This window comes from Acinonyx jubatus, chromosome C2 (genome assembly GCF_027475565.1).
Source record: "Acinonyx jubatus isolate Ajub_Pintada_27869175 chromosome C2, VMU_Ajub_asm_v1.0, whole genome shotgun sequence".
Lineage (NCBI taxonomy): Eukaryota > Metazoa > Chordata > Mammalia > Carnivora > Felidae > Acinonyx > Acinonyx jubatus.
The window spans coordinates 6,332,199-6,620,556 of record NC_069384.1 but is presented as its reverse complement, the minus strand read 5'-3'; the positions used below and the strand labels follow the sequence as shown (position 1 = coordinate 6,620,556).

The 288,358-nt window shown below is 44.7% G+C and overlaps 2 protein-coding genes, 1 long non-coding RNA gene and 1 other non-coding gene across 6 annotated transcripts in view; 1 reads left to right on the top strand and 3 right to left on the bottom strand.

Moving 5' to 3' along the window:
- The window catches only part of LOC128315106 (uncharacterized), a 24,117-nt gene extending 18,506 nt beyond the window's left edge, over positions 1-5,611 (bottom strand). Inside the window, exon 1 of the long non-coding RNA XR_008297529.1 lies at positions 5,363-5,611. This is a non-coding gene — a long non-coding RNA (uncharacterized LOC128315106). The remainder of the gene's footprint in view (positions 1-5,362) is intronic.
- Positions 5,612-143,978: 138,367 nt separating this feature from the next.
- PSMG1 (proteasome assembly chaperone 1) lies at positions 143,979-154,351 on the bottom strand. Of its 3 annotated transcripts, XM_027041601.2 has the most exons (7): positions 154,174-154,350; positions 152,868-152,974; positions 151,479-151,630; positions 149,639-149,701; positions 146,697-146,895; positions 145,685-145,821; positions 143,979-144,185 (listed from the first exon to the last, which is right to left on the bottom strand). In XM_027041601.2, exons 1-7 carry the CDS (start codon positions 154,305-154,307, stop codon positions 144,111-144,113), a joined length of 867 nt encoding a protein of 288 aa, XP_026897402.1. In that variant the 5' UTR covers positions 154,308-154,350; the 3' UTR covers positions 143,979-144,110. The 3 variants fall into 3 exon arrangements, with proteins under 3 accessions (XP_026897402.1, XP_026897403.1, XP_026897404.1); XM_027041602.2 differs by lacking the exon at positions 149,639-149,701 and having other exon boundaries at positions 154,174-154,351; XM_027041603.2 differs by lacking the exon at positions 152,868-152,974 and having other exon boundaries at positions 154,174-154,297.
- Positions 154,352-154,707: 356 nt separating this feature from the next.
- Positions 154,708-284,899, bottom strand: BRWD1 (bromodomain and WD repeat domain containing 1). Its single transcript, XM_027041600.2, has 41 exons — positions 284,607-284,899; positions 284,438-284,496; positions 284,267-284,296; positions 284,023-284,082; positions 261,812-261,962; positions 259,663-259,761; positions 259,139-259,299; positions 257,815-258,036; positions 245,707-245,807; positions 244,307-244,377; positions 242,666-242,766; positions 241,636-241,676; positions 240,691-240,789; positions 237,223-237,373; positions 236,836-236,970; positions 232,145-232,273; positions 231,475-231,700; positions 225,604-225,789; positions 223,231-223,414; positions 219,262-219,355; positions 214,874-215,005; positions 205,112-205,206; positions 202,723-202,912; positions 201,199-201,324; positions 200,996-201,103; positions 198,676-198,800; positions 197,962-198,044; positions 194,512-194,623; positions 193,833-193,894; positions 192,946-193,101; positions 192,371-192,491; positions 191,056-191,181; positions 189,808-189,880; positions 188,217-188,258; positions 185,681-185,827; positions 184,903-185,055; positions 181,659-181,825; positions 175,872-176,098; positions 173,455-173,619; positions 170,688-171,599; positions 154,708-169,702 (listed from the first exon to the last, which is right to left on the bottom strand). The coding sequence occupies exons 1-41, from the start codon at positions 284,653-284,655 to the stop codon at positions 168,573-168,575; spliced, it is 6,801 nt and encodes a 2,266-aa protein (XP_026897401.1). The 5' UTR covers positions 284,656-284,899; the 3' UTR covers positions 154,708-168,572.
- Positions 267,931-268,003, top strand: TRNAK-CUU (transfer RNA lysine (anticodon CUU)). Its single transcript has one exon. It is a non-coding gene; the product is annotated as a tRNA-Lys (tRNA).
- Positions 284,900-288,358: the final 3,459 nt, after the last annotated feature.

Sequence of the window (288,358 nt, the reverse complement as noted above, 5' to 3'; positions counted from 1 at the left end):
TAAGTATAGCATATGCAGCGTGATTACTAATGTGATGAGGGTGAGGACTCCCTAACTACTGGGTGACTCCAGCGTCAACATCCAAACAAAGATAATGACAAGTTGAAGGGGACAAGGATGGCTTGCCCTTGAACACGTTGCTATGCCATCAAGTCAACAATCTGTGTACCTTCTTGACTTCTCAAAATCTGACTTCACCACTTTCTTGAAAAGCTTTCTCAGCTTTTCCCTGCCCCTTCCTCTACCTCCCACCTGACTCAGGCAAAATTCCCTGAGAGGTCCTCCAAAACAAATGTTGAAAGTTATTTAAGGAATTAAAGTTATTCAGCTTCAAAACACTCTCTTTCCACAAAGGTAAGTCCCCATAAAAATATTATCCCGGGAACTGAAGCCAGTGTTCTGAGGGCGAGGGCCGGCAAACTATTTTACGTAAGGACCAGATAGCAAGTCGTTTCGGCTTTGTGGGCCATTCGTTCTCCTTGAAGCCACTCAGCTCTGACACTGGGGTGTGCAAAAGCAGCCACAGATAATACGTAAGTGAATGGGCATAAATGTGTTCCAACAAAACTTTATTTATGGATTTAAATTTCATATAATTTTCACGTGTCACAAAATAGTGTTCTCTGGGTTTTTTCCCCCATTTTTCCCGTTAAAAAAACTTCGTCAGCTTGTGGGTCATACAAAAGCAGGGGTAGGTTGGTTTTGATTTGTTGGTTTTGAAGTGTGCAGACCCCTGATCTATGACATCTTATCAGTAACAGAATCATTGTGCTTACCTCCAATAAAGCCCATGTACGTTGTATTGTGTATGTGATAAAACATACTCAAAAGAATCTATGAGGAGATTGATGTTCTAGAATTCTCTTCCCGAACTCCTCCAACAGGTTACCTTATAATGTCTAGGTGCACCCACTTTGGAGACATCTGATCTAGCAAATGAGGAGAGTAAACTCCTATGAGGTTTGCATGTTCTATTAGTCCCCTGTTTCAAGAGATAAAGGAACCACGGGGCACGCAACATCTCAGTTTGAGCTATTTTGATAAATGCAGACGTGCTGGCTCGTATTCACAAAGCCTAAACATGAGACAAAAAAAAAGAATTCAGTATTTCAGGATCTGAGGAGGACCACGCTAAACTCATTCAGCTCCAATTCTGCAGAAGCACTTTGGGTGGCTCAGAACCAGTGACACCTGTACTGTGGGGACAATAGGTCTATTATCTTATCTCAGTTGGAAAAGGATTGCTGGGCCCTCCATCCACCTCCTTCCTTGTCTTCTGTAGGGCATGAAACCATCCCAATTTCTTTTTCAAACTCTGACAATAAATCTAAGGTGTCACCCTAGCCTTGGAATGAGCCATTACCGAATGCCCATAGAAACTGTCTATGTGGGGTATATCCTTGTTTATCTTCTGTAGTAGTGGGTCTCAGCCTAAATCTGGATCAGTCAACGGTATGATCACCCCAATCACCTCATGTTTAAATCTGTCCCCCAGACAGCTCAGAACTAGAGGTTGACTCAAGAGTGGTCTAAACAGCCCCTCCCCACTACCCTACTGTGTCTCTCTCAGTCTCTCTCTCTCTCTCTGTCTCTCTCTCTGTCTCTCTCTCTCTCTCTCTCTCTCTCTCTCTCTCTCTCTCTCTCGTGCGTGCACATACACACACATACACACACCCCTAAGGTAAAGCCACTGAAGCCAGACCCAAAGGGAAAACAGTGTTAGGGATAACATGTCAAATGATCGTTACTGCTCCGAAGGTCCTTTGGTAGTTCTGAAACTGCCATCAGGCAATGTGCAGGAGACAGAACATTCCAGAAAGCTGGCTAAGGCACTGAGAATTTCCACAAAGGACTACAGAGATTGCCCCCATGCGCAAGGTGACCAGATGGCCCGGATTTTCCAGGTGAGTGTCCACTGCAAACATTCTATTTTCTTGTCTTTTGTGCATAATTGTCCTCATAGATCAGGAAAGCGGGTCCTCGGTCAGACCGCGTGTCCTGATTTGAGAGTCGGAAACATATGGTCATAATCCCTCTGCAGATGAATTTTAAACATTTCTACAAACTGTGGCAAATGTACGCTCACTTCACTGGTCACCACATGCTCCATTCTACGTCTCCCTCCCGCTTTGTGGGGTAAAGATGTCTGAGAACTTCTGCAGGGTCCAAAGACTGTGACACAGCTCCGGGGCCATTAGGAAATTTGTGGAAACTCTACACGAGCCATCCTCTGGCCTCTGAACGGCTTGAGATGAAAATCCTGGTGAACTATCTGTATACTGGAGGAGATTAAAATCAGGAAAGTAAAGAGAAATGGAGAGATGGCACTTTGCACGGATGAAAGGCTCCCCGCACCTCCTGCCCGCGTGGCAGTCTGCCCTCAGTGCGCCCCGCGCGTCAGCAATTGCCACGGCCCATTAGTACAGACGTCTTCTGCCTGATCCTGTCTCTCCAGTTGGGAAGAAAATCACGGGCCCCTGAACCTCCGTCGTCAGCTCACGCAAGACACAGCGGCAGATTGCCTTCCGAATTAATTCCTCTCTGTTGTCCTACAACGCGCTAATTGCCCATAATGAGCAAATTATAATAATTACGGACGATTACACAAAACCTTTGACTTAAGTGGCAATGCTTCACCCGTGAATTGCAGGGCCTTTCCTAAATATTAATTAAAGGCCACACCAGTCACCGGAACTAAGACCGTGTTGCCCACTTTAGAGGTGGGGAACACAGAGGCACAGGACAGCACACTTCTTAGTCTATTCCAAAAGACACGCTGGCACATTTTCATTAAATCAAACTGTATAAATTGTCTGTAAGGAGTTAATTAAATAAACGGCTTAGCTTCCTAAAGAATGGTAGATAGCTGTTAAAAATTCCTATTTTCCAAAACAGATGAACATAGATAAAGAGAAGGAAAAATAAGATAAAAACAGAGAGGGAGGCAAACCATAAGAGACTCTTAAATACAGAGAACAACTTGAGGGTTGCTGGATGGGAGGAGGGTGGGGGATGGGCTCAATGGGGGATGGGCATCGAGGAGGGCACCTGTTGGGATGAGCACTGGGTGTCGTATCTAAGTGACGAATCACTGGGCTGTACTCCTGAAACCAATACTACATTGTATGTTAACTAAATAGAATTTAAAATTAAAAAAAAAAAATCCTGTTTTCAAAGGCACAGGTAAGAATGCTGGTGTTGGGGTTTTATTGTTATTATTTTATTTTAGAGAGATCGTGCACACGCAAGAGCTGGGGAGGGCAGAGAAAGGGAGAGAGAGAGAGAATCCTAAGCAGGCCCCACGTTCAGTGCAGAACCTGACACGAGCTCGAACCCGTGACCCTGGGACCATGACCTGAGCTGAGATCAAGAGTCAGAAGCTCAACGGACGGAGCCACCCAGGTGATGGAATTTTAAATGAAAATGAAGGATGGTCGCAATCGCGTGTGAAGGTGTAAGTGTCTGTCTGGGTGTCTGGGTGTTTATGTGTGAAAATTACGCCATAAAGTTGGGCAAAGGTTTAGTCGCCAGTTTCTGCTGGGATGATTTTTAGCTCTGCCCTGAAACTTTTCTGTCACTTCTAGATTTTCTGCCATAAACACCTAATGTCCCATAATAAGTATATAATAAGATTAAGAGTAAGAATATAATAAGAATCTCCTATAAGAAGAGCTATTTTAAAGACGTTTTTCGTTTTTAAAAAATTAAGGTATTTTCAAAGACTTTTCTAGTCCCTGTTTTTTTTCTATTTCTTTAATATATTTTTTAATGTTTTATCTATTTTTGAGAGAGAGACAGAGACAGAGCACACGTGGGGGAGGGGCAGAGAGAGAGGGAGACACAGAATCTTAAGAAGGCTCTCGGCTCTGAGCTGTCAGCACAGAACCCGACGCGGGACTCAAACACATGAACCGTGAGATCATGACCTGAGCCGAAGTTGGATGCCCGAGCGACTGAGCACCACCCCCCAGGCACCTCTCCTAGTCCCTGTTTTAAATCAGTTTCCTTAATTCTTCAAATGTATCTGGGCCATCGCCTTTTCCACTCTCTCCTCACAGAAACGCAATCCCCAGTCGCTCTACTCTTGCTTATGGTGACTTAATAAGCATGACCCAGGGTGGGACTCTGGCTTACGTTGCCCCGTGGCTGGAATTCACCTAGAGAGGCTAGAAACGTCCACCAAAGTCTGGAGATGAGGCATCGGACCAAATCCCAGGTCTCCAAGCAAGCGTCCCTCTGAAGGGGGTCAGGATCCCCCCTGGTCCCCGTTCAGATTCCATGGAGTGACTTCTGCCGGCCGCTGTTTTCCTGGAAATGGATGCGTGCCCGCACCTCTCTCTAAGCCACCCCGGCTGTCCGGCTGTCCGGCCATCAGGAAGAGAGGAGGGGGCAGCCGACATCAAAGACATAGCAACTGCCTGCGAAATCCTCCCCCGCCAGCCGGGAGGTGTGGCTTCTGCTGGAGGGCAGCTGCTCTCTCTTCTTGCCCTTCAGCCAAAGGGTATCAGGTTCACACTCCCCTGTAAATACCACCCTGACCCTTTCACATCCTTGCCCTAAACAAAACAGCAACCAGAGGTCAGGGGCCAAATCTGACACGTCCCCCCCCAACCCCAGGACGGGCCGTGTGGAAGGGCTCCTGCCCACCTGCCACACTCCAAAAGGAAAGAGTCAGCCCCCCTTAATGTCCTTCAGATCTGCCCCTCGGGCCACTTGGCTGCTGCTAGGGGCTCAGGGGACACGGAGCGCTGGGGGATCCTGGCCTCGCTGGGTGCCGCGGAGCCCCGGCTGCCCCTCTCTGCGTCCGTCAGGAATCTGGCTGCACGTGGAGAGCAGGGGACACGGAGCACCGTGGGCAGAGCCACAGCCTGAAGTCGTCTCTGGCTTGTGGCTCTGCAGGGCGACTCAGCTCAGTTTGACTGGTCTCTGTGGACACAGGGATCTCAGAGCAGGGCCTGCGCGGTGCCCCCCATTCTGCGAGGCTGCACTGCTTTTGCACGGAAACTTGCACAAGAGGCTTGTCTTCGCTAAACCCTGCGTGAAAGCTTCCTGTAGGAAGGACAGTCCTCCTGAGACCTGCCAGGGAGCTCGGGCCTGAGGGAAGGTGGAAGGGGCACCCCCGCCCCTTCTAGGGGGGCAAAGCTGGCCGTTTGAATCACTGGCCTTTTCATCCCACTAAACGGGCCTGGGTGCCAAGGGGAGGTTTGGGGCCGGCGGTTCTGCGGGGAAGTACTGAACACAAGCCACGGCGGGGAGGTGAGGAAAGACGGTGCCTGGGGCCTCCCTGCAGGGGCCTAGCAGGCAGAAGCCTTGAGTGCTCAGGAACTTTCTTTTACCTGCCAGCTCATGAGTCAGAGCCTACTTACTGTCTGTCCTTTGTGCGAAGCTGCAAACAGGAGCAAACACAATCTTTGCGCCAAGAAAGTCACAGCCCGGTTGGTTAGAACCTGTCCGTTTGGGGGCACCTGGGTGGCTCAGTCTGCTGAGCGTCCAACTTCGGCTCAGGTCATGATCTCGAGGTTAGTGAATTCAAGCCCCGCATCAGGCTGACTGCTGTCAGAACAGAGCTCGCTTCTGACCCTCTGTCTCCCTCCCTCTCTGTCTCTCCCTGGCTCACGATCTCTCTTTCTCAAAGAAAAGAAGAGAGGAGAGGAGAGGAGAGGAGAGGAGAGGAGAGGAGAGGAGAGGAGAGGAGAGGAGAGGAGAGGAAGGAAAGGAAAGGAAAAGAAAAGAAAAGAAAAGAAAAGAAAAGAAAAGAAAAGAAAAGAAAAGAAAAGAAAAGAAAAGAAAAGAAAAGAAAAGAAAAAAGGAAAAGGAATCTGTCCATTTTGAGAATGAGGATGGGAAGATGATGCTCAGCCTTCCTTTCCCTGGACTGATGGCCCAGCGTGTGGGACCCAACGCCTTCTCCAAAAGCCCCTGGGAGGCTCCCTAAGTCCCTCACTTCCTCCAAGTCCACCCTGCCCCATGTCTCAGGTTCCAGCTCTTTCCAGCTTGCAAGCTAGCCCTCTCCCAACAGAGCACCTGACCACAAATACCTTTCCCCAGGGGCCACCCACACCCACCTCCCCCACCCCTGTGGAGGCAGTGGCTTGGGGAAGGCTCCTGCTGCCACCTCAGGAAACCACACCAGTGGCCCCGTGGACAGTCACGGTCCACATGAATGAAAAGCGCTGTCGGGCCACTCCAGCTGGCCTGGCACACTCAGTGACCGGGGACGGTGTCGATGGTAACATCTATTGTCACCTATCCCATAGACACGTGTTTTCTGTCCCAAATATGGGACAGGGACAAAGCACAGAGTTGAGAATTTGGGAGACTTGGATTCCCACCCCCCCTTCAGGCTCTCACCCTTGTGTAATCTAACATACAACTCTGCCTCAGTTTCCTCATTTGTAAAGCTGCTGACGAGACACCTCGGAAATTCATTTCATCTGTGAAAGCAGCGTTGACCGTAGGGTGCCGGCTCGCCCTCAGGAACTGCGTCCTGGTGCTCATGCTCTCCTGCTGTCACCAGCTTCTCCCCTCCCTCACCCCAGAGCCAAGGCCCATCCCCACCAAGGCTGCCTGTCCTACATCCCCGTCGGTCAGTCATGCACATGACAGCTAAGTCCCTAAGTGCCATTTCCCGGGTGGTTGAGAGGAGACTGTAATCCCGGACCAAGGGCACAGGAATGTTTTTTCTGGGGAGAGGCAGGGCTGAGGTTCCTAGAGGACCTTAACACCCAGCCTCCTTCCTCCTGCCTCTGCGGTAACCAGTACCATTAGGGGATTTCATCTCTCTAAAGGCCCAGCTGGTACCTTCAGCTTTGCTCAAAATTCAGTGCAGGGAGGAGCCCCTGGGTGGTTCAGTCAGTTAACAGTCCGACTTGAACTCAGATCATGATCTCGTGGCTCGTGAGTTCGAGCCCCACATCGGGCTGTGTGCTGTCAGTCCAGAGCCTGCTTTGGATCCTCTGTTCCCCTCTCTCTGTCCATCCCTTGCTTGCACTCTCCCCAAAATAAATGTTTTTTAAAAAAAAAAGTGCAGGGAGGGGCGCCTGGGTGGCTCAGTCGGTTGAGCGTCCGACTTCGGCTCAGGTCATGATCTCACAGCTTGTGAGTTCGAGCCCCACGTCGGGCTCTGTGCTGACAGCTCGGAGCCTGGAGCCTGCTTCTGCTTCTGTGTCTCCCTCTCTCTCTGCCCCTAACCCACTCACATTCTGTCTCTGTCTCTCTCAAAAATAAATAAACAGGGGCGCCTGGGTGGCTCAGTCGGTTAAGCGTCCGACTTCGGCTCAGGTCATGATCTCGCGGTTGTGAGTTCAAGCCCCGTGTCGGGCTCTGTGCTGACAGCTCAGAGCCTGGAGCCTGCTTCTGATTCTGTGTCTCCCTCTCTCTCTGCCCCTCCCCCGTTCATGCTCTGTCTCTCTCTGTCTCAAAAATAAATAAACATAAAAAAAACTGAAAAATAAATAAATAAATAAATAAATAAACAAACAAACATTAAAAAAATAAAAAAAAAATAGTGCAGGGAGAAAAACTGACCACTTTGGGCAGGGGGGAGGCGGGGGCTGAAGGCAGTCATCTTTTTGTGCCTCCAGATTACACTTGGGAACGTAGCAAAGCCACAAACCAGTGGGTGAAGATACACTGTCATCGCTGACGTTAATTCAGGCCCAGCATTATCAGCCGACACTGAAACGATCATGCGAATACCGCCGGGTCAGAGCCTGCGGGTCAAGGCCAAGCCTGCCCTCACACCTTGCTCCCAGGGCTGTGATGTCAGGGACAAAGAGGTCAGTGACACCAGCATTAGTAAGTGCAGGCAAGTTCTCAGGCCCAGCTGGGGGTAAAGGGAGGCCTCCTTGAGCCCGTTTCCGTAGCCGAGGACATGTGGCCATACTGCTGTACTCATACTGGCCATACTGCTGGCCTCGGCAGGGGGCGAAGTCTGCAGATCCCGCCCTCCCACAGGGGACTGCGGGTGGGGGGGAGGCAGGGGTGAGGAAGGCCAGCGTAACCCGCTACCCAAGCTGGCTGGACCTGTACCGGCTCGTGTGCCTGCCGACCATCACGTAGGCTCAGCAGGACCTATTAGCGAGATGTGAGCCTATGTGGGACAGGATGCTGGAGAGAATTCCCAAACTGGGGTCTCTGTTCGTTCCCTGCTGCTGCTGCAACCAAGCACCGCCAGCCAGGACCGAAACAACAAGAGCTGATGGGCTCCAGGGAGGACCCTTCCTGGCCTCTCCCACTTTGCGACAGCGGGGGGCAGTCCCTGGCGGTCCCGGTGGTCCGTGCCTGCAGACAGCACCCCAGCTCTGTGCTCTCCTCCTCTCCCGTGGACACCAGTCCTGGTGGCCTGGCACCCATCTAATGACCTCAGCTTGATTCCACCTGCAAAGACCCTATTCCAAATATGGTCGCATCCGGAGGTACTGACAGTTAGGACTTCAGCTTGTATTTGGGACGACACATCAGCCCACAACCGAGTTCACATACCTGGCCTCAAAAGAAAGGAAACACTATCACTCAGAATTTTTCACTGCGACAGTATAGCTAAAAAAAATATTAGGAAGTTTTGTTTGTGCCATCATTTAAAATGGTTATTGGGAGGGGCGCCTGGGCGGCTCAGTCGGTTGAGCATCCGACTTTGATTTCGGCTCAGGTCGCGATCCCAGGGTCGTGAGATCGAACCCTTCGTCAGGCTCTGCACTGGGTGTTGAGCCTGCTTAGGACTCTCTCTCTCCCTCTGCCCCTCTCCCCTGTTCACGCTCTCTTTTTCCCTCTCCGTCTCTCTCTCTCTAAAAAAAAAAAATTTACTATTGAGAGACTATGTGGCAATATGACAAGACGTTTGTAGCAATGCTGAGTCATACCTCTGACTACAATTCTGTGCAAACAAGGCCTAGTGGGGAACTGAAAGGAGGGATTATAGACAATTTTTCTTTCGGCACTGTTGTCTTAAATTTCTCTTTATGTCATATATTTTTAAAATTAAAAAATGAGGAAGGAACGATGGTTTGCGTCATCTCTAACGCTCAACAGCGATGAGATTAGGGAAGGCAGGTCTGCAAACTTCGGGTTACTAACCGCAGAGGGGACAGAATGTGTGTCCCTTCAACTTCCAGGAACAGTTGGCGGGGCCACTGGGGCCACGTGACCGGGGAATAGGGAGCCACCTTGATGGCCAGGGTCATGGAGCTAAACATTTCATTGTTTCTGTGGCTAGAGAGACAGTGTGGCTTCCTCACTGTCTGAAGAGGAAGAGGAGGAATTGGCCCATCTGAGGAGCCCAGAATCAAAGTGAGCTCATCGAGCTGACATGGGAGGCATGGGCAGAAGCTTCTGGAAGTTTCACTGTCACGTGATTTCCTTTCCACCTTGGAGCTGCCCTGACAACTTGCTGTGTGTTTCACCCGGCACAGTTCACTCACTTCGGGAGCCCCCCACCGTCTCCACCGGCGTGTGCGTCTGACTCAGTATCTACCTGCTGAGCGTTCGGAGTGTGAAATCATTCCTCTGCGACTGGGATGGGGCAGTGGGCAAACAGAGTCCCCGAGGGAGACAATCAGTGGACAGAATGCACTTTGTGGGTCCGTGGGCCACGAATGCCAAGAGGGACAAATAAGGCAAGGAAGAGTCGTGTTGGGCGAGGGGCTGTTTTGGCAAAGATGTCATGAAGAGAGGGAATGAGCATCTGTCCGGGAGCCTGGGAGAAAGAACACCTCCTCCAGGAGGACCAGCAAGGGCAAAGCCAGACAGGGGGGCGGGCTGGGGGGAGGGGAGGCACCGGCAAGGAGACCAGTGTGTCTGAAACAGAGCCGGCAGAAGGGGCAGGAAAGAGGCTGGGAGCCGTGGGGGCCAGACCACCTGGAAACAAAGATCTGGACTTGTGGATTTTAACCTGCGTGAAAAGGGAAAACAAGACAGGGTTTTGAGCGAAGGAGTGACATCTTTCAAAAGATCGCTGGGACTGCTGTGTAGGGGACGGCAAGGTGCAGACTGGGGACCAGCACGGGAGAGACGATGCTGCCCCCCGAGGGCAGAACTGCCTAGATTCTGCACGGTTGTTAAGGGATTTCTGGATGGGTCGGATGTGGGAGGCAGGGAAGAGTCTAGAACTCCAGCGTCTGGGTCTAAAGACCTGGAATAATGGAGTTCCCATGTGCTAAGATTGAAAAACCCCAACCGGGGCAAATTAGGAAAAGCAACGGGATGGAGAGGTCACAGTGGGTTGAGACTACGGTGAATGAAACCCTACTGAGCGAATGTAACCAATACTGAGGCTTCAAGCTGCATGTGAACTGAGGGAAACCCACCCTGCTTCCAGAAGTGCTGCCAGCCTCCTGGCCAGCCCTGTGATGTGCCAGGACTGTGAGCACTCCTTCCCCCTAGGGATTTGCGCAGCTACAAGCAAACGCTGCCCCAAGTGGGGGAAGATCCCCAGTGAACGATCTCCAACAGGGGGGCTCTTCGTGCTGAGAGGAGTGAAGGCTGTTCTCGGTGCTTTTCCTAACTAAACCTGGGACAGATTGTGGGGTTCTTTCACCCAGGAAAGGGGTTCTGACAGTGGGGGGAATAGGGACAAGTGGCTTAATAGCCACACAGATGCCACAAACCTGCCACAGTCAGGGCCTTGGGTTTGTGGGGGGCCCGGTAGGGCTCAGAACCAACGGCGGTAGGGTGGGAATGTGGGGTTATGGTCAGAACCTTTGCCCACTGGAGGAGGGACTGGGGAAGGCCGGGTAGGCCGGGTCCCTGAAGTGTGGGTACAGACAGGCCACATGCACCCAGCAGCCAAGGCGGGACTGCCAAGGGGAGCTCAGGGTGAGATGGGTGGGAAGCCGTCGTCAGCAGGGCCAGCGGTGGGGGGACAGGGGGACAGGGCAGAGGAGAGAGCAAGCTGGGAAACACCAGACACCCCTGCTCTGTCCCCCACTGCTTTGGACCACAGTGACCTTCTGAGCCTGCAGGATTGTCATATAAGACGCCGGATGTCCGTCAAATGTGGATTTCGGATGCACGCTGGATCATTTTTTAGCATAAGTGTGTTTCAGGCAACATTTGAGACGTACTTATACCGAGAAACTATTTGCTACTAACCCGAAGCTCAAATTGAGCCAAACTGAGCTGGGAGTCCCGTTCTTTCACTTGCTTAACCTTTAGCCAGCCTCTACCAGAACTGTCCGAGGACGGGGTCCAGGGCAGGAGTCCGGCCCCCAGGGGTCGCTGGCACCTGCCACCATGATGGAGTGCTTGTGGCACCCAGACCAGCCCACACATCGAGCCCTCACGGGCTTCCTGACCGCTGCGTTGCAGGTGGGAGAACTGAGTTTCCGAGTTAACAATTCCCCAAAAAACGTGTAGGTGCGACCACTACTTACAGCTGGACACTTAGCCAGCACCTGTAAGGTCAGGCCCAGCTCTCCGAACTCTGGGCACGTAAGATCTCGTGTCATCCTTGTAACGACTCCTTGTAACGACTCCTGCTGGACCCATTTCACAGATCAGGAAATCAAGTCACGCTAAGAGTAAGCGGCTCAGCCAGGACTTGAACCCGGGGAGTCTGTGATTACCGTCTGTGCTGTCCCCCATCATCTTAAACCACCACTGCACAAACGCCACCTGTGCCCCCTTCCGCTCTTGACTGGGCGGTGTCCACGCACAGGAGACCCACAGAGGCCGCGAGCTCGCGGGGAGGCGGGGAGGCGCAGGACACCGACAAGGCGAGGAGCAGAAATCATTGGGGTTTGGGGAGACCGGGGGAAGGTTCATGGAGGCAGCTACGTGGGTGACACGTGGAAGATGTGGCAAAGGGGAGGTCATACCCACGCCGGGAACTGTAAACACGGGAGGTAAATGTCACCGATGACAGCACTTCCCAGGAACCAGGTGCTGTGCTACACCCGGACGCCGCCCCCAGCCCTCCTGCTCACCCCCTCTCCACAAGCTAGAAAATGGGGCTCAGGGAAGCCAAGCAGCTTGCCCAAGGTCACCCCACCAGGAGGAGGTAGACGCAGGACCCCGAAGCCGACACGCCTTCCGTGGCCCCTTCCTCCCTCGCCTGCTCGTGAGCATCCATAGCCCCGAAGTCAAGACTGAGACGCACAGGCTGGAGCCAGTGAAATGTCTGCCACCACTGCCTCCGTGACAGCAACAGAGCCCGGGGTCTGTTCTGAGCAATTCCGCCTCCGTCTCAGAACCCTGCAAAGGCTCTCGCCTGCCAGGGAGGCAGAGGCAAGGCGAGCTTGCTGACTCTCCCTCTGGGAGAGAGCTCACCCGGCAGAGGCTTCCATCCGGGGAGAATGGAGGGGGGACAACGGGAACGGCCACCTCCTCCCTGAAGCCCGCCTGGAAACCGTCCCTGCCGTGCACGACTTCATCCGCGCCTTTTCTGGACCTGCTCCGCAAGGCTACCCAGACACTCCCGGCACGGAGCCACCTGGTCAGCGGAGTGCAATCAGGACAGGGCTGGCACTAGACTGTGCCACAGAGGGGGGGCCCGTGACGGCATCGCACGTGGCAGACACAGACGCACTCAGACCCGCCTGGGCCCCGCCGCACCGCGGCAACTCTCTGCCCCTTTGCCTCTATGGCCCTGGGCTCGAGGTGACGGGAGAGGTCGGTCTGAGAAGTTCACACTAGTCGGCGCGCTGTTCCGTCAGGCACCTTCTAGAAGCCTGTTGCCCTGTCTCAGCCTTTCTCTGTACTCTTCCTTCCTCCCTCCCTTCCTTCCTTCATTTCTTCCTTCCTTCCTATCTTTTCTTTCTTTTTCTTTCTTTCTTTCTTTCTTTCTTTCTTTCTTTCTTTCTTTCTTTCTTTCTTTCTTTCTTTCCTTCCTTCTTTCTTTCTTCCTTCATTTCTCTTTCTCTTTCTTTCTTTCCTTCTTTCTTTCTTTCTTCCTTCCTTCCTTCCTTCCTTCATTTCTTTCTTTCTTTCTCTTTCCTTCTTTCTTTTTCTTCCTTCATTCCTTCCTTCCTTCATTTCTTTCTTTCTCTTTCTTTCTTCTTCCTTCATTTCTTTCTTCTTCCTTCCTTCATATCTTTCTTTTCTTTTCTTTTTCTTTCTTCTTCCTTCATTTCTTTCTTTCTTTTTCTTTCTTTCCTTCTTTCTTCCTTCCTTCCTTCCTTCATTTCTTTCTTTCTTCCTTCCTATCTTTTTCTTTCTTTCTTTCTTTTTCCTTCACTTCTTTCTTTCTTTCTTTCTTTCTTTCTTTCTTTCTTTCTTTCTTCTTCCTTCCTTCATTTCTTTCTTTCTTCTTCCTTCCTTCATTTCTTTCTTTCTTCTTCCTTCCTTCATTTCTTTCTTTCTTCTTCCTTCCTTCATTTCTTTCTTTCTTTCTTTCTTTCTTTCTTTCTTCTTTCCTTCATTTCTTTCTTTCTTCCTTCTTATCTTTTTTTCTTTTTTTCTTTCTTTTTCCTTCACTTCTTTCTTTCTTTCTTTTTTCTTTCTTTCTTTTTCTTTCTTCTTCCTTCCTTCATATCTTTCTTTTCTTTTTTCTTTCTTCTTGCTTCATTTCTTTCTTTCTTCTTCCTTCCTTCATTTCTTTCTTTCTTTCTTTCTTCTTCTTTCATTTCTTTCTTTCTTTCTTCTTCCTTCATTTCTTTCTTTCTTTCTTCCTTTCTTTCTTTCTTTCTTTCTTCTTTCCTTCATTTCTTTCTTTCTTCCTTCCTTCCTATCTTTTTTCTTTCTTTGTTTCTTTCTTTCTTTTTCCTTCACTTCTTTCTTTCTTTCTTTTTCTTTCTTCTTCCTTCCTTCATATCTTTTTCTTTTCTTTTTCTTTCTTCTTCCTTCATTTCTTTCTTTCTTTCTTTCTTCTTCCTTCCTTCATTTCTTTCTTTCTTTCTTTCTTCTTTCCTTCATTTCTTTCTTTCTCCCTTCCTATCTTTTCTTTCTTTCTTTCTTTCTTTTTCCTTCACTTCTTTCTTTCTTTCTTTTTCTTTCTTCTTCCTTCCTTCATATATTTCTTTTCTTTTTTCTTTCTTCTTCCTTCATTTCTTTCTTTCTTTCTTCTTCCTTCCTTCATTTCTTTCTTTCTTTCTTTCTTCTTTCCTTCATTTCTTTCTTCCTTCCTTCCTATCTTTTTTTTCTTTCTTTCTCTCTTTCTTTCTTTTTCCTTCACTTCTTTCTTTCTTTCTTTTCTTTCTTCTTCCTTCCTTCATATCTTTCTTTTCTTTTCTTTTTCTTTCTTCTTTCTTCATTTCTTTCTTTCTTTCTTTCTTTCTTTTCTTCTTCCTTCCTTCATATCTTTTTCTTTTCTTTTTCTTTCTTCTTCCTTCATTTCTTTCTTTCTTTCTTTCTTCTTCCTTCCTTCATTTCTTTCTTTCTTTCTTTCTTTCTTCTTTCCTTCATTTCTTTCTTTCTTCCTTCCTATCTTTTCTTTCTTTCTTTCTTTCTTTTTCCTTCACTTCTTTCTTTCTTTCTTTCTTTCTTTTCTTTCTTCTTCCTTCCTTCATATATTTCTTTTCTTTTTTCTTTCTTCTTCCTTCATTTCTTTCTTTCTTTCTTCTTCCTTCCTTCATTTCTTTCTTTCTTTCTTTCTTCTTTCCTTCATTTCTTTCTTCCTTCCTTCCTATCTTTTTTTTCTTTCTTTCTCTCTTTCTTTCTTTTTCCTTCACTTCTTTCTTTCTTTCTTTTCTTTCTTCTTCCTTCCTTCATATCTTTCTTTTCTTTTCTTTTTCTTTCTTCTTCCTTCATTTCTTTCTTTCTTTCTTTCTTTCTTTCTTTCTTTCTTTCTTTCTTTTCTTCTTCCTTCCTTCATATCTTTCTTTTCTTTTTTCTTTCTTCTTCCTTCATTTCTTTCTTTCTTTCTTTCTTCTTCCTTCCTTCATTTCTTTCTTTCATTTCTTTCTTTCTTTCTTTCTTTCTTTCTTTCTTTCTTTCTTTCTTTCTTTCTTTCTTTCTTTCTTTTCTCCTCCCTTCCTTCCTTCCTTCCTTTCTCTCTTTTAAAGTTCGTTTATTTTTTTGAGAGAGAGAGAGACAAAGCATGGGCAGGGGAGGGGCACAGAGAGAGGAAGACTGAGAGGCCCAAGCAGACTCTGAACTGTCAGCTCAGAGCCCAATGTGGGGTTCAATCCCACGAACTGTGAGATCATGACCTGAGCTGAAATCAAGAGTTCCAACGCTTAACCGACTGGGCCACCCAGGCGCCCCTCTCTGCACTGTGTCCAGGCTGTGAGTCCTACTGGCCGTGAGCCCAGAGCAGAAAGTCAGAGTGAGTTGCGCTCGGACTCAGCGGCTCTCGGTCCCAGAGGAGCTGACAGAAGGAGCACACACTACCCAGGACGCTCGTGTACGTGGGAGGGCAGCCCTGGACCCCCCGTGTCGGCCCTCTGCCTGATTTTTACCTTTTGCTTGTGGAATTCGGTTAATTTTTGAAGTTTATGTAAGTTTATGTTGCATTTAAAATAAGAAAAAAATAATTTCAAAATGTTTAAGAAAGAGGACATAAAAAGTAAAACTTGAAAGAAAGGGATGTTGAGGGTAGCAGTTGCCAAGCCTCACCCCCCAGGCTACAGACCTCACCCACACTTCACCTACAGAATGCGTCACATTTTGGTTTTACGAATGTACGATGCCCTTAGTAACGAAACACAGGAGGATGTTGCAGGTGCAGCACTGACCTGAAGTACTTTCTGAATCCCGGAAGCATGGAAGAGAATCCATTTCTCTGTTGGAGCCTTTCCTCCTTTGCTGGTTTAAAAATAACTCAGCGGGTGGGGGCACCTGGGTGGCTCAGTCAGTTAAGCGTCTGATGGCGGCTCAGGTCATGATCTCACGGTTTCGGGGGTTCGAGCCCCGCGTCAGGCTCTGTGCTGACAGCTCGGAAACTGGAGCCTGCTTCAGATTCTGGGCCTCCCTCTCTCTCTGCTCCAACCCCTGCTCGTGCTGTGTGCCTCTCTGTCTCTCAGAAATAAATAAACGTTTAAAAAAAATAACTCATCGGGTGGCACTTAATTTCAGAAATTGTGCTCTGCACATACTTTCCCAGCACGTCACAGAAAGCAGGCCTGCAGAGGCGGGCACTCCACTGTGCAGCAGCCTGTGTCCTCCTCTGAAACGGGTCTCAGCTGGCGCCATTGTCCTGACTTGCTGGCCCTCCTCCCCCCAGAAGAAAATCACTATTAATACCCATCCAGGTGTTCGCGGGGACGCACAGCCCAGTGGAGGCAAGCTCATTCTCAGTCAACTACCGAGTTCCTAAAGCCAGCCAGCAGGTGACCAAGCAGGGAAGGTACTGATAGAAACCAACTCACATAGGGGCACCTGGGTGGCTCAGTCGGTTGAGCGTCCCACTTCAGCTCAGGTCACGATCTCGCAGTTCAAGAGTTTGAGCCCCACATTGGACTCGCTGCTGTCAGCACAGAGCCCGCTTTGGATCCTCTGTACTCTTCTCTCTGCCCCTCCCCCACGTGCATGCGCACACGCGCTCTCTCCCAAAAATAAACATTAAAATTAAAAAAAAAGAAAAGAAAAGAAAAGAAAACAAGTCACATAAACAGGCTCCACTCACGCTGGCCCCACGCCTGCTGGTTGCCCTCCCCGGCCCGTCTCTCATCTGCTCCGCCCCCTGCATTGCTGGGAAGATGGCAGGTGCCTCCTGCCTGGCCTCCCTGGACCCAGAGAGATTCCTTCACGGTCTGTCCGGTCGGCTGGAAACAACCATCCCTCGATGACGACCGGGTAAACCGATGGATGGGAATGCGCTTCTGACACCTGCTACAACACAGATGGAGCTTGAAAACCCGAGGTGAAGTAAAAGAAGCTCGTCACCGAGGACCCCCACGTTGTATGAGACCGGAAGTAGAGCAGGGGTCACCAGGGCACAGGAGGGGGGGGAAGGGGGGAGGGGGGAGGAGGGGGGAGGGGGAGGGAGAGGAGGAGGAGGGAAGGGAGGGGGAGGGGGAGGGGAGGAGGAGGGAAGGGACGGGAGGGGGAGGGGAGGGGGGAGGGAGGGGGAGGGGAGGGGGGAGGGAGGGGGAGGGGAGGGGGGAGGGAGGGGGAGGGGAGGGGGGAGGGAGGGGGAGGGAACAGTCAGCTCAGCGGATAGCAGGTTTCTTCTGGTGGCGAGGAAATGCAAACAAACTAGATAGAGAGGGTTGGCGGCCGCCCAACAGGTGAGGATACGAAAAACCCCTGAACTGTACTCTTCAAAATGATTCCGATGATGAATCTCATGTGACTTTGAGCTCCATTTGAAACACCGGTAAGTCACACCATGACATCCCTTAGCTTCAAATCCTTCGGTCCAGAGGCTTCCCGCCCCCCTGAGCACCGCACAAAGCCTCCCCAGGACCTCCGAGGCTCTCTCTGTGTGTCCCCGCCCCTGGCCACCTCCCTGCCCGAATCCCCTACCACTTCTTTGTCCCCACAGCTCTCCAGCCGCACCGGCCTCCCTCCCGGACTAGAACGGCCCAGGTATGCCCCTGCCTCAGGACCTTGGCACGCGCTGTTCCCTTTGCTGGAAGGCTCTTCCCCAGGTTTTTCTATGACCTTCTCCCTCTCTCCCTAGCTGCCACTTTGTCTCACACCCCCAACTATGGCCCGTTACTCTCTTGCCTTGCTGTTTTCTCTTGGCATCACCCCTACTGAAACCCTACATTTATTCTTTCATGTATTCGGTTGTTCAGCATCTGTCTCCCGCACCAGCAGCAACCCCGGTAGCCAGAGCAGTGGCTGGTGTGGACCATGGACACACACATGTTCGGGGTCGGGCTACATGGGGACAGCGCCTCCTGTATATCACACGTGCACTCTCTGCAGACACCGGGCTGCCCGGCCCCCACCCACCCCATCCCCCCCCAGCCTGACCTGGGGAACAAACACCCTGGGACATACAGAGCCGAGAGAATATGACCTCCCTGGTCCTGCCTCTTAGGCCGCCTACTTGAAGGAAATGCTTCAATGTTTATGGAACACTGGATTACTTAAATAACTATTAGATGATTCTATTACACACACACACACACACACACACACACACACACACACACACACACGATAAAACCCAGAGGGAGACAGGCAATTCAGGAAAACAGGAATAAAAGAAATTATTGTCCAAAGGTAACAGAATATGAAGAAAAGTGCCCGCAGGCTGATCCGCTGAAACACTGTAACACAGCAGAACAGAATGCGGTCCTCTTTCTAATCTCCTAGCCTGACATTCACCCTCGTTTTCTCCCAGCTTCATACATAAATAACACAGGGAAATGAGGAAAACTATGGAAGTCACTCCCTCGGCCTGGTTGTCCCAGGACCCATGGTAGAAAATGACCCTGCTGGAAGGGAAAAAATCCTCCTCTACCCTTCTAGGTTCTTTGGCTGGTTAATTGATATAAGGCAGATTAACAAGAGAAAAACAAATTTAATTATGTGTGTTCGGGGGCCCCACAAAGACACTGCGACCCAAGGACATGTCAGGCAATGAAGGCTTATACGCCATCCTGAGCGAAGGAATGGGATGAGGTCTGGGTCCTCAAAGGAAAGTGGGAGTGGGGTGGGGGGGGGGGGGCGGTGATTCACAGGAGACAAGAAAAGCCAAAGTTTGATAATCAGATGTTCATCCTGCCGTCCAGATCGGTCAGTCAGATAAGAGATATGTCCTGGTAACAGCTCTCCTTCTGGGCCAGGCCCCCTGTCTGAATTCCTTTAGTTAGTTTAAGAGGAAGTTCATTTTTCTGGAGTCTGTTGGGTCTTAATTGCCTTCAGCTCAAAACAGTCCACATGCCAGAGCGGCACCCTTTGGGGACACTGGTTCTGAATCCCTTCAACCCCTTTACTTATAATTCCCCATACTCCCTATTATACCCCCTTGATTTTGCACATGGATACTTTTTTGTATTGGGTAGGTGCCAAGCACACACACAGAGAAGTTGTGTAGGTGAAGCGTGTAGGCGCTGAGAACAGATGGCCTGCGTGAAGCCAGCACTGCCTCTCACCATCCGTGCGACCCTGGGCAAGATACACAACCTCTCTGTGCCTCAGGTGGCTCGGCTCCCAAGTAAAAACAATAATCGAGCTACCTCATTGCTTTTGTGAGGTTAAATGAATCGACACATACAAAGTGCTCGAGTAAGAGCCATGAAGCGTTAGCTACTGTTACTGTCGTGTTAGTGTCCCGCCCAGCTGTTCATTCACCGTAGTCCTCGATGGCTGGAAGATGGTTAGCATCGCCCCATTTCACAGCAGTGGAAACCGAGGCTCAGGTCTGTCTGACTCCAGAGCCCTTCTGTTCTCCTCACACCACGAATACGCAACAGCGTCCCTGCGTGAAACTAACTCCAGCTACCTGTCGTCATCTCCTCTCTCCCTTTCCTTTCTCTGTCCTCTCCCTTCCCTCTTTTCCGTCTGACTAATACTAACAGCGAAGCCAAAATATTAACATCTGAGAAAAGCCGGTAGTGAACAGAGTCACCCACTCCCCAGTTTATGTCCCCAGTTCTGATCTCTCTCCCGGATTCCAGACCTGTGTATTCAACAGCCAGCTCAGGACAACCCCAGCATCTCACGCTCAGTGGGCCCAACACTGAGCTCCTGCTGTCTACACCCAAATCGCTGACCCCCACATAACCGTGGACCCCATCTTCTGATCGCTCCACTTTTTTTCTCACTTTCTCCAACCACCCCCTCCCCCCCAACACACACACACACACACACACCTCTGATTAGCCAGGAAATCCTGTTGGCCCTTCCTTCACATCACGTCCAGGCCCCAGCCCCTGCTCGGCACCGACACCCTTGGGCTCGGCCCCAGGCCGTGCTCAGCTCACTCCTGGTTCCCACCCCAGCCCCCTGCCAGTCTCTCTGCTCCTGTCCTCACCACCTAAAGCTAGATGGTGTCCCTCTTCTGCTCAGCACCTGCACGGCCCCCAGTTCACTCAAAGCTAAATGCAGAGTCCTTGCAACGGTCTACAACACCCTCGGTGGTGCCTCTCCTCCTGCGGCAATCTGCCCCTCCCCCCCGCCCCCACACCGGCCGCTTTGCTCTTCAACCATAACAGACCAGTCCTGGCCCAGCTGCTCTCTTGTCCCCCTTGTCCCAGCTGCTCTCCTCCCAGAACCCGGGAAGACTTCTGGCTCACTCCCTCAGCATCTTTCAGCTTCTTTCCCATCTTACTTTCTCGCTGAGGTCTGCGTTGACCTACTCTGTACTGGGTGTGATAGCGGCCCCCGAAATTCACACCCATGTGCAACCGGTACCTGCGAGTAACTGTCCTCATTTGAAACGGGGTCTTAGCAAATGTGATTAGTTAAGAATCTTGAGTTGACATCATCCTGGACTTAGGGTGGGCCCTAAATCCAATGACTGGTGTCTGTATGAGAAGAGGAAAGGTGGGGGGCACCTGGGTGGCCCAGTCAGTCAAGCGACTGGCTCTTGATTTTGGCTCAGCTCGTGATCTCACGGTTCGTGAGTTCAAGCCCTGCATCTGTGCCATCAATGCAGAACCTGCTTGGGATTCTCTCTCTCCCTCTCTCTCTGCTCCTCCCCTACTCATGTGCTCGCTCTCTCTCTCTTTCTCTCTCTCAAAATGCATAAACGTGAACAATTTGTTTTAATTAAAAAAAGAAGAGGAAAGGGAAATTTGATGCACAGAGAGACACAGAGGGGAAGAAAGCCACCTAAAGACAGAGGCAGAGGTGGAGGGATGCAGCCACAAGTCAAGGAATCGAGGCACCAGAAGCTGGAAAAGGCAAGAAGGATTCTCCCCTGGAGCCCTCAGAGGGAGCATGGGCCTGTGAACACCTTGATTTTGGGGGGCCTTCTCACCTCCAGACTGTGAGGTGTTATAAGACTCCCAGTCCGTGGCCCTTTGTCACAGCCACCCTAGGAAACGAATCACCCCCCCACTCCCGTTGGCTACCGTCACCTGCCCATCCCTTCCCATCCTCAATGGCCCCACTTCCTATGACACTGCTCTGCCCTTTCTTTGCTTTTTGCATACATACATACATGTACACATCCACAAACACTTGAGAGTCGGTTCTACACATCATAGCCCCTTACGCCCCAATACTACCACAGTAATTTCCTAGGCACCTAGATGTCCCCTTACAGAGCCGAAGGAAAGCTATCGAGTTCAGAAAATGTAGCTTGATGCAATACTTTGATCTGACCTATAGTCCAGACTCCACTTCCATCAATTACTCCAACGTTGTTCTCTGTGGCCCCTCCCCCTTCATCTAGCATCCAGATTACACTGAGCCGACCTGTCTCCTTCGGCTCCTTCAATTTCCTTCAACAGCTCTTAACTTTTCCTGTCTTTCCCGATATTTGTGCAATGTGGGCCAGTTATTTTACGGGATGTCCCTCTCTTTGGTTTGGTCGGATGTTTCCTCTTGGTTTGTGTCAATCTCTGCACCCCAGCTAGATACGTCATAAGGAAGGTTGTGTCCTTCACAGGGTGACCCGTTTGGAGCACCCAGTGTCACCTGTCCACACTGATGACGTTGACTCTTGTCGTCCAGTAAAGAGCGTGGTCTGGTGTGGGCACAGTACTCTCTGTTTCCTCGCTTGCAAATAATGAGTAATCTATGCGATGTGCAGGGAGATGCTTTGCGATCATGTAAATATCTTGTCTGTGTCTCAGTCTCTGTCTCTGTCTCTGTCTCTCTCTCTCTCTCTCTCTCACACACACACACACACACACATGCATGATAATGTTCTGGCTTAAAGCAATGATTACAAAATGCAACACTTACACTGCATTTATCAGTCAGCACCTCCTGCAAGGAAAAGTCTTCCCTTTCCTTCATTAATCAATGTACAACAACGAGAAAGCCTCACTTTTGAGATCATTGTTTCCACCATGCACTTGAAAACAGTTCAATATTTACTGCGGAGGCTGAATGGTAACTTCCTCGTTCAGTTCCACCTGCATCCACAAAAAATTACTGGGAATAAAACCTCCATCAGGCAACCTTTTAAAAACATTATTCCACGATGGGTATATTCCAACCCAGAGAGCGTAAGTTTGTAAGCAACGTGAGGCTGAAGTTTTAATAGACATAACTAAATATTACACAGTCCTGAACCTGGATGGATATCATTGATGGTCAGAGTAGCAATGAAAGAGTGTGTTCTGTGCTCACAGAAACTAACAGGAGATAAAGGCCCAAACACCGTATGTCCCAGAGTACGGGTGGACATGTACGGGGTCTTTAGAGTATTTCACCAAAGACAACATCAAAGGTGACCCGGGATGTGAGGTTGTTTTCAGAATATAGGACAGGCCACCCAGCCAGGTAGAAGACGGTAATATGAAATACAGATCCAAAGTTGAGCCCGAAGCCCAGGTACCACAGTGATGGTGGCTATTGACAAACCAGAGGTTGGCAGGGGGCCTAATTCAAGTACAGCATCTGAGTAATTCCTGGCATGCCTCCTTAGAAATGTCATCTCTTACAACTTTGATCAGCCCCAATCACTAGGCGGTCCTAACAGCCAGTCGCCCATGGGGTGTCTTTAGACTGGAAGAGTTCATATGGCGACCAATGGCAACCTAGCGTGTGATCCTGACCATGACCTCTCATGACTCACAGGGATGGGGTGGGGGGAGGAGAACGTCACCTTGGGATCTGTATACTCACCGCTGCCCCTCCTCGATGCTTAGACCGCGAGATTCCACAGGCGCTAAATTCACTTTTAGCTTACGTTCCTAACACACAGCTTAGTTGGCGTGCAATCCAGGAACCATGTTTTAAAACCATCTTTTTCTCTTTCGTACATACAGCTGTAATTTATAAATAAATATATATATACCCAAATGAGTTGAAAACCTACATCCACACACAAACCTGCACACAGATGGATACAGCTGCTCTATTCATCATTGCCCAAACTTGGAAACAACTAAGATGTCCTCCAATAGGTGAATGAGTAAATAAACTGTGGCACCTGCACATAATAGAATGCTATTCAGCAATTAAAAAGCAGGGTGGGAGGGGAGCGCCTGGGTGGGGTCAGTCAGTTGAGCGTCTGATTTCAGCTCAAGTCAGGATCTCACGGTTCATGAGTTTGAGCCCCACATCGGGCTCTGTACTGACAGCTCGGAGCCTGGAGCCTGCTTCAGATTCTGTGTCTCCCTCTTTCCCTGCCCCTCCCATTCTCACGCTCTGGCTCTCTCTCTCAAAAATAAATAAACATTAAAAAGAATTTTAATTAAAAAAAAAAAAAAAGAACTATCGAGCCACAAGAAGACACGGAGGAACCTTAAATGCATACCACCAAGGGAAAGAAGACAATCCATGAAGCTCACATGCTATGTGATTCCAATTCCGTGACATTCTGAAAAGACAAAACCATAGTTTTGGTTGCCAGGGCTTGTTGGGGAAGGAGGGTGCGGATCAGAGCACAGAGGATTTTTAGGGGGTGAAACTATTCTCTATGATGTCGTAGTGGCACATTACAAGCGTGTCAAAACCCAGAATGCACAACGAGAAGAGCAAACCCTAATGTAAATGAGGGTCTTGACTGAATAAAAACGATCCATATTGGCTCACCCGTTGCAGCAAATGTGGCGGCTCTAATATAGGCTGTTTACACCCAGGGAATCTGGGAGCAGGGAGGGCAGGGAGGGAGACAGTCCCTGCGACTCTCTGTGCTTTCCACTCAATTTTTCCGTAAACCTAAAACTGCTAGGAAAAAAATGGTGTAATATGTATAAAACCCACTCTCAATTATACAGGCTTCATATGATATTGTCATACGTGTTAAAATTAACAGGCCAAATATGTCAACACCATCTACTGGATTTGGATCCCATAATAGGTGTGACCATGCACTGAAAATGAATACTTTGAAAATTTAGACAGAAGTGGTCCAGCTGTGATTTCTGGCACAGATCAAAGATTATTCATCTCCAAACATGGGCAGATAGGTCAAGGGAAAATATCTAGTAGAATTTTTTTTAAGTTAAGTTGTAAAAGGAAAAAAGTTCAGTTGGATGTTTCAGCCTTTCTTAAACGATGGAGTTCACAACCAACCCCTGTGTGTGCACAGTCCTGATGCTTCCTGATGAAGGTCAAAGTCTGAAACACAAGGATACCCCCTGGCCATGTCCTACATTCCTTTGGTGTATTCCTGCTTACGTAGAATGCTTGGTTTTTCATGCAGCCTCAGGTAAAGTGAGAGCTAATCCTTCAGCAGAGCACAGCATCCCATTTCAAAACCACATACGACTTTCGGGCAAAAGAGTTATGTGTTTGCCCAACACGCCCTTTGAAATTAAAACTCCTCACAGGTTCCAGGAAAAGCAGGAAGGTATTTTCCCTGGTAGCTCTATAGATCACACTAAAGGTTCTACTTCAGTACAGACCTAGACACATATCCACCCACGGTGACTAAAGCTGTTTAAACACTCAGTGCGTAGAGTCAAATAATTCACTGGTGCCAAGTTTCATTTACCTTAGGTGGGGGCTCTGTTTCTCTGCCGTCTCATCCCCTCCTATGCTAAACAAACATCTCATTCCAAGAAAGAGTACGAGCCAATTATCAGGGGTTATTTTGGGAAATGACTCTTCAGTAGACAGATTGCCTTTATAGAAAACTGATCTGTAAAATAAAACAAAATTTAAGAATAGCAGACTTCTGTTTCAAAGTAAGTTCAACCCGATACATTTAGTTAATAATATATATATTTTTTAAATCTGCACTAACAGAACGGAGCCTGCTTGGGATTCTCTCTCCCCCTTTCTCTCTCTCTCTGCTCCTCCCTCCCCCTCTCAAAATAAATAAGCTTTAAAAAAAATGTTTTTAAAAAGAAGCTATAATGGAACTCTGGCTCCAGCTGCAATCAGTTAAGGGTAGGACGGCCACATTGTTTGTGCACCCAGTGCATAGTGAAAACATGGGTCCCCTTGTTCAAACACTAAGAAATTCAAGATGGCAACAGCACTAAGCCATGCCCAGCGGCCTTGTGCTTGCGGGTCCACAGGTGGGACACCGCACGGGTGCCACCCTGGAAGCCAGCATGGGCTGAGTTGCCTTGGACGTATCCTCATGTTTTAGTTTGCCTTTTGCAGAGACACCAGACGGCCACCGGTGCACAGCCGGGATATTTGAGCAAAGGAAAGTGAATGAGGGAAAGTTTTCACCCTTTGTCTCCTCATTAATTAAAAAAAAAATTGACATTTATTTTTGAGAGACAGGGTGAGAGAGGGGGAGGGACAGAGAGAGGGAGACACAGAATCCAAAGCAGGCTCCAGGCTCTGAGCCATCAGCACAGAGCCCGATGCAGGGCTCAAACTCGCAAACCGCAAGATCATGCCCTGCGCTGAAGTCGGACGCTCAACCGACTGAGCCACCCAGGCACCTGCCTCATTAATTTAACTAAAACTTTGACCTAGGTTCACTATGCAATAGTAGTAGGAGAACCATGTGCTTTTGAAAACATTTTCAAAATGATACTTTTTTCAAGACTCAACCCTTTTCTTTCCTGCTTCGTTCGAGGCGTCTCCAGAGCCTGCACCCACCCCACACCTGCATCAAAACCTCCATCACCTCCTTCTTCAAAGAGCTTCTGTTAATTGAAAGCCACTCCTTCCTGCCCAGGGGTTCAGGGAGGGGTGTCCTGGGGTCCAAGCAGACGATTTGCACTCAGGCACCTTCTCGAAGGAAGTTTGGCTGCTCCTGAGCCCCTCCCAAAGAACGCGGCTCAATCCAGCCTTTCTGTGCGTTCCCTTCCTAATAATGAAGCTGGTGAGGGGTGAGAGGTGGCTGAGCTGAGCCAGAGAATGGTGACCCGGACCTGAGCCTTCCTCGATGCACCTCAGTTACAAACCAGCAAGTCTGCTGTCTTAAGGTCATTCACCTCAGCCCCGCACGGTCAGTTTATAGCGATCCAGTCCTTGTCTAGAAAACCAAGGGGCTTCAGTGAAAAAGTTTGGGGCTGCTTTTGATCTGGGTTTTATTTTATTTATTTTAGTATTTTTAGACATAGTTAATGTGGGTAATGCAGCATTGCAGGGTCTCAGAAGGTGTAAGAAGGCGGACATATGAGAATTTTTCCTCCTGCCCAGAGGTCCCCACTCTCAGTAGATAATTTTATATATTCTTCAAAGTCTATGATGCAAACACAAGCAAATATATATCCCCCCCTTCACACAAAGGGTAGCATGCTGTAACCCTACTCCGCCCTTTCTTTTTTAAGTGAACACTCTTTCTCAGAGCCGTCCCCTTCCATACCTAGAAAACAGCCCCCTCATTGCAATTTCTTGTATGGATGTCCCATAATATACAACCAGTCCTCTCTTAGGGGACAATTATGTGGTTGCCGATGTTTGGCTGTTACAAAATTACTCAAATCTATTTTCCAAATGTGACCTGTTCGCTAGCACTGAGCACAGCGCCTGAGTCTGTCACTGGTCATCCCACGGGACCCTCATGGCTCAGTGTCGCGGTCCTGAAAAGCAGATTTCCAACAGGTAGCACTCATTTTTACCATCAGAAATTCGGACCTAAAGATTTTTCCCTCTCCACCTAAGTTCTTCCAGAAATTTTTCCCAGCTTTTGCCTTCGATCTAAGAATGTGTAACCCCCTTGTTCCCAATATACAAAAGAATCCAGGGGTCCTACAGATGAAAACAAGCTCAAAGCTATCAGACAATTAAAGAGCCCAGGAGCACCTTTGAATTGCCACTAACATTTGAGTCTTTTGACTCAAACCCTTTGTTATGCTAAAAGACACAAAGGCTAAACGGATTTTAGCTAGAGGAAGAGCTCAGCAAAATGAGTATCCCACAGGAAGTGCTCAGTAAATCATAGTGAAAAACATACCCACTCCCTACAGTCAAAAAAATTAGCCCTAATGAAACACTCCAAAGATGCGAATAAACACTGAAAAGAAAATTTACTACCTGAAGCACCTCAGATTTCCCCACCCCCATTCCTAGGTTAATATGTGATGATGTCAGCCAGACTTCATCCCTGGACCTCTGCCCCATACTTGATGTGGGGCTCCTACAGTCAAGGATCGCTGCACACACACCTTCAGAAAAGGTCAATGCCGTGGTCCTCGTTGTGACCTACCGGGGACTCCTGGGAGCCCCAGGCCCTTCAGGGACTCCATAAAGTCAAAGCCACTTCTGTAACAACCCTAAGATGTTATTTGTCTTTTTCAGTCTTGTTCTTTTGGTGTAGAGTGGGGTTTTCCAGAAGTTTTGTAACATGCACTATTACAATGTGCTAAATTCAGAGGCAGATATGAGAATCCAGATGTCCTCCATTAAGCCAGCCCAAAAGGACCTGAAAAAATGCAAAATAATGCCGCTCTTCCTATTCGACTATTTTTGTTTGGGAAAATACTGTGTTTTTTAAAAAATAAAATGATATTGTTTATGCCAGAATGTGATGGGTTTATTACTTTTTTATCAGTTAATACATACTTTCGAAATTTCTGTTTTACTTTCTAATACCATAAAAGTGCTCTGCTTAGCATAATCCACAAGAACGAAAGCTTTTCAAGGTCTTCGGTAATTTCTAAGAGTGTAAAGAAATCGAAAGGTTTGAGAACTGCTGGCCTTTACGACCAAGAAAGATACTTAGATTATCAGTTCACAAACTTGATGTTCTGGAAGGTCAGCCAGACTGTGGACTTGGTTCCCTGTCACATTCCTGGCTCGGGCAGGGTCCCTGCACGCGGTGGGCCTCCTGCGTGTGAACGAAGAAGGGAGAGAAGGACCAAGGAAGGCAGCGGGACCTTTCCACTGATTGTTAGTAAATAAAGCAACTAAGTCAAATGTAGGAAAAGTCTCCAACAGTAAACGGCAAGTCATTCGGGGTGAATTGCCTAACCAGTGGAGAACAGGCAAATGGTAAAACACGCGGGATCTATGTTGAAAGAGAAGAAGGGGAAGACGTCAATAGAATATTCGTGTCCTAGCAAGGACTGTCCAGGACATCTGGTTCCTCACCTCTGCTAGTGCTCCGCGAAGAGTTCCATGTTACCCACCCATGGGCCCCAGCAGTGGGAGGCCAGGTGTGCCCAGCTTAAGGTGACCACTCACATCCCCTATGGTCCTGATGACAACGCATTTTGAGACCTTCGCCCAGAAGTACTACTGCTCAGGGTTCCTGTCCTGGGTGTTCATCACTGAGTGTGCCTGTACCAACTTAGATTAAGTGTACATTTTGCTCTCCAGAGTATTGTACCTGTCTACACCTGCCAGGGAAGCCTGAGGGTTCCTCTCTCCACTTATCCACCAACACTTAGCGTAAGAAGGCTTCCTAATTTGCCTAATAGACTTAAAGTGATATCTTATTCTCTTGCTTTGTATTTCTCCTGCTCCTAATGAGGGTCTCCTCCTAAGCTTGAGTATGGGGTCACCTCGCCTGTAAATCGCCTGCTTATACCCTTCATCCTTTTTCCCATTAGAATTCCTTCTTTCTTTTATTGGTTTTTAGGTGTTTCTGGATATTCTCCATTGGTTTTAGTTATGGACATATCTTTCTGCAACCCAACGCCTTCTCTAAATCTGTCACCCCCTGACTTTGTTCATGGGGTCCTCACGGGCAACAACATCTTACCCGCTATTTTTGCTTGGGATATGAGCTTTCAGAAATTTGCTTACTAATCCTTTCCCATCTCTAGGGCTGAAGAGATCCTCCTACATTGTATTCTATTGAATCTCTGGCTTTATCTTTCACTTTAGTTGAAGTCGAAAGAGATAATGATGTATGTTTATGTTGCAAAATAAATAGGAGAGCGGACACTGTGGAAAGCCAAGAATTCCCTTGCACTGGCCAGAAGACGGTCATCTGGAGCCTGCACCTCCGGGGACTGCACCGTGCATTCTCGTGGCTGAAGGCATCACAGAAGATGCTTCCCATGGAGCCACTCCATTCAGAATCCCTGGGAGGAACACCTTCCCCTTCGTCACCATGAGAAAGCCCTCTGGGAACCGGTGTATTGGACCATCTTGGTGCCAATAGGAGCAGGTATCATCAGAGGAGTGCCTGAAATACATTCATGTTCTTTTCATTTTTTTAAATTTTTTTCTTTAATGTTTATTTTTGACAGAGAGAGAGAGAGAAACAGAGCGTGAGTGGGGCAGGGGCAGAGAGAGAGGGAGACACAGAATCCGAAGCAGGGTCCAGGCTCTCAGCTAGCCACACAGAGCCCGATGCAGGGTTCGAACTCACAAACCGTGAGATCGTGACCTGAGCCGACATCAAGAGTCGGACACTCAACTGACTGAGCCGCCCAGGCACCCCCTGTTCATGTTCTACCATCTGCCAGGAACTGTTGTAGGCACTTCACACAGTTGATCCCAGGATCCTGCCTGTTGTGTAAGTTCTCCCTAAAGCCTCAATGGAGACACTCCAGGAAGTGTTGAGACACGGCTGGTGAGAACTCATCGGGCTGGCTTCTGCTGTGGGACATGGAGTGACACACGACACCCCGCAGACAAATGTCCTTAGCCAACCTACTAGCATCGGCTTCAGAAAACACTAACAGCCTGTGTATCTTTTGAGGCCAGCCCTCTGCTGGAGAGTGATGGTGACAGTGTGACCTTTACACCCAAGTGGGGCAAATGGACAGCCACGGTGAGAAATTCTCCCTGTTAAAGTTGTAATCCAATGTGGGATCGAAAAGAAAAAAAAAGTCAAATTCATAGAAACGGAGAGTAGAATGCTGTGGCCAGAAGCTGGGGATGAGGGAAGGGGGGAGGTCGACAGGAGGGTACAAACTTTCAGTTATAAGATAAATAAGGTCTGGGGGTGCCCCGGTGGCTCAGTCAGTTAGGATCCAACTTGGGCTCAGGTCGTGATCTTGCCGTTCATGAGTTCAAGCCCCGCATCAGACTCCGTGCTGACAGCTCGGAGCCTGGAGCCTGCTTCGGATTCTGTGTCTCCCTCTCTCTCTGCCCCTCCCCCAGTTGCACTCTGTCTCTGTCTCTCTCAGAAATAAACAGTAAAAAAATTTTTAAAGGTACATAAGGTCTGAAGATCTAATGTATAACACAGTGATTACAGCTGCTAACATTGTCTTGTGTGAGATTCGCTAAGAGAGTAGAAGCTAAGTTTACACACAAAAAGGTAAATATGTGAGATGGTAATTAACTCAGTGGTGGGAATCTCTCACAGTGTGAACATATATCAGATCATCACGTTGCACACTTTAAATATATCTCATAATTTTATTTGTCGACTCTACCTCAATAAAGCAGAAAAATAGATAAATTTGAAGTCCAGGCGTTAAGTGGGGTTCTCCCCACTCCTTAGACCTAGATGAAGTGAGTGTGAGTCCCCCAATTCCATGCGGGCTGCCATTTGCCATTGCCTGTGAGGCCTCTGCCACTAATTCTAAGGGTCCCTGAGGCTACGTTCTCCATAGACGCAGGTGGTCTACATGGCTGTCTCTGTCCCTCATGGTGGTAGCCAGAATTCCTCGCCTCACCCGTCTTACACAGAGACACGTGTATGTACAGGAGCACAGGTGCCTAGCTGTCCTCCTGTATGTACAGGACACAGGTGCATCCTGTCCAGCACGTGCTGGACACGTGCATGCATGTGAACACACGTGCACACGCGAAGAGCTTGACACAGTGAACACTGCATACGCGGACACGAGCATGTACGAATATTTGTGCGTGAAAGTGCGCACGCACGAACACATGTGAACAGGTATATGCACGTGGAGACATACATGTGCTGAACAGCTGGGCACACGCTCTCACAAAACGGACTCACACAGAGCGTCTGTTAGGGTGGCTGGCATTGCTGAAGATTAGGGCCAGAGAAATATGGAAGAGGGGTTCACACTGAAGGCTTGAAAACAATCTCCAGTTGCCAATGAGGCTCTTAGGTCGAGAGTCCTCTCAGCTCCTGTCCCGCCCACCCCAACCCACCCGACACCATCGCTAACGTTTCCTGACATCTCCCTACCCCTCCCTCTTTCTTCTTCTGCCCCTTCTTGTCTCTGACAAAGCAGTTCACCTTGTTGGGTTTCATGAGCCCCCATACTACACCCCTTCTTGGGGGTCTTTCTCCTACCCCACACCTTCAAGGAGTTTTCCGAGCATCACGATGATTTCCTCCTTGAGAAGAATTCTACTGCCAGTTGTTTACATAATTAATTTTTAAAATCTCTGTATAAAAAGAGGAATCTACAATTGCAAGAAATTCCTCTCCTGGGCTAGCCTTCCAGCCTTCAAGAGTAGACTCTTGAATGAGGCTCTTTGTCACCTGCCATGGAAGGTTGGGTGCCACTGAGGTGTCTCACCGGGTCAGCATGCCGGGATTCCAGCGTTAGGCACGTTGTCTGCACTCTGCCCAAGAGATTTTAAAAGAACAACGCACTGAGGCATTCTCAAAGAACAGGAAGGCAATTCACACTGGTGGCTCCTAAACATTTTTAATCCCTTGGGACATTTTCCTACTGACCACCTTCTCCACACCTAGTTTAATTGCTCGTGAAGTTCATCAGCCTGGAACAGCAGTTGGAAAAGCCTGTGGAGATGACACAGTACATTTGGAACCCTCAAAGGCAAATGGTTCAAGACATCTGCATCAATTGATGGGGCCTTTCAGGAAGGTGGATGAGGTAAGTGCTGAATGAAAGGTTCCATGACTAATGAGGAAGAGTAAATCAAGGGTACAGAGTCACTCTCCCCAGAAAGAAAAGGAATAAAGCTTATTTTTAATTTAAAGTGGGCTCATCGTAGGCCATCCAAACTTTTTGATGGATCAAATATCAGTATTATTTACTCTGAAACAATGGTTTAAAATAAATAATTTTCCAACTTCACATTTTGTCCCCTTTGGATTCCAATCATGAAGGAAATTCTGGATTCTTTCCACACGTTCCTCCTCTGTAAGGTGATGATTAGGACACTAGAATATGGTACTGTGCTTGGACTCCTAGAAAGCAGTGATTCTACCATGTACACAAAATTTCAAGTTCAATAGAAACTCTAAATCCAAGGATTTGGTGGATGTTGAGTGACAGTTGTTTAGACATTTGCAGACGCAACTTTAAGACTTGTCATTTAAGATCAACTTTGGCAAAGATGTCTCCACACACCCCTCCCCCAACGCACACAGAAGTTGCAGCAACTAAATATTGGTGCATTGTGGGTGTCTCAACATTTGTGATGCCTCCGTATGCAACTTAGAATTAGTATTTGGTGTCTAGTGAGCATTTTTCCTTGGAGCAAAGATGCATTTCTCTTGATTGGGTCCAAGAGAAGGGGTTGGATCCTATTTGTAAGCTTTCAGTTCCTCAGAGCCTCGCTGGGGAGCTTGGACCAGTAACCACCTGCACACCTCCATTAATAGTGGTGTGAACTGGTTTCTTCCCAAGAGGATTCTGTGCCCATGCCTTACAATGAAAGGAATCAACCTAGAAATACATACTGAATTTGCAAAAGGGTCCCCTTTGCCCTGTCAATTCCAACGACATGCATCCTCTGAGTGAGCAATTCATCTTGTGAAACAACTCATTGTTTCACAAAAACGCAAGGGCTGGACAAGGCTGGCTTTTAGGAAAGAAGTCCATTATAGGGCATCCTCTACAACTGCAGGAGACCCTGCTGAGTGCCCACCCAGTGCCAAATGTTGTCCTTAACCTGAAGGACAAAACTACCAGCACGGCGTATTAATCCTTGGTTACTTATCAAGTTCAGAAAGATTAAATAACTTGTCTGAGTTATTCAGTCAACAAGTGGGAGACCCAGAATTTACCCTGATTTCATCGGATCCAAAACTATTAATCCGTATTAGTCTGCTCAGGCTGCTAAAACAAACTACCTCCAGCTGAGAGGTTTATACCACAGAAATTTATTTTCTCACCATTTTGGAGGCTGGGAAGAAGTCCATGATCAAGGTACCAACATGCATGGCCAGTGTCTGATGAGAGCTCCTGCCCTGGTTTGCAGGCACCCAGGCTCCCTGGTGGCTCTTCTGATAAGGACTCTAATCCTATCAGAGCAGGACCCTACCCTTCTGACCTTGTTTAGCCTTAGTTGTTGCCTTAGAGACCCCGTTTCAGTCACACTGGGGTCAGGGCTTCAACAAAAAAATCTGGGGGGACACAAACACTCAGCCCATAACATGGTCTTTCTACTCTACCTTATCATGCTGCCTTTATGTATCAATATATCTCCTAGTGATAGATACCTACTTAAATATTTTCTACCATTAAAATTTTTTCTTCCTTATTTATACAGAACAGACACTACAAACAATCAAGAGGCAAGAACGCAAGTTAGCAAGATGGCCGATCATTTTCCTGATGACCTCCAAGAATGTTTTCTCTTTCATTAAGCCTCCCCTTTAATCCTCTATCTGTGTGAGATATTACGAGTATCTTCTCCAGCATGACACCTGTATGTCTGCTTTATCTGAGGTCATTTTTATTGAGCAGCAAATCTTCATTTTAATGCAATCAATACAACAGCATCAGCACACACACATTTGGAAGAACAGAGAACAACTTGGAATTTTGCTTTGCTGGGCTCAGAGACATGTTTCCTTGGGTTCAGTAATCAACGGGGGCTCGCCTAACCCCTCCATGCCAGCCTCGCCAAATAAATCTGTTCCTCACGCAGAACGCTGTAGAATTAAGATACTCCCCCTGGAGAATATTGAGCCACAAATCAATGAATGACAGGCACCAGAGAAAAATCAGATTTGTTCCCAGCTGTGAAAGACATAATCCTCCTTTAATATTTTGATCCCTTAGCAGAACAGAAGTCATTTTTCTCAGAGCATCACACTCAGAGGGGTCCTCGCCGCGGGAGGGAGTTTGAAATACATGCGACATCGTGCTTTCATGTCTAAGGCTCCAGGGAGTCCGGAGAGGCGGGCCTGGTGGCTGTGGATGGGACGGAGGAGGCAGGAGGCGGGGGCTCAGGTCGTCATTTATGTTCCAGGCACTGATTTACATACAAAGATGTGCATGACACTGACTGCCTTTGACGGCCTCTTGGTCTCACGGGGGAGGCAGGTGGGCAGACGAGTACATGAAATACAACAGGCTTTGTCCTTCAGAAGCACCAGGTGTCATAAAGACACACAAAAGGAAGCAGCTCCCAGCTCAGAAAGTGCGAGAGGCTTTCGGCAAAAGGGGAATCTGAGCTGGGTTTTGAAAACCTGAATGGTCATGAAGAACAGTCAAGACCGTGGGCTTTAGAAGAGACGGACGAGGGTCCAGTTTCAGTTTCCAGCACTTTCTAGCTGTATGACTTGGGAGTAATGGAGCTGACGCAGGACAGACACAGGACTTGGAAGACAAGCAGTGACTAAACAGGCTTGCATCAGCGCCTGCACCTGGTGAGGCCCCGAGCAACTGTCTGCGGCTGGGAGAGAAGATGAAGTGTCTTGACCTTGGGACAGAGGGCTTTGCTCCTGCTCCTGGGCTCAGCGGGGAGGGCAGAGCACCCAGGCTCAGAAGCCCGTGTCATGGTGCCCAACCCTTTGGAAAGCTGATCTCGTGTCTCTCCCGATGGGGGCAGGGAGCTTGCTCCTCACAGTGGCTTTTCATTTTTTACCGTTTTTTTTAATTGTGGCAAGATATTCATAACATATAATTGATCATACTAACCATTTTTAATTGTCTAGGTCAGTGTCACAAAGCACATTAGCACTACTGTGCAACCATCCCCACCACCTCCAGAAACTTTTCATCCTCCCAAATGGAAACTCTGTCCCCGTGAAACACCCCCCAGATCCCCCCACCCCCGCCAGCCCCTGAAGACCCCCCCATCCCACCCTTCATCTCTATGAATTCAACTCCTCTAGGGACCTCACATAAGTGGAATCATGCAGAATCTGCCTTGTTGTGACTGGCTCATTTCCTTAGCACCGTGTCTTCAAGGTCCATCGCTGCATAGCAGGTGTCAGGATTTCCTTCCTTTTGAAGACTGAATAATATTCCATTGTATGGATTGACCACATTTTGCTTATCCCTTTATCCATCTATGGACACTTGGTTTGCTTACAACTGTTGATGACTGTGAATGATGCTGCCGTGGACAGTGGTTGACAAGAACCTGTCCACGAAGCTGCCGAGGACAATGGTGGACAGGAACCCGTCCACAAAACTGCCTAGGACAATGGTGGATGGGAACCTGTCCACATCCCTGCCACTCCTCAGCACCCTCCCCCCACTGGTCCCAGCCCTGGAGACCTTCCTCATATTCACATGCACTTCTTTGATGTTGCTGATGCCTGGACATGTCACTCCCAGGCCTCAGTAATAGCAATGCTGATGTCATGCCTTCTCTCCAGCCCTCTGTACTCATCTGATCATGTGACTATTCTAGGAAAAGTTCCAGAACAAATCTCTGGAGAATGTCATGGGACCCTGGCAGGGAAAGGAATCTAAGTCACCTCTTTCTGAGCAAGTGCAGATGACACAATATCCACCCACCATTTGAATGTTCCAGAGAAGCCACTGCTCGTCTTTTTTGTCAAACAATATTTGGGGGATCTGCCTTAGTCCCAAGTAGAGAGAATGACCTAGAATTTCCTGGATCCAAAATCAGACAACCTCCAAGCGGGGAGGCTCCATGCAAGCCTGGCTCACCAGAACACAAGGACAACCCTAGAGAGACTGTGGGTCTCAAGCTGGAACCCAGGACTCCTCTGAATGGGCGATTCACCCCCACCCCTGAGTGTGAGCAAGGATGGCTTATGTATGTGTTCCTGGAGCAGGGATTTCACCTGAAGATCTGAGGGCAGGGGTAGAAATGTGGAAGAGGGGACCAGAAAGTCAAGTGTTCAATTGGTGATTGATATATACATTTCAAAATCAAGCAGGCTGCCGTATAATGAGGTAGAATCCAAAAATGTCCACACACTTGTGCAGAACATGAGAAAGAGTCTGTGTAAACACCCTCCAAGGCCAGCTCCATATTGGGACCACCGAGGTAGGTCTGTCCTGTCCCTTATTCCTTCTCCCGCCCTGGCCCTGGCCCCCCTGGAGAGGTGGGAGACACAGTGGGGGAGGGGCTTAAGGAAGGAGAAGTGGAGTAAAGACAGAAGCAGCCCCCTCCCCCAGTCCTCCTTTCCGAAGTCTGGGGACTCTGAGCAAAGTGGGGGGCTGAGCACACAGGCGGGACGTGTCGTAGCTAAGCTGAGACTCTTGAGGGGGATAGGAGCCCAGAGAATGTCTAATGATGTGAAAAAGCAGCCAGGACAGCCATGGGGCCTGCCCTGACTTCAAACAAGGTGGTGGGAAAGACGGGCTGGCACCACAGGGCGGTATGCGGAGAGGAATCAGGTTGTTTCCCACATAACCTGTGTGCCCTGCTCACATTAGCAGCTCCAACAGCTTCCAGGATTACCCTCCCTGGCTGGCGGGACAGATGACAGGTTGTTTGGCCGAGGGATCAGGAGCCTCCGGGCTGATTGGTGTCTGATTCTAGGTAGCCGAGGGGGCTAAAAATCAGCCAACGCCAGCTTCAGTGACTGTCAAAGTTATCCTCACGTGATTGAAGTGCCCTGAGAGACGGGGTCTGGGGCACCCAGTTAAATCCCAGTTTCAGATAAACAGTAATTGATTTTTTTAGTATGTCCTAAATATTGTAAAAGACATACTTATCTGAAAAACTTGGCCGTTATTTATCTGAAATTCAAACTTAACTTGGCATGATGTATTTTTTAACAGCAATACGTTTATTGAGATATAATGTGTATGCCATACAATTCACCCACTTAATGTGTATGATACAATGGCTTTTAGTATGTTCACAGAGTTGTGCAACCAGCACCATTGTCAATTTCAGAATGTTTCCATCAGCCCAGAAAGGAACCCCGGTCGGAAGTTTAGCAACAGGAACAAAGTGTGGGTTCCTTTAATCCTTGGTGGCTCACGGATGATCTTTTCTAGGAAGGTGCTCATTCTCTTCTTTGTTCTCAGATGGATTCACATCCCCTGACCTGAAGCACTCGGTGGGGGCTGCAGAGGTGAGGCCACCGAGCCCAGCCTCTGGTAGCACATCCTGACTTCCCAAAGTTGGCATGGCCCAGGCCGGATCCAGCTTCCTGGCGAGGGTTCGATGAGTTGACCTACCTTCCTGTCCTGCTGCAAATTCACAGCTCTAAATCCTGAAACAGCCCCTGAAACTCGCAAATGTCCCTTCCTCCCAGAAGCAAGCCCCCGACCCTGCGTCTCTGATAGTTTCTCCATTTTAACACAGGCGCTTCGCCAAGCGGGTGGACACCAGAAGGCCCCCCTGTCTGTCCTTTGCTCTCTCTGACCTCTGAAGTTAGTCATTCCCCCTGTCCAGTACTAGCCGGTTCCCAGAAATCCCCTTTTGGTGTGCAGGCCATTGGCCAAACCACACGAGAATTTTGTGAGCACTGAGAGATGCTGGTCGGACTGTCTCTGTGAGGGGGACAGAGGCTGCTCAGCCCGGCCGCTGTCTGTGAGAAGACCCTTGCCCAGGAGCCCGTGCCCTCTCCCTGCCTGGCACTTTGCCTGAAAGTCAACCTGCTAACTTACTTTAAGGGTCAGACTCAACATGGCTCCTAACTTTCTCCTGAGCCCCTGAAGTCACTTCCCCAGGCTGGCTATGCCATCTCCCCACATGACTTACTCATTAGCGAGGGTGAATAATGCCTAAATGCAGTTCTGGACTTCCCCACAAAGCCATGCTAGGGGACACATGACCGGAGTAATCTCACCTGCGGAGCTGAAATTAGGCAAGCGCCCACAATGCCTTCAAGTGTCGTGATTCATACCTGGGAGTCATGACTGAACATCTCCGCCAAGGCCTGGCTAGACAACCTGGGCGGGGGGGGGGGGGGGGGGGGGGGGCGGGGGGAGCCATCCACACACTTTCAAAGGGTTTGGGTTAACAGCAGCCTCAGTGTCTCTTAAATACCCCAAGGAGGAAGGCAGAAGAATCAAAAATGTCTCCACCTTCTCCATTCAAGACAGATTTTTTTTTCTACCTTCACAATGGAAAACGTACCATTAAACTCATTTTATTAACAATATTGATTATCCCAGTTAGACCTCAGCTTTGCCCTTACCAAATGCATCAGGGTCCTTGCAGAAAACAGAACCAGTAGTGTGTGTGTGTGTGTGTGTGTGTGTGTGCGTGCGCGCGTGTGTGTGCATGTAGACAGAGATTGGTTGATGTCCAGGAAGTGGTTGTATGATTGTGGGTTCTGGCTGGACAGCTCTGAAGTCTGTAGGGCAGGCTGGAAATGCTCGGGCAGAGTTCGCACTTCAGTCCACAGGTGAAATTTCTTCTTACTCGGGGAAGGCTCAGATATGTTCTATGGCCTTTTCACCGACTGGTGAGGCCCAACCAGATTATGGAGGATAATCTCCTTTACTGGAAGTCAGCTGGTTGTGGATGTTTAATCAACATCACATCTCCAAAATACCTCCACAGCCACACCTAGATTAGTGTTTAATTAAATAACCGTGTGCCAGAACCAGACTAGGCTGACACGTAAAAATCACCACTGAACCATAAAATGCCTTTCCGTCTTTGGGTGAGGTAACTGGTGAATAATCTGAGACACACACACACACACACACACACACACGCACAGGGTAAGGAATCTGCTAGCTGACCCAAGGTCACATAGACACAAGTGGCTGAACTTGGAGGGCTCTCAGGAATTACAAGCCCAGGCTTTGGACTGAATTTACAGAGGACTCAGAACACATCCAAGGGTCCTCTGGCCAAGGCCAAGCCTCAGCATCCGTATGGCAAGGGTTCGACGGACCAGGGATCCAACCCACTTCTGATGCCCCTTCTCACCATCTTGCAAATTCTGATTATGTCTGCTACCTGCTTAAACATCCTCAGTGCTCTGCAGGACCCAGATTCCTTTGCATGAGGCAGGACACCATGAATGGCTTGGTCCTGGCCTGCCTTGCCAGCCTTTACTGCCACTGAAGTTGGCCCCCTTGATTTAGGTGGTGATATGCCAGAGCGCGTGCAGGACCCTCACATTTCGGCTCTGCCGAGTCTCAGTGCCTTTGCACGTGCCATTGGTTTTCCCTGAATCCCCTTCTGGCTTGACGTCCTGAAGCTCCTACTTTCTCCTCAAAACCCATCTCATGCACCACTACACCTGAGAAGCTCCCAGACCCTCTCCTCCCTCCAAGCCTTTTCACCCAACGGGAGTCCCAAATGTAGATTAGGTGTCCCTCCTCCATGGCCTACCAGCACGTTCTGTATTCCTCCATCCGTTCTGTTCTTCTCAGAGTGATGTAACTATGCTGGCGGAGTCAACAAGCTGAGGTACTGACAAATGAAACTAGTGCCCTGCCTTTCGGTTTTTGAGGGCAGAAGTGGGCAAACCAGCCAACTGGGCAAATCAGACTACCTGTCTGTGCAAATAAAGGTTTATTGGAACACAGCTGTGTTCATTCATCTAAGTATTGTCCATGACGGCTTTCGTGCTATAATGGCAGAGTTGAGTAACTGTCCAGATGACCCACAAATCTTAAAATACCTGCTATTTGGCCCTTACAGGAGAAGTGTGCTGATCGCTGCTATAGACTCACCAGCAAGAAGGCACTTTTCCTCTCGCCCTCCTCCACCTCCAGGAAGGCAGACATGCTCTGCAGCTGCAGAACTCCTTGAACCTAGGGGGTTAGCAATAGCTGTAGGGTTTTCAAGACTGCCAGAGAAGACGTCCCCCAACCCTGGCCTCTGTTAGGAGGAGGCTGCCGGAGAAGAAGAAATGCCACGGGAAGGGTGTCAGATTGGGGAGCAAGCCCAAAGTCTCTCAACGTCTCTGTAAACAGGGCTTAAGTGCTTGCTCAGTTCTCATCGACTTGTTGCCCACAATAAAATTCCAAGGGAAAGACTCCACAGAATTACAGGATCTCTCTGAAGGACCTTGAGATTCTCAGAAATCTGATGCATGAACCAGAACATGTGACTATTTTGTGAAGCTTGAGGCTCTGGAAATGACATCAGGGACCCACTCTTCAAGGAAGAGATCGGTCCATGGAAGGTCGGGGGAGAAAGGGACAAATTCCTTCTTCCCCTCCCATCTTCAGATACCCACATCTGTGGAGTGAGGGCCCCAGGCCCTGAAATTGACTGTATCTTTCTAGCCAGAGGCTTCACGAGCAGGTTGGTCACAAATCCAGCAACAGTAGCCAGGATCCGAAGAGCCATTCAGATGCCATTTCCCCCACTGGCAGGTGCTCTAAAGAACTTCAGTGATTTCAAGTCAGAGCAAGCGCCTTAGGGGAAACTTTCATTTGGATGCTCCCTTGATATAATGTCAGCTGTTTGCCAATTTTCTGAGGTCCTAGTTGTGGGGCGGAGCCACGATCATGGCGGGCAGGTCTTAGAAAGAGAGGTCAGCCACCCCACGGGCTTGGAGATCCGTCAACCAATATTTCCGTTAAGAGACGGTCAGTGTCCATTTTGGTCTGCCCTTTTGGCGACTGGCAAGAAATATTTGTGTGCTCTGGTAGAGATCTTACTCATCTCCAATATCCACTTCCCTGGGAGGGGGCACAGCCCCTGTCTTCCAGCCAACCCATGAGAATTTCCCCAGGATTTCAAATTCTTTGCAGAGCCGTGTGGCCATTTATCATGTTGCCACCAACAACTCTGAAGTGCCACACCAGGGAACCCGGCAGAATCACACGCTGCTCAGGAAAAGGAAAAAAATATTCCACCCTCCCCCTCCCCAAAGGAAACCAGAAACTTCACTTGTTTTCCCAAGACACTCCTACCGGTGGTTTACAAGGGACCCGGAGAGATTTCTCATCAAAGGATTTGGGCGATGACAATTTCCAACATGATCGGAATTGTGACTGCAGAAATGACTGCTCGGCGGTTCAGAAGTGTTTTAATTGCCTTGGCTGATCTCTGCCCGCGCTTCCAGTAATATTAGTATTATTATTGGGGATTTTTCTCTTTTCTTTTTTTTTTTAGAAAATATCTTAGTGTGTTTTCAACGTTGTCATGGAGAGTTGGCACCACGGAGGCTCATGTCCTCAAGACAAACACACACAAAAAAAAAAAACAAAAAAAAAAACAACTTTGCAGGAGAAAAATAAAGGAAGACAAAAATATTATGATACGATCCATAAATCCATTTCTCTCTCTGGCACCCATTTGTATCTTCACCATCTGCCATCACCTACAAATTATTGGCTTTTATTACAATGTTATGATTATATACGAGAGCAAATACGAAACTTTAACAAATTAACAACGCATAATTACCACAACTGATACATGATTGAAAACCAGCTGCAAATAAAAGCTCTAGTGAGAAGCAAAAGGCATGGGAGAGCAGGGCCACACACAAGAGTTTGGAAACATCTCCACATTGAGACCCTTCCTCAGCTCAAAGGCACCGGTGATTCCCAATATCAAGAGACATTCCAAAATTTCCAAGCAGTTCTACAGCAAGTGGGTACTGAGTAACCCACAGATTCACCGGGCAAGTACGTCGAGGTTCAGTAAAGTTGGGTGCGAGGACAGAGCCTCTGCCTGTTCCACAAACGTATATACACACAAGATCCTTGACACTGTGTCTTTCAGCCATAAGGAATGTCTTTGGAGTCAGGTGAAAATCAGTGCATGATACAAAGGCACCGTGAGCCAAACTGTGCCACAAGGCCGTGCCACTGGAAGAAAATGTGATCTGTGTGTTGAGACTCAGCCATGGAAATCACTGGAATTACCATTGAGGAGGCATGAGAGAGCAAGGGCATCATTCCACAAACTATCTGTTCTTTCTAATGCAATGAAGCTTCAAGAGAAGACATCTAACAGAAGACAAAAGATCAGAATAGAAAAATCAGAGATTGGTTTTACTGAGCCCAGTGCACCTGAGCACTAATTTTGGGCTCTCCCTTCCCTACCTTTCCCCACACGCTTCAGTACATATTCAAGGCTCTCAATAACATGGATGGGAGGCCAGCATGCTCCTTCTGGCTCCTTCCCGCCTAGTCTGGAAACCTCTTTTGAGATTCTCTACTCTCTTCCTGTGATCGCCCACTAGATACTCCCTGCTCCTCTGTGCTCATGCTACAAAGGATACTTCAGGAGTGCAGCCTACCTCAGGGCCTTGGCCAGTCCCCACCAGGAGGGGATGCGCTCCTATCTCTTTGCCAAGTGTATCAGTTGCCCACTGCTGCTGTAACAAACAACCACACACATAGTGGCTTAAGACAACAAAAACTTATTAGCTTGTATTTCTGAAGTTCAGAAATCTAAAATCTAAACGGGGCCCAAATCAGTTGTCAGCAGGGCCGAATCTTTCTGGAAGCTGGAGAGCACAACTTGTTTCCTTGCCTTCCCCAGTTTCTAGAGGTGGCCTGCATCCCATGGCTCCCTCCTCCATCTCAAAGCCAGAAACGGAAGAATCAGGTCAACATTGCATGCATAAGAACCATTTATGGGTGGTCGGTGTTTTCATACGTGTGATGGTTTCCATTACAGTAGGGAGGGTTGAGAGTGGCTCTTGGTTTCTCGTTTGGGCAACTGAGAGGTATCTTTCCCTGAGACAGGGGGTAAAGTGGGAGAGGGGGGCTTCATGAGAGTAGGTCAAAGTAGGTACTTATTCATCTGTTGGGCAAGTATTCATTTACATAAGTAAATATTCATATGTTGGGAATCATAATGGATTGATAATAAATGAATATTCACTTATTCATTCCTTCCTTCCTACATACTACTTGAGGCTCCTCTGTGCCACGCAGTGCGCTCTAGGCACTGGGTCAACAGCGGTGAACAAGATCAGCAGCATCTCTGCCCCGGGGCATCTCGGGTCTCCTGCCAGCACCCATGAAACCGACAGCCTCAACTGTTACCTTGCACAGAGGGTAAAACCTAGGCCCCTTCACAGTTCTTGACAGTGTTTTTAACCGTGTTATTTAAGGGGTGCCTGGGTGGCTCAGTCAGTTGAGTGTCCATCTTCAGCTCAGGTCATGATCTCACTGTTCCTGAGTTCAAGCCCCACGTCAGGCTCTGTGCTGACAGCTCAGAGCCTGGAGCCTGCTTCCGATTCTGTGTCTCCTTCTCTCTCTGCCCCTCCCTCTTGCACTCTGTGTCTGTCTCTCAAAAATAAAATAAATAAACACATTAAAACATTTTTCAACTTTTTAAAAACAGTGTTATTTAAGACCTTTGTATAGAAAATTTTAATTTGGCCCATGGAACCTGACCAAACACTGAAGGAAACTTCATTAACAAGATACCAATTTTTCAAAAAACTTCTCACTGAGAAAGGAACTGAATCCCCAAGAAATATGGTAGATACTAATTTACTGACCTCTGATTCATAAAAATACTATCTTCCCATTCCTGGGATGGTTCGATTTACCAATTTACAGGTTGGCCAAGGGGACAGAGACTGCCTTGGGTCCACAAGGGGTTCTCTGCCTCCTCAGCACGTAGCTGCACCACCTCTCCAGGCTCCCTTGCAGACAGGTGGACGTGTGATAGTTCTGGCCCATCGGACGTGGGCAGATCCTTATGCGCCACTTTCCTGGCTGGGCCCATAAGACTTCTGTGCGATGCTACACGCCCCCTCTTCCCATGTCTGCTGGCTGACCGGAAAGGATGTTAAGGCCCTCGAGAGTGGTGCAGCCAGAGGACAGAAAAGGTCTGGTTCCTGGAACAATGCTGTGGAGCAAACTTCCTCCCCCCGTCGCCCACTGCTGCCCCCAGATTTCCAGCACCAATTATACTTTACAAGAGTAAGAAATAAATTCTATTGTATTAAGCCGCTAAAACATTGAGGTTATCTTTTACAGAGGTTAGCCTATGGTGACTGATTCAGACAGCTTCTGTATATGGATCTCAGGATTATTGCATGCGCACGCGCGCACACACACACACACACACACACACACATAAATAAGTGACACACAGCTGTGCAGAGAGAAATGCCAGGATGCAGCGACCCCCTGCCGTCTTGCTAAACCTTCTCCCCACCAATCTTGCAGGCTCCTCTAATTCAGAGAAATGTCCCAGATTCGTGTATTATATTTGCAACTGTTTTCAGCAAATGATGGAAGTTATAAAGTTATATAAATTACATGTGACCCCTTTTGCTGGTGGAAAAACACACAGAACGCTGCTTGGTTCAGAAGGAGACTCAGATTACCAACAGAGAAGACACCGGTTGTCCAGCCCTCCTAGTGACACTGAGAATTCAGGGTCCACAAGCTTTGCCTGGGGGGTTTATGCAACGGAGCCCCTGGCACTTTCTTTACTGATCAGATGGTCACCCTATCAGAAGCTGCTCCGAGAAACAGTCAGGGAGGGAGTGCAGCGGGCCCCCAGCTCCAAAGGAGAACGCTGAGCTGCTTTGGTGTTTGTTCAACTCACGCCCTCCAGTCAAAACTGTCTGAACCTGATACTCTTCATGGGGGCAAGAGGTTGACCAAACGCCTGGTCTTTACCAGACTCCCCTTTCTCCATTTCTGACCTGTAGCTCTTCGGGGAACAGTTCTAAATGGGGACAGAGAAAGAGGTGATGTGGCAAATGTTCGTTGCACACACTCTACGCGGGGAGCCCACACTCAGCACTTAGCAGGGCACCAAACCACAGCCCCTGCCCATGTGTCTGGTGCCAGGACTGCGCTTTGCGCCTCTTAGACTCAGAAGCGTCTCTCACAGGCCCTCTCCTCGTCCACACCCCACAGTGCTGTGGGGCAGGAAGGCTTGCCGCCCACTGGTACAGATGAAGCGAGTGAGGTTCGGAAAAGCCCAAGGTTGCTGCTGAGGCAGCCCCTCGTGGGTGGCAGAGCCGAGGCCTAAATGCAGTTCCGCCCTCTGCCCGCATCACTACACAAATACAGAAACCTGCTTATGATCCATCCGGTTAAGCTCGGGCAATAACAGAAAATACCTGGACTTTGAGAACCCCATTCATTGTATCTCAACCACCCAGCAAAACCCAACCTAGAGGCAAGGCAGTTATCACACACACACACACCCCGCATCCCCACCCTGTGAGCTTTCTAGAAATTTGCCCCCACAGGGTTAAGTCACTGGGTGACAGTTTCCTCCCAGAGGAGATGACCGGCAGGATGACCCAGATCTGCAATTACTTGTCGACATGTAATTGACATTGTAATTGATGTTGTAATTGACAAGCACGCTTCCACAGGCAGATTTGCTGAAAGCCCTTGACAACGACCATGAGGGGGCATTTGCAGAGCCTGGCACCTTTCCTGCACTGGGGGCCCAGCCTCTGCTCATTCACCCCAGCGCAGAGCAGACTGTCGCACCTGTCTCCACCAGGGGTGCAGGGGGGGGGGGGGTGGCTGGGGTCCAAGCCCAGAACCTTCCACCACGCCACCTGCCCCTCCAGGAAGCTCTCAAGGGACAGCCCATGGAGCCCGTGGAGGGATGGAGCCACTGCACATCGCCTGCGCCCCGGAGGCCAACCCTTCCTCTATAGCCTCATCCAACTCTCTGCGTGGCCACCTGCCACCTACCCCAATCTGCAGCCCTGATCCCACATCCCACCAGGAAGGTTGAAGAACCTTTGATATTTTCGCACCAACAGCTGGCTTTTCCACACTGCAAAGCTCATGGTCACTGTGCCCCCGTTGGAAACCCCACTTACAGGCTGAATTGAAATGCATCTCTCCAGGAAGTGGGGATGGTCACCAGCTTGCAGAGTGCCAGAACCAGGCGGGGACGTCCTTGAGAAGATGCATCTTCCGACCCGTCTGGGGACTGCCACAGGTTCAGGCAGCAGGGGCCAAGGTACCATGTGGCAGAGTGAGTCACCGAGGCAGTTCAGCCGGTGCATGAGAGCAGGCAGGTGACGGAGGTCCTGGACAAGAGAAGGTGCTGCTGGTGTGAGTGCTTCTCAGACTCCCCAGACCAGGCATCCTATCTGACCTGGTGGACTTTCTTCTTCTTAATCCTGAGCTGACCTGAGCTAACGGCCTGACCCACAGAATGTGGTGAAAGTGACATCCTGGGACTTCTTGGGCTGGGTCCTAAGAGGCCTCTGTGAGCATGCTATCTCGGGAGCCCCAGGCCACCATATAGGATGTCCAGCCAGCCTGAGCCCATGCTTCCGGCATCCACTGGAAGTCACCAGACGTGGGAATGAAGCCCCCTTGAGTCCTCCAGACGGGCACACCCACCAGCAGAATACCACAGAGGCACCTCGGCCCATGCCTCCTGAAACAGAGGAGTTACCCAGCCAAGCCCTGCCCAACCACAGGACATAAAATCATGTATAAGTATGAGTTTATGACGGGTTTTATCTTTAAGAAATTGCACACTGCCCACTGAGAAGACCTAGAAATAATAATCAATCCAGTAGCACTGAGCATCCACAGTACTGTATTATGGTCTCTAAATACCATTTCCCAATTAAAAAGTCCCAGGGTGCCTGGGTGGCTCAGTTGGTTGAGTGACCAACTCTTGATTTCAGCTCAGGTCATGATCTCATGGTTCGTGGGATCAAGCCCCATGTCAGGCTCTGAGCTTACAGCACAGAGCCCACTTAGGCTTCTCTCTCTCTTCCCTTCCCCTACTTGCACTCACTCTCTCTCCCTAAAATGAGTAAATAAACTTAAAAAATAAAAGAAGTCCCAGGGCTGCTCAGATGGATGGCTGATCCCAGGCCTGACCAGGAAATACACAAGATAAATCTAAAGTTCATCCAGAAAATAAGAAAGCTACCAAAAATTTCTAGGGATATAACAAAAGAAATCAGGAGTCGATCTAAATGGTATAGTTTGAGCATAAATAAAATAATAACTGTAATAGATTAAATCCCCGATATTATTTCATAATCATACTGAAAAGCTCATTGGTCACAACTGGAAGATGGTATTGAACAGATCACTACTTTGAAAACTGATAAAGAAAAAGGATCTGGGGCGCCCGGGTGGCGCAGTTGGTTAAGCGTCCGACTTCAGCCAGGTCACGATCTCGCGGTCCGGGAGTTCGAGCCCCGCGTCAGGCTCTGGGCTGATGGCTCAGAGCCTGGAGCCTGTTTCCGATTCTGTGTCTCCCTCTCTCTCTGCCCCTCCCCCGTTCATGCTCTGTCTTTCTCTGTCCCAAAAATAAATAAACGTTAAAAAAAAAAAAAAAAGAAAAAGAAAAAGGATGTGGCATCGATTGTGCCTTGCTTCCACAAGACAAACTGCAGAGTAACAAAAGAATTGAGAAAAAGGATTCCAAGTAATAAACAGAGAAAAAAAACTGATCTCATGACACCATCTTGAAACTCCTAGTGAAATAATGGATCTAGGCAACAATAATCACAAGAGAAGAGAAAAGCTGGCATTAAGTACATCCCAGTGGAAGGACCAACAACATCTATGAAGTTGTCGTGACCCCTCCCCAAAACGAATTTGACTCTGACCAAACCTGTGCATCTAACGACTAATGGACAGGAAAAACAAGGGATGGAGAAACATTTGAGACAAAATCTTGGGGGTTCAAACAGCGCTATCAGACTCTAGGAAAATACAGGGCAAATGTGTTGGTTTCTTCAATAAATAAATTCCAAAAAATAAAATAAAATAAGGGACACATGACCGATCTCCATGAATTGACTTTTGTTTGGTTCCCAGTTTGATTAAGTTGTCAAAAATAAAACAAAACTCACAAGACGATTGGGGAAGTGTAAACATTGGATCTTCAGTGATATTAAAAAATTATTGTTTTTAGGGGCACCTGGATGGCTCAGTCAATTAAGTGTCAGACATGTGATTTCAGCTCTGGTCATGATCTCATGGTTCATGAGTTCGAGCCCTGCCATCAGGCCCTACACTAACAGTGCAGGGCCCGCTTGGGATTCTCTCTCCCCCATCGGTTCCTATCGGTCGTATTGGTTCCTCCCCTGCTTGGGCTCTCTCCCTCTCAACAATAAATAAACAAACTTTTAAAAATTATTGGTTTTAGATGAGTATATTGTGGTTTTATTGGAATTATTTATTTCTAAGTTCTTTGCCCTGTCCTTATCTTTCAGATACATACTGAAATATTTAGAGATAAAATTATATGATTCCCGGAAAATGAATAATTCAAAATAATTTTGGATGGGGGAGGGGGTTAGAGGCTTTGGAATAAACAAGAACGGCCATGTACTGAGAGTTGTCCATGCTTGAGGCTTATGATAAGCCACTCTCTAACTTGGCATATGTTTTTACAGTTCCACAATAAAAGTTTTTAAATCATGCTTACAAATAATTTTCAGTGACATGGCAAAATGCTAATGACACAACATGAAGTAGAAAAAAGGTCAGGGAAAAATTAATACGGTAAGGGGCGCCTGGGTGGCTCAGTCAGTTAAGCGTCCGACTTCGGCTCAGGTCATGATCTCACGGTCCGTGAGTTCGAGCCCCGCGTCAGGCTCTGTGCTGACAGCTCAGAGCCTGGAGCCTGCTTCAGATTCTGTGTCTCCCTCTCTCTCTGACCCTCCCCCATTCATGCTCTGTCTCTCTCTGTCTCAAAAATAAATAAACATTAAAAAAATTAAAAAAAAATTAATACAGTAAGATCCAAGCTATACAAATCAATATGCTCTCTACCAAAACGTTTACAGTGGCTGTGTTGGCTGGCGGGCTTGTCATTGTAAATTTCATTCCTTACTCTACACTCTAATTTTTCAGCTTCTCCCGGGGGCGTGGATAACTTAGATAATGAGGGAAAATGGGTTTTTAATTTTTTTTTAATTTTTTAAAAATGTTTTTATTTATTCTTGACAGAGAGAAAAAGACAGAGCATGAGTGGGGGAGGAGCAGAGAGAGAAGGATACAGAGAATCCAAAGCAGGCTCCAGACTCTGAGCTGTCAGCACAGAGCCCGATGCAGGGCTCGAACTCACAAACTGTGAGATCATGACCTGAGCCAAAGTCAGACGCTTAACCGACTGAGCCATCCAGGTGCTCAGGGTTTTTAATTTTTAAGGGTGGACGAAATAAGAGCCGTTTGAAGTAATGCTCTTGAGTCTTCAGCCACGTGTGTGGGCGCCATCCCCTCAGGAAGGGCTAGCGCATCCCATGGTGCATGTTAGCACTAAATATCCATGTCTGGTGGGCGATGGTGAGTGTGTTGGCATTTAACGTGAGGCGCCATGTTGCAGAATGCAGGATCTACTTATGACTCCAGAATTCCACCACATATTACCAAAGGAATAAGAGAAGCCAATCATTTCACTATCTGGCTACTTGGATGTCCCCCAAAGAACAGAGTCTAGTAAGTAATTAGTATTAGGTAATCATTGATCTAGAAACTTCTGTCCCAGGGATGGCTTGGATATTTATACTCTTCTACCACTTTCTCCACAGAAAATCAGACCTCAAGCCCTGGCAGCATGGCTGGGCCATGCCTGGTAGTCTTGCCCCCCACAGCTATCTCTTCAGAGATCCTGAGTTGTTCTGCCTCCTACAAGCAGGGAATTTGTTTCCCAGTAGGGTTTTTGTGCCAGTGCCTTCTTAGGAGACTTCTTTAAAGAAACGTATAAAAGGAACACTGATTAGAGATCAGAGCAAGGTGTATGTCACCCTCCAGCCTTGAAAGTTCCAGAAGGACTCAAAATGTTAATACAGCTACCAGCAGGCCCTCTCCACTCCCATGGAGTCATTTGTGCCCTGGGAGGATCAGGCTAAAAATTTTCCCCCATAATCTCTTAGATTGCTTTATGGTTTTGTTTCCTTTTTTCCTCTTTTTTTCTCTACACTGCCTATGGATGATTTGACCTTTCTGGCTAAATGTTAACTTGGGAATCTCTTGGATCTCTTGCTTGGAGATCATCACCCCAACATCTCCATATCACATCTGCACACGTGCGGTGTTCCCAGAGGCTGAACTTCATTCCTTCTCTCCCAGGTGCCTCTTACACATCTTCTCCAATCTCAACAAACCACCCTCTAGGGTTGTAAACTCCATTTCATCAGTGGGAAAATAGAGACGCCAGGAGACTGAGTGACTTGTCACCGAGGAATTTGGCTCCAAATTCGCTTGCCTTTATCTCTAGAGCCGCAGCTGGCTCCCTTTCAAGAGAAGCACAGGGATAAAACGAGTGGCCACACTCAACACACAGGCCTGCGTGGTCCACTCTGACATCCAAAGAGGCCTCCTTTTTTTTGTTGATGTTTATTTATTTATTTCGAGAGAGAGAGATAGAGTGAGGGAGGGGCAGAGAGAAAGGGAGAGAGAATCCCAAGGCTCCGTGCTGTCAGTGCAGAGTCTGACACGGGACTCCATCCCAAGAACTGTGAGATCATGACCTGAGCTGAAACCAAGAGTCAGAGTCTTAACCAACTGAGCCCCCCAGGCACCTCAAGGAGGCCTCCTCTTTACACGTTCAATCCCCCCAAACAGGAGACCATGGTACCTCCCCTCCAGGCTTCCTGTCCCAACCACAGGCACATCTGCTGTGACTACATCTACCCCAGGATCCATAGGGGAATGAGTCAAAGTCACAGCAATCAATCAGAATTTCCAATCAATTTCCCAGGATGGAGTTGCAATTTATAGGAATCCCGTGTATGGGAATCTAACTGCAGATAGAAAGGAACTGCAGAGGAGAAAGGAAGAGCATCTCTTTCCAGAAAGTAGGAGAAAAGCTTAGATGACCCCCCGCCTCCCTGACTTCACCCAGATGGACGAAAGAGTCAGTTCCCGTGACCTAGGACATAAACGTGCTTTTTTACACTGTCCCTCCTGCTTCAGGGCTAACGGTGCTCAGCGACAGTCAATTCACTGTTTGCAGTGTGCAAACCAGCTTTCCTCGCCAACCACCAGATGTGAGCGGGCGACAATTCAGGGCACCTCCCCCAGAGAGCTTGGGGAGGTGAGCCCTCCACATGCAGGGCAGCGGGATCAGCGAGGACCCCGAGCCCAGGGCCATGAGAAGCTGGGACGGCAGAGCAGCAGCACAGGCAAAGAGACACCTTCTCAACAATCCTTTGCACAGAAGCATCCTGCCGGCAGGGACTGAAGATGTGAAGTCTACAACGAGGTTCTCAAACTGCAGGGTGCCAAAGCGCATAGGAGACGCCTGGTTAAAATGCAGCCGCTGATTCCTCAGTCCTGGGGGGGGTAGGCGGTGGGGGGGTGAGATTCTGTATGTTAACAATTCTCAGCTGAGGGCCTATGCGTGGCTCAGTTGCTTGAGCTTCTGACTCTTGATGTTGGCTCAGGTCATGCTCTCAGGGTTCATGGGTTCAAGCCCCACATCAGGCTCTGTGCTGACATTTCAGAGCCTGCTTGGGATTCTCTCTCTCCCTCTCTGCCCCTTCCCTACTCTCTCTTAAAAATAAACAAATAAACTTAAAAAATAAAAAAAAACAATTCCCAGTTGATGCAGATACCCCTGGTCCCCAAGGACCATACTTTTGAGTAGCAAAGGTCCAAAGCTGAGCTGTCCCCTTTTCCTCTGTGGCAGACGGCAGTAGCTACTGGGACTTGGAATCAGCTTGTCCGAACTGAGAACTGAAATGTGCCATAGGCATACAAGACACACTGGATTTTGATTTGATGCAAACAAAGAATGTAAACATCTCGATAATTTTTATATTGACTGCATAGTGACTATAGTCATATGGCAATATTTGGGATATACTGGGCTAAACAAGCTATATTATTCAAATTAACTTCATTATTTTACATTTACATACTACCCCTACAGCAGAGAGGGCTCACACTGTATTTCTCTTGGGCAGCACTGATCTACAGGATTTCCCCCAAGCTTCAAAGCCATAAGTTTTGTAGGGATTCTTAAAGGCCATTTTATATCTGTTAGTCTCTTTGAAAATTCACACAATTTATCAGCCTGCCAAACAGTCTTGGCATCCCACCTCTTCTCACTGGGAGGCAGAAGGAAAAACACTAATGGAAAGCAGATATTTATTTATCTATAAATTGTCCCCCACCCTCGCTGGGGCTTCCTTTGACCATTATCATGATGGCCTTTGATTTAACCTTTGATTTAACACATTCAATCCAGATATCAGAGGCCTATTCTTGTTAAAATGATCATTAAGTCTATTTGTCAAAATATTCTCTGAAGACCTGCTGTCATCGTCATGTCTTTTTTTTTATGTTTATTTATTTATGTTTGAGAGAGAGCGACAGAGCATAAGCGGGGTTGGGGCAGAGAGAGAGGAAGACACAGAATCCGAAGCAGGCTCCAGGCTCCGAGCCGTCAGCACAGAGCCCGACGTGGGGCTCAAATTCACAAACCAGGAGATCATGACCTGAGCCGAAGTTGGACGCTCAACCAACTGAGCTACCCAGGCGCCCCTATCACCCTCACTTCTGATAAAAGCAACAAATGTGGCTAGACTCCCAGGCTGATACTTTACCACCATGATCTGGCCAATGACTTCTTTTGTAATGATGACACTGTCTTCCGTCCCTTTAAGCTAAAAACGTCTTTCTCATTAGCCAACGTTTTTGCAATAGGAAGGTTGTTTGTTTTAGGCTTCAAGACCCAGGCAAACATTTGTTATAAGGCTCCAAAGGATTTTGCAAACAATTTCCACCCATGATTTCCAAAGCTTGTGTAACATTCTGTGCAAAATACGTGGGCTGCTTCCATGAAGCAAGCATTTCCAGAAATGTTTACTTTGCAGAAGTAAGCGTACATGTTCCCTGTCCAGTCTGAAAACTTCCGCATGGCCACACAACCACTAGAGTGTTGAACAGACGCACACCTGCTCCTCCAGAGACGGCCTTGGCCTTCTCTGCGCCTGCCCTCTGATGAACTGCATTTCTATGACTCAACACCTCTGGATTTACCATGGCTCATTATTCACAGGTCAGGTACAGACAGGTTCTCCAGCCCTCTGAATGGAAGCCATCCAGCCAAGTTTAAGGACAGAAAGACCCTGGACAGTCCTGGGGCTGTGTTATGGGTTGAACTGTGTTCCCAAAAAAAGATATGCTGAAGTTCTAAGACCTGTGTTATATATAGACTGGATATTTGTGTCCTTATGACATTCCCATGTTGAAACCCTCATACCCCATGGGATGCCACTAGGAGGCGGGTCTTTGGGAGGTAATTAGGTCCTGAGGGAGGAGCCTTCCTGACAGGTGTAGTACCCTTAGAAGAAGATACCCCAGGGGCACCTGGGTGGCTCAGTGGGTTAAGTGTCCGACTCTTGGTCTCAGCTCAGGTCATGATCTCATGGCTCCGTGAGTCCGAGCCCTGTGTCAGGCTCTGTGCTGACAGTGCAGAGCCTGCCTGGGATTCTCTCTCTCCCTCTCTCTCCGCCCCTCCCCAACTCATGCTGTCTCTGTCTCCCTCAAAATAAATAAATTTAAAAACTAAAAAAAAAAGGAAGAAACCCCCAAAAGCCCTTCACCCCTTCTGTGAGGACACTGGGAGAAGGCACCCTCTGGGAACCAGAAAGTGGGTTCCCACCAAAAATCATTTCTGTTGTTTAGAGGCCACCTAGTCTGTGGTGTTCTGTGAAAGCAGCCCCAATGGACGAAGACACCCTAATATCTCCGAATGTTACCCGATTTGGAAATAGGGTCCTCCAGTGAAGATGAGGTCATTATGGTGAGACCCTAACCCAATATGACCAGTGTCCTTGTAAAAAGGGGAAACGTGGACACGGACACACAGACAGGGAAGAACCGTGTGAAGAGAGGAAGAGGGGATACCCTGGGAGGATGGGAGTTATACCGCCGTGAGCCACAGACTACCTGGGGCCTCGGGACGTGGGAACAGAGGCCCGGAACACATCCTCCCCCAGATCTTCAGTGAGGACATGTCCCTGCCCACACCTTGGTTTCAGCCTTCTACCACCGGGAGCTGAGACAGAACACATTTCTGTCATTCTGAGCCACCCGGTTTGTGGGACTTTGTTGCAGCCGCCCCAGGAAGCTAATTCTAACCACTCCATAGTCGTTTTACTTGCCAACTCAGATGGGTCAGCCCACCCTGGACTCCAGATCCACATCAGTGATTTGGAAGCTACCACTGAAAGTCCAAGTATCCTAAGTATGCATGAGGTACAGACTTATCAGATGGAACAAATCAAAAATACAGGACACCCAGCGAAATTTGAATTTCAGGAGGGGCGCCTGGGTGGCTCAGTCGGTTGAGCGTCCGGCTTCGGCTCAGGTCATGATTTCGTGGCTCGTGAGTTCAGCCTCTGTGTCAGGCTCTGGGCTGACAGCTTGGAGCCTGGAGCCTGCTTCAGATTCTGTGGCTCCCTCCCTCTGCCTCTTCCCCGCTCATGCTCTGTCTCTCTCTGTCTCTCAAAAATGAATAAATGTTAAAAAAAATTTGAATTTGAATTTCAGGAAAATGACAAGTAGTTTTCAGCATAAGTATGTCCCATACGATACCTGGGACATACTTATCCTAAGAAGTATTTGCTGTGTATCTGAAATTCAGCTTAAGTGGGTGTCCTATATTTTCTCTGGCAACCCTAGATGGAGAGCGTCTTGGGACTATTTTAAACTCCCTGGAAAAGACATGCCCTTAGTGCCACAAGGCGGGCGGGGAGAATTTCACGAGGCCAGGCCAAATAACAGGGTCATGGTCTGGCATCAGAGCATTGATGCTCCCCTGACGAATAGCAGAAACTTAGTTACCCTGGTAAGAAAGCTCAGTTCTGGCATTTTCTAAGAAGGTAAAATATTTCTGTTGTTGCCATTTATTTAATACCTCTATTGTAGTTCAAAATGCAGAGTCTGTTTTAATCCACATCCGTGACTGACTGACTGACTGTCCCCCCTGCAGTGAGAATGGTTGGTCACCCTGGACTATTTAGAGCAGACAGAACCGGCTTCTCGCGTGTGGCCCACGCAGTCACACAGGGCCCCGTGCACAGAAGGGCCGTGGGCTTGGTTCAGTATTATACTGTTGCCATCTTGAATTCTTGCTAACATCTGAGCAAAGGGCCCTGCACTCTTCTTTTCTCGGGCCCCACAAATTACATAGCCGGCCCCGAGGCCCGATATACCTAAAGACGGGTAAGCAGGCTACCCGAAACGCTTTCACCTCCAAAATCTGTAAGTCCCCTCGGTCTGTTCCTCGCCCGACTCACAAGCCGCCCGAACTCTCTTCCCCCTGGATTGTCTTCTCAGCCACATGCTGGTGTTCCCAGAAATGCTTTGACTTCATTGGCGTCTTGCTGGCTCAAAGGACTGTTGTTGACTCTACGCGTGCTGCGTGCGCCGCGGTCGGGATCCTCACCAGACTTGGCATCGGGAACAGCAGCATACAGATCCCGCTGTCTTTGGCTCCACGGGGCCGTGGTTCCTCCAGAAGAGCTGTTGGCACAGCCACTTGAAGTCTGGGTGGAGATTTTCCTGAAGCCTCCTTGAACCAGCAGATTCGGGCTGGTTGTCCCCCAGCCACTGATTCCCGTGCCGCGTCTGTTTAGAACCACGACCCGCCACGGGCTGCACTTACTTCCGGTCTCTGTTTGTCCCTCCCTTCCCACTGGGCTTCAGTCTCCCTCTCCTGCTTAGCATTTCTCTTGAAATTTCCCTGGCTTGTGGGTCTCTGACACACCCTTTTCTCTGTCCTGTCCACGTTACTAACCCTTCTGTGATTCTACCAGTGCCCAGCGCTGAACTGCTTTTTGCTCAGGTCGAGGAAAAAAGAAACAAGAGATGAAATTCAAGTTCATTGTGCTATGTGTTAATGTCCCTTTTAAAGGGAAGCCGAAGGTTAGAGGGAGAAATTTTGGAAGTTGGTTTTCCCACTCATTCCATTTCTACATCAACCTCATCAGCAATTGCATAGAGTATCAGAAGAGGACAGAATTCTGGCTTATAGGCTCTGCAGTGTGACTTTGGATAAGTCACTCAACCCTTCAGAATCTTGGTTTCTTCCTTTCTCAAATGAGAATTAGATTAGATAGTGATCTCTGAGGCGTCTGGGTGGCTCAGTCAGTTAAGCCCCTGACTTCGGCTCAGATCTCACAGTTCACGAGTTGGACCCCGCGTCCGGCTCTGTGCTGACAGCTCAGAGCCTGGAGCCTGCTTCGGATTCTGTGTCTCCCTCTCTCTCTCTGCCCCTCCTCTGCTCTCTCTCTCTTTCTCTCTCTCAAAAATAAACATTAACATTAATTAATTAATTTTTAAAAAGATAGTGATCTCAGATGAGTCAATAATTTGCACATCAAAGTTACAACCCTGAATTATTCCACAAAGCAGAGCAGGTATTTTATATATCTGAGGTTTGCGATCTCCTGTATTCAGCAGCAGTTGCTAATGCCGTATAACAAACAATCCTGAATCTTAATGGCATAGAACAGCAAACATCTTTCTCTTGCTCACAGTTCTGCAGACCGGCTGGGACAGCCCTGCTCTGGGCTGCAGACCGGGGTCAGGTCGGCTCCCTATATCTGTCATTCTGGGACCCAGGCTAACCTGGCAGCAGCCACATGGGCCATGTGCTTCTCGCAGTAGATGGCAGGGGTGTAAGAAGTCAGGTCAAACCACCCAAACACATGCACATCCCCCCCCCCCCAAACATATATCAGAGTCCTAACACTCCCCAGATTCTCTGAATGTGACCTTATTCAGAGATAGGGTCTTTACCGAGGTCATCCAGCTACCGAGTTGATAAAGACCTGTGTCCTTATTAAAAGGGGAAATTTGGATGCAGAGATAGACACGACAGGGCAGATGGATATGGAGTCACAGGGAGAAGGTGACCGTCACAAGCCAAAGAGAAAGCCTGGAGCACACTCTTCCTCACGGCCTCAGAAAGAGCCAACCTGCCTGCACTTTGACCTTGATTGAACTTCCAGCCTCCAGAACTGTGAGAGAATGCATTCCTGTTGTCTAACCGCCCCCCCCCCCCGAGTCTGTGGTACTTTGTTATAGCGGCTCTAGCAAACTAGTATACCATATGCACATTCGTCTAGGAGAGAGTTCGTAATTTTTACTAGATTTTAGAGGATCCGCGATCCACAAACGTAATGCAATTAACATCACCGTGAGTCACAGTTTGGCACAATAAAAGGGCAAGGGTTGACACACTGGCTTCCAGATTGGTCCCTGTGGACCAGAAATCTGATTCGGTCCAAGCCCATCCTAGGACAGCTCCAGAGACTCAGCCGGCCCCAAAGAAGGCACGATGGCCCGACCTCCTTCTCAGCTCTCTCCCTGCTGGAGCTGGTCAGATCTATTCATCCCCTCGGGATTTTGATTTGTCCTGGATCAAGAAAGGTTCAGTTGGCCTGTCAGTATGGCTAAAATTAACAACTCGGGCAACAATAGATATTGGTGAAGATGTGGAGAAAGGGGAACCCTTTATCACTGTTGACGGGAGTGCAGACTGGGGCAGCCACTCTGGAAAACAGTGTGGATGTTCCTCAAAAAACTAAAAATAGAACTACCCTACGACCCAGCAATTGCACTACTAGGCATTTATCCAAGGGATACAGGAGTGCTGATTCGAAGAGACACATGCACCCCAGTGTTTACAGCAGCACTATCAACAATAGCTAAATTATGGAGAGTCCAAATGTCCATCGACTGATGAATGGATAAAGAAGATGTGGTATAGGGGTGCCTGTGGCTCAGTCGGTTAAGCGTCCCACTTCGGCTCATGATCTCATGGTTTGTGGGTTTGAGCCCCGCATTGGGCTCTGTGCTGAAAGCTCAGAGCCTGGAGCCTGCTTCAGATTCTGGGTCTCCCTCTCTCTCTGCTGCTCCCCCACTCATGCTCTCACTCTCACTCTCAAAAATAAATGAACGTTAAAAATTAAAAAAAAAAAAAACCAGAAGATGTGGTATATATATATAATGGGATGTTACTCAGTCATCAAAAAGAGTGAAATCTTGCCATTTGCAACAACATGGATGGAACTAGAATGTATTATGCTAAGTGAAATAAGTCAGAGAAAGGCAAATATATGATTTCACTCATATGTGGAATTAAAGAAATACAACAGATGAACACAGGGGAAAGGAAGGAAAAATAAGATGAAAACAGAGAGGGAGACAAACCATAAGAGACTCTTAAATACAGAGAACAAACTGAGGGTCGCTGGAGGGGAGGTGGGTAGAGGGATGGGCTAAATGGGGGATGGGCATTAAAGATCATCCCTTGTTGGGATGAGCACTGGGTGTCATATATAAGCAATGAATCACTGGGTTCTACTCCTGAAACCAAGACTACTCTAGATGTTAACTAACTTGAATTTAAATAAATACATTTTAAAAAAAGAAAGGCTAACTTTGGAAAATTCTAGGCTACACCTAGAGTCTCAACTGTCCACACTCACCAACCAACGTCTTTCCCAGGGCCCCATGTTATTAGCCAAAAATCAGTTCAATGAATAGCAATTGACCAAATAACTAACATGCTAAATTTGTCTTCTTAACTGACATCCATGTCTTATAGAATTGCTTAAGGACTTTAACAGAAATGTATTAACAGTGTTAACAAGAATTTAGCTTCTAATGATCAAATATACAGAAAAATATATTTCATTACCAGTAACCAAACTTTATCAGTGACCAGTGAAGCTTTTTATATTATGCTGACATGTGAAAGAAATAATATTTAGGCTAATTGGTCTGGTGAATTGATTTTCACTCGAGACCACTGCGTATAGTTGCTCAGACTGTGCATTATGCAACCCATGTTTATAGCCATGATGTAAGCATGCCTCCAAAACTGCACGAGGCAGCCAGCATGCCTTCTACAAATTACCCCACCCCAACCCGTCCCGAGAGCCTTGTTTCCATGCTAATTTCCCATAGGGACTGTGTCTCTGACCACAGTTTTCAACCTCTCCTCCTCCTGGTGCCACGATCCTTTGCCGAACCCTGCGACAAGACCCTCTTTGTTGGTGCATTTCCATCCATTGCCTGCCATCTCTGCCTGCCCACCCCCTCCAAGAAATGTATGTATATATAAGATGGGCGCAGTGTATAAACAAGACCTCTGTCCAAGCAACTTTGCTTGTGTAGGAAACTCCAAGCAGCAGGAAGGTTGGAATGGGGAAGTTTACTGGCAGTAGACAGGACTTACACATAGGAGAGATTCTGAAGAGGGCTGATAAGAGTCTGCCTACCTACTTAATAGAAACAGAAATGTATATAGTATTGTATCAAAGGGACTCAGGATCATCACAGACGCACCACGCACAAGGGCATCAGAGAAGCAGGGAGGCCGGCGCATCTACATCTCTCAAGGCAGCAGATGCCTTTCTGGGGTGTATCGGACTGTTTAGCATCCCCGTCACTTTTTTCAATGGAGGTAAATCCACAAAACATAAAATTAACCATTTGGAAGTAAACAACTCAATGGCATTTAGCACCCTCACGGCGTTGTTCAACCACTGCCTCTACCAAGCTCCACAATACTGTCAGCACCCCAAAAGGAAACCCCGTACCCACTAAGCAGTCACACCCTATTCTTCCTTCCCTCCAGCTCCTGGCAACCACTGATCTCACTTGTCTCTTTGGATTTACCTATTCTGGGCATTTCGTAGAAATGGAATTGTAAAATACGTGGTCTTTTGTATCTGACTTCTTTGATGAGGCGTAACATAGTCGAGGTCCATCGTGTTACAGCACGTATCAGTGCTTCATTCTTCTCGGTTAGAGCTGAACAGTGTCCTGCTGTGTGGACATACCATGTTATGTTTACCCAGTTATCTGTCAGTGGACATTTGGGTTGTTTCCGCCTTTTGGTTATCATGAATAATACTTCTGTAAACATTAGTGCACAAGTTTTGTTGAGTGCTTATTTTCAATTTTGGGGGTGTCTACCCAAAGATTCCACATCATTTGGATTGAGTGGCAAACTTTGCTGAGAGCTTATATTTCAGGGCATTATGTGCCATATCTGCTCATATTTTCAGCACGTGTCCTGAATCTTTTTACTATAGATCAAAGACCAGCAAACTTTTCCTATAAGGGCCAGGGGGGCAGATATTTTAGGTTTTCTGAGCCTTACAGTCTCGGTTGCAACTATTCACCTCTGCTTTTGGGGCATGAAGCAACCCCAGACAATACATTAAAAGTGTGTGTTTCAGTAAAACTTCACTCACAAAAATAGGCGATAAGTGAGATTTGAGTCTCAGGTTATGGTTTGTCAACCCTGGCTCTGGGACAAGCACAGGATGTGGCCTTGTCCAAGTGCTGCAATTCTGTGGGGACTGGACCTCCCCCAGCCAAGTAGGATAGCGTAGGGTGGGGCAGGAAAGGGTAGGAGAGGGTGGGGCAAGGTAGGGGAGGATAGTGTACAGTAGGGTCAGATAGGGTGGAGAAGGGTAGGTAGAATAGGGTAGAGTAGGGTAGTGCAGGGTAGGGTAGGGTAGGGTAGGATGGGGAAGAAAATGGTTGGGTGAGTAGGACAGGGTAGGGTCGGGTAGGATAGGGTTGGGTAGGGAAGAGTAGGGTAGGAGAGGGTAGGGTAGGGTTGGGTAGAGAAGAGTAGGGTAGGATAGTGTAGGAGAGGGTAGGAGAGCGTTGGATAGGTAGGGTAGGGTAGGTAGGGTAGGGTAGAGTAGGGTAGGGTAGGTGAGGTAAGGTAGGGTAGTGTAGATTAGGGTCAGACGGGGCAAGACAGGCCAGCTGCATGGTACACGTGCACGAGGACAGGGGCACACTTACTCCTCTTGCCAGTGAGGATGACAAGGGAAATGGCTCTGCTCAAGCAGAACGGAGTTGAGGCAGCCCTTTAAGGCCTCCGTGGCCATGATGTATGTGAAATCCTGGGATGTCCTTACATGAGCAGGTGAGTTGAGTTCTAGGAAAGTTGGCTTTGAGGATGAAGGTTAACTCACAGTCTATCCCAATATTCCCCCTTTCTGAGAGTCATTAGAGAGGAAGGATCACCCAAGCTCCAAAACTCATTCATCCAACAAGCATTTATGGAGCCCTTACTGTATGCGGGCACTATGCTAAGTCTTGGATACTCAAAATGATAACTTCCAGGCGGTTTACTCGGGCGTGGATGGTTCCAGTAACGGGGAGCTTCTTACCTACACAGGGCAGCCTCCCCTGTGGCTCGACAGTGCGTAGCCTTCCCAGAAATACTTAACTTCACCAGCTTGACTACACCCCCACTGAGCACCTACAGGTGTCCCCACCACATACAGATACGGAGAGAAGAGGCAAGGAAACAAGGAAATAGCAGGCAAACAAAGAACACTGACTTAAGCTTTTATCGCTCCTGGTGTTAAAAAAAAAAAATTCATATCCAGTAACTTTCTGAAAAGTTCCCTAATTCAGGCAGAGCCAACAACCGAACTCTAAGGAGCGATTTCCTATTAACAGCAGTCTCCCTCCAAGGACATCATCAGAGCTCTTTCCTTCCACCGTGGGCTCCAAAAACAGGGGAATGAGAGTCTGGACAGCACAGCACAGAGATGAAAACCCAGGCAAGTCTGGGTTTAAAGGGCTGCCCTTTCGGGATGCCTGGGTGGCTCAGCCGGTTAAGCGTCCAACTTTGGCTCAGGTCATGATCTCACGGTACGTGAGTTCCAGCCCCGTGTCGGGCTCTGTGCCTGCTTCAGACTCTGTGTCTCCCTCTCTCTCTGCCCCTCCCCTGCTCACACTCTGGCTCTCTCTCTCTCTCAAAAATATATAAATATAAATATAAATATAAATATAAATATAAATATAAATATAAATATAAATATAAATATAAATATAAATATAAATATAAATATAAATATAGGGCCGCCCTTTCCCCTACTTATGGCGGGACCTGGGGCCTGTCTTCCCCCCCGGGGCGAGCAGAGTTTCCCCATCTGTGAAACCAGGTGAGGACAGCGGTGACTTAGCACAGCTGCTGAGTCACCGAATGAGACACAGCACTTGCAGTGACCACGAGGCCACCAGCTAACAGCAAGGCAGAGGGCTTTCCCACCTGGCGTCCCTCACACACAGCTGAATAGACTGGAGAGCAGCCCAAGGCGAAGGAAACCCCACAGAGACCTGCTCCGAGGAGCCACAGGGGCTAGAGAGAAAACAAAATCAGAATCAGGGGGAAACCGAGGCAGGCAGAAGGCAGAGCCAGCAGAAGACAGGAGGCCCCCAAATGCTGGAGCCCCTAGAAGCAGGCCCCCCTCACCCCACCTCTGCAAGCCTCCAAGGAAATACTCCACCGCACTGCGGGGCTCCCCGCTTCCTGTCCACACGCCTGCCAGATCCTGTTCTCCGGCAGCCGTCCAGATGGCCGCCCAACCCACCAGCATGTCATGAAATCGGTTTAGATGGTCACAGCTGGCAACTGATAAAAAAGGAATGAGAATAGCCTGTGTCAGATGCACGACCTACGGAGGGGAAGTATGTGCTCATCTTCAGCAACATGTACGCGTATGCCTGCCTGTGTCACATACATACATGATCCGGCCATATGTACACAGACTAGGGGAGGGAGACATCAGCCTGCACAGTGCGTGTTAAGGGTAAGCACTGTTTGGAGAAACCTTTCCAATTCCACACACACACGGACGTGTGTGTGTGTGTGTGTGTGTGTGTGTATACATATTTTGCTAAACGTTTTTCAGTTACAGTCAGGAAGGATTAGATGCCTCTGTCTAAACCGTCAGGAGTGGCACCCCAGGGCTCTTGAAGCCCATGACAGGGGACAGCCTGTGGTTGAATTCCGTGACCCCATCATGCTGTCTGGGGAGGGCAGACAGCACAGCAGGAGCAGAAGTATTTCACATAAAGAGAGAGATGCGATATTCATTTATTAAAGAGACAGGTGCATGAAATTGATTCTAAATGCAACTCTTAAATCGCACAATTAAAAAATGTGAAAAAGGTGCTAATAGTTACCAACCATGACACTTTCCCAATCCCTTACTCACGAGTGATAAGCAAAGCTTATAGCCGTCGAGAAAGTTCTGAAGTTTCCTAAACCCGGTAGTCATGTGCTCGGGAAGCATCATTAGAATACTGCCTTTTCCAGCTTTCAGACCAGCTACCAGCATGTGGGCGGGGGTATAAACTGCAACAAATCTACTGAAATATCAGCCCAGAGGATAGAATCCTGATTTTACAACACTTAGGAAGAGATCCCAAAACATGCGGGTCTGTCAAGAAAAACTTCTAGTCACCAAACATTGGTTGCAGTAAAAACAGCCAAGCCCCAGAATCCCACTGCTGGTCTCCACGTGAGCGGGAAGTCCATGGTGAACTGGGGTCCTGTGAGCACGGCGCCCAAGGCCCCTCTCGCAAACCCCGTCCATTCATCACGCTGGGGTTCCGAGGCTCTGGACTTCATGTGTTCCCTTCTTTGAAGCGCTTGGTTTTTTAAGGTGGGTTCCAAAGGAAGGGTATCCTTTTGAGTCAACTGTTAAGAAAATCAAAATCCCCCCGGGCTCCCGCCCCTCAACACCAACCTCTCTCCTCTCCTCTCTGGCAGTGCTGATTACCATGGTGACGGTGGCACCTAGCAGGGTGACCACCTCAGCCCGTCTGTCTGGGACTATCGAGATTATAACATTAAACCCCCTGCAAACAGCTGGGGCCAGCTGGGCACCCTGACCATGGCCAGAACAAGCCCCCCTTTGCCTTCGTCCCCTGTCACAGCTATTTTAAGCACCCCCAATTTATCGGTTCATCCAAACAGAACCACCCCCTCCCCACGGGGTGAGCATCGCTATTGTCCCCTCTTTTCCAGTGTCAAACTGGCACACCCAGAGCTGGGGACACTGGGAGAAATTACAGTTATGGGGTCCAGTAGAGGTGTTAGCAATGCTACAGTGTCAATCATGTCGCGGCATAAATGCATCCCATCAGTGTAAGGCTGCACACCTTACACTTCCATCATGCTGTGTCGATTATATCTCAGTAAAAAGGAGATGGGGCATGCCGGTGGCGAGCTGGGATCCCCAGCCTGGGCGGACTCCAGGGCTCCTACCCGGCTTCCCCCAACCCCGGCCAGCACAACCCGCTGCAGCCACGTAGCCCCACGCTGGAGGAGGAGCAAGGACGGAAGCAGAGGACAAAGCGCCGAGGCCAAGGGCTGCGGGCAGCCTCCAGGTGACACTAAAGAAGGCAAGGAAATGGACTTCTCCCCAGGAGCAACCAGAAGGCACACCGTCCTGCTGGTGACTTGACTTGAGCATCTGGGACCCTCAGGGATCTTACGATCTAGGAAAAACACACACAGTGAAAACCAATAAGCTTTCACGGTGAAGGTGAAATCATTATTCAAGGCTCAAGCAATGTGTTCTAGCAACTGGCCACTGTCCGGCCGGCGCGTAGCTAACTGCAGGCTACAGCAGGGGATATCGTATGTTTACAAAACGCTTTCTTCTCTCTAAAACCTCTTTTACCTTCCGGAGCTGCTGATGCTCAGACCCGGCACCAACATTCCCACTTTGCTGGGTGACTTCGAAGGTCGGAGAACTCACGGGCAAAATCTAGCCCATGGATAATATTTGGTCTGGCCCATGCAAAACAAAAAAGTTTAAATTTGGAGTTAGTTGGCAATATTTAAGATTCTAAAATTTTGATAGAAAATCAAGATCTCCTTCTTCCCTTAAAAACACTGGGAGACTGGTAACATCAAACCCCAGATTCCTGCCTGGCCACCATCAGCAGGAGCAGGGCCATGCCCGCCTCGTCACAATCAAATAGAGCCCAGGCAGCAGCAAAAGCTGCCCTTTGCCCTCTTCCTCTGCCCTCTGACCTCTTAAATCTCCCTCTAGCCTCTAGGACTGTTCTGGAGGAATCTGCCTAAGTACTAACCACAGGATTGCATGCAGCAGAGCTGAAACGTTTTTGCTTAGGACGCCAGGTCCTGAATAAACTGAACGCAGTTTTGCAAACTCCTGTGTTTTGCATAGTCAGTCTCCTGAGTGTGTGGGGCTGGGGGCGGGGGTCATGAGTCAATGAGGCAGGTCGCATGAGCTTTGCTCAGACCAGATGAGTGAGAATTCAGGAGCACGTGTTTGCATAAACATCTGCATATCATTAGCTACTGGAGCGCATCTCTGCTTTCTTGGGAGACTCAAGGTAAGAATCCAAAATGCTGCAATCAAAGTCAAGCTGAGCCTCCTCGCAAGGAAACAGTCAGCAGCCGCTAACGTCGGGGTCGGAAGGGGGGACGGGGAACGCTGTGAGGTCCAGGACCCAGCCCTGATGAGCTTGAGAAAAGGGAACCTGTTCCTCAAGAGTGCCGGGACCTCGCCGTCAAGAATACCGAATGGTGTGAGTGGTTTGCAAGATGCCAGCATAAGATGATGGGCATCTGGGCACCTGCTGGACCCACGTTAGTGGCTATACTTTTGCTGTGACAGGTCCTGGCAGCGGGGGGGTGGGGGGGGGAGACACCAGGGATGGGCGACAGGATGACGGACACTTCCTCCCTGGGCTGGAGGAGCCCTTACCCCCACCCTCTCTCCCCCCTCCACCCAATGTAAGAGTCACGGGGGTGCTCGTTCAAGACGCAGTTTTGGGATCCCGCCCCAGAGCTCCAGAACTCAGCTCTCCAGCACCCCTATTCATATGCCAGTGGCTTTCAAATATCAGAATCCCGGTGACTTTGTCCAGATACGTGCATTTACCCCAAAACATGGCTGATTTACTGAATTCGAGCCTCCTGAAGCTGGGCCCAGGTGACTCTCGGGCATCCGAAGTTTGGGACCCCATCTTGGACAAGTGGTTTTCAAAGTGGGGTCCCCAGGCAGGCAAGAACAGCATCACCTGGGAGCTTGCGGGACATGCAGATTCTTGGGCCCCGACCCAGACCTGCTGAATCAGAATCTCGGGGGGGTGGGGGGGGGGGGGAAGGTGACTCTGAAGGAGCTGAAGGCTGAGACCAGCCGGGCAGACTGTGAGCTTCTGGACAGCAGGGAGCTGGACTCAGCCTAGCCTGGCTGCTCGGGGAGCCCTCCCTGCCCCCAGGGGACAGAGCACAGCTCCCAGGGTGGGTGTGTTTGCAGAGAAGCCTGAGCTGTGAGCACAGCGACCCCTCGCTGTAGTTATTCAAACCATTTTCAGGCTCCGGTGTGGCCTGTTTTGCTCCATACTCTCCCAAGAGCCTGCCCAGAGCCTTACACACTTCGCTTCAGATCTAAGTGCACCAAAATCCAGCACGGAGCGTGCTTTCTCCGCTAATGTGAAGTATAGAACAAAGAGCCTCGTACATGCACATGTCTGGCCAGGCTTTGTCACTGCTCTGAACGAGACCCGGGCCCCTTGCTGGTCCCCTGCAAGTTGACATAGACATTTGGTTTCTGCGGCCGTCCTGCCAGTTCCCTGGCGATCAAGGAACACACGGAACCACCCCCCCCCAAGCCTTCTCCACCACTATTCCCGTCCCGCACCCACCCTCCCTCGCCCTTGCAAGCCCCACTCACGCTCCCCTCACCCGTGCACCTTTTCTGGCCCTTTCCAGCCCTCCCAGCCCTGCCCACTCTCCACACGTGGAAACACAGTACGCTTGAGTGTTTGGCACTTTCGGGTCCCTTGAAACCTCTGCTTTATTTCCCCACTGAAAATGCCGGTCTGCTGAAAATGCCAGGGACAATAATACCCACTTACTGTTTTTCGCTTCCCTTCCCTCAAACTGCTCAGCACCTGAGAGAGTTGTCATCGAGGTGCCCAGTGACTAGCTGCTGGATGGCAGTCAGAAGCCTCATCCCCAAAAGCAAGAACCATATGTCACTATTGCTGCCTGAAAGGCTCCGGACTTGCACACTCACACACACCCTTAGAATGGTTCCAGAGCAATGGGCATTTGTGCTGAGGCCTGGGAGTGAGTTTGGGGTCCTTTACAAAGATGCCAAGGCAGCACCAGCCCTGAAAAACCACGCCTCACGGTCAAGCTGGCTCCCAGCGACTTCAGGCAGGCCTGTACACCTGCTCCTCTTTGAGATGTGAAAAGGCTTGAACTCCACAGCCCTGTGTTCAAGTCCCGGACTCACCACTTACTAATAGTGGTAATATAACTGTTAACTTACAAGGACCTCGGCCATCTCCTCCTCCCGTCCTTGTACATCCTTCCCACATGCCCCGAGTCTGGGAGAATCTGGCTGTACACACCCAGGATGTGCCCTTCCTGCACACCCAGGAGGGGTCGTCCTAGTCTGGGAGGCATTTGAGTTTGGGGGTCAAGGAGAACGTGGTGGGAGGGAGTTGAATGGCGTCCCCCACCAGCGTGGAGGTCAGAAGAAAATGACCGGGGCCGGTGAGAAGGCTGAGGGGCCCAGGAGAGGCAGAAATGAGACCCAGCTGGGAGTGGCTGTCTGGAGCCCTGTCACATCTTCCCAGAGGCAAAAATGAAAGTGGCATTTCCTTTACATGATCTCTGACGATCAACCGTTCTCCAAAACGTTGCAATTCTCAGGCAGTCTCAGCCTGATAACAGGTCACAACAACAACGCACATTTACTGGGCACTGGGGCTAAGGGTGTCACAGGAGGTGCCCCTGAGGTAAGGACCACAGTCATAAGCACATGATGAGGGTCAAGAGGCACAGAGAGGTTCAGAAGTTGCCTCAGATCCCACAGCTTGTCATTGCAAAGCTGACACTTGACCCCACACCAGTCCCTCATCTGCGCTCTCAGGCACTTCTGTCCTGTGTTTGGGGAGAGACGTGGGTCCCAGGACCCAGCCCCCCTCCATGAAGGCTCTCACTGGACTCTTGTCCCCTTTCCCTGAACGTGCATCAGGTCCAGAACTGCAGGCTCCCGGCTGCCAGCCTCGGAAACTGATCCGAGCGGACGTCTGTGTCTCCAGTTCACTCTGCACCCACCCCTGGAGGAGCCGGCTGGGGTCTGAGCGGGGTCTGAGCGGGGCAGCGGGGACGGAGCCACCCGGGGGTCTGTGCCAGCGGGGCTGCGATGCAGAGGAGGGCGGAATGGAAACCAGACGGGGCTCTGCCCGTCCAGAGGGTCTGCAATTAATTAAGACCGAAGGGAGTGCTGAATAACCCTTTTGTGGATCAAAAGCGCTCAGTTGGAAACCCAGCTGACAAACTCAAGGAAACCAGCTTCATGGTTTCTCAGGAGAAACCCAGCACGTCAAGGCCTGAAGAAGCGCTTTGTTCCAGACCTTCGTGTGAGCCCCGGGGATTCGGGTTACAAAGTAGCCGGCGCTGCCCCCCCCCCCCCCCCGGAACAGACATCGCCTTGCTGAAGCCAAGGCCGCCCCACTGCAGAGAGGCCAGAAATAACACATGACCGCTGAGGCCGGAGCTAGGGTGCCCACCACTGCCCTTGCACAGAAAATACATGCACACACACATCACCCGATCCAAGGAGGCACCAGGCGGGACTAGAAACTTCGCTGAGTCCTCCGCCAGCTGGACCCCCACCGGGCCTGTTTCAGTGTGGATTTTCCAGGCAAATAAAAGGCAACTGAAAACACAAAGGCTTCTTTTGGTTTTGCAACCAGGAGATTTGAAAACTCCCCAGGACTGTGCCCCGTCTCCCGAAGGCTCTGGTGTAATCGACCTGCGGTGAGCCTGGTCCTCAGGACTCTTTAAAAGCCTCCAGGGATCATGGGTTGAACGGTGTCCCCCCCCCCCCCCACCAGAAAATAGGTCCACCTGAATGGGGCCTGAGTGAGAATAAAGGTCTTTGCGGATGTAATTAAGGGAAGGTTCTCCAGATTGAGATCATCCCAGTTCGGGTGGCCTTGAAGCCAGTGAGTAGGGCCGCCTGGGTGGCTCAGTCGGTTAAGCCTCCAACTTCAGCTCAGGTCATGACCTCACAGTTCGTGGGTTCGAGCCCCGTGTCAGGCTCTGTGCTGACAGCTCGGAGCCTAGAATCTGCTTCGGTTTCTGGGTCTCCCTCTCTCTCTGGCCCTCCCCACTTACGCTGTCTCTCAAAATAAACAAACATCAAAAAAAAAAAGTCCAGTAACTAGTGTCCTTATGAGAGACAGACAAGGAGGCACACAGAGACCCGGGGAGAAGGACATGTGAGGGAGAAGGTGGGAGCCAGGCCTGGAAAAAGGTTCTCCCTCAGAGTCCCCACAAGGAACCAGCCCTGCTGACCCCACGGTGTCGGCCCCCGAAATGTGAGAGAATCACTCTCTGTGCTCAGTTTGTGCTGTTCTGTTACAGCAACCCCAGGGAACGAACCCACCAGGTAACTGTCAGGTGCGGCAAGGACAAGCCGGGGCGGGGGGGGGGGGTGGATCTGGGACACCGGCAGGATCTAGAACACTAGACACACCTCCTGAACCACTGTCCCCCGAGCCTGCTTCGCGCTTGAATCCACTTTGTGAAACACTGACATCTGGCCCCTCCCCCGGAGATTCTGATTCATTGGTGTGTGCAGGGCTCTGTCGTAGGCACTTTTTTAAATGCTCCCAAGGTGATTCTAATGTGCAACCGCGACTGCCAAAATCTCAAGGCCTTTTGAAAGCAAAGCTTGGCTGTGTCCATATGGCAGACACCAGAGATCTGGCCCTTAATCAGCCCAACACAGATCACCGCTCCAGGGCCTTTCTTTGCTGAACTTCCTGCAGCTTTGGCTGAGCTGAGCGGCCTCACCAACTGGACAGAGAGCCCCTCTACCGGCCACTTCCCCTGCCGGAACCCGGATCCAGAAGGAGTCGAGCCGTTATTTCTTTGTTTGTTGCTGCTGCTCTGTGGTCGGTCGGTTTCTGTGGGGTTCTCTCTTTGGTTTTTGAGATGCTCCCGGACAAATGATGCCTGGAAGCAAACAGACATGCCGAGAAAGCAGCTCCAATCGGGTTTCCTGGGAGGCCACCCCAGGCAGGTGCCCACAGACTGAGAAGTGTGCAGAGAAACTATCTTGGGCTCTGGAGGCCAGAAGCCTGAGCTCAAGATATGGGCAGGGCTGGTTGCTCCCGAAGTCAGGGAAGGAGGCCCCGCTACATCCTCTCCCCCGGCTTCTCGGGGTTGCTGGTGATCTTTGGGGTTCCTCAGCATGTAGAAGCATCACCCCATCTCTGCCTGAATCTCCCCACGTGTCTGTGTCCACATGTCTCCTATTTATAAGCACACAGTCCTACCGGATAAGGGCCACCCTAATGAGCCCATTTGAACTCGATTAGCTCTGTAAAGACCATATTCCAAATCAAGTCCCCTTTGAGGTCCTGGGGTTAAGATTCCAACAATGCCCCCTGACGGGCCCCGAGCTCATACTCCTGTGCGGACCCCAGAGGCTGGCACTGGTCCTTTGAAGGTGGAGGGGACAGGGCACCCAGACGTCTTCCTGAGATGAACGAAGCCCTCCAGCCTGCAGCCTGCTCCTGAGATCTGCTGGGTCAGCAACATTGTTCACCATGGCAGGTCCCAGTGCCTCGACCTGAGACCCTGGTCCCTGGCTTTGTCTTGGGATCTTTGGCCCAAGGGTAAGGGTGGGTGGAAGAGGAGGGTCCCTGGAGGTCAAAGTGGGTGTGTCACATGTCCTCAGCAGGCATCCAGGGGCAAGGAAACTTCCAGAAGGGGCCTCTTCCAGTGGCAACTCAGGAGGGCAACGTTGTTTGTATTAAGCAACGATGTAGTCACTTACAACAGGGACTAGATTTTAGCTCCCATTAATAACAATAGCACTGCCCTCATTTTATACTGAAATAAGCTGTTCTTAGCATTTTTACCAAAAGTAGCTATTTTGATCCATAAAACGAACCAGACTCAGAGAAAGTGGGTGCTCAGTTAGAGGCCATGAGTGGTCATGTTAGACCTAAGGTCTTAGCTCTAATTAGAGACAAAGCCTTGGGTTCTAGAAGTTTCTGCACTCAGCACAACACCCACTGCGCCCCACCTTTTCAGGAAGTTGACTCATGGGTCCATACACAGCCTGGCTCAGACAGATCCACTCTCCCTTCCTCTCCTCCCTCACAGCGCGGCCCGTGGACACTGACCTCCTCCCACTCTGCCCTCCTCCTCTCCCACTCAGTTGGGGGAGGGACCAGGGAAGGCAGTTCCCCTGGCATCTGCTGGTTCCTGGGCCACAGAGGGAGTTGTCAGTGGTGACCAAATTCATTCATGAGTAGGCAACTACCCCAGCTGGTTACTTGAAAGCTTCCATTTTTATTTTAATTTTTATGTCTCATAGTTAGTATTGCCAGTAAAAAACAAAAAGCCTCCTGGCAATGATACTTCAGTAAAAGCAAGAAAAAGAGAGAGGGGAAGGAGAGGAGAGAGGAGGGGGGGAGGGAAGGAGGGAGGAAGGAGACTCCTTTATAGATTAAGTGACAAATCTTCTGAGCTAAATAAAAACTGATGCATGAACACAAGATGGGCATCATTGATAACAGCAGAAGAATCACTGTAGGAACCCCAGCAGGTTGAACAACTGCATTAGGGATACAAATCAATTCCACACACTGAGAAAGTAGGTCGTATTGAAGAAATAGTGGACCAACACATGTTCTCATGGGAAGATGCTCATAATAAACTGCTAAGCAGCAGAAGCTGGTTACAAGCAGTCTGTAGACTGAAGTCTTTTCGAGTATCCAAAGATCAACCCCAAATCTTTAGCAGCATATTCCAACAGCAGAAAGTTGTGTTGAGGTTTTGCCTCTTAATAGATCCATTTTCTACAATCAACAACGTTAATACTTTCATAACAAAATAGCTTTCTTCAAATAAAGTTAAAAAGAAAGAAAACTTCCATGCATCATGGACTCCAGGGTCTTCAGGAACGTCCCCGTGGAGGAGACTTAGGAATCCAACAATCATCAAAAAAATCAGCCCTGTTGGAGTGGTCTGAGATCAAAGCACAGTGCTTGAGCAGAAACCGAAGAAAAACCAGATCTGGGCTAGACTTTCACCCAGTCCCAGGGCGCCTGCCCATGCTGACCGAGCCTTAGACCCGCTAGGCCATAGGGGTGTTGCCAGCCTGGCCTGGGGGGGGCGATGCCCCGACTTAATGCTGATTCCTCAGCATCCCCAGAGTTTCTGTGACAAGAGCAACATGGGTGTTGAGGCCAAAGGAAAGGGGAAGACTGTCTGTGTCCAAGCTCCATCTTGTGCAGCCACGTGGGGAAGCTTATGGTTCCCTTCCCAGAAGAGTGCTTTCAAATACATGAAATAAAACACATAGGATTGTGGGGCGCCTGGGTGGCTCAGTCGGTTAAGCGTCCGACTTCGGCTCAGGTCATGATCTTGAGGTTAATGGGTTCAACCCCACATGGGGCTCTGTGCTGACAGCTCGGAGCCTGGAGCCTGCTTCCGGTTCTGTGTCTCCCTGTCTCTCTGCCCCTCCCCCACTCACTTGCGCACTCTTTCTCAAAAATAAACATTAAAAAAATTTTTTTAATTACAAAAAGATCACATAGGGTTGCAAAGAAAACCAATGATAGTGGAACATTCTGGGCCATCAAAACAGTTCTTGGTATCAAAGCAGATATGCTCCTTTAACACATTGGATAACGAAGGCCAGCAGGGCGTCCAAGAACGCCGACATTCTGAAGGAGTGAGGAGCCTCAGCCGTGTTTTCTAGAAGTCTGGAACTACTGTAACACAATTCGCAGTTACGTGGGGTCTCTGTGAAGACAATGTGACGGGAAGGACACACTGCTGTGTGCTACTTGCCTTGCCCTGAAGAGGATACTCCATTTGTCTACAGGTAGAGGTCAGCACAAATGAAGATGTGGTTTGTTCCCAGGTAAGTCTTCAAACGCTTCGACTCCAGTGGTGGTCAAGAATGGCATATCCCCAGGCACAGCGGAAGGCCCGTGAGTACTTCCTCATGGCCCCCTCCTGCCTCGTTGCCTCACAGTGCCCCTTCGGCACCCACACATGAGCCCAAGCCAAGACTTGCCTATAGCCGTGACACCGTGGTGACAGCAATAGCCCCGTGTGAACGGTGTCTTTCACAAAGATTGCCACCGGCTGTGTCTCCCACAGTCAACGCCAAATGAGGCAGGACAAGGAGACGGAGCCGCCAGACAAGTGTACCCCACCTGCCAGTGCATTGGCAAATGATTTCACCCACCTTCCTGGTTGCCCTGAGAAAACCCTCAGGAGCTATCGAAGGACAAAGATAGGGCCGAGATCCCTGTCCTCATCTCCCTTTCTCTTCCCCCATGTGTGTGGAAATTGACCAACATGCATTTAGGAAGCGCTGTTTCTGCAGGTAAACAGGGGCCCTGTCCAGGCGAGGAGACCAGTGGGAAGGGCGGGCCCGTTTCAGAAAGAGCAGAGAGCGATAGAAACAGCAGGCTGCCTGTCTTGAACCAAACTGAATAAGCAAAGCCACGACCTCATTTGAAGGCATGTACAAGGCAGACCAGCTCATGAATCAACTTACCTCCACTTCTTCTTAAAGTCAGTTGGCAAAGGGGGAAAAAGAGAGAGAGAAACCCAAAAACAGACGCTTAACTCTAGAGAACACACTGCTGGTCACCAGAGGGGAGGTGGGAGGGGAGCTGGGGGACTAGGGGTTGGGGATTGAGGGGTGCACCTGCCCTGATGAGCACTGGGTGATGTGTGGACATGTTGAATCACCATATTGTATACCTGAAATGAATATCACACTGTGGGTTAACTAACTGGAATTTTGGTAAAAACTTAAAAATAGAACAAAATAAAACAAAATCAGTTGGCCAGTGGGCAGCTTTCCAACCATGAGCCACAGGCCTTCTGTGGAGAATCCGTTCAGCAGGGGGTCATCGCCAACACAAAGAGCAAGGCCAACCCTCCACCCAAGGAACCCAAGATGACTCCTCATTTCCTCATCTCATTCTTAAAAAGCCTTCCCAGAGTCCGCTGCTGAGCACTGTCCTTAATTCAGGGGCCTATTTGCTGGAGGTGCAAGTCATATTTTCTCTAAGTATTTCTGGGGTTTTCTTCTTGAATGGAATTGTTTTGCTCATTTGTTTCACTTCCTCTTTGGGGCTACCAAGGAACATGAGTTCCCCTTTCCTGGTATTAGAAGTACGTCAGTTCGAGCATGAGTAAATGAATGGGAAGCTGGCTCTATTGTCTGACAAACGGTACTCACAGGGAGATGCAGAAAGCTATGGCTTGTCACTGCTTTCTTTTCCGAAGTGCTCACAGCATGTGCGCGCCTCTAAAAGGATGTCCGCACCAGGTGACGCACGGTGTCAATGGCAGGATGGGGGTCCCGGGGCATGCCTGCCCACAAAGGCCCAGGGCCTCCCACCAAGTTCTACTGAGCAGCAGGGGGCAAGAGAGAGCCAAACTCACCAGTTACAGCTCTGTGCCTTCTCTGCCCCCAAGGGACTTTGCACTTCTGAAAGCCTTGGACGTGAACAATAAATCACACATATGAAGATGGCCAGTTCTGGCCTGTTCCATTAGAATCTCAACATGATTCAACACTAGAGGAGCAAAATCATATTTACCAAAAAAAAAAAAAAAAAAATGCAATGTCATCCGATGCAAAGGGCAGTGTGGATTTCTTCCCTTGCCCAAGAGAGGTGGACAGCAGCACTGTAAGGGCAGTACACGCAGCCCCAGTGTGACAGCAGGTAAGAACATTACGTCACAGGCGGCCTTAACCAATGTGAGCCATAAACACCATCAGCACAAGGCCCACGAGGGAGCAGACACACAATGCCACACGGAACCACAAAATGGCCCTCCTGATGGCACCTCCAGGTGTCAGCCACCTCCTTCGTCAAGTCCTCATGAGCGTAAAGTAATTACATTCTTTAAATCTATCCCCTTTTGAAGTTGTCCTAAGCGCCCCCTCTCTGCTGGGAGACGTTCGTGTGTTATTCCCATGTCCTGGTTAACCTTCTCAATCTGAATTTTTTTAATGTGTATTTATTTTTGAGAGAGAGAGAGAGAGAGAGAGAGCAGCGGAGGGACAGAGAGAGAGAGGGAGACACAGAATCGGAAGCAGGCTCCAGGCTACGAGCTGTCAGCACAGAGCCCGACGTGGGGCTCAAACTCACAAACCGTGAAATCACGACCTGAGCCAGAGTCAGACACTCAGGCGCCCCGTATCCTTTTCAATCTAAAAGCTGGGCGCCTTTTTCGTCAACCAGCAGAGCTTCTCTGGCAGGTGATTTTCCACTGCTTATCTTCGTCCTTGGCATTTATCTCTAAATAAAGCCAGCGGTATATTAACTGAGGGCGCCGGAGTCCCTCGCGCCATGGGCGCGGACCCAGCAGGGCCAGCTGTACACCTTCCTGTGTGACCCCAGGCATTTACTCTGCTTTCTCAGATTAAAGGAGATCATTCGTATAAAACAATGATGGCTCTTTGCAGCCTGAGTTTGGACTCGGCAAGTGAGCTGTGCCCCGTGCTGAGTATTAACAGCAGCCCAGGGAAAGGTTGAAGGTGAGATGCCTCCCCAGGCCGGCCCATAGCGTGAGACCCAAGATCACTCCCCACCTGGGTGGGTTTGCAGTTGGAGGGGGTCCCAGAAGAGCGCCTTCAGAGCTCTTACTGGCCAGATCGGAAGGTACTGAGGGTTGAGCCAGCTGCAAAAAAGTAACCTCAGACCTCGGTTTCCAGAGAAGTCACTGTCTTTTCCAAGCGGTGGAACCACTTACAAATGCCTTTAGAGCATGTGGAGATCCTTCAAAATCTCACTCTGTGCGAGGCCGCCAACAAAAACGCATCACATCCATTGCAGTATAAACTCCAGGAGTGAAAGGGGAGAGGTAATTTAAAGCACAGGACCACCAGTTGGGGAATGACGGCAGATTAAATGAGAATTCAAGAGACACACGGTGAGAAATGCCCGTGGGGAGACTGTCACATGCAATATTAAATTGCAAAGGATTCGAAGCCCAGATAAACACCGGGAGCTAATATCAGCCAAGGAAAGCTCGATTCACCTGGTAGAAATAGGCGCACTCACATTAATGCTTATAAACAGTCCTTTTAATAATTTCTCCCAAAGGAAGAAACTGGAGGGCTGATCCTTCAGTGTGGCCACCGAGGGAGGAGACGCACTTTCCAGTGATTGACTTCAAGTGTTTGGGCTCCAGTCCAGGCTCCCAACAGGGGGCTGCAGAGACCCAGCAATAGAGCCCACCCAGGTTTAATCTGGTTGGAAACAAGACAGAAACATCTGGGAAAAAATTAAAAGAGTATGTATATACATGCTTATATGTACATGTGTGCGTATGTACATGTGGGTTTATATGTGTATGTGGGCATTTAAAATATGTTATTTTACGTATTTGTTTTCTACACACACACACACACACACGTAATCTTATTTCCATCACAGAACGACAGCATCGCTTTCCAGTTATATGAAGCACACTCTACTGCTATAGATTCAAGTGGTCCAAGAAAGTGTGGACAATGTGGCAGGAAATCTGTGCAAGCATCCTACTCATTGAGAAGGAATAGTGCAGAGAGAACGGGCTGAGTCCGGAAACCTTGGGCGACATACAGCAGCAGAAAGTGTCACCCATATTCTCCCTGCTAGAGCCACTGTTCACATTTTTTCTCTTTCCTTCCAGACTTTTATTCCTCGAATACATTTATTTCAAATGCCATAGACACATTTTCACTTCATATTACATCATACTCTCATTTATATTTTGGCCTACCCATAGCGGTCATCATTTTTATGGCAGTATAACATTCCATCCAGCGATAACCCTGATTCGCAGGTAGCCATTCTTTACTTTCCAAATTTTGTTTAGAATCGCTTCCTTAATAATCATTCACATGGCCATGATTATCTCTGAAGGAAAAACAAAAAAGCTGCTTCTCAAGTCTGGAATTTTGTTTTATTTGTCTTCGTATCCCCATCAGTACTTGGGGAAAATAAAGGAAAGCAGCTACATGAGTGGATGGTGGATAGATGGGTGGGTAGAAGGGTGATGGGTGGGTAGATGAGTGGATGGGTGGAAGGGTGGAAGGGTGATGGGTGGGTAGATGAGTGGATGGGTGGGTGGGTGGAAGGGTGATGGGTGGGTAGATGAGTGGATGGGTGGAAGGGTGGAAGGGTGATGGGTGGGTAGATGAGTGGATGGGTGGGTGGGTGGAAGGGTGGGTGGGTGGGTAGATGAGTGGATGGGTGGGTGGGTGGAAGGGTGGATGGGTGGGTAGATGAGTGGATAGATGGGTGGGTGGAAGGGTGATGGGTGGGTAGATGAGTGGAAGGGTGGGTGGGTGGGTAGATGAGTGGATGGGTGGGTGGGTGGGTAGATGAGTGGATGGGTGGATGGGTGGAAGGGTGATGGGTGGGTAGATGAGTGGATGGGTGGGTGGGTGGGTAGATGAGTGGATGGGTGGAAGGGTGGATGGGTGGGTAGATGAGTGGATGGGTGGGTGGGTGGAAGGGTGATGGGTGGGTAGATGAGTGGATGGGTGGGTGGGTGGATGGGTGGGTGGGTGGGTAGATGAGTGGATGGGTGGGTGGGTAGAAGGGTGGATGGGTGGGTAGATGAGTGGATGGGTGGGTGGGTGGAAGGGTGATGGGTGGGTAGATGAGTGGATAGATGGGTGGGTGGAAGGGCGGATGGGTGGGTAGATGAGTGGATGGGTGGGTGGAGAAATGAATAGGTGGATGGATGGATAGATGGATGCATGGTGATGGGTGAATTGAAGGCTTTAATTGTAGGCTTCTTTGGACTCAGAATCCTCAAAACCTCATCTCTTCAGCCAGAATATGGGTCACCTGCTGTTTCTGGCATTACAACTGAACCTCCTAGATATTTCTTTTTTGTCAGTCTTCAGCTACTCTTTTTTGAAGATGAACTCTTGGTTTCTTGAAAATCTGAAAGAGGATCCCACCACAAAACCCATTCATTCTTCCAACCGGCATGGATTAAACACCTGTTGTTTCCACTTGTTTGGAGGGAAGCGAAGAAGGCCCTGCTGATCTCTGGGTGGCTGGGCGTCACCTGAATGCCAGGTAGATGCAAAGATCAAGGCTGGCTCATAAGTGCTCTCCCGGCAGAAGGGAAGACCATGCTCACTCTGGTGACTGGAGAACTGAGCTATGGCTCCCCCAGCGGGGGATAGGACACTGGTCTTTGGACTGTGCCCAATGAATGTGGTTGGCACTGCAGAGTGAGGAGGGAAGTGAGAGCATTCCAGACAAGGAAAAGGTGGCTACAGGGACAAGATTTATCCGGTACATGCCAGGAACCTCATCAGCTGGAGCATGGGAGCCATGGAGGGAGGAGGGAGGAAAGGGGAGGCTGGTAAATCGGGGCAACCGGTGCCTGTGAAGCCGCAGAGACATTTACAAGCTGTGGGGCTGCCCCCATTCTCCCCAGAGAGGCCCTGGCCTGTCCAAGGGAGTTCCTTTAAAAATCAGGTCAAGACATGGTCCCCAAGAGGACCGTGCTCCAAAAAGCAAGAGAAGCCCTTGTTATGGGTCAGTTGGCCCACTCACTAGAGCAGTCGGAAGAGACGGGACCCACCACCTTAACCTGATGCCATCATGGTAAACATCGAGACCATCGAAATCTTTCCTGATTTCAGCATCTTCCCTCCCTGGCCCCCCTGCCTCTGCGCCTGTCTCAGGCTCTCGGTCGGCTCCGTCTTCCTCTCGGAGAACTCGGGCCCCCTCTGCCTTGTTTACACTCAGGCCTGTCCCTACTCCCAAGCCTGCCTAGTGTCTGCTTTCTTCGCTTGAATCGTCCAACTCAAAAGTTCCCTTGGTCCACGCATCTGTCCGCGGAGCCCGGGAATCCTGGTGCTTTTGAAAGCCAAATGCGCTTTCTCGAAAGATGACCTTTGGCAAGAAACAATTTGTTCCTGTTCCTACGGCCTTGACAAGATATTAGGGAAGTGAGAAAAACAGTCGGGTGAGGAAGTGAACTTTGAGGGGACCCAAAGCAGCCCCGTGAGGCCCAGATTTTAAGCAATAAACATGAATGTGCTGTTTTCCTTTCTTGCAACAGGGTCCTGGGCACGCCCGTGGGCCGGATGCCTTCCAGTACTGTAGATGTGTCCCCCTGCTGGTGTCCGAGGTCCACACGGGGACCCGTGTCCCCATGGGCTTGATAAGGCCCATCATGCCGAGAGCAAAGGCAGGAACCAGCTCTGTGCCATCCCCTCACTTCCTGAGTGAGGAAGTGTCAAACGTGCAAAAGTGGCGGGCGGGGTTTCTTGGACAAAAAACTGGAGGCCTTTGTCAGCATCTCAAAGTGCTGATGAGAGAATCGTCCCCATTTAAGGACCAAACCCAGATCAAGCCTGCCTTTCCCCCAAGTGCCCTCCTGGGCAGGAGCCCCGTCCTGGGCACGAGATTGCCTGCAGTTACGTGGCCACACTTGCATCTGGTTTCCATCAGAAGCCCAAGAGTCGGCCTGTTTTGCACTGGGGCCAGCTGGTCATTACGCCGGGGAGGAGAGCCGTCAGTGACAGCCCACAATCTCTCCCCTAATTACGGTGTCCGCGCTAACCGCCCGGCCCCCCGTAACTGGGGTGAAAATCTAACACAGCACTGTCTGGAGATTTTCCACATTCACCTAAGCCAGGGCTCAGGAATTAAAGTGTTTCTGACATTACACTGCCAGCGATCTCCTGCACACCTATTTGCAGAGTGAAAATGATCCGCAGTACAAACCCTGTCTCCGTCTGAAACCTGCAAGGGAGATCAAAGGGGACAGCGTGACAGACGAGGGTTTCGGTTCAACCGTCCGGAGGGAAAAAAGGCCTCTCAGGGAGGGCGCACGGGAGGCCGGCACCGTGCATCGCATGACGCACAGGTCTTAAATCCCACTTTGGCATGCAGACTCTAGAAAGCTCGGTGGGAGACCCGTGTGGATCATACCCCCACGTTACCGTCCCCAACTTAGGTCTCAGAAATCTGCAAAGTTCTCGTGCCTGGTGGACACCAGAGTCGTTGATTAGAGGCCAACACGGCACACGTCAGGCCAAAAGCGGCCTTGGGTTTTCCAGCAGCAGGGCCCCGCTTCATCATTCTTTGTGTAAACTGACCCAGCAACCACAGAGGAAGGCCCTGCGCATCTGTTACCCCTAGGAAAGAACGGGGTCAAAAGTCACCCCAAGAGGAAATTTGGCCTCACCACCATCTGTCTGCAGGAAACTCGCATCTAACAAATCAGATATTCGCACCATGAACCCTGAGTGCTTCTGCTCACCCCAGGACCTTATCCAGTGACACCAGCAAACACGTGGGCTCACTTAGTCCTTGGTTACCCAAGGGTAGCCAAAAAAGCAAGAGAGTGACAGAAGGAATGGCGATGCAGGATCTTGGTGGCCATTTTACAAGGATATATCCTGGTTGGCACCTTTACAGCTTTCCCCCCAAGACAATCATTATGGGAACAGATGGCTTTGCCTTTAGCTGGTCAATAAATAAAAAGGCTTTAAAAAAAAATTTTTTTTAATCTCTTTCAAGCTTCATCTCAATTATCTCAGGAAAAAAGTCTCAACTGCATTGACCGGGTCTTTTAAAATAGATTAATTGGCTGTCATAAAGTTTCCTAAGTTAGACTACAAAAATCACGAAACACATACTCCTAGCCAGAGCAAACGTCGGCTTCCTGAAAAGGAGCCTGACTTTTCCAGAAGGCATTTTACTGGTTTGCCTTTGTAGAGATGGGAACGGCAGTCTCCTACTGCCCATGAGAAATGATTTTCCTTGGTAACCTGGGGACGGATGCCACCTGATGAGGAGGTGGCCCACCCCTGAAGAAGTGCCCCGATTCATCAGAACAAAGTGCCCGTCTTCCTGTGTAGAAGATGACTTAGAATCTTTCCTATGCCTACAGCGCCTAGCAAGTACCTTCAATCATTCATTCTTTCATTCATTAATGCCTCGGACAATATTTATCGAGGCTTACTCCAGGCCAGGCACTGTGCTAAGTGCTAAGTCTGTTCAATACAGGGGCAAACGAGACAAGGTCCTGGTCTCTTGGGGCTCCCGTTCTATTGACAGGGACCAAATAACACAGAAGCACACGTCCGATAGTGAAGAAAAAGAACACCATGGAAGCAGAGAGAGGACGATGGGCAGTCAGGCAAGGGATACTTACAGAAGTCGGAGAAAGCCTCTCTTAAGAGGTGATGCTTGAGCAGAGACTTGGGTGATGTGAGACAAGAAGCCAGACAAATACCTGGGAAGAACTTTCTGGGCAGAGGGAACAGAAGTCCATACTTGGGAAAAACTTGTTGTGTTCAAGGAACATCTACTCCAGAAGGCTAGCGTCTCCCACCTGTCAGGATGGCTAGCACCAAAAAGACAAAAGAAAGCTAGTGTCGGTCAGGATATGGAGAAAAGGGACCTCTCCAAACCATAAGAGACTCTTAAACACTGAGAACAAACTGAGGGTTGATGGGGGGTAGGGGAGAGGGGAAAGTGGGGGATGGGCATTGAGGAGGGCACCTGTCGGGATGAGCACTGGGTGTTGTATGGAAACCAATTTGACAATAAATTATATTTTAAAAAAAGAAAAAAGAAAAGGGACCCTTCTATATGGTCTAGCAATTCTACTTCTGGTTATGTATCCAAATCACCACCTCGAAAAGATATGTGCAGTGTTCAGTGCGGTATTATTGGGGGTATGGCTCAGCGGTAGAGCATTCGACTCCAATGCGGTATTATCTACAACAGCCAAAACATGGGAACAGCCTGAGTGTCCACCAATAGGTGAATGGATAAAGAAAATGTGGTGTGTGCGTGTGTAATGGAATTATTATATCATATAATTTATTATATAATAATATATATAATTATACATACAATTAATCTATAGTATGTATAATATAACATATAATATATATAACGTATTATAATATAATGTATACAATATAATATGTAATATTAGCTGTTATATAATATCATATAATACATTATGTATAATACATTATATATTTAATAATTATTATATAATAATTATATATTTAATAATTATTATATTATATATTTAATATTATATAATAACTATTATATATTTTAATAATTATTACATTATATATTTAATAATTATTATATAATAATTATTATATTATATACATAATGGAATATTCAGCCATAAGAAAGAAGGAAATCTTACCATTTGTGACAACATTAATGAGCATTGAGGGCATATACGAAGTGAAGTAAGTCAGACAAAGACAAATACTCTAGGTACTCATTTATAATGGAAACTAAATAATCGAAACTCACAGATACAGAGAACAGATCTGTTGGTTCCCAAAGGCAAGGGGTTGGAGGTGAGTATAATGGGTGAAGGGGGTCAAAAGGTAGGAACTCACCGTCGTAACAGAAATAAGTCCTGGGGTGGAGTATACGGAATGGTGGCCGTAGTTAATTATACTGTATTATATATGTAAAGTTGCCAACAGAGTAGCCCTTAAAAGTTTTCATACAAGAAAAAGAATTGTGACCATGGGAGGTGATGGGTATTAACTAGACGGATTGCATTTCGCAATATATGCAAATGTCAGATCTTTATGTTGTGCACCTTGGACTATCACGATGCTGTAGGTCAGTCGTATGTCACTGAAAGTGGAGGACAGAAGACTAGAATAAACCGGGTGCCGGGTAGTGCAGGATAAGGGGGGCCCACCCGTGCAGTCTTGGTTGACCGTTGTAGGGAACTTGGATTCGGTTGTTCTGAGGTTTCCCTTAGCAGTTCTCACCATGATGCACTTGGACGCTGTTTTCTTTCATACTTACCTGGCTTGGCGTTCAGTGTCCCTACGGGACATGTGCTTTCCTACCTGGTTTGGAATTTGTTTCAGTTACTATCTCTTCAACTCTTACTTCTGCCTCATTTTCTCGCTTGTCTGCTTCTGGAACTTCCAGTATTTGAGTGTCAGACGTTTTCTCCACATGCTTCTGTCGCTGCCTCTCTCCTGCTTTCCTCTGTCTGCATTTCCTTCCAGATATTTTCCTTGTCCTACGTCACTAACCTTCTCCTCAGCTGCATCTAATCTGTGGATAAAGCTTTCGGGTCTTAATTTGCTAGAGTATTTCTCATTTCCAAGATTTTTTGTTTCTCTTTATAGCTTCTAATTCTCTGCCAAAAGTTTCCACTCATATATATTTCCTTGACTATGTTAAGCATAGTTATTATCTTAAGTCTGTTTTTTTGGATTCCCTGCTGCTATGTTTCTTTCACCTCTCCTCTCTCTCTCTCTCTCTCTCTCTCTCCTCTCTCCTCTCTCTCCTGTCTGTCTCCTCTCTCTCCCCTGTGTCTCTCTGTCTCCTCTCTCTCCCCTCTCCTCTCTTCTCTCTCATCTCTCTCTTCTAGCTCGCTCTCTCTCGCTCTCTCTCTCTCTCTCTCTCAATCTCTCTCTCTAGGTATTGCTGTCTTGCCTCCGCATGTACCAGGAGATTTTGACTGAATGTCACACGTTGGCTATGAAAAACACAGAGATCTAGGGAAGTGTCCTTGTTGCAGAGAGAAAGTGCATTTACTTACGGCAGGCCGCTACGGATGCCGACAATCCCTAATCTCCTTAATCTGATGTGGGATTGAAACGATCCAAAGCTGGGCTTCATTTCTCACAAGGGCCAGTCTATGCATTGGCACCCCTTCCTCTTAGAGCACAGCCCCGTGTGGTTCTCCCGCACCAAGTACTCTGGGCTTGTGGGGACGTCCAGGACATCCAGCTCCAGACGGGCCCTGAAGTCCAATGCTCGTCCACCCCCATCCCGTTATCTACCAAGAGCTCTGTCAGCTTCTTTCCCCTTCTGCGAAAAAGACACCTAGTGGTCCCACAAGCCGGCTTGCCTTTCTGTGTTCATCCGTCTCCCACATCTTGGCCCTAGAAGTCTTCAAGCCGTGTTAACTCTCCAGTGCCTTCAAATGCTATTCTTATTTTCTTCATTTCTGGCTGTTCTTTGGGGGAAGAGTTGGACTTCATTCTACGTATATGGGATAGAGTGCATGCAAAAATAACCCAAATTCTCCAGCTCTCCCTCCATAGATACATGCACGCACGCACACACGCACACAGACTCACACACATTGTTTCTAAACACATTCTGTTTCAGTCGTATATCATGTACATTAGAACATGTACAATACATACATTATTGAATAGAACGAAGGATGGGAAACCAGCAAATATAAATAAAAGGTGTAATCATTTCTTCTCCCCCTCCCCCTCCCCCCCCAACACTGGAGACGATTGGTCCAGGAATAGCTTGGGAGCGGGGGTTAGCTATAGGGAGCCTCGAGGACTGGCGTGGGGGGTGAGAAGCAGCTGTTGGAAGTTTTGAAGGTAGAGTTGACACTTGCTGATGAATTGGGTGTGGAGTGCAAAGAAGGGTCAAGGACAAATCCTATGTCCTGTCCAAGCAGCTGCTGACTGACACAGGGAGGACCAGGCTGGGGGAGGGGTGGAAAAGTCTGTTGTGCAGAGCGGCATGTTAGAGGTTCTAAAGCCTGGTCAGCAACAGCTTTTCCCCCAGAGGATCCTTCCCTCTGAAGTCGAACTCAAGAAAGTAGGGCAGGGGCACCTGGGTGGCTCAGTCAGTTGAGCGTCCAATTCTTGGTTTCTGTTCAGGCCATGATGTCATGATTTGTGAGTTTGGGCCCCACGTCAGGCTCCACACTGGACATGGAGATTGCTTGGGATTTTCTCTCTCTCTCTCTCCCTTTGCCCCTCCCCTGTCACTCACACTCGAAAGAAGGAAGGAAGGAAGGAAGGAAGGAAGGAAGGAAGGGAGAGGGAAGGAGGGAGGGAAGGAAGGAGGGAGGGAGGGAGGGAGGGAGGGAGGGAGGAAGGAAGGAAGGAAAAGAAAGAAAGAAAGAAAGAAAGAAAGAAAGAAAGAAAGAAAGAAAGAAAGAAAGGAAGGAAGGAAGGAAGGAAGGCGGGCGGAAGGAAGGAAAGAAAGAAAGAAAGAAAGAAAGAAAGAAAGAAAGAAAGAAAGAAAAGGAGAGGGAGGGAGGGAGGGAGGGAGGGAGGGAGGGAGGAAGGAAGGAAGGAAGGAAGAAGGAAGGAAGGAAGGAAGGAAGGAAGGAAGGAAGGAAGGAAGGAAAGAAAGAGAAAGAAAGAAAGAAAGAAAGAAAGAAAGAAAGAAAGAAAGAAAGAAAGAAAAAGAAAAAGGGGAAGGAGGGAGGGAGGGAGGGTGGGAGGGTGGGAGGGAGGGAGGGAGGAAGGAAGGAAGGAAGGAAGGAAGGAAGGAAGGAAGGAAGGAAGGAAGGAATTGGGGCAGACTGAAATCCCAGATCTTCCAAAACCTTCCTTAGACTCCTTGCATTGCTTCCAAACTGTGTTTGCAACAGCTTTTGGACCCTCTGGGCCAGCATTTCCCAACTTGGGATCTTCAGAATACCAGTTCTACCAGGAGTGAACACATCTTCTGTGGCAAAGAAGGAGGACGAGGAAGCGGAGGAGGAGAAAGTTTCCCATGACCAGTTTGGGAACAGCACTAAACAGCACGAACTTGTTGCACACTTTATTTACTGCAGGACTTCTCAGAGCCTTTAACATGCTAATGCGCACTGATTCTCTAAGAAGGATACTGGGTCTGTAGTGGTTCCCAGATGGATTTTCCTGCATGACCACTAAGAGCCCATGAAGTAACTCTGTTCTACTAAACAGTTCAGGAGACTGCTCCAGACCAGGGGTCGGCGACTATAGCCCACTGTCAAATCCAGCTCGCTGCCTGTTCTTGTGTGGCCAATAAGCTTGTAAGCTTGGTTGCTCCTTTTTTTTTTTTTAATTGTCCTGTCTCAGCTCAGTGCCTCCTCCTCCAGGAAGACCTCCCTGACACCCTAAACTGGGTCATCTGCTTCTCCCTTCACTCTCAGCACTTCCTGGAGTTGTCACATTTTTAAACAATTGGGGAAAAAAATTTTTAAAAACCAATGTTGCTATAGTTTTCAGCGTACAGATCTTTCACCTCTTCAGTGAGGTTTATTCCTACCCAGGTATTTTATAGGTTTTGGTGCAACTGTAAATAATCCAGTGATGAAATGGGCAGAAAACGTGAATAGACACTTTTCCAAAGAAGACATCCAGAAGGCTAACAGACACATGAAAAGATGCTCAACATCACTGACCATCAGGGAAATACAAATCAAAAACCACACTGAGGTACCACCTCACACCTGTCAGAATGGCTAAAATTAACAACACAGAAAACAAAAGGTGTTGGCAAGGATGGGGAGAAAGGGGAACCCTTTTGTGCTGTTGGTAGGAATGCAAACTGGTGCAGCCACTCTGGAGAAGAGTATGGAGGTTCCTCAAAAAGTTAAAAATAGAACTATCCTATGACTCAGTAATTGCACTACTAGGTATTTACCCAAAGATAAAAAATGCAGATTCGAAGGGGCACAGGCACCCCCTGTTTATAGCAGCGCTATCGACAACAGCCGACGTATGGAAAGAGCCCAATGTCCATCAGCTGATGAATGGATAAAGGAGATGTGGTTTATACATACAGTGGAGTACTACTCAGTGATCAAAAAGAATGAAATCTTGCCATTTGCAACAACGTGGATGGAACTGGAGGGTATTATACTCAGCATAAGTCCATCAGAGAAAGATAAATCTCAGGTGATTTCACTGTATGTAGAGTTTAAGAAACTCAACAGATGACCATAGGGGAAGGGAAGGAAAAATAAGACGAAAACAGAGAGGGAAGCGAACCATAAGAGACCCTTAAAATACAGAGAAGAAAGTGAGGGTCGCTGGAGGGGAGGTGGGTGGGGGGATGGGCTAGATGGGGGATGGGCATTAAGGAGGGCGCCTGTCAGGATGGGCACTGGGTGTCGTATGTAAGAGATGATTCACTGGGTTCTACTCCTGAAACCACGACTACACCGTATGCGAACTAACTTGAATTGAAATTAGAAAACAAAACAAAACAAACAAACAAAAAGAAAACCAATATTTATGACAGGCTAAAATTTCATCAAATTTGAATTTCAGTGTTCGTAATAAAGTTTTATTAGAACACACCCGTGCTCATTCGCTTACGCATCGCCTGTGGCCGCTTTCTTTCTACAGCTCCAGGGCCAAGCCTCTCTGGCAGAACCCACATGCCCACAAAGCCCAAGCTATTTACCCTCTGGCTTTCTTAGAGTGTGCCAACCCCTGCTGTCAACTTCCCACACAATGTAGCATCAAAATATATGCCCTTTAGAGGAATTTTGGGACAGTGAAACTGTTCTGCAGGTTACTATACCATGATGGATTCCTCATTACACGTTTGTCCAAACCCCTAGCATGCACACCCCCAAGAGGGAGCTCACGTAAACTAGGAACTCTGGGTGCTGATGGTGAGCCAGTGGAAGTTCATTGATTGTAACAGATGTACCACAATGGGAGGGGGGATGCTGATGGTGGGGGGAGGCTGTGAGTGAAGGGGGCAGGGGCCATACGAGAAACACTAAAGCTTCGGCTCCATTTTGGTGTGAACCTGAAACCACTCTAAAAAATAGTCTAGGGTTTTTGGGGCGCCTGGGTGGCGCAGTCGGTTAAGCGTCCGACTTCAGCCAGGTCACGATCTCGCGGTCCGTGAGTTCGAGCCCCGCGTCGGGCTCTGGGCTGATGGCTCAGAGCCTGGAGCCTGTTTCCGATTCTGTGTCTCCCTCTCTCTCTGCCCCTCCCCCGTTCATGCTCTGTCTCTCTCTGTCCCTAAGATAAATAAACGTTGAAAAAAAAAAATTAAAAAAAAAAATAGTCTAGGGTTTTTAAAAAGGACTTATTGTGGGCCGCCTGGGTGTCAGTTGGTTGAGCGCCCAACTCTTAATTTCAGTTCAGGTCATGATCTCATGGTCGTGGGTTGGAGCCCCGCGTCGGGCTCTGTACTGACACCTTGGAGCCTGCTTGGGATTCTCTCTGTCTCTCTGCCCCTCCCCCCGGTCTCTCTGTCTCTCCCTCTCTCTCAAAATAAATAAAGTCAAAAATAAATAAATAAATAAGAAGTAGCCTGGGTGGCTCTGTCAGTTAAGCCTCTGACTCCAGCTCAGGTCATGATCTCACCATCCTTGAGTTCAAGCCCCGCATCAGGCTCTGTGCTGATGGCTCCGAGCCTGCTTCTGATTCTGGGTCTCCCTCTCTCTCCCTGCCCTTCCCCGCTCACACTCTGCCTCTGTATCTCAAAAATAAATAAACATTAAAATTTTTTTAAAAAAAGAAAGAGCCTTGGAGGCTAAAAAATGAGAGGACATATTGTTTTACCACGTATATAAAAGGGAGAGGAAGAAGTGTGTGTGTGTACAACGCACATGTATCTGTATTGAGTTATATATGCATCAAATATCTCTGGAAGGAGTGAGTGAGACTGATTGCCTCCAGAGCAGGGAGCGGGATGGTTGGAATACGGTAAAACCTTGGAGTAACTTGTTCTGCCAGTCCGCAAGACGAGCAAACATTTCTAATAAATGGTGGCTTGATAAACGAGATAAATGTCTCACAATATGAGTAGCACGTAAGACCAAAGGTCACATGATCACAACTGAGCCAATGGTTCTCCTTTCTCTCTCTGTCTCTCTCTCTCTGTCTCTCTCTCTCTCTCTCTCTCTCTCTCTCGCTGCAAGATTGTGGGTGACTGTCTCCCAAGCTCAGGTGCTCAGTCTCAGGCCTCGATGTTTGGCAGAAATCGGTGATTTTTCAGAACATTGGAAGGCGCCCCCAACAGGCACTGGTGTATTTTTTTGTCACTTCAAAGCCCCTACGGACAGTCCTTTGCTTTTCCATACAAGGGTGGGCTTAGGAATGCTTTGCTCCATTCTAGCTCATTGGATAATTTCCTTGTTAAAGTTGCACAAAAAGAAAAAGACTCCACTGAGGCAACAGACAGCAGTGATTCCGTTAGTGATAGTGAAAGTCGTCCTACACAATAACCCTCCTCTCTCTTGTCTCCCACACACCAGCCACAAAGGTTTTCAAAGTAATTGCAGATTAATTTATTTTTCTTTATATTTTGTACTTTCTTTATCATTTTGCATTATATTACACTATTGTAATCATTTTTTTTTATTTTTTTAACATTTACTCATTTTTGAGAGACAGAGAGACAGAGAGCAAGCAGGGGAGGTGCTGAGAGAGGGGGAGACACAGAATCTGAAGCAGGTTCCAGGCTCTGAGCGGTCAGCACAGAGCCCGACGTGGAGCTCAAACTCAAGAACCACGAAATCATGACCTGAGCCCAAGTCAGACGCTCAACCGACTGAGCCACCCAGGCGTCCCAGTATTGTAATTATTTTTATACAAATCATTTTATATGAATATTTCCACTATTTCTTATGGGGAAATTCACTTTGATATACAAGTGCTTTGAATAACAAGCATGTGTCCAGAATGAGTTATGCTCGCAAACCAAGGTTTTACTGTACTTGAGTTGAGGGGAAGACATTTGTGGTTTATTAGTTTTGAACCAGGTGAATGTATTACCTACCACATATTTTAATTAAAATTGATGAGAAATAAGGTTTGTTTTTTGTGGGGCCTGGAGGAGGTATTTTGGGTTTTGTTTAGAAAGAGGGAGAATACCACCCAGGTGCCCCGAGAAATAAGTTTTTTTCAAGTAAGTGCTCTCCCACTGGGTGTTATATGCAAGCCAATTTCACAATCAATTATATTTTAAAAAAATTTTTTTAACGTTTATTTATTTTTGAGACAGAGAGAGACAGAGCATGAATGGGGGAGGGTCAGAGAGAGAGGGAGACACAGAATCCGAAGCAGGCTCCAGGCTCCGAGCCGTCAGCACAGAGCCCGACGCGGGGCTCGAACTCACGGACCGTGAGATCACGACCTGAGCCGAAGTCGGCCACTCAACTGACTGAGCCACCCGGGCGCCCTGACAATAAATTATATTTTAAAAATAAAGTGAGTGCTCTCCCATTCAGTATTTTTTTTTTAATATTTCCTGTTGAGAGAGAGAGAGAGAGCACGAGCGAGGGAGGGGCACAGAAAAGAGGGAGGCCCAGAATCCGAAACAGCCTCCAGGCTCTGAGCTGTCAGCGCAGAGCCCGACGCGGGGCCCGAACTCGGGAACGGTGAGATCATGTCCTGAGCTGAAGTTGGACGCTTAACCGGCTGAGCCACCCAGGCGCCCTTGCATGCTTTTCTTCCTCAGTTGTCCTCACTGCCCTGAGAGCAGGAACCATGCCCCACGTTTTTCTGTCGGTGGCAGGACCTGGCACGGCTCCGAGCACAGAAATCCCCGTAGTGATTCTCTCCCCGACTGTCCGATATTTGTTAGGGGGGGTGTGTGTCCCAGACCTTTTGGAAACACACAGAGAATGGTAAGCGCAAGAACATATCCGGGGGGGGGGAAACAAAGCCACCGTGCTACGTAGGACAGGCAGAGACTGGCTTCCTGCACGGGGGACATGCCAGCGTGGGATGCATCCTGGCCCCGTGTGCACGGTGCCTGGGTCATTTCTCTTCCAGGAGAGAAATTTAAACTGCACGATTGAACTGCATGATGTATTGGCTTCAACACTTGTCAGGTGGGGATCGCAGGAATACCTGGCCTTCGGCTGCTTTGAAAGTTAAACAGGAGTAGTTGAACCGTAAGAATTAAAACCGCTCTGTCGATGGTTAAGGCACCATACCGCCAGCCTAGGAACGCCCTCCCGACCAGGCCCATCCCTAGAGTTGGTGGCACCAAGGGGGGGGCCTACAAACCACATGTTGCAATATTTTTTAACGTATTTTTTAAGCTTATTTATTTTGAGAGAGAGAAAGAGACAGGCAAAGAGGGGCAGAGAGAGAGAGAATCCCAAGCAGGCTCCACACTGTCAGCACAGAGCCTGACTCAGGGCTTGAACCCCCGACCATGAGATCATGAGCTGAACAGAAACCAAGCGTCGGACCATTAAATGACTGAGCCCCCCAGGCGCCCCACACTTGGAAATACTTTAAAGTAATGAACCAAGGTGACAGACCATTAAGTAGTGTTCCGCTCCTTGCAAGTTGGTAAATAGACCTTATCACAACCCAGAAAACCGGGCTGAATTTGGAAATCTTGGACTCCGGGGAGTTCTGGAATCTGCTGGCCCTTGCCTCCAGCCTGCTGCCCCATCAGAGGCTCTCCATCCTCCCTTTCCCCCCACTCAGCTGTGTCCCGCCCCCTAAGAAGCTCACAGGCACCTGGGATGTCCCCCCACCGCCTCCTCCCCCCTCCCCGGGCTACAGTCACAAACAACCTATCCACAGCCACCCCCTGGGCCTCAGGAGCCACAACTACCACAGCTCAGCCCTCGGGAGGGCAGACCCTGAGAACAGTCTTGGGACAACTGGGGAGGGAATTACAGAGTCCCCAGCATGGGAGGCTGGTCTGGAGGGTCACAGGCTCCAGCCTCAGCCCCCAGACTCCTGGCCCCATGGGAAAGTCAGGGGGAGGGGCTCCGTCAGGACTGATGTGACAGGAAGCTGATATCGGCTACTTCTCCCCGAGGACTCCCTACGTGCCAGGCGCCCTTCATGTGCTTTACACACACTATTTCACTTAATAACAAAGTCTTCCCTCAACGCTGACTGCTGAGTGGCATTTTTGTTCGCAGCTCAGCAGGACTGTCCCTTGAAAGCCTGCTGTCACCTAGAAGAAGGACTTTCGAAGTTCTAGGCGGAGAGGAGTCAGATCCTCAAGATGCTTCCCGGGGACGGGAAGATCCCCCTTCCTATCACCTGTGGTGACCACGCCATAGGTAGGAGAAGAACATGAGGTCAAAAATAACCTGTACCATGTGAGCCGTGTCTCCATGGACAGGACAAGGGAGAGCACTGACTCTTGTCCAGGACAATATCTGGAGCCCTAGAACATCCCAGGCACAAAGGAAGGAGGCTGCAAGCCCTCAGCTCAGAAAAGGAGGGGCCATGGAGAAGGGAACCCAGACAAGCCTCAGGAATGGCCCCCTGGCCTGTGGGTAGCATGCAGGGGACCAAGTACCCCGGTAACGGGGTATGGACTGGCTGAGTGTGCCCATGGGCTGGAGGAAACCTGGAGTATCTAGAAAACCTTTCCTCTTTGATAAAGTCAACTAAGGAGGAATCAGTCTGCCTCCAAACAGCAGTGTGTTGAGGTGATGGCTGGTACAGCAGCAACCATTTTGTGACCAGGGGAGGACAAGCCTAAGGCATTCACCCCCAAAGAGGAAAGGGACCCCAGTCCCTGATGACATCCCTGAGCCACTGAACTCCAGAAGTGCTACCTGTGGGCCTGACAATGTGGATTTGAGGGTTTAAGCCCTTTTTACTGAGATTCTTCATGGCCTACCACTCAAAACTTCCTAATGACAGCGAATCCTTTCCTGCTCAGACACAGTTTATTTCCTACCAAGAGACTTAACATGGTTGCTTTTCCTGGAGAAAGTAAAGGGAAGGCAGGCAGGTCACCAATACCACATGCCTTGAGAAGAAATTGTCTGAGCAGGGACGGTTATTTATTTATTTATTAAGTTTACTTATATATTTTGAGAAAGTGCGCACTTAAGTTGGGGAGGGGCAGAGAGAGAACCCCAAGCAGGCTCCACACTGTCAGCGCAGAGCCCGACTAGGGGCTCGAACTCGCGAACCACGAGGTCATGACCCGAAGCAAAGTCAGACGCTTTCACCAACTGAGCCAGCCGGGTGCCCCCAGGGACGGTTCTTGTGAGAGACAAAACCACTTGGAAGTATGTAACGAGACTAAGGGCGTCTGGTTCAACTGCCCTTTGATGGAGGCAGCGAGGGACATCAAGGAGAGGGGGCTGTCCCGAGTGATCTAGCTCCTGAGCCGAGGCTGGCGAAGACGTCCGTTTTCTTCTGGAATCCTGGCCCCAAGATGCCAAGGGAGGCCGAGAAGATCCAGGGAACTCTCTGAGCCTCAAGGTTTTCATCTCCGTATCGGGAATAAGGACGGAACCTTATGCGGAAGGCAGGACGTGGTCAAAGCCAAGTGTCCTCAAGGCCCAGGCTCACGGAACCCCATCTGTCATCCCCAGGAGCAATCCCCACCTAGTGAGCCACTGGCCGTGCAGCACTCATGTACCAAACTGCTTGGAGGGGAACAATGAGCTGGATGAGAAAGTTCCTGAAAAACTCCTCCCCGGACACCAGCTTGAGCCACACACGGTCTCAGAGCCCATCCTCCCCAGCTAACCAGAACCCACCCCTGCCTCTGCCCCCCACCCCCCGGCTCGGGGGCCCCTGGGGGCGCCTCACCCATCCTGTGAGCCATCCCCAGTTGCATCCTCACTTTCCTTCCTCAGCTCCTCCTCTGGGCCCAGCTCCAGAACCCACTGTGCCCACCAGGCACCACCCTCCCGACTGGTCTTTCCTTCCAGTGCAGGTCACGTGCAGCTGCCCGGGGACCCTGGACACGCAGCCCTGAGAAGGCTGAGGAGGGCTGGGTGTGTGTGGTCTAAGCTAAGAACTCATCAGTACGCACAGTGATGCACAGCAGGGGGAGCGGTTAAACTAAATCCACTTAAAGTACAAACAGGAGTTGGCTGTTCACGTGGCAGTATGTTTACGAATGTTTATATACACAGTTGAGAAAAACAGTAATCAGACTTCCCAGCCCTTGGCGGTTGAGGTAAACAAGGACACTCTCCGCTGGGTTTTGTTTTTGACTTTGCCATTAGGGTGGTAGCGATCAGAGGCACGATGGCTAAGCGCGGCTCGTGTGCGGAACGCTGGTCTATATTCCCCCAACTATGACTTCTGTGTTGAATCAGAAATCATCCACTAGGAAAGTATCTCTTATTGACACAGAGAAAGAAACGGCATTGCCCACGAGATCAGAGCCTGGGCAGTGCCAGCCATAATGATGGCACCCCAGGAAGATGCGGTAACCGGCTGATTGGCCCTTAACCCAAGAGCTGACGGACCATGCGAGCTCCCTGGGGGCACGCAGCGCCTGCAAAAGTTAAAAATAAGTAAGTAAATAACTCAAGCTGGGGACCCTGGGTGGCTCAGTAGGTTCAGCATCCGACTCTTGATTTCGGCTCAGGTCATGATCTCACAGTTCGAGGGTTCAAGCTCTGCATCAGGCTCTGGGCTGAAAACACAGAGCTTGTTTGGGATTCTCTCTCTCTCCCTCGCTCTCTCTCTCTCTGCCCCTCCCCTGCTTGTGCTCTCTGTCTCTCTCGCTCTCTCGCTCTCTGTCCCTCCCCTGTTTGTGCTCTCTCCCTCTCTCTGTCTCTCAAAATAAATAAATAAACTTTAAATAATAAAATAAAATAAATGAAGCGAATATATGAATACAGTCAGCCGATCTTGCCATCCTCCATCAGACATTGCAGGAAGACAGATGGGTGGGGGAAGGAACAGTGGAGCTGATTCATTTCATCCTGGGCCTCTCTTGATTTGCCATCCAAAGAACACATTCTGGACTTGCAAGCTGTACAAGCAAGCCTGAAAAGGGAAGGGGAAAAAAAGGAACACCCTTGGACAAAACTTGAACAGCCGAGTTGAGAGGCATGTCTTTGTGTGGGTTGAAATCTATTTTCTCTGGGTTCGATGGGTTATTCTAGCACCCAAAGTTTTCCAAAAAAACGTCAGACGAGTTTACCACAGCAATTAAGCTGTCTGCCATCTGCGAGAGGCTTGGCTTAAGGTTGGCTGAAGTTAAATATATTTTGAAAGAAAAAATTAAGACTTTCATGTTTTGCATATCAGTCGGGCTCAGCAGCGTGAGGCATCGGAGGCTCTTCAGGGAGAAAAGTTCTCCCTAAGGAATAGTTTAGCGTTGGCATGCTGGTATTTCAGAACCCAGGAACACACTGAAAATGAGTTATTCCTTAAGAAACACTGGGCCTAATCTTGGGATTGGCAAACTTAAAACTTCATGGGGAAGTTCAGCCAAGCAGCTGAGATTAACACTTTATACCATCTTCCCAAATGGCAAGTTATTTTCAGAAAACCGGACTCAGATATTAACTGAATGTCACATTCCCACCCCACAGTTTCTGGAGAGTAAATAAATGTCTAAAATGATGTTTAAACCTGTGGTTTAACATTCTGAGTGTCTGCAAAGCCTTATACTCTCCCAACAAAAGGTTCTCGATGAATTTCTTCCCCAAGAAAAGGATGTGCTGTCTACATCAAGTTCACGTGTGCCTGGGAATGTTACGATTCTTTTCACTCGCCCATCTTTGGCCCAGAGGTATGTTTTATTCTTTTTTGAGAGAAAAAAAAAAAAAACATTCCAGAAAGCAAAAAGGCATAGTTGAATTTTACCCTCTGCATATGGGGGGGAAAAATCAATGTGTCTTCCTCATTTTTTCCCAAGAATGAATGACTGGAGCTTTCTCCCATTTTCAAGCAGTGGTGTGCTGGCAAAGCAGCTCTCCAAGAGGAAACTCAAAATCTTGATTGGTAGCACTTGTCGATCTCCATGATGTAAATATTATTTGATATTGATTTAATATTATTATTATTGTCCACAACATGTATTATTCATCCAAAAATGTAAATAACCTTACCAGCATTGATAAAATTCCAACTAAAAATACAGACAATAGAGCACCTGGGAGGCTCAGTCGGTTGAGCATCTGACTTTGGCGCAGGTCATGATCTCACAGCTCGTGAGTTCAAGCCCGATGTCAGGCTCCTTGCTGACAGCTCAGAACCTGCTTGAGATTCTCTCTCTCCCTTTCTCTCTGTCCCTTCCCCCGCATACTCTCTCTCTCAAAATAAATAAACTGTTAAAAATTAATTAATAACAATAACAAATAATAATAATAATAAAATAAGTTTTAAAAATACAGACAATAGTAAAGACCTCTGTCATTAAGAACCTTACTTAGCATTTGGGGAGCCTGGGTGGTTCAGTCGGTTAAGCGTCTGACTTCAGATCAGGTCATGATCTCACGGTTCATGAGTTGGAGCCCCACATGAGGCTCTGCGTTGACCGCTCAGAGCCTGGAGTCTGCTTCAGATTCTGTGTCTCCCTTTCTCTCTTCCCCTCCCCTGCTCATGCTCTGTCTCTCTCTCCCTCAAAAATAAATAAACATTTAAAAAAAATTTTTTTAAAACCTCACTTAGCATTTAACAATAGGAAAAGTATGCAAAGATAAAGATCTCTAAAAACACATCAGTTTGGAATATTCTTTCCCATTCTAGGCACAACTTTTTTCAGGTAGTCATAGCACACAAGACTGTCCAGGCAGTGCCAACCAGGATGTTGTGAGGCATTGGAACCACGTGGTTTGGGGATGGTGGACAGGAATTAAGGAAAACAAGAGATGTGGATAAACATGAATTGCCTTATAAATCAAGTGCTTCCAAGAGGACTGTCACTTGGAAGAGGAGTTGGGAGTGACTTCCTTTTTTCTAAAGATGCAAACCAGGTCTTTCCCAGGCATTGGATTAGGAATTTGAACTGGAGACAAGAATCCATTCCGAGCTACTTTAAGTTTCTAAGTAAGGGCAAAGTGTGAGCAAAAGAGCGTTCTCCTGGAGATGGTCATAATTTACCTACTTACACACCTGAGGCAGGGGGAGCTAAGAATCAAAGTCAATGATAATAGATGGTCCCGGAGCTTCACAGACCACCTTGGACATGCTACTCCAAGCACGAGAACCAGTGGAGTCTACCAGAGAGGGCTCGGAACAAATTTATCCCACTCCTGGGGAAATGTCCTGGTAAACATTCTATCTGTTGAGACTCCATCCACCAAAAATGAGTATGTGCAAAGATTATATTACCATCATTCTAAGGAGAACGATGATTTCTCCTCTGGGCATTGTTAAGGGTCATCGCAGATGTAAGAAGTTTCCAGAACACGGCAGACATTCCTCTATCTACACTGGTCCATCTACTGCCCACCCAACCATGTGCCTCCCAAGGCTTGCACTCAACCAGGGACACAGACGGTGAGGCCACAGACTCTTGAACTTGGAGCTGCTGACATTGGATTTTCTGTCACAAACAACTATCATCTTGCTATCCACAGATTAATCGATCGGTACGACACAGCATAGACCTTGGAATAAAACCTGAAGACCTTTCAGGCAAGTGTTTTTAAGCTCTCAAAGGCACTCTGAGTTGGAATCGTGGTGTGGACACCCAACGCTCCTGTGAATTGACCCTGAATTTGAGACACGCCAGGCTGGCTTAGCCATGCAGTTGTTTCCACAGCCCCCCTCGCTCCCCGCACTCTACTCCCCTGTGGGCTGGGAGGTACAGCTCCCCCACGGAGGGCTGACATTCCTGACCAGTGAGGGCTGACAGTCAAGCTTGCCTACAGTGACACAGACCCCAGCAAGGGAACTGACATTCCCAAGGCCAAGCTTTGGGCCCTCTGGTGGCACTTCCCCTGCTGATCCTTCTGCTGTGAGTAGTGTCTCCACTCGGGGGTCAAGTGCTCCGTGAGCGTCTTATCTTCTCCAAGACGACAGACGTGCTACCCTAAAGCTGGGGGAGCTCTGGGCCCTTTAGGAAAACAAGGGGGGGAGTGAAAAATGAAACCTCACTGTGAAAGTATTGAACGGCCTCCAAGGAACACAGCAGGAACCAACATAGAAAACCAGAATATTTTCTGTGCACACACGGGGGGACCCACAACCAGCCCCCGGGGGAAAATAAACCAGCACCACACTTGGCCCCCGGACAACATCCCCCATCTCCGGATTTGGGCATCTGTAGATGGTCCCTGATGGTTGCTCAGGAGGACAGTGGTGCAGGAATGAGCCCCCTGCCCAGACAAATGGGCTATCGCTCAAGCAAATATCATCCCTACCCCGACACCCCACCAGGAATAATGCATGCCAGCCTGTGAGGATGGAAGAGAACTGTGCAATGCTCACCAGGCTCCGGGGGAGAGCGGGCAGCTTTCCAGCAGCCTTACCCTGGCTTTGTTTCCAGCTGGGGTGTGCTATGTATGTCCCTGAGGATTCTAGAACCTCTGCCCTCAAGTCTCGAGAGCCCAGCGCTGGGGCCGCTATGGATTCTGTGTGCACAGCCCCACTGCACATGAACCCGTGAGCCCTCACTCACAACAGCAAGCCCTGGGGTCTTTCCCACCCACAACTCCTCGGTGGCCCACGCAGGAGGCACCGGTCGGAAGACAAGACGGAGGCCAGGAGCCTCCTGCAAACCTCATCTGCTCTTCCGGCATTGCTCCCAGTCCTTGGAGAAACTGAACCCTTGGGCCCCCGTATACGAGCAGCCCAATCATGCCTTTGTTATATTCGATTTTTTTTAATGGGGTCTGGTTAATTTCATGCGTCAACTTGGCTGGGCCACGGTGCCCAACTGTGTGGTCAAACACCCATCTGGATGTGGCTGTGAAGGTATTTTTTAGTTGTGATTAACAGTTAAATCAGTAGACTTTGAGTAAAGCAGATTTCCCGCTGTGATGTGGGTGGGCCTCGCCCAATCAGTTGAAGGCCTTAAGCTGAAAAAAGACTGAGGTCCCTGGAGGAAGAGGGAACTGTGCCTCCAGGCTGCCTTTGGACTCTGACTGCAGCATCATTTCGTCCCTGGGTCTCCAGCCTGCCTTCCCAGCAGATTTCAGATGCGCAGATTTTAGATAGAGACAGATGGTAAAAACACATCCTCTGTGTTCTGTCTCGAGAGGACCCTGACGCATGTCAGTGGACATATGGGTTTCCCAAGATGCCGTCTGGAGAGCAAGTCACAAAGAGGCAGAAGCTGAGTTTCCTCAACCCCTGTGACCCCCAGCAGCATCCAGCCATGGCCCTGCCACACACAGACCCTCCACAAACACACGTTGGATCGACAGAGCCCACGGCCCAGGCTGGGACACAGGGACGGGCAGGTTGCCAGCCCTGAGAGGGCCCTCCTCGAGCGCTGCACCACAGGTGCCTGGCCGGCTTCACAGGGGCTGCAGGGAGAAGTCACCGGGTCCCCATGGACGTGGTGGCCCCACTCACCTCTGGCATCTGCACCCCACAGAGCCAGGGGGTCTGGCTGGCACCATCTGAAAATCTTGAGGTGCTCACTTGGCACGAACAAAGTCTGGGAACCATCTGCAAATTTCAGTTGACCACGCTGTCCCACAAAAACTGGGCTGGGCACCCATCTGCCCGGTGGCCGGTACTCCTTTCCAACAGCCAAGGGCAGCCCCGAGCGGGATGCAGCGGACCAGAGTGTCAGGTGCGGGCCACAGCTCAGCCGTCCCAACTTGAGACGCTTCTCCTGGACCAGTAAGGCCTTCCTGCCCTGGGTCCCCCATATCCCTGGCAGCACTTACCATTTCTGGCCGATCGGAGAGAGGAAATAGCCGCTCTTGGATTACTGGGCCATAAAGCTTCAAACGTGTAAAGACTCGGGTGTTGATACGAAACCCAGCACCGCCAGGGTGCAACCCAGCGCAGGGCTCGCACCCGGCCCCTGAGGCGCCTCCCTCCTCCGCTCCCTGGCTGCTCTTGGCTTCCGTCTGAAATCCCAGCAGTGGCCCCAGCTCCTTCCTGGGGCCTTGAATGTGGCAACACCCACCCTCCCTGCTGGCAGGACCCAACAGATACAAAAGGAGGTCCTGGCTGCGTCCCCACCCCCGTCAATGCCCCCTCCTCACTGGTGGGGGTCCTGCCTCCTCTCCCCTCCCTACATCACTGCCACAAAATAGACAAGAGAGGCACAGAAGCCTTCTGCGTTTCGGTGTCACACAGGCGGTAGCCAACGATCTAAGTATCTCTCAGGACACAAGAAGCCATGAATGAGAGTCTCGATGTGTTCAAAAGGCTTTGAGCCGTCCACAGTAAGTGGAGAACCACAGGGGCCACTGGGCTCCTCCCGGGAACCCGCCCACTGAGATAAATCAGGTGACAGAGAAGCTGGGGGGTCGCAGAATCTCTTTGAGGCTGACAGAGCAGCTGTGGGTGAGCCCCCCAGGGAGGTGGGCCTGGTGTGTGCAGCGAAGGGCAAGTAGGAAAACCAGCCAGGTGGCTCAATGGGGCTGGAAGGTGCTTTGGGCTCATGGCCTGTTCTCTCCCCCAGGAGCCTCAGGGCAGACCCCTCCCAGGGCCCCCAGTGCACCTGGCAACAGCTCAGCTGAGGACCACAGCCTGTGCAGGGAATTCAGGGGACTCAGGACGTTGGAAATAGAGGGAAACAGCCACCGTGCACCCCCATGACCTTGGAGCCCAGAGCCCCAGTATCCCCACCATCCCCGACTCGGGGAGAGGCCTAGGTGCCCAGAGGGAGCCCCTGCGAAGGATCCCCTCCCCAGTTCTCCCCAGGGCCCTTCATGGGAGGCTGGCTTCCTTAAAAAGGGACGTGCCTGGAAGGAAGTGAGAAGGGGTGGGGAGGAGGGGGTGGGAGCAAGGGAGAAGAGGCTGATGAGCCCGTGCACTAGAAGTTTCTGTGTTCCTAAAACTCACCCCCAAGGACCACAATCAGCGTGGCCTTGCATCCAACCCCAGCCTGATGAGAGCAGTAAGAAGGTAAGAATTAGGAAGAAGATGACCTTTCAAGTCTCCCGAGAGAAAAAGTATTCGTTCACTTGAAATGCCTTAACAACATACCACAGATTGGATGGCTTAAAACGACAGACGTTTCTTCTCTCGTTGTTCTAGAAGCCCAAGACCAGAGGGCAAGCAGGGCCATGGTCCCTCTGGAGGCTCTAGGGGAGAACGTTTCTGACCCTCCCGCGCCCCCAGCTTCGGGTGGCTTGCCAGAATCCTTGGCATTGCTTGGCTTACGGACACATTGCTCACTCTGGCTGTGCCTCTGTCCTCCCGTGACATCTCCTCTCTGTGTGTCTGTGCCTCATCTCCTTTGTTTTTTCTTTTTTTTTTTAATGTTTATTTATTTTTGAGACACAGAGACAGAGCGTGAGCAGGGGAGGGGCAGAGAGAGAGGGAGACACAGAATCCGAAGCAGGCTCCAGGCTCCGAACCGTCAGCACAGAGCCCAAAGCAGGGCTCGAACTCACAAACTGAGACATCCTGACCTGAGCCGAAGTTGGACATAACCGACTGAGCCACCCAGGTGCCCCTCGTCTCCTTTTCTGATAAGGACCCCCATCACGTTGGGTTAAAAACCCCTTTTACCCCAGTCTGACCTCATTTAACTAATCACATCTGCATCGATCTATTTCCAAATAAGGTTGCATTTACAGGTACCAGGGGCTAGGACCTAAATGTATCTTTTTAGGGGGACACAGTGCCTACAAAAAGACAAAAAGAAGGTTTTTATTGGCGCTTTCAATGGTAATGGATTAAAGAAACCAGTGGAGTAACAGCCGAAATATTGTGAAAGGAAAGCGTGTTTAACCTAAAACAGTATACCTAATTAAATGATTGCTTGACATAAGAAAGTAACATTATTCTTGTACAAACACGGTTTCAAAGAATTTATTCCACAAAGCCTTCTTTGACAAAATTCTTGAAGGGTTTACTCTGGCAAGGAGAAAAAAAATGAATCCAGAAGAAAGCAGAAAGATTTAATAAGTAGGGATCAGTATAGAATTCAGCAAGAGAAAAAAAAATGTTGTCAAAATTAGCAGTGAGTCTAAAATACTAGGTTCTCAGAGCCTCAGGTCAAGTTCCTGGAAGCAGAGCCTGAGACAGGGGTTCTTGTAAAGGGCGTTTACAGGGCAGCTCAGGGGAGGGAGTGTGAGGGAAGAAGACCAGGCAGGCGAGGCTGTGGGAAGCTGGAATCCAGCTCCAACCGGTTCACCAGTGGACTGTCACCGGCCAAAGGCTGCCCAGGAGGGTGACAGATGATGGGGACCAGGGAGCTGTGAGCAGGCAGCTGGCTCTTTTGAGAGACAGAAAGGGAGACAAAGAATCCGAAGCAGGCTCCAGGCTGACCTGTCAGCACAGAGCCCAACGCGGGGCTCAAACTCATGAGCTGTGAGATCATGACCTGAGCCGAAGTCGGACACTTAACTGACTGAGCCACCCAGGCACCCCAGACATGATTGTTTTTTAACTGGAGACTTAAAAATATTCATGCTCTTAGACTCAACAACTCCACTTCCAGAAACAGAGCCGTGCTCAAAGATTTATGTGTACAGAATTCCATCATCACATTATTCAGAACGTTAAAATGAAACCAGCCTTGGGGCACCTGGGGGGCTCAGTCGGTTAATCGTCTGACTTGATTTCGGTCAGGTCACCATCTCGTGGTTCATGAGTTCGAGCCTCGCATCGGGCTCTGCGCTGACAGTGCGGAGGCTGCTTGGAATTCCCCCTCTCCCTCTCTCTCTCTGCCCCTCCCCTGTGCACACATGATCTCTCTCTCTCTCAAAATAAATAAATATTTTTTTTTAATTTTACAAGACCAGTGCTCTAACCCCTGAGCTATAGGGCCTCTATTTTTTTTTTAATTTTAAAAATTTAAAATGTTTTACAAATTTTACAAAATTCGTAAATTTGGTAAATTTTTTTTAAAAATACCAAAAAAGGGCTTTTCACAAGAGCCTTTGTATCCAACAACAGGAGCTTGGTGAGATCAGCAACGGGCGGCGGGGGGGGGGGGGGGGGGGTCGGAAGACTGGCCTACAAAGTCATGGAGTCCATCCCGGGCTCAGTGTCCAGCAGGCCCCCTCTGACCGCTCTGGGAGTGCCCCCATCGCTAAAATGGAGACAAAACCGACACCATCCAGCTCGAGTGCGCTCACTCCCAGTAAGTGTGGCCACAGAACCCAGACAGGATTCCGGGCAGCGGGAGGGCTCAGGAAACCAGATGGCAGCGGGTGGGCGGCCGGAGAGAAATGTCCACGTTCAGCGGCCCACCGAACAGGTGCCAAGTGTACCATTTCCCTTGCCCACGAGTGGCCTGAACCCTACGGCCCCAAAGCCAGAAGGGGCCAGCAGTGTGGACAGGGAGAGCTCGGGGAGTGGGGAAGGGGGCCGCTAATACTGGAGAGAACAGGAGAGAGCTCTGTGGGATTCTTCCTTCTTCATCCCTACTTGTGGGCGGTCCCCAAACGATTCCTTGCGGTGACTTTGGCGGGGCTGTAGGGGCCTACTGGGGGGGGGGGGGTGGAGCTGAAAGACACCCCCCCCCCACCTCAGAACTTTGCAGAAGCCATTCCCCTGCCTGCAGCGCCCTTCCCTGATGTCCCATGGAATCCCCCCCAGCTCCCAGCTCAGGGCAGCTTCAGGAGCCAGTGAGCTGTACTGGAGAGGACTTCCCGGCCATCCAATGCAAAAGCAAAGTCACCACCCACTCCCGTCCACCCAGACATCCTCGGGGCTTTCACTCAGCTGGTCCCAGACTGCCCCCCTCCCCCCCCCACCCCGCTGGGTGTCTCTGAATCTCCCCGGGAGCTTCCCATTCAGGTTGCAAATTCCATCCCCTCCCCGCCTGCCTCGGGGCATCTATCACTGCCTTCCTTAGCTTCTTCGTGCATCATCTGTCCTCTCCTCCCAAACGTGAGGTCCTTGGAGGCAACAAGCCCTGGAGTCCCAGGGCTAGAAGAGGTCTGGGAACTCCCAGAAACAGGCGTTCAACGAATAAATCCAGGCATTGTTGGGATTTTTTAAATAAGCATTCATTGCTTTCATGATAAAAAGTGATTCCAAAATAAACATTTTTTAATATTTACTTATTTGGGGGGCGAGCACAAGCGGGGGAGGGGCAGAGAGAGGGGAACGGAGGATCCAAAGCCGGCTCTGTGCTGACAGGCTCACAACAGTGAGCCCCACGTGACACTCAAACTCACGAACTGCAAGATCATGACCTGAGCTGAAGTCGGATGTTCAACTGACTGAGCCACCCAAGTGCCCCCAAAATAAAAAGTTTAATCTCAAGCTCGGAACAATAATTAAAATAATAAAATTCAATACTAAGAGGTACAGGAAATGAACCGAGTTCTGCATTCGAGGTGGCGCTACAAAAGAAACCTGCACGGGGCGCCTGGGTGGCTCAGTCACTTAAGCATCTGACTTCGGCTCAGGTCATGATCCCACAGTTTGTGAGTTCGAGCCCCGCATGGGGCTCTGTGCTGACAACTCAGAGCCTGGAGCCTGCTTCAGATTCTGTGTCTTCCTCTCTCTCTGCCCCTCCCCGGCTCGCACCCTGTCCCTGTCTCTCAAAAATAAACAAATGTTAAAAAAAAGAAACAAGCAAACAAACAAACAAACCTGCACGGCAAGCAAACTGGCAACATGTGATGATGGTTTATAAAGGTACTCATACCCTTTGCGAGAACTCCAGTGAATGACCGGTAAGGGGGAAAGAAGGTGGGTGGGAGGCTGGGGCAGCGGCCGGCACTCTGGGGCAGTGAACCATCATGGTGGACACACGACACGACACGCTTTTCAAAACCCACAGAAACTTGACACAAAGAGTGAACCCTGATACACACTGGGAAGTTGGGCTAATAATCGCGTATGAAGGGGCGCCTGGGTGGCTCAGGCTGCTAAGCATCGGACTCTCTCGCTCTCCCGCTCTCCCCCTCTCAAAATAAAGTTTAGAAAACTAAAACCAAAATCATGTATCAATATCAGCTCATCAACTGTAACAGATGCAGCACAGTGCCTGCAAGATGTTGGTAAAGGGGGAACAGTTGGGGAAAGCCAAAAGGCATATGGGAACTCAGTGAGTTCTGCTCACTTGCCTGTAAAGTTAAAACTACTCCAAAAAATAACATCAACGGGGGCACCTGGGCGGCTCAGTCGGTTAAGCATCTGATTTCGGCTCAGGTCATGATCTCAGGGTTCATGAGCCGGAGCCCCACTTTGTGGGGCTGACAGCTCGGAGCCTGCTTGGGATTCTCTCTCTCCCCCTCTGCCCTTCCCCTACTCTCTTTATCTCTCTCTCTCAAAAAAAATTTTTTTTTAATAATTTCAACTAAGGATAAGAAAAACATCGCACCCTACAGCACCCTTGCCAGCTGGAAGCAGCTTGAGGACCAAGCAACAGAGAAACCATGCGCAGCACGGAGAGGGAACCTCAATGGTGGCTTGGCAGAACATGTGGCCGGTTTTCTCAGTCTGCTGCAGACAGATTTGAGTTTAGCCTCCAAACCCCCGAGGAGGGTGGACGAAGGTGGAGAAAGGGAGGAGCCTTGCTGGTCCCTGAAGCCTCAGGGCTCAGAGCAGACCGGGTGTCCGAGTCCGTGAGTTCTGTCCAGCAGAGGTCAATAAATTAGGACTCAAGGAGAAAAATCTAACCAACGCCACAAGAGATTCTGACGTCAGAGAGTGGCTGATAAGAGTTGAATGTCTGTGGGCTGGTTGTTTGAGTTTTATGAAAGTGGCTTCGTTTATTATGGTCTTTTTTTTTCTTTAATTTTTTTTTAACATTTATTTATTTTTGAGAGCGAGAGCACAAGTGGGAGAGGGCTAGAAAGAGGGAGCCAGAGGATCCCAAGGAGAGGTTCCTCGCAGTGATCTCAGAGCCCAACGCGGGGTTGGAACTCACGAACCGTGAGGTCACAACCTGAGCCGAAATCAGGAGTTGGCTGCTTAACTGACTGAGCCACCCAGGCTCCCCAGTCATGGTCTGCTCGTAAAGAGACCCAAAGCTCAGGGTCTTGGAAGGCACTCTGGCTGAAACGCGCGGACTCCCCCAGCAACTTCTCTGCCGAGCACACCCCGGCCGCCCCGGTCCGCAGATTCAGAGTCAGGATTCGAACGCACGCACACGGGTCCACACTACCTCCCCTCAGGGCCCCGCACTACTGCCCCTGCCGACTCAGATGAATATTGGATGATGACAAGAGTTTGCCAGTCAGGAGAGCTTGTTAAAAATGACTCAGTACCCAGCGGGAAAGCTGCCTCGTGACTCAGACATGCCTGGCTCTCCCGAGCGGGTCACCTCGGCAGGCAGCACGGATTTCCTTGGAAAATCCAAAGGAGCTGAGGGTGTGCGGCTCCCGGCACTGGCCATGCGGCTGGGTCTCTCCACTCCCCCGAGCAATCCTCGAGGGTCACCCTCCTCTTCATTTTAAAGAAGACATCTCAGCAGCTTGGGGCAGTTCAGTGAGTTCCTCAGGGCCACAGGCTTCTGTGCAGACGCTCAGAGCCACGCCACACTCTGAGAGGCCACCAGGGGCCATCAGTCCCATCAGAGACTATGACATGAAGCTGAGAAGGGCTGGGGGTGGGGGGGAGCACCAGTGGTCTACAAAGAAGTTGGGGGGGGGGGGTTCTGGAGGATAGGGATCCTCCTTCCCAGCCTTACTGGCAATGACTTGCTTCCCACCACCACCCCCATCGTTCCCAGAAAATGGTATCAGACCTTTTAAAACACCCATACACACACACGCACACGCAGCCTGTGTTCCGTGGAGAGTGTGCCCAGCTTAACGCCCGTTCATCCACACCTGACAGGGGGAGGCCGGACCCCTGCCCCCGCGGGCTGGTCCTCCTCGTCCTGCCGGGAAACGACAGAAAATGCTACAATGGAAACTCTAATTAAGGAAATCTGACCTTTTGTTCCTCAAATAATTTAGGGGTAAAAATATGTGCTGATTCTTTTTCTGAGTATAGTTACGATATTTTCCCGTTAAAAAAAAAAATCATTGACAAAGGAAAAGGAGACAATAGTGCAAAGGAACAATTCCATTTTCAAGGGAACGGGAATGAGGGCCCCTGCCCATATCTGTAAATAGCCAACTGTGGAATCAATGCCAAGGAAACCAGTGTGTGCTCAGGGCTGGGGGAGGACGAGCCTTCCAGAAACTCCCCCACCCTCGTGTGGCAGTGAGAAACCATCCATGGTGTCGGGAGCCCACAGCCCCCAAGGGAGCCCCGGAGGCAGACGCTGTTTCTAAGGTGCACACAAGACCCTCTCCAACCACTGCACGCACGCACACACACACACACACACTACATACATTCAGTTTCACTGTGCTTAAAAATTTTCTACCGAAGGGACAAGCAGAGGCAGGGGACAAAGTGAAAGCAACATTTGCTTTACACAGTGTATCTTTGTGACTTCTGAATTTTATACTTGAAAACGTGTGTGTGTATGTGTGGTGCAGATGAACTGTCTTCTAAGATTTTGACACAACTTTTTTTTTAATTAAAAAAACACCTTTTTTATGTTTATTTAAAGAGAGAGAATGTAAGTGGGGGAGGGGCAGACACAGAATCGGAAGCAGGCTCCAGGCTCTGAGCCGTCAGCACAGAGCCCGACGCGGGGCTCGAACCCACAAACCATGAGATCACGATCTGAACTGGAAGTCTGACACTTAACCAGCTGAGCCACCCAGGCCCCTGACATAACTTCTTAATCTTCAGCAGGAACCTGCTCTCCTCGGGTGCACACCGTGCTCTCCCCATGCACCCACAACACACACACCACGTACAACCCCCCCACCCCCCCCACCCCCCCACACAACACACCATGCACCACACACTGCATTTGTCAGGGAGCCGTCTCTCACCACCCCCGCCCACAGAGCCTTCCCGAAGACTTTCTGAACCAGGTGCGGGGCAGGTCTGCATTTGCAAAGCGGGTCAAAGTCCGGTCACCCTGCGCGCAGCTGGGCCTGGAAGGGCGCCACTTTCCTAACCTCTAGGACTCAGTGCCACCTAGAGGCTCCTTGGTGGCACTATTGCCCGACCTGAAATAAAAAGAGACTGGCGACCGGGGCCTGGGTGACTCTGTCAGGTGCACGTCTGACTCATGATATCGGCTCAGATCATGATCTCACCGTCCCTAAGTTCAAGCCCTCACAGTTTGTGAGTTCAAGTCTGCTTGGGACTGTCTCCCTCTCTCTCTCTCTCTGCCCCTCCTCTCTCTCTCTCTCTCAAAAACAGATAAATAAACTTTAAAAAAAAAAAAAAAAGGGACCGGCCAGTGGATGGCATCATGCAGGACAGAGGGCGGGGATGCGGTGTCCGAGGAAGGCCCATTTCTCACTTGGACTTGGAGAGTTGGGGCCGCCCTTGGAGCTCTGGCCAGGCCACCAGCCGGCTGGGATTTTGCCACAGAACACCTCCTTTCACACACGTACACACGCGTACACAGGCATCTATATGTAACATTCGCCTAATGATCAGAGTAAAGCGCTTGAAATCGGTGGTCAGAAAATGCACCCTGAGGTCACCCCCACCCAGCAGGTGGTAACACGAGCCCCTCGAGCTGGTGAGCCCCCGCCCCAGCGCAGACGCGTGAGCCCATCAGCCATGGGGGGGAAAACCATCCGGCACCTGTTACAGTGGCGCTTCCGCAGCCCTCCGCGCCGCATCCCTACTGCGCGTGCGGACACGCAGACTCCGCCCCCCGCCAGCCCACCCCCACTACACGTGCGGACGCGCAGACCCCCTGCTCGCCCAGGAGGATGACGCAGGAGCCTGGGGCAGGGGCAGACTCTTTCAGGGGGTCGGAGCCTGTGGGGGGGTTAGAGGGGGGACACCTCCAGGTGGGTGGCGCTGCACGGTGCCCTCCGCCCTGCCCTCACTCCAGCCTCACCCTCTGAGCACTGGTTCTCAACGGGGACGATTTGACCCCCAGAGGACATGTGGCAATGTCCGGAGACATTTTGGGGTGGCACACCTGGGGTGGGGGTGCTGCGGGCACCGAGTGGTGGAGGCCCGCCTGTGCTCAACATCCCGCCGTACGCAGGGCCACCCCCACCTCCAGCCAGGGATTATGTGGCCGAAACGTCAGTGGCGTGAGGTTGAGAAACCCTGCCTTAAATGCTCGGCTGGGACGCAGTGGTGTAAATTATTACTGCTTTTAGATAAACGGATGTTTTAAGCTAAAAGTTTAAAACAAAAAATTCTAAGAACTCTGTCGAAACGTAAACGCATTTTGCCTGTGTGGAAAAGAACAAAGCCGCGTGCCAAATAGGTCAAGGAGTGAGATGGTGAGTTTTTCCGGGGCTTAAATGCATCTTTTCACACTTCCTTTATCAACATGTGGGAGCCACTCTGTCCCCAGCTAGCCCATCTCTCCTTCACTTCCTCGATACTTCGGATTTGTAAGTGCATCCACATGCAAATCTTTCCATGTGGATCTATTCGAGGAGATGAAAACAGGTTTCTGCGAATTCCTTTTTCCCCTGAGGGTAAGTAATGTCTTGTTCAACATTCCGTTTGCCTAACTGGGTAATTTAATTATTTTTAACTATGAGATTGATGATTATAAGGTCACCATAGTCAAAATGAACTGATCATATGATCTGTTCCAGTCGACATTGGCCATGAAAATTGTTTCTGCCCACCGTGGATTGATCAAGCATCTACTTATTGCACAGAATTTGCTGGATCCCACGGGAGGCACAGAAGAGCTAGAAGACACAGTGTCCACAAAGGAGGAATCCTGTGTATTTTTTGCCAAACGGCTTTTAGATTGTGGTTTTTAGGAACCCCACCGGATCTTTTGATAACTTTTATTTATTAATTCAGATCATTCAAATACAACCCAACGAAATTTCTAAATGTACTCTGACTGTTCTGCTGTTGAAGAATTAAGGATTATCCTTGGGTGGGGGGGGAGAGTTTTCTAGAAAAAAACAAAACCAAACAGCTGGAAATGTCTCAGCGGAAACCGACATGGGGACACAGCACCACTCTCAGTGGCGGCCCCCGGAGGAATGTCAGGAGCCAGTGAGGGAGGAAATCCAGTCGGCTTATCAATGATTTGTTTTAAATTTTAAAAATAAGACAAAATTCCAAACCACACGGGAAGGTGTGCAACAAGAGGAGGGCTCCCCACAGTCGGTTTCCTTTGTGTTCTTTTAGAAATTCTCTACACACACAGGGATGCCTGAGTGGCCCAGTCAGTTAAGCATCTGACTTCAGCTCAGGTCATGATCTCATTGCTCGTGAGTTCGAGCCCCACGTCAGGCTCTCTGCTGTCCGTGTAGAGCCTGCTTCGGATCCTGTGTCCCCCTCTCTCTCTGTCCCTCCCCTGCTTATGATCTCTCTCTCTCAAAAATAAACATTAAAAAAATTTTTTAAGTTACTAGAAAGTAATTTTTTTTTACTTTTTTTTTTTTAATACATTTTTAGTGCACTGTTCAGGGGCACTAAGTCCATTCACACTGTGTGGCCATCAGCAATATCCGTTTCCAGGACTCTTAATCCTTCAAAACTGAAATGCTGTCCCTAGTAAACACTAACTCCCCCTCCCCCAGCCCTGGCTTCCTCCATCCTACTTTCTGCCTCGGTGGATCTGACTCCTCTAGGGACCTCACGTAAGTGGAATCACACAGTATCTGTCCTTTTGTGACTGGCTGATTTTGCACTCAGCAGAATGTCCTCAAATTTCATCTGTGTTGTAGCAGGTGTCAGAATTTCCTTCCTTGGGAAGCAAGAGTAATATAAAAACAGGGAGGGGGACAAAACATAAGAGACTCTTAAATACAGAGAACAAACTGAGGGTTGCCAGAGGGGTTGTGGGAGGGGGGGATGGGCTGAATGGGCAAGGGTGTTGAGGAGGACGCTTGCTGGGATGAGCCCTGGGTGTTGTGCGTAGGAATGGATCACTGGATTCTACTCCTGAAATCATTGTTGCACTAGATGCTATGCTAACTTGGATGTCAATTTAAAAATTAATTAATTAGTTAATTAATTAAAAAAAAAGAATTTCCTTTCTTTTTTAGGCTGAATGATATCCCATCATCTGTGTGTTCTACATGTTGCTTATCCACTCATCTGCTGGTCGATACTTAGGTTGCTTCCACCTTTTAACTATTCTGCATCACACTGCTGTGAACGTGGGTCTACACACATCTCCTTAATGCCGTGTTTTCAGTTCTTCTGGGTACATAATCAGAGATGGAATTGTTGGATCATATGGTAACTCTGTGTCCAAGTTTTCTGAGGAACCGCTACGCTGTTTTCCACAGCGGCTGCACTATTTTCCGTTCCCCCCAACGGTGCACAAGGGGTCTAATTTCTGCACATCCTCACCAACACTTGTTATTATGGTTTTTTTTACAGTAGCCGTGCTAATGGGTGTGAGATGGTATCTCGTCGTGGGTTCCGGTTTGCAGCTCCCTAATCGCCATTCATATACCTTTTGTTCCCATGCCATGGGTCAGAGCTTGGTCAGATGATGACATCTAAGGAAGACTGAGAGATGAGATGCATTCGCTCACTGTTGGGCCTACCAGTGTCACTACTGACTGAGCAAATTGAAACCAAATATTTCTGTCCCCACAGTTCCTGTAGGTCGGGAGCTTGGACAAGGCTGAGCTGGGTCCTCTGCAAGTCTGCAAGTAAGGTGTTGCCCAGAGCTGCTTCCTCAGCTGGGCACCAGTGGGGGTAAGAGCTGCCTCCAAACTCACTCTGCTTGTTGGCAGAATTCAGTTGTAGGACTGAAGACTGTGGCTTCTTGCTGGCTATCCATCAGAAGCTTCCTTCCACTTTGGTAAGTCTCCCCAAGTCGCCTGTCCCCGATGGGATTTCCTCAAAGCCAACAAAAGAGGGAGAGGGAAAAGTGGGGGATGGGCATCGAGGAGGGCACCTGTTGGGATGAGCACTGGGTGTTGTATGGAAACCAATTTGACAATAAATTATATTTAATTAAAAAAATAAAAAACAGCAACAACAACAACAAAAGAGAGAGAGAGCCCAGCAAGATGGGTGCCATAATCTCACGTACACAATCACATACACACCATCACGGATTGCCCACTACCTTTGCCACACTCTATCGGTCAGAAGCAAGTCACAAGCCCTGCTCAAACCCTAGGGGAGGAGAGTACATAACAGCAGGAGCCAAGGACTGGGGCACCACCCAAGGTTCTATGGGGGCCCCCCCTCGAATTCCATGACAGTGAAAGAAAGGACATAGATTTCAGAGGACAACTATTTTTCTTAGCAGTGGGAAATTGCTAGGCTAAAGACTGGCTTCATATTTTCATTGGGTGGTTATTTCGTGGTTGGTATTTTACATTTGTTTATGGTATTCTTGACACACAGAAGCTTTCAATCTGTGTGAAGTGAAATTTATCAGTATTTTCCTTTACTGCTTTTGAACTTTGTCGTGATTTATGCCGTGTCCCGAAAGACCCTCCCCATCCAAGGTTACATAAAATTCCGTCCACAGTGTCTCCTAAGATAACTCATATTATTATGGCCAAGCATCCCATTTGGGGGGATGTTTGATTCACTACCATGGTAATTTGCTTAGATAAACTTGCTGCTGACTTGCTTGAAAAGCTGTTTGTTCACAATTTTGCTAATCAGTGACTTTTTAAGGGGAAGAAGTGGGATTTCAGCAAATTATTTTCACCCTTTAATATACGATGCTTAGTATGGCTCTAAGGTAAGCAATAAAATTTCACAGAGAACTCTTTTTGTGGTGCAGAATCAGCATCATTCACGTGTAGTCGATGATACGGTTTGTTCCACTTTGTTTTGGCCTTTCTTGTATAGGGCACAACTTTTTGTGGCTTCGGATGTTTACCTTCAGAGGTCACTTTGTTGCTGTGTGGTTACTTCCAAAGAAAAGATCATGATTGTGTTAGTAGGATCTATCCACTTACAGTCACCTCCCTCTCAAATGGAGGCTAAATCTTGGGAAATCTCAAAGAAACGCAGGGAGTTCTTTTGCTTCAGCAAATCTTCAGTGCACCCCCCACCAGCTCTGGGCCCAGCACCCTCTGCCAAGGGGGTAGCTACTAACAAAAAAGAGGGGCTCCTGGGTGGCTCAGTTGGTTAAGCGTCTGACTTCGGCTCAGGTCACGATCTCGCGGTCCATGAGTTCGAGCCCTGCGTCGGGCTCTGTGCTGACTGCTCGGAGCCTGGAGCCTGTTTCAGATTCTGTGTGTCCCTCTCTCTCTGACCCTCCCCCATTCATGCTCTGTCTCTCTCTGTCTCAAAAATAAATGAACGTTAAAAAAAATAATTAAAAAAAATAAAAAAGATACTTTGAAAATTTGCCAGCAGCAAAGGAATGCCTTATTTTGGTTCTAAAGATACTACACTTGTGATAATGTTATTATACACCAGTATTTTTCAGAATGACCAAGTGGCATCGGGGCCTTCAAACGTGGCCTCCTAGGGGCCCGATGTCTGGAGCAGGGAATAGAAAGCTGGAAAGAAGAGACGGGTGTTTCATGTATCTTTGTACCTGCAACATTTTTTGAACCCGCGATGCCCTGTGTTTTGCCAGGCCCAGAACTGACGTCTGTAAATGCTGGTGTGGCAGACACAACACTCCGCCGAGAGATGCAAATGTGGGAGCCATGTGACCGTGCACTTCTCTGCCTGATTTCCACCCAGAGCCCTCCCCCTGTCAGTGGCAGAAATCAGAACTCACTCAAACTCAGGCCCCCCACTGTTCTGAGGTGCTGCTGGGTTCCAGGGGACCCGCATAGCTTCGGGGTGTTGGGGAGGGGAGCCGTGGGGTCATCTGTCCCTGCTGCTGTGTGGGGTGGGGGGCTCACCCCAGCCATCCTGCTGCGAGGGCCCCCGTGGGGCCCCCCCACCCCCACACCTACCCCCGGCCAGATGCCTCCGTCCCACCTGCCTCTCCACACGATGTCCCGCTCAGGAGTTCTTTCAGAGCCTCTGAGGTTGCGTTTAGAAAACCAAAAGCCGAGACCTGAGTCTGCCATTTCTCTTTCTGTGGCCCCATCCCTTCCCAGAGACAAACCAGAAGCCTTCCTCAGGGAAGGGCCTGAGCACTGAAGGAGGGCGTTACCCCACATCCCGCCCCACCTGCCAGCCGGCTGACACCTACGGAGATTCAGACTCAAGACACAAGTGACCACCATCCAGTAATAATGCAGAAAACCCCCCTTTTTTTAATGACATATGGATGATACAGTGTTATATGTTTTTTTAAGTTTGTTTATTTTGAGAGAGAGAGGGAGAGAGAAGGAGAGTAGGGGAGGGGCGCAGAGAGAGAGAGAGAGAGAGAGAGAATCCCAAGCAGCTCTGCACTGTCAGCACAGAGCCCGATGTGGGGCCCAAACTCATGAAATCGTGAGATCATGACCCGAGCCCAAACCAAGAGTTGGGCACTTAACCGACTGAGCCACCCAGGCGCCCTGAAACCCCTCCTTTTTAAAAGGAAGCTAGGGGCGCCTGGGTGGCGCAGTGGGTTAAGCGTCCGACTTCAGCCAGGTCACGATCTCGCGGTCCGGGAGTTCGAGCCCCGCGTCAGGCTCTGGGCTGATGGCTCAGAGCCTGGAGCCTGTTTCCGATTCTGTGTCTCCCTCTCTCTCTGCCCCTCCCCCGTTCATGCTCTGTCTCTGTCCCAAAAATAAATAAACGTTGAAAAAAAAAAATTAAAAAAAAAAAAAGGAAGCTATAAATAGTTCCTTAAAACGCAAGGCTATGCAAGCATCGATTCAGGTAAGTATGATTAAAGGAGCTTTCAGAAGACACTAAAAACTTATGATTACTCATTATAACAGAGGCTCAGAGCTTTAGCGGAACTGCTGCCACACAAATACTGGTTTAAACAAGAAAGGCTTTCTTTTCTGGCACGTGACCGTGCAGGTACAGGGGCCGCGGCCACCAAGACGGTCTCTCTCCGGCCCGGGGCCTCCCCACTCCCAGGGTGGCTTCAGCCGTGGGGCCCACAGTGGCTCAGCACCACCCAGGTCGCATGCCAGGCACCGGCGAGGGGGCGGAGGGGAGGGGGGCCGCTTCTCTCAGAGGGCACAACCCAGAAGCCACATTTAACGCTTGCCTTCACCTGCCCCTGCCTCACCTCGCGGCAGGGGAAGCCTCACGGAGCCCAAACCTGGGGGGACAGTGGGCCCTCGAGGGTCATGTGCGGTCGTGGGTGCTCCACACCCTGCCACGAAAACCGTCTTTTTCTTGAGCTTTGTGGTCACAGACAAACTTCCATCAGCTACCCAAGGCCCGTTTTAACACGTGCACACACACACAGACGCACGCACACACTCGAGCTCACATACAGGCACTCACACACTCACAAGCTCACGCACACTCTCCTACACTCAAAGCTCTCTCTCACACACACACACACACTCACAGGCATCTCTGCTGATGGATCCCTGATGCTTGCCCAAGCGGTGCCGGGTAAGCCTGACCTAGTGCTGATGTGACCCCAGATCGGCCTTTCCCCTTTGCCATCCAGAGACGGCCACAGGGCCCAGTTCTGGCCAATGAGATGTACTGGGATGTTCCCGGCAGGACCTTCTAGAAACCCTTCTGGTTTCCTCCTGGCAGCACCCTTCCCTCTGTGCCCCATCCCTCTTTCCCTGCCTCAGGCTGGGGGGTATTTCCTGGGGACGCAGCTGTCCCCACAGTTCCCGGGGGCTGAGGCAAGCGGCCGCAGAGGCCCGTGAACCCCTGGAGCCCAGAGCAGCCCCTGTGCCAGACCTCCCAATAAATGTGACTACTCAGGTATCAGCACAAAAGAAATAAGCTATAAGCCATGAAAAGACACAGAAGAAACTTAAATGAGTATTACAAAGTAAAAGAAGCAGATCTGAGAACGTACACACTGCTTGATTCCAACTGTTGGATATTCTGGAGAAGACACGTGTGTGGACCTGAGAAAAACATCAGAGTCTAGGGGGTGGGGGAGGGAGGGATGAACAGGCAGAGCACAGAGGATTTTTAGGGCAGTGAGACTCTTCTGAGGACTTGCTGGTGGATGCATGTCGTTACACATCTGTGCAAACACTAGAGTGTGCAACACCAACAGTGAGCCCTGATGTCAACCGGTCAACTTCCGGGCGGTTATGTGTCAGTGCAGATTCTTTCATTGTAACAAATGCACCACAGTGGTGGGGGTGTCGACAGTAGAGGCTCTGTGGTGTGGGGGTACAGGGGTACATGGGAAGCCTCTGTGTCTCCCACTAAGTTTTGCTGTGAAACTAAAACTGTTACTGAAAGTAGTCCATTAACACTATCAACAGTAGCCCAACTATGGAGAGAGCCCAAGTGGTGTCCACCAACTGAAGAGTGGATAAAGAAGAGGTCGTGTGTACACACACACACACACACACACACACACACACACACACAGGAATATTCCTTGGTGATGAAAAAGAATGACATCTTGCCACTTGCAACAACATGGATGGAACTAGAATATTTTATGCTAAGTGAAATAAGTAAGTCAAAGACAAATACCCCATGATTTCACTCATATGCGGAATTTAAGAAACAAAACAGATGAACATAGGGGAAGGGAAGGAAAAATAAATTAAGATAAAAACAGAGAAGGAGGCAAACCATAAGAGACTCTGAATCCAGAACAAACTGAGGGCTGCTGGAGGGAATGGGGGGATGGGCTAAATGGGTGATGGGCATTAAGGAGGGCACCTGTTGGGATGAGTACTGGGTGTTGCACGTAAGTGATGAATCACTGGGTTCGACTCCTAAAACCAATACTACGCTGCATGTTAACTAACTAGAGGGCACCTGGGGGTGCAGTCGGTTAAGCATCCAATTTCTGACATCAGCTCAGGTCATAATCTCATGGTTCGTGAGATGGAGCCCCGCATCAGGCTCTGTGCTAACAACTCAGAGCCTGCTTGCTGTCCCTCCCTTGCTAACTCTTTCCCTCTCTTTCTCTCTCTCTGTCTCTAAATTAATAAATAAACTTAAAAAAAACTAACTAGAATTTAAATAAAAATTTGGAGGAAAAAAACACCCATTCCTATTTGTTTCCACCTCAGCAATCAGACGCTCTGATACCCAAACTAGACGCCCTTCCAACCGCCACGATCCCAGCCTGCCTTCGGCACCTCCTCCTCCCCCCATCGTGAGCTCGCAGAACCCATCCGGTCCCCTTCCCAGGCTGAGGGTCTGGGAGGCGGCCTGCGCTGAGCCCACGAGCTCACCCGGTCCTGTGGCCACAGCACGCACAGGATTTCATGGACAGGAGCTGGGAATGGGTTGGCCAGGCTGGCAAACTGCAACAGACCCGAGAGGCCGCGGCCCTGATCTCCCATAGCCACGCTAGGCCACGATGACCCAGGAGTCACTCTGAGGCTGGAATCTGGACTCTCCGGCCAAGTGGGCCGCCCACCCCTTAGATCCACCAGCCAGCCGGTGCCGGGCGCCCAAGCCACGCTGTGCTGGCCTTAGTTACGTAATAGGGAGCCCTGGGGACCACAGGCTCCCAGGGGATAGGGTGGCGGCCGCTGTGTCCACCTGTGGGTCCCCAGGGCTTGACACTGTGCCTGGCACTGCAGAGCGTTCACTATTATCCCCCATTTTCCTTAAACAACATGAAGTCCTGTTGAAATCCTGTCATGGCCTCAGCCCAAAGAAGAGCTCTCAGCAATGAAACGGAAAACACCAGAGAGAACAGTGGGGCCTGTCACCTTCCTTATCGAGTGTGGATTTGGCTCCCAGAGCCAGCAGAGGCCTTGATGGCTCTCAAGTGTGGCCAAGTGTGAGGGGGAGACGTTGCCTGAAAGAGGCCCCAATAGACCCAGACAATTTACTGTTCCCAAGAGGACACCTGGGGGGCCAGCGTCCTCAGAGGTGGCCGCCAAGGGCACATGGGGTCACATATGGAAACCATATCAGGGGCGGAGAACCGGGCATCTGGAGACGTGGCCCAGCCGGGGGCTGCGCAGTAAACAAAGGCAGGAAGCCTCGTTAACCGTGCCCGCCCGTCCAAACAGCACATGCAGACCCGGGGATCTGTGGACCCAGCAAAATACCTCACATTCCAGCGACTTTTCAGTAAGATGCCCTTAGAAGGCACAGTGGAAAAATCCATGTACTTTCAGTCTTGATAAATGTCACAGTTGGAGGCTCGTTCAGACTAATATGAACGAGGAAGTGACAGGGCCAGAGCACAGAGGTACATACTTGGAACAAGGGACGGGGGACAAGGGCTGTCGTCGCGTATCTGGGAGAGTCCCCCGCAGCCCCTTTAACTAGTGTTTGTCCACTCAGAAGAAATTCTGGAAACAACTGACACGTTCAAATAACACAATATTGAGTTTCTACATCAACAGGCTTCTGCACAGATCAACTTCTCAAGAATAAAACCTCCCTAACTTAAGAATTTAAATTTTTTTTAACGTTTATTTATTTTTGAGACAGAGAAAGACAGAGCATGAACGGGGGAGGGTCAGAGAGAGAGAGAGACACAGAATCCGAAGCGAGCTCCAGGCTCCGAGCTGTCAGCACAGAGCCTGACATGGGGCTTGAACCCACAAACCCCAAGGTCATGACCTGAGCAGAAGTCGGATACTTAACCCACTGAGCCACCCAAACGGCCCCCCGAACTTAAGAATATTAATATCTTCAGGGCTGAATGTTCCCACACTGCAGATAAAAATCAGCGTCTTCCAGGAAAGGACCACTTTTTTTAATCTTTAGGAACAGTTAGCTAGGGTCCCATAAAAAACCGCAAGAGAAATACAATCCTTAACAAATATACTGTAAAACATTCAACAGACATTTTAAAGGGTCTGATGCATACAGATTTTCTCTGGTATGTTTTTAATTGCTCACGGGTCCTGGGAGAAGGAAGAACAAACAGTATTACCCATACAGGGGGTATTTACAAAGAGCAGGTTGTAAGCACCGAGGGGTCACTGGCAACAAAGAACCTTTGCGGGGCAATACCGCCCCCTTGCGACCAATTTTCACTGACCTATTTCTGTAAGTTGACCCCTGCATAAGGACACTCTGCCTGATTGTACACCGTGCAGGTACACCTGCTCTATTTTGCACACCTCCCCATTCCCTTGCCCTCCAGAAGGAAGCATGGAGGTTCAGTGCCTTCTGGGCAAGGAGAAATTTGCTGTGAAAACACTCATCAAACATTCACAGTGAAGGTTCCCAGCGGGTCTTACAAGTGCATGAGCTAATTCTATTATGAAGAAGCCCTCACTTCTACACTCATTTTTTTTAAGTTTATTTGCTTCTTTTGAGAGAGAGAGAGAGAGTGCGCAGAGGAAGGGCAGAGACAGAGGGAGAGAGAATCCCAAGCTGACAGCACAGAGCCCAACACAGGGCTCAAACTCATGAACTGCAAGATGGTAACCTGAGCTGAAATCAAGAGTCAGCCACTTAACCAACTGAGCCACCCAGGTGTCTCCACACCCTTTTTTTTTTTTTTAACATTCCCTGTGAATCAGTGAACTACAAATCCCAAGAGAGGTAACACATAAATTCCTTCCAGCCCACGTAACCTACCTGCTGGATTTTTTTTGCAGTAACAAGAGACTGCTGTCCAAAAACTTCCGGTGACTTTTAAGACTGTCTATCAAGGCAAGGTCACTGGGAGAATTTCTACCCTGATTACAAGATGTAATTGCTGGCTCCGTCCTGCTCTTCCTTTCCTCCCCATATTCACCAAATATTTATCCAATTCAAAAGGGTCTTACTGAGCACCTACTAAAGCCAAGCAATTATTACTGGGACAGTGTGCTCCCCAGTCCTCCCAGGAGCAGAGGCCACATCACCAGGGACTCTGTGAGGGATACAGGATTGCAGCACGCTCAGACCCACTGAGTCTGCACCTGTGGGTTGCCAAGATCCCCACGTGGTTTGCATTAGGGTCTGAGACGCTCTGCACTGGTTTCCAGACATGAGCGAGCAGGAGCGTCATCTGGAGAGTGTGCTAAAACACACACTGCTGGGGCCCCGGCCCGGGGTGGGGGGTGAGGGGGTTCTGACTCAGTGGATCCAGGTGAGCCCGAGAATGTGCTTGTCTAACAAGTTCCCGGCTGATGCAGGCCTGAGGGCCACACTGGCTCTCAAACTTGGCTGCATGCTAGAACCATCTGCGAGGTGTGAACAACACTGATACTTGGGCCCCACCTCCAGAAAATGGATGAAACGGCGTGGCTTTGGGCACTGGACATTTGAAAAGCTCCCTGGCTGTTTGGGGAGCGAGAAGCCACGAAAGGTAGGGAACCGCTTTTGTGGGCGGAGAGAGGACAGAGACTGGGGAGGGGGGAGAATACGGGAAAAGCACCCCTCCCCAAAAGCAGCTGGAGAGAAAGTGGAAAATTGGAAACGGCCGCGGGGACTAAACTAAAAAGGGAGAAAGGAGAGGGTTTAAATTCCATTAAGACTGTAAACAAGGGGAGCGCAAAGCCTGCAACCCCGCAGCTCCCTACCTGGCGGTGCTCTGGTGGGAAGGGCGAATCTCCAGGAGCAGAGTGGGGTCCAGGAGGTTCTCGGGCCACAGGGGGAAAAGCGGTTCCACTGCTGGAAGGACACTTGGTAGAAGCTGTTGAAGCCACCTGGTCCCAGCAGACTCCAGAAGGCGGCCACATTCGCTGGTGTTGGGGCAAGGTCTTTAGGGTGAAGCCTGGTGCCAGACGCGTGTTGGGATTTTCCACAATCCCTGAAACGCTGCGGCTACACTGTCTCGCGAACGCTTTCTGGGGCAGGCTGGCACCCGGCCGCAGTCTCGGGGCACCGACAACAGCAGGGTCCGGCGGGCGTTCCTGGCTGCAGCCGACATTCGGCGGTGGCTCGCTCGGCCATGGCTCAGTGAGACCCTCCCGCAGAGGGGCGGAGCGGGTCAAAGCCGGGGTCCTTCGGAAGTAAGGGGCTGGGGAAAACAGCCACATCTGGGACAAAACCCGGGAGAGAGGTACTGTCTGGGACCTGGTCACGGAGAGTGGAAAAGCGGGGAGTGGACGAGAGCTGAAGCCAGAGGACGGGTGCGCGATTGCTGATGGGGAGAACAGGCCGGGTAGCTGGCTGCCGCCATTTTTACCACGGCCGCGCAGGCGCATACGCACCTACGAGCCCTGCAACACTCCACCCCAGTGAGCTGAGCGGCGCCATCTAGTGGAGAGCGGAGCTGTTGCACGGAGCCCCGCCCAACTGGGCCAACCTCCCTCTTCAAGAACACAAGTCTCACCGCCTACTTAGTTTATGGGCTATAAAGAGATACATGGACTGACCTCTAAGGGAAAACGAAGCAATTTCAGTCCTACTTCAATCTGTTAGCAGGTTCATCTATTCAATTTTCTTTTTTTTTTCCCCTTTTTCCTTTTTCTCTTTTACAATTCTTTTCTTTTTCTTGAATACAGAAATAGAAAACAATTCATTTTTATTTTCAATTTTTATTAAAAGTCTTTCTTTAATTTTTATTACTATATTTTCTACTTTTGTGTAGATTTTTTCAAATTCTACTTTACTTCCATCATTTTAGTTTAGTCTACTTCAGTGTACTCACCTTTTCAAATTTTCAAACAATTTCCTTTTTTATTTTTTCTTTTTTCTCTTTCTCATTTCTTTTTCTTGAATGCAGAAAGACAAAAACTTCATTTTTACTTTCAATTTCTTTTAAAAATACTTTTATTTAATTTTTATTACTATATTGTTTGCCTTTTTGTAAATTTTTCCAAATTCTAGCTTACTTCCATCATTTTATTTTAGTCTACTACAGTGTATTCACTTTTTCAAATTTTCACAAGTTTTTTTCTCTTTTCTTTTTTCTCTTTTTCTTTTTTCTTAAATACAGAAAACAAAAAATTCATATTTATTTTTAACTTTTATTAAAAATATTTTTCTTTATTTTTTTCTACTATATTATTTACTTTTGTGTATATTTTTTCAAATTCTATTTTAACCCCATCATCCCATTTTAGTCTACTTCAGTGTATTCATTTTTTCAAATTCTCATTTCCTTTTTTTTTCTGCCCCCCTTTTTTTTCTCCTGCCCCCCTTTTTTTTCTCTAATCTGTCAAACCAGTCTCAACACCCAGACCAAAACACACCTAGGATCTAGCATCAACTATTCAATTTGTATATGTGTGTGTGTTTAATTTTTAATTTTAATATTTTTTAATTTTTTTTAATTTCAATTTTTCTACCTCATTAATTCCTTTTCTCCCTTCAAAATGACAAAACGAAGGAATTCACCCCAAAAGAAAGAGCACAAAGAAACGACAGCCAGGGATTTAACCAACAAAGATACAAGCAAGATGGCTGAACCAGAATTTAGAATCATGATAATAAGACTACTAGGTGGAGTCGAAAATAGATTAGAATCCCTTTCTGCAGAGATAAAAGAAGTAAAAACTAGTCAGAATGAAATGAAAAATGCTATAACTGAGCTGCAATCACGGATGGATGCAGCGGCGGCAAGGATGGATGAGGCAGAACAGAGAATCAGCGATACGGAGGACAAACTTATAGGGACTAACGAAGCCGAGAAAAAGAGGGAGATTAAGGCAAAAGAGCACGATTTAAGAATTAGAGAAATCAGTACTCATGAAAAAGGAACAACATGAGAATAATAGGGGTCCCAGAAGAGGAAGGGAGAGAAATAGGGGTAGAAGGGTTATGTGAGCAAATCATAGCAGAAAACTCTCCTAACCTGGGGAAAGACACAGACATCAAAATCCAGGAAGCACAGAGGACCCCCATTAGATTCAACAAAAACCGACTATCAACAAGGCATATCGTAGTCAAATTCACAAAATACTCAGGCAAGGAGAGAATCATGAAAACAGCAAGGGAAAAAGAGTCCCTAACCTACAAGGGAAGACAGATCAGGTTTGCAGCAGACCTATCCACAGAAACTTGGCAGGCCAGAAAGGAGTGGAGGGATATATTCAGTGTGCTGAATCAGAAAAATAGGCAGCCAAGAATTCTTTACCCAGTAAGACTGTCATTCAAAATAGAAGGAGAGAGAAAAAGTTTCCAGACAAACAAAAATTAAAGGAATTTGTGACCACTAAACCAGCCCTGCAAGAAATTTTAAGGGGGACTTTCTGAGGGGAGAAAAGATGGAAAAAATAAATAAATAAATAAATAAATAAATAAATAAATAAATAAATATATATATATATATATATATATGTATGTATAAATACCAAAAGCAACAAAGATTAGAAAGGACCAGAGAACGCCACCAGAAACTCCAACTCTACAAGCATCATAATGGCAATAAATTCATATCTTTCAGTACTCACTCTAACCATCAATGGACTCAATGCTCCAATCAAAAGACGTAGGGTAACAGAATGGATAAGAAAACAAGATCCATCTATATGCTGTTTACAAGAGACCCACTGTAGACCTAAAGACACCTTCAGATTGAAAGTAAGGGGATGGAGAGCCATCTATCATGCTAATGGTCAACAAAAGAAAGCTGGAGTAGCCATGCTTATAGCAGACAATCTAGACTTTAAAATAAAGACTGTATCAAGAGATGCAGAAGGGCATTATATCATAATCAAGGGATCTACCCACCAAGAAGACCTAACAATTATAAACATTTATGTGCCATATGTGGAAACACCCAAGTATATAAATCAATCACAAACATAGAGAAACTCAATGACAGTAATACCATAATTGTAGGAGACTTCACCACCCCACTCACAGCAATGGACAGATCATCTAATTAAAAAGTCAACAAGGAAGCAACGGCTTTGAAGGACACACTGGACCAGATGGACTTAACAGATATATTCAGAACATTTCATCCTAAAGCAGCAGAATATACATTCTCCTCCAGTGCACATGGAACGTTCTCCAGAATAGACCATATACTGGTACACAAATCAGCCCTAAGTAAGTACAAAAATATCGAGATCATACCATGCATATTTTCAGACCACAACGCTATGAAAGTTGAAATCAACCACAAGAAAAAATTTGGAAAGGTAACAAATACTTGGAGACTGAAGAACATCCTACTAAAGAATGAATGGGCTAACCAAGCAGTTAAAGAGGAAATTAAAAAGTATATGGAAGTCAATGAAAATGATACCACCACAACCCAAAACCTCTGGGATGCAGCAAACGCGGTCATAAGAGGAAAGTATATAGCAATCCAGGCCTTCCTAAAGAAGGAAGAAAGATCTCAGATATACAACCTAACCTCATGCCTTAAGGAGCTGGAAAAAGAACAGCAAATAAAACCCAAAACCAGCAGAAGACAGGAAATAATAAAGATTAGAGCAGAAATTAGTGCTATCGAAACCAAAAAAACAGTAGAACAGATCAATGAAACCAGAAGCTGGTTCTTTGAAAGAATTAACAAAATTGATAAACCACTAGCCAATTTGATCAAGAAGAAAAAGGAAAAGACCCAAATAAATAAAATCAAGAATGAAAGAGGAGAGATCACAACCAACACAACAGAAATAAAAACAATAAGAAGAGAATATTATGAGCAATTATATGCCAATAAAATGGGTAATCTGGAAGAAATGGACAAATTCCTAGAAACATATACACTACCAAAACTGAAACAGGAAGAAATAGAAAATTTGAACAGACCCATAACCAGTAAGGAAATCGAATTAGTAATCAAAAATCTGCCAAATAACAAGAGTCCAGGGCCAGATGGCTTTCCAGGGGAATTCTAAACATTTAAGGAAGAATTAACACCTATTCTCTTAAAACTATTCCAAAAAATATAAATGGAAGGAAAACTTCCAAACTCTTTCTATGAAGCCAGCATTACCTTGATTCCAAAACCAGACAGAGACCCCACTAAAAAGGAGAACTATAGACCAATTTCCCTGATGAACATGGATTCAAAAATCCTCAACAAGATATTAGCCAACCGGATCCAACAATACATTAAAAAAATTATTCACCACAACCAAGTGGGATTTATACCTGGGATGCAGGGCTGGTTCAATATCCGCAGAACAATTAACGTGATTCATCACATCAATAAAAGAAAGGGCAAGAACCATATGGTCCTCTCAATAGATGCAGAAAAAGCATTTGACAAAATACAGCATCCTTTCTTGATAAAAACCCACAAGAAAGTAAGAATAGAAGGAACATACCTCAAGATCATAAAAGCCATATATGAACGACACAAGGCTCATAACATCCTAATGGAGAAAACTGAGAGCTTTCCCCCTAAGATCAGGAACAAGACAGGATGTCCACTCTCACCACTGTTATTCAACGTAGTATTGGAAGTCTTAGCCTTTGCAATCAGACAACACAAAGAAATAAAAGGCATCCAAATCGGCCAGAAGAAGGTCAAACTTTCACTCTTTGCAGATGACATGATACTCTATATGGAAAACCCAAAAGATTCCACCAAAAAACTGCTAAAATTGATTCATGAATTCAGCAGTTACAGGATATAAAATCAATACACAGAATCGGTTGCATTCCTATACACCAACAATGAAGCGACAGAGAAATCAAGGAATCGATCCCATTTAGAGTTGCACAAAAAAACATAAAATACCTGGGAATAAATCTAACCAAAGAGGTGAAAAATCTATACACTGAAAACTATAGAAAGCTTATGAAAGAAACTGAAGAAGATATAAAGAAATGGAAAAACATTCCGTGCTCCTGGATAGGAAGAACAAATATTGTTAAAATGTCGATACTACCCAAAGCAATCTACATATTCAATGCAATCCCTATCAAAGTAACACTAGCATTCTTCACAGAACTAGAACAAATAATCCTAAAATTTGTATGGAACCAGAAAAGACCCCGAATAGCCAAAGCAATCTTGAAAAAGAAAACCAAAGCAGGAGGCATCACAATCCCAGACTTCAAGCTATATTACAAAGTTGTAATCATCAAGACAGGATGGTACTGGCACAAGAACAGACACTCAGATCAAATGGAACAGAATAGAGAACCTGGAAATGGACCCAGAAACATATGGCCAACTAATCTTTGACAAAGCAGGAAAGAATATCCAGTGGAATAAAGACAGCCTCTTCAGCAAGTGGTGCTGGGAAAACTGGATAGCGACATGCAGAACAATGAACCTGGACCATTTTCTTACGCCATACACAAAAAGAAACTCAAAATGGATGAAAGACCTCAATGTAAGACAGGAAGCCATCAAAATCCTCGAGAAGAAAGCAGGCAGAAACCTGTTTGATCTTGGCCGCAGCAACATCTTACTCAACGCGTGTCTGGAGGCAAGGGAAACAAAAGCAAAAATGAACTACTGGGACCTTATCAAGATAAAAAGCTTCTGCACAGCGAAGGAAACAGCAAAACTAAAAGGCCACTGACAGAACGGGAGAAGATATTTGCAAATGACATATCAGATAAAGGGTTAGTATCCAAAATCTATAAAGAACTTCTCAAACTCAACACCCAAAAGACAAATAATCCAGTGAAGAAATGGGCAAAAGACACGAATAGACACTTCTCCAAGGAAGACATCCAGATGGCCAACTGACACATGAAAAAATGCTCAACATCACTGATCATCAGGGAAATACAAATCAAAACCACAGTGAGATACCACCTCACGCCTGTCAGAGTGGCTGACATTAACAACTCAGGCAACAACAGATGTTGGCGAGGATGCGGAGAAAGAGGATCTCTTTTGCACTGCTGGTGGGAATGCAAACTGGCGCAGCCACTCTGGAGAACAATATGGAGGTTCCTCAAAAAAATTAAAAATAGAACTACCCTATGATCCAGCAATTGCACTACTAGGCATTTATCCACAGGATACAGGTGTGCTGTTTCGAAGGGACACATGTACCCCCATGTTTAGAGCAGCACTATCGACAATAGCCAAAGTATGGAAAGAGCCCAAATGTCCATTGATGGATGAATGGATAAAGAAGATGTGGTATATATATACAATGGTGTATTACTCGGCAATCAAAAAGAATGAAATCTTGCCACTGGCGACTATGTGGATGGAACTGGAGGGTATTATGCTAAGTGAAATTAGTCAGTCAGAGAAAGACAAATATCATATGACTTCACTCATGAGGACTTTAAGAGACAAAACAGATGAACATAAGGGAAGGGAAACAAAAATAATATAAAAACAGGGAGGGGGACAAAACAGAAGAGACTCATAAATATGGAGAACAAACTGAGGGTTGCTGGAGGGGTTGTGGGAGGGGGATGGGCTAAATGGGGAAGGGGCATTAAGGAATCTACACCTGAAATCATTTCACTATATGCCAACTAATTTGGATGTAAATTTTAAAAAATAAAAAAGAAAATGAATTTAAAAAAAAAGAAAGAAAAGTTCCCTGGCTGATGCTAACATACAGCGACGATTGGGAACCACTGTTCAAGCAATAAAAGGGGAGAAGTCAGAAGTCCTTTACCACCAAATCTCACAAAGCCATGTGGTCATTTGATGAAAATATTTTGATTCCACGGTAAGGGTTCCCCAAAAGCCTACATATACCCTCTTCGAGAGACAAAATAGAACAGAAGAAGGTGTTGGCACCAGAGGGCAGCATGATGTCTGTCCAGTGGGGCAGGAGGGAGGGACGGGGAGGACAGTCAGGTTCACCTGAGCCTCAGAGAAGTCACGCTGAGGTTGGGATGTTCCAGGTCAGAAAGCAGGCTGCTGTCAGGATGTCTGCAAACCTTCACAGCCATGAGCTAGGGCTGGATTTCATACTGAGAAAAGCCATGTCCATTTCACAGAAACTACCCTTAAAATCTTCCGCTGAGCGTTTTTTTAAAGTTTATTTACCTTGGGGCACCTGGGTGGCTCAGTAGGTTAAGCGTCCGACTTCAGCTCAGGTCACGATCTCGCGGTCTGTGAGTTCGAGCCCCGTGTCAGGCTCTGTGCTGACAGCTCAGAGCCTGGAGCCTGTTTCAGATTCTGTGTCTCCCTCTCTCTCTGACCTTCCCCCGTTCATGCTCTGTCTCTGTCTCAAAAATAAATAAACATTAAAAAAAAAAAAAAAAAAAAAAAAACCCTTAGACTTTTATAAAGCAAGCAATCCTGATGGGACATGAGCCCAAGCTATAGTAGAGCCAGTTTTTGATTCGCTGGTAAGTTCGCCTAAACCGTTTTCTTCATGATTTCATAGCTCACACGTCCACTATCCCATGCACACGCACACACACAATCTCACACACTTAGAACTTCTGAAGTTCCAGCCACCACCATCTGTTCTTCTACTGGTGGCCAAGGTTAAGAGTGCGGGAGCTTGGCGCCCACTGAAAACAACCACACTCATTGTTACGACCTCTGGGGAGAGTCTGCGAGCCCGCCTCCTTCCTCAACCTCAGAGCCTGTGCGGCCTTTCGGGACTGGCCTGGGGCAGGATCTGCTTCTCAGGAACCGAAGTATATATAAGCTATCATTTGCTTTAAAATTTTTTTTTAACGTTTATTTATTTTGAGAGAGAGAGACAGAGCATGAACGGGGGAGGGGCAGAGAGAGAGGGAGACACAGAACCGGAAGCAGGCTCCAGGCTCTGAGCCATCAGCCCAGAGCCCGACGCGGGGCTCAAACCCACGGAACGTGAGATCGTGACCTGAGCTGAAGTCGGACGCTTAACCGACTGAGCCACCCAGGCGCCCCAGATTTCATTTGCTTTAAAGGAAACTAGGTATTGGCCACAAAGCAACAGGCTCCACTCGCGTTACTGACGCATCTGCAAACCTTTTTGAGAGCCGAGCACTGGTAGACGCTGTTGTAGGCGGCCACGTCTCCTCCCTTCCTGAACCTTCAGTGCGGGGAGGGAGGCTGGCAACAAACAAGAAAACAGCGATGCAAGGTATTGACGGTGTTATCAAGGAAAAGAAAGTGTGGTCGAGAATGACTGGGTGGGTGTGGGTCTTCCTCTGCTCGGGCTGCCAGTGGCTTGAACAACAGAACAAGGTTTCTCCCAGCTCCGCAGGCAAGATCAGAGTTAACAGGGCTGGTTTCTTCCATGGCGTGCAGACACAGTCTTCTCCCCGTGTCCTCACATGGTCATCCCTCTGTGCATGTCTGTGCCCTGATCTCGTCTCTTAGGGACACCAGTCAGATTGGATCAGGCCACCCTGGTGACTTTGTTGTGTATTAACCACTTCTTTATAGACCTTATCGCCAAATGCAGTCCCATTCTGAAGTACTGGCAGTCAAGTCTTCAGCCTGTGAATTTTGAAGGGACAAAGTTCAGTGCATAGCAGGGTTTGAGACGGTATCTCAGGCAGTACGGGAGGGAGAAGGGGTCGGACGAGGGATGCCCGTGGACTTACAGATGCACCAGACTGACTTCTGAACTTGACCTCTTGGAGGTAACTTCAGAATGGAGGCCATAGAAGGGGGACATGAAGCAGGTGCTGGGACCCCAGCCTGGTCCCCGAGGTCAATTTCTTCATCAGCCCTGCTCCTGAGGGAGAGGGTGAGTCACTCCCCAGTGCCGCGGATGCCAGCAGTTGCCCTGCCACAGAAAGGTGCTGGAAGGATGCCTCCCGAAGCCAGGGAAGCCTCGCAAAGGGCACACCCACACCCCGGGGCTGGCGGCAGTAGAATTATCCTGCATCTTTGCAGCCTGAGGTCTAAAGAAACAGGGGTAGCCCCAAGCAATGCTTCTCTTTGGTTCAGTGTCCTTATAAAATAGCTTAATAGTTTTAATACCATCACTAGAAGTTAAAGAGAGCTTCCGGACGACCAGAGAAAGATGCTGGATGTGGCCGTAAGGATCATAGAAGCACGGGAGGGAGCGCAGACAGGGGATCACCAAGATGCCAAGAACCGCCTGTGGTAGCAGGCACCACAGGGTGGACCCCAACCAGGCCCGTGGGGTCCCCTCCGGCACCAAGAGCTGCAACCCGGAGTAAATGCCGGGAGAGATCTCCCCAACCGAAAGAAGGGGGAGCATCAGACCCGTTGTTTTTACCATTTGGGGAAGAGGTGCCTGTTCGTGTTGCTGGTTGGAGAGGCCTTCCACAGGGTGACACCTCAGGGAGAGAGGCCCAGCCAAGCCCGTCCCAGACCCTGCAGCCCCAGCGGAGTCAGCCCAGACCAGGACAACCACCCAGCAAGTCCACAAAACCATGAAAAACAATACATGTTTACTGCCTAACCCACGAAGTCCACGGTGGTGTGTTGAGAATTAAAATCCTCCAAGTTGGCTCTTTCTTTATCTTCCAGCTGAAAGGAAGGGACTCTGAGGATCTAGAGAAAGAAGGAGGCAGAAAACGGAAGGAGCTTGGTCCCCAAGTGACCGGGTAGGGGTGAGCATTCCTGCCCCGCCCCCAACCCACATAGGTCGGAACATGAGTGAGCTATAAACTCGTCCTGTGTCAAGACCTTGAGGTAAGATAGCCAGAGAGGTAGACAGGATCGGTTAAATTGTGATAAGTCAGATTGACTATTTCATAACAGCTTGATTAAAGTATCATTTACATACTAAAAAAAAAAAAAGTGTGTATTTCCATGAGTTTTGGTAAGTGTAGCCCTTACTGTCAGTCAACACAGTCAAGTCTTAGAACACTTTCATTACCCTCAAAATTTCTGCCGTGTGCCTTTGCCCTCAGTACAGGCTCCTACCCTGCCCTAGGCAACCACTGGTCTGTTTTCTGCCTCTATAGTTTGGCCTTTTCTAGAATTTAATACAAATTGATCTGGACAATGTGTAGTCTTTTATGTATGCCATCTTTCACTCAGCATCATACTTTTCAGATTCACTCACGTCCTTGCATGTAGCCACCATTTATTCTCTTTTGATGGCTAACTATGATTCCATTTAGGGATACGCAACATTTCGTTCATACATCAGTCAAGGGACATTAGGGTTGTTCTCACTTTTTGGCTATTACAAATAATGCTTCTAGAAACATTCATGTGCATGTCTTTTTGTGGCATGTTTTCACTACTATTGGACAGACACCTAGGACTGGAATTGTGGGGTCATGTGGTAAGTTTAATGCTTAGGGTATGTTTCACTACAGAAGAAAGTACAAAACTGTTTATCCAACCATTTTGCATTCCTGCCACCAGTGTTTAAGAGTTTTAATTGCTCTCCATTTCTGCCAACACTTAGTATTTTTATTCTTTTTTTTTTTTAATTTTAGTTATTGGGACTCAGTTGGTTAGGCGTTCGATCACAGTTCTGCACTGATAGCATGGAGCTTGCTTGGGATTCTCTCTCCCCCTCTCTGCCCCTCCCCTGTCATGTGCTCTCTTTTTAAATAAACATGTCTAAAATTATATGTGCATATATTTTACATATGCATTTATATATATTTTACATATATACGATATATTCATATATACAAATATATACATATATACATATATTTATATATAAGTCATATATTTTTTACATCTTGACATGTTTCCATTTAAGGTTTCTTCTATCCTGTTGTATCTCAGTTACTATCCAAACTACTATCTGATGTCATTTCTCCTTAGCAGCTCTTTTAGCACAGGTCTGCTAGTGACAAATTCTCAGTTTTGTTTTCCACTTTAAAAAACAAAAAATCAAGGGCGCCTGGGTGGCTCAGTTGGTTAAGAGTCCAACTTCGGCCCAGGTCACAATCTCACGGTGTGTGGGTTCGAGCCTTGCGTCAGGCTCTGTGCTGACAGTGCAGAGCCTGGAGGCTGCTTCGGATTCTGTGTCTCCCTCTCTCTCTGCCCCGCCCCCATTTACTCTCTCTCTCTCTCTCTCTCTCTCTCTCTCTCTCAAAAATAAACATCAAAAGAAATTTCTTTAATAATAAAAAAATAATTTAAAAAATTAAGAAATGGCTTTATTTTTATCTTCGGTTTTGAAAGAGTTCTTCACTGGTTATAGTTTTTTCCAGCACTTTGAATATGTCATTAAATGGAACAGGAAGCCACTGTTCTTTTACAGAAAGTGCAGTAAATTCACACTCTCTTTGGCTCTTCATGTTTCTGTGAAAAGTCAGCAATAAATCCTATTTTCCATCGTTCTCTGTACATGATGTAACATTTTCATTTTGTTCCTTTAAAAATGTTTCCTTAGGGGCGCCTGACTTCAGCTCAGGTCATGATCTCACGGTTCGTGACTTCGAACTCTGCGTCGGGCTCTGGGCTGACTGCTCAGAGCCCGGAGCCCACTTCAGATTCTGCGTCTCCCTCTGTCTGCCCCTCCACTGCTTGCACTCTGTTTCTCACATTATCTCAAAAATAAATAAACATATTTTTTTTAAATGTTTCATTTACCTTTGGCTTTCAGCAATTTAACTATAAGGTGTTTTTCTCTTTGTTCTGTAGATAATGGCTGTTATTCCATCAAATTCAATTGTTCTTTCTTCTGACATCTGACTCATGCCATGAGCTTTTTATTTCAGTTAGTGTACTTCAAGCTCCAGAATTTCCATTTGCTTTTTTCCATTTCTGTTGAGATTCCTTGTGATTCATTGTGAGCATATTTTCCTTTAGTTCTCTGAACACATCTTTAATAGCTGCTTTGAAGTCCTTATCTGCTGCATGTCACGTCCGAGCTCTTCAGAGTCAGTTTCCGTTGACTGGTTTCCCTGTCTCCCTTCCCTGAGTTTGCGGAATACTTTAACATTTCTTTGCAGGTCTGCCCCTTTTTTTATTTAAAACCATACATTGTAGGCAACATGCGGTAGCCATTCTGGATCCTGCTTTGTTCTGAGTGTTGTTCGTTTTAATAGACAATTAACTTGCCTCAACTTTGCCTGCAAATCTATGTCACCTTCAGTGGATAGCCACTGATAGCTCTGCTTATTATTTTTATTTGTTTAAGTCTGGCTCCTGGGGTTTTCCCCCCACGTGCATAGTTTTGTAGTCAGGCAATGACTTGGGCAGAGATTATGCTAAGACACTTCAGGCCAGTAAGTCTTCCGTCTCCACTGTCTACACTGCGTGTGGACTGAGGGATGTTTTCACAAGGGCGGCAAGTTTAGCACTCTCCCAGCCTTCAACTTTTGCTGGATCTCCTATGGTTCCAGTATGCCTACACAGTTTAGCCACCAGCCAAGAATGTATGTGAGATTTGTCATCCATAGTCTTCTTTGGCTCTCTCGCTTCCAAAACTTCGTTCTTAAATTTCTAGTTGCTCTGTCAATCCCCTGATTCAAATCTGTTGTATGTAGTTGGTAAAGTCACAAGTGTTCACCACCTGAGCTGGGTGATGGGAATGCCAGGATGCCTCCAGGCAAGATGGCCACAAAACTCACCGTTCTGCCCGAGGTGGTATCAGTTTCCATGGGCACATTCTTCTCAAGTTGTTGCCTATCTTTAGTCGTTTTCCAATGGCCTGAAATGACTATCCTTGAAATCACCTGACTTCCTCACTACATTACCAAAAGAAGTCCCTAGATTCCATCCTAAAGGAAAGAGAAAGCCACTGCAAGGTCGTGAGCTACAAAACAGTATGAATCCAGCTCTGTATTCTTAAATGCCCACTCTGACTGCTGTGTGGGAAATCAGTTGGTTAGGGAAAGTTCTAGTTAGAGTGCATGTAGTAGCAAGTTAACAAGAAACACAACACAATGAGCTGCAACAACGAAAGAGATTTGTTGTGAAATAACTAAAAAATCCTGAGGTAGGACAGCACATTGTGAGCCTTGTATTCATGATGTCTTCAGAACTGGAGTTCTATGTCCCTGGGATGCCAATGGATCTGTCTCAAGCCCTCATGATACTGAGATGTCTCCTCCAGGCTCCATGTACCTCATTTATATCCAAGGAGAGGGATGGTGTCTTTCCCCAACCATTTTACAAAGCTCTGAGCTTCCCTCTGATTGAACCAATATGCACACTCCTAAATTAATCACCATGACCCAAAGAATTCAACGTGTAGACTGATTTCAACTGATCAGGACAGACCTCTCCCTCCACCCCCCCGCAGCCATCCACCCACCCAAACCCCATAACTGGGTATCTCTGGGACCTGTTAGAAAGGAGGAAGGACTCAGAGGAGACTGAGGAGACAGCCCACGAGGAGTGGCCCTGATTCCATTGTTCATTGCCAGTCATATTAGTCAGTCTGGGCTGTCATAACAAAATATCACAGACTGTGGGACTTAAACAACAGACATTTATTTTCCCAGAGTTCTGGAGGTTGGAAGTCCAAGATCAAGGTGTTTTCAGGGTGAGTTTCTGGGGACACCTGCCTCCTTGGCCACCTTCTCCCTGTGTCCTCACATGGCCTTTTCTCTGTGCCCATGTGTGGAGAAAGAGATTTCTGTTGTCTCCTCTTCTTCTTATAAGGACACCAATCTTGGTGGATTAGGGCCCCACCCTTACCTACTCATTTAACCTTAATGATTTTTAAAAGCCCAGTCTCCAAACGCAATCACATTGGTGGTTAAGTCTTCAAGGAATGAATTGGGGTGGGAGAGGGGCATAACACCAGACAAGGGGCAAGGATCTGGGTCTCCTCCATTCTGGCCAGCATAGCTTCAGATCAACAATGAGCCAGCACTCCAGCCTGGAGATTTTGCACTGGACTCCCTGGCCAGCCTGGTAGGGAAGGGAGGAAGGGAGAGCCATTAAAAAAAATAAATAAAAATTAAAGCAATAGCTAAGATTGAAGACTGGAAAATATACCACTCATTATAATGAAGGGATTAAGGCAGTGGCTGTCAGCTGTGACGCAAATACAGTGGCCACATCCTAAGCACTAGACTTTTAAGTTCCAAACCATCCATAAGTCAGGGGGGGAAATGGTAATTGAAAATGAAAAATAAAACCATATCTAAAACAAATAAGTCAATTTTGAACCCAGGGAAGAATTATAATTAGATCTGCCCTCCCACAGTGTGTTGCTGGTGTGGTGGCCTGAGGACTGCTCTCCACACCATGGAAATATGCCTCCTCAGCTGCCTCCCACCTCCCTCCTCTGCATTTTCTTCCCATTCTTCCCCCAGGGCTGAGCAGAGTTATCCTTCCCTGACGGCCCAGATCTCTCTCTAATTCCTTACCCAGGCTGCCCCACAGAGCAACTGTTCTCTGATTTTGCTATGGACTGAGTTATTGTCCTTCACACCATGTCTCCAAATTCATACCTTAAAACCTAACCCCCAGTGTGATGGTATTTGGGGACGGGGTCTTTGAGAGGTGATAAGGTCATGAAGGCGGAGCCCTCACAATGGGATTGGCGTTCTTTATAACAGGAGACATGAGAGAGCTTGCTTCCTTTCTCTTTCCACCAGATGAGGACACAAGGAGAAAACGGCCATCTGCAAGCCAGAAAGAGTCCTCACCAGAAACTGAATCTGCCAGCATCTTGACTTTGGACTTCCCAGCCCCCAGCACTGTTAAGAGTAAGCTTCTGTTGTTTAAGGTGCCCAGGCTATGGTATCTTGCTTGTTATAGCAGCCTGAGCCAACAAAGATACTCAACAGCTCTCCTCCTCCTGCCCCACACAGTCTGCCCCAGTCCTCAGGGGACAGAACTGTCACCTGGAGAGACGTCCAGCCGAGAGGAGCCTGTTTGACTGGAGACCTCTAAACCAAATAGAGTTGATTCTCGTTATTCGTGGTAGTCGTAAAGTCTCCATGAACACTGGCTTGGCAAGGACTGAACCACTGCTCCTAGGGGAGATATGAACATGTATACAGTGTCCACCTATCTCAAAGATTACAATCTTCAATTCTAAAAACAACTCATCCGGGGAGATTCTATTTTCTTTACTTTATGAAAGAGAAACAAGGCTTAGCAGTACTAAGTGACTTGTCTGAGGGTATAACCACCAACAGATGCCAGAGTTGGGGTTTGACACCATCCAAACGGCCCCAGAGCCTCTTAGTCTACACTGCGCTGTCCACTCCCGCATCCACCCTCCTGCTATCGCAGGACAAGAGCACAGGGCGTCCCTTCGTTCAACGTCAGTTGGAAACACGCACCAGGCGACTCATTTCGCTACTCTGTGCATGTCCACATGAATGGCCAAAAAAGTCTTGGGAATATTGACCTGGGGCTTACAAATAAATGTTAATGGAGAGGAGAATTAACAAATATGGAATCCACAAATACTGAGGACTGGCTGCACTTCTCTGCTGCTGTAACATGAATAATCAGGAGAGAAACCAGCCTTGAGAGGACATCTGTAGATGGGGCTGTTGTGTCTGTCACTCGTCTGGGACAGTGGGACAGATCCAGGCATCCATCAGGTAGGCTCCTCACTGACCACCAACTCCACAAGAACAGAGGCTGGGTCTACCCTGCCCACCACTCCATCTCCACTCCTTGGAAGGAAGTATGTGCTGAGTGGTGGCCAGAGGGAGACGAATACTGAGGCTGAGAATTGGTGTCTTAACATGGGTCTTTATGAAGACGAAACAAAAGATTTAATGGGCATCCCTGAACACACACTCAGAAATGAGATCTGAACGAGGAGATTTAAAAGAAAAATAGCGTGGGGGCTCCTGGGTGGCTCAGTTCATTGGGCAGCTGACTTCAGCTCAGGTCATGATCTCATGGTTCATAGGTTTCAGCCCCACGTCGGGCTCTTTGCTGTCAGCACAGAGCCTGCTTCAGATTCTCTGTCTCTCTGTCTCTCTCTCTCTCTCTGCCTGTCCCACACGTACACTCTCACCCTCTCAAAAAACAAAACAAAACAAAAAACTTTACAAGTAAAACTATAGAAATCTTATGAAAGAAATCGAAGAAGACACAAAAAAATGGAAAACGATTCCATGCTCCTGCATAGGAAGAACAAATATTGTTAAAATGTTGATACTACCCAGAGCAATCTACATATTCAATGCAATCCCTATCAAAGTAACACCAGCGTTCGTCACAGAACTAGAACAAATAATCCTAAAATTTGTATGGAACCAGAAAAGACCCCGAATAGCCAAAGCAATCTTGAAAAAGAAAACCAAAGCAGGAGGCATCACAATCCCAGACTTTAAGCTATATTACAAAGCTGTAATCATCAAGACAGGATGGTACTGGCACAAGAACAGACACTCAGATCAATGGCACAGAACAGAGAACCCAGAAATGGACCCACAAATGTATGGCCAACTAACCTTTGACAAAGCAGGAAAGAATATCCAGTGAAATAAAGACAGTCTCTTCAGCAAATGGTGCTGGGAAAACTGGACAGCGACATGCAGAACAATGAACCTGGACCACTTTCTTACACCATACACAAAAATAAACTCAAAGTGGATGAAGAACCTAAACATAAGACAGGAAGCTCTCAAAATCCTAGAAGACAAAATAGGCAACAACCTCTTTGACCTTGGCCACAGCAACTTCTTACTCAACACGTTTCTGGAGGCAAGGGAAACAAAAGCAAAAATGAACTATTGGGACATCAAGATGAAAAGCTTCTACACAGCAAAGGAAACAATCAGCAAAACTAAAAGGCAACTGACAGAATGGGAGAAGATATTTGCAAATGACATATCAGACAAAGGGTTAGTATCCAAAATCTATAAAGAACTTCTCAAACTCAACACCCAAAAGACAAATAATCCAGTGAAGATGTGGGCAAAAGACATGAATAGACACTTCTCCAAGGAAGACATCCAGATGGCTGACAGACACATGAAAAAATGCTCAACATCACTCATCATCAGGGAAATACAAATCAAAACCACAATGAGATACCACCTTACACCTGTCAGAATGGCTAACATGAACAACTCAGGCAAAAACAGATGTTGGTGAGGATGTGGAGAAAGAGGATCTCTTTTGCCTTGTTGGTGGGAAAGCAAGCTGGTGTAGCCACTCTGGAAAACAATATGGAGATTCCTCAAAAAACTTAAAATAGAACTACCCTACAACCCAGCAATTGCACTACTAGGCATTTATCCACAGGATAGGTGTGCTGTTTCGAAGGGACACATGTACCCCCATGTTCATAGCAGCGCTATCAACAATAGCCAAAGTATGGAAAGAGCCCAAATGTCCATCGATGGATGAAAGGATAAAGAAGATGTGGTATATATACACAATGGAGTATTACTCAGCAATCAAAAAGAATGAAATCTTGCCATTTGCAACTATGTGGATGGAACTGGAGGGTATTATGCTAAGTGAAATTAGAGAAAGACAAATATCATATGACTTCGCTCATATGAGGACTTTAAGAGACAAAACAGATGAACATAAGGGAAGGGAAACAAAAATAATATAAAAACAGGGAGGGGGACAAAACAGAAGAGACTCTGAAATACAGAGAACAGGGGCGCCTGGGTGGCGCAGTCGGCTAAGTGTCCGACTTCAGCCACGTCACGATCTCGCGGTCCGGGAGTTCGAGCCCCACGTCAGGCTTTGGGCTGATGGCTCGGAGCCTGGAGCCTGTTTCCGATTCTGTGTCTCCCTCTCTCTCTGCCCCTCCCCCGTTCATGCTCTGTCTCTCTCTGTCCCAAAAAAAAAAAAAAAACAAAAAACAAAAAACGTTGAAAAAAAAAATGAAATACAGAGAACAAACTGAGGGTGGCTGGAGGGGCTGTGGGTGGGGAGATGGGCTAAATGGGCAAGGGACATTAAGGAGGACACTTGTTGGGATGAGCACTGGGTGTTATACGTAGGGGATGAATCACTGGAATCTACTCCTGAAATCATTATTGCACTATATGCTAACTTGGATGTAAACTAAAGAGTAAAAATAAAAAATAACAAAAATAATAAAAAAGTAAAACAGTGTGGATATTTTTTATAATTCATCGGTTTGAGGTTATTTTTTTCCCCTAATTATAAAAATAATTCATGTTCATTGTTGGGGGAAAAATTTTTTTTCTTAATTTTTTTTTTAACATTTATTTATTTTTGAGACAGAGACAGAGCATGAACAGGGGAGGGGCAGAGAGAGAGGGAGACACAGAATCTGAAACAGGGTCCAGGCTCTGAGCGGTCAGCACAGAGCCCGACGCGGGGCTTGAACTCACGGACCGCGAGATCGTGACCTGAGCCGAAGTCAGACGCTTAACAGACCGAGCCACCCAGGCGCCCCGGGAAAAAATTTTTTTAAGTAAAAAGCATAAAAGTACCAACCCTCCACCACCTAAAAACAATTATGACTAAATCTGAGCCAATATTCTTCCAGTGTTCTGTCCAGTGTTTGACTACAGTTTGTTTTCCTCATAGATCCCTGCGCCCCACGCCCCTCTCCAATATCCCACTTCATGCCACAGGGAGGGGACGCCCATGCAGAGCTTAGGGTACAGGAGCCAAACTCTGGACATCTCCAGTCCCCAGATGTGAGGGCTTGGCCTAAACCAGAAGGATGGAGATCCAAGACCAGTCTGAGCTGGTCCTTACCGTCCCCAGAGACGAGACTGCATGGAATTGGAGGAGGAGGGTGGGGACAGAGTGTAGATGTTGCTGGGGGGCCCCTACATGCATCTGGCTTCCCAAGCCAGGGCTGGGCAGAGGCCGGCACGACGGAACAGCAACATCACGGGGCAGAGCCGTCCCTAGGTGGGGCCTGGCAAAATGCCCGACCCCAGAATTTTACCAGAACTACAAGAGACTGAGTCCCCTGACACAGGAGCAGAAGGCATGCCCCTCTGCAGTGTCAGAGGGTGGCCCTGAAACAGCCCTCCCCATCCCCAGACACCCCAGCAAGCTGGGCTCACTTGACTGCACCCCCATGTGGCTGAGCTAACCCCTGGAGAATGGAGAACACGGATCAAGTGGAAGCCCATGTCCCCGGACACTGGCGGGAGAAGCCGGGACAGGCCTTCTCAGTGTGACCCCTGCCCTGAGGCCCAAGTCAGTGCCTCACTGTCCCCCAGGACACCCCGGGAAAAGGGCTCTCTCTGAACTGACACAGATTTAGTTCCTGTCGCTGGTGGAATGTGAGCCAAAGGAGAAATGATAATCCAGCCACAGGAAACCTGACTTGTGTGGCCAGTCAGGTGTGGGCATGGAGTGCATTCGAGATACATAGATCTTTCTTCTCCAGCGGGGCGTGTTCTGATATTTTGCTCTGATTTCTACTCACAGAGAAACTCATGATAATCCTGAACTGCTGTGGCTAAAATCCCACTTCCCAATTGTGGGAAAGCCCTCACTGTTCTCTCATCTCTGCTACAATGGTGGCTTCTGGCTTCAGGTCCGTAACTCTTACCTGCCAAGAATTCTTACCTGAACATGGTGTATGTTCACGGCCACATCTTCCAGGGCTGACTCTCCACCCTCTCATCTTTGCTCCTGCCCAGTGAGTTCCCCAAAGTCCTGACAGCGCGTCTCCCCCACCCTCGAGCTCGTCCATCCAGATGGCTCAGCTGCTAGGGAGCCAGGAATGCGTGCTGTGCGGCTGTCCAGCTCCATGGACATCCAGAGGCCGAACGGACGGTTACTGGCTGAGCGGGTAGGGGCAGCTTTTGGAAAAGGCAGCATGTAGCTGAGTCTTGAAAACAGCGGGCAGGTAGGGTGGGAAAGATACAGTAATCTGGATGAACAAGGAGCCTGAACAGGGATCAGCTCTTTGGAGTTGATCTGACAAACAGGAATGGCAGGATTCCCAGATCACAAGGGGACTGTCCTCTGGGGGCATGGTAACAGGGAGTGGAAGGGGGGGACACAGGGGCACCGGGGCTGATGAGAAAACCAGTGTGGCACTAAAACAAGCCTTCTGCGGACCTGACAGGCTAGTCTGAGAATGGGCGAGCAAGCCATCTGAGAGCAGTTGGACCCGGTGAGCTAGGGCAGACACACCGCACCGCATACCAGCAGACTGTTGTTCCAGAAGCACCAGAAGCCAGGGGGCCGGAGGTGGGAAGATGGCTCCCGGTCCTTCTTCAGCAGGACCGAAAGAAGGTTCTAGAAGCGAGTTGGTTAAGCGTCTGACTCTTGGTTTCGGCTCAGATCATGATCTCGTGGTTCGTGGGTTCAAGCCCCCCATCGGGCTCTATGCTGGCAGCTCAGAGCCTGCTTGGGATTCTCTCTCTCTGCCCCTCCCCCATCTGTGTCGTCTCTCTTTCAAAATAAACTTAAAAAAAAAAGAGAGAGAAGGTTCTAGAACAGGAGAGAAGTAAGCATGTTTGTGAATGGAAATAAAACATCCTAGGGAGAGAAAGAAAATGAAGATTCAATCAAAAACCTAAGCAGATCATCAGTCAAAAAGCAGAAATGCTTTTCTGGTTATAAATAACATCTAAAACTTTCTAAATAAAAAGGACTTCATATCTTAAAAGTCCCAACATTTCTGTGAACTTGTAGTAATTGCATGGCCTTTTATCCTTTCCTCAAGATACCTTTAAAGTTCACTGCAGCTATGAGGATTCAACGTAAATCATTCTGTTTCCTTTGAAATAAATACACTCTGAGCTATTTTGGTGTGGGTCATGTTTAATAACGGTTTCACAATGTGTAGACACGAATACATGAACAACCTCACATTTAATATTATGAGATTGAGCAGACAGCCAAGTTATTAATATGTGGTTTAAATCCAGCACTCTGGCCGTTTAGAACAGGCAGCGGAATTTCTGAGTAATCACCAGCAATGTTCAGTCTGGCAGCCACATGGCAACCGAAGAGACAGGTTGTTTTGTTACAAACATCAAAGGCCCGCATTTGCCCCAGTGGAGACCCCCACCATTCGGCGCACTCGCAGAGCAAAACCATCGTGTGGAACTCAAGAGTCCGGGGGGTGAGAAGGCCTCGGGGGCGCCCATGGACCCCACCGCAGGCCAGCAGCTCAGGGACAGGGTAGGCCAGCGTGCCCGCCGATTCTGGGGCCTTGCCCAGGCCCCACATCTCCTGAAGTTGGAGGCATTCTGGGGTGGACAGAGGAACCCAGCCTCTTCCGGGATGAGCTTAGAAACCAGCCTGGACGGAGCTCGTCTCGGCCGGGCTGGCTGGTACCTTGCGTCCGCCACCGGGTCTGCGGGCCAGGCCTAGCGGGTAGCGCTGTCTGGATTCTGACTCAGGGCGGCGGGCGGACATGCCCTGGGACGGCCGCCCTGGCATTTCAGCAGCTCCTGGCCGGGCCTCACCAGGCTCGTCCAGAGAACTTGACATTCCAGGAAGACGCTGTCAAATGCCGTTTTGCGTCTAGGGCGCAGTTCTGCCGCCAGCTCTCAGACTTCTGGTCCGTTACGCTTAACTGAACGCCCGCAAAGATCCCTCGCCTGGCATCTTCCTGCACCACGGCCCACACGCCCTGTGGCTTCCTTTCCATCAGGGACTCAGACCCTCAGCTCCTCAACTGGCACAGCAGGAAACAGTTCCCGCAGAGACTTCTGAACGGACAAGGGGGATGAGCATTGGGAGAGCCAGGTGGAGGGCCGAGTGCAAGACGCCCCCAGAAGCCCGCGGTGGGAGGGACCCCAGCTGCCGCTCTGTGCCCAGAGCCGCACCTGGGACTTGAGATGTGGGGCTGCTGAGGTGGGGAACCTGGTTCTTTCGGATCAGTTCCATCCCTGGGAGGCTGAGCCATCTCTGGTCACTGGGTTTCCAGTCTTCTGGATGGTTCCAGCGGTGAGGCCCAGGAGCCCTGCATTCCCAGCCTCGGGCGGGCAGTTTTGTAGGAAAAGCCAAGCTGCTTAAGCCCAGCCCTCACCAGGGCTGGACCCCGTGGGGCCCAAACTCCAGGGGCTCTTCCTCGGCCTGTTCCAAGGACGGTATGAAATGACAACTGTAAACGTGTCCAGGCAGTGTCAGGTGCGGCACGGTCCCCCTCCCTGGGCTCAGTCGCAGGAGCTCCTCTTCCAGGATGCAGTCCGGGTTGCAGGGGACTAACAGCACCCCGAAACGGCAACGCGGACGGAGAAGGGGGAGGGAGGCTTAGTAACTCTTCGGTCCTGTTTCTAAGTAAGCAAAACTGACGTTCACACAAGAAACTGCACTGACCTGGCCTCTGTGAAAACCCTCTCCTCTCTCTCCCCCAGATCCGCTTAGTGGACCCAGACGGCATAGGTGAATTCGCAGGAACCAGGGCTCACCTGTCTCTTGTGAGCCATGTCAACGACACTCAGAATGATGTGCCCTTCGCCTCCCTCCTTTGCTTTCCCGAATCAGTAATGGGGTGACCGTGTCGTGGCCTTCACTAGGCAAAACGTAACCTGCAGAGAATACCGCGAGGCTCCCATTTGTGGCCATAAACAGTAGATTTCAGCAGCATCAGAGGGTTCCTTAAATAGGTCACCAGATCGGAGCCACTGGTGCTTTTCACACTCAAAAACGTTTGTGGCGACCGGATTTCACGTGAGGGGTGGTGGCCCGCAGCTCAGACACCCAGCACCCAGACACTCTGAAGTCGGGTAATGACATTAAGACGCTACACCCTGCGGAAGGTACGACAGGCGACAGCGCCTCCTGTTGCTGCAGGCTCCCGAGCAAGCCTCACCTGAGCTTTCCTTGAGGGCACCTTGCGGGGAGCGCACCCGTGAGCGATCCGCGTGGACCCTGAACAACCAGGGCTGTGGGCGGCCGGCAGTGCGGACGCTCTCTCCTCATCGTTCCGGCACATCCTCCTCTCTGCCCCGCTCCCCAGCCCAAATTAAAGATCACAGGACTTGAATACGGTTCAGAAAGGAGTGTCCGCTGGCATTAAAAAGAGAGACGTCAGCATCGTAGGTGACCATTTCGGTTCATCCTGATCACTCTTCTCCAGAAACCACCACCATTCACATCAGTGACTTACTCATATGAATAGAACGACAGATTCTAGGTCTCTGAAGAGTTACTCTTAATGAATCTCAGTGCAAAGTAAGGAACGTTTTACAAGCCCCCCGCCCAATAGTGATGAACCCAACCACTCACCGCACACCTCCCCCAACTACACCACTCCTGGCCGTTACGTTGCCAAGAATCGTGGTTCTTGAGTTCGGCATGCAGTACTGAGAAGGGACGGTGGGGGGGAGGGCAGTGCCTGTCGCTCTATCCTGGCTGCACCGGGCAGTCGGGACCCTCGGGACAGGCACACAGGCGTGTGCACGCGGAAGTACCATCCTCCTGTTCATCAAAAGCCATTTTTGTATGTTTATATTTACAACCACCCAACCACACAAGCAGATAGATTCTTCCTCACTGAGCAGATGAAAAACGGACACCTGAAGGAAGAAACGCTTACTGCACACTTCCATCAACTCGTTAATTTTCCTTTCTGGTTCTATCTGCAGTTTACAGATGAGAAAACTGGGGCTCCCAAGGGCCTTACGGCATCTACCCACAGCCACACAGCCGGTAGGGGACGGCCTGGGATTTGCTCATTTCTAAGGTCGCTCTGTGTTCGTTACCACACTAACCTGCAGTGCAAGAAAAGGCTCCAGACGAGACCCCAAAGCCACCATCGGGCTCTGCAAACACACTTCTGAACGGATGCATCCACTTCTGCAACAAGGAGGATACTGCAACGTCCCACACAAGGGCACATTCACATGCGCCGCACGCAAGGCCAGGGGCAGTGAGAGTGGGGAGCCATGTCCCCACCCCAGCCCATCTGGAAGGTGTAAGGACGCGGTCTAAATCCATAACATACAAACGATTCCGTAACTAAGAAGATGAAAAAGAGATGAGAAGCATTTCTCAACTCCAACATTTGAAAATCTGCGTTCACCAATGCAGTTTAGTGTGTGGTCTTACATCGTGGCTCAGCTACATGGAGCTCAGGACTCCCCCAACATCCTAACGACGGCAGTCCCCATGGTGCTGGGGCCACGGCACAGTGGGAGCTGTACCAGGCCCGGAAAAGTCTGCGCAGAGGCCACCGTCAGGTGGTACTGAAAAGTGAGGAAATGCTCATTTCTTTTTGTTTCATTTTGAGCAAATATAGAACCTTGTTACCCTGTCAATTTTTACCCATACACGCAAAAAAAAAAAAAACCCATAAAATACAACTTTTCACATACTAAGAATCACCAATCAACTTTCAAATATCACACAGAATTTTTGCACTAAAGTAACTATACCTATGTATTAATAAAACCTGTTAGCTGTGGCTTTTTAAAAATCTATATTACTGTAAAATATTCAAATAAAAAACAACACTCCCACCTAGTGGATACAAGAAAACATCTGGCTTATATCACCAAAGAAAGGAACTAAAACTACAATGAATTAAAATAAGTTTATTCTGTTTTAACACCCTCAAAAGACCCCCTTGGAAAAAAAGGAACCAACAAAACGGGACACGCAGCTCCCTTTAAAGGAACGGGTGGGTAATAACACTGTACAAAACCACCTCTGGAATCATGTGTAAATGTTACTCTGAATCTCATTTGTTGTCATCAACTTCTTCAGTATCTCTGTGCTCTGGGGAATATTCTGGAAGAAGAGAAAAAAGTTGTTAATACGGGGAGATGGAGAACTCGGTTACAAGGAACCCACCCACTCCAACCCCACAGGCTCAGGACATCAACGGAGCACCTGACCGCGACAGCGCATCTCCGTGTTCCCGCAGAGGAAACATCTAAGCATGTCCTCCCCCTGCCCCAAACCCGCTGGGGGTGCCACACGGCCTCCACACACACCGGTCCGGCCTCTCTCCCACGGGAGCTCTCTCACCCCTGCGCCCCCAATTCCAACTCTGCCCCACCCTCCTCAAAGGTGCCCCGAGCCTGCCCCCTTCTGCACTCCCAGCCACCCCCTGCACACCCCTCTGCACGCACCTCTGCACACGCCCCCCTGCACACGCCACTACCCACGGGGATCCATCCATCTCTCAGATCCAACCAAAGTGCCAGCCTCACCCCAAACGAGCCTCATCCCCTCCTCCTCTCCCGCCCTCCTTCCCCCTCCCCTGCCCTGACTGGCATCACAGTCGCCTGTGCCACTGCCCCCTCCGCCACCTGCGGGCCAAGGCTGGGCACGACAGCAGGGACAGACCAGCCACGGCCCGCACTCACCAGGCAGTGGGAAGAGCCTATGTGTTGACTACAGACACGAACCATTAGTATGTGCTCTGGAAGTGGTGCTCATGACTCCCAGTAATTTGAAATCATGCTTGGATTACATTCGGTTTCCGGTTTTATTCCTAATAATTCAACAAACGACCGGGCATCCTCCTACATGCCAGGTACATGACGGTGGGGGGGGGGGGGGGTACCAAAATGGAGAAACGCGGTCCATTCCCACGGAGCTGACCACCTAGCAAGCAAACTAATTTAAGAGCTAACCCCAACAGAACGTGCCCAAAAAGGTGTCTTAACGCCAATGGCCATTCTAGAATAAAACAGGACTTGCACTGTGAACACTGTTGCAGTCTCTTCCCTGTAAGAGAGAAGTTCTTCACCAGGGTCCCTGCACTTTCAGCAAGCCCCTCGGGGACAGGAGGGGGGCGGGGTCCTCAACTACCAGCAACCACAGGCAAACTTGTGCACACGTCCCAGCGCGAACCTTCCTGGGGAAAGAGCCCACGACACACGCACCGAGAGCAGCCAGCCCCACGCAAAATTAAGTGAATCAACGTTGATAATCTGATCCCTGCTGTGCTCACGACTGCCTTCTTAAACATTACAACCTTCCAAATGAGTTAGTTACAGAAACTTCCTGAACAGTGAAACCATCTTTCTACATAGCCGCCTGGGATTTATATCCATACACTGCAAGGATCTACCATGAGAAAGTGGGAAAACAGTTCTCGAGTTACAGGAGCACATCTAAAAGAGGGTGACGGGCCCACTCAACGTGCCGGACTAGAAAGCTTTATTCTGAGAAAAAAGGATCTCTAAGTGTTGCTTGGGTTTTGCACTGGTACCAGAAATTCACACCTGTTACTAAGTTCGTGGCAACTCAGCTATTAAGTCAGTGAGTGAAAACCTTACCTTAACCAAACCTTTCAAGCTTCTGGAAGAAAGGACAGGCTTAAAAGCTCCAACTGTAATGAGGTCTAACTTCATCACGTCAGTATAGCACAAGTACAGAATCGCAGGGATTTTCCACACTTGGCAGTAACTCAGAACTATGAGTCATACAAGGGAAAAAACCATTGAAGTCTTCTACTATGTGATTTTTGAACTAAACATCTCTATACAAAAAAGGCTACTACTTTTAAAAACAGTTGTCTCTGTTGCCTCCCTTAATCAAAGTGTTTACTGCCATATTAAACCCCTTACAATGCATATGTTCTTTCAAAGCTAATTTATCTTCCTAAGTAATTTCTTGCGTTTATAAACAGTTTATTTTGCATTTCCTGAAAACAGAGACGCATCTTAAGTAACTTCAAGATTAAAATTTTGCTGCATATAATAAATTAAAAGTAAATAATACATAGTGCACAATGTAAAATACTTAGCCACTTATTCTAGTAAACCTAACATTTAACAGGGGGAAAAAACTCTTACTTATTAACAAATAGCAATCATATAACATATCAGCTACTGAAAAGTAACTGACAATCTCATTTTGACACGATGCTAGGGTATAATTAACAACAGGAGTAAAAAATAAAATATTGACAATACTACTACGATTCAGTTTCTGGAGACTTCTATGTCGACAATTAAAACATACTTTACCAACTTTTCGTGCACCAACAATTTACATCTAACACTGGCCTGCATGATGAGTTATCACGGACCAAAAAGACACAGAGCAACTCTGAGGCCTGGCAGTTAATTAAGAACTCTGAGCTGCTCTCGCGTGGGAACTGTGTGTCTGGAAAATGTTAAAACTCACATCGAACACAACCTACTAGCAACAGCAGACATTAAAGACAAACAGCAGAACACTGGTATCAGTCATCATCAAAAACTACTTTAAAAAGACCTCCAACGGTCAAATAACCAATTCAACAATAATAAGCTGTAACGTAAATATTACAAATTTTAATACCACCTGCGGCAGGAAGATCATGCACAATATTTGGTTGTTCTAGCAGTGAACAGCACGGAGGCTCTTTGAAATTCTCTGTTTTTAGGGCTTTCAGGAAAGGAGAATGGAGGCTGCTGGTAGATTCTGCGGTTTTATAGTCAGTAACATGTCGACACGTGAGCACAGTCACTTGCATGTTCTTCCTTGGACAAGAGCCAAAGACCTAGCAAAAGTGACCCCAAGTTAAAAGACATCTCTAATTTTGTTGCGGAATAGAAACATGCCTCTAACTGTTTACCCAACACCATTCACCGTGCCTTGCGAGGTGGAGGCGTCCACTGAAATACACAGTACGTGCTTTGCTGACCCCTCACCTGGGCGTGATCTCGGTTCTGTCACGGTCTAGCTTGGTGATTTTCTACGTCACTGTCCTCATCTGTGAACTAAGAACGACAGTACTGCCCACCCACCTGAGGGAACTGCAACCTGTAGTAAATGGAAGTCAGGAACACACCGGCCAGAGCAGCTGCGGGGATAACCAGGACTGGCACGGAGAGTGGACCTGCCACTTGACTATGAGATCTCGACTAAGAGAGGTTATTTCTAAACACGACTTTACTTGCAAGCTACCTTCAGAATAGGAGTCTATCAGCAAAAGGAAGCGATCCCCTTTCTCTAATCCATGTACTGATGTGTTCTAGAACACTTTCTAATGAAGACGTTTCTAAGCTGCAAGTTGTATGCATAATAGTGCTGTATCAGTGCAAATGATTAAGTTCACTATTTCGGTTGTAGGCAAGTTTCAATCACTCTAGACCTTTATTTCCTCCCAAGTTTGTATTTCATGAATTTCCAAGGACCCTTCCAGCCTTTAAAATCTATGGTGATGTAAACCCAAAAAAAGCAGCTATTTTTTAAAGAAAAAAAAGGAGACTTTAGGCCACTTTGGAAAATATTTTATGAAAAGAGAATGGCTTTTCAAACAATAACAACAGAACTAAAGATTCTATGTGTCATAAAGGATTTGTAAGCCTAATTTCATCATATCACAGATCTGTAAACAAACAAAAAATAGTTAACACAATATACATCTGTCAGCAGGTACATCCCATTTAAGATACATTACTGGGGTGCATGGGTGGCTCAGTTGGTTGAGCACCTGACTTCGGCACGGTCATGATTTCATGGTTCATGAGTTCGAGGCCCACATTGGGCTCTGTGCTGACAGCTCAGAGGCTGGAATCTGCTTCAGATTCGGTGTCTCTCTCTGCCCCTCCCCTGCTTGCACGGTCTCTCTCAAAAATAAATTTAAAATTTTTTTAATTAAAAAAAAAGAAAAACAACATTACTCACAAGGCCTAATTTATCATCCTCCCTGTAATACCTATAGTCTGAATTCACACTTGAGCACTCTGTTAGACTATGTGTGATTATTAGGATTTTGTGGCTGACATGAACCAAACAGTAGGGGGACCCAAAGAGTGTCCCGCAGGAAAAAAAAAAAAATACTGATTAAAAAGGTTTTTAAGTCTGGAAGAGAAAAGGTGCTCTGCAGTACAAAAATAATAAAATATTTTTGACGTAACAGTCATCCTACTTAAATCAAAAAACACGAATTAACACAGCAGTTTCCTGCCCTTCTGAGATCTGAGGAAAGCTAGGGACTCTCTCCCTAGAAAAACAAATATTGGTACAAAACACAAAATCACATACAGGATCATGGGAAGGGTCAAAGACCTTCTTAAATAATTCCTCATTTAATAAAATGTATTTAATAACTTTTAATAAATGTTTCTAAGTATGCCAAACTGGTCTGAAACAGGCATACACCAAATTTCTTATTTCTAATGAATTTAATTTTAACAGCTATACAAAAATATATCTGAGATTTAAGCTGAAATGTTACTAAGATATATATGAGACCTACTTCCTTTAAAAATAATATGCAACTGGGGGCACCTGGGTGGCTCAGTTGGTTAAACATCTGACTCTTGGTTTCGGCTCAGGTCACAATCTCAGTTTGCGGGTTTGAGCCCTGCATTGGGCTCTGCGCTGACAATGCACAGCCTGGTTGGGATTCTCTCTCTCTGCCCGCTCCTCTCTTCTCTCTCTTTCAAAAATAAATTAATTGTTTAAAAATAATAATAATATGCAACTACCAGAATCATGATTATTCTCTAAAACTCCTAAATTCTTTACTGAAAAATGATTTTCTTTTTTAATTCTTTTTAACATTTATTTATTTTTGAGAGACAGAGCATGAACGGGGAGGAGCAGAGAGTGAAGGAGGCACAGAATCCCAAGCAGGCTCTAAGCTCTGAGCTGTCAGCACAGCGCCCGACGCGGGGCTCGAATCCACGAACCATGAGATCATGACCTGAGCCGAAGTCCGACGCTTAAACGACCGAGCCACCCAGGTGCCCCTGAAAAATGTTTTATTGGGCACATACTATGTGCACAATTTTCCCACAAAATGAAGCCTCAATTAATGTGTCCCAATGCTAAGAAAAACGGATGTAATATCTTGGAATTTGGAGCAAGCAGCAGCTGGGTGCCAACCCCCTAAATCCAGCTCACACCCATTTCCTGCCTCCCAACTCGGGGCATCTCCAGCCAACACCGTCAGCACTGCTGTTTTCTGCCCCTGGCCATGACCCGGTTCCGTTTCTTGTCAGTGGCCTGTTTCTCTTTCGAAGGTCACAATACGGTGGATGGGAAGAATCACAAGATGCTTTAGGCTTCTATGACCCACAATCTTCAGCACATTGCTGATTACATTTGTTAAATGAGTGTTTATTCTTCGAATTTTGTAATAGATTGCTACAATGTCTTTTAGAAAAAAAACAACAACAACAAAGACTTCTCCTGTTCCAGTACTTAGCTATGTAGGTTCAAGCGTCAAGATACAGAACGCCTAAGAAACGTCACTCGGTGTGACCACAGGCCAGCCTTCATTTCTCTCTTACCTTGTCCAGCCACTGATACTGCTGGTCTTCAGCAACATAGCAGCTGCACTGACAGAGCAAGACCTGGAAAATCACATTCCAAGTATTCTGTCAGGTCAAACGACTTGTACACACACCTCAAACTATCATCATTTACATTACCATTTGAATCCTAATATAACCTTTAGACAACACGTGTCTTTCTGCACTGCTATTAGCTTACTCATTTATCTTTAAAATTTAAGAATCAAGCCACTACTGGCACTTAACACGAGAATAAGGTACACAGCGACAGAGTGACCGCAAGAGCTCGCACCGGAGACCCTGAAGATACTACCAGTAAATGCTACCAGCATCTTCTTTACAGCACAGGCATTATCAGTCCTGTTGCCCTTCTGGGGGGTCACACATCAAGAAGACCGAATGCAAAATAAACGTAAACACTATAAAATGTAAGCATTACACAAACACTAGGAGCTATCAGAGTGAATGATAGCCTGACAGCACCTCAGCCCAAATGGCATTCTAGAATGGTTCCGGTGCCTGTGAAGATGGTATTATTTTAGAAACCAAGTTCCAAACCATATGGTCAAAATGAAGTAATCTGTAACGACCCCATGCCATAAAATGATGGATTCTTGATTATTAATACTCATGGAATGATATTATCCACTGAACTCAACAACATCCATTAAAATATTGCCAGAAATGCTGACACTTAATTACCCAAGGGAAGCACGGCGGGGGGGGGGGAAACGGTGCCTGGTGATAGGGGAAAAGACAAAGACTGGATACATAATGAACTACACACGCAGGTTCTGCATAATCAAGAGAGAGCTGAGTGATAAATGGTACGACCAGACGAAGGGACAGAAATTTCTCCTACCTGACCTTCACAACCCATTCTAAAGTGAAATATTTCCAACTAAAGATCAAATCGAAAACATGCTTAGTTTCGTTATTTCCTATAAATGCTGGATGTGTATAAAAATCCTCACATAAACTTAAATAGCTTTGGATTACATGTTAAAAAAAAACACAGTTAAGTATTACAAAATCAAACTTTACATTTTAAAAGGCTAACATGTGGAACCCTTACCTTTTGAAAGAAGCCACATTCTAATATTTTAGAATTAGTGACTTCTTCCATTGTTTGGGACCCCTGCCCTGGCCCTTGTTCAAGTGTTCAGCAGCTGTGGAACGGGACTCAGTCAGACAAGCAGGTGGGGACACACGTCACCTGCCTGGCCACCTCATCTGCCTGACTCATCTCTCAAACTGCCCACTGGGCCGTGTCCTCTGAATGGACCCAAGATTAGGATTCAAATGCACAGGACACGAGGAAATTCCTTAGCATCAGCTCCAGAATGACTTTTCGGACTTAACAAATCAGGACAAATCAGGACAGGGGAGAAGCTCGATGTCCAGAGAATTGTGCTGAGAACGCATACAGCTTCCATTTGTTCAGCAAACGTTAATGGAGCTTCCAGCATGAACCAGGCATTTGCTGAACACTGGGTACACAGCAACAAAGGACAACCCCCTGCTTTCTCAGAGTGAACACGGTTTTGCACACTTAAGAGTTGCACGCTGAGAGAATTTTGTGAATGAGCGCAAGGTCTGAATGTCTACTGTTTATGGTTTTTTCCTACCAAAGCGATCTCCGAATTTCCTAGGAACTTTATCAACACACTGTATATATCCTGTTGCTATTCACGTAAACAAGAGTGCTTACTAGCACTGCCTACAGGCAGAATTCCTCAGCCCAACAGGAGAGGTAAAGGAACACGGACTTCAAACGGACACCACATGAACAATGCTAAACAACTACTTCTGAAGCATACGAGCAATCCCCACATACCGAGGGATTCGATTTTAGATGATAAAACACACAAAAGGCATCCGTCGGGGAAAGATGTACGGTGTCCGTTGTTCTACACCATTCATTCCAGAGTTTGGCACAACCGACTTCTTCCCAGACTCCTGAATTCATAACAAATGATGACAAAAATGCTGTGAAAAACAATTCACATTGAGTTAGTGCTTGGTTCTGCAAGCTGCATTTTCTACAGTAAAGAACAGTTCCAAGTTACCCTAGAATTCTAGAGCTACAAGAGCCATTAAGACCACTGACCTTACACCACCCTTTTGCAGGAAAGGAAACTGAGGCCTCAGGAAGTTAAAGGCTACTGCCCCCAAATACAGATTAGAGGCAGGAACTGAGGACACAGGTTTACTGTCGGACTTTACCTCACAGTCACAATGTACCACTTGCGGAAAAATTCCAGGCCAGGAGCATTTTACGTCAATGAGTCCGTAGTTATATACCATGTACCTAACGATGTCCTCCAAGCACTGGGGCTACCTTACAGGGCAAGGGGTCTACTTCACTGGAGACCCCGAAGGCTCTCCCCCAGCCTGTGAACTGGCTAAAACTACACAGGTTTGTGCACGTGCACGTGTACATTGTTCTGGACGAACTCTGCTCTGTGCTAACATTAACCTATCAGATGCAGGCATCCATGAACAGGCCTTCAAACTTGAGGGCTCAAAAACGTTAGCAACAGAACGCTCAGAATTGTGAGCGATCATAGTTACTTTTAGGGTTCTCATCGTGCTATCAAGAGCACGATTTGTATTAATTCAAACACCATGAAGAACCACTGGTACAAGGGGGCCACGTACACATGCCACCTCTGTCCCTCCAAGTCGGCCCCACACAGACCCAGGAGTCTAAAGAAATCTGGATACCTCAACACACTATAAACCCAGTTCCCAGAATTTACAACCTCCTGGAGCTAAGAACACTTCTTTTTTTCATTATTATTTTTTTAATACTTAAAACAATTTTTTTTAAATATTTATTTATTTTTGAGACAGAGAGAGACAGAGCATGAACAGGGGAAGGTCAGAGAGAGAGGGAGACACAGAATCTGAAGCAGGCTCCAGGCTCCGAGCTGTCAGCACAGAGCCCGACTCGGGGCTCGAACTCACAAGACCATGAGATCATGACCTGAGCCATAAGGGAAGCTCAACCGACTGAGCCACCCAGGAGCCCCAAGAACACTTCCTTTAAGTCTTATTGGTGTCACATGAGGAGGCATAGACTTTACTCAGATACAAAGTTACTCTGCTATGACTTTTTCTAAAAAAGTAACAGACATTTGAAATCTTTTATGATGGAAAGCAATAAGTAACTTTGGATTTTGCTCTTTCAACAAAAGGTTCAGTCTAACATATTTCCACTCACCTACTGCATTATTTCCTATAGCAATTATGAACTTGGAGCAAGGATATTTTTCCAGCAGAGAAACTTCCAAAGATGTTTTTGTTTGTCTTCGAAAGAGCCGCACCTCCCTAACACAAGAAACAAAAAACAAAACTAAAACAACTTCAATACACTTAGCACCATATAAGGAGAAAAAGGGTACTATAAATACGTCTAATAATAGGTAACATGCAAACTCTAATCTCATAAAGAATATAATTACAATTGAAAGGAAACAACAGGTTGGAGCAACAATAACTAACAGATAAAACCACCTGATGCAAAACTCACGGAGAACTCCACAATGAAGATCAGGCTATCCACCTGACCCACTGACCAATCAATCAATCTTAGCATCCCTAAAAGTGGGACGACTGGGTCACAGTCGGCAACAAGAAACACCAAGCACCACTGCGGAAGCATTCTTGCCAGCAAAATATTGAACTTGCACCTGACCACGCCTCTAAAAGGAACATCCATTTACAGGAAAGGCAGGTAATGGACACACACGTTAGATCAGACAAATCCAGAGTGTGGGACACCCTACAGGACACGTCTCTCAGCACGGGTGAGAAGGGGCTGCTCTAAATGATGGGCATCTCAAGAGACAGAAAAGTCCAAAGGTAATGTGTGGACCTTGTCAGGATTTTGATTTACACAAACACACTGTGAACATCATGTTTGAGATTACTGAATAAATCTGATCATGCACGGACTATTAAATGGTAACAGGAATTATTAATTTTGTTAGGGGTTATAACAGCATATGCAAGAAAGTGCCTATATCGTTTGAGGTGCATTCTGAAAAATGTCGAGGTGAAAGGCTATGGTCACTCGGGGTGGCGGGAGATAAATGCGGCAAAATCTTCATTAACTGCTGAATTTACATGACTGGGTAGGGATGAAGGGTCACTTTACTACTTTCTCCAACCTATGTGTGTTTGGAAATAATTGTGTTTTTAAAGAGACAGATCATCCACCTGCTGCCGATACCGATGCTAACGAAGAGTGGGGCGGAGGATAAAGAGGCTTTTGAGAGAGCTGTCTTAAGTCCACGAACCAAACACGCGACGACCGCGGGGCCCAGCGACGGCACCGCAGCCCGGGAACACGTCACGAGTGCCCCCAAGTCCACGCAGAGGGAGGGCCCAGCGAGGCCGCGGTCTGGCTCTGCCGGCCGCGCCGAGGCCCCCCGCTGAACCCCGGGCAGGTTGTGCCGGGCGAGCCCCAGGCAGAGCGGGGCTGCGGACCGGCCGCAAGCCCCAGGGTCCTGCGCCCAGGACCTCACCTCTTCCGCGCCAGCTGCCGCCGCACCTCCCTGTCCTCGGCCGTCTCCCTCCTCTCGTCCTCCTCTTCCTCCTGGTCTTCCGTCCCGGCTCGGCACGGCGCCTTCACCACCTCTCCGAAGAACGTGGCCGCCATACCCACCCCGCCACCTTCCCAGGCTAACCGCGGCGCGCCGGCTCAGCGCATGCGCCCCGCGCCGCCACGCCCCCTGCACCGCCCCCGCTCCCCTGAACTCCGCCCTCACGCCACGCCCCCGCGCACGCGCGCCGGGTGCCTGAGGCCGCGCCAATCCCGAGCGTCTTCTCCCGCAGGTTGTGTCCGCAGCGGCACCGAGAGGCCTGATGACTGCGGGCTAGAGAGGCGAGCCGGCGGCGGGGGCAGGGCCCGCGGCGTGGGGCCTGGGCCGGTGACCGACCCGGGAGAAGCCGGCTCAGCCGCCCTTCCTTCCCTCACCCCGAGTCCGTCCTCCTGGAGGCGCTTTGCCGTATTAAGCACCGGGCTGCGGACCGAGAGCGGGAAGAAATACAGCGCTTCGTGGTGGTATAAAATGCGACTTTTACTCTGGCAATAAGAATTCACACTTCAAAAGCTGATGATTGTCAAGCCGATCTAAAAGAGTTTATGAGAATGCAAAAATAGTTACTTTTTTTGAAACGTGGCCATTTCCAATACAAAATTTATTTTCGCTTTAAGTAGCCTTTCACGAATAAGCAGAGTGTGCAGTTGCTTTCGAGCCGGTTCTCTTTCCTCGGGGCGCGGCGGAGGACCCATCGCCGGACACTGTTCCGGGCGGGCGCGAGGCGCAACTGCGGACACTTTAAGTGACGGGGTCCAGGGTGGCGAGCGACACAGACCCTTCACCTACACGTAGTCGTACTGAAAACACGTGGCACTGCTCACATTTTGGAATGCTGCCGAGAAGCACAGAGTTCAGTACTAGTTTGGGGGCAGGCGGAACCTCTGGAGGTAATCAAACAAATCTCAGGAAGCTGCTAGAAATACCTTGTTTTAAGACGTGGAGAAATACGATCGACAAAAGCATCTACATTGAATCAGTTTTAGCGGTTTTACACATTCCAGCAAAATAAATGTTTGGGTTTTGAAGCAAAATTTGAATATTTCAGTATAAAGAATGACCAAAGTGCTATCCCGTAAGAGCTTGGGAAAGTTTGGGTGTACTTACGGAGTAAGATTACCAATGTGGTATTTTTTTTTTAATTTTTTTAAATGTTTATTTATTTTTGAGAGAGACAGAGCATGAGCAGGGGAGGGGCAGAGAGAGAAAGGGAGACACAGAATCTGAAGCAGGCTCCAGGCTCTGAGCTGTCAGCAGAGTCTGATGTGGGACTTGAACTCACAGCCGTGAGATCAGGACCTGGGCTGAAGTCAAACGCCTAACCGACTGAGCCCCCCAGGTGCCCCACCAATGTGGTATTTTTAAGCTGCATTTATACGGGTGGGTTGTTTTAGAGAAGGACTGAATTGCAGAATAAAAAGAATGTTTGGGTATCACTGTGACTTAATCCTTTTGTCCAATAAAGTAACTTGCCATTTTTAACCAGTAAAATTTAAGCTCGATTTGCTTTTACAATTACATTATGAAGAAATCATTTCTAGAAAGCTGATTAAAATTAGGAGTAGGGTAATACATTTGGCCATGGTTTAAATTCTGCATACATTTCAGAGAGTTTTACAATAATGTTAAGTTTTAAACAAATGCTTATTTCATGCAGTTACAATAAATTTAGGCCAAGCACTTTTTAAAAAGGCAAAGATATGTTCAATTTAAATACTAATTCAGCAAAGAGATTCCATTTGGAAAGATCGCTGGTGACACCGTCTCAAGTACTGGCGGAAATTAAGCCCATCAGAGAACATCATAAATTCAAAACAAATTCTTTGATTACACTGAAATTGTCAAGAAATTTTGCATAAAATAGTCTTAACTGAGACTTAAATATTTTCACATTATGGTATTTGTTAAGGATATAACATCCCCAATAAGAAATTTCCACAAAATTAAGGGTAAATATGGGAGCGGAAATAGGTTTAAACAGTTCATTAGCAATCAAAAATCAAACCCCATGCACCTAAAAATATTAGCAATTTATTAGGAATTCTTCCCTTTCTCACCTGTACTAGTAACAAGATACTGGTATCAGTATTTCTGATGAAAGTACACTATAAACAGAGAGCAAAGGACACAGACTCTGTAGGTTAGAAATATTCTGGCTTATGCTAAGAGAGAGGAAAATAAACGACAAAAAGCCTTTTTCTTAAGGAGACATGCAACCACAAACAAATTTCTCAAGTAATCTAGACACTTGGGTCTGTCTGTATAACCAAAATATATGCATTACATTAGTCTTTTAATGAAGATGGAATAGAAACCCATAGGTTTCTATATTTCACTTTTTCAGATTTACACATGCAAATCATATATTAATATTCACAGATATTTTTAAATGGGAAAACAACTTGCTTCTAACAATTCGCTTCTCCAATAGCATGTTACTATGTTAAGATTAACAGTGCGTTCATTTAATCTGGTGATCTTAATTTCAACAAATACCTATTAACAACAAATTAAACCTCATCGCAAAGAAATTCTTTATAGTATCAAGATCAGATTTTCTAATCCTAGCAAAGGCCACAATGAAATAGCCCACATGCTGCCAGTAAAGTTTGTTGTGATGAAACTGTAACCAATTTGCTCAAAGTGTTCACAAAGTACTGATTTTTAAGGTGCTGAAAAGAAACCTAAGAGGATGTCACTATCCAAAAATATGACTGTTTTGATCTTAATCTATACCTTTTATTATTAACTGGTTAAAACTAAGACCTTGCCTCATAATGAGGTACATTTTGGCATCACTGTAAATGCAGTTATGTGAAAGGAAAAGTGAGGAAAAGAAGTTGTGATAGTCACATTCATAGCCTTCATAGAAAAATATATATTCCCTGAATTAGTCACATCAAGTGGTCGCCATTCAGTACAAATTCCAAGATTATAAACAAAGTAAGACATTGATGGGTTTTTACTAACTGCGCATTTCCAACACTCCACTTCAGAACTCGATCATCAACCTCCACATCATTCAATCCCCAGGTCCTTCCAGTTTAAGTTGTTTTAGACTTGTGAGGTTGTGAATTGCAGGGACTGGATCTTACTTAGGTATTTGGTTCGCTCAAAAGTCAAATTGGCTCCATGGTACTTCCTCTTGAAACACGCGTTAATATTTTTTCCCTCTTACTTTAGTAAACACCGTAGCTATGGTGGTCTAAATTTTTATTCCCTAATGCAAAAGGCTTAAAATTAGCATCAGGTTGCGATTTTGACATTTTTTTTTTCCAGTCCCTGAAGGTACAGACCCTGTACACTTTCCATTATGTTCCTCTAAGGAACCAAGAGATTTCTTCAAGACCCTTCCTTTCTGAACAGGAATAATCTTGTGACCGGCCATTTGTCCTTTTCTTTCCACCTCTCCACTACGGGCTCCACAATCTATTACACCCCCCAACCCCCGGATTCTCTGTTATGTGTCTCTGTGCAAGAGCCCACTGCAAGGAAGGTTTCCTCCCACTTTGACCCACCGGAGTATGGCTTTTAGAAAATTCCTCAGAGGGGCGCCTGGGTGGCTCAACCGGTTGCTTAAGCGTCCAACTTCAGCTCAGGTCATGATCTCAGGGCCTTTGAGTTCGAGCCCCGCGTAGGGATCTGTGCTGACAGCTCTGAGCCTGGAACCTGCTTCGGATTCTGTGTCTCCCTCTCTCTCTGCCCCTCCCCCATTCACACTCTACCTCTCTCTCAAAAATAAACATTAAAAAGAAAAGAAAATTCCTCAGAAAGTGCCAACAAGGGATTAACTTCAAACTAGGAGCAGAATGCAACTGCCAGTTTATTTGTATCTGATTGTGTCCAATCAGATACAATCTCTGATTGAATCCAAATTCAAATCACTCCTACATTTTCCTAGTCATTATTGTGCTTTTTCTTTCCAGGATCTGAACGCCTTAAGAAAAGCGCTGTGCTATTAATACCTTCTGGTTCTTTTTCACTTCCTGAATTTATGCTTGTATCCTCCTCTTTATAAACATTCGGTAACTTTTCCTTAGCCACAGCAGCCGCACTTGGATGGGGCAGTTTTCTGCTGCTCTTTCTAATCCAGACATTTTCTGGTCCTGAAAGCTTTTCCTTTAGATTACTCCTACTTTTATTTTATTTGCAGCCACAGTAGCACATCTACGGGGAACTTTCTCAGGTACCATTTCTGCTTTCAGAATTTCACGAGGCATTTGCACTGCATCCTGATGATGCTGCATACACGTTCTCACTTTTGTATTGGGTTCTCTGTCTCCAGGAACAGAGTCTGAAAAATGAGTGAAAGTTCACATAAATGCAAACACTTGCAACACAAGACTTTACCGCTGCTTATGTTCCTCAATAACAAATCCCCAGATCGGAAGTTTTAAAACTACTCATTGGGGCACCTGGGTGACTCAGTCGGTTGGGCGTCCGACTTCAGCTCAGTCATGATCTCGTGGTTCGTGAGTTCAAGCCTCGCGTCGGGCTCTGTGCTGACGGCTCAGAGCCTGGAGCCTGCTTCGGATTCTGTGTCTCCCTCTCTCTCTCCCCCTACCCTGCTCGCACGCTGTCTCTCTCAAAAATAAATAAACGTTAAAAAAAATTTTTTTAACTATTCACACTGCCAAATAAGGAAAAAACGTAAGTGATTATCATCAGTGATACTACTCCCACCTCCACACCTACAAAAGGAAGTCTTGAGTAGTATGCCACCAGGTATACTCTCCAATCTGGAAAGAGAACAGTCACTTAAAACAGTACCAGGCTTCTGAGAAGGTACCTGTGGCATCATAAAGCACTAAATTTTTGGTATTGTGTCTAAAAGTCTATGTCGAACTAGCTTAGGATATTCAATCAGCTTTGAAATAATTTTCCTGGAACCTAAATGAGAAAGCAATGCCATCATGACTATGACGACGCGGTTATCAGCTCTGCTTCAAGACAGTCCTGAAAGTGTTAATTCCAACACCTTTAGTCAAAAAAACATGAACCGGCAGATAAAAAGGAACTGCCTATTCATTTTAGAGAGCTAAAATATGGTTTTAATCCTAGATCCATTTTTTCAACTATTTGGGCATTTTATTTAACTGTAATTCTTAAATCCTGGTTTCGTTTATTATTCAGATATTTTCTCAGCAAGGTATATGCCAGGCATCCAGAGGATCAGGATAAGGATTCTAAAGCAAACTAATTCTATACCTGGAACTCTAGTTGCTGTAAGGACTAAAAAGTGTTGGGAGCCATGAGGACACCTTCTAGAAAGGGCAAGGAAAGCTCCCTTTGAGGAGGTGTTGCTGTAGCTGAGAGCTACAAACTGGAGGGGCCCCACTGTCAAAAGGCAAGACTAAAAGGAAAAGCAACTTGGCTCGGTGTGGCTGGGGATCCGTCCCAGTTGTACCAAGTCACATGATGTTATGCCCACTGCTCTGCGTCTACCAGCTTAGGTGGGCTCACATCCTTTTTATTTCTGCCTGGGTCTCAAAGCTGCATTTGCAAATTTCAAATCCAGGAATGATCAGTGCACTTCTAGGGCAGAAGTACAGACATTCTCCACTTTTTGGAAGTTTGCGTGATGTCACCTCGCTTTTACAACAGACCTGCCTGGTTTTGCTAGCCAAAAGGGGCGCCTGGGTGGCTCAGTCGTTAAGTGTCTGACTTCGGCTCAGGTCATGATCTCACGGTTCGGTTGGTGAGTTCGAGCCCCACATCGGTGTCTGTGCTGACAGCTCGGAGCCTGGAACCTGCTTCAGATTCTGTCTCCCTCTCTCGCTCTGCCCCTCCCCGCTCACGCTCTGTCTCTCTCTCTCAAGAATAAATAAACACTAAGAAAGAAAGAAAAAGCCTGAAAAGCACAAACAGCGTTCGGTGTTGGCTCTGACAGCAACGTTTTCCAGAGGCGCACCGCCCACCAAGCCCCCTCCCCCGCTGCCAGAGCTCTTGGAACTGTCCGAGCACCTGGGCCTGACCTCCGCTGACTTTGTGCATGTTAGCGTGTCCTAAGGTATCAGAGAAGCCTGACGGGTCATTTTTCAGGGTCTGCATATGACCCCAGTTTTTTCTCATAGAAGTTAATGGCATAGTTGCGTCTCTGCTTTATGCTGTTGGGGCTTAGGAAAGATTCCCAGGAGCGCCCTACTTGCCAGTGGTGGGAAAACCTGTATCTCAAACGCACCTAAAGTGCATCAGCCCCTGAATGCTAGGCCTCATCAGCTGGCCATCCAGTCTTGCAGCCATTAAGTCAAACTACCTAAAACCATCGAAAAGGCACACAAGTCTTGCCGGGGGGTGAGTTTGCAGGACCGCACCTCAAGTTTCCAGACAGTCAGCAGTCGGTTAGAACAGGCTATAGATCACTGGAATTCCCCCCCTTGACATCTGCATTCTCTCCCACTGGGTCCCTTTCACTACAAAAGCCGAGAAAATAAGGGCTCATTTCGTTCTGTCGGCCATCACGCGATGCTATTATTCTATCGCAGTGAACCTTCCCAGCTTTTCCTTTATGAACGGAGAGGTTTGCCCTTCCGTCACCAAGGGCAAAGGAGTTGCAGGTGAAAACGGGCTTCTGTTGACTGACACGTTCATGAGTAGAGAATTGAGGAAAAGTCTTCTGCTCTCGAAAGGAGAGCCCTTCAGATTTGGCCCTAACTCTGTGACACTCATTTCAAAGATGTGCTTTCTCCAAGACCCGTGACAGAGCTCCCCCGGAGCAGGTGAGGAGCCGCTATCCTAAAAGCAACCCCCCCACCCCCCCACCAAGTGCAGCAGGCCCTTTGGCCAATTAGGTGCCGTATATGCGTTTCCAGTGAAATCCTATTTCTAAAGGTAACACGTTTTGTTCAACGGAAGTCACCAGGCATTGCAAAAACGGCACTTCTTGAACGGCCTGAGCTCATCCCCTCGGCCCGTTGGGCAGCACCGCCTGGCGGGCTCTGGGCCCTCGCTTGCACAAACGGCCTGAAGAGCAGGGCATTTGCCCGGAAGAGCCTCTTCTCGGGAATGCTTGGTGCGAACTACGGTCTCTGCAAAGCAACCCCCGATCCAAAATGAACCCTCAGCACATTACGTCAATGTTAGGCAAATACTAGAAGGCAAATTAACATGCTACGACAGACAATGAGGCTTTTCTAAGTGTGTAACAAAATTAAGGTGAAATTCGACTTACAGTGGGGATGAGGACACACACCAGAGTCACTCAACCACATCCATTTGCGCGTTGAAAACATTAAAAGCAGCCAACCAGATCAATCTCGACAACACGTCGATAGTACGGAGAAAATCCTATCGCAACTAAGAATTTCTTTGGGACACAAGGACTTCAGGTGCAGCAATGAATTCCTTTTTGATGTACTGATGGCAGTACCTATATTGACCGTTTAGGAACCTGGTAAAATACTAACACGAACTCGTTTGCATAAGTGCTTATTTGTAATCCAAAATGAGGGAAAACAGTTAAGATTCTATTGAAGAAACTCTGATCAGGCTTTTAAAAGTACTTTAAGAAAATCTGAACTTCCAGTAAGTTAGTGCGTCAAGACGGGGGAGAAGAGTCCGTGCTAGTGTAGACAGCCACTCCAGCTTGATGGAGCCGTAGCTCTAGCCTCAGACCTAAAGTGGAAAGCTCACAGGGTGAAGATAAAAGCAATCTGAGGAACACAGAAGAGTGACAGTGTGGGAAATTGTTAAAAAATAATATGTACACATAAGTCGGGGTCAATTTTATTACTGAGAACTTGGCAAATTATAAAGTGCTTTACTCTCCTTGAGAAAACTACAAATCGTTTTTACAAATATATACAGGATAATTCAGGGTTAGAGAGAAGTCCAATCTAGAGGTCAGGGTACAAGCTTAAAAATTTTGGAGGCCACTACTCTAACAATACATATGGGACAGTATCACTTAATACTAACCAGTCAGTACAGTCCCCCAAATCGAACTGTCCTAGCCGGTCTTGGTGGGGCTTGGTGAGTCACGTGTCCTGGAGCAGTGAGAGCCTGAGGCACTGCTGCTTTCTATAAATGACTCCCTATTGGGGGATGGCAAAAACCTCATTCGTGGAATGAAAACGTGCATGCAAACGCGCATGCATAGTAGCACTCCATCACAGTTCACCTGGGGGACCACTTTAATTCTAACGCCCAGATCACTGTATTCTAAGACGCTCTGTGGTGAATAGGAACTTGGATGCAGACATCCGTTTTGAGTCAAAGCAAGCATCTCTAAGCTTCTATGTGTTAAGGACTAATCATATTTCCAATTATGATACTTAATACAAAACTGTCTTCCTAAACCCAGAATAAACTTCACATCACTGCTATAGAAGCATGAAAAATTTTAATCTCATTGCCTTTTAACTGCAGTATTAAAAACAAATCTGAGAATGGAAGATGATGAAAGCACGTCTGAAAATGAAAATGTGCTAGCCTATTTTACATACTTTTGACGTACTGAGGTCAGTGGCTGCTGCGGCGGGTTATCAATCCACAGAGGAGAAACCTTTTAGTTGCAAAACACAACCACCTCCCTCAAGCAAGGCTTTTGACAGAGTCAGTCTGAGATGCCCTTTCTTCACTGTCTGCCCTTCACTGATAATAAAATGACCAAAACTCAGGAAACAAACAGCATTTGTCACTGATAGTCATCCCTCCAAAAGCGTAAGTTTCCAAAAAGATCCCATGCACGGGAAAGTCTATGTAGAGGATGACCGTAGACTAACGTGTTCCCTGTAACTCCCAGAACGGAACACTTCTATTTTCCGGGTGAGTTGGTTAACACTGAGAAGTCAGCCTCTACACTGGGGCCACATGGGATCCTGAGCTTGTCAGAAATAATTCCCTAATCAAGAGTTGTTCTTCGCCAGCTTGGTCACTCTTATGGTTGAATAAATGCAGCACACTCCGTGATGGGCACCACAGAACTTGGTTTTGTTCTGCCTCTACGGCTGAGTAGCTCATCGCTATACAGCTCTCTCGTCTTTAACAAACAGTTAACCGGTGACAGTCATTCTTACGATTCTCAAAGACTTGTGATGACTACTGCAAGTTTTTTCTAAAAATCTGATAAAAGTTCTATCAAGTATGAATTCAACGATCCTGTATCTATCTGTTTAGTAAACTTTAGATAGCTCTCAGAGCATTTCGAACTGTTTGGCAGGAGAGGGTATCAGAAATAAACACTGGTTTTCGACTACTTTATTACTTCACCGAAGAGAAGCAGCAGGGCACAGACAATCCCACGCCAACCCCCTTTCAAGCCTGTCTCTAGTCTCCCTTCAGTCCTCCTGGCCCATCCAACACGGTGTGGCCCCGCGTTCTGCCTGCTTGAGAAATTAATCACAAGTGGACAGTAAGCTGTTTGAGAAACCGTAAAGATAAGTTGCAAGGGAAATTGGCTGCCTCCTGCAGACCTTATGGAATGAATCAGCTAGAAGGCTTGAAGTAGTTTTAAAAAGGAAAGAAAAAACCTTTTACTTGTCAGTAGGATAACATTAAGTTTATTATACTCTTTTAGTAACTAAAAAAAATTAAACTGGTTCCTAGATACCAACCGAGAGTCAGGCATGGTAATGAGTTTATTTAGAAAGTTAAAGTTTTGAAAGATCTTGCGTGCGAGTGGAAAATCTTCTAAAGATCTGCCTTTTTGTCTGGCTCCAGTGAAACGGTTAGAGTTTCATAGGTGAGCTGAATGTGTGCGTATGGTCCAAGGACTAAGCGAGGATCAGCACCTAGAAAATTACCTTCAGTATATTAAAAATGAAAGATCACTTTCGACATTTAGCCACTGATCAAAAAGGGTAATAACTTCTAAACATCCCCGTAGGCCAGGCTGGCCGCTTGTGGTCCAGGCAAACGCTAGCTGGCCGTCTTGTTCCAGCTGGGTCAGTCAGAAGCCTCTTTAGGAGCCCAAATTCCCAACAGAGGTTTTAATAAATGATAAAACTTACCTTCAAATTACCTTAAAAACTAAAGTATGACCAGAAAGTATATGGAAACACTGACAATTAAATTCAGTGAAGCTATCAGTCCTGACAAACAGTCTACAGTTACTTACAGGCTGCCAAAGACAGAGAGCCTGCAGATCTGTAAGACCCCGATGTTATAACTGGCCCCAGCCAACGTCCCTATATCAGATCCACACAAGCAATCCTTGAGGAGACACCAAGAAAAGGTCTTCATATTTTTCTACCAAATTAACAATGTATTAGGAACCAGCGTGGCAGATTATCAGGAACTGGTAAAAATCTCTCAACTTTGAGAATTCCCACATACCCTTAAGGCAACATCTACAGTTTAATAGCTACGAAAAACTCAAAACGTGAGAAAAGACAACACAGCCCTTGCCATTATAGTCTTTACACTTTAATCCTCTCCATTAATTCACAATTTTGAGCTACCAAAGTGGTATTAGCATGTGCTAATCTGGTTGGACTAGATTTTTCCACAATGTTCCATTTTCTCCCTGGCTTTGATAAATTATACTTGGGTTTGGTCTTTGTTCCCAAATACTGGAATCAAGACAGTCTTAAACAGTGAAGCTGCAAATTTCTTACGGTTTCTGCTTTATTATTTGCTGTTATCCACAGCGGGAGTTGAGAGATCGACTTAGGTAATAATGGAAAGTTCTTCCGCAGTGAAGGCGCTCTGGTGCATTCCATCATACCACGAGATAACTGAACTACAAGTTCCATACAGTGTAAGGTGCTGAAGTGTTTGTGGACAACTACAAGGTGCGTGAGAAAGTAAATACGCTGACTTAATACGGACAAAAAGGGTGGAGCTGATAGTTCAGCTATAAAGGGCAAGGCACACCCGACCTGTTCTAGCCATTTAAAAGTTACTCAAAAAAAACAATACGGTAGAGTAGGAAGGAAAACTAAAAATATCGTTGAGCGCCTTGAACAACACTCTTGCATTCTACTGACACACACACCTCATTGTTTTCAAGCGGCACGATCAAGTTCAATGTGCACTGACAAAAGAGATTAAAATCCTTTCAATTTGGTTTTTTAAAGCACTACACTTTAGTTAATACATTCTGTGTTCTGGTTATTTTAAAAGGCTAGGAGAGGGACAGGGGATGTAGTAGGAACCCTTCTAAGTAGGGAGGCTTCTAAGAATGTTTTACCTAAGATGTCATTAACCAATGGAGCGTGAAGATTCAGTGACAGGTCTTATTATTTAGGGACAGTAATACTTTCAAGATGGCATTTCTTTTGGCTTCAGATCTCCTTTTCCATTTGCAATTCCAGGTTCTGAAGTGCCTTTTCCCCGAACAGAAATTCTTCTCCCCATTTTCATATTATAAAATTAATTTGCTTTTTTAGGTACGACTCTCTACTATTTAGAAGAAACTCTTATGTTGTAACTGAGAAGCTGTGAATAAATGCTTTATCATTCTTTCCAAGCATTTCTAAATTGAGAAAGGATTTAATCAGAGATTTTCCCCTAAAAATAAAAAAGGGAGAACGACCACCCTAAGAAGTATCTGAAAATGGGATACACTTTCCCTTTTATTCAGAAGTTACTACACATTGTCAGTATACCCTTTTAAAATAAGTATGATACGAAAAAAATGCTTTTTAAACCTCAGCTATTTTTTAAATGTTTGACATCTTTTTTCCTTAATACTTTAGAAGGAATCAAAAATCAAGTCTGATAACCACAGACCTTTTTCCAACCATAAAGGAATAAAATCATAGGGCTTTGGACATACACGACCACAGTAGTTTCGTTCTGGTTTGTTTTCATGTACACCATCAAGTTACTTCAAGTGCAATGGAAAGCCAGATAGCACTTACTTCTGGATCAGTTCACATTCAATTTGCAACCTTTTGTCTTTTTCACAAGAAAATACAAACTGATCCCAAACACATTAAAGTACATCCGTGCATTAAATCCCTGCGCAATTCGCATAAAGTAGAAAAAAAGTCAAACATGTTCTAGTGCTCAATGTAAACATTTTGAACTATTAATTATTTATTAATTTTCCTTAAAGTACTTAGGAGTGTGTGTCACATATTCAAAGTTAACCTTAGGAATAGCACCATGACCAAAAAAACCCATAAAAATGATTCTCACTATAATCCCTTAGTTTTACTTCAGAACTGGAGAAGCTACCACTGTCAACCATGCCTTCAAAGTCACCAGGACAAATTCTTGGTTTTTTTTTTCCCCAGATGAAACCAAAACACTGCTTTCTATATACAAAGGTCTAACCATTTTGGACAGAAAGAAAAATCAGTAATTGGTTGACCAGCCAATCTATGACCAGTTAACTCAGGCCAAAAGATTAAGAATAGTTCTACCGATGAAGCCTAAATGATCAAAGTATCACCTTACAAAATAATTGATAGATTTAGAGTGTATTCTATATTTTTATTTATGGATTTTTTTGGTACCTTTTTGCAGATGATGGTAAACATGGAGTTATAACCCTGAGAATAGATATAAAACAGAGAAGCTTAAGAAGAGTTTAAATAAATTAATGGAAATGACATCTATCACCATTTCTTAAAACTAGGGAAGTAAAGAACATTCCATTAATTTCTTCAGGTCAATAGTCAAGGACAATTCTCCTGAATCACTCTCTGTACTATACCCTCAACACAAGCTTTGAGAAGAGGAGCATCATAGTTTTGAAGCGGCGACAGCTCTCCAAACAACCAAAGGAGAGACAGGTATCCCAGCTGTCTCGGTTGGTGATGTCCAAAAACACCCTTCCCCTTACATCAGAATAGAAAGTACCTTCTACCATGTCAAATAGAATAGATGACTAAAAAGTAACAAACTTAAGAACATTCTCTAACATTGATACCAGAGTCTGATGCTTTTCCGTATCTGCCACCTTAAGCATACACAGGAGAAGAGGATTAATTTTGTCTGACACCAAACACAGGGCCAATAAATAACAGAGGTAGGAGTACTGCAACATACTCCTCAGCTACGAAATATGTAAACCATTGGAATCAAGTCCATCTTCAGGCACAAACAAGCTAGGAATGGCCACCTACACTCTACAGAGTAGCACAACCTATCAAGCAAAAATATTTGGCTCAAAAATAAGTGTACTATGGTATTTGATGATGTGATAGAAGTTTCACTTTGAATGGATTCCAAAAGTCTTCTCCCACAACACAAGACAGTTTCTTAAACTAGGGGTCACTAACAAAAGATGCACTGAGTTGCCCCCGCAAAGAATGCTCGGGATTGCACATGGCAGCAGTAAGCTAAAACAGAGAGGTGGAGAATGACATTGAACTATTTCCCTATATAGATGAGATTTGCGATTGCACTCTTAACAAAACTGAACTCTACAATCTCAATGGAAATGGGGGGGGGGGGGAAATCTACGTATAATTTAAATACTCTCTTGGCCCTGTACACTCTATTAAAGAACACACTTTTCCTAAATCTAAGGCACACAAACTCCTCTATTTCACAGAGTAAGACTATGGAAGACCAAGATTTTGGTTAAATCCCTTACATAGAAATCAGGAGATCTCGGAAAGACAAATTATATAGCATTCTCTTAGTGCACAATTTAAAAGAAAATGCCAGGGCTATGCTTGGGGCCTTCGAGGTTTAAAATATACAATCCAAACATTTTAAAAAATAATTTACCAGCACTTTATAAATTCAAGTTTATAAAATAAAAGTGATGACATTTTCCTTAAAAATAAAGAAAAAGAGAGAAAAGACCCAACAGCATTTGGAGAAACCATTTGAATGAAAATGACCAAATCTGGTATAATGCATTCTGCTCAAGTAGCCAGGGAAAGAAAAGAAAAGGGAAAAAAAAAAAAAAAAAAAGTGGTAGGTACCTCGCCTACTAATCATGGTTACACCTCCCATGATCGATCCGTCAGTATGCACATAATATTTATGAAGAATCTGTAAACATAGGCCACGGGTGAAATTGTTCTACGACAACAGAACAGGGTTTAGAAACTACCACCTCTGGACGCACTCAGCAAATGACTGCATGACACTTGCTACTGTGAAAGTAATGCTTATTGGTTTTGACAACCAGGATGTCTAGTGTTGAACATACTTCAAATCCTTGCTCTCTGTAGTTCAATACTGTCAAAGTAGATCTGCCCCCAAAATGAAGCATATTTTGGCACCTGTGCTGAACGCTGCTACAAAGGCAAGCAAGTGCAAATAAAAATAACAGTCATGATTTAGTCACATTCATAACTTTTCATAGAAAAATATAAATATATTCCCTGAATTGTAGGACAAAAAATAATTTCAACAGCCAGCTTTCACCATAAATTCCAGTCCATTTCCTCTTCGAATGAACTGGTTTTCTCTCAAGGTCATAAGGTGCAATCATCAAAATCTATCCCGTTCTCTAAGCTTCTGTCATCATCCCCATCGTGGTATCTCACGGTCCTTCTGCCCTGATTCCTCGTTTTTATTTTCGAGCGCCGAAGCCCTCTTTTCGACTTTGCATAGTCCAGATCTTCCCAGTCGTTATCGTCCACACTCAACCTGGGCCGTTTGCTCTGTCTCTGCCGCCGCGCGCTTCGGGACGCGGCGGCCGCACAGGCTTTACCTTTTCCGGCGGCCTTTGCTTTTCCCTTCGTTTTCCTCTTTTTGGTGTTCGCGTCGTCGGCACAGTCCCCGTCGGACTCGGTGGCGGAGGCCGGCTCGGACGCGGACCTGGGGCTGGGGGCGCGCGCGCCCCGGGCCGCCCCCCGCGCCGCGGTTCCCGGCGCCTCCCCCGGATCCGGGCGCAGCCTCTTGCGCCCGGCCTCGGCTTCCGCCCCCGCCCCCGCCGCCGCCCCCCGCAGCGGCGCCTTCCCGTAGGTCCGCAGCCGCCGGCCGTTCCACCTGCGCAGCCCGTAACTCAGCTCCTCCTCGAAGCTGGGCTCCGCAGCCGCTTTCTGCTCCGAAGCGGCCTCCGCGGAAACCTTCTTCCTGCCCGTCTCACCCCCTGGAATATGGCTTTTCGACTCTTCCCCTGAAGACCCGGCGGAGGAATGCCTGGTTTGGGGAGGCGCCCCGTCCGCCCTGGGGCCCCGGGCGCGCCTGCCCCCGCGCTCGGAACTGCGCGCACCTTCCGAGTCGGAGTGGCCCTCCGGACCCGCAGGGCCGCCTGCCGGGCCCCCTCCGCAAGCACACGGCTCGTCCGGCACTTCACAGCTTGCGGCTCCCTCCGAATCGCTCCCCATCTTCGGGGCCGAAGAGGCACAGGCGGCAGGGACGGGCTTCTTCCTCCCGTGTCGGCTTCTAGTGCACACGCTGCCCGAACTGCCGTCTTCCGCGTCGCTCATGAGCTTGATCTTACCGGCGGCGGTGCTGGCACTTCTTCGAGGAGTCCTGAGGGGTCGCGTTTTGGCTTTTGAGGACTTCTTCTTCACCTTGGAATTGCTGTCTGAGTCACTGGAGCAGACCCTTTTCCTGGAAACCTTTCTGCTTTGTCCATGGTCTTGTGATGGAGAATCTAAAAATTAAAAATGAGAAGTACTCCTTTAATCTCCACAAGTATGTGTAAAGGAACGAAATGCTCAACATTTTAAACAACTGAAGTCCGGAATTCCTACTAACTCGGAAGGAGGACGGCAGTGAATGCGTGGGGCTCTCACGTTAGAGCAGGGACCTGGGTCCAGCCTCAGCACCGGCACGAGCAGAACACATTCCCATCAGTGACCCCCCCCCCCCCACCCCGCAATCGACATACACCAACAGCGGACACTAAAATACTTTCTTTACATGAGCTCAGACTAAACTCTACCAGCGCCCTAAGGTATGCAAAACCATCACCGACTCAGCCTCTGAAACTTTTTCCACTTCACAAGTTCCAATCACACCAAATACCTTTCATCTTAGCTTTGGCTGCCTCCCGTTCAATGTTTCATCAATCCCCACTTACCAAGAGCACAATTTTACATCAGCGAGTGGTTTTCACCTCTCCCGGCTGCAGAGTTGCCCTGAGTAAAATGGGCAACAGCACTACATAGCTCATAAAAGACACAGGGACTGAACTAGTTAACAAACGTCCAGCAGAGAGACCAATCTCCTGATCCGAAGAAAGGCAGGGCTGCTGCGGCTGTTCTTACTTCCACATCGCTTCCAAACAAACAGTCCGGCCCTCTCTTCTCACCTTCTGAAACGGGCAACGCCACAGCTTGTAAATGTGCTGCCTCTGCTTTTCCAATACCCATGGCCAACACAAGCAGTGAAATCTTTACTCTGAAAGAGCTGTGAAGGCCAAGGCCACCTGCTACATGAACTAAACGTGCTGGACAACCAGTTGTGCATGCACACGGGACATAGGGGTGCAGGGAAAAGGCTGCTGGAGAATGCCTGGGGCAGACACAAAACAACTGGCAAAGGGAAGTTTCATGGGAAACAGACACAACGTGTGCTATAGGAGAGAAGGGCAGTGAGGGCACACCAAGGAGCCAAGGCTCCATGTTTTGAATTACCTCTCACAAAACTGTTGGGTTTTTCTTTTGTTTTGTCATCATCTGAATCCAAATCGGTCTCAGATACATGATCTGAGAAACACTGGGACCCGGCAATTGGTTCACGCTTCAAACCCCCTCTGATCGGGTTGGTGTCCATTTCATGACATCGGCCATCTTCTCGATCTCGCTGTTCGGATTCGGAGTCCTCAGAATCACTGAAGATCTTTGCTTTTTTAAGGAAAGTAAGATTCTTGCGACCTGTGTTGTACTTTCTACCAGCATACTTTCCCGGTTCGGAATCTGCTTCTTCCTCTTCCTCGGAGATGCTTTTTGCCCTAAGTTTCTGCCCAGAGGTTGACGGACCAGCAGTTCTGTTCTGTACATTATCTGAATCGTGACTTTGAGAGTCTTCCTCAGAAGACTCTATCTTAAGAAATTTTGTTTTAGAAGTTGCCAGAGTATGAGACTTGTAACCATTGGCCTGCCAATTTTTTCGGGCTACTCGTAAGTCACTTTCTGACTCTGAATCCCCATTTTCAGATTCATTCACAGTATTCTGGGCAGCATGAGAATTGGACAGTGGTGATGGTCGATTGTGATCTTTTAGCTCCTCTTCTTCAATTTCTGACTTTAAGCTCTGATCATCTTCAGAATTGTGTAATAACTTTTTTCTAGCCACAGCAGAAGCATTACGGTGAGGCAGCTTCCGGCCAGAACAGACACTTTCAGAGCTAGAGTTCTCCTCGACGTCGCTCATCAGCTTGATCTTATTGGCAGCCACAGCAGCACACTTTCGTAGCACTTTCCGGTTATTTCCAGCCCTGGCTTTTAGGCTCTCACCAGCCTCCACTGAATTATTATCAGAGTCACTTAAATAGACTCTCTTTCGAGTGGCTTTTCTGCCACATCCATTTTCTAAAGAAACCGGACCTAGAAATAAAGTAGCAATAAGATTAGAAAGGTCTTCCTTATTTCAACATTTTGCAATGAATTTATTATTTTAGAACTGGTGTTCCCTATTTTTTAATGCCAAAACAGGTTTCCTTTCTAAACCTAAAAAGTCCTAAATCTGGAACAGAACAGAGAGCCCAGAAATAAACCCATGCACATATGACCAATTAATTTACAACAAAAGAGGTAAGAATATACAATGGGGGAAAGGACAGTCTCTTCAACAGTGTTGGGAAAACTGGACAGCCACATGCAAAAGAATAAAGCGACATTACTATGTTACACCATACACAAAAATTAACACAAAATGGATCAAAGACTTCAACGTAAGACCTGAAACATAAACCTCCTAGAAGAAAACACAGGCCTGGTAAATAAGCTCCTTGACGTTGATCTTGCCGATGGTTTTTTTGGATCGGACACAAAAATCAGAGGCAACAAAACCAAAAATAAACAAGTGGGACTACATCAAACTAAAAGCTTCTGCAAGGCAAAAGAAATCATCAATAAGATAAAAAGGCAACTTACTGATGTGCAAATCATGTGATTAGGGGTTAATTATCCAAAATACTTATTTTTTAGATGTTCATATATATGTGTGCATGTCTGTGTGTGTATATATATATATACACACACACAGACACGCACACAGACACACACACGCACACAGACACACACACACACATTTTTGAGAGAAAAGACAGAGAGAAAGACAGAGCATGAGCAGAGAGAGAGGGAGACACAGAATCTGAAGCAGGCTCCAGGCTCTGAGTGTGGAGCCCAACAAGGGACCCAAACCCACGAACCTGTGAGATCATGACCTGGAGCCAAAGTCGAATGCCTGACCAACTGAGCCATCCAGGTACCTCAAAATATCCAAACTATTTAAAGAACTCATACAATAGCAAAAAACAATCGATTAAAAAGTGGACAGAGGCTCTGAGTAGACATTTTTAAAAATACAGCATATAAATGGTCAACAGGAACATGGAAAGATGTTCAATATCACCATTCAGGCACTGTCAATGCAGCACCTGATGCAGGGCTTGAACTTACAGACCGTGAGATCATGACCGGAGCTGAAGAGTTGGATGCTTAACAGACTGAGCCACCCAAGCGCCCCACTCAAGCACTAATTTAAAAAGATATATGCACCCCAATTTCACTGCAGTGGTATCTACAAAAGCCAAGACACGGAAACGACCTAAGCACCCATTAATGGATGAACAGAAAAGAAGATGTGGTTTATCTATACAATGGAACGTTATTCAGTCATAAAAAGGAGTGGAATCCTGACGTCTGTAACAACATACAGGGACCTTGAAGGTGTAAACGCTCAGCAAAATAAGTCAACAGAGAAAGATGGATACTGTATGATTTTACTTCTATGTGGAATCTACAAACCAAAAAACCAAGCTCACTGATACAGAGAACAGACTGGTGGGGGGAAGGGAGGTCAAAAGGTACAAACTTCCAGTTATAAGTGATTGGGATGTAATGTACAACATGATGCCCGTAGTTAGTAATATTCTGTTGCATATTTGAAAGTTGCTAAGAGTAAATCTTAAGTCCTCATTTCGAGAAATAAAAACTTTTATAACTATGTATAGTGACTGACAGTAACTATACTTATTGTGATCATTTTGTAGTATATACAAAAATTATGTTCTACACCTAAAATATGTTATATGTCAATTATGTACCAATTTTCAAAAAATCTAAAGAAGACATTTAATCATATGTAGATGCCTTAAAACAATAAGTCATTCCATGCTTAGCTTATGGATTCTCTTGATAAACATTCCTCCAAAGTACCAACCACTGAGTCTCTTACCAGTTTTTCTTTGAGCAGCTCTGGTTCTGGTCACCCGGAGATTACTGCTTCTGGCCAGCCCACTACGTAAGGAAGATTCCCGAGGTCTTGAACTCTCTTTGCTTTCCTCTGAACTATTTGAAGCTGAAGATGAAGAGGTACCTAAGGAATCTTCCATTTCACTTTCTAAGAAAAATAAAGCATCAACAGTTCATCACATACATTCTATCTTCGCACACACAAACAGTCCTATTTCATAACAACAAGCTAAAAGCAGATTCTCAAGGTACTCAAGAGAGATTATAATTGTAAAAACTGTTTCAAAGAACAGCTCATAGGGACGCCTAGGTGGCTCAGTTGGTTAAGGTCCAACTCTTGATCTCGGCTCAGGTCATGATCTCACAGTTCAGGAGTTCAAGCCCTACATCAGGCTTGGTGCTGACATCACAGATCCTGCTTGGGATTCTGTCTCTCCCTCTCTCTGCCCCTTCCCCAGTCTCTCCCCCTCTCTCAAAAGTAAATAAACTAAAAAAAAAAAAAAAAAAAAAAAGCCCATAAATGTTTGGTATTAAAAGGTACATAGACAGCATTCCAAATCAAGTTTGTTCTATTATCTCTTTTTCCTTTTTTTTTGTTTTTAGTTTTTTTTCATGTTTATATATTTTTGAGAGAGAGACAGAGTGCAAGCCGGGGAGGGTCAGAGAGAGAGGGAGACACAGAATCGGAAGCAGGCTCCAGGCTCTGAGCTGTCAGCACAGAGCCCGACGCGGGGCTCGAACTCACGAACCATGAGATCATGACCTGAGCCGAAGTCGGACACTCAACTGACTGAGCCACCCAGGCGCCCCTATTATTTCTGAAAGTAACATATTAATCCTGGGTTGGATTCAGAAAATACAGTTTGTATATTTGATAAACAAATTTGCATCTAAGAATGTAATCAGCCCCCCTCCACTTCCTGCTGTCCCATGAAACATGTACTTCCTGTAGGTCCTGTAGGAAGAACGGCCACTTTAAGTCCCGCATGTCAGGGGACAGACTTTCACGCCTTTCGCAGGTAAGCCCCATAAGCGCGTAGCGATACCACACGCTTTCAGCTCAAGAAGGGTCATTTTTACCTGCGCCACCATAAGGGGGGGAGGGAGGTAGACGAAACAAGATAAACAATTTAAGCAGTACAGGTCATTCCTTCCTACCACTCCACTGAATGAGCGCATGCTCCAGGGTGAGGCGCTGCACACGACACCAACCCAAGTGTCCCATTCCTTTGTCCCCTCTGCTCTTACCTACATGTCACGGAATGAAAGCTTCATGGACATGAGTGGAAGCAGGTTGCCAAAAGTCAAAATTTTGCTCCACAATAGGACCCAACCCCGCGCTAAAGACAGTGGCTGCCATAGAAGGACGCCAGTCCCCAGGCCGTGTCTCTTCCTCGAAACTGCTCTGCTGGTTTGCCACAGGCTACTCCTGTTCTATTCCACTCCACTCCCCAGCACGCCGACTCACTTTCCAGACTCTCCCTCTTCCCCGCGTACACCTGCCGAATGGACTAATGTTCCTGAAACAATTCATCATGTGATTTCCTTATTCATCAAGAGACCCAACTAGGTAATCCAAATGCTTCTGCAAGGCTTGCCAGTCTGTCTAATATGTGGCTGCTTTCTACCCCTTTGATCCTATTATTTTACACTATAGTAGTAATTACCACACTACCATTGCAAGCTGTCAAAACCACTCATGGCAACCGGGAAGCATTCGCATACCACAGCCTCACTCCCACGATGCTAACAAAGGGTGAGGATCCGCAGTAGTCCTATTACCAAAGAGCAAGAACATAAACGGTATAGAATTTACTAGGCCTTCCATGTAAACACACGATTACCATGCCTTTTTTTTTTTTTAATTTAAAGAAAAACCACCGGAAGTATACTTGGCACACAAAGTATGATATTTGGGGCGCCTGGGTGGCTCAGTCGGTTGAGCGTCCGACTTCGGCTCAGGACACGATCTCACGGTTTGCGAGTTCGAGCCCCGCATCGGGCTCTGCGCTGACAGCTCGGAGCCTGGAGCCTGCTTCAGATTCTGTGTCTCCTTGTCTCTCTGCCCCTCCCAAACTTGTGCTGTGTCTATGTCTCTCAATAAATAAATGTAAAAAAAAAAAAAAAAAAAATTCAAAGTATGGTATTTGTATCCCATTTTTTACGATTTAGAAGATTCAAATTTGCACAGAATATGGCTGCACCATTTGCAAAGAACAGCACTTATCAAACATATTTTAACCGTTCCCCATTTGTTACTTTTGACTCTTCCACTGAATTGTAGGTCTCTTATATGTCAAGGCCAGTCTTCTTCATTCTCTCCTCTGAACCTGGAGTAACTAGCCGTGCTGCCATGCTACTTGAGTGCTAGACAATTAAAGAACGATGTTCACGTCTTACCAGATAACGTGGAGCCATTTTTCAGAGTGACAGTCCTAAGTCTTCTCATTCTTTCTGACGATCCTGCCGAATCTGAGGAGTCCCCAGAAGTCACGCCCGAAGAGACACTAGCACCTGTCTTACGGCCTGCAGAATAGGCACCCCTACTGGAGGGAGAGTGGGCAGGAGAACCCACCAATTCAGGAATTACTTTTGTCTGAGATTTTAACCGCTTCTGTTTGATATTTCTGGTCAAAGATATGAACAATGGAAACAAAATTTAATTAAACAGGGAATGCCTGAATAAAAGTGTATTACTACTTAACCTGAGAAAAATTTTATGATCAAAACATTGAAATATTCATTGTTAACATCTTATTCTGACGTGGATTACTATGGATATCCTTACTCTAAGTTTGACATCATTTTGTTCCAAATTGAAGTAACGAACAAATGACCCAAGTTACAGAGTAGAAAATCATACTGAATACCTTAAATTCTTTGGATTAAATGCTAAGAGGAGCCAACATTTATGTAATACACGCATTCATTCATATTACAAATCTGAGTCTCAATAAGAAACAACTTTCTCTCTGGTCTATTTACATATATAGACATATAGTGTAACAGTATATAAGAGGAGAAATCAACAAAATCTAACCAGAACAGAGGCCACAAAAAAGATCAGAACAAGCTAGTTTTTTCTAAGACCAATCTGTTTATTCTAAGTACCAGTTCACTGTGTTTGACCCCTGAGCCGTGGATTATCAAGAAAAAGAGTGGAAGTTTAGGACAAGACAGCCTTTTGTTTTAAATTACAGATCTGGGTAATATTCATGTTGAGTAATCCTATTTTCCTTTAAAACAAAAAGATAAAAGAGCTTTGTATTTAAGGCACCTGAGCTTAAAGATAACCACAACGTTCTTTAAAGCAGTAATTGTTTATCATAATCAAGAAATTTCAAGCTTTTTTACAGCAAAATGTTAACTTCTAGAAATAAGTCAGTCCGAAAAAGACAGATGTCATGTTTTCACTCATATGTGGAATTTGAGAAACTTAACAGAAGACTATAGGGGAAGGGAAGGAAAAATAAGTTACAAACAGAGAGGAGGCAAACCATACGAGACTCTTAAATACAGAGAACAAACTGAGGGTTGCTGAGGTGGGGGGATGGAGGGAGAGCAGGAAAACGGGAGATGGCACTGAGGAGGGCACTTGTTGGGATGAGCACTGGGTGTTGTATGTAAGTGATGAACCACAGAAACCTATTCCCAAAGCTAAGACCATGCTGTATACACTGTAAGTTAGCTAACTTGACAACAGATTAAAACGTAAAAAATAAGAGGCGCCTGGGTGGCTCAGTCAGTCGAGCGTCTGACTTCGGCTCAGGTCATGATCTCGGGGTCTTTGAGTTTGAGCCCCGCATCAGGCTCTGTGCTGACTGCTCGGAGCCTGGAGCCTGCTTCGGATTCTGTGTCTCCCTCTCTCTCTGCCCCTCCCCCGCTCATGCTCTGTCTCTCTCTCAAAATATTAATTTCTATTAATATCAACTGGAAGGCAGACCAATGAATACAAAAGAAAACAATTACATGCTTATACTCATCATAAACTTCCTTTTAAACAGAAGACAAAATGATAAATATCTCAGGAGTAAAACTGTTCCCTTTTTTTATCCTATGTCCTTCTTAACTGTTAAAACTCTTTATTGTTCAAAGAGAAAGAGCTTTTTTTTTTTTAATAATTAAACAAAAAAATTAAAAACTCCTAAAATAACAGAAAAACCCAAACTGGGGGACATTTTAGAAAATAAATCACCCATACTCTCCAAAAATGTCAATTAAGAAGACAAAGGTAGAAAATAAAATTCCTGATTAAAACAGACTAAAGAGGAGTGCTTGGGTAGCTCAATCAATTAAGCGACCTACTCTTAATTTCAGCTCAGGTCATGATCCCACGGTTTGTGAGTTCAAGCCCCACTGTCAGGCTCTAGGTTCACAGCACAGAGCCTGCTTGGGATTCTCTTCCTCCCTCTCTCTCTCTGCCCCCCCCCACTCATGTTGTCAGTCAATCAATCAATCAATATTCAAAAAAAACAAAACAAAAAAACAGAGACACCTGGGTGGCTCAGTTGGGTAAGTGCCTAGCTCTGGATTTAGGCTCAGGTCATGATCTCACAGTTCTTGAGTTTGAGCACAGAGCCTGCTTGAGATTCTCTCTCTCTCCCCCTTTCTCTCTGTCCCTCCCCCACTTGTGCACATGCAAGCACTCTCTTCTCAAAATAAACTTAAAGTATAATAATAATGATGATGATGATGATGATGATGAAACAGACTAAAAAGGAGTACCTGGCTGGCTCAGTCAGTAGAACATGTGACTTGATCTCAGGGTCATGAGTTTGAGCCCTATGCTGGGCACAGAGATTACTTAAAAACTAAATAAAAATAAAAAATAAGATTGGCTGATGATTAAATGAGCTAATGTTTAAAAAAAAAAAAAACACACAAAAACACAGACTAAAGAGACCATGAACTATATGCAACACAAGATCCTCACTTGGGTGTAGATTAGAAAAAAAAATTGTCCTAAGGACATTATTAGGTCAACTGTAGAAATACAATAAGATGTGGTTAGAACCTTATTTTTAGCAAATCCACACCAAATATTTAGGGGTAAAGGAGCAAGGTGTCAGATATATTCTTTTGAATGACTGAGAAGAAAAACACACAACAAAAAGATAAAGCAACAATACAGCATATGTGACGTACTATGAAAAATTGGTGAGTCCAGGTAAAGTATAAAGGAGTTCTTTGAATTATTCTTCAACTTCTCTGTAGTTCTGAAATTATTTCAAAATTAAAAGTTCAAAAAAAAAAAAGAGGCAGGGAGGACTCAGATAGTACCTCGTAACGTATGCCCCCAAATTACGGACTGTAAAGCAGCTGAACGGGCCGAACTCATTTCCCTAAGGCTAAGGAGCACGTCTGCCCGGTTCAGTGCAGTTCTGCTGTCCTAAACACTGGGGCAGGGATGCAAGGAGGACTTTGGCAAATCCTCTCACCCAAAACGCAAAGATAAAACTGGCAAAATCATCCAAAACAATCATTTCGCAACTCTGGAAAGTAATCAAAGGCCTTTATTAAAAAAGGCCTTTATTAAAAAAGCCTTTATTCTAGAAAACCTTCTGAATCTAAGAAAAAACTTTACTGGAGTTTTGGTATTTTAACTCGGGGCTCCTCCCAGTCACACACACCCCAATTCTGTGGCACAGCCTTGAGGACCAGGATGAGGAGGCGGAAGGAGATGGCCTGACTTGAGAGCTTCACCAAACAGCACTAAACTCACTGCTGGAAATCCAGCCAGGCCGACCACGTAGCAGCCCAAGCCTGTGAAACCGGTCAGAGCAACAGAGTTCAGCCACAAAACTTAAAGGAAAGCTACAGAATGAGACAGTCACAGGAGTCTTTGAAAAGCTCCAAAATCGTCCTGGGGATGTGGAAGGTTCCACAAATACTCAAGAAAGACTGGGGAGAGCCCTGTTATCCAGTCGTCCCTGGATTACCTTGAGACTCTCATGCCTGGAAAAATATAGGCAGAAAGTGAACTTGGCCTCACTTCACACAAAGGCCTCCTTCAGAAAAGGGTGGAGGGCTTACTTGATGGGTTTAAGCACAAATTCTGACCACTGCGCTGTGGCAAGTCAGGGAAGACACCCAGGAACACAGCCCGCCCCCCCCCCCAATTTTTTTTTTTTTTTTTTTAATTTTTAAGGGGCACCTGGGTGGCTCAGTTGGTTGAGCATCCGACTCTTGATTTCAGTTCAGGTCATGATCCCAGGGTCTTGGGATCAAGCCCCGTGTCAGGCTCCACAATGAGTGTGGAACCTGCTTAAGATTCTTTGTCTCTCTCTCTCAGAAAAAATAAAATAAAATAAATTTTTAAAAAGCAGATTTCAGCGGCTTACCACTGCAGGAAAGACAAACTACAGAACTGGTCTAAGGTAACTCACTGAACAAAACCAGCAACAAGTATCATCACAGAGGGACAAGAATCAGAGTCTAGAGTTTCTACAATATGTTAACAAACAGCGACAAGAAAACCAGATTACTAAGTTTGTCCCACTTCCAACAAAACAGTACAAGACATACCAAGAATCAAGGAAGTTTGCCCATACACAGGCAAAAATGCACTGAATGGAAACTGTCTCTGAAAGGACCCAGATGCTGAGCTAAATCCACCATTATAAACACATTTGAAGAACCAAATAAAATCATGTTTACAGAATTAAAGAAAAGCATGAGGACAGAAAATATCAGTAGAGACATAGAAATTACAAAAAACCAACCAGAGATTCTGGAGTTGGAAAGCACAGTAACTGACATAAACATTCACAAGATAGGCCCAACAGTAGACGTGAGCTGGTATGAGCTGGTATAAGAATTAGTGAACTTGGTAGGTCAATAAATTATTATCCCATCTGAAGAACAGAAAGAGAAGGGGGAAAAATGAAGAGAGCCTCAGAGGCCTGTGGGAGACCATCCATCATATCAACATATGTATAATGGCAGCCCACAAACGAGAGGAAAGGGGCAGAAAAAAATTGAGTAATGGCTGGAAACCACCCAGATTTTATGAAAAACAGTCTTCTACAAAGCTGGAAAAATTCCTACACACATCAAAGTCAGCTGCAAAATGCAGACAGAGAACTGTGAGAGCAGCAAGAGAAAAACCATTCCACATGGACGAGGGAGGGAACCTCAGCAGCACTGAGAGCTGACTTCTCATCAGAAACAACAGAGTTCGGCAGGCAGTGGGAGAGATGCTGGGAGGAAAACAAAACACGGTCAACTAAGAATTCTATGTCCAGCAAAATTAGTCCAAAAGGAAAACTGTCAGAATTAACTACTAGCACATCTGCCTTACAAGAAACACAAAAGGATCTCAAGCTGACAAGAAAGGACACCAGAGGGTAACTCAAACCCACACAAAGAAATAAGAACCACTGGGAAAGGTAATTTACATAGGTAAATATAAATAACAGTGTCAGTGACGTTTTTATTCTTTCCTTAACCGATTTGAAAGAAAACTAGATAAAACAAAGATGTAATCTGACGACAAGAGCACAAAATGGAAGGGAGGGAGCTAAACGAGAACAAGCTTATGAGATTTAAATACTATTGATCTGAAGGAGATGGTTCTGAACAGAGATGCAGAGCACGGTCCCCAAAACATGCATGAAGACGCCCATCACGGACACGGTGCTTGTTCAAGACAAGCCTGGACACAGACGACACAGGACGGACTCCACTTTCGCGCTGCAACACTGTGAGATACCTGGAAACCTGACAGTAACGGAGGCTACACAAAGATGACACAACACAAATTAATATCAAATTCCTGACAGAGAATAAGCCCTGCATTTTATGTCTTCTTTATAACTAATCCTCAGAAACAATAGGGCACATCATGCCTAATCGCTATTTCTCTTAACACAATCAAATGCTCGACACCCAAAGTAATCACTTTACTCTCTGCATTATAAAACAAAAAAAGTTCTTATGTAAATACATAAATGATACTTTAATCCTTAGTAAAATTTTAAAAATCTGTAATTTTCCTTAAATGCTTAAAAATTTACCTAATTACAAATTACACAATAGTTCTATATGCACACAGTATTTTCAAGCCATTAAAAAAAAACAACTTTCGGAATATACTATACTCCTAATCATTGTAGAATAATAAAATTAAAGAAGTATCACAACCTGAAACTTTTTAAATTGCATACAAAGCCTGAAATAAGCAATCACCTGATACTTCTGTTGGCCTGACTGACACGGTTACAATTTTGCCGTCTCTTGAACCTCTGGCTTCTTCGAAGTTTTTCATTGAATTTTTGACCAATTTTAAAATCAGAGGAGATTTTCTTCATTTTTTCTTCAAATAAGGCAGACAATCTCAAGGTCATACTGTAAATCTGCAAGAATATGAAAGCAAAACTAGAACTACAAAATATCTTGAAAAATACTTTCACAAAAAAGAGTAGAATTGCAACCTATTACATCACTGTTATAGACAATAGCTGTTACTCATTTCATCCATCCCACCCTTCCTTCAATGACATCTGCCAGAAACACGCAGTACCAAACATCTAACTCTCAGATGAAAAGAAAGGATTAAAGCAATTGTCCAGAATCCAGGACTTACTACAGTCTATAGGTCAATGGTTCTCAACCAGCTGTTCTCATTTTCACATTTGCATATACAAATCCTAAAGATGTCCCCTTCTCCTAGTTAGATGTGGAGCTGGCTAGTTTTAGGATTGCTGTCTAGGCAGCAAGAGAGCAGTGTGTCCTCGGGGCAAGGAGACAAAGACACCTTCACCCCAGTCTCCAACTTGCAATCTGACCTCCTGTAAGGCCACTTAGATCTAAGCATGGATTCCAGACCAAAGCCTATCTTGCCACAGGAGAAGAAAACAGGCCCCAGAACTGTAACAGATAGGAAAGATGGTGTTTTAACAGCTTTGATAATTAAATAATACCAAATCTGTCAAAGAACCGCAACATGATATTCAGTGCTCCTATAAATAACTTTGGTACAGCTATGTATTTACAGGAAGTGCTCTTTACTCATTCACAATCATTCCTGAAAAGGAAGTATCAAAGTCTAACGTTCGATCACTCTGATGCACCAGGCAGCGGGGTGGAGAGACTTTAACATTAGAGAATCTTCAGAAAAAAGTGTGTGAGGAGCGCCTGGGTGGCTGAGTCAGTTAAGCATCCAACTTGATTTTGGCTCAGTTTATGAGCTCCCCATTCATGAACTTGATCCCTGCATCCAGCTCTGCACTGACACTGCAGGGCCTGCTTGGGAGTCTCTCTCTCAAAATAAATAAACATTTAAAAAAATGTATTTTTTTAGGTATGTGAGCTATAGCAGTTTCTTATACGCTTTATAAATATGTATGCACACACACATATATATACACAATACATGTGAAATTCAAAATGCCACTTCATCTGAAACGATCATTGACATTTCCAGTATTTTGTGTATACCTTACTTTCCCTTCAAATGTGAATTCTAACATTAGTCACCAATTTTAACAAGTGGCTTTATTTCCTTAATCATATTAAGTTTGAAATCTGATTCTCTTAAGAATCACTTTCATATTATTTTATGTCTTCTCATTGGGTTTTATATAAAATTCAGTTAATACACTTGAGTTGAACATAAACATTGAACAAAAATGGGTGCTAAAATTATTAGCTATTCAAAATGAAAAAAGGCATGTATGAAAAAACCCCACAGTTAACATCACACACAATGGTGAAATATGGAAAATCTTCCCCCTGCGATCAGGAAAGAGACAAGGTTGCCTGCTTCCACCACTGCTATTCAATACTGTACTTTAAATCCCAGCCAGAACAATTAGACAAAAAAAAAAAAAAAAAAAAAGACCAAAAGACAGAAAGACAGAAAGAAAGAATATGAAGAAAGACAAAGCAAGAAAGATCATTCAGATTGTGAAGTTAGAAGTGAAACTACTGCCATTAGCAGATGGCGTGATCCATATTCATGGCAGCATTATTCATAAGAGCCAAAAAACAAACAATTCAACTGTCCATCAAGACATGAATGGATAAACAAAATATTATATACCCATACAATGCAATATCATTCAGGCATAAAAAGGAATAAAGTTCTCATGCATGTTATAACACGGATGCACCTCTCCGAAATTCTGCTAAGTGAAAGGAGCCAGACACGAAAGGAGCCAGACACAAAAGGGCGAATGTTGTATGATCCCATGTATGAAGTATCTAGGACAGACAAATGCATCCAGACAAAGTAGATGAGACATTTACCAAGGGCTAAGCGGGGAGTGAATGTAGAGTTACTCCTTCATGTTAGAGTTTCTGTTTGGGGTGATGAAAGAGTTTTAGGAAAATCAGTGATCGTTGAACATTGTAAATATAATTAATGTCAATGAATCATACCCTTAAAAATGGTTAAAATAATAAAGCTTATGTTACATATATTTAACCGCAATTTTGAAACTCTGATAATATATATAAATCCAATAAGTTGTACAGTTGATGATATATCTATCCTCAAATAGTATTTTACATAAAAGGCGAGGGAAAGCATGAATGAAATTTCTCTCTGGGAAGAAAGTCTCAATAACAGTGAATACGGACAATAGCATCAACTTGGAAAAATGTTGGACCGGATGCTAAACTGATTTAAAGTGATGTGAAATCTGCACATTGAATCCAAGGAAGCAGTTCTCAGATTGAGAAATAATTAACACAGGAGAGTCTGGGGATAACAAAGAGAAAGTGAAATTAAGGCAAAATGGTTACTTAGCAGCGATAGTTGCTAATCATAGGCAAAGTGCTATAATATTAAGCAAGTGCTTTCTTTAGAGTCTTCTCAAATCATCCCTCTTTGTTAAACTACCAGCACACTGGCTACAAGGGTTTGTGATTATTCGTGAGAATTCACTGAGAGACTTATGTACACTTTTGTCTGTTCACTGTGCTTCAACAAGTTATGAGAAGTTATCCAACATGTAACATTTTAACACAACTTTAGGGGTGTACTCTCCACCTGTGTTCTCCAATAATCAGATGGCTCATGTGTCTCCTCTTTGGGTTGGAAATATTACTATGCTCTCAGGAGTCTTACCCCCACTTCCGATTTTCCTTTTCTTACTTTTAATTATCTTCCAGAATCTATCATTAAATTTCAAGTCCACTCTTCAAGATTCCTACATGTATAAAAACAGATTTTTCCCATCCTATGTATCAAGTTCAAATTTGTTCATTTCTCATTGGTGGCCTCATTGCCTCCAATTCCCATTTGTTTCCACGACATTAGGAAAAGTAAGCATTAACTGTGGTGAGGGGAGAGAGACAGAGCTCTAGCCTTACCAGTGTTCTCGCCCTCCTCACTCATCCTTAATGTTCCAACACGTACCAGTAAGTGGAAAATGATCATCAACACAGACCACGCACTCTTTTCATTGAGAACCACTTTTAAAATTACCTTTGATCTTTTGTTTGGTGTATATGCTTTTGCATTGCTAAATATCAACCGGATGTCTTTGCAAAATTCCAAAGGGCTGTCATAATTTCCTGCTTCTAAAGTTTCCCTTACTGTTCCAAAATCCATTGGAGTATCTATAATATCTCGGTAGTCCTAGGTTTTAAAAACAAGAATTAGTTCAAAGATTTGATTCCTACTTTTAGAAATGTTACGAGCATCAGATCTCCAAAACATTCAAAATGAGAGAAAAGAAAAAGGTTAGAAGGACCTTAAGAATCATCAATAATTTTTAAAAAAGAGGCTCAGACATACAGAAAAAATAAGAAATATACCAAAATGATATATCTGGTAGGATATTAAATGGTTTTCATTTCCTTCTTTATACTCTTAATGTAATTTCTAAGCTTTTACAGTAAATCTGTGCTTTGTAATCTTTTTTTTAAAGGTCATTTTCCATTCTCATATTTGGGGAATGAATACAGAGCTTTTATCCAATTTATAGTTTTCCTGGGGCTGAGCCTACTAAGAAAACAGATAAACATGTAGGATCCTCCCATTAAGATGTAGCAGTGATAAAGTCTTAGCCAAAGTTACGAGGGGTCTAGAAAATTCAAGAAAAACTGTGTAATACAACTCTTCCACAGCTGCCTTAGTAGTGAGAGACAAAGTTAACATGAAGCTCAGACATCTTACTCGTTAAAGTTTAATTTAAACACCTCCACCCCAATCTCTATACAAAACGAGAAGGCCCAAACATTCAAACAATGGCAAAACTTACTGGATATTCAACCAAATCAACAGGTTGTCTAAATGGTTCAGAATCTTCACACTGAAAAATTAAGTTCACTAGTTCCTTACACTGTTTCTTCCAGTTATTTTCAACATAGTTGGTGGCTTTGATGCTCGTTTTTTTCCAATCACGGACCTAAAAATACATTCACAATAGTATAAGCTTTTTCAGTCTTGGAAATGTCACACTGCGGTCTGGTATAGTGCGGTGGTAAAAATGCACATGAGCTGTGGCCTTGTGTACTATAACAATGTGGCTACTTTTATTTTCTATCTACTTAGAAGAAATCCACTTTTCTGTAAAGGTCAGTAACGTCACATCCATTACTCTGAAAACATTTTTCATTCTACCACTTATCTCCCAAGTTTAGAACACGTTTTCACAGAAAGTGAAGACTCACATTAGACGAAGTGGTAGGCTAAAGAATGGCCCCAAGGATACCTGCATCCTAATTTAAGAACTTATGGCTGTCACTATCCATGGCAGATCTGACCACCGGTTTGAATCCTGAGATGGGAAGACTGTCCTGGATTATCAAGATGGGCCCAATGTGATCACAAAGGTGATTTAAAAAAAAAAATTTTTTTAAGTTTATTTGAGAGACAGAGACAGGACAAGAAGGGAAGGGGCAGAGAGAGAGGGAGAGAGAGAAGCCCAAGCAGACTCCGCACTGTCAGCACAGAGCCCAATGTGGGGCTCGAACCCACGAAGCCACAAGAACATGACCTAAGCCGAAACCAAGAGTCAGACGCTTAAACTGACTGAACCACCCAGGCGCCCCACAAAGGTCCTTTTAAAAGTGAGAGACTTCGAGACTTCAAGCTGCTGGCTTGAAGATAAAAGATGAGGGGACAAGACTCTCTAGAAGCTAAAAAATAACAAGGAGAAGGATTCTACCCTAGGGCTTCCAGAAAGGAACACAGCTATGCCACCACCCTGATTTTAGCTCCATTGAGACCCATGTCTGACTTCTAATCTACAGACCTAGAAGACCTTATTATTTTTTTTTTTTTTTATTGTTTAAGCCACTAGATTTGTGATTTGCTATGGCGGCCACAGCAAGCAAATACTATACAGATACTAAACGCCTGGGATTTTGTTTAAAAATGAAATTATTTTCCCCCCAAATAAGAAATTATACGAAAATGACAATCAGATGACAATTCTTCAAGTCTAACTTCTCAATGTTATTTGGGGCAAGCATATTAGGAAAATTAGTATGATAAAAAGCTTAAATTTAAGCAGTATTTGGACAAAATTTAAAATGTTAAGCATTTTAGGGGCGCCTGGCTGGCTCACTCAGTTGACAGTCTGACTTCGGCTCAGGTTGTGACCTTACAGTTCATGAGTTTGAACCTGACACTGGACTCTGCTGGCAGCACAGCTTCAGCTCCTCTGTCTCCCTTTCTCTCTCCCCCTCCCCCGCTCATGCTCTCTCTCAAAAATAAACATTAAAAAAAAAATTAAAAATAAAATGTTAAGCATTTTTAAATTAATAACCTTTCCTTAGGGATGCCTCAGTGACTCAGTCTGTTTAAATGTCCGATTCTTGGTTTTGGCTCAAGTCATGATCTCACGGTTTGTGGGTTCGAGCCCCATGTCATGCTCTGCGTTGACAGTGCGGAGCCTGCTTGGGAGTGTCTCTCTCTCTCTCTCTCTCTCTCTCTCTCTCTCTGCCCCTTCCCCACTTATACTGTCTCTGTCTCTCAAAATAAACATTTAAAAAAATTTAATAACCTTTCCTTTAATTAATATATTACATTATAACCACAAGAGCTGCTGGTGACACCACAATTCAAACTTAGTATCTAAAACTTACAACCAAACCCAGTATCTAAAAACTCATTACATCCATACGTCATTCTCCTTAACTCCATCTTTCCAACAGGTGTCATTTAAAAAAAAGGGTTATTCACCAAACCCTAGTGAACATTCCCCTACAAGGGCTCCTCCTCTACCAGCCTTCCCACTGCACACAAGCACAGTCCCTGACGAGGCTCCGCCTTACACTCTAGTTCTTGCAACAGGTTCCTCACTTCCTTTAGTACCGATTCTGTTATCCTTCAAAATCTCTGCATCTATTATGGTGGTGAAATGGAGTCTCTCCTTTAAATTTAAATGAAATCCTTGGTTTTCAAGATCACCATCATCCACTCCCAACGTCACAGCCAGACACAGCCCCCCTGCTCACCCCAACACTCAGTCCCTACACTGGGCAGGCCAGTGCTCTACCACTAGCCTAGTGGCATGCTACATGTGCCTACTTTGTGACATGGGTCCCAAGTGCTCCTTATTTTGTGCACGTCCTCTTTCTCCTCCAGCTCATTCTGAAAACAAAGTTCAAGTCCCAACTCTTCCACTAAACCTTCCCTGACTACCCGCCTCTCAGTGATTTCCCATTTCTTTTAACAAATGCTCAATACCCATATCAAAGTAACTTTTCAGAGTAACACCTGAAATCTGAGGCTGCTTTCAAAATACAGAATAAGCAAACAACAAAGGTCAGTCGAACAGATTAACTTACTCTCCTTCTTCCAGAAGATGTTTTAGGAACGTCACTATCATCCTACGAACAAAAATCAGAGCACCGTAAGTGTTAATATTCTCATCTGAAACGTAATAACCTAAAAGCGTATCAAACACATTAGGTCTTACAAGGATTTTAACTAGTTCACAAAAATCTCAAAAGGCAGACCCTATCAGGTCTTTGTGGCACCCAGACTCCCATAAACCAACCATTCTTAATAACCCTCTACACTCCCTAGGAAAACTAATTCCTATAGATAGCTATAAAAAGGTGCTTTGTGCAGGACCTAAATAGGACATGCATCAGCAACTTCCAATGTGTGTTTCATCTCTATCCATAAAACCCAAGAAACCATTTCCTACTGTTCTGAATTTCATACTCCACACATTTTCTTATTCCCTAAATCAAATATTTGCATGGCCATTTTTATTCCGATAGAAATTACCAAGAGAATCAGTGAATCGCAATAAGGGTCTGTGTAGAAATTGACACTATACAGAACTCCTGTAACTTCCTGCTCGATTCTGTATGAAGTGAAATTACCCAGCATCACTGATATTTGCCTTGAACTTTGATACCACCTTGAGTGAAGAACTTGTGGGTACTGTGAGCATGGTCAAGTTCATTAATTTGTAATTACAACTAAATCCAATTCTTAGAAATTGCAAAAGTAGAGGACACATTCCTCAGCTATGTTATTCACGCAGACATATGCTGTTTATTTGGTATCAATTATTGGTTAAAACAAATTACTTCACTGAATATCTGGATAATTAAAAATATATTTTTATCAAACGGGAACCCTCTTGCACTGTTGGTGGGAATGCAAACTGGTACAGCCACTCTGGAAAACAGTGTGGAGGTTCCTCAAAAAATTAAAAATAGACCTACCCTATGACCCAGCAACAGCACAGCTAGGAATTTACCCAAGGGATACAAGAGTGCTGATGCATAGGGGCACTTGGACCCCAAGGTTTATAGCAGCACTCTCAACAATAGCCAAATTATGGAAAGAGCCTAAATGTCCATCAACTGATGAATGGATAAAGAAATTGTGGTTTATGCACACAATGGAGTACTATGTGGCAATGAGAAAGAATGAAATATGGCCCTTTGTAACAACATGGGTGGAACTGGAGAGTGTTATGCTAAGTGAAGTAAGCCATACAGAGAAAGACAGATACCATATGTTTTCACTCTTATGTGGATCCTGAGAAACTTAACAGAAACCCATGGGGGAAGGGAAGGAAAAAAAAAAAAGAGGTTAGAGTGGGAGAGAGCCAAAGCATAAGAGACTCTTAAAAACTGAGAACAAACTGAGGGTTGATGGGCGGTTGGGGGGGGGGGGGGGGAGGTGATGGGTATTGAGGAGGGCACCTTTTGGGATGAGCACTGGGTGTTGTATGGAAACCAATTTGACAATAAATTTCATATATTGAAAAAACAAAAAATATATATTTTTTTATCAAAATAGTTTCATAGTTCATTGGAATATAGCAAGAATTGTTATTTTTCTACTTCGCTCAATATTTTTAAATCACCATTTGAAACGAACAGAAATCATTATAAAATTGACAAACTTCATTACCAAATCCTCGGCATTTTGCTCATCATTTTCGGAAGTGTTAGAAAGTTCTGAGATATGTGTACAGTCTTGATTCCTAAAAAGCAATTTTTCACATGTTTAAGAGTATGCAGTTGTCGTGTCTGATGTCAAAGATTCAAACTACAGGTTAAGATATAAACAGTTCCCCAAGTATGCATACCTAATTTCAAGCAAAGGAATATCCAGTTTTTGAATCTACCCTCTGCAGAAACAACTGACCATCTTAGAATATGGAAAGTAAGTTTTTGTTTCCCCAGCTAAGTATGTATAAAAATTAAGCTGGCAATCCAGAAATAATCCAATTATGGCCTCAACTGGATGAATATGAAGATGAGTGTTCCTACACATCACTAGGCATATTCGTACAGTAAGTACCAGGAACATGGATTGACTTGAGACAAAATAGAAGGGAGAAGCAGAAATTAAAGCAAATTAGATCTTAACTTCCCTGTACACACAGAAGAAAGAATGCTGAAGTAGGACTATCTAGGCATGAAGAAGATGAAAATGGGTATGTGATTTTCCTGAAGTAGAAAAAAATGAAAGTCCTGGGGAAGAGGAAACAAGTCCAGGTCATCCAGGCAAGAAGTGGATTCAACCCAGCAAAGCAAGATAGGCCAGAACCAGTTACTTCCCAGTTTGTAGCCACATAGTAAAAATGATGGCACAGTTTATAAATTATCTTCTCTACTACATAATTCTTTCAAACAATTTTTATGGCTATGGTAAAAAGGCATTAAGATCACACAGCACAATTCATTAATTTCAAAGGAAACAGGCTGAGCAATTTGTCCAAAGTGACAGACAACGTTCATCAGAACAGATGATGTTAAAACTCAGATCCCACTTTCCGTCCTCCTCCTAAATGATCTCCCAATGCAAGCAAGCGTGTGCAGCCATTAGTGTTATACCAAGGGTAATTTCTTCATGTTTCATGAGGACACCACAGTCATGAAAAATGACTAAGGGAAACCCGGTGAGGGGTATATATAGGGCAACTTCTGTAGTATAAAATTATTTCAATTTTAAAAAGCAGAAAACATTGGATTGTTCTATTTTTCATGCCTTTACTAAAAGTAATAATCACAATAAATATGTACAGAAATGTTATGTAACATAGCATATTAATAAAAGGGTGTAATTCAGAGAGCAAAAATTAAGAACTAGATGGCTGCAAGAGGTACAGATATGCAAAGCCACTTTCCACATCTATAATAGGAGGTAACTTACTTGATAAATTTTAAAAGTTGGTCAGTTATCTTCTTAGCTGATCTTGCAATTACACTTTCAGGCTCATTAAATGTCCTGGCATTATGTTCTATGTATCTGACTTCCCAAACTAATGCAGATAGCCTCCTTCAAAACAAAAAAGTAGGCAATTTAGAGCTCAGAAAACAAAAACACTGAAACCAGGTTGTTAAAAAAAAAAAAAAAAATCCCAGCACGTTAAGCCAGCATGTATTAACATATTAAATCCTAAGTGCAAAGTTACAATGAATAACCTTCTAATGCTCTCAACCTGATCATAACCATAAGCAATTATACTGGAAGCTAAACCACAGAGAATACAATTAAAGACCAAAAATCTTAACAGTTCACTTCATCACATCCAGAGCAACCTGGAGCAACCCTCCCTTTCACAGTGTCTACAGGCACAACGGAAGCTACTGAGACTCAAAGAAGAAAAGGTGTTAAATATCATCAATCCTAAGAGAGTAACCTGGCAAAGTGGTTTCTGAACAAATGCACATTCCCATGTCTGGCTACAGAGATAAAGTACACCATCAATGTAAGAAGTCAGTTTTTTGAAATGGTTATTTCTCAAAGTAGATGAATTGTAACAAATAAAATACTATCAATTACTTAAAATTTAAAAAAATCACTGAGAATCAGGGCACCTGGGTAGCTCAGTCGGTAAAGCGTCCGACTTCCGCTCAGGGCATGATCTCACAGTTCATGAGTTCGAGCCCATCGGGCTCTGTGCTGACAGCTCGGAGCCTGGAGCCTGCGTCTCCCTGGATTCTATGTCTCCTTCTCTCTCAGCCCCTTCCCCACAAGCTCTCTGTCTCTCTCTCTCGCTCAGAAATAAATAAGCAATAAATAAATAAGTAAATAATTTTTTTAAAAAAATTTAAAAATCACTGAGAATAGGAAATTTTATAGTTATCAGTGCTCTAGAAGCCAAAGATAAAAAGCTGATGACTCTGGGGAATCAATCTTTCAAAGGCCAATTTTTAAAATTCAACTTTATTTTTAAAATCAAGCTGCTAAATAGGGATAACATGCAAATAAATATGATGTCTAACTACTTAACATAATTTGTAATGAGCACGTGGAATTTTTTTTAATCCGACACCTCTCCAACATCGAACGGTGTCTTACCACAGAAGACCACAAGATCACTATAATGAAAGAGAGTGAAACAGAAAATAGCGTGCATCAACCCCCACTCCACCACTATCACGATCAACCACCACTTCCATTCACTCCACTCAGGATGACCAAACACCTTTTCAAACTATTGTGAAAGGAGGTTTCTACTAACCTGTAGAATCGATTAACGAGCCTCATTCGAATCGTGTAGAGGTCGGTTGGATAAGCTACTACGGTGCAATACTTCGGGTACGTACACAGATCAACTGGCCCCGCGAAAGCCGCTGCTATGTCTGTGAAGGCAGACACAAAACATTTTCATCGATAAATTCATTACCCACAGGAGATTATTTCTCTGCAAATTCCTCAAAAATAGAGCCACGTTTAACAATGCAGGCCCAAACAAAAAGGAGCAAGTAGAAACTGTAGTGAAGAATGCCACCAAAGTTTGCTGCGCTTTTAAAATACTTTTGTGGAGGGGCGCCTGGGTGGCTCGGTCGATTGAGTGGCTGACTTCGGCTCAGGTCATGATCTCATGGTCCCTGGGTTCGAGACCCACGTCAGGCTCTGTGCTGACCACTCAGAGCATGGAGACTGGAGCCTGCTTCGGATTCTATGTCTCCCTCTCTCTCTGCTCCTCCCCCACTCCTACTCTCTGTCTCTCAAAATTAAATAAACATTAAAAAGAAAAAATACCTTTGAGGAAAGAAAAACTTGAACATGAAACATTCCACACTAAAAACTTACCAAGATTCAAAAGTTGGTCTATACCACTAATAATTCGTTCACATTCTTCATCTCTTGATTTCTGGCCCCATTCACCATCTTGAGGTTTGTAGAGTAATTTCTCTAGCTCATCGGAAGTGACAGAAATACTAGCTCCTAACTCTTCAGGTGGGTCAACTATAAATTCCATTCCAAAGAACAAGAAAGAAAAATAATTAACCAAATATATATTATACTTAAGTTGTCAAAACTCCTAAACCAGACACTACAAAGGAAAAAGCAGCGGTTTTATAGTGGAGAAACCTGGGACACCACCTAAGTCACATGATGAAAGTTAACACCCCCAGTAATAGGACAAATGGACATCATGTGCCTCATGATATGATGCACTGAGGACCATATACCACGTCTCCAACACTAGCACCAGAAATGCAAACCCTGGATAATGAGTAAATATGAAACAAGCCCAAACGGAGAGAAATGCTACAAAACGACTAGCCAGGATTATGTAAGAAATGATAATGGGCTACTAAAATGCAGTCAGCATCAAACTTGAAGCCTAGGATAAGAATTAATCAGCCAGATTCATATTAATTCTGTGGGGGGGTTAGTAAAGCTCACAGTTACTGAAAACAGGTAAAATATTTTCATTATTTAAAAATGATATACCATGGGGCTCCTGGGTAACTCAGTCGGTTAAATATCCGACTCTTGATTTCGAATCAGATCATGATCTCATGGTTCATGAGTCTGAGTTCTGCATCAGGTTCTGCGCTCACAGCGTGGAGCCTGCTTGGGATTCTCTCCCTCTCTCTGGCCCTCCCTCTCCCTCTGTCTCTCAAAAATAAATGTTTAAAAAAATTTTTTTTAAAGTTTCTGCTAAAACTTAAAAAAAAAAAATCATATACCATTATCAGGAATTGGTTCCATGTCCCATGGGCTAAGTTTTTCAATTTCAGTATTGTCCCACCTATTAAAAAACCAAAAGTCCAGTTAGCCTCTCATAAAAACAACTTGTGGCTAATAACTAGGTATCCACAAAAGAGTAAACAAAAATAAGATGTGAAAACCTTATTGTAGCAATGAAAGTTTAAATATTAACCGTAAGATTTTTTTTAGGAGAATACATTATGAGAAAAAGAAAGCATTAAAAATGTTCAAAGACAAAGTCAGAAGTCCTGTGTGGCTTGTACCCAGGGTAGGTGGAAAAAACTCAACAACCCTGTGAAGCCTTGAATGCCACACTTCAGAATGTGACTTTATTCCACAGCCGATGGAAAAGCAGCAACGATTTCCTTGAACAGGGGAAATGACGTAATATGTGGGAAATGACGTAATATGTGCTCCTCAACTAAGAACTATTAGGAGGCTACAGAAATGGGACCAGGGAGGCAAGCAGAACCTGTCCCGAGGGGGTTCTGGTGAACGGGAAGCAGCCAGGGCATGCGAGAGACACTGCATGGGGATGACGGACAGGACTCAATGACAGACTAAATCATGGTCTTTCACCTGAAACATATTATTCATAAAACCACCCACCACAATGAACGAATGTCTGTAGAGAATTCATTTCAACTGCATACAGACCTAACGATGTAGCACTGGAAATGACTATCAGGGTACTGCGGCTGATATGGCTCTTGACTTAGCACTGTTCCAAACCACCAAGCATCATCAATGATAGAACGGAACCTATCACCTATAAAAGATGACCAAGTCTGAGACACATTTTTAATTTATAAAATACCATGATACAGATAAAAAAAGAAATTACTTTTTTTATCTTAAAATCAGCCATCCTTCCCCACTTTCCAGCAATCTTCAGCAATAAATGTAAAAAGATACAATGTCACACTGAGTAATTTACTGACGGTGTATAACCATACAGTGCAACAGACTAACATGCTTCTGACTGGATTCTGTTGTTTACTGGATCCAAACATTTCCCCAAAATAGGTTCGACCACATTTTACAACATGGAACAAAGAACAAAGCTTAACAAAACTCAATAATCTTCTACAACGATGTATATGACCAAAATATACTTGCTTAATAAGTATATTAAATACCTCTGAAACATGTACTTCCTGAATAAAACATATTATAAAAGTATGACTAGAATCCGTGATTATTCTAAAGCTCTCCCTATATAAATATTTCCACATAAAACAGAATTTTAATTCTTAAGACTTCACATTAGAAATCAGTTCTAGATATACCCTAGGATATGCTTACATACTTTATTACTTAAAAGAATTAAGGGCGCCTGGGTGGCTCAGTCAGTTAAGCGTCCAACGTCGGCTCAGGTCATGATCTCACAGTTTGTGAGTTCAACAAGCCCCTCGTGGGGCTCTGTGCTGACAGCTCAGAGCCTGGAGACTGCTTTGGATTCTGTGTCTCCCTCTCTCTCTGACCCTCCTCTGCTCGCTCGCTCTCTCTCTCTCTCAAAAATAAAATAAACATTAAAAAAAAATTTTTAATAAAAAAAAGAATTAAACACCCACATATCCCTGTATCTCAGGAGGATATATAGAAGCAGGAAGTAGATCTTAGGAGGGCTCCATCCACAAACCAAGGTAACTGTACAGAATGCTCCAACTGACTCCAGTAATCGTCTGTGTACCCTACAACGGCATCCCTTCTAGAGGAACACACTGTAGGTGAGCTCGGTTTCACGTTACAAAAGGAACACAGACTGCTGTCATAACCCCACCTCTTCCCTTCCATCCATTCCACCTTTCTCAAAACAAAACCAGTAACAAAAAAAGTTGCTTAGCCACCACTAACAATTCCTTGGTAGATTAGCAATTCTGCTTTCAAGGAAGGTTTGACAGAAATGGTATCCATCAAAATTAAAGCTGTATTTCACTCCTCAGAAAGAGAATATTTACGTAATAAAATACCCACAAAGAGTACTAACAAAGTATGCTTCCACGGAATTCTCTAAAACTGAAAACAACAGCAGTATCACTACTGGAGCTGCATGTTTTGAGGTTCTTAAAATATTTTTAAATTCACATAAACATGACTTTTATGTACATTTTACATTTTTCAAAGTCACTAGAAACCCAGGACGCCTGGGTGCTCAGTCAGACTCTTGATTTCAGCTCAGGTCATGATCCCAGGGCTGCGGGATCGAGCCCCACGTCTGGCTCCATGCTGAGCGTGGAACCTGCTTAAGATTCTTCCTCTATCTCAGCTCCTCTCCCACTTGCTCTCTCTCTCTCTCAAAACAAATAGATAAACTTAAAAAAAAAAAAAAAGAAGCCAGTTTTTGATACCAAGAACCAACTTTATAATACTTTCCTTCCCTATTTATCTAAAACTAGAAGAGGAACACCTGGGTGGGACGCTTGATCTCGGCTCAGGTCATGATCCCGCAGTTTGTGAGGTGGAGCCCCGCGTTGGGCTCTGCGTGAACAGCATGAAGCCTGCTTGGGATCCTCCCTCTCCCTCTCTCTCTCTGCCCCTCCCCTCGCTCTCTCTCTCTTTCAAACATAAACTTAAAAAATTTTTTTTTACCGTTTATTTATTTTTGAGACAGAGAGAGAGCATGAACGAGGGAGGGTCAGAGAGAGGGAGACACAGAATCTGAAACAGGCTGCAGGCTCTGAGCTGTCAGCACAGAGCATGACGCGGGGCTCGAACTCACGGACCCCAGGATCATGACCTGAGCCGAAGTCAGACACTTAACCAACTGAGCCACCCAGGTGCCCCTCAAACATAAACTTTAAAAAAAAAATTCAAAAACAAAACTAGAAGATACTTTCAATTTAGATAAAAGTATTTTTCACTGTAAGATAACACTTTAAATTAAAAGGAGCCTTAAGAAATCACTTTTCTGAAGGTAAAACCTGGCTTTTCCTTAAGAATTAAAAAAAAAAAACACCTGATTTTGCCTATTCAAGAGTAGAATAAACATGCTTAGTAAAGTTCTTCACGCAATAAAATCAGGATTAAGCAACTTCCTTTACTAACACTGCTCAAACTTCGAGAGAATCGGTCAGATTTCATGGGGGGGGGGCAAAATTGAATTAATTAAAAGATCTGGTACATTAATTTCCCAATCACAAAAATAAAACAAAGGCACTAAATTTCAAGAGGCAAGTGGGAATCCACCTCTAGAGCTCAGCTACAGAGAACGGGAGTTTAAAGCAATTTCTGGATGCACATGTGGGCGGAACAAAATGAGAGCTTCCAACTTAGACGTCATGGGTGTTGGATAAACAGAACAGATGCGAAACTTTGAAGTTCTTCAGGATTTGGCTATCGACCTTAACTCCGGCACATTCCAGATGACTGGAGTTTGGTCTTGGTTGTTTCTGTGTATGGCTAGATGTTTTTCTTCAAGAAAAACTTCCTTTAGTCCCAAAACAGTCCTGACTATTTGTGTGGGTATTACCGTTAAAAAGAGTCCACTAAGAACAGCCACGTTCTCCAACAACCTTTCATTTCAAATAGGGATGACTCAGGGAATTTGTCGAAAATTTACCTATTTGTAGTACTTTAGAAAAAAGCAGCAACAACTAGGAAAATTAATGAGGCCTTAACATCATTTACAAACGTGTACACTAGACGACAGAGCCTAAAACTTACTATTCCTAATAAGAGACCAAAACTGCTCAAAGGCGAATGAACTCTCCTAAGTGGCTGCATTATTTACAATGCAGATTAGAAGTAATTTGCATTATTTTTCAATTTCCTGATTGTTTTAGATCATAAGATAACTTTGTGAATTATACCAGTCACAGTAAAGATAGAAAAAAATGCAGACTGTGGACATGTGAAAGGATATAAAAGTTCACCCCTAACATACAGTCAACGCGTAAGAAATAATCCCCACAAGAAATGCTGCTTGGCTAACAGTCCTTATGAAGAAGCAGTAAAGCAAAAAATACTTTCCAGGCACTTCTATTTCTTTCCAGAATTCAAATGTTTGCATCCACCGTAACAAGCAGCACCACAACAAAAAAATAGGCCAATAAACGGAGAGATCATTTTCTAACGGTATATGAAACTCAGTAAGAACAGACTTACAAGACTGCCAATTCCTCTGTCTTGCTTCATCATAAAATTGACGCAGTACAAGAAAGTCAATGACATCCGGCATATCATGGTATCTAAACAGAAATAAAAGATTATTAAACTCCCTGAGCAGCAGGTTACAGTCTAAAGCAACAATGTCCAAAAGAAACAGGATGGGAGCTGCATTTCTAATTTTTTTCTGACTAGCCTTATTAAAAAAAGTAGAGAAACTAGTAAAATTAATTTATCCCATGTACCCTAAACACGGTTTCACCATGTTATCAATACAAAATCACGAGATACCTTACATACTTTTTCTTCACACCAAGTCTTCAAAATCCAGTGTGTACATCACACTCCATTGAAATCGGCCACATTTCAAGAGCTCAAGAGCCGCATGTGGCTAAGGGCCACCATAATGGACAGCACACATTTAGCAAATCATTTATTCTAACATTTTCTCAAAAACAAAGACAGACACAAATTCCCCTACAGGCCAGAGTTCTCCACACATTAGTGGCATGGAAAAAGGTATAAACATGCCAATCAATGCCTAATTGTTGCTACAGCATACTACTTTTACTCCCAGCTATGAGCACCTCAACTCCCGCCTTAGGCTGTCCACAGTGCTCCACTATTTACCCCGCAGTTATGAGGGACATGCTGATCAGCAAGAGGAAACATCTAAATTTAAACAATTCCATAAAAAAAAAGAGTAACACATACCTAATAGAGAAAGATTTGTCCAAAAGTTTTCCAGTTGCAGGATCTATAAATGCTAGTTTGAGGCAACAGAGCGTAGGGGGCCCAACCTCGTATCGTATTCCAACTATTTTGACCAACTCTTGATCCTTTAACAGATATTTTTTAAAGAATGCAATGTTTAAAATGGTTAAAATAAAGCAATTTCCCAAGACTATAAATCTCCACATATTGCCACATTAAGTCAACTTGTAAGTCAGGTTTCCAAGTTAACAGTGATTAAATCATTTTTGCTAAAATTAATCTTCACATCTTTTTCAGGATAGACATTTAATACTGTTTCAAACATAAGGAATATACTCACTTTAGAAAACATACCACAAAGTGTTAAGAAGGAACATTTAAGAGTCACTGATCAGCACAATATCTAAAGACAATTACTGTGAATAATCTGAATTTCTTTCTGGCTCTGTTCTCTTCCTAGAGATACGTCATCTTGTTTTATGTGTGTCTCTGTGTAAAGACATCTCATTGAAGATGCTGTTGATTCATTAGCACTGAACTCAACAGCCAAAAGGACTTCTCACTCATGCCTAGACAACGTTTATCTAACACAGGTGTTCTCTCCAGAAAGCACATCATCACCTTCTTGTACTGAGTAACAGAGCAGAGCACTTTAAAGCATCACACTCGGGGGCTATGTTAAACAGTAAGTCACCAACAAAAAGCATAAAAACACTAAAGTTACTTATGTTGCATTCAACAGATCGTGAGAAGGACACTTATTTATGATGTGAGAGCTCAAACAAGAAGGTATCACCTCGCTCGACCTCAGGAGGTAACAGGCCGGTCAGGGAAATCAAATTTTTTGCCACTGTGTGTGTGTTTGCAAATGACCAGAAAGCACCCTGAGCATCGATTTGGGGTTACAAATAACATGCAGCTAGTAGGCAAAATGACAAATATGGAATCTGTGAATAATGAGGATCAACTCAGTGATAAGTGAAACAGACCTAAATAAATCAGAGCATATGGTAAGCCAAATTCAAGACGGAGAGCCACTAAGTTGAAGGAGAGTTAAGAACAGCTATCTTTGGGAGTGCCTGGGTGGCTCGGTCCCTTAAATGTCCAACTCCTACTCATGATCTCACTGTTCGTGGGATTGAGCCCCACATCGGGATCTGCGCTGACAGCAGAGAGCCTGCTTGGGCTTCTCTCTCTCTCCCTCTCTCAAAATCAATAAATAAACTTAAAGAAGAAGAAGAAGAAAAAAACGGCTATCTTTGCTAAGATAGTTGTTTTTACCTTCTAATAGTTATTGAAAGTATCAAAAACATACAAAATACAAAGAATTAAAAAAAAATCAACGGCAATGCTATTCCATACATAATCACCATTGACATTTTGATGTATTTATTCTGGTTGACTACATGTCTGCACGTTTTTATTACCATAACCACAAACAACATTTCACATCCCATTTTTTCTCTTAGTAATAAATTATAAAAATTTAACAGTCATTCACTCAAGTGTTTTAAAAGCCTCAATTACACAGTGGGCTTCATACCATAGTCAACTCTGCAAAAGGTACCATGACTTGATCCATTCAGTACTGTAGGATACATGGACTTTTTCTAATTTTTGTTTTTATAAACAGGGATATGGAATTGTCTTGCTCATAAATTCACATGCACTTCCAGTTGTTTCCTAAATCACCGCAAATAAAGTCATGGATTTAAAACATCTGAATATTTTCCAGTTTCAATTCCAATCGCCAAGATAGCCTCTACAAAGCCCGGGCTGTTTCATATACCCTGTCCTGTCACCAATGTGAGTAACTGGTAACAAACCAAAATCTTTGCTACTTGCTAAAATGTGGGGTTTTTTTCTTTCACTGCTTAAAAAAAAATTTTTTTTTTTATTTAACTGGTTAAGTATAGGGGAGCTAAAGCTTTTCCAATAGACTAGTCTATTGTGCACGCGGTTCAACTTCTTTTCCAATTTGTATTTCCTCTTTTGAAAAGCTGCCACTTCTTTTGAATATATGTCCCAGATACACACATTTTAACATTAATGATATATACTACCAAGCTGCCTTCCTGAGTGACGAACACAGTTATAATTTTATACGCCAGTCAGCAATACATGAAGACCATCCACTGACAAACACGTCTTTCTGCTGGATCCTAAGGCTTAGGAAGGTAACAGCAGAAATGTTTTTAAGTAGGCAGTCAAAAAGACAGTAATGAAATATACCTCCAGAAGGTTTATTTTTAATGGATTTATAAATAATTTAACTATACAGTGCGAGACATTTAATGGCTTAATAATATGATCATCTTACCCTAAGATCCATTTTTCTCCATGGCTCCTTATTAGGGTTCAGTTCATAAATGTTATTTCTTCTGACAGCCTCAATATAAGCTTCGTGACCCTGTCGAAAATAGATTACCTACAAAAAGTATACATTTAAAAATAAATTAAAACCTAAGGGTAAAATACTATCTTGTGGTCCATATTCCCATTTCTAAATTTTACTACTCTCACCTCATCGCCCATCTGAGGAACAAAAGGAGACTTTCGAAGTGTGGTGTCCGTTATCCACACGGGAGGGTGAAATTCATATAAATGTTCCATATTTGCAAGCTCCACCGGAGTCATCCTCCGCAAGCTCTGCCAAGGGGATGAGAACAAAGTCCAGTACAACAGAAAGGGCATGAGGGCGTGGTTTGATTGACAAACAAAAGAAACTTCACCAAGTGAGAAATGCTATGTCAAATGAGAATGGGCACATCGCCTAACGATCAGTTTTTAAACGGCATACGTATTTGGTTCCTTCACACACACGGGGGCGTGTACATTGTGGGCCACTGGTGAAAGCAGTGCAGGTTCCCCCGGCACTCATCTAGCCTCTCCCGGATTTCTAATAGACTCTTCATAACACTTGACATCCTATGGAAGGGGGCTCCTTTCCAACCTAAATCCTCTTCGACAGCCAGCCTGCTCTGCCGAGACCATTCTGAATTTCACCGTGGACTACTCATCACAGGGAGACTCCTCTTGATTTGAGGTTTTAAGACAGGTGACTTTAAAATGTGCCAACAAACTCTTTGATCTTCCTCATCTCTTCCACAGGTGCAGCCCACAACCGCTCCACTCAAGCAGAGTAAGACAGAAGTGACAAGAGGCTTCTAAGACAAAGCTGTCACAGGCATTAAGGCTTACCCCTGCTGACACCTCTGGATCACCTAACCTAGGGAATGTCGGCCACCATGTCATACAGATGCCCAAGCAGCTCTTTAAAGGGGCCCATGTGGTGAGTAGCTGGGTCTACAGCCAACTCCCCAACTGAATAGGGTTCAAAGAAGATCAGCCAGCTCCAGTTATACGTTCAGACAGCTGTAGCTCCAACCAGTGTGATAACTGTGACCTTGGGAACCAAAACTCACCTAGCTTTTCAGCCCCCAGATTCTTGACCCCCAAACAGGAATACATGTTTGTTGCTGTAAGGAGCTAAGATTCAGGATGGTCTGTGACACAGCAATACGTGAGGAATACAAAGACGTGGCATCTTTAAATAATGACTGTTACTTGCACGACATGAACACTGAACATATGATAAGAAATAGGAACATCACAAGTACTCCTGCTTGTGAACGTGCCAAATGAAAGAGAACGTGGCAGATGTAACTGGGAAACAAGGCAATGACAGAGGAAACAAGAAGAAAGTGCCCTAAAATGCCCTGAAGTATAGTTCTGGTGTTGAAATTAACAGCAGAAAATAAAGAGTTGTGGGATTCTGAGCAAAACAGAACTCCCTCCCGCTTATCGTGTCAGACTGAGGAAGGAGCCGGTGCCACCGCCAATTTGGGGCAGATTCGATAGAGAAGCCTCCAGAAGAAAGTAGCTTTTCCAAATATAAATTTGCATTTTACATTTGAGTCTTGAAGACTTAACAGTGTCAATAGTATATAAAATCTCCAATCTCCCTAAGACTTTTAATTTCTAAATATGGACAGAAACACTTGATAGAAAACGTAAATAGATGTTTTAAAGATATACTTCTCTTACCTCTTTTTTAGGCTTATTTTCTTTCTTTCTCTTTCGTCTCCTTTTTGGAGGAGATAAATTCTCAGTAGACATTTCATCCTCTGAACTACTGCAAAAGCGGGTAACTCGTCGACGTGATGACGTTCGTAAAGGAGGCTGCAAATTGATGCCTGCATCAGCTGTCCAGTCAGAGTATCTAGATGACGAGTCACTAGGAAAGAAAAGCAGTATATGTTGTAGGGAACCAGAATCTAAGCCCTAATGGCAATTTAATCACATAATCTTAAGAGATGAAGAGGAGGGAAGGAAGGATCCTGGGAAGATTCAACTTGAACAATCTGCCTTCACCATCAGCAAATACTGAAATGACCAGAGATCATGAGGAAGAGACAGAGACACTGGAAATTAGGAAAGGATGTAAGCCTGAGGAATTTTTTAAGTATAATATAGAGGAAACCTCATGGAAGACAACATTTAGAGCCCACCAACAATTCCCCTTTCAGAAGATGGGAATGTAATTATGGAAACAGTAGAGGTCATGCAGAACTGTAAGAGTAGGCCCCCCTCCCCCAAGTGAAAGGTGACTCGGGAATAGACTAAAATTCTAACTGGAATGAAAAACCATTAGTGAACACACTGAGAATACCAAGGAAAGTGTAGCCACAGCAGATAGAAAGCTGGAAGTGGTCAAAGTTCCTTGCCAAGAGGGGGACTTTCCTTAACAGGACGAAAGATCCAAGAGAGGAAGTGGTCCCGGCCCAGTCCAGAGCAGCAACAGAGTCAAAAAGGAAACAAGATCTAGAAAATGAGCCCCTGCCACCACCAGCTTCAGCAAATGCAGGAAAGAAAGCAGGACAAAGGGCTCCACTGAGACCACCACTGGCCAACCACACACCTCTCAGGCTCAATAAAACACATGCTCACACGCACATTTCCAAGAGCAGTTTATTTAAAAAGAGCTATTTAGAAAAATTGTTAAGAGCACCTGCTTTGTAGAATAAAATTCAAGAGAAGCTGAATTAAAAGACAATGATGACAGAGCTAGAAAGCAGAACAGAGGTTGCCAGGGGAGGGGCGGGAAGCGGAGAATCCCTGTTTAATGTGTACACACTCTCAATTTTGCAACGAGTTCTGGAGACTGGGTGCACAACAGTATGAATGTACTTAATGTTACTGAAATATACAGTTAAAAATGGTTAAGATAGTAAATTCTGTTATGTATATTTCATATTTCACAATTAAATTTATAAAAAAAATAGACAAGGGTTCTAAAAATCACTCCAGCCCCTCAATCATAACAATAAAAAAAGTCACGACACGAAAAAGGGAGTATTGTATGGTGGTCTAGACCGGCACAGCATCCATAGGAACAGAAATAAGATTGAGTCCTATTTGGAAGGGACGCTTTTCTAGACCTGGTGATGGCTATGCTGTGAAGAGAGAAAGATGTCCAGGTTTCTGGCACGAGCATCTGCCAAGGTGAACTTGACATTTTATTTACCAAAAGGAGGAACAGATGTTAACATCTGGGTCCCATGAAATCTGGATCCCAAAACTAGAGGGATCCACACATGCAATAACTGACAGTAAATAGAATGATGGTCTTACCACATACATTCTCGATACTGCTCTTTATGACTACAGCCCAAGACTACATTGTACACTGTGGGCTCAAATGTGTACAGTCAAACATACCCAAAAAACTTTCTGTACACACAGCTGTTAATCCAGTTCTCTTCTTAATTTTTTTTTGTTTTTTTTAAAGAGACAGAGAGAGAGCACAAGCAGGGGAGGAGAAAGGAGGAGGCGGGTACAAAGGATCCCAAGCAGGCTCTGCAAGGACAGCAGTGAGCCTGACATGGGGCTTGAACTCATGAACCATGACATTGTGACCTGAGCCAGAGTCAGATGCTCAACCAACTGAGCCACCCAGGCGCTCCCAGTTTTCTTCTCCTTTTAATTGTACGAGAAACTCAACTGCCCTTCACAGACTGGTCCATCCAAGCCTAGGACTAGGCTGCTGAGCAGATGAAAACAATGAAAAGCAAGCACCTGGAGGGGTGCCCCAGCCTACAGAGGGGTTGCTGTGTGTGACTCCTGATCCTGGGGTCGTGAGTTCAAGCCCCACGCTGGGTGTGGAGCCTACTTAAAACAAAAAAAAATTTTTTTTTTTTTTTTAACATTTATTTTTGAGACAGAGAGAGACAGAGCATGAACAGGGGAGGGGCAGAGAGAGAGGGAGACACAGAATCGGAAGCAGGCTCCAGGCTCCGAGCCATCCGCCCAGAGCCCGACGCGGGGCTCGAACTCACAGACTGCGAGATCGTGACCTGAGCTAAAGTAGGATGCTTAACCGACTGAGCCACCCAGGCGCCCCAAACCAAAAATTTTTTAAAGCAGTAGCAAGTACCTTGAACTTTCGCTGTCACTCTGACTCCTCCTGTCACTCCTCCACTCCTCTTCTTCAGAAGAGCAAGAACCTTCACTCTGATCACAGGAAGTCTCCTATGTATTGGGGGAGGGGGGGGATAAGATAAAAGTCCTCATCTTGAAGATTAAATAACACAAGTCAAGAAAAGCCGCATTCCATTCTTACCATTTCAGGCAATCGGGCAATGAATATAATTAGATGAACTTCAAACAAAAAGTCAGTGTCTTTAGCAAGGCACAGGGCGACAGAGACAGAGACTCAACACCACTGCTGCTGACACAGTGGGCCCTTCTCTGTGTGAGGCTGAGCCAAGTCCGTGTACATGTTTCCAGTGCCTGGACCTGGGTCACTGCAATAGGGGCACAGGGGCGTCTCATTCTACTTTCATTCCCTAATGGCCGATGACGCTGCGCATCTTTCCATACGATTACTTGCCATCTATGTATCTTCTCTGATGACGTGTCAGACTGTCTGATTTTTAAACTGGATTTTTTATTTTCTTATGAATGCATTTTAAGAATTCATGGTATATTTTAAATAGAAGTCCTTTATCAGATAGGAGCTCTACCAATATTTTCTCCTGGTCTGTGGCTTGCATTCTCTCCTAACAGTATCTTTCCCAGAGCAGGTTTTAATTGATGAAATCTAGCTTGTCACATTTTCCTTTAACAGATCATGCTTTTGGTATTCTATCTAAAAAGTCACCGCCATACCCAAGGTCACCTACATTTTATTGCATGTTATATTCTGGAAATTTTAAGTTCTGTGTTTTCCATTAAGCTTATGATCCATTTTGAGTCAATCTGTGAAAAGTACATGTCTAGACTTTTTTTTTAACATGTGGATGCCCAGTCATTCCAACACCGTCTGTTGAAAAGACTCTGCTTTATCCGCTGAGTTGTCTTTTGCTTTTTTGTCAAACGCTGATTGACCATACTTGCATTGGTCTATTTCTGGGTTTCCCTATTCTATTCCATTGATCTACTGTCTATTCTTTCACCAATACCACATTGTCTTGAAAACTACAGACTTGTTACGAACTCTCAATGTCAGGTACTATCAGTCCTCCAACTACGTTCTTCAGTACCCTGTTAGCTATTCTGGACCTTTTTCCTCTCCAAATAAACTTTAGAATCACTTCACCAATATCCACAAAATTAACTTGTTGGGATCTTGATTGGAGTTATGTTGAATCTACAGATCAAGTTAGGAAGAACTGACATCTTAACAAAAACACAGAACAAGAGGGACTCTCTCCTTCGTTGTTTATGGAAATGCAAACGTAACCCAGCCACTTTGGATGACAGTTTGGAAGTTTCTTACAAAGCTAAACATAGCCTAATCATATGATCCAATAAACCTGCTCCTTGGTATTTATCCAAATGCGTTAAAAATATCCCCACAAAATCTGCACATGGAAGTTTACACCAGCTTTATTCATAATCGCCAAAACTTTGAGGCACCTGGGTGGCTCAGTCAGTTAAGCGGCTGACTTCGGCTCAGGTCACGATCTTGAGGTTTGTGAATTCAAGCCTCGCGTAGGGCTCTGTGCTGACAGCTCAAAGCCTGGAGCCTGCTTCAGATTCTGTGTTTCCCTCTCTCTCTGTCCCTTCCCTGCTCGTGCTCTGTCTCTTTCTCTCAAAAATAAACAATAAAACAGAAAACAACAACAACAAAATAATTGCCAAAACTTAGAAGCAGCCAACATGTCCTTTAGTAAGTAAATGAAATAATCTATGGTAAATTCAGACAACGGAATATTATTCAGTTCTAAAAAGAAATGAAATATCAAGCCACAAAAAGATACAAAGGAAACTTAAACTCATATTACTAGAAAGTAGCCAATCTGAGGAGTATCTGCGTCAGACTTCAGCTCAGGTCATGATCTCATGGTTTGTGGGTTCAAGTCTCATATCGGGCTCTGTGCTGATAGCTCAGAGCCTGGAGCCTGCTTTAGACTGTGTCTCCCCCTCTCTCTGCCCCTCCCCCGTTCATATCTCTCTCCCTCTCTCTCTCTTCCCCCACCCCCCCACCCTTCAGAAATAAACATTTAAAAAAATTGAAAGTAGCCTATCTGAAAAGGCTACATACTGTATAATCCAACTGTATGGTATTCTGGAAAAGTCTACAGAAACAGCAGAAAAATCAGTGGTGACCTACCAGTGGCTCAGGAGGAGAGAAAGGAATGATTAAGTGTAGCAAGGAGGTTTTCGGGCAGTGAAACTGTTATGGTAGAGACATAACATTATGCATTTGTCAAAACCCACACAAATTGTGCAACACACAGAGATCCCTAATGTAAACTAGGAAATTGAGTTCACCAGAGGCAGCAGATGCACCACACTAACCCAGAAGTTACTACCAGGAGCAACTGTGTGCAGGGAAAAGAAGATAGGGGAATTCAAGGTACTCACTGTGTGGTTTTTGTGTAAACCTAAAACTGCTCTACGACAAATTTTTTTTAAGTCAATAAAGGGAAGAGAGGGGAAGAAACAACTCTGTGATTCCCACAGCCCTAATGGTTGCAATCTACTTTAAGTTCTAGTTATGGACACCAGGCAGGTACTTTTATTTTTTAATTTTTTTAAATGTTTATTTCTGAAGGAGAGAGAGACAGAGTGCTAGCGGGGGAGGGGCAGAGAGAGAGAGAGGGAGACACAGAATCGGACACAGGCTCCAGGCTCTGAGCTGTCACCACAGAGTCTGACGCGGGGCTTGAACTCACTCAGGAAAGGCAAGATCGTGACCTGAACCAAAGTCTGACGCTTAACTGATTTGAGCCACCCAGGCGCCCTAGGCAGGTACTTTTAAACTGAGACATGACCTTTTACTGTAACAGCATTTACATTAGGAGCACTGAGAATGGATAATGAAAATGTCACTGAAAACCAAAACTTAAAAGACAAAATCTAAAGTCAGTATCTACTTTTATCTACTTCATTTGAACAGGCAAAATGTAGAATAAGTGTATTCTTTTTTAATGTTTATTTATTTTTAAGAGAGAAAAAGAACACAAGCAGGATAGGGGGAGAGACAGGGGGACAGAGATCTAAAGCCAACTCTGAGCTGTTAGCACAGAGCCCGACATGGGACCTAAACTCACGAACCGTGAGATCATGACCTAATCTGAACTCAGACGCTTAACTGACTGAGCCATCCAAGTGCCCCTGAAGTCAACATATTCTCAAAACTGTTTCTCAAAATGTGAGCCTCCTCCTATTCCAGGAGTCTGGCTTTTATGTTCAAATGGACTTTTTTTTGTCATGACAGTGATAAACTCTTAAATGCTACTACCTAGAAATCATGCATCCTCTGAAATGTCTTACATGTGTTATCCCAATTCTCAAAACACCTCTGTAAACAGAGGAGGAGTTAAGAAAACTAATGACATTAAATTTCAGAGGCTTCCGATTTAACTTGACTATCAAGGCTGTGTGCATCTGCTTGTAACTCTGAGTTACTTAAAAAAAAAAAAAGTTCCTGATATTACACAAGCTTCAACCCCCACAAAGCCTGGATCTACCCTGCCTGTGTATTACCAGCTCTTCATCTATAGGGACACCCAAGACTAAGAAAAGTAAAATAACATGCGTAGGGTCACAGGAGGGTAAGTGTAGGAAGTGGAATTAGAAATCCAGCTAACTAGAAAGCCCTTACACATTTTCTACCATCAGTGCTTTCCAAACCAAAATGGAATGGAACCAACACGCATATACACAACACACCCCACACACACTCTCCCCATCTCTGCCCGGCCACACCACCACCCACCCCCTCCCCCACACCAGCTCCCCCACTGCAACAACACAGGTGAATGAATTCCTACCACTGGAGGTAAAACCCACCACCAAGCCACAAGATTATGGTTTATTTTAAAAGGTCAAGTGGATTTAACATTCCACATTATCTATGTTTGCATTAGTTTAAAGCATTTCCCCATTACTTGAAAATACACCAAACTAACAGATATAGAGAAAAATCTTAAGATTGATATACCAGTGATGATTTAAAAAGGAAAAAAAAAAAAAATCCCCCGAATAACCAAGGCAGTCCTGCAAAAGAAAACCAAAGCTGGAGGTATCACAATTCTGGACTTCAAGATGCATTACAAAGCCATAATCATCAAGATAGTACGGTACTGGCACAAAAACTAACCCATATATCAATGGAACAGAATAAAGAATCCAGAAATGGACCCACAAACATATAGCCAACTAATCTTTGACAAAGCAGGAAAGAATATCCAAGTGAAAAAAAGTGTCTTCATCAAATGGTATTGGGAAAACTAGACAGCAACATGCAGGAGAATGAACCTGGACCACTTTCTTAAGTGGCTATTTCAACTCAAAATGGATGAAAGACCTAAACAGAAGACCGGAAGCCATCAAAATCTTAGAAGAGAAAACAGGCAACAATCTCTTTGACCTCGGCCACAGCAACTTCTTACTCAACACATCTTCAGGAGCAAGGGAAACAAAAGCAAAAATGGACTGTTGGGACCTCATCAACATAAAAAGCTTCTGCGTGGCAAAGGAAACAATCAGCAAAACTAAAAGGCAATTGACGGAATGGGAGAGAAGATATTTGCAAATGACATATCAGATAAAGGGTTAGTATCCAAAATCAAACTCAACATCCAAAAAACAATCCAGTGAAGAAATGGGCAAAAGAGATGAATAGACACTTTTCCGAGGAAGACATCCAGATGGCTGACAGACACATGAAAAAATGCTCAACATCACTCATCATCAGGGAAATACAAATCAGAACCACGGTAAGATACCAGGTCACCTGTCAGAATGGCTAAAATGAACAATTCAGGCAACAACAGATATTGGTGAGGATACAGAGAAGGGGGAATCCTTTTGCACTGCTGATGAGAATGCAAACTGGTGCAGCCACTCTGGAAAACAGGATGGAAGTTCCTCAAAACATTAAAAATAGAATTACCATATGATCCAGTAATTCCACTACTGGGTATTTATCCAAAGGATACAGGTGTACTGTCTCAAAGAGGCACATGTACCCCAATGTTTATAGCAGCACTATTGACGATAGCCAAAGTATGGAAAGGGCCCCAATGTCCATGGACAGATGAATGGACAAAGAAGATGTGGGGTGGGGTGGGTGTGTGTGTGTATGTACGTATGTATATATACGTGTATATATGAGTATATACGTATGTATGTATATATGTGTGTGTGTGTGTGTGTATATAGACACATATACACATACACACATACAACGAAGTATTACTCGCCAATCAGAAAGAATGAAATCTTGCCATTTGCAGCTACGTGGATAGAACTAGAGGATATTATGCTAAGCGAAATTAGACAAAGACAGACAAATACATGACTTCACTCATGTGGAACTTAAGATACAAAACAGACAAACATAAAGGAAGGGAAACAAAAATAAGATAAAAACAGGGAAGGAGACAAACCATAAGAGACTCAAACAAAGAGAACAAACTGAGGGTTGCTGGAGGGGTTTGGTGGGGGAATGGGCTAAATGGGTGATGGGCATTAAGGAGGGCACTTGCTGGGTTTAGCACTGGGTGTTATACGTAAGTGATGAATCACTTGGTTCTATTCCTGAAATCAATATTACACTATATGTTAAATAACTTGGATGCAAATTTTAAAAATTTATAATAAAAAAAAAAGGAAAAAATCTATAATCAATCCTGGTGTTTCAAAAAGAACACAACAAAATAAGCATTAGCTGATATTTTCTTAGCATAATAACATAGATATGCATACTATAGACACCTAAATTAAGGCGTCTCACTTAGTGTGAAAATGGTAGACATGTCTCCACCAAGAGGAATACGGTCCACCATCTCCACCACCATTCAACACTGTGCTGAAAGAACCGAGCAATGCAATTAGATAAGAGAGAGCAATGGGAGGTATAAAAATTACCTTAGTAGGAAAACTAGTATTTTTTAAAAAATTTTTTCTAATGTTTATTTATTTTTGAGAGAGAGACAGAGAGATATGGAGCATGAGTGGGGAAGGGGCAGAGAGAGAGGGAGACAGAATCTGAAGTGGGCTCCAGGCTCTGAGCTGTCAGCACGGGACTCAAGCTCATGAACCGTGAGATTATGACCTGAGCCGAATTCAGACATTTAACCAACTGAGCCACCCAGGCACCCCAAAGGACAACTAAGTACTTGTACAAAGGAGAGGTACCTAAATAAAAAAACCTCAGATAATTCAATGATAAAATTAACTCAAAAGTTCGGTAACACAGCAAGATGTGTAAAAAAATTCAATCTACTGAAATCAGTAGCCTTCATCTCCACCAAGTAATAACCACTTAGAGGCTCTAATGGCAGAAAAAGAACGCAGCACCGTATAAACTACAGATAAAGAACTAACATATCTGGTATATAAAGAACCTTTGGAAATTGCGGTGGGCACGGAGGGGACCAAAAATGTGATAGAGAAATGACCAAAGGACATAAATACATGTGCACAAAGATGAAAAAAAAAAGACACTCTAAATATATGAAAAGATGTTCAACAACTTCACACATGAGAAAGTCAAAATAAAACTATTCTGTGAAATAAACCAAAGATAAAAGGACAAATATCGTATGATTCCACTTACACGAGGTCCGTATAGTAGGCAAATTTACAGAGAGCTAGAAAGTAGGAGAGAGGCTACCACGGACGTACAGAAGGGAAAAAGGGAGTCAGTGTTTAATGAGTACAGTGTCTGGGATGATGAAAGAGTGCTAGAAACGTACAGTGGTAATGGTTGCACATACTTAAGATAGAGGTAACACTTTTGAAGTGTACACAGGAAAATAAAGTAGTAAATTTTATAATTTTTCTCACTAAAAAAAAGCCAAAACATAAAAAAATAAAACTACACTAAGACACCATCTCTCACCCATTAAACTGGCAAAGATTATCAAGTATAAAACACTCCATTGGCTAATGGCTAAGAAAACCCATGTTGCTGGTGGCACCACCAGCAGGAAAGCCAAGTTGGAACCTTCCTTTGGCAGCAACTTTTACCACTACTTCCTACAACTCAGAGGCATGTATCTTTAGACACTGCGATCCTATTCCCAGGATCATACTCCCAAATGATGTCTCCATCAGCAAAAAACTACATACACAGACAAAAAGATTACTCATTGTGGCACTATTTATAATGAAAACACTGGAAACGTCCTAAATGGCCATAGGTAAGAGACGGGTTAAATAAACTATTAAAGTCCCATAATTGTATGATGCAAGTCTTGAAAGAAAGAGAGAAAGAGAGAGAGAGAGAGAGAATGAACGAACGAACGAACCATGGAGGAGATATTTAAAAACGAACATGGGGGACGCCTGGGTGGCTCAGTCGGTTAAGCGTCCGATTTCGGCTCAGGTCATGATCTCACGGTCCATGAGTTCGAGCCCTGCGTCAGGCTCTGTGCTGACAGCTCAGAGCCTGGAGCCTGTTTCAGATTCTGTGTCTCCCTCTCTCTCTGCCCCTCCCCTATTCATGCTCTGTCTCTGTCTCAAAAATAAATAAACGTTAAAAAAAAAAAAAAAAAACGAACATGGGGGCACCTGGGTGGCTCAGCTGGTTGAGCGTCCGACTTTAGCTCAGATCATGATCTCACAGCTCTGTGAGTTTGAGCCCCGCATCAGGCTCTGTGCTGACAGCTCAGAGCCTGGAGCCTGCTTCAGATTCTGTGTCTCCCTCTCTCTCCGCCCCTAACCCACTCCCATTCTGTCTCTGTCTCTCTCAAAAGTAAACAAACATTAAAAAAAAAACAAAAAACACAACGGACATGGAGTGAGTTCAAGAATATTTTAAGTGGAAAAAAAAGAATACTTAGTATCAATGTAATAGATGTGTTTAATTATAAGACTTATTAAATGGAAAGCTTTCATTAAATTTATTGGGTGCACATAATTAAATGAATTGAAAAGGGCAAAGAACTGGTATTTCTAGTTAACATTTTAAGTGGACTGCTAGCTGATTATAATAAATTACACTATTAAAAAAGAAAGAAAATTTTAAGTGAAAAAAGCCACGGAGTGAAAAGTGCCAAGAGCATCTATAGTATGCTATATTTTGTGTACAAAAGGAGAAACTATAAAATATACACATATCTGATTGAATGTATGAAGAAAAACACAGGAAGCATAAACCAGAAACTAGGGAAGATGGGTGGGAACGTTTACCATAATTATCCAAAACTATTAAGAAAGGGTTAAAACGTTCAATTCACTGTAAAAAGAAGAAAATAATGTAAAAAAGTCTCCTTACATAAAACACAATTAGTTACTTTAACAGGCTGATAACAGCAGCTAGCATTATTGGATATTAGACACTATCTTAAACACTTTACAATCAATCGAGTTCTTACATCTCTGAGGAATACACGCTACCACTGACTGCTTTTACAGATCTGGCCAGAGACCCAAAAAGGTTAAACAACTTGTCCAAGTGGAAGAATTTAGATTTAACCTCAAACCCTCTGCTCAACTATTACCTCAGTGCTTTACAGAAGAATTAAATCAATTGTTCATCAATACAGAACATTTCAAACCTTCAAACAATAGTGATTAAAAAATGTTAACATTCTATTATTAAATTTTCAACACTCTTTACAAAAACATTGGGTTCTTAAAAAAGGAAAATCAAAGGAAGACCAGTAATTCCATGTGATAATCGAGAAGGGGTTAGAGAGAGGCTTAGATTGGACAGCAGCACAAGCAACAAAGTAAAAACAAATCAACTGGACTTCATCAAAATGTAGAACTTTCCTTCAAAGGAAACCATTGAAGAAGTGAAAAGCCAGTCCCTCAAATGAGAGAAAATAAATGCAAGTCCTACGGCTGACAACAGACTCACATCCAGAAAAAAGAACTTTCACAGCAATAAAAAAAGACAACAAAAGTGATAAATGGACAACAGATTGGCATAGACATTTCTCCAAAGATAGACAGGAAATAAGCACATGAAAACATGTTCCATTATCATGAATCATTAGGGAAATGTATCAAAAGCAATGAGCTACCCCTTCACACCCACCAGGACAGCTAAAATCAAAAGTACATGTAGACAATGCCAAGTGCTACCAAGGCATGTGGTGAAACTGGAATCCTCCTCCATTACCGATGGGAATATAAAACAATGCAGCTGCTTTGGAAAACACTCCAGCAATTCCTCAAAAGGTTAAACACAGAGTCACCACATGACCCAGCAAACTGACTTGTAGATATACATCCAAATGAAACAAAAGCTTGTGTTCAAACAAAAACCTGTTATGTTAGTAAGGTGCATTATTCGTAATAGCCAAAACGAAGTATGGATGCATGCTACACGTGGACCAGCCTTGGAAACATTATGCCAACTGCAAAAAGCCCGTCCTCCCACCATCATACTGTAGGGTTCCATTTATATACAACGCATAGAACAGGTCAATCATTCCACAGAGACAGAAAGATTAGTGATTGTCTGGAGCTGAGAGAGGTGGGCTGGGGAGTAACTGCAAATGAGTACAGGATTTCGTTTGAGAGTCCATGAGGATTTTGAAATTAAAAAGTGGTGATGACGGGACAATCCCGTTAACATATTAGAACCTCTGGGTCACACGCTTGTACGGTTCAAGTATCTCAACAGAGCCGTTCCCGATTCATCCTAGTCCCGTGGTAGATTCAAAGGAAGAGACTGAAGACAAATTATTTACCACCATTTTATACATTTTAAAGTTAGAAAACTCACGTGTCTTCCAGAGCTCGAAGATTCATTTCCAGAAGACAGCTCAAGCCGCCCAAGATTTCTTCGACTGTAATTCAGGCGCCTGCGCCTGCACGTCCTCTGCCGGGACTGGGACAGCAGCACCAGCGACTCACACTGAAACAGAAACGCGCACGTGGAACCAGCATCCAGTAAGTGCCATCGCCCGCAAGACACATGTTCTTTCACATTCCAAAAAGGATTTAAGGCAAAAATAACGAAGAATAATAGCTCAAAAATATACAAATATGGATGTAGTTAAAGTTGGTGGTTTTACTTTTAAGGTACTTAGAAGACGTGGCTAAATGAGGCACGTTAGATCGGCATTTTCCAAACTAAATTATAAGTTAACTATTTTGCCATTAATAAGATCATAACAACAATAACCCAAGATACCACTTTAAAATATCTAATTTAGGGGCCCTGCGTGGCTCAGTCGGTTAAGCGTCCAACTCTTGGTTTTGGCTCAGGTCATGATCTCCGTTTCGTGGGTTCATGCCCCACATCGGGCTCCGCACTGACAGCATGGAGGCCACTTGGGATTCTCTGTCTCCCTCTCTCTGCTTCTCCCCCACTCGTGCTATTTCTCCCTCTCTCTCTCTCTCTCTCAAAACAAACTTTAATAGAAATAAAATACGTATCTTCGAAGTGAAAAGTATATATTCATGTATCATGATGCTGTCACCAACACTAATGAACATATCCCTGTTGTTTACACAGAGAGAAAGATCTGAAATAATCCTCAAAAATTAACCCAACTTATTTCCAGATTTTAATTTTTGGAGGATTTGTTGTTGTCAGTACTTTTCAGCTCTGTGTGAATTTTTAAAATACCATATTTTATCAAAACAAAATACATATTTAAATAATCCTTAAAAATCATCCAAATAAAACAGACGACACTTCTTCTAAAGGGCGGAGGGAGCATGCTATTGCTCAGACTCAGTCGTGTGTGAAAGCATATATTCCTTGAACTGATACACAAGTTAATTTTCACATTAGTACCTTCGGTTAGATAATCAGTGGTGTGTTTTATCATTTCGTTATGCCTCTGGCCGATTTTCAAATGAACTGTGCTTTCCTTAATTTGTCCATATTGATTTTCGTTAAAGAAAAAAACACCTATTAGTGAGTTTCACGACGGAAATTTTTAAACATAGGTAGGCCAAACCTACCATTAAGAAACTCTTGCAAAATATCCATTTTTTAAAATAAGTTTGAGGGCATTATATACCTAAACGAGCCTATAAAGAATTATAGGACCAAGATAGAAAAAGAGTGTAAACAGTAAAAGATAACCCTACAATTTCACTCCAGAAGAGGGAGCTGAAGGGTTCAGCAGGTAAGCAAAAACCCAAGAGACTAAACTCATGAGTTAGGCTAACAAAAAATTGCAATTTAGAGCCTTCTATGTGTAGAACACTGCAGGCTTTGGCTCTTAGATCAAAGGGTACTGCCTAGACTGATCGGTAAATTGCAGATAAACAGTAATCCAAAATAATTATAGCCCCATCCTTGTTGCGATTAAGGCAATACAGGCTTGACAGTGGCCTTAGCAGCTCACCATAAGCAGATGTAAATCCTCTCTGGGGGAAGAAGAATCATCCCAGGCTTCAAATTATCTCTAGCTTTAACATTCAATCAAAACCATAGGCAACAAAGAATGTAAACAAAAAAAATGAGAAAAAAATCAACAAGCAATGGAAACAGGGGAACAAGATACTGAAATAATGAAATCAGCAGACATGGATTTTTAAAAATAACCATGGCTGATTTTCAAGAAGTTAATGAGAACTTCACCAGAAAACTGAAAGCCCCAAAAAAGGGACCAAGTAAAAATTATGAACTGACAGTAACAAAACTAGGTTTAACAGCAGATTACACATGGCTAAAAGAACTAATGAACTGCAATATAGGTCAGGAGAAAAAAAAAAATCGGAATAACAGCTAACAACCTAACAAAAAGAAATCAATAGCAAAAGTCTAACATACATGTAACTGCAGTATCAGGAGGAAGAAGGAAACACATTCGATGCAAACACTAGCCAAAGGAAAGCTAGCATAGCTGTATAAAGAATTTGGAGAAGGGGCACCTGGGCAGCTCAGGCTGTTAAGCATACAACTCTTGACTGACTCAGGGCATGATCTCATGGTTCATGGGATCAAGCCATGCATCGGGCTCTGCACTGACAGTGTGGAGCCTGTTTGGGATCCTCTCTCTCTGCCCCTCCTCAGCTTGTGCGAGTGATGCTTGCACCTCTCACTCACTCTCTCTCTCTCTCTCTCTCTCTCAAAATAAATAAACATTAAAAAAGAGTTTGGAGAGTAAAACATTACAAGAAATAAGGGGTGAAAATTCATACTGAGAAAAGGTTCAATTCAACAGGGAAAAATGAAATTCTACATGTGTACATACCAAATAATATAGCTGCAAACCATATTAAGAAAAACAAGTCGAAACAGAGAAATTTGTAAAGATAATGAGGTTTTAACATATCTCACTATAGGTAGGGAGTGCAATCAGTTTGAAATGGCATGTGGCATTAACTAAGTGGAATATACACATATCCCATGATCTAAAATTTTCACTCCAAGGCATAGATTAAAATATACAAAGAGATACCAAGAGATACGTACAAAATGCTGACAGCAGAATTATTACTAATAGTCAAAATATGAAAACAATCCAAATGTCTTTCAAGAACAGACTGAATAAATGGCAGTATGTTCATCAAGGGAATACTACACAACAAACAATGAAAATAAATGAACTTCAACTACTCACAACAACACAGATAAATCTCACAAGGTCAAATGATTAAGCCAGATACAAAAGAATGCAGAATGTAGGATTCCACTTAGATCAGTGTTTCTCGATGTTTTTGCATTATCATTACCGTACAGGAAACTTGGAACAGTTTCCTAATTTGCTCCCCCACAAGATGTAATACTGCAGATATATGTCATCAGTGTTTACATAGTGTATATATCCAAGCTTTGTACATAAGAAGACTAAGTATAAAGTTTAGCCTTTTTACTCCATACCTGATTAAGAATAATCATAATTTTTGACTTAAAGGTAAAATTGAAAATTTTAAAGAACTTCATACATTTAACTTCATAACCATTTCTTGAATAATTTTAATATAATTTAATTACATAGATTGTAATATATCAAGTAACATATCCAAATTAGAAAACCGTGACTACATAAGGAACAGCAATGTAATCAGTTTTTAAAATCTTTCAAAACGTATTTTTTCTAGCAAAAATAAAACAATCAAAGAATCTATCAGTTACTTATAACTTATTTTAGTAAATTTAACTTACAAAATTTTTCATGAGAAAACATCCTAACTCAGGCCAAAGATATTCATTTAGATAGTCAACATTTTTTTCTTTTCAGTACCTGACATGATGAGTTGAATCACTTTTAAATTAAATAAAAAGGTAACAGGCACCTGGGTGGCTCAGTCGCTTAAATATCCAACTCTTGGTTTCAGCTCAGGTCATGATCTCAGTGAGTTTGAACCTTGCATCGGGCTCTGTGCTGATAGCGCGGAGCCTGCTTGGGATCCTCTCTCTCTGCCCCTCCACCACTACTAATTCATTCTCTCTCTCTCTCTTTCATTCTTTCTCTCTCTCTCTCTCTCTCAAAATAAGTAAACTTTCTAAAAATTAATTAGAATCAAGCTTCAATGACAAGGTACATAATGGCAGCCATGAGTACGTGCACAGGCCATCAGTCGTGACGTTGAACGGTCAACTGCGAGCAAGTCCACAAAGTTTTGCAGCGCTGATCTTGCATACATTTTGTGCACCTTCCATGCATCAGTGTTAACACTGCTCATGTGATGTGCATGAAAATCCAAATAGAGAAACTAAATATTATGGACAAAGATTTTCTTCAGCAGGATGAAGTTTTGGAGGGTCTAAGTTTTTTTTACAGATTTTTTGGAACTGCATCATCAGGATAAACTGCAGAAACAGACAAAGCTAACCAGCAGTTTTACAAATCAAACGACAGGCTAGCTGTGGATGCAGTGAGTAGGGACGGACCTGCCATGCTTGAGATAAGCCCAGAACATTCCAATTCTTGACCTGAGTGGTCACCACACAGGAATTTTCTGGAATCCTTTACCACTGGTAGCCAGCCATTGGGCTACTTACTCCTCTCAAGTTTCAGACCACTCTTTCCCAACAGCTGTACAACTTTATGCCCCTTATTTTCAATCCCAAACAGAAGACCTTGAGCAAGAAATAGTCTACTTCAGGCAAAAGGTACTAATATTCTCAAGGATCAAAAAAATAAAAGTATAAATTCAGTTTAATTTCCAATTTGCTTATTCCTCAGAAAACAGAATTTCGGTTACCTTCTGTGTGAGCTGGAGAGTCTTCCTTTTTCTTCCTATTATATAAAGATTTCTTTCCTCTTCACCCTTCTCTATTCTGAAGTCTTCCAATTTCCTACAAATGTAAGTATCCAGTTATACTGGTTAATGAACTGATGGATAAGTAAAGGGTATAAAGAGGAAAAACTAATCATTACGATTTGGGGCACCATAAGCTTATATGCTTTCTAAACTAATACAAAAAAATCCCTAAAGTTCTAATAAAACAAGTCAAGCTATACTTTATGTTAGAAACGTAATATGGGGCGCCTGGGTGGCTCAGTCAGTTGGGCATCCGACTTGAGCTCAGGTCATGATCTCACAGTTCGTGGGTTCGAGCCCCGCATCGGGCTCTGTGCTGACAGCTTGGAGCCTGTTTTGGATTCTGTGTCTCCCTCTCTCTGCTTCTCTCCTGCTCATGCTCTCTCTCTCTCTCAAAAATAAATAAATATTTAAAAAAAAAAGAAACAATATAATCTCAGAGGCAGTTAGGAGGTCTTATTTTTCGCACTTAATACAGAGATGTTTATATTTTCACAGACCCCAATACAACCAACTCAAATAGAATCTTTCACATTAGCTACTCAATCTCCCTGTAAATTGGGCAAGACTACAATCCTTTTCTCTAAAGAAACAATAAAAACAGAATCCTCCTCCCAACTTATTCAAACTGCATGTTTTGTAATTGGTAGAAAACCAGAATGGCAGTGTTACTACTTCTTCTAATCACCTATATTTCACTCACATGATACAAAACAAAGATTATGTTCCTGTGACCGATCTCAAAGCAGGGGACCTTCCACCATGAGGAATGTACTGAACGAAGTTCAGTTTCCTCCTCCGTGGTGAGAGAATCCAGGTGACTGAATGTCCCTTTTCTCCAACTTGAATGCTGCTGAAAACATATGGCTTTGTGTTTTATGTTCACTTTAAAACCCCTCTTGGGCCAGTTTCAAAACAGACATATGGGCCACGGCCCGAGACACAACTAGACGCTCAAATGAGTCTGCACGCAAATGCCGGTAAGAACTTGATTCTACAGAAATTGCTTTTTTCTCAGGATCCACCTCTGGCTCACACTCAGGTGCCAACAGAACAATGCTGCATCCACAGGGCAGCTCTAAATCAGACTCAGCCCTTCACACGTTCTCAGTTTCACCAACTGTATATATATATTTAAGGAACTATGGAATTCCTACCCCATAGCTGTACGCTTCCCTTTGCTTTGAAAACGAACCACCACATACACTTCATTCTCAATCACTAACATGGCTGAGAACATGCTAGGAACATGCTAGGCCTTCGTGAGTACAGTATCATCTTCAACGGTGTGCAACTGCAATCCCACACCTAAATGAGACGTCAGTTAAGAAAAGCGGTATTAGAAAGATCATAGGATGAACAGAATTAGAATGAATACAACGGACAGAGTCTCCACTATTCCTGAATTAAGACAAACTACATGTCTGAGATCTAGCCCCAACCGGAACTGCGTCTACTAGGAAGCAGGACTGTGTGCTCATGGTTCTGCACGGGAGGATCATTGATTTTCTCACACTTTCATCTATCACCTAAATTTTTCACAAGGGACACATAACTACTTTTATAGCTGGGAAACAAAATTTTAATTTTCTCCATCTTCATCAAGTGCCACTGTAATTAATTAATTACAAGTTACGTAAAATTCCCATTGCTTCCACTCATAAGGACTGTCATCAAGAGCACCGACCGTTGCTAGATCGCTTAGCGCCCCATTGTAAAATCTCACGTGTATTTTAGAATACAGCACTATGAGGAGCTACGCTCTTCTTCGGGAAATTTTTATTATAGCAGACAGCTAGTTGGTGCAAAAACTGCATTCTCCTTTTCTTCCTTTGAAACAGATCTGTTTTTATCTAGGCTCTTTGCTGCCCTAAATAGAAACCATCACCTAGCCTCCTCTGTAGCTAAGTACAGCCATACGATGACAACATTCTGGTCAATGAATTAAGAGCAGAAGATCTCATGTGCAACCATGACAGCTGCTTAAATCAAGTTTACTCAACAAATGTCCTTTTTGCCTCAGTCTCTCCCTTCTTCTGTGCTCTCTACCACAAAGGCAGACATGATGGCTACCATAATAAAGACCAGCTATCTTGGACATAACTGTTTCCAGTGTTTCATCTGAAGAGAATAAATAATAGAGGAATTATTGTCGGGGCACCTGGGTGGTTCAGTCAGTTAAGATCTGACTCCTGGTTTCGGCTCAGGTCATGATCTCACAGTTCGTGAGTTCAAGTCCTACACCAGGAACTGTGCTGATAGCACAGAATCTGCTTGGGATTCTCGGTCTCCCACTCTCTCTGCTTCTCTCTTTCTCACTCTCTCAAAATAAATAAATATTTAAAAAAAAAAAAAAAAGGAGAAAGAACTATTCTTCAGGTCTTTCACTCTTGATACTGGTTTGCTTCCCTTGGTTCTGACAACAAAAAGTATCCCAAAGTAACACTTTTGGTTCTGATGACCATGCAACTCAGACACAATTTTAAGGATTAATGATAGCATAGTACATACATGATGGTGATTTTCTGTATTTCTCATCCCAATACCAGATTTTGCTTTCCATTATTTTATGGTGTATTTATAAACATTCTTAAATTCACCATACAGTATGTAAGTACTACATTCCTCCACCAATCACCGAAACTCTTTGGCCTAAACACATGAAGGACGCACTTTTACAAAACCATCTTCAAGGCATTAGTTACTAGGAGATATAAGATAACAGAATACTGAACATTTCAGTTATCACTGAAAAGCAGTATTTGCTATGTCCATTGCATTAACTCAAAAATCAGTTAGGTTATACTCAGTAGCAAGGAAGACCCTACTGCCCAGATTATAATTATGAAATACTTCCCACTAAAAGAAAACAGGGCTACTTAAGAGAAAAGAATGACTCTACATCCAAGACGAGAAATTCACAAGATGAACTTCAACACCTTGCCATGTCTGGTAGCAGGGATGTTACAGAAAGATACTACAGTCGTTTGAAAAGGACTAAAGAGCCAACTTGAAGAGGCTCCTCCTGGCTAGAGGTGGAAAAACTTAAAAATCGATAAAGATATTAGAAATAAACTAAATCGCAGCAGTGTGATTTATACAGCGAAAACCCCAAAAACAAATTGGTCAACGCTGGAGGATGAAAGGGAGTAAATCTTCGTCTTGAAGGTAAATAAAGCAAAATAAACATCTATCTTGTCTTTTCTATATGAACTTTACTATTAGATAATCAAACAGCACATCCGGGTAAATTTCTCTTTTAGAAGTACCCACTGTAACAAATGAAGACTTCAAAGAGTTGAGTGATCAGTTTTATGACCCCTAATGAATTGATGAACCTAACCAGTGAGTTCCCATGCCTGCCAGTGTCACAAAAAGAGAATACTTATTATGTGCCTTTTGACAAAATTATGCCACTTTAAGAAATAGTCTTGCAAAAAACTAAAAACATTTATGACATGAGACAATTGGAAATTTAAACACTGGACATTTGGTTCTACTGAGGAATTATTTTTCTAAGGTATGACAATAGCACTGTGGTAATAACTGAAAACAATCCCTGATCTTTTAGATATATATATATGTGTATCTTTTAGGCATATTTTTAAACAAAATTATATACCTGGGATTTATTTCAAAATAACAATAAAGGGACAAAAGCAGGTATTTGTAAAGATGGAACAGGAATACGAAAAACAATTTACAAAAAAAGTAACCACAGTAAAAACTTTGAGAACAATTTCAACATTTTCCTACCACAAGTAAACCAGATTCCAACCCATTACTAAAATATACTTACGTGATTATTTACACCACTAATGGGGTTAAAAAAAAAAAAAAAGGTGTAAATAACCACATAGATATATTTTTGTAAAAAGAAACAATATTAAGAGATATCCTAAAACAAACCTAAATATGCCTAGTGGTACCTCTGGTACAACCACTCTTCGTTTCCAAGCCTGCAGGTCACGCTCAGTAGCAATCTGACTGCGTGGAGCATTCTGATGCATCTGACGAACACCTTCCACTTGTCCGCTACGACGCAGACCAATATTTGGAGGGGACTGGATGTCTAAGCTCAGTCTTCTAAAACCTACAAAAAAGAAACGTCAAAACGGATTCCGAGAGAAATTTCAATCTAATATGCATTTAACACATAATAAGCATATACACTCCACCCAGTAAGACACAAACCAAAAATAAAGATACAAACCAAAACTACAAATCCAAAACGCTTTGTCAGAAAGTATCCTAATGAGACTAAGATCAATATACAGAACACAGAACAAACATCTATTCACTTCAATTTCCATTACTAGACTTTCTGGAATTTTTTAATGCATAGATATTTTCTATTATAATGCTATATTTGCATTCGTAAAACCCTTCCTTGCCTTTTTCAGAACCATACACTAAAAACACATCTTTTTGGAAAAATTAGCATTGCAGAGAGCCTCCTCAAACTGTGGTGGCTCTATAACAAGAGTTCGAACAACATTACCTGTGACTTTAAGAGATAATCTGAGCCACTCAGGCAGGCTAGCTGCCAGAGTGGGTATCAAAACTTCAACAAAATGCAGAGCAGGGCAATGCTGGCCGCACCTGAATTAGAGCTAAGAGAGTGGATGACAAGGCAACACAGATAACAAGGCTTAGTGAGCCCTAAGCCTGTGCAGAGCTGATTAGGTGGGCCACAGGAGACAGGGCAACTTCTCACAAGCTGAAAGTCAGCTGGATGGAGGACGGAGACCAGCGTGGTGGCAGGTGTCCCAGGTAAAGTGCTTGTTTTCTTAAAACACTGGAGGAAGGGACTTCTGCTATTAATGCAACAGAGAAACTGGGGGCTGTATCCTTGCCTGCAGGAGGCTATAACATTCTTCTTCACCTCTGCCAGCTCTCCTTGCCCAGGGCAAAATCCACGTGGCTAAACACACCCCTGCCTTCTTCTAGCTACAGCATTCTGTTTACCAATCAAATGTGAACCAATTTGCATTGCACGACACACCATACTCTGCCTAAAAGGCAGAGTGAACGTGTAAATTCAAACATTTACATTAAAACAAACTGCCATTTAAGAAACATGTTTTGAATTCAGAACCAACAATAAATTCTAAATCTGAATGCTCGAGTAATACTATTATTCTCCAACACTGTGAAGAAAACATGTGCACAGGGTCTCATATCATCACATGAGAACTCAAGTGGTCATAAACAGATTCATTACAAAGACTGTTATTCCGCACCGTGGAGTACCATGATGCTACGAAAATGGATGAGGAAGCGCTATGAGTGGATCTGAAGTGATTTCTAGAATATATCATCGAGGGGAAAAAGCAAAGCTGAGAAGAACGCATATGCATCAACTGTGCGGTATTCCTGCCTAAAATATTTAACCTGCCTGTTGGAGAATTTTTCTTTTACGTAGACAGGAAGAAACATTTGGCAAAAATGATACTGAAATTTGTGGCCAAGTAACCCATGCAGGTATGACACAGCAGGGATGATTTTTGTGGTACTCAAGGCTTCTCTAACATTCCACAGGCATTTATCTTCCCCAGAAGGAGTTTCCATTTGCTGAACAACTGCCTGCTCCTCAAGAGGAGTTCCCCCACTGAGGAACTATATTACTATCATATGCCAGTCTCAAGAACTTCGCCCTACAAATTCATTTCAAGCCTTCCGATTCCAGAAGAAACATTTAGTGCTCTACCCAACTAATTTTTTTTTAATTAAAAGTATTAATTTTCTAAATACTTATTTTTGGGAGACAGAGAGACACAGTGTAAGCAGGGGAGGGGCAGAGAGAGGGGAGACCCAGAATCCGAAGCAGGCTCCGGGCCCCGAGCTGTCAGCACAGAGCCTGATGTGGGGCTCCAACCCACGAAGCGTAGGATCATGACCTGGGTCGAAGTCAGACGCTTCACCGACTGAGCCACCCAGGCACCCTGTTAATTAAAAGTATTTAAAGGGAAACCTACAACTGTAGTTTTCCCTTTAAAAAAAAAATACTTTGTTCCTTACTCATTTAATATAATTTTGTAAATACTCTTATTTAGGAGCAAAAAAAAAAAGTTTCAATAAACTTCCAAGTACTTGAAAATTCAATGTCCATTTGCTGGCACATCAACTTTACAAAAGCCTAATGAAGTTCCCTCCAGGCTACTGCTACCTAAGCTGTAAAAGCACACTGCTGAAAATTTTTCACTGCATGTACCGGACAGTGACTTCATTTCCTCTTAGATTTCAGTCATGTTAAGACGCAATAGCTCTCATCTATCCTACCTCTTCGGGGTGTTTCTTCCCCACTGGGAAGTCCACTTGGAACGGTATCGTGATCTGCTCCCAGTCTCTGATCCTGCTGCTGCTGTAACTGTCTTATCATCCCATCAAGAACACTGGACTCGGGGCTGCGTTCACCATTATCATTGGTTTGGAGGCTTATAATTTGTTCAATCACCTCTCCATCGCCTGTGAATTCAATGAATGAATACAAAATCATAATACACACGAACAGGAAAACAAACTCAGTAGAGTGCAATTAAAGTTATCATTAGCAATTCTCAGATTTCTTTTCAAAAATAAGCAATTAAAGATATCCTATATATTTATAACTAATTGAGACACACGAAAGACTCAAAACAAACAAAGCCCTTCTTTATACCCAACAGCACAAAAACCTCCATAGAGCCTCTGAAACCCCTGAAGTGAGCAAACAGAAACACGCTTCTGTAGAAGCTTTATTTTGCTGTTTCACACTAATGCTACCCTACCCTCACCTTATAGAAGATAGGTTTCATTAAACTCTCATTTGCAAGGTCTCTGACGAGACCAGAGCAACAATGTGTGACTTCTCCTCTACTCTCCTAATAAAACAAAAAGAGGGGCGCCTGGGTGGCTCAGTCGGTTAAGCGGCCGACTTCAGCTCAGGTCATGATCTCGCGGTCTGTGAGTTCGAGCCCCACGTCAGGCTCTGTGCCGACAGCTCAGAGCCTGGAGCCTGTTTCGGATTCTGTGTCTCCCTCTCTCTCTGCCCCTCCCCCGTTCATGCTCTGTCTCTCTCTGTCTCAAATATAAATAAACGTTAAAAAAATTTTTTTTTTAAATAAAACAAAAAGAATAATACTATTCAACAAACTGCAGCTATACTACACCTGCCTCTCCCGCTAAGCTGAACTTGCTCTTTTAGGTGCTCTTTTATGCTTTTAGCATAGCCAGTACACGTAATTCCTCAACTACAAAATCAGATTTTTTTAAGTGTCTTTGCTTCTCTATTTTTTCTCTTTTTTTATGTTTTTATTTATTTTTGAGAGAGAGACAGAGCACAAGCAGGGGAGGGGCAGAGACAGAGGGAGACACAGAATCCGAAGCAGGCTCCAGTCTCTGAGCTGTCGGCACAGAGCCCAACAAGGGGCTCAAACCCGTGAAACGTGAGATCGTGACCTGAGCCGAAGTTGGAGGCTCAACTGACGAGCCACCCGGACGCCCCTTTGCTTGTTTATTTTTCACCTAACAGGTTCAGTTAGTATTAATGGATAAAAAGTGTAAGATCGTTGTGGGATCTGGCAATTTATTTGCATCCTACTACCTGAGTTAGAGTCCCTTATATCTCATGGATAACATCTCCATTTACCATGGCAATAAATAAAGAACTTACAAGAGTTAAATATCATAACTAAGACTGTCTTAAAACCACTAACATTTTTTAATAGTTTCAAAACATGAGCTAGAAAGGAAAAAGAGGAGCCCTAATCTAAAAAGATAAAAAGATTTTAATTTGAATTGGGAACAAAGATTCCTAAGACCACAACACGGAACCAAAGGGAAAACAGTAGAAAAGGAGACTTCTAGTCCTCTCCTCCTCCCTGCAAAATCCCATAGTCTATATAACTTTTCTTTCACAGCACAGAATATTTATATATAACTTGGCAAATATCATCAGAATAACTGTTTCTAGCTGGCATAATGCTATTCAAACACTGAAATATTAACATGAAGGCTTATGTGCTACAGGAACTGCCCTCCCACTGGAAAGTACAACAACCCTGGAAAAACAAGGGTTTTCAGAAACTGGACAACAGATACACAGGACTGCAATCCCCAAGAGAAGATAAACAATGGAGTCTAGCCTTTTGATTACTCTGGGGAACAGCCTCGAAGCAGCTTCCAGAAGAGGAAACCCAAACAGCATCCAGAGGTCTCACTGAGTGAAGGAGACAGAGATCAGAGCTTGGGAGCAGAGGGAAAGACAACAATACGCAGGGCTGAACATCAGAGAAGAATGAATTCTACAGAAAGCTCAGAGATGTACAGTGAGGTTCAATCGATTATTTGACTAAATAATGATATGTGCACACACTGGGTAAAACTCTACCATACTAGGGGAAAAAACATGAAAAAGCAGTATCCCCAAAAATTCCCAGAGCTCTCACTGAGCTGGAAATAGTCCATGTTCCCAACAGCCTGAATAAAGAAACTTCAGAATACACAGCAGAATTGTTTAATGCATACTTCCAATTTTAAAACTCAGAATATTTAAATGTGTGTTCAACACAATGAAGAATACAATGACTGCTAGTGCTTTGGTGCCAGAAGTTTTACACACCATTGCCTCTGTATCATCAGTGCAAATGTCAACACTATAAAAAAAGGTAACTGATATTTCCATATTATTATGAAAATAGTTGTGAACTTGAAGACCCCACAAAAAAGGTCATGGATAAAACTACAGGTCTGCAAATCACACACTGGCAATTCTTGTCCTACAGCAACCATTAAAAATAACTAAAACAAACAAGTATTGCCAGTAAGCCATTAATTAGTGAAGATAATATGAAATACTAAAAAGTAATTTCAAACAAGGCAGGAAAAAAAGAAGAATGGCATAAAGAACAGAAAGGATAAAGAGAAAAAAACAGCAAAATGGTAGAGAATTAACCCTGACCATGCTAATAGTTATATTAAATGTAAATGGTCTACATTTTTCAATTAACAGATAGGTTGTCAGACTGGATTGGTGCCTGAAAGAAATCGGTTTTAATATAAAGAAACAAACTGGCTATAAAAACTGAAAAGACACACCATGACAATACTAATCAAAATTGGTTGGATTAGTATATTGATACAAAACAAAGAAATAGGGGCGCCTGGATGGCTCAGTCAGTTGAGCATCTGACTCTTGATTTCAACTTAGGTCATGATCCCAAGGTTCATGGGTTTGAGCCCCTATCAGGCTCTGTACTGACAGTGTGGATCCTGCTTGCGATTTTCTCTCTCCCTCTCTGTCCCTCCCTGGCTCATGAGCGCACACTCTCATGCTCTCTCTAAATAAATAAATAAATAAATAAATAAATAAATAAATAAATAAACAAACATTAAAAACAAAACAAAACTAGAAACAAAAAAATAGTCTTCAAAAGAAGAAATACTACCAAGGAAAAAGGAACAATTCATAATGATAAAGGAATTAATTCACCAAGAAGACAATCTGAAATGTGTCTGCACCTAATAAAAGAACTTTAAAATATATATAAAATAGAACCAAAAAGAGAAATAAGACGAACCCACATGATAGATATTTTAGCACTCCTTATTAATAACCCCGAATGGAAAAAAGTCACGTCTGTCAAATGTTAGTAAAGGGATAAGTGAGGGTATATGCATACAGTGGTGTACTATCAACAAACAGGAACAAACAACTGATATGTGCAACAACAAAAATGAATCTCAAAAGCACCATGTTGGGCCGCCTAGGTGGCTCAGTCGGTTGAGCAGCTGAGCATCAGAATCTTGATTTCCACTCAGGTCATGATACCAGGGTTGTGGCATTGAGCCCTGTGTCAGGCTCCATGCTAAGCTTGGAGCCTGCTTAAGATACTCTCTTCCCCCTCTCTCTCTGCCCCCTTCCCCACTCACATGCACCCATTCTCTCTCCCCACCCCAAAAATATTAATAATAATGATAATGATAATAATAAAGATAAAATTTTTAAATTAAAAATTTTTTTTACATTTGTTTATTTTTGAGAGACAGATCGTGCACAAGTGGGGCGGGGGGGGGGGGGGCAGAGAGAGAAAGAGACAGAGAATCCAAAGCAGGTGCCAGGCTCTGAGCTGTCAGCACAGAGCCTGACGAGGGGCTTGAACTCACAAACCATGAGATCGTGACCTGAGCCAGACACTAGACCGAGGCACCCAGGCACCTCAAATTTTAAAAATTTTTAAAAAGGCACCATGCTGGGGTGTCTGGGTGGCTCAGTCGGTTTCGTGTCCGACTTCGGCTCAGGTCATGATTTCATGAGTTCAAGCTCTGCACTGGGCTCTGTGCTGACAGCTTAGAGCCTGGAGCCTGCTTTGGATTCTGTGTCTGCCTCTCTCTCTCTCTCTGCCCCTACCTCACTCATGCTCACTCTCTCTCTCAAAAATAAACATTAAAAAAAAAAAATGGCAAGGCGGGAGTGCCTGGGTGGCTCAGTTGGGTAAGCGTCCAACTTCAGCTCAGGTCATGATCTCACAGTTCCTGAGTTCAAGCTCCGCATCGGGCTCTGGGCTGACAGCTCAGAGCCTGGAGCCTGCTTCGGATTCTGTGTCTCCCTCTCTCTCTTCCCCTCCCCCCTCGTGTTCTGTCTCTCTCTCCCTCAAAATAAATATTAAAAAAATTTTTTTTTAATTTTTAAAAAGGCATCATGCTAAATTAAAGAAGCCAGATACAAAAGATTTCATATCGCACAATTCCATTTATATAAAATTCCTTAAAAAGACAAAATAAAGTGACAAAACAGAACAGTCATTACAAAGGACCAGAAGACTCCAAATAAGTCCAACAGAACTTTTGGGGACCCTGAATGTAGTGGTGGTTACGTGACTGCTTAACATCTGCCAAAACTCACTTGACTTGTACACTTGAAATTGGTGAATTTTATTGTATGTGAACTATACTTCAATTAAACTAACAAAAAATAAACATTTGAAACAGTAAACATACAGTGATCTACATTACGTCTTAGCCTTAACTATAACTGGTGTTTTAGTAAATCAATCCTCATCCCAACAAAACATAAGCATTTTTTTCTTTCCTTAATAACATCTGTATGGAGACACTGCTGGGAACAGATACAAAAAAAACAAAAAACAAAAAACAAACAAACAAAAAAAAACAAAATAAAAACTCTGCCCTTGACGAGGACAGGCAAAGTACAAGACGGGACTCAAACATCTTGTGCCAGAAAGTAAAGAAGTGTTCAAGGGACTCAGAAAGGGAACAACACTCAGCCTGAGACTCTGACACTCAAATCTAAAATTACTATGAACAACAAAATAATGGCCGTTATGGATTATAACCCACTATATAATAACCTCTAAGTCCATATTAAAACTTAATGAACTACGTAAATATATAAAAGGAAGGCTAATAAAATGTAGATGCAATGACGACAGAGTTAGGAAACAACCATTCTGCAACCTTCATAACAACAACTGATTCAGGCAGAAACCATCAGTGGATCCTAAAACTTATGGGTAAAGTTTAGTACAGCCTGATTATTTGTCTCCTATCTCCCCACACATTTCTTCTTTATAGTGGAGAAAGTGCACTCGGCAGGCAGGCACCACCTTAACCAAGTTTTCAAAGACAACATTACCCCAACATTTGGACAAAACACAATCAGAAGCAAGCATCCTGACGTGATGCTCCAGGAAGGCTACAACATCATTTATTCCATTCTGTATTCTGCCAAAAACTGTGCAACCTGAACGTTATCAATGATAAATTTAACGTGCAGTCCCATACTGAAATCCACATCAGGGGAGAACAGTAAAAGCTTTAAGAGATATTAGAATAACAGACAGAATTTGATTACAAACAATAGATTTGTGTATATGTATTTAATACTGTATCAGTGTTAAATATCCTGCTTTTGGTAACTCTCTATGGTTACATACGAGAATACCTGTGTTCTCAGAAAACACATATTGACAATTTAGAGATAAATGAACATGCAGTCCAACTTAAGTCTCAAATGGTTAAAAACAATTATATGTATCTAGAGATAGAATGATAAAATATTGCAAAATAGTAACTTGTGAATCTGAAAGTACATGAGTTCTGTATACTATTTTTTACATTTAAAAAAAAAAAAAAAAAAGACTTTGCACTTACTTGTTGCCACATAGCCTAGCTGTGGAACCAAATGTTCATCTGCGGAATTTTCTCGGCCTGGCACTAATCTCTGATACTTAGTTGGATGAGGATTTCCATCTACATCTACCAAGAACGGTGGAGGCATAAGGTGAGGAGCCTGCTGAGTTTGCTCATCTAAGACATAATTATTAGAATCTCTAATCAGTGGTCGATAGTCGGTATGGAAGAACATCTGATCAGGAATCTGAAAAAAGAAGTTTACAGATTGACATTTTGGGGTTTATATATGTTAAAGAATACAAATATTAAACATTTATAATCTGAAAAACCAATTTACAATTGGAAACCAAATCAATACACCTAACCCATTTTCAAAATACTGTTACTACTTATTTTACTACTATAAGAAAGTATTAAGAATGACCTTTTCAAGACACACCAAAAAACGGACTCTTGATATAGAGAACAAATAGATAATTACCAGAGGGGAGGTGGGCGGGGGATGAGGGAAGTAAGTGAATGGGATTAAGAGTCCACTTCTCTTGATGAGCACGTAACAGACAGAACTGCTGAGTCACTACTCTGTGTACCTGAAGCTAATGTAGCCGACACTGTATGTTAACTACACTGCAATGAAAACATTTTTTAAGTGGTTAAAAATGCTACCAAAAAATAAAAAACAAAAGACCTTTTCATATGGCTTGCTGCATCCAAACCCAAATATCAGAAGGTGTCCGTGAGAATCTGTACAGGCAAAATGCTGTCCATCCTGTGAAAATTTACAGTCAAAAACAGCTCCGTGTCCTTGTCCTTCAATCTAGGAAGCAGAGAGAAAAGGTTATAACCAATTCTGTACAAGCGCTTTTGCTTTATCAACTGTTTGCTGCCAATTTCCTGCTACAAACACATCACTTCTCAAAGAAAATTTTTAAAAACAAATTTTGCATGAAGCACATGTATTTTCAGAAAATAAAATTCACTTCTAATTCCACTAGCCTAGAAAAATATCTCAAAAGGTATTCCAAGGAGTTCTCAAAATGACAGAATGAAAGATCATAAGCCAATTCGAAGTAAAGGCTTTAATTTCTTAGAAGTGAAAATGACAAGCAATTTCATAAACTTCTGTTTCAATACATAGCAAAAGGCTACTAATAACCCACAAGATAAATGATTAAAGATCAATGAAGTATGGTATTCATGAACTAAAATCAGTACTTCTCTGGAGTTTAAACTTTCCCCTAAGATGTCTGACCACTGTATGCAAAAGTGTAATCCTACCAAGTCACAAAGGTGCACATATAAATGCCTAAACCTACTTCATTTCAAACTACCACAAATTTCAGGAAGGATGCTCCAATTACATCATGAATATTGCCTTAAACAGACTGCTTTTAAATTTTTATTCTTGCTCTTCAGCTGTAATTATATTAGGTTAGCACTACCAATTTATAGTTAGAGGAGTTGTTTCGCTGACAGCATATCGCTATTGCATGCATGGTTGTTGTCTGAGCCTGTAACTTTCTAATAAGTAAACTTTATGCCAGGTTTGATCAGTGTTGGAAGATGAACCATCCACCCACTAACTGCCAAAACAAACTTACACCATGCCCAAATACCTGCTTGAAAATCAGAAGCACTTTACAACTGCTATACCACGCACAAATGGGCACCGATTAACAAATTTAAAAATTAAGTTCCTGGGCTATTTAGGGCACTGACCTATTATGTATCCACATAATACATATACAAATTTGTGTTGTCTCATAACATAAAAAGGAACAAATGGTATAGAAATACTTTTCTATTAATTTTTTATGAAAACACAGGAATAGAGATTCACCCACACAGTCCTTCAAGGAGACACCTCTACAGCCCAACCCACATCCTGGCACCACTTGGCATCGTGGCCTGGAACCTCCAAGTCTAAGTAGAGGTAGGGACCCCTGGCTTATAGGTCAAAGATGTTGGCAGCTACTCTCCTGTCATACGCGGAGACCTAAGTGCAATAAAAGTTTTGCTAAGGTACCTGCTGAAAAGGAAGTTTTCCTGAGCAGGCCAACCTATCTAAGCAGAGTAAGCCAGACTTGGGTTTCTACCTGTAGTTTGAAGAATCCTCCAGTGATTCCTGACAAAATGCAACCTGCATTTTGCAATTCAATGCAATTCAATTGCACAGCAATTCAATGTCACATTAAAGATTATTATCTATTTCATGAAATCTTGTAATGTCAGTAATTTACAATCCTAAGTAATCTAACAGAGAATTGGGAGCTCTCAGCTGAACAGTGAAGGTAAGAAGAACTCTGTATACACAGCAAAGTCTGGGTGTCTCACCAAAAGTAAGATCATTGTTGCGCACTTGAGACTTCTTTGGCTCACAAACTGTTTAGCTTATATTCTGCTTAAAACCTGAATTAATGTAGTTTTCTGTTCTGATGAGTTAAATGCAGGGAGTAATGTTTTTTGGGTTTTTTTTTTTAATCTTTATTTATTTTTGAGAGAGAGACAGCATGTGAGCAGGGGAAGAACAGAGAGAGAGGGAGACACAGAATCTGAAGCAGGCTCCAGGCTCTGAGCTGTCAGCACAGAGCCTGACGTGGGGCTCGAACTCACAAACTGAGATCATGGCCTGAGCTGAAGTCAGATGCTCAACCGACTGAGCTACCCAGGTGCCCCTCAGGGAGTAATATTCTTAATGAGTTTTAAAGAATAATTAAGAAAATAGAGCCACCTATAAATTTTAAGACCACAGAAAAACTGCTGGAAAGACTTATTTTTCCAATAATTCAAACCCACAGAGATGTAATTTTCAGAGATGGCTAGTAACACATGTTCAGTTTGACCATACTGTTTGAGTTTTTTAAGTGCATTTTATGGTAATAAATATAATAATGCATATAACTATTTGTCAAGAATTATCCAAAATAAACATACTGAAATAAAATTTTAAGGTTAAAAAACACAAAACACATGGACTCAGATGGCCTTCAATCAAAGATCTAAGAACCACTCATCTATCTACCCTGCTACTAGACTGCCTCCAAAATGAATTACAATTTGAACTGAAACTCAATATGAATTGTACAGTAATTTTATAAAACATCTCACATGTGTATCAGTCAATAGTCTTAACAACACAGAAACTCTTTTACACAGTAACGACCTCAGAATTTACCCTAAGGAAATAATCATGGATCTACATAAGCAGCCATGGACCAGGATATTCAAAAACCACTTAAACACTCAACAACAGTTAAGTTCACTACATATGGAACTTTCTGAGAAAGGCTGAAGTTACAGTCAAAAATACAACTGCAAATTCTTTAAATACATTTAAGATTTTGGAAAACATTCTATGTAAAATGAAAAAAGACTACAAAACTATGCAAGAATGCCAACTAATAAATATGGAAAGAATAATGCCATTAAAAACCATCACTCGGGGGCACCAGGGTGGCTCAGTTGGTTGAGCGTCTGACTTCGGCTCAGGTCATGATCTCTCGGTCCATGAGTTCGAGCCCCGCATCGGGCTCTGTGCTGACAGCTCAGAGCCTGGAGCCTACTTCAGATTCTGTGTCTCCCTCTCTCTCTACCCCTCCCTTGCTCGCACTCTGTCTCTGTCTCTCGAAAATAAATAAATGTAAAAAACGAAACACCATCACTCATGATGTGGCTATTCCTGCAGGACCCCGGACAGCCTTACTGATCTAAGGGCCCTCACTCACCCTCAACAACTGAACCAGTTTTCACTATTCACAATGAGGAAAGCACAGCCCGTTCATCATCTGTTTACTGACTCGTTTATGCATTTGTTCATGCTAACGTTACTCAGAGTCTGGTAAGAGCAACGGATATTTGGTCAATTAGTTATTTCTGTTCAGGGATTCACAATACTTATTTTCATGTTCCAAATCATGCAGTAACTTGCCATGGTTTCTCCTAATCCAATAAATGTTATGTTGGTTATATTAAAAAAAAATAGCACCGGATACTAATGTTTGTAAGTGAAAATTTAATGAGGAATAGGATATTTACAGAGTCCCAAAATACCTCCTGAAAAAATAAGTTTAATAGTTACAAAGAGGAAAAACAACTATTTTATAGTGGGGAAACCTGGCAACTACCACCTTACCAAATATTTAAAATTATCACCACTAAGGGGCACCTGAGCGGCTCAGTCAGTTGAGTGTCCGACTTAGGCTCAGGTCATGATCTCACAGTTTGTGGGTTCGAGCTCAGCATTGAGCTCTGTGCTGACAGCTCAGAGCCTGGAGCCTGCCTTGGATTCTGTATCTTCCTCTCTCTGCCCCTCCCCCACTCGCGTTCTGTCTCTCTCAAAAATGAATAAATGTTAAAAAAAAAACTTTTTTTAATTATCACCACCAAAAAGAAGTATTAACAGAATCAAATCATAAAGAAACATCAGACAAAAAAATAGATGTTCTGTAACATTACTTGCCTGTACTCATCAAAAAAGTTACAACGTGGGAAATAGAAAAAAAGAAGGAAGAATTGTTGAAGAATAAAGAAATCTAGAAATAGGGGCACCTGGGTGGCTCAGTCAGTTGAGCGTCCAACTTTGGCTCAGGTCATGATTTCACAGCTTATGAGTTCCAGCCCCACACTGGGCTCTGTGCTAACAACTCAGAGCCTGGAGCCTGCTTTGGATTCTGTGTCTCCCTCTCTCTCTGTCCCTCCCCCACTCATGCTCTGTCTCTCAAAAATAAACATTAAAAAAAAAGTTTAAAAACAAAAAGAAACCTAGAAACATACAGCCACTTAATGTAATTCATGATCCTGAACTATTTAAACACTGTTTCAAGGGGCAAAATATAACTAAAAAGACATTACTAGGACAACTGACAAAATTTGAATATGGATTATATAATGCTACTTTATCAATGTTAAATTTGCTGGTTTTGGTAACTATCTTGTGGTTGTAGATGAGAAATTCTAAAAAATATGTAATAGGATCCTAATTTGGTTTTAGAATATTCCATGTGCAAAAAGAAAAAAGGCTGGAAAAACCCAACAATGTTTGTGATTTCCTAGATGACTTTACTATTATTTTTTACTACAAAGTATTCAATAAATTTAGTGAAAAAGTTATATACAATGAATGTAACTTTGCCAATTTAAACAAATTCAAACACATTCACACATATAGAGAGCTAAATTAATAGCTTTTGAAAATCTTTCCTTCATGTGACCCAGTTACACAGTGTAAATACATATGGCTGTTGGATATTTATTAGTCTTTAAGTATCCTGACTGCTAGAAATATAAACTGCCGAAACACACAGATCAGTTTCTGGCCAACCATCATAATCCAGACACGTGAAAGCAATGCAAGCATACGTGAAGATACACCTCGCTTACCATATTAAAATAATGTTTCATCTTGGTGCCTTTTGTAATATCCCATATAAATATGCTGCCATCGTGTCCTGCAGATAACATAATTCTGGAATCAAAGGGATGCGTCTCCAAGACAAAGACTTCATCAGCATGTCCCTTTATTCAACAAAATCATATAGTTAAGGAGAGTTCGCAAGCTTGAACTTTCAAATTAAAAACCCGTATTGCTGTAGTACGTAAGGGCTTTTAAAAATGTGTTAATGACAGTGATTTATATTAGTATAAACACAAATTTCTACTCATTTAATAATATCAATGGAACATACTGTGTATTAATTTTATACTTTCAAAAATCAAATTACAGTTCAAAAAAATCTTGATTTGTTATATTGTATAAAAACTATTTACCAGTAAGTTATGAAGCAGCTGTCCAGTGTAAGAATTCCACACTTTAAGGACATGATCATTCACGGCTGTGACAACAATGCTATCATTCTGATTCCAAGCTATCATTGTTACTTTGGGTTTCATAAACCTTTCCTCTTCCAAAGATAAGTCCCTATGAAAAAACACACAATGTGTAAATTCATTTGAATGGTACAATCAATACGAAAATAGCAAAAAGTAATCTAGTTCATGTATATACATCATCATATGTCTGATACACATCTGACCCACAGCAGATTATCTATAAACAGATTATGGCAAAAATGGGACAGGGAGGGGATGACTTAGAAACAGTTGAGTCTGAATGAAGGCAGATGTTAGGACACCACCACTGCTCATAAAGGCAAAGCTTTTTCTCTCTCCCCCTTTTATTATTCCCTTCCCCTGACATCAAGCCCTATCAGCAATAAAGTTGTTTCTCTCTCCAGAGAAGATGACAAGAAATTTTAGGAAAACAGAAAGAAGGAAAGCATCTTCACATCCCCAGCACCTAGAAAAGTGCCTGACATACAGATATTCAATCTGTTTAACTGTACGTAAAACTGTACTCATCCCTTTACAGTGCCCTACAGGCGGTTCCTACAGGCTCTCTTGGCAAGAAAGGCCTGGACACAAACACCTGCAATGATTTGCAGCCTTTATGAACATGACATGCAAAGTCTCTCTGTAAAATATACTTGTAATACACAGAGATAGGGTAAGGCCTAGCTGCGTTTGAAATCAGAGAATACATCCCAAGAAATTATAAACATAACATTTTTTTTAGTTTTTTTTTCATTTACATCCAAATTAGTTAGCATATAGTGCAACAATGATTTCAAGGGTAGACTCCTTAATTCCCCTTACCCATTTAGCACACCGCCCCTCCCACAACCCCTCCAGCAACCCTCAGTTTGTTTTCCATATTTAAGAGTCTCTTATGTTTTGTACCCCTCTGTTTTTATATTATTTTTGCTTCCCTTCCCTTGTGCTCATCTGTTTTGTCTCTTAAAGTCCTCATGAGTGAAGTCATATGATGTTTATCTTTCTCTAATTTCACTTAGCAGAATACCCTCCAGTTCCATCCATGTAGTTGCAAATGGCAAGGTTTCATCCTTTTTGATTGCCGAGTAATACTCCATTGTATATATACACCACATCTTCTTTATCCATTCATCCATCGATGGACATTTGGGCTCTTTCCACACTTCGGCTATTGTCAATCGTGCTGCTATAAACATGGGGGTGCATGTGTCCCTTCGAAACAGCACACCTGTATCGCTTGGATAAATGCCTAGTAGTGCAATTGCTGGGTCATAGGGTAGTTCTATTTTTAATTTTTTGAGGAACCTCCATACTGTTTTCCAGAGTGGCTGCACCAGCTTGCATTCCCACCAGCAGTGCAAGAGATCCTCTTTCTCCACATCCTCGCCAACATCTGTTGTGCCTGAGTTGTTCATGTTAGCCATTCTGACAGGTATAAAGTGGTATCTCATTATGGTTTTGATTTGTATTTCCCTGATGATGAGTGATGCTGACCATTTTTTCATATGTCGGACGGCCATCTGGATGTCTTCTTTGGAGAAGTGTCTATTCGTGTCGTCTGCCCATTTCTTCACTGGATTATTTGTCTTTTGGGTGTTGAGTTGGAGAAGTTCTTTACAAATTTTAGATACTAACCCTTTATCTTATATGGCACTTGCAAATATCTTCTCCCATTCTGTCGGTTGCCTCTTAGTTTTGCTGACTGTTTCCTTTGCTGTGCAGAAGGTTTTTACTTTGATGATCCCAGTAGTGCATTTTTGCTTTTGTTTCCCTTGCCTCTGGAGACGAGTAAGAAGTTGCTGCAGCCGAGGTCAAAGAGGTTTTTACCTGCTTTCTCCTCAAGGATTCTGATGGCTTCCTGTCTTACAGTTGGGTCTTTCATCCATTTTGAGTTTCTTTTTGTGTATGGTGTAAGAAAGTGGTCCAGGTTCACTGTTCTGCATGTCGCTATCCAGTTTTCCCAGCACCACTTGCTGAAGAGGCTGTCTTTATTCCATTGGATATTCTTTCCTACTTTGTCAAAGCTTAGTTGGCCATACCTTTGTGGGTCCATTTCTGGGTTCTCTATTCTGTTCCAATGATCTGAGTGTCCTTGTGCCACAAACATACATTGTAATTAAAGAAAACCACCATAAGAATATGGAAGAAGTATCCCATAGTATCTCTCTATATAAGCACAATGGAACACAGACAAGAGAATAATCCTAACTAGATTGGTTAGGGAAAAGTGTAACACAAGAGGCAAAATGGAGTAAAGGCAAAGACTCCATGCTTCACTTTATTTTTTAAGTTTATTTATTTATTTTGGGGGGGGGGGGGAGGCAGAGAGAGAGGAAAAGAGAGAATCCCAAGCAGGCTCTGCACTGTCAGCACAGAGCCTGATGCCAAGCTTGATCCCATGAACCATGAGATCAGGACCTGAGCAGAAACCAAGAATGGGACGCTCAACCGAGCCACCCGGGCTCCCCATCCATGCTTCACTTTAAACTAAAAGCATTCACCTGTTAATAGCTTTGAACCAACAGACATTTTGTCCTTCACCAAGTTGATCACCCAAGATTAGAACACTAAAACGAATATACCCATTAATTCTTACATACAGAAAACTCTGTTTTTCAAGACTGGAAAGAGGTAAAACTTTAAATGAGAAAAGACAATTCCCACCATGGGGGGGATTTCAGGCAAAGTGCTCTCCAAGGCAACAAGAAAACTGAGCAGTTTTCTGTCTCAGTGAAACTTTCTATACTGAAGTTTTTACATCGATGTTCGTATTTTGCTTAATAAAATAATTTTTCATAGGTGAGTGTGATTTCAAATTATCCTCTTAATAGTGAAATAACCTTCACTATTTCAACCAATCAAGGACTAACAGTATTCACTCCCACACTAAGGTGCTTTTGAGTATCCAGACGGATCATTTTTCAATCATGGTAATGGTGTGATTTGTTTGTGAACAAGGATTATCAGATTTCCAGTACATCTTGCTTCCATTCCCTACCACAGATCATTTCACAAAAATGTTAATATCTCATTTATTTGGAAACCAAATTAGAACTGTTTGAGACACAGCAGAGAATGAGTTAATTTCCCCTACAATTACTAAAAATAAAGCAGACATGAGGATTTCCAAAGGACTAAATGTGAAACATTTCTCAGAAAAACTGATAAAACCTTTGACATGGCTACCCTACAGCAGGCAGTGTACCAGAAACATAAATGTAAGCATCAATTCTTTGGGAAAAATGAGATTTACATATCTTATGTATCTATCAGATATGCAGGAAGCAGCCATTCATTTAGATCACTGCTCTTCCTAACAGGAAGTGGCTCCAATCCCCTGAACACAGCAGTCAACCACCAGGGAGAGAAGGACCAAGTAATTACAATGCACCTGCTTCCACTTACCCTGAGACTCTGGTCGCCATATCCAATAAAATGCTTCTCCATTCCAACTGCTCGAATCTCCAAATCCGTGCTGTTCCGTCTCTGCTACCACTTAAGAACCTTAAAATATTCAGAAAAAGATCTTATGCTCACAAACATGCCACTAAGAACTACAGATAAAATCACAAGGCAGAACACTTTTAATGTAGCTATTCTGACCGCAAGTAAATGCAGAGGTGTTATCTCGAAAGACAGGGATTCAGAGCTTATCTGAATGGGAAAAATTGGTTTGCTGTAATTTGCCTGGCCCTATGGAGTTAATGCACATTTCAAACTCATTCAATAGCTTGTCAAATAGATGGAGTTTTGAGAAGACAATGTGCAAGAAGTACCTGGACAAGGAAAAATAACTAGGAAGAATTAAAGGTGTGTGTGTGGGAAAATCAGTAAGAGCAAAAGCTCCATTTTAGCATCTTTACACTCAAGCTAATTCACGTTGGCCACTATGTAAAAATACATCAATCTTTTAACAAGAGAAAGTAGTAAAAACCACAGTTTAGGAAAGGCACCTGAAAGACACTTGGGACCATAAGAGAGTATATAATTTAAGTGACAATTCTGTCACATGACACATCACAGTGGTTGATTAGAAGAGATTTTTTTTTTTTAACTACTCAAACATCAGGAATTTTATTATCTTTACATCTAATTTTCCTGCAAATCAAACACTTAGCCAGTAGTGAGTTAAGGAAAGCTACTTTTGGTCATAGGAGCTGGTAAAAGCTACAATTCTAAACACTTGCATTTAATGTGTCCCTCCCCACACCCCCACAGACACATTTCATTCAATTCATACAATTACTACTAAGTACCTGCAATTTGCAAGGCAATGTATTAGCTGCACTACTATGCAGCACAGTATGTTTGCCTAAAAACCCACTCACAAACACAAAAACCCTTACTCACCGATCACCATTGTTACAAAATTGGATGCTATCAACTTTATCCTAAAGGGGGGGAGGGGGGCACAAAACAAACAGAAAAGTGATCAACCCTCTTATTTGTAAACAAAGCAAAAAACCCCCTCCATTTTAGAGCTAGAAACACATCTGGTTTAGCACAAGAACGAGAATCTGTGCTGCTTAGCTTCATCATTCAAACACGTATCTTACATTTAGGTGCAAAAACCTAATGTGAATCTAACGAGACTATTAAAAAAAGAAGACTTCATTCTAAATTTAAAACTGTATTTACAATGAATTACATCTGTGTAAAAATTCACATGTGGAAAGTGATCAAAACATAAAGGTTTTAACAGTTGAAAACAAGTCCCATTCACTTTGATGATTATTTAGGTTCAAAATGTTTTTCCCTTTAAAGTAATCTGGATCTGTTTATCAAATAACTTCACAGAACTTCCTACAGGAAAAAAAGATAACCTGACCACTGACCAGTATTCTAGAATCCTGAGAGCTATCTATCTTACTACACATTAATAAAAGAGCATTCTGATTTAATTAGTGTGATTAAGAAGAGTAGTCCCCTTGAAACTAACCCCACCCAAACTGTCACTTAAAGCTGAAATAACCACCACAAAATATTAGCACTGTCACATACTTGTCAGTAATATCCTTCACCTTTATACATGCAATCCCTCCTATATCTAAAATTAAAATCAAGAACAATTTCGTTAGCAATATTTGACCATGTACCAACAGGAATATTAACGATTGGGGCGCCTGGGTGGCTCAGTCGGCTAAGCGTCCGACTTCAGCTCACGTCACGATCTCGCAGTTCGTGGGTTCGAGCCCCGCGTCAGGCTCTGCGCTGACAGCTCAGAACCTGGAGCCTGTTTCAGATTCTGTGTCTCCCTCTCTCTCTGACCCTCCCCCGTTCATGCTCTCTCTCTGTCTCAAAAATAAATAAACGTTAAAAAAAATTTTTTTAAAGGAATATTAACAATTAATCTACAGAATTTTATAACATGAGTACTTACCGTGTGGCTTTCAAGTTCCGCGATTTTTTCAGGTGCTTCAAAACCCAAAAAATACATTCTGATTACATGATCAGTACTACCTGTGGCTAAAAACATACCACCTGCAATAAAAACGTCAAGGTTAAAAAACTTGGGTTTGTAACAAATATCCAAACAAACCAAATTTCTGTATCAAATTAAGCAAAATCTCTTATTCCAAAACTAAGTTTATCTCAACAGATCCATTTTATAACTCATTACATAAAGACTTTAATATAATGCAGAGCGATGTTGGAATTTATAATAAAAAATACATACTGGGTCTTCATCCCTATTTCTGGCACAGAGCTCCTAAAACCCTTGGAATTTCCTAAGTGACAACACTGATAAAAGTATCTTGATATTCATAACAAACCCATTTCAACCACACCAGAACTCACATTAACAAAGTTCACATTAATGGGGGTGCTGACTGCCGGAAGTACCAACCGTGTGATCAGAGGGCTCCCCTGACCTCCGAGAAGTGGGGGGGAGGGGGAGTTAAATCGATCACAAATGATTTAATCAACTGTACCTAATAGAGCCTCCATAAAAACCCAAAAGGAAAGAGTTCAGAAAGCTTCCAGGTTGGTGAACACGTGAAGATTTGGGGACGTGTGGCATGCTTAGAGAGTGCCCCATCCCACACACTTTATCCTCTGTGTCTCTTCCATTTGGCTGTTCCTGAATTATATCCTTTTATAATAAGCTGGAAATCTAGTAAGTAAAATGTTTGGGTTCTGTGAGCTGTTCTAGCAGAATAATCAGACCCAAGGAGGGTGTTGTGGGAACCTCCGATCTTTAGCCCATGAGTCTGAGCACAGGTGACAACATGATCTGGGACAGGGGGAGTCTTGTAGGACTGAGCTCTTCACCCGTGGGATCTCACACTATTCTTTAGGTAGACAGTGTCAGAACGGTACTGAACGAACTGTAGGACACCCAGCTGGTGCTAGATACAGAATTGTTTGGTGGTGTTGAAAACAAAACAAAACAAAAACCACATAAATCAGATGGGACTTTAATTTAAAAAGTAATTCAACCCGGAAATATTCACTATCTCCCACTGCCTTACAAACTCTGGGCAATGACCCTATGTGCTACTAGTCTAAAGATGACTGACAAAAGGGGCTCTGCTTTCGAAAGAACCTCACACACCCACACCTCGCTTCAGAATACAAGTTCACTCATTCAAGTTTCCAGACTCATGGGGGGAAGTTTTTGACGTCGCCTAAAAAGAAAAACTACTACCCAAGTTCACTGTGTAAGAAAAGAAAATGCGGAAATGATTTCACCAGGATGTGTGGAAAACAAATTCAAACTATCAAAGTACACAGTGCAGCCTGTTAAAGAGAATCAGTTTTGGTGTATCTCACCACGGACACATGGATGCCTTAAGCCTCCTTCTGCCAGCTCGTCTATCACAGACTCTGATGGCCATTAAAAATCAGAGAGTGGCAGAATGGGACAGTGAAAGACAAGAAAAAAGTTAATTAAATAAACATCATAGATTAAACCTAAGTCATCTACTATCCATCTGAGAAAGGCTCTAAGCAATACTGTGGCCATTCAATAAAGGCTAAAATAAAACTAAGAAAAAAAGAATGACTAAAGTTATCTTACCAACACTAAAAGAAGAACAAAGCATCTGAACACCTGGTCTAGGCTTCTCCGTGAACTTCAGGGGACGTGGACTTGAAAAGAAGAAGATGTCGTTTTAGAACTCATTAGTTTAACACATTAACAGGGTTCAGAATACTGGTTTGAATCTAGCACATTTAAATAGTATGACCTTATTTATGAAGCACCTCACAGTATGTCAAGTATCTCTGCAAATAATATTACAGCTGGATGGGTACTGGAAGACTGTTCAATCCCTATGTTCACAAGAACACTACCACACAGCAAGAGCAGACCTACCAGCCCCGGTCTTGTAGCTGAGGGGACTAAAACCCAGAATGCAAGTGAACCCGCCATCAAGGCTGTAGGACGGGGAACACAACCACCAGGGGACAGCGCCACTCGGCAGAAACAATGCAAGCCCCAGGTGTAACTCTGCATTTTTATCGGAGCCACATTAAATGTAAAAAGATTAGTTTTCTTTCATTTAACCCAATATATCCAAAATATCACATCGATATTAATAAAAACATTAATGAGAACTCTAGATTCTTTTCATATCACATCTCTGAAATCTTCCAGAACATACGGCACGCATACTGTATCTCTTCACCAAAGACACCGGATCTGTATTCAGATTTCATAAAACCTTAATTCACATACTCAAGTTGTTTGAAATACGCTTAAAGGTTTTATAATACCTGAATCAAGTATCAGGTTTTAAACTGAAATTAATAATTCAGCTCCTCGACTGCACCAGACACACGTGAAGTGCTCACCAGTCATATGCGGCTGGCGGGTACCTGGACAGCACAGATCTACAACCCAGGTCTTCTGACTCTTCAGTAATCCTGCCTAAATTTCTGACTACACGTCCAATTATACACTTCTAACATTTTTCAAGATGTTTCGCATATGATCTCACTTTTTTCCCCCATAGAATGTGCCCTCTAAGATAGAAGAACATGATTCTTTTACCTATCCAACCATCCAAACAGTACATTGCAAACAGTACACAGTCAATAAGGCACTAATGCTGTAAATAGTAAAAAGTAAAAAGGCAACCACAATACACAACTTCACTTTATAATCAGACTTCATCTCATTAGACTAAACTGTAACATTAGAAAAAGAAAACTTGGGCGCCTGGGTGGCTCAGTCTGTTGAGCGTCCGACTTAAGCTCAGGTCCTGATCTCACAATTCATGGGTTCAAGCCCTGCATCAGGCCTGCGCTGATGGCTCGGAGCCTGCTTCGGAATGTGTGTGTGTGTGTGTGTGTGTGTGTGTGTGTGTGTTTCTCTCCCCCGCGCTTGTGTGCACACACGCACTCTCTCAAAAATGAATAAACGTTAAAAAAAAAAAAGTTGAAAAGAAAACTTATTACACTATTAGAGCCACCTACCTGAATTTCAGGGATTCTAAATCCCACTGCCAGAAACAAACTGTCCCATCAGCACCAGTAGAGACCATGTATCTTTGGGAGCCTTTGGCCATTGGGCTAAACTGAAAAAGAACAACACATACAATTCAGTTTCCTAAGTGCCTACTAAAGTCATAGTTTAATGGTTTTTCAAAGTTAATTTCTTTTTTATTTTTTTTTTTTAATTTTTTTTTTCAACGTTTATTTATTTTTGGGACAGAGAGAGACAGAGCATGAACGGGGGAGGGGCAGAGAGAGAGGGAGACACAGAATCGGAAACAGGCTCCAGGCTCTGAACCATCAGCCCAGAGCCTGACGCGGGGCTCGAACTCACGGACCGCGAGATCGTGACCTGGCTGAAGTCGGACGCTTAACCAACTGCGCCACCCAGGCGCCCCTTTCAAAGTTAATTTCAACTCACAAATTTAAGTAAAACATAACCATTGCAAAATACAGGTGACAGTATAGTGAAAAATCATAACCTACAAAAATAAGGTCTATCTCTCATTTGTAAATGTCATGCAATCTCAATAAAAGATTACTGTCAAAACTAACAAGAATAAAGAGAAAAACTTTTGCAAAGAGAAAGTGAAGAGCGTGAAGAGTTGGTCCTACCAATATGAAAGCTTATCACAAAGCCTCAATAATTAAAACTATGGGGCATGGTAGGTACAGGGTCAGAATGACCAATGGAAAAATAGATTATCAACTCCAAAATGGCCCTTAATGGAAGAGTTAAGATAAAGGGTTGTCTCAAAACAGTTGGGGAAACGATGGATCAAAGCATAAATGATTTACCAATCGTAGAGCAATCTGGAAGCTATTCTTCAGTCTATAGACCAGGATAAATTCCAAGTGGATCAATTATCCAAATATTTAAAAAACAAAACTATGAAAGTATTCTAAGGAAACACAACAATTATACTGTTAACTTCAGAACTGGGCATTCAACTGTGCTACACAAACAAGCTAGATAACGTAAGATCAATTTGGACCAGAGACATCCAATAAGGCTTAACAGATGGAAAGGAAGGTACGAAGAAAACAAGAAAAACACATTAGGCAAAAGAATATGAACCAAAGTACAAAAGTGAGAGGGACTGTGGTATATGACAGCAACGGAAATATCTATAGGACTACTGTGTTCGTTTGTGGAAGTGGTGGGGAAATGGGTTAAATGGTAGAGACTCTGGACCCAGTAAGAGCAAGAGGTAAATGCTGTTCTCAAGTAAAATGCAAAGATTTGTCAGACAACAGTGTACAGTATTTACTGAAAGGAAACAGGTAAGACAAACCACCAAGAATCAACCCAGTTAAATCCAAGAACCTTCACTTCAAGGAAGTAGTCCCTTCCTTCCCCCCAGGGTGGGGGAGGAGAGCCATGCAGAAGGAAACACACCTGCTCACTCACCAGGCATTCAACACAAAGGAGCTTAGCAAACAAAGTACAGCCATTAACAGGAAAGAAGAGTTGAGAAGCAATTTTTCTAGGTTATTCACATAATTATTCATCATTATAACATCCCAGAGAGATACGGTTTATTATGTTTTATGATATTTCCCAAGATTATACACTTTATAAGGGAGGTAGGATTTGAATCTAAGACTTCTTCAAAGAAGCTTTTTCCAAGTTCCTTCTCTTCAAGTATAGAAAAGGAAGGGTTTTTTAAAATGTTGAAAGTGATCATTTACATCTAAGCAGGTATGTTCCAGAAGGCAGACTAAAACTGAGTTTTGGGGAATATCTCATTAAAAGTAATAACTAGGGGCGCCTGGGTGGCTCAGTTGGTTGAACACCCGACTTCAGCTCAGGTCATGAACTCACAGTCTGTGAGTTCAAGCCCCGCGTCAGGCTCTGTGCTGACAACTCAGAGCCTGGAGCCTGCTTCGGAGTCTGTGTCTCCATCTCTCTCTACTTCTCCCCTGCTCATTCTCTGCCTCTCTCTCTGTCAAAAATAAATAAACTTTAAAATAAATAAATAAGTAAGTAAGTAAGTAAGTAAGTAAATAAAAAAGTAATAACTAAAGGTATATTAACAGCTGAATATTCTCATAATTAAAATTAAAACGTCACAGTAAAATTTGTAACTCTGCATAGGGTATTTTAAGAATTCCAAGCCCGAATGTCTACAGAAAAGTAACTGCACCTGAAGTCTCCTATGTTCTAACTAAATCAAAGTCTTAGGTACACAAGTGGTGTTGCTGTCTAGTTCATCTCACTGACAACTCTGTCCCTAGCTTGACACAATACCGTCCTCTCTGTAACACTTCAAAAATATTTTTAAATACCTAGCATGGCAAAAGTTGCCAGGTTTGTTTGGGTTAGGTTGGAGGTGGGGGCTGTTTGCGCTAATCTTCTCTCCTAAATGAACTTGATGGCACGCTAAATTCCATTAAAACAAAGCAACTGGGATTTCAAATATAAACACACTAACCTTATACCATGATTTGGAGAGATATGACATCTTTACAGCACTGAATCTTCTGATTCAGGAGTATACTATACTAGACATTTTCACTAAAACGGACTATTCCCTCGCCACCCAATGCCAAGGCTGTCGTTATTTTTTAAGACCTCTCTTCATGAAGAGTTTTCTAATTTCCTGGTAAAGTTTACTCCTATGTGTATGAAGGCTTTTGTTGCTATTGTGATTTATGTTCTTCTGTTATATTTGCTAATTAGTTATTGATGGTTTATAGCCAAGTTTTGGTTTTAGGACATAGGTTCTGTATTTATCTGGTTTACTAAGCTCTCAACAATTCTGTAAGTTTTAACAGAAGTCACCAGCGAGTCCTCTCAGCTTTGGAGTTTTCTTTTTAGGAGATTTTTTTTAATGCCCAACAGGCATATTTTTAACCTTTCAAGCTTCCCCTTTTGTAAGAGCAACATTCCTCAAATACAATATACTGACAGCCATGTTTCATTAATCATCCTCAAAGCTACTCATCAATGACCATAACATGTACCTCTGGATATTGAAAATAAGAGTCTCATTTTTCCAAGGAAAATCCTTATGCATAAAGGAAACATAAGAAGTATGATTTCTCAAAGTCCCTGGCAGCTTTATGACTCTGTACTACAATCTCGCGTAGCTACTTACAAAGTCAAAATCGTTTTCCTGAAATCTACACATTTTTTTTTAATAAAGTCTATTATTTATTTTGAGAGAGTGAGAGAGAGCAGGGGGAAGGGCAGAGAGAAAGGCAGAGAGAGAGAATCCCAAGCAGGCTCTGCACTGTCATCGCAGAGCCCAAGGCAGGGCTCGAACTCACGAACCACGAGATCGTGACCCAAGCCAAAAATCAAGAATCCGACACTTAACCAACTGAGCCACTGAGGAGGCCCCAAATCTACAAATTCTGAGTATTCAGTATATAACATATGCCTGGAACACAACTTCTACAACTTGTCTGGTGGCAAAGTTTAATGTATGCTGAGCCTCTATGTTGCTTTTTTAATTTTTTTTTAATGTTTATTTTTGAAGGAGAGAGAGAGAGAGTGAGTGAGTGAGTGAGTGTGTGTGTGTGTGTGTGTGTGTGTGTGTGTTTGTGAGTGGGGAGGGGCAGAGAGAGAGGGAGACACAGAATCTGAAGCAGGCTCCCCTGGCTCTGAGCTGTCAGCACAGAGCCCAACACGGGGCTCGAACTCACAAACCGCTAATTCATGACCTGAGCCGAAGTCGGACACTTAACCGACTGAGCCACCCAGGCGCCCCTATGTTGCTTTTAAAGAATGCATTCGTCAAAGGTAGCTAGTGACCCTTATTAAAATACTGCCAAAAATGCAAATCTTTCCTGTGTGTTTATTACATGTGCATTTTAGACAGATTTATGGAAAGGGGAATTTGCACAACATAAAACTCACCATTTGAACCATTTTAAAATGTGTAACTCAGCAGCACTTACTACTTTCACATGCAGTGCAGCCATTACCACTATCTGGTCCCAGAGCTATCATTTTATAAGACAAATTGTAACCTGTCAAAGCATTTTCAGTGAATTCTCTTGGTATAGCATACATGTAATATGGTGCCATACTTGTCTCTTGCTGTAAGTGGATAGACGTGAACCATGTGAACCTGAATCATGACACTACAGCCCAAGATCCTCAGCATGAGTCTCCTAAGAATATTGAATTTCTAATCCTTAAATGCAACAAATGTGTCAACACTCAAGAAATTTACTATCAATATAATACTGTTATGTAATACAGAATTCATACTGAAATTTCTCCTAATTTCTCAAATCTGCTTTATAGATTTTCTTGACTCCTAAAGCCGGGATCCAAATCAAGGCTCACATATCACATTTATACTTGTACTATTTTCTTAGTTTCCTTGTAACTTTATTTACTTATTGACTTAGCCTTTGTTGAAACTAAATGATTGAAGGATATGGATTTACTTCACAGACTGTTTCTTAATTTGAATTTGATTACTTCCTTGTGAGATTCAGGTTAAACTTTTTTTAACAGAAATACTAACAGGAAAATAAGGAAATTTCACTGTAGAGTCAATGCATTTATAGTTACAGGTCTATTCAGATTTTCTTCTTCTCTGTGCCAGTCTTCATAAGTGTTTTTCTGAGTATTTACCTGTTGCATCTTTATTTTCAAATTTCTCATATGGTCATTTAAGATATCCTCTTTTTAATGTCTGAAGAGTCTATAGAGATGCCCCCTTAACGCTGATAATGGTTACTTTTGACGTTTTTTTCTTCCTTCCTCAATCTTATACCAACATTTTCAGTCTTTCAAAGAACTTTTGACTTTGCTGATCCTGTTATGCTTACGTTTTCTATCCTTAATTTTTGTACTTCTCTCCCTAACTCATCCTCTATGGTTTCCTGTTATTTTTCTAACTTCCTGAGAAATACAGTGGATCACTGAATTTCACCTTTTTAAAATATATGCATTGAGAGTTATAAATTTCCCTTTCTGCACAGCTTCAGCTGTGTATTCGTAATCCAATGCCATGTAACAAATTACCCCAAAACGTAGCTACCAAAATCAATATATATTATCTCCCAGTCTCTTAAGGGTCAAGAATTCAGAGAAGCTTAGCTAGGTGATTACAGCTCAGGGTCTCACGAGGCTGCAGGAGATGTCCGACCAGCTTCCGAAAGGGCAGACTCCCTTGCCTCTGGCAGGAGACTTCAGGTGTTTGCCATGAAGACCTGTCCTTAAGGTTGTGAGTATCCTATCCAAACGACAGCTGACCTCCCTCAAGATAAGTGAGTCAAGAGAGTAAGGTCAACCCAGGGCACCTGGGTGGCTCAGTCGGTTAAGCATCCAACTCTTGATTTCAGCTCAGGTCATGATCTCATGGTTGTGAGCTCGAGCCCCACATCAGGCTCTCTGCTGAGTGCAGAGCCTGCTTGGGAGTCTCTCTCTCTCCCCTTCTCTCTCTGCCCCTCCCCTGCTCACACTCTTCCAGTCTCTCTCAAAATAAATAAACTTAAAAAAAAGAAAAAAGACATGTCCACGCTATTCGACATGGGGACTTATCGAGGGACATGAGTCCAGAAAGGCAAAAATCACCAAGCACCATCTTGGTGGCTGGCTATCGAATTCTACATTCCATGATAGATAAGAACCTAATATTTTCATTAATAATAAGTATTCACAAATTCTTATTGTGGTTTCTCCTTTGACACATGGGTTATTTAAAAGTATATTGCTTGGGGCACCTGGGTGGGTGAGTCAGGTAAACATCTGACTTTGTCTCAGGTCATGATCTCACGGTTCGTGGGTTCGAGCCCCACATTAGGCTCTCTGCTGACAGCTCAGAGCCTGGATCCTGCTTCAGATTCTGTGTCTCCCTCTCTCTCTCTGCCCCTCCCCCACTCATGCTCGCTCGCGCGCTCTCTCTCTCTCTCTCAAAAATAAACATTAAAAAAATTTTTTTACTAAAATAAAAGAAATAAAAGAATATTGCTTAATGTGAGGATTACTCTGCTATTAATTCTGGCTGTTAATAATTTCAGGCTTAATTCCACTACTGTCAGAGAATATATACTTAGGATTATTTCAGTATTTTCAAATTTGTTGAGAACTTGCTTAAAGGGTCAGAATGCCGACAGTAGTTATACAATAAACACCCCACTTACAGTTGTAAAGAAATGATACTGATATTATACACAATGTTTCGATGTGGCATCCAAGTCATTATTTATGTTGTTCAAAGCTGTGTTTCTTTTTTTATAATTTTTTTAAATGTTTATTTGTTTTTGAGAGAGAGAGAGACATAGTACGAGCAGGGGAGGGACAGAGAGAGAGGGAGACAAAGAATCCAAAGCAGGCCTCCAGGCTGTCAGCACAGAGCCTGAGGTGGGGCTCAAGCGCATCAACCTCAAGATCATGACCTGAGCCAAAGTTGGAACTCAACCAACTGAGCCACCCAGGCGCCTCTATGTTTCTTAAGAGTATAGACTGTTCATTCAATTACTGAGACAGACAGAGATGTTTTAATCTCCCACTATGATTATGGAGGTCTACTTTTCCCCATGAATTCTATTTTTGCTTTATGTATTTTGACTCCATGTTACTAAATTTAGAACTCAATCTTCTGTTTTTATCATTACAAATTGCCCCTGTTTACCTCTAAAAATAGTAATTTCCTTAAAGCCTATTATCTAATATTAGCATACTGTATCAGCATTCTTACAGTTAATGTTTATAACAGTTTCCCATCCTTTACTTCCAGCCTCCCCTTAGCCTCATAGCGCAGGCGGGGTTTTGTTTCTTAGTTATGTCTGAAGTCTGTCTCTCACTGGAACCACCTAATGCACTTGTACGTGAAGTGCTCGTGAACACACTGCTGTCTGCTGACAGCCTGGTAACATTCCAGCACTTCCCGACTTTCTTTTGCCCTCCTTTCTTGCCCTTTTTTTATTACTATTATTCCATATTTCCCCCCTATTGCTTGCTATACACCCTCTTACATTTCTTTCGCTATTTTAGAGATTACTAAATCCACCTTCATCTTAAGTCTTATGTAAACTTGTATTTTTCACTTCTCGACGCAAAGATGTCAGAATACTACGGGTACCTCCTGCTGACATACAAGCCCTATTGCTATTATTTGCTAGTTCGGCTGTCTCTATATTTTTAAAATTTTTTTAAATGTTTATTCATTTTTGAGAGAGAGATAGAGAAAGCGCGTGAGAGTGCGCGCACAAGCGGGGGAAGGGCAGAGAAAGAGAGACAGAATCCGAAGCAGGCTCCAGGCTCTGAGCTGTCAGCACAGAGCCCAATGCGGGGCTCAAACCCACGAACTTTGAGATCATGACCTGAGCTCAAGTTGGACGCCCAACCGACTGAGCCACCAGGCGCCCCAATTGTTTCTAGAGTTTTAAACCCATAAACCCTTAAACCCATATACTTGTTGTATACAGTTGGTGCTTTTTTCCATTTGTCTGCACTTTTTTTTTTTTTAAACTCTTCATTCGTCCTTGCATCTCCAAGCCTAGGATCACATTTCCCTCTCAGCCTAAAGAAGACTATTTAGAAATCCCCTGTTCCACTGCTGGGAGACTTCTGAAAATGTGTTTAGAGAGCTTCAGTGACAGATTTGATGGGTTCAGAACCCTTGATGGATAGTCACTGTCAATGATCACTTTATTAATTTTAAATAAACCCAAATATAAGATTATTTTTATGTCTTTATTTCATTAAAGCTCTCCACCCAATGTGGGGCTTGAACGCACGACCCCGAGACCAAGTTGCACACTCTACCAACAGAGCCAGCTTGTCACCCCCAACAGCACTTCAGAAAGATCACTTCTTGAGGCACCTGGATGGCTCAGTCAGTCAAGCATCTGACTTCGGCTCAGGTCGTGATCCTGCGGTTTGTGTGTTTGAGCCCCATGTTGGGCTCTGTGCTGACAGCTCAGAGCCCAGAGCCTGCTTCGCACTGTCTCTCCCTCTCTCTCTGCACCCCCCCTGCTCACGCTCTGTCTCTCAAAAATGAATAAACATTAAAAAAAAAAAAAAATAGAGCACTTCTTTGGGGTCACCAGAGTAGCTCAGTCAGTTGAGCATCCAACTCTTGGTTTCAGCTCAGGTCATGATCCCAGGGTCACGGGATTGAGCCCTGCATCAGGCTCCAGCACTGAGCACGGAGCCTGCCTGGGATTCCCTCTCTCCCCCCCCACTGCCACTGGTGTGTTCTCTCCCTCTCTAAGATAAAAAAAATAATAATAAAAAATAATAAAGAGCATTTTTTTTTGTCTATCGACTCCCACTGTTCTACTGAAAAGCTAATCATCAGCCTTACTGCTTATTTTTCCTTTTGGTTACCTTAAGATTTCTCTTTGGCTTTAAAAGGTTTATTGTGATGAAAGGGCACCTGGGTGGCTCAGCTGGTTAAGCGAACGACCCTTGGTTTCAGTTCAGGTCATGATCACATGGTTCGTGACTTCGAGCCCCACAGGGTTCTGCATAGACAGTGCAGAGCCTGCTTGGAATTCTGTCTCTCTCCCTCTCTCTCCGCCCTTCCCCTGCTTGCGTGCTCTCTCTCTCTCTCTCTCCCTCCCTCAAAAAATAAACTAAGTTAATTAATTAATTAAACCAAACACAAGTTTTCTGGCCACGTTCACTAGCTGCAGTTTTCCGTATGTTTATTCTGCTCAGGGTCCTTGGTGCTTCTTCAATCTGTGGCTCTATTTCTTCAGCGCATTTTGCAAACTTTGCAGCTCTTATCGCTTCAAGTGCAGCTCTGGTCCACTCTCTCTTGTCCTCTTGTTCAGGAATTCCAAGTACACATGGAATTTCCAGTTGCCGTAATTTTTTTCTATTCTAATTAGTTGCAAACGCAGCTACACATAAATTGTGTAGGTATTTCCAAAATATTTCCTCTCCAATCTTACCAGTGTGTCAAATACTCTACTAAGCTTTTCAGGCACCCCCAGTGGAATCGGCGAATGCCTTACAACTCAAGGCTCCTCTCTCTGCCCTTTCCTTACCTACCATATCTTGACGTTCTAAGTTCTTATTAGTGCCTCACATATTTCTTCACGAAAGCCACGGGCACCTGGGTGGCCCATTCCGTTGAGTATCCAACTCTTCATTTCAGCTCAGGTCATGATCCCAGGATTGTGAGACTGAGGCTTGCTTTGGGCCGGGCATGGAACCCACTTAAGATTCTCTCATTCTCCCTCTGCCATGCTTTCCTGCTCACACACTCTCGCTCCCAAATAAAATAATTTTTAAAATAAAAATAAACAGGGGCGCCTGGGTGGCTCAGTTGGTCAGGTGTCCAACTTCAGCTCAGGTCATCATCTCATGGTTTGTGACTTCGAGCCCCGCGTCAGGCTCTGTGCTGACAGCTCAGAGCCTGGAGCCTGCTTCGGATTCTGCGTCTCCCTCTCCTTCTGCCCCTCCCCTGCTCACGCTCTGACTCTGTCTTTCAGTAATAAATAAACGTTAAAAAAAAATTTTTTTTTTAATAAAAATAAGTAAATAAGTGAAAGAAAGCTAATCCAAACCAGCTATACATTATGTCTTTTCACTCCTGCAGAATGTTCATTTACTGTTCTTTCAGACAGACAAAAGGTTCTACCTCTGGTTCTACTAATACTAATGTTTTTGAGAATGTAAGTTATATCCAATGACACTACATGATGCTACCCTTAAGCATGTACACCAAAATACTGACAGTGACTACTTCTAGATGGTAAGATCATGGAGGCTTATTTTCTTATATGCTCATTTTTCTGCAAACGATATTACTTGTACACGTTTTCAATATAAATTGGAAGAAAAAAACCTTTACTGAAATTAAAAATGTTTTCTATATGCCAGTAACAACAGAGCAAAGAACATGAAAAAGATTAATAACTAAAACTGTGTACCTGTTTGACTGTGAACTTTGGTAACCACTGGCAAGCACAGATGACCTCTGATGTATAAAAGCTTACTACCACCCAGACTTCTCAGGTATATTCAGTAGATGATAACCACACGCGGCCCCATTACCAAAGAATGGGCCTCAGGAAAGACCAGAGCTCCACTTTCACAGTGCGGGACTCCATAATGGTTTTAGGACAGACACCAGCACAGAGTACTAGAAGTTTTCTCATTTGCTGCTATACTGCCTATAAATTCATATGAAATAACAAAACATTAACTGTGAAACACAGTCTTCTAGAAAACAATTACACTCCTTGCCTTAAAATAAATAGGTCCACCAAAATCTCGCTTAAATTTTCAAAATACAACACTATCCCGATTACGGTTGTCTTCATTCAAAAATAAGTTTCTTGTCTCTATCCTTCAAGAAAACTGACTGGAAGAGTTTAGGAAAAAATCTCTCTTGTCACAAGACTTCACACCAAATCTCTTTGGAGACCACTTAGCACAGAGCCTGGGTGAATTCATACCTGAAAATGGAACCAATCCCCCAGTTTTATCCAAATTCAAATCAGAAGCACCAATGTACCTTAAAAGGCCTCACAAGTCATTATCTCCTAACAAAATGTGATTTTCGAAATAATGACCCAAATGCACCATTTTCAGTTCCGAATGAACTAATGGAGCTAAGGCAGTATCGTCGATGGCTACTACAGAGACACTCCCAGACATTTCACACCTAGAAGAGCGTACACCTCAAGGTGATCAAGCCTTTGGATCAATGATCCTGAAAGTGTAGCCTGAAGAGGAGGAGGAGGAGGAAGAGAACCTGGGAACTTATTAGGAATGCCAATTCTCAGGCTCCACTTCCACCATTTTCAGTCAGGATCTCTGGCGGTGACGCCTAGCGATCTGTGCTTGAAACAAGGCCTCCACGTGATCAGGCCTACATTAAACAGAATTACTGCTCTGGATCCAACATCCAAGTTACAGGAAATACAAGGACATATTGAGCTGCTCTACAAGGATATAAGCAATAACAGCCAAACTGTGGGAACCCAACTCTTTCAACAGAGACACTTACTGTAAGGGTTTTAAAAGTTGGGCAAGGGAATGCAATTTGTTTTAAGCTTCTTTTTATCGACAGTAATTGTAAGGTATAGGTTTTGTCCGGTTGCTCAAAGTAACTCTATTTATGAGACAAATGGAAATCTGAACATGAAAAAAAGAAGTATGATGATGTTTTGGTTGTTTTTTTTTTTTAACGTTTATTTATTTTTGAGACAGAGAGAGAGAGAGGGAGAGAAAGCAAGCATGAGTGCGGGAGGAGCAGAGAGAGAGAGAGAGGGAGACACAGACTCTGAAGCAGGCTCCAGGCTCTGAGCTGTCAGCACAGAGCCCAACACGGGGCTCGAACTCACGAACCACGAGATCATGACCTGAGCCGAAGTCAGATGCTTAACCGACTGAGCCACCCAGACGCCCCTGGTTGTGTTTTTTAAAAAGAAATCCTCATCTTTTAGAAAGACATATTGAACTACTTACAGAAGATAGGATATGAAATCTAGGATCTGCTTTAGGTACAAAGTGAAGTGGTTGGGGAACAACTAGCCATGGGCACCTAGGGATTCATTATATGAGTCTACTTTGTGTATGTGCAAAATTAGCTTCCACAATAAAGTGAAAAAATTGTTTAAATATACTTCAACAAATTTAATCAACTCAGCAAAATCCACAGGTTTTGAAGTAGAAAAATCAGGGTGCCCAGGTGGCTCAGTTGGTTGAGCGTCCAACTCTTGATTTCAGCTCAGGTCATGATCCTAAGGTCATGAGATCGAGCCCCACATCGGGCTCCGCAATGAGCATGGAGCCTGCTTAAGATTCTTTCCCTCTCTCCCTTTGTGCCTCTCCCCCACTCACACACTCTCTCTCAAAGAATAAAAAATAAAGTAGGAAAATCATTAATGTAGCCTCGGGTTTGTAAGCGACACTCCCCCAGTTCAATAGTAAGCCTAAAAGAAGCAATACGTCATCCATCATGCCTTCCTGTAAAGCTCTAACTGCATTAGACATTACATCACCCTTCCAAGAGTCATGGAGGTATGATTAATTACATTTCTCTTGGTTACTAAAACAGATCACACAATTGCTAAGCATCTTACTATTTGTCACCTCTGAGGAGAAAGAGTTTCAAAAGAAAAGGAGATCATATACATATATGCACACTGAACCTAGTTTACCTGTAAAGATGTGATTGACCCCGTGTGTCCTTGGAGCACAGCGACCGGGGCACAAGTTCTCAAGCACCACACTCTGATGATCTTATCACAGCTCCCTGCAGCGATCATCGTATTCTCATAGTTGACCGCCATATCTGAAATTTCTGCAGAATGACCTCTTAATGTGGATAATAGGCGGCCATTGTGTGTTGACCAAATCTTCACCAAACAATCATCTGAACCCTAAGAAAAAATATACCCCAAAATAAATGTTAACACAGCAAGTCCTTTACAGCAGTTTAAAAAATACCACTTATATGTCACTTAAATTAAGTATCTATAACTCCTCTTCCCAACTGTAGAATACTCTATAAATTATGAATCTTACAGTCAGAACACTTACGGAACAATAGTTCTTTTCTTCCTCAAATCACATCTACATAAAAATACTGTGAAGTTTTCATTTCTGTGGACCAGACCACATTATAAATACTATTTTCCCAAAATTGCCTGCCAAATAATGAGCCCAACCAAAAGTTCACCACTCACAATTTCACTTAACAATGGTTAAATGTCAGTTTAGCTCACATCAAGCTAAATAATTTGATACACGTTAGGACAGATATACGGATCACAGGCTGAGTGGAAATCCCAAAAACAATTAAAAAATAATGGGACTAGCACCCTCATTCTAAATAACCAGACAACAGAGTCTCAAATCTGTAGCACCAGCCAACACCCATCTAACTCAGCCCACTTTTGAGTCTCTACTCCGAATCTTGCAACTGAAAAAGGAAACTTAAATTTGTGACCCCTTATAATTTTCCCTTAAAATATTAAAATGGTAAATTAAATTACAAATATTTATGTATAGTTTTATAATAATTGTAAAATACTCTTGCAGTATTCAAGTAATCAATTTCTCTGTATCAATGAGTAATCGATGTGAGTATGAATCACCTGTAGAGATTTAGATTTTTATGGAAGTTTTTTGGTTTGTTCTGGTTATTAGACATACTAGAAACATCATTAGCAGGTCTAGAATAGGCTGGAGGGGAAGTATTAGGCGTGTATATTTTTAAGATCCTTGACAATCAGGCCCATGAACCACAGCTCTACATCAATGTCTCACCAACACCTTAAAGGCCTAGCTACCTGCATCTGAGTCACTTGGGCTACTTAATAAAAATGCAAATTCATGGGCCCCGCATCAGACCCATGGAGTCAAAATCCCTGAGAATAGGAAGCATAGAACCTACATGTTTTAGAAGATTGCCTAGATGATTCTAACCCACACGCAAGTGCTCCAGATTGATACCAAATGGAGTTTAAAACATTAACTCACTGTAAAGATTCTATGTCCTGTCCTATCAAATGCTACACAGTAAACAGCAGACAGATGTCCGAGAATCCTTCTGTGCATTTTGATGTGCTGATACATGGTTCCTGGAAATGCTGTGCTAAAAGTGGAACACCCTGTGAGTTGTTTTCCTCGATGTATCTCCACTAGGAAATAAAAACAATGAAAATGGTTAAGGAAGAGCCAATATGTAAAAAAACGAAAAACTCCACAACAATTTCTAGAGGTCACAGAACCTATGTTCCAGAAATCCTAAGGACAGACACAAGTTTCTCCCCAATTCTGTTTTACTATAATCACTATTAAGGGCTTATTGCAACAAGATTGTCTTTCATTAATTTTTATTGCGTTTAGGAATAACTTCAGGAAAGCCACTTTGGAAACTGGTACTCATCACTACTGAAACACTACTACCAGTATTTCCTTTTAAATTTTAATAGAGCAGTTACAAAACTGGTCAAGAAAGTAAAAAGACTGTTTCGCTCATCTGAAAAGGCAAGCTCACTCACCAAGACTTGGTGGGGAACCATAATTCACCGGCATTTCGGGAGGTCTTCCTCTGTGAAGAGCAGCAAAGGCAGAGCCCTTCCAAACTGTGTGCCTGCAGTCTTTAAAACGAATTTTAGATACACATAAAATCTTGAAAGTTAACCCCAAGAAAGATTTTATAGAATACTTACGTATATTGTAATAAACTGTTTATTCAAAGTTGTACCAACTAATATACTTTAACAGAAAAGCCCTAGAGGTTTATTAGACTATTTCTGAAGGGGAAAAAAAATGAAGACATCTCAGATACAACAACAACAACTAACATCAGCGTAGCACTTTACAATTTACAAAGTGCGTTCCACGTACATGATCTCATTGAATCCTCACAACAACCCTGTGAGGTAGGTATGATCGCCAATGTACAAGTGAGGTAACTGAGGCTCAAAGGTTCCAGGACCTTGAAAGAGATCCGCTGCAAGTGGTTAAGTCTACATGGACCATACAACCAGATCACTGGACTTCCGAGTCCTATTCAATGCCAAGTAAGTTTTTATTTTGCCATGCAGAATCATACCACACAGTATTAGTGATACGAGATCTTAATCACAACTGATCCAACTTTCCAAAAAATGGAAATTTTTGTAAGAAAAATTGGATCTATATGAAAATCCTTAAAACGTTAACGGAGTTTTAAAATTAATTTTGGCCAATATTACCATGACTTTAATCTCCCTAGGAAATACGGACAAAATCAAATGCCTTTCCTCTTGTTTTGGGATCATGGATAATCCTTTACACAAGAGCACGCATGTAGGATCTGGGAGTCTGAACACTCATTCTCAAGTCCCGTCCCTCTTTGACCTATCGGCAAATACATACGAAGACATCTGCCCCCCCTAGAGGAGAGAGCAGCAGAGCACAGATTACGCTGGGCCAGAAATCAGCTTCTTCACAAGTGAAAGAGGAAGGGAAGGAAGGCATCACAGAAACCTCTACTGAGCCTCGGGTGCCCCAACCTAACACGCATGTTACGTTTTACATGAATGGATTCATCGCCACCATCATGACCAAAGAGCGGTTACAAGGCATCCTCTCGTGACACTAGTACAAAACAGAGAGATACGGACCCTACCCTAGGGCAGCTGGCTCAAGTCTCTTCTAAGGTCTGCCGGTTCTAAAGCAGTGCTCATCACAAAACAACACGGAGCTTGACACAAGTAAAGAAAACAAAGGGAAACAGGCCATTTGGGGCAACTACTACATAACAGCCTAAAATAGAATAATTACAAGGTGAATAGGAACACAGAGAAGGGAGAGTAAGAACAGTTTCCTGAGCCAAGCCACAGTGTGGCAGGGCCACAGAGCACTAAGAAATGACTAAGGGCGACAAAGCGGTCTGGCATGGAACCAAGAAGGAGGGTTGTTCTTTCTCAGTCAAGCTTTGTACTGGTGGCACACCTAAGAGGTGGCATCACATCAGCAACAGATCTTAAAGATAATCACGGGGGACGAACTGGACGGATGCTCAGGATCCGAAGAGCCAACATTCTTGCCCATCAGCAGTTAGGCCACGTTGTATACATAGATCATATCACATACATGTACTTAGTCTAAGTGATTTATACCAAGCTAACAGGAGAAGAACAACAATTCCAAACATTTTGCTACCACATAACTTTGCAAAAAAATTAAATTGGTGAAAAAAGAACCATGCAATTGTACATTTTTGGTGCTTGTTTTCAAACTGCTCCCAAATTTAGAAAATCACTTCCCCTTATAACAAAGGGCTTTCGGAATCTAAATACCAAATAAAATACTTCTAGCATTTAAAGAGTTTATTAGACATATACAATTACATTCAGTAAAGTTATAAGTGAGCTACAAAATAGAAAATTAAGAACTCACATCAAGAAAACCTCAAACACATCTCAGAATAAATTCAAGCTTTTTCGCTTAACATCTATACCTTTGTCATTTTTTTAATGCAGAAGAACCCATTAAACACTTACGTAGTAAAATTCAATGTCTATGCTAAATGCAGAGAATTTTATAGTCCACAGCATGGTTTATAGTTACATATCGCCTTTCTTCCACAATGCTTACATTACTTCACAATTATAATTATCATTAAGCTACAAAGCAGAACACTTCTTCAAATTAAGGTACCTTTTGCTGTACGTAGCAAAGACTGCCTTCCTGCACCAAGTAAAGAAGTGACTCTTGAAATACTGGGTGGAATTTCTTTATCCAACATGGGACCAATGCGCTGGCAGATTTGCAACAGATGATCAGGAGCCACATGCTTATTGGACAAGACCTAATTGGAGAGCAAGTTTTTTAAACATTATTTACAATAGCATCAAAAAACATTAAACAGCCAGGGGTAAGTGTGACAAAACATGTGAGAAACATGTACAACGAAAACTATAAATCACTGCTGAGAGACATTAAATAAAGAGCAAACTCATCTGTAGGTTCAAAGCCATCCCAATCAAAATCCAAGCAGGCTGTCTTGTAGAAACTGATTATTTTATTCTAAAATTCACATTCAAATGTAAGGCGCCTACAAAAGCCAAAGCAGCTTTAAAAAAATACAAAGTTGAGTTATGAAAATAATATCTGACTTCGGGAATCGTTATGTAAGGACAACTGATTTCTGACAAAAGCACAAAGGAGAAAAGATCATCTTCTCAACAAATGGTGCTGGAACCACTGGATATCCATTTGCCAAAAAGGTTTCTCTTTTAATGAACTTTGATCCATACATCACACCATAAACAAAAACTATCTTAAGACAGATCACGTACCTAAATGTATAATCTAAAACTGCAGAACTTATCACAGAAAACCCTGGAGAAAATCATGACCTGAGGTTAGACAAAGATTTCTCATATGACAACAGTCATACAATCCACACAGCAACCAGCCCATACACTAGACCTCATCAAAATTAACAGCTTCTGTTTTCGTCAAAAGAGCGTGAATACAACAACCCACAGACTGAAGGAAAACGTTTGCAAAGCATATTATCTGATAAACGACTTGCATCTAGAATCTAAAAAAACTCTCAACACTCAATTATAAAAAAAAAACAAAAAACTAACTTTTAAAAACAGGAGAAAGATTTACACAGACCATCAAACACACATACACACACTCTAAAGATGCGCAGCACCATTCATTGGTAACAAATTGAAACCATAATGAGATATTACTACACACCTGTTAGAATAGCTAAAATCAAAAGGACCAGACCAAGATTGGCAAGAACGTGGAGAAACTGCTGGTGGGAACGTACAATAGCACAACCACTTTGGAAAACAGTTGGCCACTCTTCCCATAGGCAGCCTGGGGTGATCTTTGAAAATGGTTCGCTATTCACTTGACCCAGGAAACCCTACATAATCACACAAATCAAGAGGCTCAAATCCCTGTGTTCACTTCAAGGACCCAGGGGAAACTCCCCAGGCCATCGAGGGTATGTGTATCCAAAGGACACCACCTTAGAGAAGCAATGTATGCCCTTCCATCACTGCCATTGTAGAGCTGATAGGTGCACCCAGGCCACACAGTGGGGCTGGACACAGAATCAGTGGTCCAAAAAGAGCGCTCAATTTTTAGTGAACATGCTTAAAAATGCAGAGTCATGCTGAACGTAAGGATGTAGATGATCCTCTGGTCATTGAGCACATCCAGGTAAACAAAGCCTGCAGGACGCAGTATAGAGCTTACAGGGCTCATGGTCAGATTAACCCATAGATGAGCTCTCCCTGCCACACTGAGACGATCCTTACTAAAAGGGCAGACTGCTCCTAAGCTGGAAGAGGAAGCTGCAAAGACAGAAAAGATATCCCAGAAGAAAATGAAGAAACAAAACTTACAGCCTGGGAGTAAATTCTATATAAAATAAATGCAAATAAAAATTAAAAAAAAAAAGAGAGAGAGAGAGATAGAAAACAGTTGGGCAGTTTAATAGCACATATACCTACCGTATTAACCAGCTATTCTATTCCTAGGTATTTACTCAAGAAAAAGAAAAGCACATGTTCATACTAGAAGTCTGTACATGCACATGGCCCTGCTACATCTGGCCGCGGGAACAAAGGGCTGTTCTCTATAAACGTCTAAGAGAGTGCCTCCTGCAATTAACCGGTTCACCCATGCCTGGGATGGGCAAATGGCTACTCAAACGCTTAAACTGGCCCCCAAGTACAGCCCAGAGACAAAGCAAGAGAAGGAGAAGAGACTGTTAGTCCAGGCTGAGAAGAGAGTGATCAGGAAAGGGGATGTCCCCTCCAAGAGGCTGCCTGTCCTTCGAGCTGGGGTTAATACTGTCGCCGCCCTGGTGGAAAGCAAGAAGGCTTGGCAGGTAGCGACTGCACGCGAGGTGGATCCCAGTGAGTGGGCTGTCTCCCTGCCTGCCCTGTGTCCGAAGACGGGGGTCCCTTACCGCGTTATCAAGAGGAAGGCCAGCCTGGGGTGTCTGGTCCCCAGGAAGACCGGCACCACTGTCACCTTCCCACAGGTTAACTCAGAAGAAAAAGGAGCTCTGGCTAAGCTGCTGGAAGCTATCGGGACCAATGACAATGACAGATACGATGAGACCCGCAGTCACTGGGGAGGCAACATCCCGGGTCCAAAGTCAGTGGCTCGCATCGCCAAGGTGAAAAAGGCGAAGCCTAAAAAAACTGGCCCCCAAACTGGGCTAAGTGGACACCATTATATTTTCTGTACAGAAAAGTAATTAAAAGTTCTTTAAAAAAAAAAAAGTTTGCACATGACTGAAACATCTTTCTTGTTAAGATCCCAAAAGTGGACACACCCAAATGGCCACTAACAGGTCACTGGATATACACGTTACGGTGCATCTGTAAAATGGAACACTATCCGGTACTAAAAAAAGAAACATATGTGACACATTAATAACACGTGATGACATGGATGAAATCTCAAAATTATGCTGAAAGAAGCCAGAAAAAGAGTACATGTTGTATGGTTTTATTTACACAAAACTCTAGAAAATGCACATTAATCTACAGTGACAGAAAACAGATCAGACGTTGCTGGGGGCAGGGAGCAAGAAAAGCAGGTATTACAGATGGGTTCTTCAGTGTCACACGCATCCAAAGTCATCAACCTGAACCTTTATAAATGTGTGTTTAAGTCAATTATACTTCAAAACAATAAAAACACAAAAGCTACCGTGTAAGTTAAACTCATGAAGAGGCCTCATGACACCTGATCTGAATGTATCTGTCCTAAACTTTAACACTGCATTAAGGTTCCTCAATCACGAGATGACGTTTCTCAACTGTGACGTCACCAACGTGTGAGCAAAGACAAAGTGCTGCTCTGGACAGTGCATGTGTGCAGAACACACAGTACTCCTGGCTCCCTTCCATCCATGCCGACAGCATTCCCCATGCCGCACAACACCAGCAATGCCCCATACATTTTCAAACTCCTGAGAAACCCTGCCCCAAAGAAAACCTGAAACATAGTTCAAGATCTCACTTCTGGTTCTTATGCATTAACTCAAATATAAAACAAGCCTGGATTCGGGGCGCCTGGCAGGCTCAGCCAACAGAGCATGTGACTCTTGAGTTCAAGCCCCGCAGTGGGTGTAGAAATTACTTACAAATAAATATTAAAAAAAAAAAAAAGCCCAGATTCAATATAAAGTTTTTGTTCATAAGCACTAGTGACAGAAGAGGCTAAATAAAGTATCTTCAACTTTTCAACATGACTTATGTTTCCTACCTTGACAGATATCCCAAGGCAAAACCCCAAAGACCTATCAAAGCTCAGGTAGACATCAAAGTGTTTCATAATACTAATTAGCACTCTTGTGCTTCAAAGTGTCAGCACGTAGAAGTTCCAAATCTATTACAGATAATTAGCTCATCATGGGAAGGGAAAGAAAGATAGGAGGAACTAGAAGGTAACTCCAACAGGGCCAAGAAAATCACAGATCTAAGAACCTGTGAGGAATGCAAATCTGAAAACAAAACCCCACCGAAGTACTCCGCACTGATCAACCTAAATAATGTGTCCACGAGGCTTAAGAAAGATAAAAGGACTTGGGCAATGGCAACATGGCTTCTTACACAGTAGACAATCACTCTAATAGCTTTAAGATTTTGACTATTCAGGTAGATAGAGAACTGACATAATTGGCTTTCAGGTTTTTTTAATATAATTTATTGTCAAATTGGTTAACATACAGCGTGTACAGTACGCTCTTGATTTTGGGGGTAGATTCCCATGGTTCATCGTTTACATACAACACCCGGTGCTCATCCCAACAAGTGCCCTCCTCAATGTCCCTCACCCATTTGCCCCTCCCCCCGAATCAACCCTCACTTTGTTCTCTGTTATTTAAGTCTCTTATGGTTTGCTACCCTCCCTCCATTTGTAACTATTTTTCCCCCCTATCTTTCCCCCATGGTCTTCTGTTAAGTTTCTCAAGTTCCACATATGAGTGAAAGCATTTATCTGTCCTTCTCAATTGGCTTTCAGTTTTGAGGTTACACACTCAAGCCTGTCTCCTGAGTGGACACCTGCTCTTGAAGACAAGCTGTAACACACAAAGGCAAAAACAACTTCTCTAGATAGAAAAGACAGAGACAGAAAAGTTTAGACAGAGTGCTTCCCAGTGTTGGATATGATTTTATTCTCTCTCTTAAATGATCTAGAAGGGAAACTTTATAGGACTAAACTCACTGCCTGAATTGAAGAAGCAGTAAAACTCATCATTAAAATAACAGGAAGTTTCAACATAGGCAAGTAAACTTGGGCCAAGTCCAGGCATTAATAGGAACATGGATTCCATGCAGCAGCTGTGATTCCCATAAAGGGATTTATAGATTCGTTACATTTCTAAGGATTCCAGCATAACTATCAAAGATGGGGGGAGGAGAGACTGTTACTCTATATTTGTATAAGACAAAGTGTTTCTGGAGAGTAATGCAGTTCTAGTCCCAAAAATAACAAACAGAAAATGGTTCTAGATTATTAAAGATATACTGACCAAATCAATATGATAGATAACGTTCCTTCATTACTTTCAAGTCCTATACCTGAATGTTAGTAACAATCTCTACCAGCAACTTCAATGAGTAAGCCAGTGATACGATGTCCTCGGAAATCAGGCCAGAACTAAGTCCCTTCCAACAGTCAAACAGCCACTCTCTGTACCATCTTATTTTTGGTAGCCATACTTAGTCTCAGGAAGTTTTTCAGCCACAATCATAGGATCACTATATTACCACCACTATTACTAAATAATGCGGTGAGCATGAGCTTCTTCAAGCCCAGGGAAGCAGCTGTAAAGTGGTAGTAGAGTCTAGAGAACGTAACTGCAAAGTTATGGGAGAAAGGAGCTTTTTCTGTCAAGTTTGGGATACTGTCATGTAATGAGGATCTAGAATGAGTATTTAATATATTTTTTTTTACCGTTTATTTGAGAGAGAGAAGAAGAGAAACACAGAGCGTGCACACGAGTGGGGGAGGGGCAGAGAGAGAGGGAGACAGAATGTGAAGCAGAATGTGAATCTGTCAGCACAGAGCCCAGTGCGGGGTTCGATCTCATGAACAGTGAGTTCATGACCTGAGCCGAAGTCAGACACTTTAACCAAGTGAGCCACCCAGGCACCCCAATATTTAATATCTTTAATATATACCTATGTGATCGCTTCTCGGCCTTTTGGCTAAGATCAAGTGTAACATATACCCATCTGACCTTTAGTTTTTCCCTGATCATTTTAAACTACATCTAGAAACTTACAAGGGAAAATGCCTAAGTAAACTACCACAGCACATCACAACTCCTATACAATGAGCATACAACAATGAAACAAGAAGGGATACGGAGCATGGTCTTTCACAAAAAAATTAAAAATTGGCGTCTTCCTTAGGTAAGTTCCCTCAGCCTCTGGTTGATACAAGTTCTTGGCCTCTTTTCTAAGCTTTATAAAGAAATGCAAGTTTGGGGCGCCTGGGTAGCTTAGTCGGTTAAACATCCGACTCTTGATCTCAGCTCAGGATCGTGAGTTCAAGCCCCACTGTGGGCTCCACACTAGGCATGAGGCATATTTTTAAAAATAAGTGAATTTTTAAAAATTAAAAAAAAAATGCAAGCTTAGTAGTCAATGGCAGGATAAATATCGTTATAGAAATAAGAGGGGAAAAGAGCTTAACCCTCGGTTTATACAAAAGTACCTAGGCAGAGAAACATTCTAATGTTAGCATGAAAATCCTTCATTCAAAAGCATTTATTCTGGGGCACCTGGCTAGCTCAGTTGGTAGAGCGTGAGACTCTTGATCTCAGGACTGTGGGTTCAAGCCCTACATTGGGTGTAGAGATTAAAAATAAAATCTTAAAAGAAAAAAAGGGAAAAAAAAGCTTTTATTTTAATTCAGAAAAGAGTTTATTAGCTTCCCAGAGCAGACCATGTTTGCTTATCCAATAGCCACTACCTCCCCAACTTCAGCAGAGCCTCACTTTTCTAAACTCTTTCCTAACTAGGCAGCCATTGATCTAGTTCTGGCCAACGAAACAGAGAAGAAATCTTCTAGGGCAGGAGAATGTTCCTGAAAAATTCTGCTCCCTAATAAAAGAACCACAGCGGGGGGTAAAAAAAAAAAAAAAAAAAAAAAAACCTTCTTTCCCATTATTTCTAGGATATGATGGTAACAATAAAACGAGAAGTTTGAGAAGGAAAAAACCAAACGTCAATCTGCCCTATCCAAGAGACAGAGACTATCTTTAATGAAACCATTAAATGAAAGAAAGCATTATGTATCTTTATGATTTAGGCCACTGCTTTTAAGGAAATGAAGTATTTCATGAGGCTGTTATCACATGCAATGCAATCACACAAATCATAACAGCATTATCAACCAACCTGCAAATCTGAAGCAAAGTCACCTACCAGCCATCCCATAAAGTGAGGTTTGCCTGGAAAAGACTATTAATGCTTAAGCCAATACTAAACGAAGATGTATCCTTAGTTAGCATTTCTATGCAATCTATTCATTTCATTTTCCTCTTCCCTTAGCAAAACAATGACCCCTACTTCTAGACTATAAAAGCTTTTCCAAATTATAAATTATTCAGAAGAAATCTAAGATTTTTTATACTTTTTGATTTCTGATATCCTTAAATTTTTTTTTTAATGTTTTTTTAATTTATTTTTGAGACAGACAGAGACAGAGCATGAACGGGGGAGGGGCAGAGAGAGAGGGAGACACAGAATCGGAAGCAGGCTCCAGGCTCCAAGCCATCAGCCCAGAGCCTGACGCGGGGCTCGAACTCACGGACCGCGAGATCGTGACCTGAGCCGAAGTCGGACGTTTAACCGACTGAGCCACCCAGGCACCCCTGATACCCTTCTTAAATGTTTAGAGAGAGAAAGAGAAAATGACAGAGGAGGAACAGAGAGACAGAGGGGGAGAGAGAGAATCCCAGGCAGGCCCCGTGCTGTCAGTGAAGAGTCCAATGCCAGGGGCTTAATCTCACAACCCTGAGATCATGACCTGAATAAAAATCAAGAGTCGGACCCTTAAATGACTGAGCCAGCCAGGTGCACCCGACTTCTAATATTCCTTGACAGGGAGTTCAGACCATCAAATAGAGGAAGATCATCTGAAAAGAACAAAATTCAAAAAGCAAAATACTCAAGGCTTTATCCTTAAATCAACTGAGTTCTGAAAAGAAACCATTAAACTTGAGATTATTCTGTTGTACCATGTGAAAATAACTAAATTTTCTAAGCAGAACATAATTAAAATAAGCCTGTGTGAAGACTAATTAAAAGTATGCATCCTACATGGAACTTAATGAAGAGACAAATACTTCCCAAAAGCCAAACCTTTCTTTTTTTTTTTTTTAAATATTGCTTCACAAGATGTATTAAAACAAGAGGCACACTTCAAAATGTATGGATTTTAAACATGCAACAGCCTACAGAAGATATGAAATAGTAAAGTACTGATCAAGTAACAATTCCAGCCGCATGAACATAGTAAAGATCACAGATTTCAAGATTAATGCAAAACATCTTCTAGTCAGACTTAGTTCATCATTTCGTTGAGAAGTCTGTCATATTCCAAACGACCAACAGAAATAAAACCTAGTCAGGGGTGCCTGGGTGGCTCAGTTGGTTAAGCGTCCGACTTTGGCTCAGGTCATGTCTCCCTCAAATAAACATTTAAAGAATTTTAATATATATATATAAAATTTGACCACTAAAATAGAACTGGATATTATAGGAACAGAAAAGTCCAGATGCAAGTCAGCAAGAACGTAGTAAATGATGATGACAGCGCTCCCTGTAGAGAAAGGAGACAACACTCAAACAGTACTTGCAAACTGACAATTTGCAAAAGGCTAGATTCATACCTCACATCAACCACATGCTCAAATAAACTGAACATGGAGACATTACAGAGAAACTACAAACAGACTAGAAAAAGTATTGAGGAATAAATACATAACACTGCCTTTTAAAATATTAATCTTGGAGTACAGAAGGGCTTTAAGGACAACCCTAAAGACAAAATAAAGATTCACAGATATAACAAAAGTAAAAATCTTAAACCTCTGGAAAAACAAAACCTCCCAGCGAAACTAAAAAGCAGCCTGCAAACTGGGAAAGGAACCTAGAACTCAGCAGACTAAAGAATAACCTAGAGATGAAGAATTCTTACAAGATGGCTTAAGACAGCAGTGGAAAAGCAAGTAAAAGATATAAAAAGGTAATTCAGAAAAGATGAATTGTCAAGTCACAAAACAAACTTCCTTCAAAAACGCCTTAAGCCTGTAACTGGTGGGTCAGAGGTCACGCAGGTTTTTAAGACGGATTGCAACCACTCTTTCCACCGTCCTCTCTCAGGGCTCCACATTTCCTTTCCGCCCTCCAGGTCAAAGGTTACCCCATCAATAAGCGCTTTTCCTCCCCTCCCACCTAAAATATCCTGCCCCCACTTTCCCGATCCCTAACACCTCTGTGAATCTGTATTACAGTAGCTTGTCTGCTGCTTCAGGTCAGTTTTACCCCGAGGGTGTAAAGCCCCATGAGAACAGAAGCCTTGTCCATCTCATCCACACTGGTCTCCCCGGAACTCTGACTACAGCAGGCATTCATTTACTGAACAAATGCATCAGACGTTCATGAATAAGTATCACACAAAGCGGCCTTCGGCTGGACCTGCCCCTTAGGAATAGAACCTCACTGAAGTTACTTGTTCCTTCCCGACTCATCTCAAACTGGGAAATCACAATACATACAAGGTGATAGGATTGCTAAAAGGATACAAGATTACATAGGTTAAATCTCCTAACTTTTGTGCGGTACTTGGCAAAAAAATGACTCAAACATTAGCTACTGAGGGCCGCCTAACTGGTTCAGTCAGAAGACCATTAGACTTTTGATCCTGGGGTGGTGAGTTTGAGCCTCACTGTGGGTGTAGAGCTTACATAAATAAACTTAAAAAAAAAAAAAAGGTAAACCATTTTACTCAATGATTAAGTTTCTAGAAGTTTATGACAAGTAACAATTATGTATAAATGCAAAGACACATAGTTCTTACTTTGATATTCATGGAATCACTAATAGAAAAAAAACTAGAAACCAACCAAATGTACAACAGGCAAATAGTTAGATAAAATTTTCCAGAGAAATTGAAAGGAATTCACAAAATAGTATCTTTTTAAAGATCCTACTTTTGTTAGAGTCTAGCATGAAGAAAAATAAACACTTCTCACTTTCATGATTTTTTTCTCACTTTCGCATTTTCTAAATATTCTACAAAAAACATTAGAAATTTTTATTCATTTAATTTATTTTTTAACGTTTATTCATCTTGGCGAGACAGAGACAGAACACGAGGGGGAAAGGGGCAGAGAGAGGGAGACACAACACAGAATCCGAAGCAGGCCCCAGGCTCCAAGCTGTCAGCACAGAGCCGGATGTGGGGCTTGAACTCACGAACTACGAGATCATGACCTGAGCCAAAGTCGGATGCTCAACCAACTGAGCCACCCAGGCGCCCCAGAAATTTTTATTTAATATTAGGACAATTTTTGGTCAGATTACAGAGAAATGACTAATGAACTAATTACATCACTTTTTAGTTACACCCCTATAGAAAGACCACTATCAACATCTTCGAACATTTACATATAAATAGAAGCTAAATTTAATAGAGACAAAACTTAAGACTTTGAGGCTCTAACGATCTCTTTTGCACTGCTGGTAGGAATGCAAACTGGTGCAGCCACTCTGGAAAACAGTATGGAGATTCCCAAAAAAAATTAAAAATAGAACCACCCTACGACCCAGCAATTGCACTACTAGGCATTTATCCAAGGGATACAGGTGTGCTGTTTCAAAGGGACACATGCACCCCAATGTTAATAGCAGCACTATCGACAATAGCCAAAGCATGGAGAGAGCCCAAATGTCCATCGATGGATGAATGGATAAAGAAGATGTAGTACATATATAAAATGGAGTATTACTCGGCAATCAAAAAGAATGAAATCTTACCACTGGCGACTACGTGGATGGAACTGGAGGGTATTATACTAAGTGAAATTAGTCAGAGAAAGACAAATATCACATGACTTCACTCATATGAGGAATTTAAGACACAAAACAGATGAACACAAGGGAAGGGGAGCAAAAATAATATAAAAACAAGGAAGGGGGACAAAACATAAGAGACTCTTAAAAACAGAACAAACAGGGTTGCTGGAGGGGTTGTAGGTGAGGGGATGGGCTAAATGGGTAAGGGGCATTAAGGAAGACACTTGTTGGGATGAGCAACTCGTATGGGTGTTACACATAGGGGGTGAATCACTGGAATCTACTCCTGAAATTATAGCACTATATATGCTAACTTGGGTGTAAATTAAAAAATAAACATTAAAAATATTAATAGAAAACAAACTGAGGCTCTACCACAAAGTCTTTCTCAAGCAAAAGTCTCTCAATGTGGAATCCAGCCTCAAACATACCAATGGGAGTTTAACAAATACTGAAATAAGAAGGGTGCTAGACTCTTCTGACCCTGAGGAAATGTGGCTAACAGCCCTACCTAACTAGTTATGGGACCTGGGACAAGGTACTTTCTAAGCAAAAACAATAGGTAATACTACACACTTGCAACGTACAAGGTACACTTCTAAGTATTTTAAGGTTTTGACTCATTCAGTTCTTCGTTACTGACAATAGTTAACACTTACACGGTGATTACTACCTGATGCTGTTCTAAGAACTTTATATACGCTCACTTACTATACCTCCAAACTATTCACCTTCATTTTACAGGTGAGAAAACACAAGCACAGACACCAAAGAACCTGCCCAGAACCAAAGAGCTGATAAACGGCAAAGCTAAAAGTAAGAACCCAGGCTGTCTAGGGTCACAACTCCCCGCATCACTGCATCACTGCAATCGGCTATCCTGCATCCTAAGAAAAATGCCAAGTAACAAGATAATTGAGGAGCATCACAGGTCTTAGAGCCGAAGTGGCCTCTGGAAGTTTTTAAAGCCAAATATATGCAAACCGATTAAAATCAACATAGAGAGAGGTGCCCAGGTGGCTCAGTCGGTTAAGTATCCAACTTCAGGTCACGATCTTGTGGTTCAGCGAGTTCGAGCCCACATCAGGCTGTCTGCTTTCAGCACAGAGCCCGCTTCGGATCCTTCTGTCTCCCTCCCTCTCCCCTTCCACCACATGCGCGTGCAATCTCGCTCTCAAAAATAAAACAAAATCAACACAGAGAATTTTTTCTAAGTAGCTAGAGTCTAACATCCAAATGTCATTCACCCACCCCATTACCAATAACAAGCAAAGTCAAAGCCTCCGCCAAATTCTGAATACCCCACGCATAATTCATCCTATGCTGCTATGGTTATTACATAACATTAACACAAAAGTTTTGTGCTCAACATGCCACTTTCCCACTTCTACGTAATAAAGGAAAGATAGTAAATAATCACTGAATGATTCTATTTTGTACGCTCCTAATGAAATGGTTTAAAGAGCTTTAAAAAAAAAAAAAAAGACGTATAACTTCCATGTTTCACAGCCATTCTGGTGCCGTAAGTTGCTCTGACCTACAAATGAAGCGCAGACCTCCTGAGAGATTTTAAGAAATAAAAGATCGTACCAAAAAAAATCATTTAATAACCAAATTAGTGATGATTGCTTCTTAGAAAGAAAACACACCTTAAGCATTAAGCCACCTTAACTCCTTCAATAAACACTGAGAACCCACTACTGCCAGGAAGGACAGGTGCACCCGCAGAAGACTGCAGTTACAGGCCCCGCATGTAGACACATATTCCAACCATTAAAAAGAGAGAATGTCTGAAGCTACTGCCCTCACTTGAACAATGAGAACAGGTTGGTTTAGCTTAAAAATAATGTTTTAACCCATCACTGAGCTGAGAAAACACGTCTGCATCAACTCCACCCCAGAAACTGGTGAGCCCGTCTGTGACCAGAAAAAGATTCACAGCTGCTTTGATCTGTAGCAGACAGACAGGAAAAAGTGAATAAGGAAAAACCTGCCAACCTTTTAAACTTCACGGCCACCTGCCGGCTATCATGCCTGATGCCTGAGGAGGAGAATGCTTGGGGCCTCGGGACAGAGTCACCAACTGCACGGGGCGAAAGAAGGGATGCGGAACAGCTGGGGGAGCCCCCTGTCCACTGCAAGTGCACTCCAGAGACCCTCTGAACGCTAGGGATGCGACAGCAGAGTAGAAAGCCGAGGGCAGAACTGGAAAGCAAAGAGATCTCAGCAACTCAAAAAAGTCGGCAACTGGGCTATAAAACAGAGCAAGATCTTACAAAGTTTGGGAAGCTGGCAACTTGGCTATGAAACAGACATCCCAGGAATCTCACCCGTGCCCAAAACCCAAACTCTGCTGGAGAGGCAAGTCCTGGTCCCATCCTTAAACCGTGGGATGCCAATGAACTGACTGCAACTACAGCTGCCACAAAGCCCAGAGACCACCAAACACGACACAACGTAGATAACTCAGCCCCCAGCACTAAGAACTTGAGAGAAAAGGGGGCATCCTTTACCGAGACCGATTACATTACCTAAACCTCTACTCTTTTCACACAAAACAGCCCAGCATACTTCAAAAGAGGAGGAGATACAGATGAGATACACAACAAAGCAAAATGTGATCCGTAACCAAGAGAGGAAGTAGTCAACAGTGGTCCCAGAGAAGGCCCCAGATGTTAAAAATGCTCAACCATTATCTCTTCAAAATACTTCTTCTGCCTCATTCTTCCATTCTTTTCATTTGGGACTTTTTTTTTTTTTTTAGGTTTATTTATTTTTGAGAGAGAGAAAGAGCACAAGCAGGCAAGGGACAGAGTAGAAGGGGACAAAGGATCCGAAGCAGGCTCTGTGCTGACAGCAGCGAGCCTGATACAAGGCTTGAACCACGAACGGTGAGATCACAACCTGAGTTGAAGCCAAACACTCAATCAACTGAGCCACCCAGGTGCCCCCCCCCCCCCGCCCATTTTGAACTTTACACACGAGACTATTTGATATCCTATAGGTTCAAGAAGTTCGGACAACCTCAAGCAGAGTAAATCCAAAGAAAACCACCTACGTGCCTGGAGGAGGCAACTTCTGACGTGGCCTCCAATGACCCCCACTTCCTGGTACTGCCAACCTTATGAAATCCCCTCCCCTTGAGTAGGTTACTTACAACTGACAGAATACAGCTAACGTGGAGGGTATCGACACCACTTCCCCTGTAAGGTTACAGAAGACTATGACTGCTGTCTTAACTAGCAGACTATTATTGCCTATTCCGTTTTCATCTTTTGATGAATCAAGCTGCCATTTTGGACAAGTGGCAAGAAGCTGAGAGTGGCCAACAGACAAGGAGGAACTGAGACTTCTCAGTCCAACCCCCTCCAAGAACTGAATCCAGCCAAAAACTATGTGAGCTTGGAAACAGACCCTTCCAGTCAGGTCTTCAATTGAAACCCCAGATCTGGCCAACACCTGGATTACAGCCTTGAGAGGGATTGAGAGGACTCAGTTCAGCTGAGCCTGCAAGTCTGATTTACAGAAACCGTGGGATAAAGACAATCTGCGTTGTTTTAAGCCACTATATTTTGGGGTAGCCAGTTATGCAGCAATAGGTAACAACTACAGTATATCACAGTAAAACTGCTGAAAACCAAAGGCAAAATGAAAATCTTAAAAAGCAACCAGGAAAAAAAGCATTATCTTGAAAGGGGAAATAGTAAGAATGCCAGTTTTTTAATATGGAGTGCTACAAGGAAAAAAAAAAACACACCAATCAGAATTTCACCTTTAAACAAGCTTTAAGGGGCACCATAGGTGGCTCTGTTAAGCACTGGGACTCCTGATTTCAGCTCAGGTCTTGAACTCACGGTTCATGAATTCAAGCCCTGCATCTGGCTCCACACTGCAGAGCCTGCTCAGGATTCTTCCTCTCCATCTCTCTCTCTCTCTTTCCCCTGCTTGCGTGCTGTACTCTCTCTCAAAATAAATAAATAAATCTTAAAAAATAAATAAAACAATCTTTAAAAATAAACACATAACAGAGCACCTGGGTTCAGTTGCTTGAGCGTCCCAACTTCAGCTCAGGTCACGATCTCACAGTCTGTGAGTTCGAGCCCCGCGTCAGGCTCTGTGCTGACAGCTCAGAGCCTGGAGCCTGCTTCAGATCCTGTGTCTCCCTTTCTCTCTGCCCCTCCCCCACTCACACTCTGTCTCTCTCTGTCTCTCAAAAATGAATAAATGTTAAAAAAAAATTTTTAAATAAAAACAAAAATGTTTTCAGACCAAAAAAATTAAAAGGAAAAATTAAAGGAAAACCAAAGTCATTGCCAACAAAACTTCATTAAAAAAAATAACAGAATAAGTTGTGCAGACTGAAGAAAAATAATCACAGATAAGACAAATGGGAAGACAAGAACGAACTAAAAATACCAGGAAAGGTATACAGGGAGGTAAGCAAATGAATATCAACTTTAAAACTACAGCAATAATATCTGGAAAATTCATAACATACATAAAATACCATAATAGTCCAAAGGACAAAAGGGTATCAACTAACAGTTTTAACTTTATTGATTTGGGAAGTGGTGAAGTAACTTGTAACCTCTAGAGTAACCACTAAAATAATAATAAAAGGGTATATAGCCAGAAAGCAATAAAGAACAGTGTAATAATCCAAAAGAGAGCAGTACTAAAGAGATGGAACACATATAAAAACAGGTACCTGGTAGACTTCACACAATCTTAAGTAATTATATAAGTTAATTAAATTGCAAATAGTTTGAAGACTCTAACTAAAAGACTGAATAATAAAACCATATGTTGTTTACAGGAACCATACTTAGAAATGAGCACATGGGGAAACGGCTTTACTAAAAGGAGAGAAAACAAAAAATGATGTGCTACACCATCACTAATGGAAAGAAAGCTGGGCAGGCTGTAGTAAAGTGAGGCCAAGTCAGACTTGGGGGTGAGAAGCTTTTATGAGATAAAGAACATTTCCCAATTAAAAAAAAAAAAAAAGTCAAATTCTGGAAAACACAAAACTATGGAAACAGGGACAAGATCAGTGGTTGAGAGGGCGGGAGGGATAATCAGGCAGAGCACAGAGGATTTTTAGGGCAGAATTACTCTGTATGATACTCTATTAGTGGGTACGTGTCTTTTGTCTAAACCTACAAAAGGTACAACACTAAGAGTACCTAATGTAAACACAGGAGAGTCATGATGGAAACTAAGGACTTGGGGGATTATGATGGGTCAATATAGCTCCATCGACTGCAACAAACATACCATTCTGAGGGATGCGGATAATGAGGGAGACTGTGCGCTTACAGGGGGAAATCTCTACCTTCTGCTCAATTTTGCTGTGAACCTGAAACTGCTCTAAAAAATGAAGTCTACTTTAAAAAAAAAAAAGAGGGGAAGTCAATTCAAGAGAAAGATAACAATTATATATTTGTATATACCTAATAACATACGTAAATAAAAAACTGGAAAAAGAAAAAAGACAACTCTACAGTCACACTTGGAGATTATCCACAATCCTTCTCAGAAACCAACAGAGCTGGCAACAATCTGTAGAATTTAGAAGAACTGAAACGAAAAAAGTCATGTGACTTGTCCCTTAGATGCAAATAAATGTTATGATTAGGTGAGCCTCTGAAAACAAAGTAATAACTATTCTTTCAAAGTAGCACAGTTGGGAGTGCTTGGCTGGGTCAGTCAGTAGAGCATGCTCTTGATCTCGGGATACTGAGTACAAGCCCCATGTTGGGAGTAGGGCTTAAAATAAAGGAGCACAGTCAAGGCTGGGTGACTCACATGTAGCAACAGCACTACCATTATTCAGCACTGAGCTACAAAGTACCATCAGTGCCCCATCCCACATTGTGTTCATCCATAAAGGGGTAAGTGGCAGGTATCATTCATTTAGACATAAGAGTTCACAGAGACTGTATTTTATTATCTCATTAAGACCCTACCAATATAAATTAAGGGAAGGGGCAGGCTACACAATCATGACTTTTGTTCTACCAGCATTACTTGTAAATGCTGATTATCACTGTGTGCCGGGCACTGAAGGCCATTTTTTTCCCATGTTTACCAATGCTTTGATACAATTATTATCATCTTTGTTGCACAGCTCAAGAAACTGAGGTAGAGATTAAATAAACTGCCTAATGGTGCAGCCACACTGGAAAACAGTGTGGAGGTTCCTCAAAAAATTAAAAATAGATCTACCCTATGACCCAGCAATAGCACTGCTAGGAATTTACCCAAGGGATACAGGAATGCTGATGCATAGGGGCACTTGTACCCCAATGTTTACAGCAGCACTTTCAACAATAGCCAAATTATGGAAGAGCCTAAGTGTCCATCAACTGATGAATGGATAAAGAAATTGTGGTTTATATACACAATGGAATACTACTTGGCAATGATAAAGAATGAAATCTGGCCTTTTGTAGCAACATGGATGGAACTGGAGAGTGTTATGCTAAGTGAAATAAGTCATACAGAGAAAGACAGATACCATATGTTTTCACTCTTAGGTGGATCCTGAGAAACTTAACAGAAGACCATGGGGGCGGGGAAGGGAAAAAACAAAAAAGGTTAGAGAGGGAGGGAGCCAAAACATAAGAGACTCTTAAAACCTGAGAACAAACTGAGGGTTGATGGAGGGTGGGTGATGGGTATTGAGGAGGGCACCTGTTGGGATGAGCACTGGGTGTTGTATGGAAACCAATTTGACAATAAATTTCACATTAAAAACTAAAAAATAAGTAAATAATAAACAAACTGCGTAAGATTAAACACCTGCTAGGCAGCACAAATCAGGACTACAGCCCATATACCCGGCACAAAAACCCAAGTTTCTAATGTCTATAATGTTACATTGCTAGGCAGTAACTTGTCATCATATTGCCATGATCATCAAGCGTTCCCAAATTATCAATGAAATGCCTATAGAATAAATCGCTATAGTCAACTACAAAGGAAATGCAGAATCCCCAGAGGAAAGAGGTTAGTGCTAGAATCCCACAATGAAAACAAAATAGTGGAGTCAGTTACAATACAGTTATCCAATAAAGTTGTTTTTGTTTTAAATAGGTAAATAAGGAAGTTTGCCATTAAAAAGGATCAACCTGACACACGAGTAGAGTCTATCTAACTAGGCACCCAAATTCCAAGTCTAGCCTTATGATCTACCTTAAGCCTGATTCCCTAATCAGGGCATGGACATGAAATCCGGAGTTGTATGCTTAGCTGACTGAGCCATCCACGTACCCCTTAAGCCTGATTCCCTAATCCAGTAGGGAGTTCACGATGGTAATACTGCTTCCCCACCCCCGCCCTGATTTGGGGAGTTAATTCATAACCCAAGAAGATCGCCAACTAAGAAACGAAAAAAAGAAGAAAGTATTGATATGTTGGTGCCAATTAGTTATTCTGATATAGTAACAAGTTTTGTAATGACTGAACTATTTTTAATGTTTGGCAGAGCAAAAAAAAATAATTTACTACAGTAAATTTAAAATATATTTACAAAAGTTAAATTTTAGAAAGATTACACTTAGGGGTACCTGGATGGCTCAGTCAGCTAAGCATACAACTCTGGATTTCATGCCCAGTCAGGGCATGATCTCACAGTTCGGGAGTTCAAGCCCCACACTGCATTCTGCACGGACAATGCAGAGAGCCTGCTTGGGAATCTCTCTCTTAAAATAAATAAATAAACTTAAAAAAAAAAAAAAAAAGGTAACACATTTGACAAAGTTAGCCATCTTGAGGGGACTGAAATAATCATAGATTTGTAACATAGTGTGAAATGCCCAAGGAAATTTAAGACAATTAAGTGGTGTTAAATATCTTAAGATTAAATTCTCATTACAAATTAAACAGTAAAAAATAAAATAAACTTGTTTCTAGAAATATCACTAAATTTATAAGATTTGTAACTTAAAGACTTAAGAAAAATTACTACTTATAACTCTAATAAACTGCATATTTAAATAAAAATAACTTTTAAGTCTTCATTGTGCTATAGGGCTACTCAAACATTATTTTTTTTTTTTAAAAAAGCATGACAATAAATCCCCTAATGATAAACTCCAATAGAAGGACTTTCAGATTTTATTTACTGGTTAAGGAAGACAGTGGCCTATAAAACTGCACACTACTAAATTACAAAGTCTATGGAATCACATTCGCCTCATTTAAACATGCTCCTCTACAAATCGAGTTCTTCCTCACTCCCGGGCCCCACTCTACAGCTCCATTTCCTTCTTCCTCTCTTGTGTTCACCACCTATAAATCATAAAAATCTGAACTACATTTTATGAATTCACAGGCCCAACTGCTAACGCAGGGCTAGGTACTGAGAGATAAAGAATGTCAATTGTCTTAAGTATCAAAAATACTCTTGCTTCCAAAGTACAGGCTGGAATGATAACATAGTCCCAAGCCTAAGATAAACTATAACTCTGTCAACAGTGACACTGGAATCACCTGAAAGGTTTCAAACTATAGTGATACCCAGTCTCACCACAAAAATTCTGATTTAACTGGTGTGGAACGTGGCCCGGGCATCCAGATTTTGTAAAGCTCCCCAGATGACTCTGATCCAAGAATGAGGACTATTATTGAGAAAAAGGAGTAAATTAAACAACACAAAGAAACAAATAGCATAAGGAAACTATCAGACAAAACCCGAATGTGAAACATTCTACAGGCTATCTCAAATGTCTTCAGAATACCAATGGCACAGGAACAAAAACTATGGAAGATAAAAAAGAGATGGAAAGTAACTTCAGTACAACACGTGGACCTTGCCTGAAACCAATTTGAACTAAATATAAAAAGAAATGCGAGGAGGGCCGCCTGGATGGCTCAGTTGGTTAAGCGACCAATTGTTTCAGCTCAGGTCACGATCTCATAGTTCATGGATTTGAGCCTTGAGTTGGGTTCTGCACGGAGAGATTCTCTCTCTCAAAATAAATAAATAAACTTTAAAAAAAAACAAAAGAAAAGAAATCCAAGGAACAAAAGGAAAATCTGAGTAGGGACTAGATATATAAATGTAATGTCCAGATATATAGATCTAGACACATATAGACATATATATAGATCTACACTTATAGATATATAAGCGTAATGTCTACACGTACACGTTATCAAAGAACATTATTCTTTGGATTGTGTGTGATGCTGGCACTGCGGTGGTCTAAGAAATAGCCCTTCGATTTTTTCAAGACACGCTATGCAGAATTTAGAGAAGACATGTAAGATCTGGGATTTACTTTAAAATACTTCAGCATATTAACTAATAAAATAAAGGAATGTCTGGTATTGGTTTAAAACAATACAGCCCAGGGGAGTGAGGTAACAGATGCAACATTCTTTGCTAATCACAAGGTTGATAAGTAGTATGGTTCATTTCACTATTTTTCTATGTTTGAAGATTTGCACTGGTAATTTATAAAAAAATACTTCAAATAGAAGCCAAAGTAAAGATAGCAAAAATGGTTCATGACATTATTATTTGTGTATATCTGAAATACTTCTTAATTAAATGAAAAGCAGGGGCGCCTGGGTGGTTCCACTCAGATCACGATCTCAGAGTTCATGGGGTTCAAGCCCCATACCGGACTCTGCACTGAATGTGTGGAGCCTGCTTGGGATTCTCTCTCTCCCCCTCCCCTGCTCATGCTTTCTCTCTCAAATAAATAAACTTTAAAAAAAAAAAAAAAAAGCAGACTCTGGAGAACTAGCAGCTACTCACGTACTCTGACAAAATAACTCTCCTATACACAAGAAGTTCATCCTTCGTACTTAATGCTAGGAATGGGTGGAGGCGGGAGAAGGTAAAGGACAAAAAGGACATTATCCACCAGACCCTATGAGCCAGGTGATGAGACATGACCCAGGGCATTGCACATCACAGGGCGATACCACAGAGAACTAGGATAATTTTAAACAGAATTTTAAAAGTGGGGTTTTAAGCACCTCTAACAAAGAAGCCAAAAAGATACACAAATTTTAAAAGTGCATTTTCCAGTAGTTACAGCATCTCAAGATTTAAGCAATTTTCTCTTTTCGATAGAAGTAAAACAATGAATAGTCCTTTAAACGTTTCCTAGACTTAAATATCAAAATAAGAAATTCAAGAAAACAAAACCTCTGCCATGATGCTGAATTTTTTAAATCTTCCTTGGAAATATTCAATTTTAAGTGCTTGCTTTTAAAAAAATCTAAACCAGGGGCGCCTAAGTGGCTCAGTCAGTCAAACATCCAACTTCGGCTGAGGTCATGATCTCGCAGTTGTTGAGTTGGAGACCTGCATCCCGCTCTGTGCTGACAGCTCAGAACCTGGAGCCTGCTTCGGATTCTGTGTCTCCCTCTCTCTCTGCCTGTCCCCTGCTCACACACTCTCGCTCTCAAAAAACACGAACATTAAAAAAAAAAATTATAAAAAGTCCACACCAGTAAACATTAAAATTGACAACTGAAACAGAATCCTTTGTTACTCCAGACTTTAAGTGTCAATAATACTTAACTGTTCATATGCAGATGATAAATCCCCTTGTTTACTTTTTGTCCTTTTGTTTAATCCAAGAATGGTGACCATATCCTACCAAATTCCGTTACAGATAATATGACTGTCATAAGTAAAAGATCTTTCAAGAGTTTTTGTTTGGTCATCAGTTATATGGCTCATACAAGATGCCGATATTGCTTGGCAACTAAGAAACCCTTTTTCCTAATACACCAATTGGCAAAAATATTTTTCTGAAAAATGTTTTATTTCACTAAGGGCAAATGAGTGGATAAAACCGAAGCTAGGGGCGCCTCAATGGTTCAGTCTGTTAAGCGTCCAACTCTTGATTTCGGCTCAGGTCATGATCTCACAGTTCCTGGGATGGAGCCCAAACTGGGCTCTGCGCTGACAGCACAAGAGCCTGTTTGGGATTCTCTCTCCTTCTGTCTCTCTGCCCCTCCCCACCAACCCCACTCGCAAGCACGCGAGTTCTCTCTCTCTCAACTAAATAACATTTTTAAAAAAGGACTCTATATTGTGAGCGCAACTAAAAAAGTTGACAAAGTACAATAAAAAAAAAAAAAACTGAAATCTATGCCAATGCTGCTCTAAAACGAGAAACTGCATAGAGCCTACATTAAGTACAGCAAGGTCAATATAAAAACTCAAAAGTTTTCTAGGGCATTCAACAAGTGTACAGTTCAGAGAGGCAAAAGTACTGGAGGAGTTGCATACTGTCACAGCAGCAAGATTTTTATTACGCTGCTTGAGGGAAAAGAAAAACACGCTAAACAGAAGAACACTTCACCTTTCAGACACCAATGATTCTATTCCTAGGGAACAAGTGGTTAGAGGAGCTGGGCGGGGCAAAGGAGGGAAGACCAATCAGAGGTCGAGTTATAAGTCGGGTACGAAAACAGAAGGATGAGAGCAGCTCACTGAATGGCTGGCGCACCGCCCCCCCCACCCCAGCACGCGCGCACGCGCGCCCCCGGCTCTCACCATAGGCAGCCGCACCTGGGGACCCACCCCACCGCAAACCGCGGTGCGGGGTCGCCCCCACCTTCCACCCGCCCCCCCCCCCGGGGCCGTTTCCTACCAAAACAAACCCACCACCCCAAAACAAAACCTCCCGAGGGAGTCCTGCTATCCCGGGACGCCCCCCGAGCACGGCTCGATCGCTTCACCCCAAGAGCCAGAGCCCCAAGGGGGCGGGGAGCAGATGTTCGGAAACACGGGGATAGAAATGTCAAAAATCTCACCAATTCCTCGTAGCTCCTGTTGTGCTCGTTGCCCTCCCAGTCCAACCTCTTCGGCAGCAACTGCAAAGACACCAGACGCACACGAGTGACCACCGCGCGGGGCCGGGCTGGGGGCCGCGGGGCCGGGCGGGGGGCCGCGGGGTGGGCTGGGGTGGGGAGTTGGGCGAGTGGCCCCGGCAGGGTAGGGAGGGAGCACGGAGGGGACGCGGCGGGGCGGGCGCGGCGGGCGCCACGAAGCACAGACCTGGTACTGCTCCAGCTCCTGCACCAGCACCTGCAGCCGACGAGACGCGCAGTTAGGGAGGCGGGGGGCACCCGGCTCCACCCGACGCCCTCCACCCGCGACCCCAGGCGGCGGCAGCGGGGCCGGGGCTGGGACGCGGCCGCCGCCGCCGCCCGCGGGGCCCGCACTCACCTGGGCGGCTCTCCGACACGGGCCGGCCGATAGGTACCGGGCGATGAGGAAGTACAGCTCTGCGGGAAGACGGAGAGTCGGGTCAAGAGCGGGCAGGGCGGCGGGGAGGGGGCCGCGGCCGGGGCCGGGCCGGGGGCGCCGCGGGGAGGGCGCAGGCGGCGCGTCTTACCCGACTCGATGAGGGGCACCGGGCGTCGGGCGGGCGAGGGCTCCGCCATGGCCGGGCGCGGGGCGCGGGGCGGGAGCGAGCGAGCGAAGCGTGTAGGCCGCGCCGAGGCCTGAGCGGGCCGGCGTCCCTCTACCTCTGGCGCGCCGCCGCCGCCGCCATGCCGTGCGCGCCGCCACGCCGATGCCTCCGCGAAGTAGTCCCTCCGCGAGAGGGAAAGTAGTCCCCGCGCGGCGACCGCCCTGCGCCCCCGTCCGACCGACTCTGGGGCCGTGACTAGAGCGGCGAGCCGTGCCTCTTTCTCCTTCGTCTCAGGGGCGCTGCGAAGGGAACGTGGAGGGTGGGCGAAGGCCGGGGCCCGGGCAGGCAGCCGGTGGGGGGCGGGGAGCGCGCGTGGCTGGGATCCTTGCGCGCGGTGAGGCGGTCCCCGGCCATTGTGAGGCGGCGGCGCGGCGGCCGGGCTCGCGGCGGGGCGGGCGCCGGGGCGGAGGTCGGGCGGCGCGCCGGGGCGGGGGCCGGCCGGGGGCGCGGTGGGGGGTGGGGACAGGTTCCCGCGCCCCCGGGCGGAACGAAGCCTCTCCACGCGGATGCCCAGAAGCCCGGGACGCGCAGCGGGGTCCGGCGGGGTCGCCCTCTTCGGGCTCACGGAAGGGACGTTTCTCGAACGGTCCTGTGGGGCCGGTGTGCCGGCCCCCCACGAAAGATCGCTCTCTTCGAGGACGCGAAACCCTTAAAACTGAGAGTCGCGCCATCCGCAGAGAGGAGAACGTCGGCCAGCCGAAGCTTTCCCAGGGGGGTCGGGGGGCGGGGGAGGACGAATGCAGGGAAGCCACAGGTTGGGGGGGGGGGGGGCGCGAGGCCGAGGGTCCTCGGACACGGACACTCTCCGGCTTGGAGGGCACAGCAAACGTCCACCGAGACGGCAGGTTGGATACATAAGACCGAGCCGCAGCCCTGGGAGAACCCAGCAGACAGAAATGGTTAAGGAAAATGCAGAACATCGCAGAAGATGTAAACCTCGCTAGTCCGGGAAAGCGGCCCGGAGCCGGCGATGACTTAGCCGGATAGGAAAAGGGGTGGGAGGAAGCGGGCGGTACCGACAGGCAGCAGCCCATTCCGAGGAAGAGAAGCAAGAAACTTGGGGCGACACAAAAGGGGAACCTCGTGTAATTAGGATTCGAGGTTAAAGCGGTGGACTAGGGCTTTCGCCTCTTAATTGCCGTGCTTGGCTTCTGGCCTAACTGGATTCATCAGCATATCCAGGGCATCCTATTCTAAGCCCGAAAGAAACAGCAACGAGCAAAACCAATATCCCTACCCTCAGTGGGGTGTACATTGTCATTCTAATGTCCACTCAGCGTCACACCTGCCCCCTGCGTGTGGAGGTTTTAAATGTAGTGGTTCAGATAAGGTTCAGGTGGTGGGGCTGACCCTGGGTCTTGTGCAGCTGTTAGATGTGTGAGTAAATCACTTAACCTCCGAGCCTGTTTCACACATAAACTGTAAATAATATTTGTGCCTTCTTTGTAGGGTGGTGAGCATTTACGACCCTATGGGTTAGTGTGTGTTCCTAGCGTGTAGTCAGCACTGTGTCCTGCTGGTTTTCGTAATTATTTACACCAAATAGCAAAAGTTTTACATATGTTTGTAGACGAACAACCCAAACATGTTTAGACAAGTGCATCGGTAGTGTGCTCCGTTAATTCAGCAAACACTATCGAGTGATGGAGACAAACATGATAGAATAAGCCATATCTTTGCCATCAAAGATTTCAGTGTCTTTTAGGAGAAACAGATGTAAGCAAATCATGACAAAATTTAGGGCAGAGATAGGAAACCAACCTGCCTATGGGGGGGGGGGGGAGGGTGTTAGAGAGGTTTGAGTCTTCCCAGCCTCTGTGTGGGAAGGGATTCCAGGCATCTGAACAACAAAAGCCCAAGACATAAGAAACATTTCAAGTTTAAGGAACTCAAGTTTAGTAGGACTACTTGGGTTGAATTTGGAGGTGTGGATGGGACCCATGATGTCAGAAGTTAACATGGCGAAGGATGTTCACACACACACAAAAAAAAGTTAAAATTGGGAGCAATTGAAAGGTTCTAAGCCAGGAAGGGTGCTTTTTAATTTTAGGATAGATTTGAGACTAAAGACCAAGAGGCAGGAAAACCACTTAGATAACCCTTTAAATAGGAAAGAAATGAAGATGCATCCGGGCAATGATTATAAGGACCTAGAGGCAAAGACAGGATGAGGAATATGTTGGAGATTAAGTCAGCAAGATGAGGAATCAGAAGTCAGAAGTCTCAAGTTTGGGGCTGAGTAGATCAAGGTTGTGCCACAAAGATAGGGCATACAGGCTGTAGCTCGATTGTTAAGGTAAATAATTGCTTTGCACAACTTGATGATTTGAAGTTACAGCACATACATTCCTGTAGGACAGAATGACCAAGACTACCAGTTAGCAAGTGACAAAGACATAAAGAACATTAAGCTTTCAAAGAGTGCCCAAGGAGTTGCATATTTCACTTTGGGGGGGGGGTGTGTGTTTTTGTTTTTGTTTCAAGGATTTTCTTTTTAAGCAATCTCTACACCCAACGTGGGGCTCAAAGAGATCAAGAGTCCCCCACTCACTCCACCATCTGAGCCCCAATATATTTCCCTTTGTAACAATGTCATAAAAGTAAAAGTTATAAAAAAAGGAAAAGATAGCCCCCAAAACGTATAATAAGAATGTATATCCCAAGTACTGGTTATCGTCCAAAACTACAATCCTGGTGTGGGCAGCCTGGTAAACCATTACAAGACATCAGAGCAAGGACAGTTTTCCTTTGCAAAGGCCCTGCTAGTCCTTTTACAACCTACTCGGATGTCCATGACAAATACTGTTGGTATATTTGAAAGGGAGACACAAAGATTCTGACAAGAGGCAGAATATCTCCCCTGTTTAACTCTCAAGTGATAGAGACCCAGATTTGACTCCCACTTCAGCCAGTGACGAGGAGGAAAAGGGGATATATTCTCCATCGTCAGCTCTGCAGTGGGGACCTGCCAGGAGTCTCCAAACAAGGCATGTATGCATCCCTCACCCCCCCCCCCCCCACACACACAACTAAACCCAAGCCACTCCCAATGCAAACGCTAAGATTTGCTTTTGGGCAAATGGAAATAGCTTGAGTTTCAGCACAGGAAAGCTATATGGAGGGCTAAATTCTAGAAAAGTTGCTAGATAAGCATGGGCTGGAAGATCTGAACAGCTAGTGACATCAGCTATAATGCTGTCACCCATCTCTGCTCTAGGAAAACTGCAACGTTTTAGTCACTGGCAAGCAACCCCTCTCCTGGATGAACATCACTGATCCTTAGGTACCATTAGTACTCACTTCCCAGCTGAGAAAGCGGAGGCCTAGAGAGACTGAGAAGGTCCCCAGGGCACATAGCCAGGCTGCAATCCCAGCTGGGACAGAACTACCTTAGACCGAAGCCAAGCTCTGCAGAATTCTCTCTCCCCTCGCCACATTTCACCAGGGAGGAATCAGAGCCTGAATAAGAGGGGACTCGCGCAAGATCACACAGGTTATGCACGAGAGAGCTGAGCTTGGAAATCCGCAAGTACACGCACGATCTCATTTATCACAGGCAGCTCTGAGGTGGATTCTGATCTCATTTTAAGCATGAGGAAACTGAGGCTTAGAAAATTCAACTCTTTGCCTAAGGATGTAGAATCTTACAAAAGAAAAAAAAAAAAAAGAATCCA

What these genes read in the sequence shown, in the direction of transcription:
- PSMG1 (XM_027041601.2), bottom strand. Translation starts at nt 154,307, where the DNA reads ATGGCGGCCACGTTCTTCGGAGAGGTGGTGAAGGCGCCGTGCCGAGCC. An exon ending in ATCTAAAATCGAATCCCTCG is followed by an intron (nt 149,702 to 151,478) that starts GTATGTGGGGAT and finishes GTGATTTTCCAG; the next exon opens with GTCTTGCTCTGTCAGTGCAG. An exon ending in GCTTGAAAGGTTTGGTTAAG is followed by an intron (nt 144,186 to 145,684) that starts GTAAGGTTTTCA and finishes CTCTTCTTCCAG; the next exon opens with AATATTCCCCAGAGCACAGA.
- BRWD1 (XM_027041600.2), bottom strand. Translation starts at nt 284,655, where the DNA reads ATGGCGGAGCCCTCGCCCGCCCGACGCCCGGTGCCCCTCATCGAGTCG. An exon ending in TGGTTCCCCACCAAGTCTTG is followed by an intron (nt 259,300 to 259,662) that starts GTGAGTGAGCTT and finishes TTTATTTCCTAG; the next exon opens with TGGAGATACATCGAGGAAAA. An exon ending in AGACCAACTTTTGAATCTTG is followed by an intron (nt 192,492 to 192,945) that starts GTAAGTTTTTAG and finishes CTGCCTTCACAG; the next exon opens with ACATAGCAGCGGCTTTCGCG.